Source organism: Bicyclus anynana, chromosome 1 (genome assembly GCF_947172395.1).
Source record: "Bicyclus anynana chromosome 1, ilBicAnyn1.1, whole genome shotgun sequence".
NCBI classification, from domain to species: domain Eukaryota; kingdom Metazoa; phylum Arthropoda; class Insecta; order Lepidoptera; family Nymphalidae; genus Bicyclus; species Bicyclus anynana.
Window position 1 is genome coordinate 13757413 of NC_069083.1, and position 288358 is coordinate 14045770.

The window sequence follows — 288358 nt, forward strand, 5'->3', positions numbered from 1 at the left end:
CACACAACTGAAAAGTTGGAGGTACATGCCCCGGACCGGATATGAACCCAGTCTCCGGAATTGGAGGCAAAGGTCATATCCACTGGGCTATGACGGCTCTCAACGCTTAAATTAATACTAAATCAAAAATGATAATATCGTATAATTGACATATTTTCATTTTATTGAGAAAAAAGAGCATAAGAAATTTAAATTCAAACGTTTATTCTCTTTCTACAAACGCTAACGCTTCGGAAAGTAACAAAATGTATGGGAATGATATTCACTATCGACAGGTCACGTGATCAAGTTGTCGATCGGATCTGTCATTCCCATACATTTTGTTAGTTTTTGAAGCGTTAACGTTTGTAGAAAGAGAATCGATATGCCACATGGCTACAGGCCCAGGTGAGTTCCGTCGATCAATTGTATAAAAAGAAACGAAATTTACCTCAACTTTCAGAATCCATTAGGGTTTATTGGGTAAAGGAAAAGTCGAGCCTTTATCAAATTCACGTGATGAATAGGCTGTCTATACAATTTTATTTCGTTTATTTACAATATCATACACCGAGGAAGGTTGAGGTTTTTCGAATAAATAATAATAAGATTTGGATACAGGATTACGTATTCAATTTACGCGCGGGTAATTTTTTTCAATTCACATTAATCAAATGAAATTTTACATATACAAACCATTATTTACTGTAAATGGTATATTAGCCTAGGTTTCAATGCTTGGGAATAAATTATTAATAAATTAACGACTTGGAAGAATAGTATTGTCCAAGTGTTATTATGATGACCAATAAAGTATAGAACATGATCTCTATATTAAGTCTTTTTTCAGCTGGCGCCTCTAATTCCTCATCTAATATTACTTAGCCCGATAATTGCTTTTTTCCGGCCTCAAATTGCACACTATATTAAATAATCATTTTAATTTCTAGATAAAATAAATATATTTAAGAATAAGTAAGTATACATATACACGTATTACAGTATACATTAATAGATACGGCAACATAAATCATCAATACATTTTTGTTGCACTATTTTTAGGCTGTGATAGCTCAGTGGATATGACCTCTGCCTCCGATTCTGGAGGGTGTAGGGTCGAATCCGGTCCGGGGCATGTACCTCCAACTTTTCAGTTGTGTGCATAAATTAAATATCGCGTGTCTCAAACGGTAAAGGAAAAACATCGTGAGGAAACATACCGGAGGATTTTCTTAATTTTCTACGTGTGTGAAGTCTGCCAGTCTGCATTGGGCAAGCGTGGTGGACTATTGCCTAACCAGTCTCATTCTGAGAAGAAACTCATGCTCAGCAGTGAGTTGATTGGGTTGTAACGATGAACGATGACGACGGTTTGGCTTGCTTTTTATCCGACTGCAAGAAGGGTTATGTTTTTCGCGCGTATCTTGTATGTATGTTTGTATGTATGTATGTAATATTTTTTATTACTTCATACGTAAGTTTTTTAGCTCATGCTCTAACTGTCAACCTACCATATGTAAGTTAACGCAATTATGGAGTTACGACCGTAAGGACTTTAGAATGTTTCAAGGTTCCAGATTTTAAGTCCAAATTCTTTATTTGCTGAGAACACATGAATTCGGTACCTATCTATTTATAAAACAAAATGGCTAAATAGCTGTAAAGGATGTCCTCTAGGCAACAAGGCAATCGAAGATAATATTAATTTAGGGTTATTTCGTTTATCATTTTATATTCTTATCACCAACTGGATATATAAAGATTGTGAGCACACGACCATTTTTAACCCAATAAATTGAATTAATTTGAAGGATATACAGTTGTTTTTTTTTATTGGCATGTATTTGATTACGTCACGCCGATAAATGTATCTACCTTTATCTTATAGATTATCTTGGTAGAAAAGACTACGTGCAAGATTATACTGTATTATAAAAATATACGGTATATCGGTTTTAAAATTCTTTTAATCATTGGTTTTGCCCCTCATATGGCTACGATTGGACTGATAATTAAATTGTTCTAGATTATTGGCACGAGATATTATGACTATTTATTTCATATTTAAAATTTATGAAGCCTCGCATAGATAAATAAGTAGGTATCTACATAATTTAATTGCATTTTTTTAATTCTAGACAGTCGCGCGTTCGTCCATGACCTTATGGTAAGTGTAAATAACTTTATGGTTTAAGATGGGACGCTTGTCTAGAATGCCTAGACAAGGCCTAAGAAGTAAGGAAGATTTTAAAGACATCCAACTTATAAGAATCAGGGAACACAAACCATATCCCTATCCATAAAGAAAAATAAAAAGACGCAAAGCATAGTAGGTACGAGTAGGGATATCGCCAACATAGCATATAAACCTGACGATATTTGAAATTTAGAAGTTTTGCCAGAAGTGGTAAATCAAAGTCAATGAGCTGGTCCCTGGCTCAATCCCAAACCACCTACTGGTATTTTGTCGAACCGTCAAAACAATACTTCATCACGCTCAGGTATCATCTAGCTGCAGTACAATACTCCATCCAATAGTGTATAACTGGAACTGAAAACCGCAGAATCGATTTTGATGAATTTTGGTGAGATAGGTTGCTAACTGCCCTCATAAAAAGGCTCAAAGTCACTCAGCGGGCGATGGAGCGAGCTATGCTTGGGGTTTCTCTGTGTGATCGAATCAGAAATGAAGAGATCCGCAGAAGAACCAAAGTCACTGATATAGCTCAGCGAGTCGCGAAGCTGAAGTGGCAATGGGCAGGCCAAATAGTTCGAAGAGCCGATGGACGTTGGGGTCCCAAGGTGCTGGAATGGCGACCCCGCACCGGAAAGCGCAGCGTTGGTCGATCCCCCACTAGGTGGACCGAGGACATCAAGCGGGTTGCAGGGAGCCGCTGGATGCTCGCGGCTCGAGACCGTTTTGTTTGGAAGTCCATGCAAGAGGCCTATGTCCATCAGTGGACGTCCACCGGCTGTTAATGATGAATGATGATGATGAGAGAATATTAGACTTATTAGATTTATTACGAAAATTCAATCATTAAAGTAAAAAAAAATAGGGCAAGAAATATTGTGTGAAAGTTAATTTTGTGAACACACACAAGCTATAAAGTTTTAAGAAAAACTCACGAAATATTAGTTAAAATATCTCAAGTCCGAGATAGTCTGAGTCATTATTTAAGTAGCAATATAAGGAATAGCCAATAAATGCTTTTGTAGTAGTCCAAATATTTAAGTTTTCTTCTCTATCTAGGTATGCTATAAAAAGGCAAGTCTATGCAATTCAAAATTTCATATAAATAAAATATCAAGCAATATACTATTGGAACAATTGAAAGGTTATCTTAAAAAGTAAGTAAAATAAAGATAAGACAAGGAAAACAAAATGTGATTAGATACACCTAATACGAGTACTTTACTACTTAATTGATAGCTTATTAATTCAAAGGCACGCGTCATTTTATATTTTCGTAATATTTCTACTTGGAACACTTCACTTGCAAAATTTTGTCAGATTATGGTATTAATGAGGTAAACAATTGAATTACCATTATCTTCATAAATCAGTCAACGAATATGGTGATAAACGGGTTTTATATTATACGATAATAAAATTAAACAACTTTTTACATTACGTCACAATTGATAATAATGCAATAATTTTCACTTCACTAAATATTATATTGAAAGTAATATCTTTTGTTAGAAATTTTGTTCAGAGCATTTTAACTTGGCAATGATAACTAGCTATCTAGTAGTCTCCAGTTGAACACTGTCAGATGTATTTGTTAATTTTACGCGAAAAATTACAAATCAAAAGTATGACTAGATAATGTTAAAGTCTGTTATTAATTAAGGATGGGTCAGGTCAGAAATATAAGCGTTTTATTTTGTAACTTTGGAACGCTCCCATTCCATTAGGTACGTCACGCTCAAATCGTAAGATTTTCGAATGCACATCTTTATGCTATCATCTCACCTATCTTGTCTTAAGCTGACGTCCTGGTTGAGTATTTCTGAAGTTAGTTTTTTTCTTGGTTGCCCTAAACGTACCCACCAATAGTAAGGGCTCGTAGTTGGTTGAGGTACTGAACATGGTGCAATGTATACTCCCTTCTGTTCATCTGCCTTTACTATAATTAAAGTGACATTCAACATGCACAAGAATGCGAATGATAAAACGCATTTATGTATTCATTTATGTCTATTTGTTGCGAAAGCTGAATAGACGCGGAACGCTAAATGTATTCGTATTTACGCATCCCCATTGAAAACGCTAGTTTTGTACTACGTTGAAAAGCCCTGAATATAAATGTAATTAGTTTCTTAATCGGCATGTAAGCCAGCGTTTGACGACACATAAGCTTATAATTTATGCATTAAGATTATGGCCATTATAAAACGCATACACACAAGTAGCTTAGCTGGAGAATTAAAGTATTATGATCCAACTGTGAAATTTCAGTAGCGCGCTGTAATTTAATTTCACGGCCTTAATATTCTCTTTACGTAACTTTTCAACGCACATTGTGAGTTGAGACCGTCATAGAAATTAATTTGGAAATTAAAAATTCCTATAAGGTACGGTACACAATGTAGGATTTTTAACTAGTTAATGCATTAGAAAATGGGAAATTCCTCTATAGGCGTATATAGCGGGTGGGCCGGGTGGGCCGGGCCCACCTTAGAATGGTTCAGAATCTCTAGAAACTCTAGAATTCTGGGCTACCGATTTAAAATTCTATGATGGACGCCAAAATACAAAGAAGAATCAATAAAATCAGTCGACCCGTTTCAGAGGCCAGTGTCCACAAACATTGCAAACGACATTTCTATAATGAGTGTCAACTCTATTCAGAATGACAGGAGCTGGCCCTTATGATGGGGCTGGGCTCACCCTAGGAAATAATCCTAGATACGCCAATGAATTCCTCTACTACAGCTTCGTAATGAGTCCTGATGGTAGGCCTCCTTGCATTATATACAAAGTCAGGAGGAAGGAGGTCCTCTGTTCAGGTGTTGGTATGTATGTTTTTTATTTGTCTACTTGAGGTGGAAGAGACGTGGGAGTAACGACATAAAATAAAACAACTTTACGATTTTTCTTCACTTTGGCTTTTTATTTTTAATTTCACCCAAGTCCCAAAAAGTACATACCTGTATGATGTAATGTACCTTCAAATCGTTTCCTATATGTGATTTATAATCATAATGAAGTACCTACCTGTCTAGGTTGGTATTAAAACAATTAGGTTATCTTTTCGCTGAATTTGTGTTTGTTTTGTTATTAAGATATATTATCGAAAATATTTTGATTGAGTAGGTACAGGCTGCTCAGTTATAAGGTATGTTTATAGGTATTATCAACAAAAATATTTATCTTTTTCATTTTTGTCTGTCTGTCACGCCGAAATTATTGAATGAATTCAAATCAAACATGACGCACTTTTTTAAAAATTGGTATGTATACTGCCAAAAGAAAAATCTAAATATAATGGGATTCAAGAATTTTTGAATTCTACCTCTAAAGGGTTAAAAGGGTTAGTGGTTCTAGATAGACATATCCTAGATTAACCGTGATAGCCCAGTGGATATGACCTCTGCCTCCGATTCCGAAGGGTGTGGGTTCGAATCCGGTCCGAGGCATGCACCTCCAATTTTACAGTTGTGTGCATTTTAAGAAATTAAATATCACGTGTCTCAATCGGTGAAGGAAAACATCGTGAGGAAACCTGCATACCAGAGAATTAATTCTCTGCGTGTGTGAAGTCTGCCAATCCGCATTGGGCCAGCGTGGTGGACTATTGGCCTTACCCCTCTCATTCTGAGAGGAGACTCGAGCTTAGCAGTGAGCCGAATATGGGTTGATGACGTATATCCTAGATTAACTAATAAACTACATTTTATCTCGGAAAATGCACATTTTCCGTGGGATTTGTGAAAAACTGAGTTTCACGCAGACGAATTCGCTGGCATTTTCTAACACATGTACCTACCTATTTAAGCTATTTAAATAAACGTATAAATAGGTATACTTTATGTCCTTATATTTGATCACTAGCAGACGCTCGCGACTTCGTCCGCATGGAAATCAATGTAAACTGTCACATGTTTTACTAAAATAAATAGTTCACTAATCATTTTACAAAAATATAACTCGAAACGTAAACGATTAAAAAAATTATATTAAAAAAATTTCAATCCCTTTAGGGGTAGAATTTTGAAAAAATCTTGAAGTACATTATTTTTAGTAATTCTCTGGTGGTATATACCAATTTTGTAACTTGAAAATGAAGAACATTTCATACAAAAAGTACCTTATAATGTTCGTATTATGGTCTCAAATCGTGTCAAGTTTCATTCAAATTCATTCAGTACTTTCAGCGTGATGCGCGGTCACCAAAATACGGACAGTGGACTAAAAATAAAAAGTATCGATTGTATAATGCCCTCCAATTAAAATTTTCAGAATATCTTTAATGTACATAATTTGGCCTTTTACAGAATAATTATTATAAGTAGGTATAGATAAATTATTACGTAACAAATCTAATAATAAGATCCATATTCTTATAGATATACGTACCTACAGGTATTTCTCATACCTATATATTAAAGATAGATGTAAAGTATCTAAAACAGCTTGAAAACTTCGAGAATCTCTTGACCGAGTTTTATCAAATCTTATTACGTTACAGGTTGTAACTTTGTATATATATAATAGTTTATCACTATTTATCTAAGTAGGTGTATACTTATTTATCTAGTAATCAGTGTAGACTGGTGATACAAATCTATGCTATTAAAATTGTCTTTTATCTTTACGTACTTGGGTATTTTTCAGTTATTAAAAATTGCTTTAATAAAGTATTGAAATAATCAGTTAATATTGATTGAAACAGAGTTACAAATAGAAGAAAAATAAGAAATATTGCACACAAAAATATAAAATTAATTATTTATACATTAAAATGAATAGGGCACCTAGCATACACGTCTTTCGTAGCGAGCTGCATTTATAACGATTAGGATGTGCACTTCATAAGTGCGACTATTGCCCCTGGAAACTCATTTACAAGGGCATATTATTAAATCTGATTTAATTTTCGCAGATCTTGGGCATGTACCTCCAACTTTTCAGTTGTGTGCATTTTAAGAAATTAAATTTCACGTGTCTTAACTCCTCTCATTCTGAGAGAAGACTCGAGCTCAGCAGTGAGCCGAATATGGGTTGATAATAATAATAATAATTGATGTTAAATAATAATAAATAAATAAATATAGGTACTTAAAGAATACACATCAATCACTATCTAGCCCCAAAGTAAGCATACAGAGTAGCTTGTGTTATGGGTTAATATTATATTATCAACTATCTTAGCGATAGTTGATATTATAATATTAATATACAATTATATACTACATATAAATACTTATATAATGTATAAATACACACAGACACTCGAAAACACTCATGCTCATCACACAAATATAACAAAATAAATATAATAAGTTTAGTTCATCAGTTTAAATAAGGCTAAAGCGATCCATTGTGGATGAATTGTGTGGTGGACAGTAATACCCCGAAAAAAGGACCACAACACGAAGAGTCGCTTAATGGAGTGACCTATAACTAGAAACATGCTCTAACATCTGCTATGAAAAATTCTGTTTATAGTCAAGCGGCTGATCACTGATAGATGTACCTGAACACAGACAAAATAAAATTTATAAGTTTCGAGATTGTATAATTGATATGCTTACCGTAGATTTGCTCTTCTGCACGACTCTGCATCTAGATATGTGAGAGTGCACTCTGGGAGCGATTTTATGTCATATCTACGTACATCATCGTAAAAATTGACGAATATAAGCAATACCTACCGTGTAGATCACTGTAGAGCATAGAAATAGATGTTCAGTGATTTATAGTGCATCAATGAAAATTTAGCATAATAGCCACTGTGTCAAATTTTATGTAAAACTAGCGGATGACCGCGACGTTCGTCCGCCTGAAACTCGATGTAAAATGTCTACCCCTATATTTTGACCCCCTATATTTTTATATATTCGCATGTTTTATAAATAAAACAAATACTTCGACTAATCACTTCAAAATCTTATTCAAAACATGAATGATTTATATTACAGAAAACTTGAACCCGTTTTAACCCTTTAGGGGTAGAATTTTTAAAAATGTTGAATGACATTATTTTTAGTACTTTTCTGATAGAGGTACCTACATACCAATTTTACCAACTGTTACTTATAGCATGTCCTATTTTGTAGTCGATAATAGCCCACGAAGTTCAAGTGGTGTGCAATACATGGATGCTAAAATGCACTGTCTACCCTAATCTTTACGATCCTGTATTGCTTATTGGCGACGGAATAGGAATTTTCCATTTTGTACCTTCAATTTGTACTTACAGTGCACACCCTAGATAAAACCTTTTGCAGGCCATTGGAGAGGGCCTATTGCGATGCGATGAACTGTTCCTATCACGAGTACCTTGAAACGTACCTATAGCTTGGCAAATTCGTTCGTAACACTCCCGATGGTCCGCGCGGGCCGGGATGGTGGTAGCAATACCCCGCGCGCATGAATTTATACCCGCGCAATCCTTCCCCCTGCCCCGCGCGCACGACTTCACACCCGCACACTCTTTCCCCCCTGTCGCTCGCATATCACGGGAGTGTCATCAACGAACTTACCAAGCTATAGGTAAACTTTAATTTCAGATTAGAAGGTAGTAATTATCTAAATAGGTAGATACCTATGGTATGTAGGAAAAATTAAAACATAGATACTAGTTGGCATTCGGGTTCCAACAATGTCCATTTATTCTGGGCGTGGACAAATAAAAAAATAAACTGGTTTTTAGTAGGAAACAAATGCAAAATTGAACAGGTTGTCATTGGAATTTAGACTCATTAGTTAGGTACTCTATTATAATTAAACAATAGACATTACTTACTAATTCATTACGTACTTACTCTTAAAGGTTAAGGTTTAAGGATAGGTAAATGGGTGATACATTTCGTAGATACATACATTAGCTATTCTTGGGTAACATAATTTAGAAACAGTTTCACGGTTAAACAAAGTAGGGGAATTTCACTACAAATTTTTACTTTTTTTTAAATTAAAGCAATAATAGGGAATAACCATTTTCTTAAGATTTAAATTGATAGTGGAGCCATCTCCCGCACTGCATTGTAACTTCTAGCGAGGTATGAATAAACATTGTGCCTGTGTACACGGCGTTCAGAACTCAAGCTTAATTTAGATCGTAATTTTATGAAGTAGCGCAAGATGGCGCTATTATTTTTATATTTATTTTTAGGGTTCCGTAGTCAACAAAAAACCCTTATAGTTTCGCCATGCCCGTTTGTCTATCCGTCTGTCCGCGGCTTAGCGCAGAGGCTATCACTACTAGAAAGCTATAATTTAGCATGAGTTAAATTTAAAAAAAAATATCTGTTAAACATGTAAAGTGGGGATGTATTTTTTTACTCTTTTATTTGTTGTGTGGTATTGTTGGATAGGTCTCAAAATATATGAATCAGAGATATATTAAGGTTTAAATTGCTAATTTTAACGACTAAGGTTAGTATTAAGCGTCGGAAAATAAGGTTAGTGATCTAGGAATAAACCTGAAACCATAGAATGCGTCGACAAACTTAATAATATAATATACTTACTTACCTTATTATATGTATAAATGCGAAAGGTCACGACAATACGAAAACCACTTGACTTACAAAGATGGGAGGAAGTTTAAAGTTAGTAGACGTCCGCTAAGAATTTATGCAAGAGGGCCGGATTAAGGAAAAACTGAATTCCACGCGGATGAAGTCGCGGGCGTCCGCTAGTAAGCTTATAAAATCAAAAAGGTCAGACTACCACAAGCTCTCAATTTATTAGATACATTGACTTGCTTTGAATTCTAACCAGGAGCCTTAGCCATGTGGCACACCAATTCTCTTTCTACAAACGCTAAACGTAAACTAACAAAATGTATGGGAATGATAGATTTGATCGACAACTTGATCACGTGACCTGTCGATAGTAAATATCCATTACATTTTTTAATTTTCGAAGCGTTAGAGTTTGTAGAGCCGTGATAGCCCAGTGGATATGAAATCTGCCTCCGATTCCGGAGGGTGTGGGTTCGAATCTGGTCTGGGGCATGCACCTCCAACTTTTCAGTTGTGTGCATTTTAAGAAATTAAATATTATCTTTTTTTAGAGAATTATCTTAATTCTCTGCGTGTGTGAAGTCTGCCAATCCGCATTGGGCCAGCGTGGTGGACTATTGGCCTAACCCCTCTCATTCTGAGAGGAGACTCGAGCTCAGCAGTGAGCCGAATATGGGTTGATGACGTGAGTTTGTAAAAAGAAAATTGCCGTGCCACATTGCTACAGACCCAAAGCTGAGTCAGTGACATTTTGTCTCAACGTTGCACTTCTTGTAACTATAGCTACGGAATTTCGCATTCAGGTGAGAGTATACCGACCTACGCGTTCCTATTGTATGATGGGGCTGCTAGGCCTAAAATGAATCATACTCCAAAGATCGTAACAGTAGAAACTTTCTTGGAATGCTTTTATTGTTTCATTCATGTTAATAGAGCGAGGCTACGGCGGTTAGACTTTCTTTATAAAAGCTAAAAGTTTTTGAAAAACTCCTATAAAGAAAGTCAAAGTCAAAATATTAATTTATTTCGGTACTTTCGATACGTCGGTTACCTACCTAATAATATTATTGCTATTATTAGACTGATAATTGTGATAATAATTAATCGAAAATTTAAAATTTAAGTTACGTACGTCCTATACATCCTATCATCATCATTATCAACCCATATACGGCTCACTGCTGAGCTCGAGTCTCCTCTCAGAATGAGATTGGTTAGGCCTTTAGTCCACCACGCTGGAACTGGTATGCAGGTTTCCTCACGATGTTTTTCCTTCATCGTTTGAAACATGTGAAATTTAATTCCTTAAAATTCATACAACTGAACAGTTGGAGTTACATGCCTCAGATTGGATTCGAGCCCACACCCTCCGGAATCGGAAGCAGAGGTCATATCCACTGGGCTATCACGGCTCCTATTACGTATAATTATTAATAATCAACACACTTTTTAGAAATTGATTTGATTTTGTATTTAGAAATTGTTAAACAGCTCGTGTTTATTTTTGAAAAGGTAAAAAACAGTGGTTTATTTTGTTTTAAAAAGTAAAAAAAGACACGGACAAAATAAAATTATAAACGTAGCGAACCATGGTGAACCGTCTTTTTCTAAACCATCTTCTAGGCTTCGTTGCATCCGATTACAAATACTTATGAACTTGAAAATTGTTCGACTAATCGACTATCACCTGTGTACTTACTCAGTACTAATACGCGGAAGAAACCACAAAGTAACACTAGTAGATGATAAAATAGAGCAAGTATAGGGATATGAGAAAGTATGTCAAAATAGGGCAAGTTAAAGTTGAGTTTCAACAAATATATATACGTTTGATAAAAAAATGGTTATCTTAAAAGTAGATCAAAAGGCGTGATAGTAAGAGAATAGATTTGATAACATAAAAAGCGCACACCTGCGTAAATGGGCACACATTAAACGCTTAGCTAAAAGCTTATCACCAAAGTAGGGCAAAGCTCCAAGTTGCATTCGCTCACAAGGACATAGCCACTTAGATACGGAAATAAATATACAAGAAGAGGCGTTTGAGGATGATATACATATTTATGTCTAATATAATGTTAACAAAATGTAAATTAAGAAACTCACGATTAATTTACACCAATAATAATTTAAATATAAACATAAAATGTAAAATTACAATTTAAAATCGTTAATATAAACATTTATGCGTATCCATTATGTAGGTCTACAATTAAAGTATGGTATGATATGTCCTATAGTATTTATTTCTACTTCCCTTCCCTTCCCCAAAGAGGAGATTGCTAGATGTAGCAATGCGTATCAGTCAAGAGTGTCCAATCATGTCAACGAGCTGACATTAAAACTGATAGGCACGGGCAGTGTCACTCATGAAGGCTGAAAAAGCATAGTGTTCACACTCACATTGGCTCAGATTTGTTAGCAAAAGAGGGACCTTCTTAGTGGAGGGAACCGCTCTGCTCAAAACACAACAAAAATACCTTGTACCTTATTATACCTTATAACAACTGAATAAATACCTTATATAAATACTTTACAACAACTGAATGGCTCATTATGATGTGACACAAATTGCCAAGTCCCAGAAACAAAAAGCTTCCCTTTATAGAACTACATTTTCAGAAGCAGCAAACATAATTATAAATTCCCAAGAAATGAGTGTTCACTGGAACTTTAAAAGTAATGGATAGTAGTTACTAAAGATATATTAGGAAATGAATAATTTCAAAACTATCCACTATAATAAACATGACGTTAATATATTACAAGTGCGTATGTAAAGAAAAAAAAAACAACCAGATCCGGAGTAAAATATAAATAAGTCATTGGGGGAATGTCGGAAAGTAATTCCTAGAACACAAAGGAAAGCTAAACAATCGCTTCCAGTGGCAGTCAGTTCGCTGGTGGCGACCGCAGTGCGCAGGCGCAAATAGCAAGCACGCAGCGACCGACAGTCCAGTCCGACACTCGGCCAGCACTCGCCTTGCACGCAACATGGCGGCCCAGCGGTGTTTGCCCGTGAGTTACTATCTAAACTTCATTACCATACCATGAGTCCATTTCTTATATTACTTATAATGACCTGTTCCCGCTTGAATGAAGTCAAGTTCATCAACTAGTTAGCTTTTATATTGTTGTGGTTGGAGCTAATTCTTATATTTACTTTGTTAACTTAAGTTTGATAATGAGACAACATAAAAACCTTATTAGTTATTATCGTACTAAAAGACCATTTACTTTTTATTAATACTTACTTATTGGAACAAATTAAGTTAGTTTGACAGTAAGTGAGTTACTATCTAAAACTTCACTACCATACCATGAGTTCATTTCTTATATTACTTATGATGACCTCTTCCCGCTTGAATGAAGTCAAGTTCATCAACTAGATAGCTTTTTATATTGTTGTGGTTGGAGCTAATTGTTATATTCACTTTATTAATTTAAGTTTGATAACGAGACAACATAAAAACTTTATTTATTATTATCATACTGAAAGACCTTTTACATAAATACTTACTTATTGGAACAAATTATCTAAACTTCATTACCATACCATGAGTCCATTTCTTTTATTATTTATAATGACCTTTGCCCGCTTGAATGAAGTCAAGTTCATCAAATAGTTAGCTTGTTGTATGTATTGTTGTGGTTGGAGCTAATTGTTATATTTACTTTGTTAACTTAAGTTTGACAATGAGACAACATAAAAACCTTATTAGTTATTCGATAATAACTAATAAGGTTTTTATGTAAAGAAATTAATGGTATTTTAGCACGATTACTAAAATACCATTAATTTTTTTTTCAATAATACTTACTTATTGGAGCAAATTAAGTTAAGTTTGACTATGAGAATAGAGACAACTTCTATAACTAACATAAATGGTAGAAGCCCTTCATATTTATTAAATGTATAACTTTTAATGACCTATTGCATTGCGCTTGAATAAAGTTAAGTTCGTCAAGTAGTTTCATTAATAGGTACTTAGTTTGTTGGATTGTTGTGTTTAGAGCTAATGATATTGTGAGTTGACTTAAGTTTGACAATGAGACAACATCTAAAGCTTACTACCATACCAACAACCCTATTTCTTATATTTTATTTTATAATAACTCTTGTTTCGCAATTAAATGCAGTCATGTCGTCTAGCTCTAGTGTTATAAATTAATAATTGTTATTTACTTTATAAGTTAAGTTTGACAATGAGACAAAATCTTATGCTTACTACCATACCAACGGCCCAATTTCTCGTTTAATTTTTAATAACCTCTTGCTTGAACGAAGTCAAGTTCATCAAGTGTTATCATAAGTAATACCTAATAGTTGTATTGTTGTGGTTAGAGCTAATTGTTATTTACTTTGTTAGCTTAGCGTTGACAATGAGACATCCAAACCTTTACCATAAAAAGCCCCATTTTTTATGATTAGAATGACCTCTTGTTTCGCACTTGAATAAAGTCAAGTTCATAAATTTTTTTCTTAGAGCTTTGATGTATTGTTATGGTTGCAGCAAATTGTTATTTACTTTGTTAAATTAAGTTTGACAATGAGACAACTTTTAAACATAACATAGTTGTTAAAAGCTCCATTTCTTCTGATAGTCCAGTGGATATGACCACTGCCTCCGATTCCGGTCCGAGGCATGCACCTCCAACTTTTCAGTTATGTGCATTTTTAAGAAATTAAATATCACGTGTCTCAAACGGTGAAAGAAAACCATCTTGGAGAAACCTGCTTACCTGAGAATTTTTTTAATTCTCTGCATGTGTGATTTCTGCAAATTCGCATTGCCCTCTCATTCTGAGAAGAGGCTCGAGCTGAGTAGTGAGCCGAATGTGGGTTGATATTGATGATGATGATAACTTTAATTTACTCTTGTATTGTGCTTGAAGAAAGTCAATTTCGTCAAGTATTTTCACGAATGCATACGTAGTTTGTTGAATTGTTGTGTTTAGAGCTAATGGTATCTACTTAGTTAACTTATGTTTGACAATGAGACAACATCCAAACCTAATAATTGTCCCATTCATTTCCTTCTACAGCATTTAATGACGCCTATTGAGAAAGAATATAATAAGGAACTTAAGCTAACTTATCCTAATAACTATATAAATCATGCCAATGTGGATTGGTGGCAAGAATACTGGCTGCATTTCCGCGCTGGACAGCTAGGCTGATCCTTTGCGCAAAAAATGAGCCAGCCCTTCTGTCACCAGTCGAGGCACAACAAATGACGTCTTGCATATACAAAGCCAAGTTCGTCAAGTGTTATCTTATGTAAGTTAGTATGTTGTATTGTTGTGGTTGGAGCTACATGTTATTTACTTTATCATGTTTGTCAATGAGACAACATCTAAATCTGAGTAAAAGTCCCATTCCATTTTTTCTAATGTGCTACAAAGTAGATAGGTACTTATTAGATATTTCAAATCTACAAACAATTAATAAAAATATTATAAAGTCAAAGTCAAAGTTCATTTATTTTAATTAGGCTTTAGTGTACAAGTTACACTTTTGGAACGTCACTCGTAATTAAATTCCGCCGTCACTCGTAATTAAATTCACGCCGAAAACGTAAAATTAAAGTTAGAATGGTTATAAATGCGCCTTGTAAAATGTAGAAATGTACATTGTACTCTATCATTTACCCATTCGAAGCCCAAAGCTAAGATTTCATCACATGGTTACCGTCGCATCTGGTCAACGAACTTCGCATATAGTCTGAATGCACAATGTGCACAGTTGCACACAGCACACCTCGCTCAGTGATGTTAAACATAGTTGATGTATATACATACTATGCACTCTTACAATTCAAGCCTTTTACTTTCTACAATTCAATTAAAATTCAATGACTGATGATGAATAAGACGCCCGAGACTTCGTTCGTCTAAAATTATGTTATATACAAATCCCGCAGGAACTATGGATTTTAGCAAATTTTAGCAAATCTATCTCCATTTGAACTTTTTTTAGATTCCGTTCAATAGTTACTGCGTGAAAGACTAATGCCATAATATACCCAGATTGTACAGGCTAGACCGATTGAGGTTTTCTTAACTGGTCCAGGTCTGGCTAGTGGGAGGCTTTGGCCGTCGCTAGTTACTACTCAATCGGCAAGCGATTTAGCGTTCCGGTACGATATCGTGTAGAAACCGAAAGGAGTGTTGATTTTCATCCGACTCCTAATAAGTTAGCCCGCTTACTTAGATTGCATCATCACTCATCATCAGGTGATATTATTATAGTCAAGCGCTAACTTGTGGAGAATGAAAAAAAATTGAAAAAAAAACATTACACGATAAACGTTCGTCCAAACTAACATTAGTGTGATATTTAAAGAAGACTAAAAGTCTATATGATAGAGGTACGATCACAGAACATATTCGTGGGTACGACATTGTACAAAGGGCGAACTGAACCTAGACCATTCCAGATTTCACTCAACCATTGAGGCTCATAAATAAGCTAATGTGTTAAATCTTTTGTGTTACTTATCAATAGATTATATCAACATTTTAACACACTTTAATTAATCGAATTCGAGTAAAAAATTACCTAATGGATACCAAATGAAGCCTATTATCGCGGTGCTTTAAATAAATTGATCCAATTACTACACGCGAACTTTTTGTGAATAGTCCAAGAGCCCGCGATAACCAGACCTTCATTATTTTATAAAAATTAAAAATTTTTTAACCCATGATTTTATGTAGGTATATCGGTAAGCAAATATGGAGTTTGGGCCATCCATGGTGGGTTTGGGAATTAACATATTTTGACGGCCTCCGTGTCGCAGTGGTATGCGCGGTTGATTTACAAGACGGAGGTCCTGGGTTCGATCCCCGGCTGGACCGATTGGAGTTTTCTTAGTTGGTCCAGGTCTGGCTGGAGGCTTTGACTGTGGCTAGTTAGTTACCACCCTACCGACCGTTCCGTACCGTTAAGCGATTTAGCGTTCCAGTACGATGTCGTGTAGAAACCAACACAGGTGTGGATTTTCATCCTCCTCCTAATAAGTTAGCCCGCTTCCATCTTAGATTGTACCATCACTTACCATCAGGTGAGATTGTAATCAAGGTCTAACTTTAAATAATAAATAATATAAGGATGGTTCAAGCAATGGTGATACTTCAAGCGTTCAAACAAAGCTTTCGTGCTATTTATTATAAATATGTACTCGTAAATATTATGAGAAATCATATTCTCCGTCTTCATGATTTGAACTGGCAACCCTTTACCGGGCACCGTTAATAATAAATAACTTTAACGTTGTCCGGCGAAGGGTAGTCATGAGGGCCAGATGGAAGGTATTGTTCATATTTTTCTGAAGATATTTAAAAAAACGTTCATATCATGCAAACCTACTCGTATGGTAGGAGCGCGGTAATACAAACTGGTTAGCTTTTATAAAATGACAAAGATCTGGCTATCGCAGGCTCTTGTTAACTTAATAGGATATCATTTACAAGTTAATTTGACCTCGATGAGCCTGTTCCATTTCTTAGGCCTTGCTTTGTGCGTGGGCGGCACCAGACGAATGTTGGCATTGTACTGCACGCGCCGATTTCCGGATTGAAACCGGACAATGACTGCCGTCACAGTGTAGAAATGAGAAATACTTACCCTTTGTTTCCACAAGGTTTCAAATAAATATATTTTAGGTATAAGTTCCCACATGAGATAACATTTTTACTACACAGCAGTCCCTGGATTTGTTCGGTTTTATTTGCGTGATATTTTCTTCTTATACTCGTAAAACGGTAAAAACTAACACTTTTATAGCAATAAACTAAGTCCTAGTAGTTTATTACTATAAACGCTCGAATGTATTCTATATTAAAATAATTTAAAACATATACAATAAACATTACAATATTGTAAGAAATAGTAGTCAGAGACAGATATGACGTCAGGTGGCGCGACTTGTTTTCGTAAAGAGTGGGGAGTTAGAAAGGGGTAACTATCGGTTGACGATATAAGGCGCCCGTTCTTTTGCCGTATCTATTTCCGAGTTAATGCTAAATATCTCCGAAAGTGAGCGATAGATCTACTTTTGATGAACGAATTATATTAAAAAAACTCATTTTAATGATTGCTAAGTCAATACAGTACGATAAATAATAATGCCATCTCATGGTCTTTAAGAAAGATATCATCATCATCACCATTAACACTGCTGGACATAGGCCTCTTGCATGGACTTCCAAACAAAACGGTCGGTTTGTTTTCTTTTTTTTTTGGAAGAAACCGTTTTGTTTGAAAGAAAGATATAATTAGTTGTAAAAAAATCGGACAGTCGGTCTCGCCCACCGAGGATACTGATCATTATCGGGAATCGAATTGCGTAGGCTTTGCACGTATTTCTGAAATAAAGGGTCATAACCCTTGACAGACAGAGAGACAGACCGACGGACAAAGTGATCTTATGAGGATTTAGTTTTTCCGTTTGCTGTACGGAACCCTAAAAATAATAAGAGTTATTCGTGTTACATTACAAAGTCGACGGTAATTGTTGACTACTGTAATTGAACTTAGTACTTACAAGGTATGTGTGAGAACATTCTTTGAGGTGACGCAGTTAGCAGGAAAAGTTGAAGATTGAATTGATTGAAAGATTAAGCAATAGTGCGACACACGTAACACGCTACTTCTCATGTATATAGTTATAAATCAGATTATACCTAACCATCGACAGCGCGTGTTCTGCTCACTGTCACTGTTGAGCACCTCTTAGATTGAGAGGGGTTAGGCTAATAGTCCACCACGCTGGCCCAATGCGATTGGCAGACTTCAGATTGGTATCTGATGATGCATAAAACGTATAATTGATAATATAATATTTTTGATAATGATGCATAATTTATAATTGATAAGTAATATATGACCATGGGCATAAAATCAAAGGCAAGCGGACGCTTTATATCTCAGACCAATTATAGAAGGACCTGTATCGCACTCATAGTCACGAACAAAATTGTCTGTATTTTCTGAGGAAAACGAGCTTAGATTTTGTATATATCTTGTACTAAACTAGAAGTTTGTGCCCGTTTTTACACCATTCAATTACACAAAAAGGTATTTTTACGGAGCTCTTTAACGGACGAACACGATTACAACTATTTAACATTGATTCTATAGAGACAGTTTTTATAATCACATTAGATCGTTGATCATATACTTTGACAGAAAAGTAACGTCTAGCGAGGCAGGTCCTATACAATAATTGGTCTCAGCTTTATATAGTTACGCTACGTTTTCTGTTCTGTGGTCGCGACCACGGATTAACTTAAGTAGGTAGGTAGGACGGTCGCAGGCCGTCAGCTTGAAACTTTTTATTTTATTTTTTTAAGTTACAAGGGGAAAAGCGTTTCGTATTGTATTTTGTATATTCCATAGTTTTGGTTGTCATTGAATTGGTCTTTGAAAGTAGAAGTTGATTTGTTAACACAATTTTACGATTTAGGCATTTGTTTGTGAAATATTGAGATTTGAAAGTGCTAATTTTTGTTACTGTCAACGTCAAGTGACCACGCCTTTACTAGCTAAGTTGTTGTCTAAAGATACTCAGGAAATTCGCAGACATAGCATATAATGAAGTTAAAAAGAAAAATATCACAGTAAGAGTATATAGGAATTATTAATTCGAAAAATCGAAAACCATTAAATCGACATTGGTGAAGTCAGCCACTACCGATCAATTATTTTCACAATCCTGCAGCAGTAACGGCTTGACAGCCAATAAAACTGATGTGCATGACATCATGCCGATCACGACCAATACACGATCAGTTTTATCGGAAGTCTTGATTTGATCGTCAGTGGCTGACATGACGTACAACTGCGGAACACTGCACGTGGTACAACACCCACTTGGTCGGTTTTTATTTATTTAATGTGTGTATATCACAATCATACTCGTAGATGTTTCGCGGTATGAGGCATACACAAAAATAGTAAAATAATAAAAAAAAACATTTATTTCAGTTTCTAAATTTACATAAATAAGTGCGAGTTTGGAACCTTCTTTAAAGAGTAGTAAAAACTTCTTCTGTATTAAAAGGCTCCGCTCTTCCATAGCTAGTACAGAAATAACAGATTCTAAATGAACATTACAAAATAAATTAATAATAGGTTGGTTTGTTTAATAGTATTTTCATATTAACTTATTAAGATTAATTGTTGATAAGTAAATGAAAAGATTCACAAAGCCTAGCTGGATAGGTTGTTAAGAAGATTAAAGTACTAAATATTTGGTATGATTGAGCAAACAGTTGCGCTAGAGCTCGGCAATGACCCGCAACGAGGCGACCACTCGTATGTTTATATTAAAATTATTCATAATCTCACGGACAATTGCAGAGACGTTTTAACCATGACGATAATTTTTGCTTATGTACTAACATCGATTCTAAGAACTTAGAACATCAAACCAATCAACAAAGGTGAATCAACTACAAAATACTAAAAGTATCTATCATTTGAATTTATTCCATTCTAATATATTTAATTCGAAACCCTGTTTGTCTATTTCTCTGTTTGTCTATCTGTCTGTCTTTTGTATTTTACTCGATAAACCGCTGAGCTAAAATTAAGCCGATTTAGATAAAAACCGATTTAGGTGAACATCCATAGTTCTCGTGGGATTTTTTAAAGAAATTAAAGAGTTTCACAGGGACTCTGGTCGTGTGAAACTCTGTTATTTTTCATCTTTAAGTTTAATTTCTTAGGTATATTAGGATCTACCTAGATAGATGCATTAAAAAATAAAACTGTTTCTTAGTTAGGTAGATACCTACTACCTACCTATTTAAAAATGTAGGTAATAGACACAGCAAGTCGATGCAATTTATATTCTGAAAAAACCCGCAGTCTATAATTACTCGTATTATTAATATTCTTATTGCTATCTATAATTGCATCAGCTGCACTATAGACTAATATTCCGGGTCTAAGGCAGAATAATATATATGTTTAACACTAAGTACATACGAAGTGGACACGGCCATGCACTCATTTTGTTCCCTCCCTTCACTTGAAGTACACATACTCACAAAATATATCAGAAATTAACTACGTACCTACTCAGTTTTTTTAAATAATCAACTATCAATAAACAAGTCCAAATATATTACAAATAATGCCTGCTATAAAACTCAATTGCGTTTAACGTATTAACATAAATAATATAAAATGCCTTTAACACGTTCGCTGCGGTACGAGGTCAATTGACCTCGTATGTATAGCGTGTTTAAGCGTTACGAGGTCGATTGACCTCGTAGTGCACCAGAAGAAAGTACAGAAAAATCAGTGCCGCAGCGAAAGTGTTAACTTTGATTACCTACGTAATAAAATCTAACTTTACATCGATTATTTATTTGATATTCAATAATAATAATTTTACGAAAAAAAAACGATTAAAAATAATGTTAAGTGTGTAATATTTTTCATAACAGGAAATTATGACATTTATTTTACCAAACGTTACAAATCTTGGCAACCTAAGAGTTCATTTGCGAGTTATGCCAGGGTCGGGACCGTCCATCGAAACCATGAGTATTGGAAAGAAGTTTATGTTAAAAAAAGTAATGGTAACTTATAATCAAGTTCTAATTATTCTAAACTATAGCTGTGAATCGCAGTTTCACCTAGATATCGTTCCTGTGGGATAATCGGGATAAAAGTAGTATAGGCGGCTTAACTTCCCCCCACACTTCAACCAATTTACAACAAAACCTTGACAAATAATATATACTTAATACTTCCTCATCACTTTTTCTATTGGTGAAAACCGAATACAATTCCGTTCAGTAAGTTTTGCTCGAACAGACAGACAGACGCGGAGGAGTACTTGCTTTTAAAATAGGTATAGAATAAAGATGTATAGATTCAATTCTTTTTGACGTTAATTTAACAATTTGACTGTTTTGTAATACGCACACAGTATTATTATTATATGATATTATGATATTATATCAATATTTCTTATTAATAATATGTTTTGAACTTTTAAATTTCGATGACACTGACAGTCGTCGTAACGATCCAAAAAGTCTACTCAATGTTTAAATGCCCATAAACCTTAATACTTTATGGAAAATCCTATAAAAATATTTAGATTACAATTTAAACCTAATAGTCGAACTAATCTGTACATATTATATTTGGCATTGAATAGAAAAGGTATATTAAAACCACACCTAATAATAGCATGCATACAACTTGCAAAAACTTCAAAGTCAGTAAGATTGACAGCCAGAGTAAGTAAGCACTAAAGCGCTAAGGTTAAACAATTAACTAATCAAAGGCCATCGGTCTCGCGGACAATGCATTGTGTGACGATGAAAATAAAGCAAAAATACTATTTCTTTAGTTTAATATGACCAAGGTTACCATTCGCCGAGATATTTATTAATTTAAATTGAAAGGGTCTACCCTTTCATAATATAACAATATTTAATACATTAATTTGATAGATATAAAATAAATTAGTAGGCATTCGATTGAAAATTCATATTCAATTAGGTATTTAGGTTTACGAGTGGTTTAAAATCTACCAAGTTATTAAACTTATAATATCATAGGTTTTAAATTGTCTTTCATTTGTTATTTCTGCACATTGCATAGCTGTATAACAATGGATAACAATAAAAACTGTAATCAGACTACCGAGAGCCATAGTCGCACCGACTTATACGGTTTTATGTGATTATGCCAGGAGAAATTCTATAAAGGAATTAGGTAGGTATTATAAAAAACACTTTTAAGATGTTTTTTATAATACCTACCTAATTCCTTTATAGAATTTAGTTAGTTAGTTAGTTAGTTGATAGTTTGCAATTAAAATCTTCAAAATAATTATAGTAAAATCCGTACAATTGTTCCAGGTAACTGAATCTATCATCAAGACAAAAATAAGTCAAACAGCCAGACTTAATAACGGAAATGACATTCAAAAAGATAAAATACATCGTCCATGTCAGTTTTTGATAAGTTATATCTCGTTAAGATCGGTGGTGGTAAAGCCTCTACAAATAAGAAATAGATACGTAAAAAGAGCACGCAAAGTAGATCTAACTGAATAAACTACAAATACCTACAAGAATCATATCATTTACAATTACAATTAGAAACTTAATTAATTTCATTCTCGTATGATGTAGATCGTAGGAATGAAGACTTTGACTACTTAACATAAATGAGACAACTAGATTAGTCACATAACCTCTGGCTGATATCATTAAATAGCTTGCCGTTACTGTAAACTAAGTTTGTATGCGTAAATAAAATATTCGCAAACCGATCATTGTCCAATTAGATTCGCTTCTTGCTATGAATAGGTTTGGCCCAACTAAGGCAGCATGACAAATCGAACTGTTTCTGTTGAAAGGTAATCGCCTAATACTAAACGTGCCTATTTAAAAATCAGATAATGTTTTCATTGTAATTAAAATTTTGATCAACATATCACTTTCCAATTGATTACGAAAACTAATAGCCATTTTCAAAAACTTAGGAGAAGTAGCAAAGCTAAACTAGTTAAAACTGTATACATTTCTCTTTGTCAATCACTAATAACATATTAGACTAAAAGCCCTTGAAAAAAAATTACCTGTGAAATGAACCAACATGAATAACGCTTAGAAGGCTGAAACTATATCAGAAAATACCTCTGAGCACTATGCCGTCACTTCTGAGCGGTACAGGTGAGTACGCGAGTGAATGGTATTTTTCAGGTACAAAGGATGAAGGCTTGTAGTCTATATGGAATTGATATATGGGTTGGCGCGACAAAACACATATGTATTACAGCTTTTGGAACATGAGGAGAGTATGTCATACTATTTACAGGACAACCTGTATAACATCCTAAATTGAATGTTGAATGAAAACCAATAACATCAAAACACTACGTTACGTTTCGTCAAATAGATCATAAAATTAATATTATTAACAAGTATTATAACACAATGCATTTTGAATTTCTCTGCATCTAATTAATAAAGAGCTCGTTTTATTTAATCACATAGATTTAATATGCCGGTCCGCACTTCTTGTAACATTCAAGGCAAACGATAATTGCTCTCTTAAGTCTTTACATCGACACTTAACACATAAACTAGTTTCCTTAAGGTACCACAGGAAATCATTAATTCATAAAAATTACTACACAGTAAACACGTGCATATTATATGAATATGATGATGTATTTACTCTGCCATATACTCGTACATATATAGATAGATTTCGATGGATAACATTTTTTTTTCACTTCTCATTCATTTATTAGTTCTTTTTTAATGATACTATTACATTCTTATTAATTGCCTACATTTAAATTATTATTATCTATTACTACTAATTTTGTAAGGAAATAAAGTTTGTGGTATAGAAGTAATCTCTGGATCTATTGAACCGATTTTAAATATTTGTTTTTTCTAGAAAGCCACGTTATTTGTGAGTGTCTTATGCTATATTTAGTCACCGTATTCTCACGTGAACGAGAACTACGCGGGTAACACTGTGAGGCATCGGCTAATGTACAATTACCGAATATTGACCTTTCTTTCTAAACCACTTTTATAGGGTTTAATTGGCTTTAAAGTAGGTACGTTAATTAAATAAAATTAAAAATGGGGTAGATACCTATCCAATGTGTAATTCAGTGTGTAATCTACCTTCGTTTTCAGCCAAATCGATTTATTGATTTAGTCGTGAATGAGTAACAAACACTTACACAAAATATTCGCATTTAGGTAAAATATTACTGTGATACTAAAATAAAGTAATCTAGATATAGGTAATAGCAATAAATATAACCCATATTTATCTTGGAATCCATATTATAATAGTCATAACTTATTTTACTACGATTTTTTCATGAAAAACTGTCACAATCAGTAATAGTATTAATTGCTGTGATATATTTGCTAGGAGCTTAGTTTTACCCACAGAACAAACAACTCTAAATGCTAACTATAATTGATATATACATTTAATAATTGGTTCTAGAATGATTAAAAATGATCATAATCCGCTTTACCTACATATATAAACTGACCTATAAAATATAATTGCCAATAGTTAAGGATATACGAGGAATGTAATTTTTTATTTTGTTGTCAATAGTAGGTAGGTTTAAGTTATTAATTGTGCTTGTGTGACATTATGTAATAAACGAATTCCTGAAAAACTACAAGATGGCGTTGTTAACCTGTTGTTTAAAAATCATTGTATGTATAAAACATGAAGTTTTCATAATTAAAAAATCTTGAAAATAACAAAGTTGGGACGCCCAGCTATTTACTAACTTCAAGTAACTTTAGTGGATATCACGAAAATTACCAATTAAATTGTTGGTGATTCTAAGTCACGTAATTTCGTAGTAATTTATTGCTAACTGATCAAAATTGCTAACAAAATATGTTAACCAGTATGATTTTCGTTAACATTGAGCCTACTACTGAATACGAAAAATGCATTTGTTATTAATTTGATTTTAATTATATTAAGTCATAGATCAAAAGTTAGTGTATAGGCCAGCTGATATTAATAGCAGCTGATATTCATATATATCATCATCATCATCATTAAAAACCCATAATTGGCTTATTGTTGAGCACGAGAATCCTCTTAGAATGAGAGGGGTTAGTCCACCACGCTAGTCAAATGCGGATTTGCACACTTTACACACGTAAAGATTTAACAAAATACTCAGTTTTCCTCACGATTTTTTTCCTTCTCGTGAGACACGTGATATTTAATTTCTTAAAATGCACATAACTGAAAAGTTGGCGGTGCATGTCCCGGACCGGATTTAAACCTACACTCTCGGAATCGAAGGCAGAGGTCATGTCCACTAGGCTATCACGTTTAAAAGTATGTATAGATTCTAATATTTTTTTTCCTTTTATTTCAGGTGCTCTGCGTGGTTCTAGCGATTGCATCGACGGAACCCGTTCCGGGGAGGATCCCTAAGGTGTACAACGCTTTGATCACGTCGAATCAGAACTTGGAGCCGAGCAAAGCGTATCCCGTGTACCAGCCTGTGCTGCACAACGCGTTTCCGTTCCCATATCAACCTGTATTTTATGGAGATGTGCCTCTAACAAATGTAAGTACTTTGGCTGTATTACTGTTTTAAAACTTCCCGCATGTTACTTAGTTCTAAGTAGGGAAGATATTATTTATTTCATCCCGTTTTTAGAGGGTTAAGAAAATTGAAATTTCATCAATTCTGGACGTATGGAGGTCCTAGGAAGCATCATATCTTTTTAATAATAATTGTACATGAAAGGCTGAAAATATATTGTGTCGTAGTATCCAATGATGTACCTACCTATAGTTGAAATTGTCATTAATGAGAATAAGTTGTACCTAGATATATATTGGTCTTGATTTTAAATGTTTTCCAAAATTTATATATTTGTAATCAAATTTTGTAAATTGATTACAAATATAGTAATAGTAATTTTTATATTTGTAATCGTTACCTAAATTAAGATTTCTATCCGCAAAATTCAGTAATATTTGATGCAATTATTTTAATAATAAACAACAATTATATACGCCTTTTAAAAACCATTGTAACTAGAAAAATAAAACAACAATATAGAAATGATTATCATGTCTTATTTAATTACTGTAAATTAATGCCAATAGACGTAAAAACAAAATATTCCATAATAACAGAGCAGTATCTTCAAATAAAACCTAAACTGAAGGAAATTACATACAATATACAACTAAGAAGTTCAAAAAAATGTAAATTGTATGTACCGAACTTCATAAATGGGTATGGTAAGAGAAGGCTGGAATATGTTGTTCCAACAATCTTTAACGATTTTCCGGATGCGGTAAAGAAAAAGTTAAGGTGCTTCTAAAAGATACCAATATACTCACGAACGTACATAAGCGGAAACTAAAGAATTATTTTTTGGGACAGCCTGTGTAGCGTCGCAGCACCGGTTCACTCACACTTTTATTCAACTGCCCTATAATGATTATTCTTGGTATTTATCCTCTTCTGTTTGTTAATCTGTTTATTTATCCTCTTCTGTTTGTTAATAATGTTCTGTTTGTTCCTAAATATTGTATTATGCAAACCAAAGCACAGTAAAACTAACTGTGGTCTGTGTTGCACTATGGTTAGGCTTAATTTCAATGTGTTGTTTGTTGAATAATAAATAAACAAAAATAAAAAAATATGCAGGTTATAAGCTTGCTGAATACCCACCAACATGATTCTCAAATACAATAAAAGGTACGAAGTTCTATCAGTTATTAAATACTTTACTCTTGCATTCCAGGGCCTCATTCCAGTACCTGCAGCTAGTCCAAAAGACGTAGGATCGAATACAAATACGAAAGAATCGCCACCACTAACCACTGCAGCCCCAGCGGAGTCGGAACCATCTGAAAACCCCACTCCACCAGAACCGGAGCCGAGTCCAGCTCCAGAAGGCGACAAACCTAAAGCATCACCACCTGAGCCACCGAGAACAGAATCCCCAATACCCCTCAACGAATTTGGTCTTCCACCTCAAATTGTACCTTTAGGAGGGGGTCACTTCAGCCCAGCGTATCAATATACGCAATTCACTTTCCCATACTCATACCCTGGGCTACGTTTCTATGATCCTTACAATCCTTTCGGTTTCCAACCTTATGCTGGATTTCCACTTTACCAACCGTTGACGAATATCTTAGGAGCTGGTGCGCCAGTTCCAGCTCTCAAAGCTGAAGCGCCAGCGCTTGCAGCTGCCCCCGCATTAAGCCAATCATCACAGACTCCACCCCCGGAACCGAGCGATCTTAACCTCCTCAATTACTCCTCCAAAGACCCTGCGATCCCTAATGTGCCACCACCACCTCTGCCACAGGGTGGTCTAAAAACGAACGCGGAGTAAATATTTTAAATAAGATAGGTATAAAGCTCCATCTATCATAAAAAATCTAATGTTATTATAATTTATGATATAATATATTTTTTACGTATTAGGAACTAAATACGAACTAGTACGGAATAAATTTTTAATACAAAGTATTAAATTACTTAAATTATAAAATAGTCATAACTGTACAATGTATTTCCAGCAATACTTACTAAAAGTTTAATTTTGTCTATTACGAAACTGTGCGGTATATTTACGTGAATTTTCTCAAAAAGTGCAATACGTTCTATTAATATAATTGGTATATAAAAAAAATCGGAAACTATTAAAACAACATAAAAGTAATGTCCTTTAGGACTTATTATGTAAATTCTCTTTTTACAAGTGTTACTTACACTGATGAGCATTTATAATTTACATCTAAAAGTAAAGTTATACTTTTAGATGTAAATTATAAATGCTCATCAGTGTAAGTAACACTTGTAAAAAGTACTTATTAACAATTAGTATTAATCAATGAGATCTTGAATAAAAAAATTCCTTGTAGTGAAAAAAAATCGGAAAAAAATCATCGTATTTTGAGTATTTTTTGTAAGGTATCTTATAATCAGAGTAAATCTTTATATAACTTGTATACTCCAGTGACAAAAAGTTGTATACGAGAAATTATAGCCCATATTCTATATTTTAGAAATATTGCGTCATCGTTAAAAATGCACACCTAGAATAATGCTGGCCACTCACCAACCGATAATCCCACATAGCTGCAGCGTTAGATAGACGTTAGATAAAACTGATCATGTGTTGATGATGTCATGCACATCGCGACCGACATACGATCAGTCTTATCGGCTGTCAAGCCGTTGGCGCTGTAGACATGTGAGCTTACTTGGTCGTCAGGGTCGTCGTCAAAAAAAAAACAAGAATCATGTACCTAATATTTCATATGATCATTATCATCATCATAATATCGGCCAATGGACGTACACTGCAGGAGTGGGCCTTTTGTAGGGACTTCCAAACATCACGATTCTGAGACATCCAGCGAATCCCTGCTACTCGCTTGATATCTACAGTCCTGGTGATGGCTCAACCAACACTGCGTTTCTATAGAACGGGGTCGCCATTACCAGCACCTTGGGACCCCAACTCTTCGAACTATGTACCCCGCCCATTGGCACATCAGCATATACTCGTAAATACTTTATACGTTATAGTATTATGTAGAATATGAAACGGACCACTTTTTCTATTAGATATATTTATGACGTGCTGACTGAAAACTTAAAATATTTTTATTTTTCTTTTATAGAGCACGGTAACGACCATTAACATTGTTTTTTACAAATTCTGTGAATAGACATTGAATCTAACAAACTAGCAGGCTTGTTCACTAACAATGACGTATGTTAGTTGCCATATTATAAAAAATTGAGATTCTATGTAACAATTGTCATCCAGTGCCTACTGAGATCCCTTTGTGGATACAGTAGGTAGATAACATTTCTCGGTTGATTAGATGTTTATTTTAATAGGTTGTTAATAAAGACCAAATTAGTGAATAAGCCAGCAGCAGGCTGTCATGTCATCCGGTGCCAACTGACGTCCCTTCATAGATATCATACAGTAGGTAGATGACCCATCCTGATAGTGAAGCAGGATGGCGGTTCGTTCAAGTCATCATTATCCTATTTTAACGGCCCACTGCAGGGCCAGGCGTCCCTCCTTATAGAAGTGGTTATGGAGCATATATCCACTACGCTACTCCATTACGGGTTAGTGGGTTTCTGGTTCTTTTATGTACCTACATACTTATAAATAAGTACATATTGTAGTGATATCAAATATGAATTGATATTCTTGTACCGTCTATGTATAAAATGTGTTATTACGATTACTAACACTTATGATAAATTCGTACCTACTAAACAAGTATAATAAATAGGTGTAATGAAAATCTCGCATTTTTACTTTCTTAACTCAAGGTTTTACCCGTACCTATAGGTCCCGTGGAAATACGGGGATAAATATCGGCTTGGTTCCTCAATGATAATTTAGCTTTTTTTATTTAATTATTATTAATAGGTTCCTTGACGAGAATCTCACCTGATGGTAAGTGATGATACAATATAAGATGCAAGCGGGCTAACTTGTTGGGAGAAGGATGAAAATCCACACTCCTTCCGGTTTCTACACGACATCGTACCGGAACCCTAAATTGCTTGGCGACACGTCTTTGTCGGTAGGGTGGTAACTAGCCACGGCCGAAGCTTCCCACCAGCCAGATATGGAGCAACTAAGAAAACTAGTAAAGAATAAAAAAGAAAAAGATAAGTAAGTATTATAGTTACACAGCAACAGAATACAGATTTAATGTCCATAGATAGTGATAGTCGAGTAAACCTCGTCAGTATTAATATTCACGAAACAAAAAGCTCTACTAAATCTGTGCATACAAAAGATAAGAGTTAAGCCTTTCAATTACACGCAGATACATGACACACTTTATTTCCATGGTGTAAGTAGAATCTATGAATGCTTTGATATCCTATCGAAAGTGTTTTGGTGTGGGATGCTACAGTAATGTTATTAAACTGATTACAGTTGTCACACTAAATACAGGATGATTCCCATTGTTCACTTATTTACTGTTATAAAATCATGCACAGTTTATAGGGTCTTTCAAACACCTCGATCCTGAGCCGCCTACATACAGGGACTAAAGACTGTAAAATGCCAAGTTCGGATTACTTTAGTCGAGTAAGAACGATTTTTGTGCGGTAAATCCAATAATTCTTTCGTAGTCCGAACTAGGCCATAGTGCTACTGCCACTTGCCAGCGTCTCCCTGCGACTCTCTTGATGTCATCACTCCACCTGGTGAGGGGTCGATCACTGCGCTTTCCGGTGCGTGGTTGCTATTCCCTCACCTTCTAAAACACCATTCTATTAACTTATAAAGCACTATGTCATTGTTTACTGAATTACTGTATTCTTGTTTGGGGTGCTATGTCGAAAACATATATGTTACAAATCGAGAGATCCCAACGTGCCGTTCTTAAAGTATGTTTATCCTTGCCGTTTCGCCATCCAATTTCTGATCTATATAAACAAGCTAAAGTTCTGAGTGTTAGAAAGACATTTGTCTGTCAAAGCCTACGTTTGTATCATCGTGAATTGGTTCCTTTAATCCCTATAACTTCTTCTAGAAGAAATACATGCCCTAGACCATTAGTTGCAAGCTGTTTTGCTCGTAAACAATACCTATATATTGCTCCACGTATTTAAAACTTATTACAAAAAAATAAACTAAGTATCAGAAAATTAGGTAATCATGCTTTTAAGACGTACATATTTAACTGGTTAATTGATTGCGATTACAACTATGTCGAAAATCTAATCGTTCAACATATTCTTTAAACTCGAACACATGAGGATACTTTTCTTAGCAAGCGCGTTCATACTTAATTAAACACACACTCGCATACACACCCACACACACACACACACACGCACCCAACAAACACACACACACACACACACACACACACACACACACACACACACACACACAAACATACAACCACACAAAAATTTATTTATTTGTGTTTGATCTTGTTTTACGAATACACCTTTCTTGTTTTGCCTACTACAGATTATCTTAATTAAGTAACAGATTATCAAAAAGTAACACTAATGGGAATCCACTGGCTCCCAAGATACAGTTACAGCTAGTTTGGGAGCCAGGGATCTACTCTTTTATTGTATTAGAAATTTGTTACTGGGTGATTAATAAATAATTTTTATTTTATTTTATTTTTTATTTACCTTAGGACCCCAACGTCGATCGGCTATTTGAACTCCCCTATTACCACTTCTCCCTCGTTGAGCTATTTCGGTGACTTTGGTTCATCTGCAGATCTCCTCATTTCCTCATTTGATCAGGCAAAACTCCTAGCATATCTCGTTCCGCCGTCCGCTGTGTGACTATGTGCCTTTTTATGAGACTCATAGACGTGACTTTGTTTACTCGTAATATCTACTATGTAAAGATTATGGATAAGTATTGCTAACTTCAGGTAAGGACCTACCAATAGGAAAGAGCTCAACAAGCCGATTCCCGCCGGGCTACCGTTTATAAATCCATACATATTCATTATTTTAATGATGCATGTATGGATATAAGAAACCATATCACGCGCAATGAATATCCTTTTAATTGGGTTACATTCGACAAAACTCCAACCTTCGCCACTGGTACCTACTACCTACTTAAAACAAAATCCTGGACAATACACATTTGGTCACATGAAATTTTTAGACGTATCGCAATCACAAGATTCTCTTTAAAATAATTTAATTTTTTATTGTTGAAACACCATTTATATTATCTAGTACATTTTTATTTACATGTGCATATTGGACTTAGTTAGTGTGATATTCCACTGGAAAGTTCTATAAGTTGGTATTGCTGCGACGAACTCACTAAAGTGTACAACTTGATTTCTGAAATTAAATCATTATTTTAGCATGGCAACAATTTATTAATATTTGCGCTCGATATGTTAAAAGTTATTTTTACTTTTTATTTGTGTCTCTACATTCATTTCGGATTACAGGTAACTATATTGTAAAACAAACTGTATGTATTGTTAATAAAAGTAATTCAAGTTTAAAAAAAATCCAAATATTTCATTTCCTTATGACACTTCTATTTCACGTTCATTAGCTTAAGTTTCTTATTGTATACTTTGATATAATATTATCACTGTCGTTCCAGATATGTAACGAAGAATATACCACTAACGGAATACGCGTTAGATGGGGAAAAACTTCACCAGCAAATAACGTAAAATCGGATCCTCCTTGTTATAATAATGAAACATTAATTACCAGAAACTGTGTAGGTAACCACTGGGAACCACCCCGTGACAATGTAACCTCGTGTCTGCAAATAGTTAATTATTATAACCTCTCAGCGTGTCCTCCGGGCTTTGACAAAATCTCTAAAACTAATCAGGAATATTGCTACCGAATTGAAAAATCATCAGCCTGGGATTATCCTTGCCTGAAGAGTGGTGGCGCCTCAGTAATTACAGATTTAAATGACGATGATGTTACCTCTTTACTACAGTCATTAATTGTTAAAAATGTGTCGCAATTTTTTTGGTTACCCGCTAGGCGTACAAAATTCTTGAGTTCACTTTGGTGGCACATCCCAGGTCCTAAATGGGGGCATTCTGTTAAAATCAATAACAATTTAACTGTCTCCACTCCTAATCTAAAAAACTGTTTGCTGTTAGATGTTCAGCAAAAACAGTTAATAACGGAAACATGTACGCATGAATATCCAAGTTTATGTTTCTATATAAATGATATTCACTATCCAGCAAAGTGCCCACCAAAGTATCATTCGGTTAGATATATGCCCGATGAAGGTGTGTGCCTTGGCATAGAACTATCTGAAAAAAAACTGTCTTTTAGTGATTTTATTGACAACAAAATATGCAATGTATCAATGGGTAACAAAAATGATCATCTGACAAGGTTTATTTTCAAAAAAATTGCTGAAATTAGTAACTTACCTAGCAACACATGGTGTTGGTTCGATTCATTTGATTTATACCATAAAAGACATGCAAGTTCTATTAACATATCCAATATATCTGAAATATATATTTCAATCAATAATGACGGTACTCTTGGTGTACAACCATTTAATACTCTATTACCTTGTATGGCTTGTCTAACTGAAGTGGTATATAAAAAAACGGAATTATATTTTGAATATGACGAACTGGATAAAGAAATGTATCTAACAATATATTATCCATCTGGTCTTTGGAAATATAGTGAATATGATCGCGGTGTGCAATGTTTTTCTGATATAAAAGGATTCGCGAAAGTAGTCGGTATTAATGAGTTACCATTAATAGAAGTTAAAACAGATTTGAATAATAATACTGATATCGGTATCATTGAGAAAACTGTGTATGGAATAAATATTGTTAAAGATAGAGCTGCACAGTACTGGTGTGAAGGACATACAACAAACTTTTCTTTAATTAAGACAGAAAGAGTGTTAGTCAATCCCCGTGGCTATGAAGTTCACGTTTTTTCTCTTATTTTGAGTGTATATATGTACTTGGATTACATTGAAAAGAATAGTGATACGATCGCGTCAGCTATATGTAAAAATATAACGGACATTTTTAGTGCTAAGAAAGTTATTCTTATGGAATATTTAAGTTACAGTTCAAATTATTTAATGGTTTTATTACATATGCATATTACTGTCGATAAAGTTTATCAAGATAATGCCAGAAATATTGAAAAAATCTACAACACAACACTTAATACAGCAATATCAGTACTCCCGAAATACCACTATAACTTTGTAAGCTTAGCAAGTTCTATGTATTGCTTACCAACAACTTCTATAGACAATTATAATATACTCAATTGGGAATTAACAGCAATTGGACATATAGCAGCGCCTACTCAGTTCTGTTTGCAAGAAAACGGGTTGCCTGTAAATAGGCTTTGTAATGGGTCATACCTTTTAGGAAGCTTTTGGGGAAATGTAGAAGGAAACTGTAATTATAATTATCAACCTTCTGATACGACTACATTTTTATATAAATTTGCTAAAGGACAGGTACCTAAAACAGATACTTCTCGTTTTTTGACCGAGGGACTCAATTTCGTATTACGAGATGTTAATATCATTATACCAGCAGATATCTACTATCTATCAACATCACTGCAACAAATGTTAAGGATTGTTCAAGGAAATGAAACATCAATAGATATGGGTAACATAGAAAATATAGCGTGGGTCGTAAATAGAGTTATGATTTTAAATAATAATTATTTGCGGTTGGCTCAAACTCTTAACTCAACCAATGTTATATTAGACTCACTTAATAGCATTATAGAAATTTTGGCTCATAAAGATAAAAAAAATATTAATAGTGTTCTCACTGATCGGAATACTGATTATTATCAAATAGCTGTCCAACCTCAATACATGTTACAAATTTCATATCCCTGCTACAATAATGTAAGTGGAATTGCCATAATTAAACCATCAACAGAAAAAGAATTATTTACAGACATGATTATAAAACCATTATACATTAATACTTCCTTAAATGAAGTACTTTTAATTGAAAACTTGGAAGTTGCTACTTGGGTACCAGGCACAGTATTAAGTAGTTTAAAACAGAAAAAAAATCAGTATAGCAATGAAACAAGTGCAAATGAAAATAATATTCATATAATAATCAGCATTTTTCATAATGATGCAATATTTCAAGAATTAGAAGACAGTGAATACAGTGTGAATAGTCGGATAATAGGAGTCTCAATACCCGGTTATTCAACTTATTTTAATGAATCCATGCCTTTAATATACAGAGACTTAAATGCTAATTCTTCTGAAAAAGTTTGTGGTTTTTGGAATTTTCAACCATACTCAGTTGGCAATGTTCCTGGTTTCTGGTCAAATCTGGGTTGTTACTTAAGAAAATCTGAAAAATCTTTAACTGTCTGTGAATGCATGCACTTAACACACTTTGGTCAGTTACTCAATATTGGGCGAAATAAAATAAAACAAGGTCCTTTCCAGGACAAACACACAATACCATTAAATATCATTTCATTAGTAGGCAGTTTTCTTTCTTTGCTAGGTGTGAGTGGTATCTGGATTACCGCTACAGTATTTCACTCATGGAGAAAGAAAGCAAGCACCAAAGTCTTACTACATCTTTCAACTTCTATAGCACTACCATTAATATTCATGGTTGTTTTTAATTTAGATAATACTATATTTGAAGAAGTAAACGGTATTGTAACAGTTTCTGAAAAACTAAGACCTGCTTGTATTACTTTGGGAGCATTGTTACATTATTCAGTTCTCGCTAGTTTTATGTGGATGCTAATTACAGCTGTTTTGCAATTCATACGCTATGTAAGAGTATTAGGTGCATATCGACCATCTAGATGTATGATAAAATTTGCATTACTAGGATGGGGCGCACCTATGATTCCTGTAATAGTTGTCTTAGCATTAGATAGAGAAAATTATATACCAAAAAATGTGTTAACGATTGATGGTTCAATATCTTTGATCTGCTACCCCAGTGGGCATTATTTAATCGTGACTGTTATTGTGCCGATATGTTTCATTTTATTTATAAATATTACCTTGTTTGTTTCAGTAATATATTCTATTTCTAAAGGCCCTGATGGAAAATTGAGAACCGCAGACATTGATCTCATCGGTGCTCAACTAAGATTGTCGATATTTCTATTCTTTTTACTAGGGTTAACATGGATCTTTGGAATTCTTTCTTTTACGAGCAATCCACTATGGTCATATTTCTTTTGCTTGACTTCTACAATGCAAGGTTTTATACTATTTGTTTATTTTATAATACTTGACGCTCAAACAAGAAATTTATGGATAACATTAATAAAACCACAGAATCAATCCGAGACGTCGAGAAAAAGCATTACAAGCATAAGTAGTAACTAAATACACCAAAATTCAGTTCTATAACGAAGACGAATAAAAAGGACAAGTAGGGCTTCTTTATACCCTTATATAAATATAAATAGCACAAAGCTTGTTATCCTATAACAAGCTTTGTGCTATTTATATAAAATTATTTTTTTTAATCTAACTTTCTTTCTCGTTTATCAAATAATTATTTGAAACGAGTCCTAAAAGAAAAGGAGACTTTTATCCAAAGATGATCTGGAATTTGTGTTAGACATAAGACCTTTGTCTTTTTTTAATGTGTAATTAATTGCAGATGTTAGTAAATTTTAATGTAAGTAGGTATAGATAGTCTACCAAAAAATATATGGGGGAAGATTTTGCTTACTAATTAAGTTAAATAGGCTATTTTTTTTTTCTTTATAAATAAACATGGTTATGATAATGTAAACGTTATAAGTTGGGTATAATTTAGGGGCATATATTAATCGTAAACAGTCAAATTGTGATTATTAAGATAATTTTTCTTAATTTTATATTTTATTAAATATTTGCTAAAATGCAGCTGTTTTTTTATTTATGGATGTAAAATTCAGTTTTTCACAAATCCCGCGGGAACCAAATTCCGGGATGAAAGTTAGCCTATGTGTTAATCCAGAAAAAATCTATTTCCATCAAATCATACAGACTCACGTACACACACACACACATACAAACTTTCGCCTGTAAGATATTAGTGAGATTAGTGTGATACATTCCATACATATTGTTTGTTCAGTGGCCGATCATGGGCGATAATATTTATAAACACAATCTAGGTAACTGAATCATCACGAAAAAATCATTATTGCAATAGAATTGTGAATATAGGTCGCAATTAATTATTAATTTATGTTGTAAAAACTATAATATAAACTATAGTAAATAGTTTAGTTCAAAGTCTATTTGAAAACATATCAATAGAATAGAAAACTACACGAAAATTTCTGAATATCAACTTCTTCTTTAGTTTAACTAGCCCAGTAATGTAATTGATCATTCAAATCATGAAGATAATTAGTTATATTCTGTACCTGACGTCAATAAAAATATGTACGGTGTTTGGAACATTGCGGGACTTTGCAATGTGTCACGACGATTTCAATCTGAAGCCATCAGATGGAATTTTGAAAGAACATACCTTTACGTGGCTTGGTTTTGTGCAGTATCTCCATGGTAAGAACTTTGTTCACATTTCCACATTATAAAGTAAGTTATACACTGTGAGCTTCCTTATCTCTAGGTGATCTTAACTTTGAGAAGAGTGCATGACGATTGCCTGGAAGAAATCACTACTTATTATGACGCCGTTAGATAATAAATTATAATGGCCATTGTACAATTATTATTTGTAGTTTTCCTTGTTACATGTGTAAGGCATTTTGGCTGCAATCACGCATGCAGCTTTTAGTGAACTGCACTTTTCTTGATTAGACCCATAATATTTTTATTTATATTATTTAATACTCTTTATTTGTAAACCATAATAATTAAAAATCAAGCAAAACAGAAACATATGAAGAAGTAGAATACAAAAGTAGAATACAAAAGTAGCGATCTCTTCCAGGCAATCTTAAGCTTAGGAACTTATATTAGGACAACTTCTATAGGTGGTATGTACGTAATAGGTAGGTCTCTACTATAATATGGAAGAAGGCGGAGAAAACGGAATTGAATGTACATTACATATTTGATATTAACGTTATAGTATAGTCTAGGTTAGTTTAGTACACGTCCAAGGAATATCGACAACGTAGCACTTCAGCTCTTTGCGATACATAGAAGTCTTATTTAGAACGGTGAAGGAGGAACGAGTTCCCAAGCACACTTCCCAAAATATTACCTATATCTTATAGAATATCGATTTCGTCCTTTTGGTGTAACAAAGAGTTTTTTATTATTTTTTGTAATACTAATTGCAGTAACAACGAGCTTGCCACACCACAGTAAGGCTCCACGGGTGGTTCTCATACACAAGCAGTTCGCTGCAGCCACTGCTACGGATATGCTGCGTTTGCCCAAAAATTACAAACTGTAACTATGACATAACTTTGTATTATTGTTAACTAGCGAACGCTTCTTCGTCCGCGTGGAATTACTAGGATCTATTGAAACCTGCTACTTTTCAAAGCCACCATATTTACTTACGTTCCATATAATTACTAATTTAAGTTTTGACAAGATTGTGGGCAGGGGCGTAGCTACCGCCGCGTGTTAATAATACGCCCCCCCGGGCTATAGGGGCCCCTTAAGTGCAAAAATTGGTAAAATTTAAACAACAATCTCACTTTATTTGGTGCTTCCTGGAGGAAAATGAAACAAGAGATTTTCGGGTTTGCCGCTCGTCTATTGGGCCCTCCGAATAACTATGATACAGGGCCCCTCCAAGGCAAGCTACGCCACTGATTGTGGATGATTGATGTATAACCAGACTACGAACTTTTATGGCCTCTTATATTTTGTGTTTTAGGGGTAATGTAATCTTTGGTGATTACGAACGTGACGAGGTAGACTGTGGCCTCACTAGCTCACAGACCAAACTAGGAATAAAATGCCAGCGAGCCTACATAGAGATACCAGTTATTAATATTAGCCCACATCCTGAATATACTCGGTAATTGATATATTTTTAATAAACAATATATATATATTTAAAATATATATTGCCCTATTCAGAAGCACAATGTGTAATTGTATTGCTCTGCATATGCAATGCCTATTAGAAATTCTTGAGATGCAATTCCTGTCACTACTTGCGGGCCCCCTCAAGATTCGCTATGACTTACTTCATTGACAAATGCTTTGTGATTTTGATATTGTTGTTTTTTTTAAATTCCGTGTCTTATTGCGCATACTAAGATCATTGTCTTCAACATTTACAGATTTGGTGTCGGAAATAGTTTGGCCATAGTGAAATTACTTCGTCCAGTGAAATCACGTTAGTTATCATGCTTTATTTGCTTATTTTTGCTATCAGAAAAACATAGTGAGGAAACCTGTATGTCTGAGAATATTCTTAATTCTCTACGTGTGTAGTCTGCCAATCAACATTGAGCCAGCGTGGTGGACTTACCCCTCTCATTCTAAGAGGAGACTCGTGCTTAACAGTGGGTCGAATATTGGTTGTTAATGATGAAGTTACTATAAAACATTAATTTATTTAATGGAGGCCTCGACGTATATTTTCTTTTCAAATGTTTTAATTATTTTTCAAAAACAAAACTTTTTTTTGATTTCGCCGATTTGTAATTCTAAATTATTATTATTGACAAACTTTGTTGTTTTCATATGATTTGTTCCACTAACGTTTTTCTCAGGATAATTTTAAAATTGCTTTCACCAATCCGTGTAATTGAAATAATTATTATCTATTATTTCAATTACACGGATTATATTTGAATAATTATTATATTTGAGTACAAATGAAATATTTGTGCATATAACAGTTTTCATAATTGTTTATTTGTTTTCAGATTACATGGTACCAATTTGCTTGCCATCGCTAAGTGAACGTGAAAAGAAACGAAGAAATAAAGTTGTTTTTATGGTGGATTATATCAACTGTAAGTTGATAAAACTTATTATTTACAATTTTTCTTTGATTCTTCACTTTATTTTTTATTGATTATGCGACAACTGGGTGATTCGAAACGATAGTGCTTTCTGTCGTAAGTAATCTGGAATTAGTATCTGGAAGAATAATTAACAACTTTTCAACTGAGTCGTCGGTCATATGTATCTATCTATCTATTTGTGACTACTCAATTAATAATGCGCTTACTGTAACATAACATAAAATGATTGACTGCTTTACTAAAGATAAAAAAAAATACACAAAGTTTTCCCTTTTCAGCTGCACCTCGTGACTTTGATTTGGAAAAGATGGCAAAGAAATCATTGAAATTGTTCACTCACAAAGATTGTAGGAGGCATCGATTGAGATATGTGCGTATTTTCAATTCAGTCCAATTCTTCTATATGGCTTTCATTTGTGCAAACTGGGCATGGTTTATCTCGGCAAGTGGATGGAGAAGCGTATATTACAAGCTCTTTTTAAATTTTCCCTACTAGTACGAGTATGTAATCGTGTAGAAACCGAAAGGAGTGCGGATTTCATCCTACTCCTAACAAATTAGCCCGCTTCCATCTTAGATTGCATCATCACTTACCATCAGGTGAGATTGTAGTCAAGGGCTAACTTATAGAGATTAAAAATAATAATAATAATAGGGATCAAATCTTTGTATGAGGTACCACTGGTTCTTCGATTGCATTAAAATTAGTTACATTTTCGTCAAAATATTTTTTTACTTTTATCGAATGGATGGAGCTGTTATATTGATGAAGGAGAAAGCTGGCCATTAGAACTCCTAAAATAAGCACAATAAATAGAGTTTCGGCTTATTTGTCTAGTCAAACACACTAGTGCTACATTTCAAAGTGCTACACTCATGTATTTATGTAAACACCGAATCGATCCCATACCGACAGAATAATTATGAAGGCATTAGAAATCTCAGCATATAACTTTTGGCTTTTGTAACCATCACCGTCGATGTACTGCTGGATAATTGTCTCCTATATCTTATCAGCTGATAGACGTCCACAGCTGGACATAGGCTTCTTGCATGGACCTCCAAGCACAACGATCTCGAGCCGCCAGCATCCAGCGTCTCCCTGTCTCCTATAATGATATCCAAATAACTTCTAGATCTACGTCAGTTTTTCATAGTACCTACTATATTGTTGTAATTCTGTTCGGCTAAATTACAGATCATGATATCGGGTTACGAGATCCTGGCTCTATGTTGAGATGTTGAGTTTTTTAAGAAATTTTACTTTTATTCTCAGCACAGAATTAGGAAGATAGTAGTTTTACACTCCCGTACCTCGAAGAGCAGGTTAAGATGTCAGTACCAATTATTATCATTAACAAGGCCGGTAAAATAGGTTGACAATGTTGATGATGGTGTGATTCTGTTTGGCTAAATTACAGAAATTAGGAAGTGAAGGCGTGACCCACGTCCTCTGCAGTTCCGGCTGCGGAGTGCGACCTGGGGCTCCTCTAGTCAGTCATGCTGCCGATGGACCCTTTCATCTTATCGGCATAGCGGCCGGTGGAGCGCCCTGCACTCGCCGAGCCATGCGCAAGAGGCTTAACAAGGAACCCCCGTTGTACATCGACGTGTATCCCTATGTGACCTGGATAGTCAATTTCATCACTGGTAATATCCTGCCGCGACCGTATCCTGACAACTTCATGTTGATGGAAGGAGGCTCTAGTACGTATAGGTTATTCTTTTTAACGAATGATAAAATGTATAGCAAAAAGATTCAGCATTTAGAAAGAAGGGTGTAGAAATTTGACTTGCATAATGCGATACCCACATTTATGGCAATCATTAATATCACCATCGTCATAATTATCAGCTAAGGGATGTCACTGCTGGAGAAAGACCTCTTATAAGGACTTTCAAACTCCACAGTTCCAAGTCACAATCCAGCGTCTTCTACTCGCTTTATGTCATAGATCCACCTAGAGTGGAAGGTCGACCAACAGTGCGTTTTACGTTGCGGGGTCGCCATTATAGCACCTTGAACAATATTTTTTTTCATGATACTCAAGTTAAGTTTTTTAATTTGTATTTAGAGTTTTCTTTAATCCCATAGCAATTATTTGGAGCGTTTAAATTTAAGGTATTGGCTTACGCAAAGACTTTCTCAGAACAAGGAGGGAACAAAAGACCGGATGGCGAGCTCGGACATTTGTGTCTGGTGATTATTGTTTCAAGAGTTACAAGAGAATGAGCCGCACGGCATTTTTCTATTCAGAGAATTTTGAGGTTAACGCAAACCCTCCCGCTAAAATGAATGTTGACATTAAGGTAATTTTAACTTTTAATTTTTACATATATTTATAAATTTTCTCCGATAATCTATTCGTCGAATATGCAAGTAATGATGGGCAAATATTTCAGTGCTATAAATTTTCTTGCACAGTTAGATGCTTGTCATGGACGGTCACGAAGTTCTAGACTCAAAACTTTTTAAATGCTCCGGGGCGTACATTGAGATGGGCAATGGTTCACTAAAATACTGGATGTGAATACGCAGTGTAGTGATAAATATAACTATTAGCGATAAGAGAGCCGTGATAGCCTCTGCCTCCGATTCCGGAGGGTGTGGCTTCGAATCCGATCCGGGGCATGCACCTCCAACTTTTCAGTTGTGTGCATTTTAAGAAATTAAATATCACGTCTCTCAAACTGTGAAGAAAATACATCATACGGAATTTCTGCATTCCAGATAATTTTCTTAACTCTCTACGTATGTGAAGTCCGTCAATATTGGGCTTTTCTTTCTTCCAAGAAATTTTCAGTAAAACTTCTCAGCCCAAAGTTGGGATGAAGTGGTCTTATAACCTGGTGCCTCGGAGAGTACGTTAAGCCGTTGAATTAACAAAAATATGTTCTTTCAGATATCAGCCGGCATTGAAACTACAATTGTTTGTGCTAAACTACTTATGCCGAATCGATTCGTTGAGCCAAAAATAGATGGAGTCGGAGGCTACAATATCAGCGTTAAATTCAGTAGCCTCTGGTTTCCGTACAGCTTTTACTTTTCGCTAGGCTTACACGGGATCAATACAACTCAAAAAGATATGGTGAAATGGATATCGGAGCGTAAACCAGGTTTTTGGTAATTTATGCTCTATATTAAAGAAAAAAACGTATAATATTTATGAAGTCAATAGATAAAAATCTTTGTAAGTAATTGTTAATAAAAATAGTATTAATAAATTGAAGTTTCCTTGAACATATCTACTGTTACTTACAAGATTGAAAGATTGATCGTATGAATTAAAATAAATGTATTCGTACGGTTTACGTGTAAATAGTCACTTTCTACAAGATTATTCATCACTCATCAAGTAAGTAAGGTCCAAATTTAAAAGTACTCAATTCGGAACGCCTTGATACTTATTAAATTTAGCCAATTCACGTTTTGCTCAACGAATAGAACCAGGCAACAGACATTTTCAAAGACCTACGATTTTGTTTTAATATACGGTAGAAATATAGATATGCTTAAAAAAGGACTTGTATAGTAGTCCTTCCCTGTCGCAGGTGATCATATTTTTCGCATCATTGGTTGCTTCTTCACCTTGCTATGGCGCCAATTTTATGTGTAGCTTATGTAAAATATATAAAACAGTACCCGGAAAAAAAAAATGAAATTTCACTACAGTAAAAAGTAATCTTTATTTGAGTGGTTCAATTACCATAATTGACATGTCAGTATTTTGTTTATCATGTTCGATGATGCCTTAATTACTAGATATCTAATTGCTAAATTATTAAATAAGTTAAATTATGCAGCATCCACCGATATTGTGTCTTCATCGTTTAAGCCTTTATCAGTGTTGTCAGACGGTGGGAAGCTGGGTGATGGGATTTGAGGAATAGACGGATTTGAAGGAAACTGGGGTAATTGGGGGAATTGTGGAAGTTGGGCGTCAGGTTGTTGGGGAAATTGTGGGAGTCCCGGTACCTGTGGGAACTGGGGCAATTGAGGGAATTGTGGTAGTTGGGATTCAGGTTGCTGGGGAAATTGTGGGAGTCCCGGTAGCTGTGGGAATTGAGGCAATTGTGGGAAACCTGTTCCAGGGGGTAAGATTTGTTGAGGGAACGAAGGGAACTGTGGTATTTGGGGAACACCAGGCATATTTTTCGAGTCTAAGGATGATTGAGGGGTCGAAGGGTTATTGGGAGGGAACTGAGGCTGTGACTGAGGCGTTTCACTGGAAGGTTGTTGTTGGCTAGACGAGGAATCGGCGGATTCGATGACAGCTGAATCTTCATCACCCGCTGGTTGTTCGGCTTGTGGGGTTTGTGGTGGTGGTTGCGCAGGGGCAATTGGGGCAATTGGATTAATAGGGGCACTAGGGCCGATAGGTGATGGGGAAGGATACAGGAAAGTGTTTGAAGGGTAGTATGAAGCCGCTAGTACGGGTGAGTATGAAGGAAACCCTTGCAAAGAGAGTGGGTAGCCGATTTGAGGCGCGTATCCTTGCGCTGGTACCTAGAAAAATATATTTAAATTTTTCACTGGCTATTATTTTCATTACTAAAAATAACCTGTAAACAATTCTATTACCAAAAAAGGCGACCATCCTGAATAAGTGAATCCCATTATTATGTACTTATAACATGCCTACTTCATGCAATCGATGATTTTATAGTTATTCCCTACTACATTGCAAATATCTATAGTCTACTATCTACTCGTACATTGCAAATAAAATATAACTAATAGGTACTACGAGTATAGTATCAATATTTATTTGGCTATAAAATCTCTACCAATTTTTTTAAATACAATAGTAAAATATTTTTTAAAATCAGTTTAGTCCTTTAGTCGTAAAAGCGTAACAAACGTAGAAACAAACTAACTTAGCATTAATAATATAAAGCAATATTTATAAATTACTAGCTGACGCCGCGCGGTTTCACCCGCGTGGTTCCGCGGTGGTAAGAATACGGGAATAATATATAGTCTATAGCCTTCCTCGACGACGACGACGACCCCCGCCCCGTGTTACACGGGTCGGAGAAGACCCGACGTCGTAGCCTTTCTCAGTAAACGGCCTATCTAACACTGAAAGAATTTTTCAAATCGGACCAAGTAGTTCCTGAGATTCGCGTTCGCGCGTTCGCGCGAGTTTGTAACGAACAAACTCTTCAGCTTTATAATATTAGTACAGATAATGTAGGATTAATTAACTTACAGCGTTTATGTATTGACTGGTGGAGTATGCGAATCCATTAATTTCTTGTGGTATGACAGTCTTTATTTGCGCCGAGTGTAGAGACAGTGGTACCGAGAGCGGTATGGCGCCGGGCCAAGCCACTGCACCGCCCGCCGCGGTGCCGGCCACTGCACACAGTAATGCCAGGAATACCTTCAACAAACACCATTAACAAATTAAGGACCCATATTTAGCTCACTGTTGAGCACGAGTCTCCTCTCAGTATAAGAGGAGTTAGGCTAAATAGTTCACCACGCTGCCTCAATGCGGATTAGCAGACTTCACACACGTTGAGAGTTGAGAAAATTCTCATGTGCAGATTTCCTCACGATGTTTTTCCTTCACTGTTTGAGACACGTGATATTTAATTTCTTAAAACATATAAATGCATCTTACAACAACGAATGTAATAGTCTCAGATTTGCCTTATAAATAATTTCCTGAAATTTTTAATTTAATCGTGGACCACTCTTATTTATCAGGGGTGTGAATTAAATAGATAGCACCTATGTTATGACCTAATGAATATACATAAAAAACTTTGTCTAAATCAGTCAAACTGATTCGGACTAGTATCTAGCAAACTAACACTACCTATTAGCCACGAGAATTTTACTATTTTGACATCATCTGAATTATTCATCATTGAATCACTATACCGAAACATATAACAGCTCTTCGCAAGGCAAGGAACACATCCTTTAAAATGCTCTGTGTCCATCAAACGGAGACGTAAGTGTTATTCGTGACATAATATGATTCGTTTTTTTTTATTGAGAAAGAATACAATATGGAACTTAAGCTAACTTATCCTAATAACGTTGATCAGAGAATGATAACTTAGTAGCTGGGAGTCATAGTTATTTAATCGTATCGCTTCCGGAAATAACACTAGCATTGCCAGGGTAAAGTCTGGTGCAATCTTTATGAAGTGTGAGTATCCTTACGCGCACGTCATTCAAACATGATGAAAAATTAAGTGATGCACTGCCGCCGCGCCCTGCTTAACCGGGTATACCAAAAATCTTGTATCGCGCTAACGCACGATGTTCAGAAACGTCATAAACATTGCATCCTACTTTACGACTTACGCCCTCGTATTTTGTGCATTGCGCGTACGAAAATAGTACCTACTGCAATTTGCAAACTACTTAACAGATTTTTTACTTCTTGGCTGGTTGGCGGCTTAGGCTATGGCTAGTTACTACCCTATCGGCAAAGACGTATTGCTAAGCGATATAGCGTTTCGGTACGATGTGTAGAAACCGAAAGTGGCGTGGATTTTCATCCTCCTCCTAATAAATTAGCCCGCTTCCATATTCGATTGCATCATCACTTACAATCAGGTGAGATTGTAATCAAGGGCTTACTTGTAAAGAATTAAAAAAAAGATAACATTATTTCTTAGACAACATTAGTCTCTGATAAATAATTACAACATTCCTTCTTTCAAAAGGTTATTTAAAACAGTTGTTGATCAACATACTCGTAACAAGAAAAAAAACGTAAATGTCAAATCAACCAGTGGACACCCACTTCCGGATGCAGTAAAAGTGGAATTCATAGACGTTGTAAGGGCGCCCCCAGGGGATCATTCAGTGAGTGTCAAATTTAATCTCTATTTGTTTGAGAATTTGACACTCAGCGGGTGAATGTGATATGGGGGTGCCCCTACAATGTCTATGAATTCCACTGTAAGACTTCCTCTGCATTTAAGCATCGTTATTTTTGCTAATTGCTAGCATCGGATTATTTTCGTATGTTATAGGATATATTAAAAGTTTAAAAAAGTGAGAAAAATACGTAAATGTCAAATCAAAAAGTGGACTACCCACTACCGGATGTAGTAAAGGTGGAATATATAGACGTTGTAGGGGCACCCCCAGTCATTCATTGAGTGTCAAATTTAACCTCTATTTGTTTGAGAATTTGACACTCAGCGGGTGAATGTGATATGGGGGTGCCCCAACAATGTCTATGAATTCCACTGTAAGACTTCCTCTGCATTTAAGCATCGTTCTTTTTTCTAATTGCTAGCATCGGATGATTTTCGTCTATTATTATATATTAAAAGCTTAAGAGATCCACAATTCCAGAACTTCAAAGACCTAATCGAAGGTATCTCTATTAGGAGATGAGACATGAGGAGGAGATTGGGATCTAAGTTGGAGCTTAAGCTTAAACCTAAGTTGGAGCTTAAGTTTAAACTTAACCAACCACGCTGCTTAACAATACAGGGCCTGTAGCCAAGTGGCATGTAGATTCTCTTTCTACGATCATAAACGTTACTTTTTATCCCGATAACATGGTTCCTCCGGGATTTGTGAAAAACAGACTTTCTACCAATGACATATTATACTAGAGATGACAGACAAATGCACTTAATTTCACTTATTAAACAACAAAGTGTTATTTAAACAAATAATACCTAAACACAGTCTACAATGTCGAGTTGTTTGTTCAGGAAATGTAAAAACAATATATTCATAAATATATAATGCAATTAAAGACAAAATTGTGCATATATGCGCTCAGTGGTGTAGCTAAATTCGGATCACTTTTTGCGGTGATTTTGTAGAGACATGACCTATCTATAGTTAGAATTTTCATTGCTTTCTACAATTAGAAATATCACTGAAAACACACCACGGTTGTAAATTGTAAATTAAGCGTTGGTTCATAAACATCATTTGTTTGTTTTGTTTAATTAACATAACGCTATCACAGACACATATAATCAGCAACTGATGTTTCCTGTTTTCACTCAGAGTAAAGTCAAAATTACAATTAAGTAAACAAATATAAGCTAAAGTATTCGCGACCTGTTCACGTCTCTATATTTTTAGAAAAAGGATAACTTAACTAATAATATTGAAATATTTCACTTCAAAAAAACTTATCGTATTATTGGCATACATTAATTAATTGGTGCGTAAAATTTGAAATTTTACGCGCTAAATTTTATATATTTTTTTATTTTTTTTAAACAAATCATTATCTTTAAAAATTCATTATTTTGCAAGTAAGGCTAAAATATTAATTCCTTAAAGATTGAAATCAGAAACTATATTCAAATATAGTTTGTAATTTCAAACTGACATAAATCAAACGACACAATAGTTGCTCTCATTCTCAAAAGTATCTACTTCCGAAAAAACATTTCAAAATTTCTCAAAATTCAATGAAAAAAAAACACAAACACTCGACACAATCTCATGAATATTATAAAATTGTGATCTACAAACACTAGTAAATTAAAACAGAATTAAATTATTAAAACATTAACGTCACGGAAGGTTGTCGTACCTTCATCTCGGAGGCACAAAACATGAGGACCGAGCAGACTGCAAAGTACTCAGCTGTAATCCGCAAGCGACTCTTTTATAGTAAATCGAGATCACCCACTTACAATCGCGGGCAGATACAAACTAGATATATTGCTCTGCCGAATTTGTATTCATAGTTTGCATCTTGCATAATTATGCAGGTATCTACCTAGATTATAAAAACTACTAGGTATAAATAAAACAGGGCCCATAGAATTTATTGCGAAGTCGTTGGCAATTTTATTTAATTTTTAAAAAGTTTCCACATAAAAGCACATTATACATAGGAAGTTACGCATATTATCATGTCATTTACATAAATTAATACACAAAAATTTGACGACTGACGAACATAAAGAGAAGAGTTATTAACATATTAATGGCAAAAACAGTATGATAATGACATATGTATAGCAAATTGGTGCTAAAACGACCACATACAAGTTAATTTTAGGCCTAAACCTTAGCGAGGAGCTAAACTAGAACCTAACCCTCGCACGAAAGGTGGCGCGAGATTCTACATAATTATAAAATTATGAAAAAATAAACAATCAAGTTTTATTGAACATGGCATTTACCTACTACATAAAAATTAACTGAAATTTCTAACGTATTATGTACCTACCTCAATGAAAATATCGTTCTTTACAGCTATTTGCAACGATTTATTATAAAATGTCGTTAGCTATTTGTATATAGGTACATATATACATAGCAATTATTTTTGATGTAATCTTTAATATTTGTAAATGCGAAAGGCAGCAAAGACGTACCGCCAAGCGATTTAGCGTTCCGGTACGATGCCGTGTAGAAACCGAAAGGGGTGTGGATTTTCATCCTCCTCCTAACAAGTTAACCCGCTTCCATCTTAGACTGCATCATCACTTACCATCAGGTGAGATTGTAGTCAAGGGCTAACTTGTAAAGAATAAAAAAAAAAAAAGGCGTAAGGTCATTATCAAGATATCCCGAAAACCGTTGATTACGTACGATTGACGTAGACAGTTGAAATTTGGCAGGGAGTTACTTCATAAGTAGTAGAGCTCCACTAAGAACGGATTTCGCGAGAGGGCCGGATTAAGGAGGTCTAAGGGCCGATGAAGTCACGGGCTTCAGATAGTACACATATAAATGTAGAACATTCAATGAGTATATCAGACTAAAAGTTATACAAACTTTCGTGTAAAGAACGTGTCTACTAGACTTTACTTTCTTGGCCAATATCTGGCATGAAAAAGTCAACAATTTTTTCTTTGTAAATTTTTATGATTGCCTTGGGCACGTCACGGTGGAAAGCATGAGGACCACCGATGTATGCAGGGTCGTACAAGTTTTTAGCCATCTGAAGGAATAAACGGACCATCTTGATTTGAGGCATCGATGCTGCTTCCACAAATTTTCCTGTAATAATAATATAATAGTTTAAAAAACCAAAATACACGCTTTTAAAATTACAAATGGAAGAATTACCAACTTATACTAATTTTAAGGAGTTTTTAGAAGGTCGGTTTAGAGCTTTGGAATTTTTTGAACCCGCTAAATATAAAACACATAAATTTGTATCAACCACGTCTAATAAATCTATACACACCATGTCAGATCTAACTTGTCTTTACTGCACTGAAAGCCATAGATTGTTTAGTTGTAATCAATTTATAACTGAAGATGTCAGCCGTCGTCAGGATATAGTAAAGTCATTAAGTCTCTGCTACAATTGCCTTGGCATTAATCATACAGAAAAATCCTGCCGTGTTGGGTACACGATTATGCGAAAAAAGTCATCACACACTCTTGCATGGAAAGGCTAGTTCATATACAGTTGCCATAGCTACAGACACAACGGAGACAAATTCGGATCAAGAACAAATGCAAGAAAGCGAAGAGGAAGTCGTTACCAATGGTGATCACAATATTGCAACCCATTTTGCGATGAAACCAATACAGAGCCAAACCTTGCTGGCCACTGCTTTGATAAATAATTTTTCGTATTCCTGACACCAAACCCTTTTATTTGATACCCATATCATGGGGTGCATTACAAATAGCCTGTCCGCCATCTTGGACGTCCGCCATATTGGATTTAGGTCACATGACTATATTTTTCATATTCCTGACAGCAAACCCTTTCATTTGATATCCATATCATGGGGTTGGATTTAAAACAGCCAGTCTGCCAACTTGGGGAGGCTGCCATATTGGATTTGTAATGACGTTTCTTAGCTGGTCATGTATTGTCATCAGAACTCAGAGCGTGTGCAAAATTTCATCCTAATCGAAGACAGCCAAACCCAGCCGTAAGATAGAGTTTTTGTAATTTTTAACCGCCTGTTACTAATGCCACACTTATTTTTGCTACGAAAGCCTCAATAGCTCAACGGTAAGAGCGGTCGGACTCATCACCGAGGGGTGGTGGTTCGATCCTCGCCCCGTTGGTTTATTGTCGTACCCACTCCTAGCACAGTCTTTCCCGACTAGTTGGAGGGGAATGGGAATATTAGTCATATTATAAAAAAAAGATATGGCAAATATTCTTTTAACAAGAAAAAAAAAAAAGAAAAAAAAAAAGATTTTTTGTAATTTTTAACCGCCTGTTACTAATGCACACATATTTTTGCTACGAAATGTCGAACGTATTTATTTACATTTTTTTCGCATCTGATACATTTCATATGATACCAAACTTGATACGCATTTTTTTTACTTTACGTATTTCATCTGATATTTCCGTGATATCAAATTTGAAATAATGAGTATCTTAATAAATTATCCTTAGATTTGCACGTGGGATGCTGAAAGCGCAGCAAATTGTCACTTATGCTAGCAAACTCCCCACGGTTTTGTTGGCATAGTTTCCATTCCCGTGGGAATACAAGAATAAAATATAGTCTGTGTTACTAGCTAACAATGTAGATTTCGACAGATGAAAGAATTTTTAAAATCAGAAAACATATTTAATTTGAAAAAAAATTATTTCACTTGAAGACATAGTAAATTAACAATAATAATAATTAATTAATTGTGATTATATACACTTGCATTTGAATTACTAAATGACACTGTTTAAAAGTTATTTTATAATCATAAAATAAAACAAATGAAATATTATCAAAAGTAAGAGGAATAAAAGTAAAAGTAGAAACAAAATAATTGGAAATTAACAAAAGAAGGCAATGATCATCGATCGTGAGCTTAACTGTTATCTACGATAAATCTACTCAGTATAAATGAATGGTTCTCTTTTAAAATATCAATTATCTGTAATAATCTATAGACTAAAACCTAAATATTGCTTAATAATAAATGCTTCATAAAACAGACACTCATCATCAAAACTGAAAAAAAAGAATAGTCCGAGATATATTATCCAAAAAGAAATTGAAAATTCCAGGACAAAAATTTAAAAGAGCTTTTATCTAATTTGCATAACAATTTTTTATTAATACTTACCTAAGTATTTAAAATTTTAAAACAAAGAAAAATAATAGGAAAAAGTAGTTTTTTTTTTTAATTTTGTATTTTTTATTACCGGCACCGCCATTGCGTTTTACACGAATTTTAGATATATTTGCTGCAACATCCACTTTGTAATTTCCTTCAACTTCAAATACAGAGGTAGGTTGATTAAATGTCATTTTGATAGATTTATTTTCTCTCTGAAAAAATAACAAAATAAACTTGGTTATTACAAAAATTAGAATATTCCATTAGCATGAAGAAACACTCGACTATGCATGTTGTGCCCCTGAGTTAAAATTAATTTTATTTATAAATTAATTTTAACTCAGGGCTTTTTAATTTTGTATTGCAATAATATTACTATGACGCTAGACTAATACCAGCGATATTTTTTACTATAGATAAGTTACGTGCCTACAAAATCACCGCAAAAAAGTGATCCGAATTTAACTAAACCACTGAGCGTTCACATGCACAATAAATGTTGTTTTATAATGATTTATTTATTTTGGTATTATCCTTGAAAAGCCGACGAACCCATGCGACAACGTCACCCAGGTCAGGAAAAATATTCTACCTACGTTTCACCCCGAAACCGGAGCATCCTCAGGAGATGTTGACTATAAAACGTGTAATGTTGTGTAAAGTGGTGAAATAGGGCTTGAAAGTTAACATTGATTTTCACGTGGACGAAGTCGCTGGCGTCCGCTAGTATTTAAATAAAATTAATATATTTATTACCTTGTCTTCTTTTATTAATGGAAAATCCTTCACTTCTTTCAAGCAACAGCATATAAAAAATAACCAACAATAATACCGATCTAAATCCATAATTTGATTAGCACAAGTGATGACACTTCAGCAGTTTAATAAAAACCTTGCGAATGTTTATGTGTATTGTTCTGTTAACAATTACTCGTATACAAACATAACAGTAGTGGAGCCTGTGACACCCAGATATACCGTTTTATAAATCTTGTAAAGCTTGTAAGCCTACGTGTATAGGTTATTACGATAGTAAAGTAGTTTGAATTGTAGTGGATTCAAAAGATAGTAAGCAGCAGTGGCGAAGGATGGAATTTCGACGAAGGTAAGCCGTCCCAAAGAAAAGGAAATATCGCTTGATACATACATATACATCCATTTTAAAAGGTAACCGGGTGGGAATCGGCCTGTATGGATTCTTTGCCGCTGGTAAGCAGTTTCCAGCTAACCTATGTATAAGCTAAGCTAAGCTATTTGTATAAGTTTTAGCGTTGGTAGGTTAGAAGTATCACAGAAAATACTAGCTGACGCCGCGCGGTTTTATCCGTGTGGTTCCCGTTCCCGTAAGAAAACGGAGATAATATATAGCCTTCCTCGATAAATGGGCTATCTAACACTGAAAGAATTTTTCAAATCGGATTAGTAGTTCCTGAGATTAGCGCGTTCAATCAAACAAACAAACTCTTCAGCTTTATATATTAAGTATAGATTAAAACTACGTACCTATCTACAGTTGTTGCATACATAATTTACGATATATCTCGTTACTAAAGTTACTTTGTGAGTTGCGTATATTTTAGCAATTATATAACAGAACTGTCAAGGGAATCCAAAGGCTAATCCCAGTTTTACAATCAACAATCGATTCATCATAAAAGTGACAGTGCTATGTGAAAACAATGCATAATTTCAATGTCCGTGCTACTTCATACAAGAACAAAACTCGTTATATTACGAGTATATATATAAAGAGATTAATGTGGTGTCCATGATTCCATTATTCTTCGCTTCACATAAACAGTAAACCCATCCATCTGTGTATAAATATTCCACTTTCAGAAAACGGTTTTGATTTAGTTTTTGAAGTAATAGACAGATGTCTGTAAAACCGAAGGAGTAAAGCGGTAGCTTAATGTACTGTGGAAGGAATATTAGGAAATCAGAAACGTGTTTTTTGTGTAAACGGGTTTCGATCACGTGCCTCCCCCTTTATCGCTTTAAATACTTCTATTACAACTAGCGTCCCTTTAATTTCCACACACACAATACTGTGTACTGTCCCTTTGTTATTATCCAAAGACAAATCCATTTACGATGGTTAATAGATGAATTAATAGTACGAGTATTTTTCAGAACATTAAAAAACTATAAATAAGTCTTCGTCCGCGTGAAAGCCTATCCTACCCTACTTCCACCCTAACCTAAGTATCCTATGAACGTCTCCTGGTTCTAAACTATACCTCTCCTTTCAGCCAAATTGGTCCAACTGTTCTTGAGTTATAATAATTAATAGTGTAACTAACATGACTTTCTTTTATACATACAGATTTTCCAATTTTCTACCTTACCAACTTTTAGATCTGAGATTTTGTAGTTTGTTAAAATTTCTACAAAATGTTTGTAGATAGACTAACTCCGTAACGAATTATCGCTGGACATTTGCTATTTTTTGACCTACCTGATACTCGAAGTGCACTGTTTACCTACAAACTAGAAATTAAGGTAGAACACGCATTTCATTTCATAACTTATTTATTTAAATAAAGTATTATTTTTTGAATGGCATTTAAAATATATTAACTGTATCTAATTGTACTAAGCTTATTAATTAATATTATTTTCATTAATTTAAGACCAAGTTAAGTAGGTATATTTATTATTAGGTGTAAAATGACTAGCGATTTATACCCTCGTTATTAATTTGTTTGTTATTAATTGATTATGAAACACGGCTAAAACTCACGTGATATTACGACGTAATATCACGTGAGTTTTAGCCGTGTTTCATAATCAATTAATATGAATAACACTCACGATAGTTTAAATTCTAAAATTTGTTTGTTGTTAATACTACGAGAATGTCGATATATTTATCGATGTTTATTCGATTCGATTTTAGATTAAAAACTAAAGATTACTAAATCAAGTCAAGAACCAAACCCAAAACTTTACATACGGCCAAAATATTTACCAATCAGCCAGTGACAGTTATTAGGCTAAGTATCAACTGTCCGCTGTCTGTCCTTGCAATCGATCCGTGGCAACAGTCACCCTATTCCTAGCAAGGCTGCTCTAGATCTCAGCGGTTGCAGATCACCGACTGACATTTGCTTACACGTCACTTGCTGACATTTCCACGAACCTGATCAATAACTGTTGATCAGGAACGCGGTATAAAAACGTTAATGTAGCAACGAATTAATGCACTTGTTTTGTCGGTAAATGCTACCTACGTGCAGTCTCTTTTTTATGATAGGAAACGAATTCGATAGAATACTTGTTCACCTGACTGCACTATGCAAATGATTAGTAATTTGGATTAGAAGTATATTTACACAATACAAATCTATTCGCTAGATGGCGATGTCGCTCTCTATCCCCGAAGTAAGCGTATTATAGTGTTATAGGTACAGAACATAGACCGCTAAAGCTAGTGGTTATAGGTGCTAAAATATCTCATAAAAATACATACTATGTATTTGTTTCTACTAATATAGTTTGAAGAGCCGGTGGACGCTGGTGTCCCAAGGTGATGGAATTGCGATCCTGCAATAGGAAACGCGTTGTCGTCCTAAACCGCCTATAAAATGAAATGAAATCTATGATAATGTCAATCCCATATATTTTTAATTTTCGAAGCGTTTTCGATTGTAAAAAGTGAATCGAGTTGCCACATGTTTGTTGCTACAGATGTCTGGATCTGTACAGAAAGCCTATGTCCTGCAGTGGTTAGGCCTAATAGTCCGCCACGCTGGTCCTATGTGGATTAGCAGACTTTACACACGCAAAGAATTAAGAAAATTTTCAGGTAGGTAAGTATGCAGGTTTCCTCACGACGTTTTTCCTTTGATGATGATATACCGAAATGGGTGAGGATCTTCATCCTCCTCCTAACAAGTTAGCCCGCTTCCAATTTAGACTGCATCATCACTCACCATCAGGTGAGATTGTAGTCAAGGGCTAATTTGTAAAGAATAAAAAAAAATACAAAAATGATATTAAAACAAATCCACATAGATATTGGAAGACATTTATGTTTTTTTTTTTTTATTATTTTATTGTACAAAATACAAAAAGTGTTACATAATACTTATATAAATTATTCACAACACCTGTAAATCAATTCACACACTAGACAAACATACAATACAATATTTGTATAGTAGCTTTAACGATACATACATTCGTTCCGAAGAATTAAAATATTTCTAATAAAAACTTGATAGATATATTAAAGGTATGAAATAAACTCTGGCCGGTAGTAATAAAGACAGATAGTGTGTCAATGATTCGCAATGACATTTTACTTACAGATTATAAAGTATCAAATTAACATACGATTTGGAAATGAAATGTATTTCAAGATCAAAATAAAACTTTCCTATACATCTATTTTGAGATGAATGAAAAATGTCGGGTAAGCTTTCGTTTGCAAATTATACGTGAATTAGTTACAATTTACTTTCGAATGTTGTTCTTCTTGAGCCGAGGAAAATATTTATTGATGATTACACTGCGGTGCGTTGATGACACCGATTCAGGGATAAATTTGCCGATTTTCGCTGCTATTACATGATTTTAAATATCTCACTTTATCTATGCTGCATAAATTGGCTTATCGGACACTTTAAATTTTCAGGGGGCGTATTTGTTATCAAACTCACCGAAGTCTGGAAGTTGGGTAGAAAGGAAAACTCTCCTCCACGACTATAATTTGCTACGTCTATAATATTGTGTCCGACAATTCGACAATTTTACCGACGATAATTCAGAACTCTTTGATGCTATCAGATTGTGTCTGTTTCAAGAATGCTTACTATTTTTTATTAACTCCTGACGCAACAACAGGGGTATTATAAGTTTAAAGTGTCTGTCTGTCTGTCAGTCTGTGGCACCATAGCTTCCGAACGGATGAAGCGATTTCAATTTAGTTTCTTTTGTATTAAAGGTGACTTCTAAGCGAGTGTTCTTAGACATGTTTGATGAAAATCGGTTGAACCGTTCAAAAGTTATGGTGTGTATGGTAAAAGTGGAAAAGAATGTCTGCAAATATACTCTAATGGGGTCTCAAATAAAAGCGCCCTGAAAGAAAATATTGATGACTTGATTGAGAGTGTAATTAATAATTTCATGACCTTCGGGGGTTTTTCAAAATTTTCCATTTTATTTACAGGATGTGGTGATAGAGGCTGACTCCTCGGTTCAAACGCCGCAAGAAATCAAGAAGGCGAAAAAGAAACGTATTTTGCTAAATTTAATTTTTATCTATCTAACTAGTTATAGGTATCAAGCTCCTTATTTGAGCCCTTGGGAACTTTGTAATCAAAACTATTCTAAGTGATGCCCCGGACAATTTATATGTTTTTTAGATACCTCCAACCGTTCTGTATTAAATACTATTACAATACTTATTCATATAGATGTACTAGCGGACGCCCGCGACTTCGTCCGCCCTTAGACCTCTTTAGTCCGGCCCTATCGCGATACCTACTAACTATAAACTGCCTGCCAAATCAGCTTTGTACATCAAGCGGTTTTCGAGATTATGTGATGAATGATCTTTCGCATTTATATATTAACATAGTTTTAGCAGACTCAGAAGTGATTACGCTCGAACGCCCTGAGCACATTGAACTGAAGACGTCCGTACGACGGACGCCTTATACCGCAAGTCGTTGCAACGCGGCGATAACAATAGACAATATAGAACGCTAAGAGCCCCCGCTCACTTACAACTTCTAGTTGGCCGACTTAATCGGCCGATTATAGAACAGGTGCAGCGATGTATGACAGCCCGCACATCTGTCCAACTAAATTACGTACAATTAAAAAGTCGTCCAACTATCGGCCAACTAAAAATTGTCAGTGAGCGGCTACCCTAAGCGGCCTACAATAGAAACCAAACAAAATCCATTACACTAGTTACTAACCCCAAGGGCTACGGACGGCGGGAGAATAGATTTTATCAGACGCGCGCCGCCCCCGCGCCGTCTGACAGTTTTTCAGCACTTCCCGAGCGCTGAAGTCTTGTTCAGTCCGTCAGTCGGCCGACGGCCGTCGCGGGGCGCGGAGCTCGCCACATACATACCCAACAAGCACATTGTTTATTTACAAACTGTCACAATCAATCACCAAGGGGACAACACAAAGCAACGCACTCACGTACGTCTACGCTGCATACGTTTCACTGTCGCTTTTGTGTATATCTACCTACATTTTCGCATGGCATCACAATTTTTAAACACAGAACACGCGTTCACACGAGCCGTTCGTATGTTTTGGCCGACATTCATGACAATTCTAATTTGTTGACCATAGACAACAGCGTTGCATTCAGTTTAATACAAAATAACATGTTTCCTGTAATATTTTTTATATTTTACACCTTTGTTCTAAAATACTTACATAAGTAACTGCAATTATGTCCATATTCCTAAGTTTATGATGTGTTCTTAAATGAATTTGGGATAGACAACGTAACTCATTAAATAAAAATAAGTAAGTAAAAGTACCTACCTAATTAATTAAACTGTTGAAATTATTAGAAATGATAATAATCATTTTACCAAATAATTAAACAAGTGCATTTTTGTACAGTCATTTGTACTACAAACACCTTCCTTTTCATAGTAGAACTATGAGAAAATCGTCATTATTTTTGCCGCCAAATAGCATTGGTTTGTTCTGGTCTGAAGAGTATAATTGCCGATTTATAAATGTTGTAGCTTTTCACGAAAATAGATACGGTACTTATTGCATTTTTTTATGTTACTGTTTATTTCGGCTAGTCTCTGAAACGGCTAGACCGGTTTTGACGTCATTTTAATTAGCAAATAGCTGACGTTATAATAACAGATGAGACGAATATCATAACATTCCATGGATTAACCGTGCGGGTGCTTGAATCTAAAGAAATGGGATCTACGCGGGTGAAACCATAAAACAATGGGCACAGCTACGAGTAGTATAACGCAAGAAAGTATATAGTGTAAAGGCAGTAGGGAAAATAGAAGATAACTGAGTCGTCTGGGCATAATATGAAGCCTATTTGAAGGGCTACTACAAACTACAAGACCAGTCCTTTTTCCTGCTCCTATAGGCTTAACAAGCGACCCATGACATTCCGTGATGACAAATCGACCAATAGCGCCGCATCGGAAATATCGCTCTCGTTGCGTTGGAACGAAAAAGAAAACAATATTTCCGGTTCAGCCGCAATTGCTTGATTTGTCTTCGCCAGATTGTCGTGGCGCGCATGTTAGGCCTACGCTTCAGTTGATAACGCGCTGACTACATTGTTTCTGTGATACAGCATTCCGCATGGCGGACGAGGCGGCCGAGGCTCTGTTCGAGCGCCTGCGCCTTCTCCAGCAGCGCGCGCCGGACGCCGCTGAGGTGGCGCGCGCCCTCACTGCCAGGATCAACGCGCGCCTCTCATCACACGGTACATCATCATATCAACATCATCATCATCATATCAGCCAATGGACGTCCAATGCAGGACATGGGCCTTTTGTAGGGACTTTTTTTTTATTCTTTACAAGTTAGACCTTGACTACAATCTCACCTGATGCAGTCTAAGGTGGAAGCGGGCTAACTTGTTAGGAGGAGGATGAAAATTCACACCCCTTTTCGGTTTCTACACGACATCGTACCGGAACGCTAAATCGCTTGGCGGTACGTTTTTGTCGGTAGGGTGGTAACTAGCCACGGCCGAAGCCTCCCCCAGTCAGACCTGGACCAATTAAGAAAATCTCAATCGGCCCAGCCGGGAATCGAACCCAGGACCTCCGTTTTGTAAATCCACTGCGCATACCACTGCGCCACGGAGGTCGTCAAGAACTTCCAAACACCACAGTCCCTGAGTCGCTTGAACCCAGCCACTCCCTGCGACTCGCTTGATGTCGTCAGTCTACCTGATGGGGATTTTTTTTACTTGTTATATTTTTTTTTGTGTATGTGGCAACTCGTTTTTGTTAATGAAAACTAAAGGTACGCATTATTAAATTGTTATTTAGTGTGATATAAGGATCAGGCGTTTGACATTGAAACACTGACTTCGAATGCTTGAGAACGGTATTTTGGTAAACGGATTTCAACCTAGACAAATGATTAATTTATCTGCTTTGTTGATGCTCCTTCAGTTTACACACATATGTGTCTATCGTGTGAACATTATACTTGAGAATGCATTTGTTGTATATAAACGCTTTTTAACGTCCGTGAACAACTCTCGTGCGAATCGGGACCTAACTTTACTAAAATGAGGTATCATATAATATAATGAATATAATGAGGTAATATCTGGCTATCGCAACCGCTCGGACTATACAGCTAATGTACCTGTTGTGTACATAGGTATATATTCTACAGCATTTTAGATAAAGTATTATTTCTTGAAAATTATTTTTCATCACCACATTAAACGAAGGAAGTGCGAAATGCGAATTATACTCGTATCTACGTCTACGTCAGTCTTGCTGAAAGTTGCGACTGAAACTAAATTTAGATTGTTTTGATTAAAAGGTGATAAAAATTGCAAGGTCTTGTGTCGCAGCGTCAGTCATTAAAATAAGAGCCATCGAGAACGTATTTAATTATAAAGAACACGGGTGTGAAAAGATGCTTTAGTTTTTTTACTGACACTGAAAATAGTCTCTCTTCAAGTAAACTACGTCATAATATTCAAATGAAAATACATTACATCTACTATTTAAGAATTAGGTACTAGTTCAGCTAGTTCAATTCGCGGTTTTTGCCCGTGTAGTTCCCCATTTGATTACCCGTGTAGATTCCCATTCCGATGGGTCTTATTGGTCGTTTTCCTCATTGGTGAAGACTTTTCCGCGCTGCAGTGTCCTCGACGCGTTATTCACAATTTTCTTCCACTCATTCCGGACGTCTGCTTTTCTGATAGCCGTTGTAAGGCTAGGGTAGGTAAGTGGAAAGGAGTAAGCAACTTTTAGTCAGACCAGCGGCTAGATGATAGGCACTTTCTACTCCACCTTGCCCATAATTATGAATTTATCCAAATTATCTGAAAGTTGGCGGGCTATATGACCAAAATAACTCTAGTGGTAGACAGCTGAGAGTGAGATAAATAATTAGCTATCTCGAATCTGATTCAGGATCGAAATGTTTTCCTGGCGGTCCCACAGCACACGGAGCATTTATCAGGAAAAAAGTATACGCGCGTATTACTAAACGCGCTTGTTCTGTCATCTTCCAGTTACCACCGCATCCAAAGCCCAAGTAACTAAAAACCAACCAAGATATAATTCAATAAATTTGCAGCTTTTAATAATGTCAACCAGGCTCAGTTTATCCCCAAAAAAAAATGTGTGTTCTCGGATGTTAATCCATATCCATACATAAATACTAACAAACCGTGGCATTATGCACGCTAAAATTAGGAACGGCTGAACCGATTTGATTGCAGTTTTCATTTATGTATTTTGGCAAACTTGTAGCTTCAAATCAAAACATGATAGTTTTATTAAAATCGGTTCATATTGAAAAGAAATGTGCCATAATAAAAACGCATTTCAGTCGGTTGACCTGATACTTTAGTCGACTGTAGTCTGTAAAACCTTGTTTAGACGCTCATTTTATGAACACGATAGAATATTTTTTGTTAGATAGAGAAACCAATTCAACGCGGATGAAGTCACAGACGTTCACTAACGACTAATAAAATGGTTTACTTACAGTCGTATCTTACATTGAATATGCACCTACTCTTAATATTATGAATCTTAATCGCCATAAAACTATATCGGAAGTTGCTGAACGTAAAACCCAGTAACGTGTTATTTATACCAGCTGGCGTCACTTATTTCAGTACTGTGCTCAAAATTATCAGAATTAGATCATACACATTATAGAATTAAGAATTAGATTAGATATTAATCATTAATCCATATTTATAAAAGAAAGTCGTGCTAGTTACACTATTCTTGGTACACTAGCCAACCTGAAATTTAACCTTAACTGAAATTTAGTGGAGAGCTTAGAACCAGAAGACGGACATAGGATACTTGGGGTAGGGGTAAGGGTTCACGTAGACGAAGTCATCGCTAGTATCAGATAAAACTTCTTTGATACTATTTTACTTGGAAAACTCATTATCATAGTGTCCAATTAAAGAACCTCGCTTTTATTGCCATGTTTATTGTCCTTTTTATTTTAGTTAAATAACCTAGAAGGGTAGGTATTTTTTAGGAAGGGGAAATAAAAGTCAGTCTTTATTACTAATTCTTACCGTATCACATAACTATCTATATTTAAATAAGTCAGGTAGTCTTTTGATTTAGAGTTAGACTATTAAAAGTTAGGTATTATAATCAAATCTTGTACAAGTACTTACGTATTTGTACAAGTTTTCGCGATAATAATATAAGATTTCCGAAGGACAAGTTCTTGTTACTAAATACATTGGATACACTTTGTAAAGAAATGTCTGCAATTTATTTCTTGGAACAGCCAACTTAGTATAAAAGGAACCTATAATTTGCATAAATACATCGTATTCCCATTATAGTTTAGCAATCAAAAGGCCGATAAGTTCAGAACATCCGACATCAATATGGCCGACATTAAATTGTAGATAATGCGGATAATCGTCTTTATCACGTCGCCGTTTGCAATTTTATGTAAAAACTTGTAAATTTGGAATTTAATGGACATGGTTGTCATTAATATCAATGTTAATGGACTTAACTTACAATCCTTATTTACAATGAATAATAAATTTAAAAGAATCACTTGAATGGATTACTGTGGAAATCGGAGACCTCATCATCTTTGACAAGATGCCGTATCGTTTAATTGTATTGTTTGGAAAGCTTTGTCTGTCGTTAGTTAGGTCACTTGTTCGCATCGTAAAGAACATCTTTCAGTTCTACAGGAGGCGTTGAGGTGGGGATTGTAAGACCAATCATCAACCATTGGTTGGTTTTTTTTTTATTCTTTACATGTTAGACCTTGACTACTATCTCACCTGATGGTAAGTGATGATGCAGTCTAAGATGGAATCGGATGAAAATCCACCCCCTTTTCGGTTTCTACACGGTATCGTACCGGAACGCTAAATCGCTTGGCGGTACGTCTTTGCTGGTAGGGTGGTAACTCGCCACGGCCGAAGCCTCCCACCAGCCAGACCTGGACAAATTAAGAAAATCTTAATCTGCCCAGCCGGGGATCGAACCCAGGACCTCCGTCTTGTAAATCCACCGCGCATACCACTGCGCCACGGAGGCCGTCAATACTTTCATACTCTTACATTGAAGCATTCGACATGTTGGCTCGGCAGTTATCATATACTAACCAGCGCCTCCACCGCAGTTTCTTTCGCGTAGATAAATGGTTTTCATACTAACTTTCATGCCCTTTATCACTACTTAAGGTGTAAAATTTTCAAAAAGCTTACTGTCTGCCAACCTACTGTAGAAATGAACCTACATATCTATACTATATGCAATAAGGTACGTAGTTTCAGCTAAAAAGGCGTCACTCAGGTATCCCAATATATTCTCTGAGTGTATTCTTGATAGATTTGGTGTTCATACTCATATCTACATAAAACAAATTATGTTTTGATATTACATTTTTATTACCTAAAAGCTTGACGCTGCTCCATTTATTTTTTGCTACTTGGCAGCAATGCCAAGATTACGTTGGGCGATGTCTTTCGCGGAGAACAAAAAACTCTATAGTGTTAATTGACCAACGCTCGTAAGATCTTCGAACTAATCTCTCATTTGCATTCTTTGTAAAAGAGATAATTTGAGATGCATACATCATGTTGTGTAAGAAGGGAACCATTACAAATTGGACCAAACGATTATCTTAAAATTGATAAATATTGAAATCATTCTGTAAATTAAGCACTACATTGTAGGTCGTATATTATATTAATTGAAACTGTATTTTATGTAACAAGTTACATATATTATTCCAACAGAAGTTAATACAGATACATACAACTTCACAGACTTGTAAACAAGTCGTAAAAATTATAAATTAATTGCTATTTTATGTGTAAATTAATTGCTGTTCATTTGTCTCGCTAAATCTCAAAAATGTGTTGATAGTTTTGTTTGCTTTAATAGCGACATGGGGTTTTAAAACAAAACCAAAATTAGGAAAGACTGACTAAAGCTCACCGTGTCATTTAGACAAATCTCAATTTTCCGATTATTTAGACGAAGGTATTCCAATAGATCAGTTTCTTTAGGAAATATAGAAGATTGTAGATATTAAAATATAAAACGCTATAGTTGCTCTTACAATTTTAATAGTTCCCCTCGATCTATCCAGGATTCCATCTTCAGATCCTGATATGGTGACAATGGGACCACTTTAGGAGTATACCATTTCAAACAAAAAAAGAATTATTCAAATCGGTCCAGGCGTCTTCGAGTAATCAGGTAACACACATACAAAAAAAAAACATACACTCGAATTGAGAATCTCCTCTTTTTTCGTCGGTTTAAAAACAAATAAGACGCAAATAGAACACACAATCAAAAATGCAGCAAAGTGAGAGTGATCGCTATGGACTGTGATTTATATATATGATCGTAATCTTATTTGTCAACAGCTTGATTACAAATAATTTTATTTTGAGACGGTAAGCTCCTATATAAAGTTATACTTGCTTTTGCCAAAAACGAAAATAAAGTAACATAAATACTTGACGAAAGCTGGTGAAAAAAATAAAACTAAAGACTTTATCACTCGACTTCATATATTTTTATTCTTTACATATTGTTCGCCCTTGGCTACAATCTCACCTGATGTTATGTGATGATGCAATCTAAGATAGAAGCGGACTAGCTTGTTAGGAGGAGGACGAAAATCCACACACGCTTCGGTTTCTGCACGACATCCAGACCGACCAGGTTCCGGTTCCAGTTCCAACCGGAACGCTTGGCGGTTTGCCTTTGCCGGTAGGGTGGTAACTAGCCACGGCCGAAGCCTTCCACCAGCCAGACTTGGACCAATTAAGAAAGCCTCAATCGACCTAGCCGGTAATCGAACCTAGGACCTCCGTCTTGTAAATCTACCACGCATACCACTGCGCCACGGAGGTTGTCAAATTTCACAACTCGTAGCTTCGAAAATAAATACTTTATGATTTAAAAAATAATATGTATTATATGAAATGAATACCTAATGAATTGTACTCCTTTAAATAAAAGTTAATAAGCATATTCGAACCATCTTTGAAAGAGATCTTCAACTTGGTAGTTCCACTACTTAGTTTTCAATCTAGAATGATTATAGTCAAGCGCATATGTTATCAACCCACATACGGCTCACTGCTGAGCTCGAGTCTCCTCTCAGAATGAGAGGGGTTAGGCGAGTAGTCCACCACGCTGGCCCAATGCGGATTGGCAGACTTCACACACGCAGAGAATTAAGAAATTATCTGGTATGCAGGTTTCCTCACGATGTTTTCCTTCACCGTTTGAGACACGTGATATTTAATTTCTTAAAATGCACACAACTGAAAAGTTGGAGGTGCATGCCCCGTACCGGATTCGAACCCACACCCTCCGGAATCGGAGGCAGAGGTCTTATCCACTGGGCTATCACGACTCTCATATATCAGCGCATATGTATTTAGCATAAAAAATGCATAAATGAAACGAAGCCTGTTCCAAAAAGTTAACAACCTATTTAGCCCACCAACCAACGATTATATCGTTCACCCTCCTACTGAACAATCTTTTATGCTCTATATCAAACTTCCAACAGCCAACTAATAACAAAGTTACGCAATCTATTTCAAATTGTGGGAGAACTTTTTGCGTGTTAAGCGGCAGTTAATGAATTTGAATGACTCGTAAACACTACGCCTTTTTGGCCCACGAAATATATTTCTATCAAACTTTGGTTTGATTAAACTAGTGATAATTTAGCATAGTATATACGAGTATACTCGTAGGTACAAGTATTACGAAGGGTGTCGGTTCGCATCCGGTCCGGGGCATGCACCTCCAACTTTTCAGTCGTCAGCATTTCAAGAAATTAAATATCACGTGTCTCAAAAGACGAAGGAAAACCATCGCGAGGAAACCAGCATACCAGAGAATTTTCTTAATTCGCTGCGCGTGTGAAGTCTGCCAATCTGCATTGGGCCAGCGTGGTGGACTATTGGCCTAACCCCTCTCATTCTGAGAGAAGACTCGAGTTCAGCAGTGAGCTGAAAATGGGTAGATAATGATGATGATAAGGATTGAGAATATACGTGGTGGAGAATATATAGTAACGTGGTGAAGATTATCATGCTAAATCTGTTGTTACATTAATGCTAAATCGTGAATCGTGTGCCATCTAAATATAGAGTGGCTGAGTCGGTTACTCTAATTAGCGAACCACTAATGTAATGTGTATATTAATTAGCTCAATCATTACTAACTCAATTTGTACACTATAATCGTTATTTCATTAAATTAACAAGTGTAACAATTGGACAAATGAAATAAAATTTATATCTACCTACTGTTCTTCTATAATTCTTACAGAGAATAGAGATTAAATTGCTATTACTAAATCCATAATTAAAACAAAATCGAATCAAAAAGAAACCTTTAGTTCCTTATTTATTAATATCACTCAAATAGTTATCGGTAAAATCGTTGTATGTAAATACAATAACAAGAGTTTATAAAGTTCAATGAATAATTGAATTATTATACTAATAACGGCGAAAAATAAACGAACTGGATATGCATAGAGCATTGTTGTCTATTCCAATGTCAAGTCACTCCTTTAAATTTTTCTAACCGACTTTCAACAAGGAGAAATTTCAATGTTCGGTTGTACGTATATGTTTTTTATCAAAGTATTAAATATTTTAAATTGAGAACCTATTTTTTGTATAAATTGGATTATACCTGAGTAGTTTCCATTACCTAGCGATAATGCGGAAAGGCCCGCCTGCATTGCAATCTTATCCGGGTAGATACCCGTAAGTGTCATTGCAGTAATATCGCGTGTTTAACTGCTATTCTTGCGCCGTACAATAAAGAATAAACTCTCGTGCGCGCCCTCCCCAGGTGTTACCATTAATTTATAGTTGCCGATCGGAAACTCCTCATTACTTGCACATTACAATAAGTGCCGACTGTACCACGGGGGTGTTGCCACCATTTCTACCCTTTGTGTTGGGTCAATAAAACACTTACGAGGGCGTTACTGCTCAGCATACTTGGGGTGCTATTATTATTACTCCTTACTTACTTTCCCGGCGGAAAGCCCAGTGGACGTAAACTTTGCCTTTGGAGAGTGTAGGTTCAAATATGGTCCGCGGCATGCACCGCTAACTTCTCAGGGGCATTTCAAGAAATTAAATATCACGTGTATCAAACGGTGAAGGAAAAATGTCGTGAGGAAACCTGCAAATCTGAGAATTTTTTTAATTCTCTACGCGTGTGAAATCTGCCAATCCGCATTGGCTAGCATGGTAAACTATTAGCCTAACTTCTCTCATTTTGAATAGCCGAAAATGGATTGTTAATAATGGTCATGATGACCTTTTAACCAATTTATTGGTTAACCGAGATGGAACTTTGTTAGATTTCTTCTACATAGTATTATTTCACAAAACTGAAAAATACTATGTAACGCCATAGTGTCAGTATATTTAGTTATATTATTAATTATTGTTTATGCTTAATAATCATGATCAGTATTACACAGAATGCTCGGGAGTATTTCCCATAACTACAGGGTATTGAACTGCATAACTAATATTTTAATGACTAAAAAATAAAAACTTTTATGTTTTCATACAAAGTAATTCAAGTATTTCCGACTATCTATATAATACACGCCTTTTGCATTTTGAAATACGTAAAACTAGGCTTTGTCATAATTATAAAGATGCGTATAAGAGACACAATTTAAGATCTGTTTACAAAAGAAATATATTTTACTCCCAAGATATTCATTTTAGAACACATGTTCCTTAGATATTTTAAATTAATTTTCCGTAAAGAATATAACCCTAGAGTTATGGGATATACTACCGAGCACCCTATATAACCTAATTGCCGTAGGGGTAGGCAGAGACCACGTCCATCCAGTTGCTACAATCCTTGCATAATTGTTCTTTCATTCTCATCAATCCTTACAAAATATCCTATCGTACATCGATTTAGAGTACTCTAGAGCTGGCCGTTATTGATAATGTTCTGGATTTGATCCAGGAAGAGTTTGCCCTTTCCTTCCAACAATTCCTCTCACCCGCACCTTATGAATGATGCCATACGTTAGTCTTCTCATTCATCCTCTCTTATATATTACATTATATTTTTTTAAAAGAATATATGCCATAAATTATTTATTAAGATCAATATTCCCATTCCCCTAGTCGGAAAAGGCTGTGCGTGGGTACGACAATTGTACTGCGGGCGGGGATCGAACCAGCACCTCTCATTGATGAATCCGACCCCATTACCGTTGAGCTATTGAGGCTTCAAATTCACATTGTAAATATTAACAACAATATTAGTGATTAATTTCCGGCCGCATAATTCGCATGAATTTTAATTAGTTTTCCAATATCGACAATGAATCAATAAGCTCTTGGCTCGCATTAACGTTGTCAATCACAGAAAGTTCAACATAGCGCTGTTTAACCGGTACAGTTCTATTATTACTCGGCGCTGGCATAAATCAAGTGTTGCCTTGACATTGGCTTAGATCGGAACCTGCAACACGAGCGTCCATTCCACTCTAGCGCTCGGTCGGACAGTTTATGCAATCTTTAGCCTATATGCATGGCTCCAACTTCTCTCTTTACAGATGAGCGAATTTGGGGCATTTAACACCTCGCGGTTATGCTTCGGTACAATCAATATTATATGTAGGAGCAATGCTTTATGAGAATGGGGGTAACACTTTCCCTGAGGGCTGCTTCTGAAAAATACTCAAAAATAAAATTATTGACAGAATAACTAAAAATTCATTAGTAAAATCATTTTCTCATATCATGTACATTTAGTGTAGTTTACACATTACCTACATGTAGTGAAGAGGCTTTGTTGATAATAATAACACGAGAACTCTCATTGCAAACTCGTACCATCAGGTCAATGCTTTGAGCAGGACTATTTCAATGGATTTACAAAACGGAGGTCCTGGGTTTGATCGCCGGCTAGGCTGCTTGAGGTTTTCTTACTTGGTCCAGGTCTAGCTGGCTAGACTCGAGGCTTTGGCCGGGGCTAGTTACCACGCTACCGGCAAAGACGTACCGCCAAGCAAATTAACGTTCCCGTAAGATATCGTAAGATATCGTGTAGAAACGGAAAGGGGTTGTGGATTTTCCTAGCAAGTAACCCCGCTTCAATCATAGACTGCATCATGTAGTCAAGGGCTAACTTGTATAAAAAAAACGGGGTCAAGCCGCCAGCACCCAGCGGTTCTCTGGAACCGCTTTCCATTTAGTAGGGGGTCGACAAACACTGCGCTTTCCGGTGCGGGGGCGCCGTTCCAGTTTCTTAGGACCCCAGCGTCCATGGACTCTTCGAACTAAGTGGCCTGCCCATTGCCAATTCAGCTTAGTGACTCGCTGAGCTATGTCAGTGACTTTGGTTTGTCTGAGGATCTCCTTATTTCTGATTCGAACACGCAAAGACACTACAAGCATAACTCGCTGATTTGTATTTACAGGGTTTTAAATAACTGAAATAAAATACCTATAGTACATAGGTATTTTATAAGATTAATGTACAGTGAAATATGTACTTTAAATTTGAAACAAACTGAGAATTTTACTTTACGAGAATTTGATAGCCATATAGTGATATATCGTGCCACGTGGTTTGAAGACAGCGACCTACTTATTAGAGTTGCCAAAGTCTCGTTTATTGATCGATAAACTCAACACATCAGTATTGTATTCACTACACTGTGGAGTTGACCACTTGATCCCTTAATTTAATTAGAGACGTTACGGATAAATGTAAATAGGCTATTAGGGTCATAGCTCATTACAGCCACCGGGTATCTGATCGTAAATCACATGGTACGTACATCGTATTTTTTTAGTCTATACTTCTATACTGCCCCCTTAGCAAAGTGGCACATCGATTCTCTTTCTACGATTGCTAACGCTTCGAAAACTGTGAAGGAAAAACACCGTGAGGAAACCTGCATATTAGAGTATTTTCCTAATTCTCTGCGTGTGTAAAGTCTGCCAATCCGTATTGGACCAGCGTGGTGGACTATTGGCCTATCCCCTCTAATTCTGAGAGGACATTCGAGCTCAGCAATGAGCCGAATATGGGTTGATAATGATGAGATGATGATGATGATAGGTAACTTTCTTGTTTCATACTTTTTAGAAGCAAATTTTTCAGTTGTGAGGTTCTAAACGTTAAACATTGGTTTCCAAGGCATGTATTTATACCAAAATATTTGTAGTTATTCAGTGCGAATACAATAATTAGCCAATGAGTAGCGAACAGTTTTAAACACAAATGATTTGGCACAAAATATAATTTTGCGAAAAAAAACGCTAAAAGGAATTTAAGCAAATCAATTAAACACGTTCCACGAGTGCGAGTAGAACGAATTATTGCCACGAAATAACAATGTGATATTTATAAGAAGTAATTGTTGGTTTTGATCTCAGTAATGTGAGCACAGCTGTTGTTAGTTGTAAAGAATAGGCGAATTCTGGTTTTTAAAAAATCTGTTACAATTCATATTCTTTGAAAAAATATACAAGTTAAACGAAAATTGACAATGTCGTAATGTGAGATCGATTGTGAGATCTTACATTAATGATAGACGTTCACATATCCGCATCAAGGTCCGTTTATCTATCTATCCGTCCGTCCGTCTATTCACACTGCCCAGCAGGTAGACACCTTAAGTCCTTTTCATGAAAGAAGTCCCCCAGACGCGGCGCTAAGGCGCTGTCAAGTCCTTTTTGAAACCTGAACTTGGTTTCAAAAAGGACTCTACAGACATGAACCGCATAGACAAAATATTCTTTTCGCGAATACTGGCCGGGCGCAGCCCGTGTCTGTCAATGTCTGCGCGGCCGCGTTACATAAAAATACGTTAATAAACACTGTATGGAAGAATATTATTTTGTCTGCGGCACGTATCTGACACGTTAAATGTCTGTAAATGTAAACGGACCTTCATACGTGTCCGGACGTATCGCATCAAATGGATCGTACGAGTAGTATTCTTTGTATAGAAAGTAATACAAGTGCGTCCACTGATCCGCATCCTACGAATCGCATGAATCTACCCTAAAATAAAAGCAGATGCTATGTACCGATATGTACGATGTGGATATGTGGACACCTGCCATTAAAGTATAGGGAAAAATCTTTAAATAATACCTCTTTAATTAATTCATAAAAATGTAATAATACACTGAGGTTAAGTTAATTTGTGCGAAGCCCTCGGCGGGGGAGTTTGATTCGGCTTATGTCCGGTTTTTTTATTCTAATAGTGTTGTATATGACTTATTTACATGAGAAATGTGTAGTTATAATTCTGGGGAAAATGAATAAAGCTAAAATTTTTAGCTTTATTTATATTTCGGCAAGTAAGAGAATTAACCTTCCGTTCCGTTTACGAAAGAGTCGATTTCAATCAAAAGAAAAATAAGTTTCATAAAGCTAATTTGAATGATGAATATTTGGAATTATAGCCTCGATTTTTATGCAATCAGACATTCCATTTTATAATCACAAAAAATATCTACATAATCTATTTCGGCGAAACTCGTCGTGTCAAGGTTACTGAAGAAAATATTTCCATCTGAACTACAAGTACAACTTATTTTGTACATAATATTCATAACCGTATATAAGCATAGTCATGATTAGAGTATGTAAAGAGATACCTACATTTCTTTGCCTTCGCTTTCGTATGTGACATAAGTCAACATCCCTTGAACATAACTAAGAACATATTATAAATATACTAGTGGACCCGGTCAAGCTTCGCTTTGACTTATGTCCACTTCTTCCTCATACTCTACTCTACCCCTACCATACCCTACCCCTTGACTCTTAAACGTTTGTATGGGAAATAGAAAAGGGTTGTTTTTATGGTTTTCCCTCCTACCTCCACAAACATTTGAAGATCAAAATAAGATAAATCCGTTCAGCCGTTCTCGAGTTTTAGCGAGACTAACGAACAGCAATTCATTTTTATATATATAGATTACACACTATAGATTTTATAAGCTTTCCTGATAAAAATGATACATTATAACCACAGCTGGAAGCGGCCCGTGTTTACAATATTGTTGGCAGCACTCCCGGTCAACATTATGATGGGTGTTCCCGGCAAACGTTGTAAATGACCGGTGGCAGCAATACATCAAGCGGGCATAATTTATCGCCATAATAAATAGCCCGTAATAAAACAAATAGTCCTTCCGTATACCAAATAAACACATAGATTATAATCAAATCTTCAAGTTAAAATAAAATGGAAATTAATGTAATGTAAGTCTAACGTATTAAAATATCAAAACATTAGTTGTGGTCGCACTCCTTATTAGATAAGTCATCATCATCATCATATCAGCCGATGGACGTCCACTGCAGGACATAGGCCTTTTGTAGGGACTTCCAAACATCACGATACTGAGCCACCTGCATCCAGCGAATCCCTGCGACTCGCTTGATGTCGTCAGTCCACCTGGTGGGGGGTCGGCCAACACTGCGCTTACTAGTGCGGGGTCGCCATTCCAGCACTTTGGGACCCCAACGTCCATCGGCTCTTCGCACTATGTGCCCCGCCCATTGCCAATTCAGCTTCGCAACTCGTTGAGCTATGTCGGTGACTTTGGTTCTTCTGCGGATCTCCTCATTTCTGATTCGATCACGCAGAGATACTCCTAACATAGCTCGTTCCATCGCCCGCTGTGTGACTCTGAGCCTTCTTATGAGGCCCATAGTTAGCGACCAAGTCTCGGAACCATAGGTCATCACTGGCAACACGCACTGTTCGAAGACTATTAGATAAGTATTATAACCAATTAGAAAACTTCATCAAATATCATCTATTCTCTTTCGGCCAATAGCACATATCGCTCATGCTTCTGAGCCGTAGAGGAATATCGAGAAGACTAAGTGACTAAGACGAATCCCTTCTTTGTGTTTAGTATATTTGTATAAATTCTATAAATGCTATTCAAACTTCTTGGGAAACGTACATAATGAAATCGTTTGAAAATCTAAAAGCTACAGAAATATTCCAAATGAATATTAAAGCTTCTATAGACTGAAAACATCGAGACCACGTAGCGACCCGTCCCACACGAATAGTTTGTTGCCATGACATTAAAAGTAATTTCTAGAGAGCTACAATTAGGAACATTTTATAGGCAAGTCTTTTATTGAAATACAATTCAATTCAACTTATTTGCATAAATATAAAACGGTTGAACATTACACAGTTGGGTAAACATATTTATATTTTGTTGCAAGAATTAAAAAGTATTATGCAAACTAACTGAAATATATTTTTTTATTATTATTCTATTGAGTAATAGTTAAATAGATGTAATAATAAGATCAGATCAAGTGCGTTTGTCTATAAACTTCTTCTTCTAAATGGTTATTTTATTTAAAGAAGAATAATTTAAGGTGATGGTTTATTAAAGCACCGTTCTACCACTTTGTCGAACTCTGCCACTGTCAGTTATGAAAGCTGGTGTCGGTTTTAAGTTTGGATTAATTCAAGCAGTAGTCAATATATATTTTCCCTTTTTCTACGCAGGAAAATCCTCTAGTCTATTCTAGTCTATCTACGTATAAATTACAGTCAGACTTATACTGAATCTAACCTCACGGTGTTCCACTTAGGTTACAGAGTAAAGCATTGTGGAGATTTAATCGGGGTTTAAAATTTAAGTCAAGTTTCCTCAGAACTAATTTGAGCAGATTCCAAAAGAAATGATAGTTTTTTGTTCGAAACCCTCTTCACGCGAGTCAAACTCGCACTTGTCTTTGACTTCTTGGTGTTGTTGTTGTTGTGTTGTATTGTGTTGTTGTGGTTTATTACTATTGAAGATTAATATATTCTTGTTTTTACTGTATCAGTTCGTCTTTGGATTTAAAGTTGCTCGTGTGTATGATTCCTTAGCATAAGTCCCCGTCTGCGTCACGTGACGTGACAGTGCGCGTGCCGCTCTGGACTGATGCCAGGTTTGCCCCGCATGTCACTGTCATCAATATCCAGAGTGATAGCACTCTTAGCCTCAACACGTCTCAACTAATTATGTGGGATCAAGTGAAATTTTAATGATCTTCAGCTGTTTTTACCAGTCCTGCCCCTGTAAAAAAGTGGCACGTCGATTCTCTTTCTACGATCGCAAACGCTTCGAAAACTATCAACGGGTCACGTAATAAAGATCTGTCATTCCCATACATTTTTCTAGTTTTTAAAGCGTTTGTGATCGAAGAAAGAGAATCGTCATACCATTTGGCTGCAAGGGCTGAATTAGCCTATAAATTATTTAAGTAATTTCTTAAGGAATCCCATTTAGGAGGGCTCTAAAGACGACTGAGAATAACATAAGATTGAAAATTTTGAAAAACCTCCGCAGGTCATGAAATTATTATTTACACTCTCAATCCTACTAATATTATAAACGCGAAAGTTTGTATGAATGTTTGTATGGATGTTTGTATGGATGTTTGCATGGATATTAACTCCAACTCTGTATCACATGTAGCCCGACCCGGCCGAAATTTATATACTGTCAATCAACATCACGTTCGTCAATAAACCAAAAAACTTTGTTACACCAATGCCAAGGTCATTGCGTTAGACATTATTAGTGCGTGTGACACTGGATAGTTGGGTAATTATACCAGAAAATAGTCATTCAGAAATAGACGAGTGTAACGCACTTTTAAAAGACCACTTGTAGGCCTTCAGTAGGCACGGGCGTTGTTATGACAAAAATTTGCGGAAGCCAATAAGGTGGACACGGTCGAGGCTATCCTCTTGCTGTTGACGTATTTCAGTATACGTCAAACAAAAAATTATAATGATCTGAGGGCCTGAGTGGGCCAGACATACTCGTACCTTATTGTATAAAAGCACAGAATACATAATGTGATAAATGCTTTAAGTTTGACAGCTGTGGTCCTACATAGGTAAGTACGGTAGCCAATAATAGAGTTTGGCTACTTCATGGGTCCGGTGGTTAGCTGGTTCAAAAGATATACGTTATTGGGATATATTAATTAATAGCAGCCTGGAGTTGGGAAGTTGGCGGTGTTAATACACCCCCGTGTATCGGAGAGCACGTAAAGCCGTCTGTCCTGCTCCTGATCTTTCACTGCGTCGATCTGCCGTCCGATTATTAGAGTGAGGGAATAGAATAGTGCACCTGTGCTTGCGCACACACTTCTGCACAATTCGGTCGTGAGCATTTTTAACAGAGTTAAACTGTGGACTGTGGTGGCTTTAATAGATTTCAAGAATTCTATACGTACCGTGAGAGCCGTGATATCCCAGTGGAAATGACCTCTTCCTCCAATTCCGGAGGGTGTGAGTTCGAATCCGGTCCAGGGCATGCACCTCCAACTTTGAAGTTATGTGCATTTTAAGAAATTAAATATCACGTGTCTCAAACGGTGAAGGAAAAACATCGTGAGGAAACCTGCATAGCAGAGAATTTTCTGAATTCTCTGCGTGTGTGAAGTCTACCAATGCGCGGTGGGCCAGCATGGTGGACTATTGGCCTCTCATTCTCAGAGGAGAGTCGAGCCCAGCAGTGAGCCGAACATGGGTTGATAACGTACCTAATAAGAAATAAGTTGAAAATATTTTCTTTACAGACAAACATATACGTCAAAGCACACTTGATAAACTATGGAACAAACAAACGGGAGCTATACAGATGCTACTGTCCATATTAGAGGTAAGGGTACTATCTACAGTAGATATCTTAATTAAGAACATTACTTAGGGGCAGGGGCGTAGCTATGGCAGGGTTGGCAAAATGCCACGAATCCACGTCTAGAAGGGATCCTCGGACCGCAAGGCTATGGAGGACTAATGTAAAATTTAAAAAAAAATTTAGGGCCCCATTCGATTGAATCAGCTAGAGACCTTGGATGTTATAGTTACGCTACTGCTTCCTGGATTCCCCTAAAAATACTTAATAATGAACTGTTACTGTAACAATTAATTAACTTACAGAACTCAAGAGATACGCCTACATTGACTTACATTACATCTATATTAAGAGAAGCATTATGTTTAAAACAAGGAAAAGGAAAAAAATTTTCAGGTAACTATTTAATTACATACATTATAAAATACATATACCCGTAAATACAACCGTATTAATAACATTAAAAAAACAGTAGCAAATGAAGTGCCAGCTAGCAAGAAGAAGGATAACAAAAAGACTGGGAAAGAAAATAAAGTACCGGTAATTAAAAAGGGTATGTCAACGAGTGAGGCTTTTTAATTGCTGCTGACGTGAATGCTGTATGATAATAAATAAGGGTAAAAACAGACTGAACGTTTCTGACGCAGAACCCAGAATTTGTTCTGAATGTACAAAAGTGTTACTAACGCGACTGCGGTGGGTGACTTGTGGAGGCATCAATTCGACTTCTAAAATATAAAACTCTCGTGTCACGGTGTTTGTAGTCCTACTGCTTCAAACTGCTAGAGCATTATGAATATTTTTTTGTATATTTGACAGTTAAGAAAAATGTATATGATACATAAAATTAATTTTCACTTTGCTGTTTTTACTTCCCATTTTTTAATCGCGATTTTAATATATAATGTATATTAATAGCAAAATATAATGAATAATGATAATTTTCTGTGTGCGCTGAGCAAGGTCAAATTAAATTTCTAACATGTTTTAATAAGTTATATTGTGATTCTATAGCGATCACGTCGTGTTGATTACCGTGCTATGTGCTTCGCCGATTGTCACTTTGTTTTTGTAATTATATGGGGAACGTCAACTCTTCTACAGTAATCATCATTTCTTTTAGTTCTTTCTTTCAATATGGTTAAGTATTTTCTTATATAGTTACTAGTTACATTGCTTTAATAAAATGAGAGTCGCGTCGTGGCAGGAAATCGCTTAGTCTGTTTTTACCTTAACGTGTTGTTTACTGCTTGCATTACATGCATAATTGCATACGTTTATTTTTCCAACTTATTTTAAATGATTATTTACTCACTAAAATACCTCACAACCATTATGTGAGCCTTATATCTACGCAACGCAAAACTTTTGCTCTTTATTCAAAACACCCACTAACACAGCGAAACTCAATTAGAAGACATTGGAATAGTTACAAGTAACCTTGTTAAGTTGTTAACCATAACATTTAAAAGATTGTGTAATAAATATGTTGACACTGATACGCTTTCAAGCTTTATAATTCACGTTGTGAGTGCAATTAATATGACTAATAGATTGTATTTAAAAGCTTATGTAACACACTATAATATTTATTTTTCGCAAGCAAAGTTGAATATCTGAAACAAAATAAAGTTTAATCAAGGCATTTTTTATTTTCACATTTTCTTATTAAGTTCCGTAATTTTTTTACATCAGGTAGGTTATAATGAGAGCATAATTATTTAGCTTTCGAGGAACGAATTCTACAACTGTGCCTACTTTAAAGCGGAAGTTGAAATTTTATGAAGAATAGTAAAGGCTAATGAAATTTTAGACAATCTACTTAACTTAGCCTAAGCTATAGCTCAAAGCTAAGTTTAGCTGTAGCTAAGTGGTAAAGGGGCCGGACTCATCACTGGTTTGATCCCCACTCGCTGGACTATTGTCGTACCCACTCCTAACATAGTCTATTCCGACTAATCGGAGAGAAACAGGAATATTGGTCATATTTAAAAGATATGGCAAATATTCTTTGCCGTATCTAATAATATATCAATAACAAAAAAAACTTAGTAGAAATTCTTGATTTGAGGGCTTAATTGGGAATATAGCCGATTTTCATGCGGCTAAAGTTGTCGGCATCTTATCATGTAAATAAAATGAAAGACCAAAGATTTTCGAAATGTAGATAGACGGGATAGGACATTGTTTCAGACTAGCAATCCTTTTCTAAATATTCAATTTTACAAAAGAATCCTAATATCAAATACGAAACGTTACAGCGAACAACATGATACGGCAGCAATGTTCGCAGCACTTCGTATCCATAAACGGCACTCAGGTGGTGCTCCGTACGCTACTGAGCGTTCACACTAAACGGGACAGCAATGTCAGCACTGAGTTGATGATGCAGGACCTGGTATGGGTGTTGGCAGCGCTTGCACCTAGAGGTAACCATACAGAACTCCCGTCTTAAGCAAAGCTAAGGCCGAGCGTACACGAATAGTTTGAAACAGTCAGGATCAACTGCTTAAAGCTGCGATTGTATAGTGAACTACAGGCTTCTACGGACGTATATACTCCAACCGTTTGAAATTAAAAAAAAAACAAAATTTTCATTTATTTCAAGTAGGCTCAGTTTACAAGCACTTTTGAAAGTTCAGTTAACTATTTGTAAAGAGTACCACCGTAGTATTTCTACCACCGGTTCGGAAGGCAGGTTCTGTTGAGAAGAACCGACAAGAAACTCAACAGTTGCTCTTTTTGAAAAAGTAGTTGTAACTGCTTCGCGCGGTTGAACAATGGCAGTTTCAAGCTGTTGACTCTGACTGTAAGAGCGTCCATGTATGTTGATCACTTCTTAACTGCTCAAACCAGCCAGCCTAAGCTCGACAACTATGTGAAAAAAAATACAGAACTGAACTCTAGAAAGATTTGTCTGGAAATTCAATAAATAGCAAATAGAGAGAATAACACTAGTTGTTACCCGAGTTTTGGGTAGGCTACTTAAAATACTTTAAATAGTGTCTAAACCTATAGTCTAAGCATTGAGAAATTCAGAATTTAGAAAACATTGCAGTTTTTATTATCTGAAGAAAGTTAGCATATTATGATCTTAAACAAAAGTTAAATTTATTTGCAGATCCAAAATTCGCAATGAAAGTAAGGATGTTAGGATGTGGGAGAACAATGCATCTTATTTTAAAAGGTCACTACACGGACAATAAGTTAATATTTCCTTTACTGGTTATATTGAAACAACTTGCAAAAAATAGTAAGTTATTATGAATATTTCTATTAAATTTCTGCTTTATTTATATTATATACTCCCACGTAAATTCTCTAAACTTAACGTTAGATTAAATGAAGGTTTTAATTATTCTTACAGGTGTAACAACTTCTATTTTAATACGAGATGGAGCAATAGCGACGTATGAAAGAGTTTTAGTCAGTCTTGGATTCATCCCCACTGCACGACTTCGCCTTTGTCTCGACGCTATCGACTACTTTAGCAAAAACAGTTAAGCGTGAAACGTCACATATTTTTCATAATAGTTTGTACACATTAGATTTGCACTACTGGCCACAAAACTTCGAAAGAAGACACTGTTTTTGGTAAAAACTGATATAGGTAAATAAATGCAGGTAAAAGGGTCTTATATGTGAATTATGAATGATAATAATTTAAAGTCTTCATTGATGTATATTATTCCGTTAACCAGGTTAATGCATCAATCTGTTTCTATGTTACACGATATAGCAATCTACAAATGTATTAACTTGTAATTATATCCTAAGATCACAATCGCAATTGCAATTTGCATACAATGTCTCGTTTTTTTATGTTAAAATTAAATTACACAAAATATAAGAAACCACTAATACACAAGCAACTGAATGTGACTGAGTACATTGTGATTGTCTACTTCAATGCAATAAATGCACTTTCAATGCAATAAATGTATGTCAGATCAATCACCCGTCGGTAACTCATACAGAGGTATGCTGCATGCAGATCGTGAAGACAGGCCTTTGTAGCGTGCTGATACGGGTGTTCGACCGGTGGGATCGCTACGAAGGGCGCATGAGACTAAAGATTTGCGCACACATCCTTCAGACTATGCAACACCTCTGCAATATAAGTACGTATTGTTCTACGAGTACACGCTTTGCAAAATAATCATCTTTTACCTTATCACTTTGTGGGCAAAATATGTCATTCCCTTCTACTTTATCCTTTACTCCTTTTACACACACGTCCTCTTTCACACAACCATTTCTTATTTGGCCTTCCTCCCCTCTTGTGTCCTTTTACTTGCAATTTTACCATTCTTCTGGCAATGAGACTTTCATCCTTCCGTATTACATGTCCATCACTAGGCTAACCCTTTACTCCTCAACTTTTCTGACACTTTCAGACAAAATGCTTATTTTGCAAGAGGAATCTTGCAATATCAATATTTTCCAATACTTATAAATAAATTCAAGCTTGATATTACTTACCCATTTCACCAACAATAGATTTATTGATGTCAATGATATAAAATTATATTTGTGACTGTAAACTCGAAAGAAGTGAAACTTCTACGGTTTACTTTCAAACTGTCGCATGTTTTAGTTTTATGTTAGGCATAAGGTCAAATTGGATTGAACTAGATTACCTCGGGTTCATTTTGGGTCATGTGCTATTAACTTTTTCAGCCAAACTATTAGATTTCATCTCACGGTGTTCAATTACTTTGAACGTACGTCGTATATTTTACGTCATTATTACTTACAGAAATAAAATACGATTTCCGTAATGCTATTTATTTTAAGAAACTAATGATTATTTCCTTTTTAGAAGCGGGACGTCGTGCTCTGTGTGTTAAAAAGCACGTACAAATACTTCATAGATTTTGTGCTCAGTGTCCAGATGAAGTAGAATTCGATGGTCTCTTAGCACGAGTATGCTCCGTCATCACTTTGTGCCTAAAGCATCAAGCCTTGCCGGTGCCTTCTTGCAGTCCAACTTCATTCAACCTCAACCCTATATTGAAAGGTATTTTTCTTATAAATCTATCAAATAAATATTTTTGTCATTTTTCTACATTGATTGGCTCCATATACAGGACCAGACTACGAGGCTTCACTTATTGGAGCGAAGTTGTGCTACAAACAGATTATGCTTACCGCTGCATTGAAGAAAGTCTTTAAGTTTATATAGGTACTACAACAAACTTGGCACCAATTGATAGAGGCTTTGAGGGAGCTTCACACTATGTTCAAAATAACATCAGCAGAATCAAAAACTAAATATTATGTGTAAAGAATAATTTTATCTCTTTTTTAGGCACAAATACAATATGGCCATGTCATGATGATGATGATGATGGAGCAAACTCAGATACAAAGACAATTAATTCAGACATTGAAGATGATGGTCCTGAAAGTGATATTGAGGGCGCCGATGAATTTCCTGACTATGAATTTGATAATGAAACTGAAATAAAAAATGAAGATATGGAGAAATCTCAAATTAACAACAGCGGTGAAAGCTTACAAAGTTCTCTATGGATCAACCCTAATGAGAGAGATATAGAAGACTTAAAAAAGTATGTATTGGGAAAATTTTCTACTGTGTTAATAATGCTTTACTGAATGTTCATTTATAAATATTCATTGCAGATATTATATTTATTTTAAAGAATTTGGAACCTATAATAAACAAGTTAGGTTGGTAAAAAGTCGATCCAATTCGCGCGGTTCCATACTAGAAGATTTTTTATTTGTCCCACAAACAAGAGAAAATCGCAATCAACCATCTCAATCGGCGCTCTCCCTTGCTGGAGGTGTAGGAAATACGGATTATGACGCCGTTTTAGGGTTATCACATTCATTCTCCCAAGGATACCATAAAATACATGAAAGCACATGTAAGTATTTTTCAGAAATATGCACAATGCACTTGTTTATTCGCAGTTAACGAGCAGAATTACAATAATGACAATCTTTTAATAAACATTTTTACAGCTTCACCATCTTGCTCTTCGCTCAAAATTCACAAAGACATTACGAAATACGGCAATTTTTCGTCAGCCTATTCCACAATTGCTTCAAGGGTCAAAAGTATTATACCTTTTGTAAAGGTAGCTTATCCGGATATAAGTGGAGGGCAAGGTTCTAATCAACCCGAGCCTCTAAATAAGATGGAGAGAACTGCTTGCAGGTACGTGATCTGACTGTATTTTGAAAACAATTTTCAATTATGTCTTACTTTAATTTAACGTTAACAACAGTTATACTAAATTAAAGGAACAAGCTGCTATCGTGCGTAGAAAGAGCAATAAATCCAGAATCGTATATGAACGAAGTTGTTTATGATTTAGATACACTATGCGCTTCTAATACGACTGCAGATTCTATATCACAGAGAAGGTATGTTATAATAACTTTAAATCATGTTATTTTTAGATCTGTTGCAAATTATATTTAAAATAATTTGTTATCTTTCAGTTTTAGCACAGATAATTTATTACTTAACAATATCGATGAACAAGAAATTACAAAAATGAACACTTTTGCGTCCAAACTGAGTTTTGAATCGAGATTTGAGTCGGGAAACCTTAGAAAAGCCATTCAGGTGAGTTCAAACATACAATATTTAACTCTGACACGCAAACGTTTTAAAGATTTTAGAAGAAGAAGACAGGACATTATGATGATTTTAAAAAGTGTTGATTTTATTGCCGGCTCTTCTCAGCAGAAAGTGCATTTCGAAGTGCTACATTATACTTAGATATAAACGTTTTTTATTGAAGAAGACTTCAACGAATACTCGTTTACATATATATTATTTGTGTTTATAAAATCAGGCGAAATCGGTCGTTTGAGGTAAGCAGTTTGCGCATTCTTGGGCAGTTGTGCAATCCAATGGTTATACTAGCAACGCCCTGCGGTTCACTTGCATAGATCCCGTTCCCGTAAGAATACAGGGATATAACAGCCCATGACACTCGCAAATAACATGGCTTTATATTGGTAAAAGAAATTTTAAAATCGGAATCGGAGGCAGAGGTCACATCCACTGGGCTATCACGAATCTCCTAAGATAGTTACAGGATCTAAATTATGTTATGAATGTAATTTTGTTACTACGACAGGTAGGTCTCAGAGAATACGAACTAATACTCATGCCCGATGTGAATTCTACAAAAAGACATCAATGGTTCTATTTCGAAGTGCGCCACATGCAACAGGGCCGCCCGTATGTGTTCAACATTGTGAATTGTGAGAAATCAGATAGCCAGTTCAACTTTGGCATGAAGCCTGTAATGTATTCTGTGAAGGAAGCTGTTCTCGGAAGACCAGGTGAATATATTACTATGCTCCTAAATGTTAAGACATGCTCCATAGTCGCCGCTAAACACTGCACGAGTGGCAATGGAGATAACAAGGAAAGTGAGGAGAGAAATTGTCATCATCATCATCATATCAGCCGATGGACGTCCACTGCAGGACATAGGCCTTTTGTAGGGACTTCTAAACATCACGATACTGAGCCACCTGCATCCAGCGAATCCCTGCGGCTCGCTTGATGTCGTTAGTGCACCTGGTAGGGGGTCGGCCAACACTGCGCTTACTAGTGCGGGGTCGCCATTCCAGCACTTTGGGACCCCAACATCCATCGGCTCTTCGAACTATGTACCCCGCCCATTGCCACTTCAGCTTCGCAACTCGTGGAGCTATGTCGGTGACTTTGGTTCTTCTGCGGATCTCCTCATTTCTGATTCGATCACGCAGAGATACTCCTAACATAGCTCGTTCCATCGCCCGCTGTGCGACTCTGAGCCTTCTTATGAGGCCCATAGTTAGCGACCAAGTCTCGAAACCATAGGTCATCACTGGCCATAGGGAAATTGTGTGGCCACGTTATTCGTCCTGCCGCGAATATTCGGGCGAGCTTTTGCGAGTAGAGCCATGTGTAGCCGAGCAGGGTAACATCGCGGAAGCGTGAGGAGCATAGTGAACTTAATCAACAGAAGATTTTTAAGAAAAAAGCTCGCTTTTTGAATTCATGTAGGTATTACGAATTTCTTTTTCAACAAGAAGTTATATAATATCGTGTTGCTTGTCAGTACTTACTTACTCGTATCTGTTAGTTTATTTCTTACTCTGCTACTGTATACCTAATCTTGAAATTATCTATTAAATTAATGCGTACGTCACACGAAAATAAGGATTAAAATAAAACATTTTTGGCTAAAAACTAAGATTATTTTTATACTGTCTATAGCCTTAACTAAACCATTGATGTGATAAGTTGATAAGCTATTGGGTCAGTAACAAAAAATATGTAAGGGTGTAATTATTAATCTTGAACAGCAACTCTATTCAAGACTTAAGATATTGTACATAAATTATTTTGTACAGTTGCTACATAATTATATAGGTGCAACTCGAAACTGTATCCCCCGATTTTTATAAATCTATTTATTTGGATTGACACCAACTATTGAAGCAATTTTAAAGACGTATTCATGTCGAAAAGCATGAATTTGTTAGATTTGTTATGTGTTTAGAAATTCCTCTTCGAATTTCCAGGCTGGGTGAGAGCTGGGTCAGACATCTGCTACTACCGCAACAGTTACCACTACGCCGGTCAGAAGAACAACAAATGCTACCTAACAGTCACATTCAACATCGAGTTTCCTCACTCCAACGACGTGTGCTATCTGGCCTATCATTTCCCATTCACTTATTCGATGATGATGGTAATACATCCTATTATCCTATTAATATTATAAACGCCAAAGTATGTATAGATGTTTGTTACTCTTAAACTCTGCAACTACTGAACCGATTTGGCTGAAATTTAAAACGAAGATAGATAATACTCTGGATTAACACATACTCGTAAGCTACTTTTCATCACGGAAAAAATCGTGATTCCCGCGATATTTGTGAAAAACTGAATTCCACACAGTCGAAGTCGCGGGCGTCCGCTAGTACATTATAATTTTTGGGATCAAATCGATCAGATCGATCATCATCATCATCATATTAGCCGTTGGACGTCCACTGCAGGACATAGGCCTTTTGTATGGACTTCCAAACATCACGATACTGAGCCAATTACATCCAGCGAATCCCTGCGACTCGCTTGATGTCGTCAGTCCACCTGGTGGGGGGTCGGCCAACACTGCGCTTACTAGTGCGGGGTCGCCATTCCAGCACCTTGGGACTCCAACGTCCATAGGATTTCAAACTATGTGCCCCGCCAAGATTTAACGATTTAATCGAAAATAGGTAGCAAATAAGCTCACTGTCGCTTCGTCTATTTTTTTAATCGAGTTTTTTTTTTTTTTAATTATTATAGACGAGGATTTGGCAGTGGAGCACCCAGATGCCGCCGGGCGCCTACCTCCGTGCCGAGCCTCTTTGCTACTCGCTCAACAACAATGAAGTTCCGTTGCTCACCATATCAGCAGAAGATACACCGGCAAACCCTATAGTTGTAAATACATTTTTTTAATCTATTTTATAGCTTGGCAAATTCGTTCGTAACACTATGGTCCGCGCGGGCCGGGGGGCGTGCAGCGGTGAATGAAAAACCCACGACTAATGCACCTCACTTCCCCGCACGCACGATTTTACACCCGTCGCCCGCATATCATGGGAGTGTTATCAACGAGCTTGCCAGTCAATATACTACTTCATACTGAGATAAACTTTCGGAACTTTCCGACTAAAAGCTTTGAGTTTTGATCTCGTATCGCATATCGCTATCGTATGACGCTGTAACGATAATGTTATTCAAAATATATTAACTTTAACGAATTCGACGAAGAAGAAGAAGTTAATTATTATTATTAGGTGTGAAATCACTAGCGATTTATACTCTCATTTTTAATTGTTTATTGGTTAACAGTGAACATCGAGTATGGATTTAGTACAGAAAAAAAACTTATATCTGCATTTGAAAAACTTTCCATGTTCGAATAATTTCTTCTTTCATAAAATTCATTTATTTGATTTTGTTTTTAAAGAACTTATTGCGCCCTAGTAAGGGTTGAAAGGAAAGTTAGCTTAGAAGCGTCTAACAAAAGATTTTTATCCAAAAAGAATTTTCCCATGTCTTTGTTTGGTTTAGCCAAGTGATGTCCTAAGCCAATATTCGCCCAATAGGGTATCAAATAAAAAGTTTTGCTTATTTAAAGTAGGTACCTGCACCCCCGTAAAGAAATTTGGACAAATGAGAATTTCTTCTTAACAGAAGAGAATGTTTAAAAAGTGAGAAAAATTATGATGTCGGTCTAAAATATTATTTTACTTTTTTATCTACATTTGCCGCGACATCTAGCGAGTCGTAGGGATTTGCTGTATGCAGGCTCAATATCGTGATGTTTAGAAGTCCTTACAAAAGGCCTATGTCCTGCAGTGGACGTCCATCGGCTGATATGATAATGATGAGGAAATTTAGGAGAGCCGTGATAGCCCAGTGGTTATAACCTGTGCCTCCGATTTCGGTGGGTGTGGGTTCGCATCTGGCCCGGGGCATGCACCACCAACTTTTCAGTTGAATTAAATTTCACGTGTCTCAAACGGTGAAGGAAAACATCGTGAGGAAACCTGCATACCAGAGAATTTTCTTAATTCTCTGCGTGTGTTTAAGTCTGCCTATCCGTCATTGGGCCAGCGTGGTGGACTAGTAGCCTAATCCCTCTCATTCTGAGAGGAGACTCGGGTTCAGCAGTGACCCGAAAGTTGATAATGACGACCTAAATTTATGTATATTTTAGGACAGAGAGATAATATTCCTCACGGCGCGCGTGCACCCTGGCGAGAGCAACGCGTCGTGGGTGATGGACGGCACGCTGCGCTGCCTACTGGGCGACACGCAGCACGCTGCGGCGCTGCGGGCCAAGTACGTGTTCAAGATCGTGCCCATGCTCAACGTGGAGGGAGTCATCAATGGCTGGTGAGTGCACCTAGACTACGTAGTAATGTACATAATGTGCCCTAAGACCCCTCACAAGGTGGACCCCTCACCAGGTGAGCTGTGTGCCTAGTGGGAGTTTTCAATATTTTCATACTGTTACTGTCACGTTGATGTAAACGCAAATTTATATGGAATTGAAACAGTTGTGCAGTAGTGCTACTAGATGGTGCTGTTTCAATTCCTTAGAAATTCGCGTTTACGTTACGTGACAGTAACAGTATCAAACTGCCACTAGGCCCTCTGATGACATCAAGCGAGTCCCAGGGATTTGCTCAATGCAGGCAGCTCAGGATCATGATGGTCAGATCTACAAAAGGCCTGCAGTGGATTTGCATCGGCTGATATGATGACGAGAATGAGAATGATGTCCTCAGCAGTCTTCCCCTGTGGGCGCCCCTAAACAAGGTACCCTAAGCCATTGGATAAATATCTTATAGGCTAATCCAGGACATTTGGTAGTTCTTTCTATAATAGAACGGTGAAAGTGAAACAAAATAATCTTAGACCCTTTTGATTATCGGGCATGGATATTTTAAAGGTCTAAGTTTTTTATCTGAATAAGTTTTTAATTTTTACTATCGTCTTATAAAGTAACCGATGTATTTATTCTGACCCACTTAAACAAAAAAATGTCGTCATAATCGGTTTTGTTGCTAGCTTATTATTTTTTCAACTTTCGTGTGCGTGTTAATATCGCAGTTTTTTATTCTTTTGTTTTCTGTGACTTGGATAAGAATGTATTTGTTATCGTTAAACAAATTAAAAATCCTAAAAATTATGGAACCTGGAACTCGAACTTTTGAGTGTATTAAGTATTATAAAGAGTTAGCTGTACGGGTTTCCTTCTAATTCAGTTTCAAGTTGCTTTGATTGAAATTCAAGAAAATATTGATGTGTAACTTCAACGAGAAATAAAACAGTAAATGGTGATTTTATATTACGTTTATTAACTCACTACATCACTATTATTTAAATTCTTGAGTTCCAACTTATAATACTTAACTAGGTACGTCACGTAATATAAACACTATCTTAACTACTACACCGAATGATATGTCCAGACAATCGATATTAGCAAAGCAATTTTCTTAAATTAAATTAATGTATTTTTAAGGTTACAAAATGTTAATCGGAGATCGGACAAACCTTCTCAAGTTCGTGTCTATGAAATTTTAGGTACCTATGTTTCGTAGATTATTCGTTATTGATCGATTAGAAAGCGGAGGCAAGTCGTACCTATAGACCGAGTCGCCAGCGCCTTCGTATACAGATTACTGTCCCAAAGAACCCTTATATCCCACCGCTCGTCATCGAGCATATCAATAATTATTAATTAAAAGTACTACAATACATAAATCTCATTTACATTTCGTAATAATAAATGACGAAGCGATATCACCCTCATAAGCAAGCACTTAAGTAATAATATTGCTTTACATACAAAACGCTTTGAAATATTGAATAATACTTTTGGTAGTACGTAAACCTACGTCACATCTCAATAGTATGACGGCGACCGTCGAGTCGCATGCTAGTAGGCGGGGGGAGCCAGCATGCCGCTGGCGTGGACGGAATGTTCAGTGGCATCCGGCTCAGCGGTCGAGACGTCTTCGACGGCGTGGCCTTCGCGAGCTTCGTTCGTGAGGTAGGCCGCGGGGTCGTCGCCCACCATACCTTCGTCGGCCTCATACGGCCCTTGAGTCGGCTCCTCCTTCGGTCCCTGTTCGGGCTCCTTGGAATGCGCATCGGCCGCTCGCGAGTAGTGCGAGTCTATCTGGGGAGGCGACTTGAGGAGTGCGCCGGCTTTCAAGTGCGGGGACTGGAGGCCATCGAGGGAGGAGGGGCGAAGCTTGCCGATGAGGTCGTTGAGAGTGAAGTGCGTGGGGAGGTGCTCGGAGCGCGGCGGCGGCGGCGACGACGACGTGAGCGGGTGCGCTGTCGTCGTGGTCGTCATCGACAACGGCTTCCTGTTGGCAACACAAACGACGACCCTCGCGTTAGAGAGCCGCTCAAAGCTTCCACAAGTACTCGCTTAAGACATGCCAGACTAGTACGGGATATTACCGATGGTTCGGTTTCCATTCCGCTCAGAATTTCTAGATAAACTGACCAACGATAAAAAATAAAATATTTTAAATACTATCTGCTTTTATTGAATGAACACATTTATGACATTTTGGCTTTATGTTTTAAATTTTTAGATTTGATTGCCTTACATTATATACCCCAAAAAATTACAATTACAATACCGACATGTTCTAAGTTACCCAAGAATGTCGTGTTTAGTATTTATGTTGACTGCGTGTATTGCACTGTAGTCTGTACTGCACCTTAAGTCACGATACCAGTCTGGCGAAGCCTTGAACGACCTCAGGAATTTATAATAATTATCATATTAACAGATACACATAGGTAATATATTATAACAACAAAATTGAACATCGCAAGAGATACCAAGCAAAGCCCCCTTCACCCACCCACCAAATAATATTGTTAATGTTAAACATTACATTGTTAAACACAAAAATACTGCATCCAAGATGATGGAGAATATTATTAAAGAAAGTTATACCGACATCTCTGGGTGTAGGGCTCTTGTTTGGTGGTTGGGTTGGCACAGAGACCGTATCCCGCGGGCCAGCGCGCCAGAAACATCGCCATTGACTCTTTGTCTATATCGTTATGTTAGATAACACGAACTACTGAACACAAATCTACGAATAGTAACTACACACCCAAATTACCTTGTTAATGGAAAACAAAATGTCGCTGTACGGACATGTTTGAAAAAGGTGAGAGCGTTAAAGTGCACAATTGGAACTAATAAATAAGAAAATGCGCAGCTATGCAGAGAACGCGCGGCTAGTCATAGAACACGCGGCTAGTCATAGAACGCGTAGCTAGTCATAGAACACGCGGCTAGTCAAATAACGCGCGGCTAGTCAGATAACGCGCGGCTAGTCAGAGAACACGCGGCTAGTCATATAACGCGCGGCTAGTCGGGGAGCGGGCCTCCGGAGATCGCTGGCATCTCACCTGGCATTACCCCTGCGCCGAGGAGACGGGGATGGAGCCGTAGTTATAGTAGTAGCAGCGGGTCTGCTCGCAGATGAAGTCTTTGATCTCGCCGCAGTGTTGTGGCTCCCAGTGGAAAGATGGCGCCTTGAGCGACACGCAGCCGTTGGTCATGACGTGTTCAGTTCTGGAAAACAGACTGCTTCTTATGTAAATCTATTTGAGTATTGCATAAAAATATAGTTACGATTAAATATTTAGTGGACAAAACTATGTTTAATTATTTTTGGTCACAAAAGGGTTTTATTTATGAGCTTCATAATAACATACAAATGAGGAATGTTTATTTGAAGTTTGGAAGTCAAATTTCCGAATTTATTTTTACTTAAAATTTAACCGCAAATAGTTACGAGTACATTATCAAAGAATATTATAAACAACGACTAAAGTTAAGACTATCCTGCTAACTAAAACTTTTAGTCTTTTACCAGACGTCAAAGGTCGATGCTGCCTAATTGTATTATAAACTGGGCGACGCAGTTCCTATACAAAACTATTTCGATATTTCCGTAGTATATTTTTTATACCTTATACCTCTTAATATTTTTGTAATTTGAAATCAGTCAAAAAAACAAAAAACCAGTCAAATCTAGACTAACGGAGTAACAATAATACAGCTTCTTATTAACAACAAGAGGCCAATGGAGAGAATCTAAAAGTATACGTACCCATGCCTTGCGGTGCGTTGCGGTGCTGTGCTGCCCTGCGGCACGTCAAGGGGGTCCATGCTGTCGTCCGCGTGCTGGCTCGGCGCGTCCATGGTCACTCGCCGCATGTAGTTGAAGGTGGCGTTGAAGGGCAGGCCCGTGCTCATCCACAGGTACATGTCTGTGCCGAGGTTGTTGCCCGACGTCCAGAAATCGTATTTATTGTATCCTGCGATGAGAAAATTCAATATGTTATAATGAACCCAACAGACGTTACAGAAGAAAGACCTACCTGAAAAGTTAACTTGATGGTATGCAATGAAAGTTATCTAGATATAATCTGACAAGCTTAAATATTGCATGCGAAATGTAAGCCATTGTTTTTCATGAATTTGTATATTTTAATTTTAGAGGTGATTTAATAATGGTTAGGTTATTTGGGGAATCCGACAATTCAGAGATCAATATAATTTGAGATACAGATAGATTAATTAACCGACTTTGTTTTATACGAATATAATACGTTGGTATATTAGATTTACCCATTAAACAAAAGTTAATCCTTATAAATAATAATTGAATGTTTCAGGAAAATCTATTATATTAAAACTTTCAGGTTTACAAATCGCTTTTACGATACTACAGTCAATCACTTTATAATCTAAGACTTAAGTAACTTCAAGCACGACGAAGAGAGACTCTACTCGAACATCAAAGATAAAATTTTGGTAAATTATTAAAACTTACCCATAAGAACAAAAAAAAATCGGTTGAAATTGTTGCACTGATATGTCTTTATATTGTGACTCTCATAAAACGAATTTTACTAAATATCACAAACAAATAACTTTTAAAAATAAAGCAAAAATAATCACCTGCATTTGTTAAATATGTTGTTATTGAGTCGGCCTTTTCCTTCGTTTCAAACGACGCTAGCTGCAATCCCAATGACCTGAAAATAAAGTTCACAGAAAACATTAAACATTGAATACAACTAGAAAAAAAAATCCAACTACACAAGTCTTTAAAGCCAATCTCGATGTGAGACCAGATCTGGACTCCATACTTAACGATGCAGTTAGTCGATAGGAGTACATCGACAGGGTATTTACAAACTCGAAATGCTGGATCAGTAAATACGATTTGAGCTAACCGCGACGGGTAATAGTCGTAAACGTATAAGGTCTATAGAGCTATATCGCGGAGCCAGTTTGTCGAGGTGCAATTTATCCGCTAAACAGTCGCTTTGGCCTTGCCGCGACCAGTCCACATTCCACGAGCACTCCAGGACTCTTAAGAGATTAAAAACCTCGGCGAAGTCCCGTATCTACCGATGAACTCCCATATTTAGTTACAACATTTTTATAACGATCACGTCTTCGAGATTTGAAATCCTGATTGTGACTTCCTTCATTTATAAAACCGTTTCTTTTGTCTCGTAAAACATGTTTATTTTAAGACCCAAAGGAACATCTAACGATGCCACTGAATAAACAATTTTAAACGATTCATTTATAGCTCATTCTTCTTCCTTCACGTTATTAGGTGTAATATATTTAATGGTTAAATTGCTTTAAGTGTTGGGAATAGAGCACGATTCTGTGCTCAAATTAATTTATGACTTTTGACGTGTATACGACTTTTTACCTCCATGTTCAAAATCTGTATACAGTTTATATTTCTGTGTCCACTGTCCAAAATATAACGTTGAGTGAGAACTATATCGCATCACGTACAGTGAATGTAAAAGGCTCCGCTAGTTTTCAAATTACATTTTATTTTCACTAATATAATAATTGAGCAACAACCATATATTTGGGCTAAATTGTTAGCCAGCATAAAAATTATCATATTCACTGTATCATAACTTATACTATCAGCCAATCGTAAATTTTTCGTTTAAATAAAAATATTTCTGACAAAGCAGTTTGTTCTGTTGTTTTTCAAATAAGACATAACGTGTTGAATTTTGATATTAGATCTAATCACCAGTTTGTGATTTTTAACCAAGATAGTTCGTATTCTTTGATTATACTGAACTGACGATCACCTCACTTTACAGTCACAATCACGGGTTGACATCATCATCAATCAATCAGCATTGTCATTGAATAAAAAATGTATCGCGACCACCCAAATTTATTAAACTTAAAATTCAAAGCCATAACTCAACGAATTTTATTAGCAATTGATATCATTATAGCAAGAAATTTGGGCCACTTTCCCATAAATTATACACTGCTTTCAATGTAAGAAGTCTGAATGCACCAACTCCACGATTCCTTGCACGTAAAAATTGCTCGCGCCGAATTAAAAACTCATAAATTGTACTCAAGTTGAATTAATTATACAGCATTGTGAAGCGATTGTTTTTCCCATTGAGGTATCTTTGACACATCGACATATTTTAGCACCTTAATAGAATCTTAGTTTTTTGCAACCTCATCAATATTTAAATGTGTATCTGCTATTTTAAAAGCATAAATGGTTTAACTTGCTGCTAGTTTCCTTAATATAAATAGATAAAATAAACTGACTTAAAGTTCGGGCTATAGTCGAGAATATTCCAGTAATAATTAAATCGTATAAAAGCTCCATCAAGTTTTGAAGTAACATTATAAGATTTTCGTTAATAACTTCAAGTGAGCACACAATAAAGTTGGTTGTTGATATGTCTACGGTTCCTTTTTTCTTAAACCTGGACTAAACAAACAAAACCGCAAAACAGTTTTTATGTTTGTAGAAAACGAAACATTTAAAGCCATTATTCAAATAGAAGTTCTACAAACCGAGCTTCCCAACTTGTTGTAACGCGTGCGCGTACAAAGTTTGGGCATGTAAAAAAGAACGTCAACTTCGCAGCTAAACACGGAAAGACAGAGTCGATGACACGCTATGACGAAAGAAACGCAAATAACCTTCTGCTTTTACGTCAACTTTTATCACGACGGTATTAAACGAAGTGCCTTGACGCACAGAAAAAAGTAACACCAACTTCGCAGCTAAATACGGAAAGATAGAGTCGATGACATTACGTGCGACGAAAGAAACGCGGATAACCCTTCTGCGTTTACAGTTAGTCAACTTTTATCACGGCGGTATTAAACGAAGTGCTTGAACACACAGTTTCCATTAGCCACGGTACGGAGTCGCTCACGACGCATGACACTTCGTCACGGCACCTGTCTCCTCGATGCGGTTATACACATTAGCCAGTTCACCTTGTTTTTTTTTTGTCCCGCATAATATAACCCCACTTGCGTGTCGTGCCCTTAATCGATTTCGCCACAGTGATATTCCATCCGTCTTCTGCTCACATCTAAGACATGTCATCATCATGTCATGTGGTGCCAGTCATTGACTACACATTTGTTAGATAAATTAAGAAACACTTGTATGGTCCTAGTAGAAGCAAATTAATAGAGTAGATCAAAATCTACAAAAATCACTAAAAGTTTTCAAGTATGTTAATCATTCTTAAACTAAAGACTGTAATAAGTGATGTGATGGATCCCAATATTTTGAAGCTAACTTAATCAAACAATGAATAACAGAATCGAGATGAATACGTTATTGGTATTGTCACTTGTAACGAATTAGCAAAGTAAAAGATACTTAATGTCATGTCTGTTGAGCGGTAAAGGAACGTCAGCAAAGCAATGAACATTTGGTCGGATCAAAATGTTTGCTCGACAGCATAGTGAAAACGCGGCTTAAGTAGTAGTACTAGACACTGTAAATATATAGGTCGTGACGAAGTCGCAATAGGAGGACATCGTGACCGAGCATCGAGGCGACTGACCCTTGAGTCGTTTGAGCGTGCACGCCGCAGAATCGGAACCGCACCATGCTTTGAATCTACTTCTTTCAATTCCTAATGGGCTACTTGTACTAGAAAATGATATCTGAATGTAAATTTATATAAATGGAAATATATTACGACTCTGCTATTGTAGAATTTAAAAAACCAGCTGTAGTTAATTATTGGTTGAAAATAAATGACAACACATAAAGTTGTAGGAATGCGATTGAAAAGTAAAACGATTTTATAAATGGCATTAAACGTATGTTATTGCTCGCGGCTGTTTACGAGTCTTCGGTAACGCGGGCACCGTGGGAGCTGCACCACAATAAAACCTCAAGCCCTTTGTGCGTATTAAACAGGGGGAATGGCTTGCGGAAGTAGCTCACCGAGGTGCCGATATTGTTCTCGAGGTTTCCCAGAACCACTAACGGTAATGCAAATGTCCCGGCACTTCCTGGTCGCTCGTGGACCCTCGAAGCGCGCCTAGCGTCGCTTGTTAACGCCCGACCGAGCGCTGTTATGGCAGGACAAGAGTAAAGATAAGCTGGATAAGCATTCCCAGTCACGATGTAACTATTATATCCAGCGAATGCGCCGAGAGAAATATGATACGGCTCGCAACTGAAGTATGGGGTGTGTCATTGTTAAGTACCTCGATTGGTGATTCGATACGCTGCAATGTTAGCGCTGAGAAATGTCTTACCTGCAATATTGATAAGCGAGGAAATAGTTGAGCTCTGGACTGTAGGGGTTCATTCTGGATATGAAATACTGCACCCCGTCCAGTTGGATGGTCGTTATCCTTTGGGCTGCAACAAAACAGAGAAACTACGTTTATTTTGAGTTATTTATCTTATTTTTCTTTATTAATGTACAATAGAATTCGTCGTCTCGCTAAAACTTGAAAACGGTACGACCGAATAATTTTTTAACACGCTTCATTTGTAACTATGTATGTAAGAAAATCTAATTTTGGAATCTTATTTTGACCCACTTCCCGGTATTCGATTAGAGTTAAATTTTGCATACGCTCTGAGTTTTGATGACTACATGACTAGGTAAGAAACGTCATTACAAATCCAATATGGCGGCCTCCCCAAGATGGCGGACTGGCGGTTTAAAATCCACCCCCACGATATGGATATCAAATGAAAGGGTATGCTGTATACAAAAAAAATTAAATCCAATATTTGTAATTTCTTGTGCGTGCTGTTGTGTTTTTTTAGTTTTTTGGTCTATTTAAAGTTATTTTTGTTTTAGTTCTAAATTAGGGGTGGCTTAGAAACAAAAATTGTTAGAAAAATTCCGATGACTCCACCGACCATTTACATTGTACGAACCAGGTCAGCTAATTTATCATATTAAATACCTAAATTTTTAGCATTATGTGTATACCAACATAAAACACAGTGTAACGTAACCAGAAGATTAAACTTTTCAACGTTGACGATACATAAATTAGAAATATAAAATCATAAGCATCATAGACTGCTAAATAAATAACGACTTCCGTGTTCTCGTTAAAGAATAAATTGTCCTGAATTTCATACATTGCATGTACAAGTCAGGAAATACTTTATTATTCATAGCATTTCTAACATGCTTTAGAAGCACCCGTAATATTCTAATGGCTAGGTACTCGTACGTAATGTTGAATTCCCATAAATCCTTCCGAACACAACCATCGTGAAGTTATTCAAATATTATCATAACACGTTGTTTCGATTTCCGTTTCTATGGTTCTATACTCAGTTCTTACCTATAAAGATTTTCGTTTTGAATTGTGTACGGATTTAACTAGCTATAAAGTTTTACTCTGTCCCAAGATACTTGAACTTTAAATAAATTTAATTTTTCAAATTCAATTTTGATAAGACTTTTTAAAGGCATAATAAATACAAAATACAAAACTAGGTTAAACCGGCAGCGGCAGACTAAAATGCAGAGATTTTATATAAATGATCTGTTCTTGAATGAAGATTCATAAAACTTACTATATAATACGAGATCAAGTCATTTTAGGTACCCCTTAGATACTTTAATATACCGATACCGATATACAATCTACATTTGTACTTCAAAAAAGAGCAATTCGAGCAATATATCAATTAAAATCACGCGAGTCCCTTCGTCAAAAGTTTAAAGAAATAGGTATACTAACAGTAGCCTGTCAATATATATATAACAGTATAGTATAGTATATGTAAGACAAAATATTAATTTGTACAAACAAAAAGGAGATTTAAACCCACGTCTTACTAGACACGGGCATAAGTTAGTTATTTCTGCATATCGTCTCCAAAGAGTAAAATATCTTTTGTAGGTTTGGGTGTACTCTTCTATAATAAGATCCCCAAGACTGTGATGGACCTGCCAATGCATAGCTTTAAGCAATGTGTTAAAAAACATTTACTTAGTCGAGGGTACTACAACATTGATGAGTTCCTTAATGATAAAGATGCTTGGAGGCCGTTGGATCAGCTTCCACCTTCACACAGGAAGTAAAACTATAAGAAATGTAAACAGTAATTGTTATCAATTGTAAATTATAATACTGTATGACTTTTTCAAAAGAGCAACTGTTGAGTTTCTTGCCGGTATCTTCTCAGCAGAACCTGCCTTCCGAACCGGTGGTAGAATCTTTACAAATAGTCAACTGACGTGTCAAAAGTACTTGTAAACTGAGCCTACTTGAAATAAATGATTTTTGATTTGATTTGATTTAATCTTTTTCTATTGTTGTGATAAGCTTGTTAATATTCATTACTTTAAATAAAAGCCAAGAAATATCAAAAAATTCTAGCGAACGCTCTATTCGATGCTCGTCAAAGTATTCTTTCCAAGGACACCTGCTCGCTAGAATGCTCGCCAGAACTTTTTAAATTCGGTTTTTTATTGACAAATCTGTGGGGAACTAACTATTAAATCATTACTCATTTAGGTTAAAGATTCTAGACAAGGTTAAGATAATTTTTAAAGTGATATTCTGACACGATTAAGATAAATTTTATTTTGACGAATTCTGAATAATATTCTCGACCTGACTTCAGGTTTTTTCAATACACAATAAAGCCTTACTTACCACAATAATTGCTTACCTATATAATGGAAAATGGCTTGTTGTTTTGAAAACATTATTGTCTGCCTGTGTATTATTATTTAACAATAACTCGTATGTTTAGCGAGCCCGTATGCTATTAATAATATTATTATCTAGAATAAAATGCGAGAGAATGATAATTCACTTAGACTGCACACTTGTACAATGAACGATGCTCTTAACAAAAATAAATATGGACAGAACATTCAGCGTCTCAACCACATTCATCACGTGATGCGGTGCATTAACAATTACATTTTTTTTTACTGTTTGCAAGAACATGCCCTTAAGTGAGCTACGTTTTTTATTTAATGACAAGTTAGAGTGTACATCGCAAGAGTGCGATCTCACCTGCAGGGTTATTATGTATCTCAGTGTACCATTCAAATAATGAATCACTACAACGTTTTTCAACATATTTTTGTGTATGCAATCATCTAACATCGTATTTTCAATGAAATTACATAAGTATCTTCATTTTACGTAAAATGGCAGTAATATAGGAGTTATATAAATAACCTGTTATTTACGTAATTACGTTGAAATTATCATGATAAATGATCGTAAATAAAAAAAAATCATTGTGAAGAATCATCTTAACGATTAACAACGATGTATTGACTTACTACACTGACGAACTCATTGCGCTATTGATTTTTTTTTTATTTTATAATATCTATTTTGTATATTGTTAATTTTTTCTTTTAATTATTATAGTTTTTTATTAGACTTAATAATTTAGGTTGACAATAGTTCTCAAGAGGAATGCGCAGTGCTCAGAATATCCGACCACCGTTTATGAGCACTAAGGGGAAAATCTTTGTCATAAATTTCTCTGGTTGAAAATTTGAGCTGGGAATTGAACCCAAGACTTTGTTATTTAAAACCACAGCATTATTATTTGGCGCAGTTGTGGCAGAGATGTTGTCAATAAAAAAAGTAAAAAGTCCCGTATCAAGTTTAGAGAGCTTTGAGTTAGAGTTAGGTGACTTCAAAAAACGGTGAAGATTCTTTAGCTCGCCGCGTATTTTTTGGGCAATGTTCCGCACGACTGAATACGAAATGCCTCTTGCCTAAACAGCTTGACGTATGCATCACGCCGGTTGTGCAAACAGAGCAAAAAATTGTTAGCACGTAGCTTACTGCAGGTTGTTTAAGCCCTGTCCGACTATGGAGGTGTTTTGTGTCACTTGCTTCCTTCGGCGCTACAAACCTTTATGGGTCTTGGCCTCCTCTACCACTTTTCTCTATTAATTTCTTTTGCTTCAAGTTTTTTTCCCACACGTTTAATTCATTCCCATCCCATCTTTTGCATAATATCTTCCTTCACACAATCTAGCCGACTTCAAAAATGGACGACGTTCTCAGTTCAACGCGTATGTTTTTTTTAATTTCATGAAAATCGGTTCAGTGATGTCATGTGAAAATTAAAATATTATACTAGGATATACTAAAGACAGAAAAATAAGATCGATTTCACAAAAAAAATCCGCCGACTTCAAAATTACAAAAATAAACTTAAAAGCGAAAAATAACATCGTATGTGCTAACAATAAACACAGTGATGCTCAAACTCGATTACTTAAGTCGTTTAAATCACATACCTGCAGCGCTAACGGCTTGACATACGATAAAACTGAAGGTGTGTTGGTTGCGACATAACATTATCATCCTAAGCCCACCAACCAGCACTGTCCCAGCGTGCGATTGATCTAATTTCCGTATCGTTTGTCGTATAAGGAGGCTTCACTCGGTAGCTTGCATTGAATAGGCTCTGAAACTTTAGGTACTGAACCGATTTGAAAAATTCTTTCATTGCTGGGAAGCTACACAAACTCCCGAGTTGTAATATCCCCGTGTTGATAATAATTAATCGAAAACTTGCGCCTTGGACCGAGAAGAGCCAGGTTTTTTCTTTTTTTTAATTTATCACCATTTAACAACATCGTTCGAGTATCTTACATGCCCTACGAAGTGTTGCTGTTTATAGGCAATAATTTTTCACTTACTTACGTGGTTCATATGTATTGTATGGTCCAACGATAAATGAAAAAAAAAACAACTAAATTATCAAAAAAAACGTAGTGTCAAATACAAATTAATATTACAAATACGTAGGTGCACACTTGTTTGGTATGCTCTATCAATGCAGTTTGTGCTAGTTTTTGTAACAAACCGCATTGCGATATAAATCGCAATCTCATTTCAATACTTACGAAAAAACGCCCGAGTAAGCACTTGTATGTGCATAGAATAATATTTATTATTAAAGATATTAAGTATCTTAACTCGACTTTTTCACTTTTTACAGTCTGGTTGTACTTATAACAAAATTCGAAATACTCAAATTTCTTAAATTAAGATTATTTTACAAGCACTTTTGAAACGTCAAGTTTTGTCATGATTTAATGGTAGTAAATAAAGTCCAAAAATTAAAATTAAAGGTCCCTTAGTCCAATCCAGCAATATTATTTCTAGCTTCTTACTATGGGAAAACACAGAAATAGTTTATAATTGCCTAAAACAATGTTCGTTTTAATCTTGCTGTGCAGAGGCAAATTAACCGCAAACTTTCAGCTCGACCATTAATTCTAGATAGGGGTTTAGGGGTCTTGGTCAATTTACTATGTCAGTATAGTTTGGAGCTTTCTAATAATTATACTGAGAATGTTTTGGCTCAATATTATTACCCAGTTCGAGTCCTACAACCAGGAGTTTGTAATTCGTAGCCATATACCACCAACTACCACTAACTACCACTAACCACTCGACCAACGACACCTTGAAAGCGATATTTTCAAAATTGTTATCGTATTAATCTTTAACAGACGTGATAGCCCAGTGGATATGACCTCTGTCTACGATTCCGGAGGGTGTAGGTTCGTATCCGGTCCGGGGCAAACCTCACCTCAAACTTTTCAGTTACGACGTGCATTTTAAGAAATTAAATATCTCGTGTCTCAAACGGTGAAAGAAAAACATCGCAACGAAACCTTCACACCTAAGAATTTTCTTAATTCTCTGTGTGAAGTCTGCTAATCCGCATTGGGCCAGCATGTTGGACTATGATGACTATCCCCTCTCATTCTGAGAGAAGTGAGCCGATTATTTTTGAGTGAGTGATCTTTAACACATCGACAAACTTGTGTACACAATTACCGCTAAGCCCCACAGCCGTACGTATAATAAATTTGAAAAATATGGCTGTCCCATTGTTGTGGGACATAATAAACACAGGCTCGCGAAGAGTCGCCGGTCGTTACACCATTGAATGTGCATTGTCATTCACTTTAAAGAAACGACGTGGAATAGACTCGTACTTCGTCTGTATATAATGTTGCCATTATTGTTCGTACCGGCGACTCTATATTTAAAACTGCACTACACCAGAGTTCACATATTAAAACTCGTTCTCGTCTGAACACGCCGTTCACACATACCTACAAAAGATATTTCAAAAGCAAATAATATGTAATATATAAACACTATCAGTAGTACGATCAGTATTTATAAATTACATATTATTTGCATCTTATTTCATCGAAGTATTATATAGTTTGGTTGTTTTGTCCTTCTTCTCATTTCAAAGTAAAACGACGACCACTCATTAAATAATAATTATTAGGATTATTAGAAAGTATAATCCTTTAATTAAAATTAGCTTTTGCCAGGGACTTCAATTGTATTAAATTATGAAAATTCTCGACTCAAATCAAGTAATTTTATGGAATATGAAATGCATTTTTTAAGATTGATACGTCTCCCATGACCTCGTGAGAAAGCTCAGAGTTCATTAAGCAATGGAGCGAGCATGTTCGGAGTATCTCTGCTTGATAGAATCCCCAGAAATAAAGTTATCGACATAAAGCTGAAGTGGCAATGGGCGAGGCACATAATTCGAAGAGCCAATAGACGCAATGGATTCAAGGACCTGGACTACCGACCCCTGGGAAACGCGGTGTTTTTTTGACCCCCACTAGGTGTACCAACATCTATAGGGTTGTACGTAGCAGCTGGATGAAAGCTGTTCAATCGTAGTGTTTAGAAGTCTGACAAGAGAGCATCTTTAGCAGTGATGATGTTCGATAAAGTTTCTGAATGAAGATTAAATAAACTCAGCGAGACAAGCCGCAAGTGCAAAATAAAGTACATTTAAGAAGGACGTATGTACCAAAGAATGTTTCGCCGTAGGCCTCATCAATTTAATATTATGATCTCTCTTGTCCCGTATAAATTGCACTCCATTTTCTAGCGCTCCTAGTTGTAAATGAAATTAACGCATCCTGTTCCCCGGCCAACACATAATGGAGGCGGAAAACGGTTCGCATCTATCTCATTTGAATATTGCCGTTGAGACATCATTAAGACCGGCTAATAGATAACGTGTAAGGCTTGATTAATATATCGGGATGAATATCACGGAAATAATAGCGAACGCCGATATATATATAATTTAAAGATAACCGTTCGTAATACTATGAGTAAGTACGAGCATACGGTCATATAATTACATAGGTAGTTCAATCAATTAAATCATAGTCATAGAACATACTTGATAGCTTCTCTTTTTCTGGGTTAAAAGTAACCTACCATCCACTTTCATTTACAAACTATCTACCAATTAATATTCTAGGTTTAATGATTACTTATCTCACTTTTGTATTATTGATCGCTCTAAATCATACTTTGTTTATTTTACCTGTAACTAGCAGACTTTAATGGTGCCCTATCCGATTTTATCTTCTTCTTTTTCCTAGCGTAGTCCCACTACGTGGGGCTAGCTTTTTCGCCCACTTTGCCCGATCTTGGACATCCAACTTGATTTTGTTGGCTCTCAAGTCAACATTAACGATATCAAGCCAACGCTTTTTGGGGCAGTCTCGAGGTCTAAACTAACTAGACTAAAGCTAAAGAACAATTCAAAGAAATATAAAATAAAGAATTTTCTACAATTCGTATTCGTAACCAATTAACCACCCACACCCAATTACATTCATAAACCATGCATGTCGAGACGAGACCCTCTCAAACACAAAAAAAATCATCAATTTCGAACCAGCCGTTCCGAAGCGATGCGCGATGCATCTTGGCAATTGATTTTTATTTATAAATACATTTTCTCACACGGTTGTTTAGAGGCAATGGAATTGCTTATCTCATTCGCCAGGTTTTACTCGTCGCATGGGCCCAACGGAATCCATGCATAATGTAAGCTCATGCATAAACAATGTCGCGCGCATTTCTGGTGTGTAATTCTTTTTTGTCTTTCACGACCGCTTCTCTGACGCAAGGCTTCTCTTTATTTTAATGTTACAATGTAATGTGTATAAAAAAATACTTTCGGATACTGAGATTCTCCTCGAATTCAAATAATCATGGCATAAGTTTGCCCCCAGTCGAGCTTTGTCGTCATATGATCGTCTATGACGATAGAAACAACAAAAGGCAGAGAATATAAATCGGCACATGACTTGTTACTAAAACTTCCCTATATCTAATATGAAACTCTCATTATTCGGTTTATAAATACATTCAAGTTTTAGGAACCCCTATTCTACACACCGACAACCATTACCTACATTACCGTTTCATCGGTTGTCCGATTTTAAAATCGAGATAAAATTAATTTATTTAAGCGTTTATTACTACGAACTTACGTCTTAATCAACTTGTAAAAAATATTTTCTTTTTCTTTACTTACACACTTTAATCTACAGCGATAAATATCTTCATCTTCATTCCTTCTTGACAGGAAAACTAATACCGACGTGTGTATTAAAAGATTTTGTACTTTTTGTTTTAGAATCCTCCACACCGGCATATAAATTATAAAATTATTTATTGCAAACGTCGTAAAACTGTTCCATCTACTCTGCGTTAATGGACGTCATAAAAAGGTATCGTCAGAACGCCATACAAATAGTAATACTTTGAGACTGATGTGTGAGGTTTTTTATCACGCTCCTGGTTACCAAAAGTGGAGTTTATTACGGCGTGATGGAACCTATTTTGTCGTGTTAGATGTAGTGATACAGGTTTTGACGTATGAGACTTGCGTGAGCGTGGAGGCGAGTCACGTAGAGTACGTCGTGAGGCGCATAATGATGTAGCGACGCCGCCACATGGAGACGTAGTGTTGGCACACACTTGAGACTTACCGAGAAACCCATACACTTATCTTTCTTTAAAAACGCATTGGGAAACTAAACTCGCTACAGCTTGCCAATTCTGACATTTGTCAGGCCTAGGTATCTACATTGAAGGCCAAACTGAACTGGAGACGATTTGCTTGAGTGCTCATATTATTTTTTTCAATATGCGGAGAAAAAGATCCCTTTGAACTTCTGCAGGTACAGGACATGTCCAACTTGCACGGACTAAAACGACATCCTCTCTTGACTTCCGAATCAGCGCGTACTTCTTCGTGATAACTGCCACTAAATGCTATCTTCCTATTCTCTTTTCTACCTTCTCATCATATTTTCCGAAGCTTTATATTATCGCTTGTGTGCACCAGTCCTTACAAGTTGAGTGTACTCGGTATGTGTGGATATCCGTCCGCTCATCCGCTGGCGCGTCGCTAACGGCCCCCTGCCCAAAACCATAGACACTGCGCCAGTGACGCATCGCAGGCGTCGTGCGAACGAGCCTTTACAGTGCCATCATAGGTGCGTTTTAGGCTGTGCGAATAATGCCACGTGTGACTTGAATTTTCATTTTACTTTTTGAATTAAAGAGTTAAGTATTCTTGTTTCTTAATAGAGGACTATATTACACTTACTAAATAGCTGAGACGACCTAACTTGTAAATAAATGAAAATTTTCACAACTAGTGATGCCTTTTTTTAAGGTTACTAGGTAACCTTATCTGAGATCCATTACAAAACATCGTGTTCAAATTTCCGGCGATGAACCAAAAAATATTTATATTAAATGCCACTCAAAATTCATGTAACACCCATTACTCCTCAGTGAATGGGAGGAAGTTGTAGTTATTATTAAATGGTACTTGGGATTCACGACACAGTTTGTAAACGAATACTAATGAGGGTACTGGCTATGCTTGGTTTTGTAACGTTTACTCCATTACAAAGACTTTGGAAGTTTCTGATTAAATCGATGGTCAATTTGTTTGTCTATCTATAGAGAAGTGCAAGCAACACATGTCTGACAACGTATTTCGCCATAACAATGTATCCAATTTTTATCGATTACCTACTGACGAGACGAATATCTTAGCATTCCATGGATTCACCGTGCGGTTGCCGGGTCCATCGCGTGGTATAAAGAAAAACTCCGAGCAGAGTCCTGAACTTGTGACTACAGGATGTAGGGTTAAGGAAATTTAATTCAGAAAAACACGGTACACAAATCCGTTTATATAACTATTATAAAATGATTAAAGTAAGCATACAAATAAAATGTCATTAAAAAACATTTATTTAACAATATTGGACTTAAATTGATATTACTTAACTCTTTATTCGGTTATTAATTCCTTTAGTATTATAAGAATAGGGATTCCCTTATTATAGGAATTCTGAAAGTAACATCCACCATATTGCATTAATTGTGTGCCAACACACAAGCTTCAGAAATGGGTGAAATATTAATTGCGATTAAATTTCAACACCTACCCGTCATTCGCCTACATAATCTAAAAATGAATTTAAATAAAATCTTTTGAAAATCCTCTATTGGAATTTACTTTCTGTCGTGCTATGGTCATAAATCAACCATTCTCTAATCGTTTACGAAGTATTATAACAAGGAATGCAATCAATACGTCAGTAAACAGACTTCATTTTTTGCTAACACGTTGAGTTAGACATACAAGGAGAAAAATTACAATCACCATTCCGCTGTAACGCGTAATAAAAAGTTCTTGTTAGAGCACGAGCAAAAAGCTCCCGAGAATTCTATGCAAATATCCCTCGGGGCAAAATAATCTCTTCCTACATTTTAATTAGCTGCTCGAGAATGTGTAGGTATAAAAAGATAGATAGGTAGTGAGACCCTATTGCCGACTGGTATTTGATCTATAGACTAATTGTTTTTATTGAGTACGATACCCTTTTATAATATAGGTATTTAATTATGCTTGAATAGTTCCTATCTGTCGTGGGTTCAGCGAATCCGCTAATTGACACTCGTCGAACTATTCTAATTTGAACTTTATGTTTATCATCATTATCAACCCATATTCGGCAGGAGCTGGCTAAAATTCAAGAACTTATCATTTACTTTTGAAAATTTCATTTCATTTCAAAATTGCAGTCCGTGATCAATCCCGTTTGAAAAATTTTGTCACGGCCCTGTATTCCACCAGGTGCTTTGTGTCCTATTTACAAATAAGCAGGACCCAAAAATGTACCCAGATATTCTTGGTGATAAATAAGAGGAATAGAATTTGGCACATAATAACTATACAAGTGGGAGTACAAGCCAATGCTTGCTATAGCAAGAAATATTTGCTGTAGCAAGAAATAATGATAGTTTAATAATTTTTCGTTTCGAACTTTTTATCAGTGCCATTCGTAAATACCCCTAATTATTCGTAATTACCCCACATACCTACCCTACCGGGTAAATACGGCAAGGGTTTTGTTTTTTGAGAAAATAATATTTAAGTTTTTAATAATTATGTATGTTAGTTTCATAAGGTAATGATCAAAGTTCAATAAATAATAAAAAAAGACTGATTTGAGGTTATACTTTATCTATTATTTAAGGATTCCCTTAGGTGTCCGCAATATCCCCGCTCTCCCCTACCTACTTCATACTTGATATGAATAAGAAAGTATTCTGCATAAGATAACTTAGTAATAAGTTGACTGTAATGTTTCTTGCCGTGTGAATAATAAAATAAAGTAGTATGCTAAAAGCGAAAGACATTAAATATCCACTATGATTCACAAAGGTGTACGACCGGTCGTTGCAAGCAACCTAGTCTCTAAAAATAGTGCCCCATAGTTTCATAGGACAAGATCGCAGTTGCAATGTCCCTGCTCCTACAGTCATGTATGTTCTTTGCACGGTGATTTTATTTTTGTTGTGCATACGAAACACGCTATGCAAACTGCAACTATGTTTCCAAGTTATGGATGTCGAATATGAACAAAGTTTTGATTTAAGTATTTATTTAATAGATATGTCACAGAATACATGGCAAATTCGGATCGTGGTAGCTAGCAAGTTTTAAGGATCAAGACCCTTGCTCGTCTAAGAATAAAGCTTTGTCGTATAATCTTTTTAACGAAGTCCATAACGAAGGTAAAGGCTGGCGTTTTGATATGAATCAAATTAAATAATATACTTAAGTAGCGTAATTTAATGCGGACGTGAAGAAAATTAAAGTAAATGCCCTGGTTAATACAAGAACAATTTAAGAACAATTTGTAGTTATGTAAAAGAGGAGCTTAAAATCGTCCAGCAATGTTAAACGAAATAGATTTTCCACCCCTGATTTTGCCATTTGCCATAGGTATTAGACGATATTGAGAGTAACCAATAGATCTCTATTGGTCCGCATTTACATAATAATCTTATTATATAAATGCGGAGCTTAAAATAGTCACCGAACGAAATGGATTTGCCACCCCTGACTTTGCGGTTAAATACTAGCCGTGGATGCAATAAGTTGGCGCCTGTGTGCAGCAAGTCGCGGTCGCGCCTCGCGCCGGCGCTTGCCAGTTGTCGTGCATCGCGTTACATAATGCAAAACAGTCGCTCGTATCGGTCGCAATGGCCATACCGAGTGAATTACGTTACCGCCGAGTGCAAGGGCAAGGTAGCCGCCATTTCACGGTCGTACTAAAGTTCCCCGACGGCGAACATTCGTGCTTCGCTTAAATTTATTGACCCGGGCCGCGTACTCGCGTTACCCGCGTTATTGCTGGCGTGGAAATGGTGTCAGTTATTACGAAGCTGTTTACAGAAAATGTTCATATTTTTTTTACATTCAATGGTTTTTCTTGGACCACCAAAGCAAATATGATACCGCTCGTGCACCATTTAAGTCGAAATAATGAAATTTATCAGGGAATTTTACTACTTTGAAGCCAAACTACCGCCATACCGAGTGAATAACGTTACCGCCAAGTGCAAGGGCAAATTAGCCGCCAACAAACGTTCGTGCTTTCCTTAAATTTATTGACACAAGCTGGCGTGCCGCGTACTCGCATTAAAATTATGATGTCAGTTAATAAGGTGTTTACAGAAATTGTATACATATTTTTCAGATTCAATGTTTTTCTTGGACCACCGAAGCTGATACGCACAGTGTTATTGAAATCAAAATAAATTTTACACAGATCTTTGCTGCTCTTAAGCCTTTATTTGTTGTGGTTATTACCTGGAGTGGAAAATAGACTCTGGTAGTACCTGTTTTTCGAATAGCACGTGAAGACTTGTGTTACTCGTCTTTCTGTCTTAAGTACCTTCGCAAGGTTTCTGTTTCGTGTCTACTCATGTCTTATAGGGTAATACTGCTATGAAATGAAATGTACAAATTACCTTTATGCTATTCTTTTGTATGTAATTATTTGGAGCTCGACGGAAAGCTTCGCAGTCATGCGTCATGGCTTTAAGAAACCGCAAATTATCGCTTAATGATCCGTAAAAAAAATTGCGATTCGAATTTCTATCGAATCTCCTTGATTGCTCCCGTCCGTGGGAATTTCGATCGGATTGTTCGCGGTCGGATAACGATCGAAACACAAAAAAGGGGTTCGGGATAATGGAGAAAGATCGCGCAAAGGCGACTCCAAGGACGCCGCGCGCCGCCCTCCTCGCGTAGGAATGCACCCGCCCGACTATTTTTAACCGACGACAAAAAAGGATATGCCACTTCATTAATCCAATGCGGTTTTTTTTTGTTTATTTGCCTTTTTTGCGTTATTGAACCTATATACTATCTATTGAAGTTAAAATCTGTACTTATTTTGGTATTTATTTAAACACCTACTCGAAATAAATGATTTCGAATTCAAATTCGAAATCATTTATTTCGAGTAGGCTTATAAACGAGATTTTTCAAACATTCAACTCTGTCTGTGAGTAGCGACTCTACCACTAGTTTGGTAATGAAATCCTACAGAGAAAAGCCAGAAAGTTTAAATTAAAAATTGAGATGTACGTCTATCAGATTTTAATGATAGAACTTCGAGTAAAGATTATGCAAACTAAATAAAGTCGAAAAGAATCTCCCTAAAGCACAGAATAGTTAAAAAGTTTCAAAATGTGTACAAAAAATTCAAAATGCTGAGTTGTAATAATATTTCAGTTTGTTTCATCTTGATAAAATGGAACGCTACAAGCAGAAACAAAAAACAGTTAACTCAGTAATTTGATATAATCGCCACCTGTTGCAGGGTACGTTTGAAACTTAACCACAAAAAAGAATTGAAGGATCACAATAAATTAAATTTAAACCTTTCGGCAACGATGTAATAAAAAGTTAATCCACTTTTATGTCTTCCGATAGCTAAATTTGACATTGTGCGTCGTGATCATACAAATGAATATTAATTCCATTCCCGACGGGCGTCGTTAACTTTCCTCACAAAAGGCTTTAATTTAAAACCAATAAGTTATAACTTCCTTTAGAATTACTATACACGCATACGATTTTGTTGTTTATGAACGTTTTAAGCAGCTCATAAAGTCTATGTGGGTACTCGCCTAATGACCAATTCGCGCTGGCATGCAATAACATCTCGTCATCCTCGTCATTGTTCATGTTATGTTATAGGTTTATTATGACAACACTGAGCTTTCACGACCACAAGTAATATAATTATAACTAGTATGGGAACAATAATATTGCCGAACGAACAATCTTCAATCAGTGAAGGTCTGTCTACATATCTTCTTTGTAACAGATGGTCATTACATGTATGTCTTCAATTAGAAAGCTCTTAAACACTGAAGCGCAATAAAAAGTGGCTAAGTACAAAGAATTATGCAAATGCAGCGGAAGTGTATAATGCTCTATAATAGCAACGTACGTCAAAGATATTTTCTTACGTTAAATATTAGCTAACATTACAACATTTTTGCATAATGGTGGCCTGCAATTATACTGTGAAATGGAATGCTAATCGCAGAGGATGCGGCTGCATACGAGCCTATGTCGTTGACACAGAGCGCGCAGTGCTCTCGTAGAAAATAAAACAGCATCACCATCATAAAAATATCACTACCGCGTCATTTACAAGACCGGTAGTTGCATTCCAGCTAATCGAAGACGGGTCCAGATAAACGATAATGTTATTCCTTGGAAACTGCCAAGGTACGATTCTATCCTCGGCGACTATCCCGCTGGCCGTTGAACCCGCACCTGTCGACGCTCTTCCTCACCCCTCACCATTTTTTCTGAACAAAACTTCCGTTCCACAGTTTTTGCCGCCATGTCGATAACCCGTCTGATACAACGGATACGCCTCATTTGCAAAATCGCTCGCGGCGATGTTGATTTGTGTGGTTCATTTAGTTCTGAACTTTAATATGCAGTTATGTATTCACTCGGTAATCTTGATGAGGTAATTCGCTGCACTCCAATAAAATCTCGCCCGCGGACGCCGGTGTCATTGACTCTTCACAATTTTGTTTCGGAGCATGACGTCCATTATCTATGCATTTATACTGACATAAAAAGTAATTGAGCAAAGCTTTTTATAAACGATGCTCCACCGCAAAATGAACTTGAAGAGTTGCGTAATAACAACACAAATACTCCGTTTTTTGACGACCTCTGTGGCGCAGTGGTATGCGCGGTGGAAATGACGGATATCCTGGGTGCGATCCCCAGCTGGGCCGATTGAGGTTTTCTTAATTGGTCCAGGTCTAGATGGTGGGAGGCTTCGGTCGTGGCTAGTTACCACCCTACCGACAAAGACGTACCGCCAAGCGATTTAGCGTTCCGGTACAATGTCGTGTAGAAACCGAAAGGAGTGTGGATTTTCATCCTCCTCCTAACAAGTTAGCCCGCTTCCATCTTAGATTACATCATCACCCTTGACTACAATCTCGCCTGATGGTAAATCAGATTGTAGTCAAGGGTTAATTCGTAAAGAATAAAAAAAAGAATAAATTAAAAATATTTTTCTGTGTGCACTTTATTGTACAAACGCCTACCTGTATCTGATATATAAAATCTCGTGTCGCGGAGATTGTTACTAAACTTCCGAAACGGCTGGACTGATTCTTATGTGATTTCTTGTGCATATCGGATATGTTTTATAATCAGCCAACATCTATTTCATACTCCTAATTGATAAGAGTGGTCCACCCAAAAAAATATAAGGCAAAACAACGTTTGCCGGTTCAGATAGTTACCTAAAAAGATGTTTTAGAATCGAAGCCTCTGTACTTTACCTTTTATTATTTAAAGGTATTTTTACTACGTAGCAGCTGATATTAAATTGTATTACAGCCTACGCTATTGTATTTTTTCTCCCTACATACCACAGAGCACACTTGAGTCAACAGTGACAATGTTTATGAGTACAACTCTGATTTAATAAATTCTGCCTCTCAGCCGCCTACGTTGGAAATAAAAGTGTCCTTCTATTACAGACTTTAGAGATCGGTTTGAAGATTACGAAAAAAAAACAAATCTTTTAAGAAAATATTGTAAAGATTACTCTTACCTATGTCAGCTTTATTCTTAGGTTACGTACCTGAATATTTCGAGTTGTTTGTTTCCGATTACTCTATTATTTATTTATTTGTAAAGATTTATCTTTTTGATACATTTAATTAAATTAATGTAGTAGCACAGAAAACATATGTACAAGTAATAGGTATTCGCTTCAATTAAGTAGAACAATTTAATTTACCTTATTCATGATTACTTAGTTAAATCTATCTGGTCTTATATAACTTGTAAGATTAAATTTCGTGTAATTTCTATATTTACGAGTACATTTATACTGCGGTATAATTTAAAGTTTAACATTTTCACTTTTCTATACTTTTAATAGATTTTTATTTTGGGTCGTATACCTTTAATACTGATAATAGAGTCACTAAAAACAAAAATGAAGTTACCAAAGTGCTGTAAACTTAGTATAATTAAAATAAACTCATTACATTTGGTTTCATTTATATTGTTCACTTTACAAATGAATCCCTTTGTATTCGTATTGACATTTGTTTCTAAATAAATCGGATTACGTGATTTGCATACCTTGCAATGAAAACATGGTATTTAAAACTTCCCACTGGAGACGTTTAGCATTGTACCACAAGCTTGGTAGGAACAGAACAATGAAGGTCGAGGACCCCCGGGTCAACACGGCAGCCTCTTGACTTTGTCGTGTAGTGAACTAGGAATGCAACTAGTGATTCGTTCTTTTATTTAGTCGTGATTCTGAGCCGAATACTTGAATGCTTAGACCATTTAAATAACAGGACCTGCCTCGCTAACCGTTACCCCTCTGGCAAAGATCAAAAATCTATGTTGCTATAGAATCGATGCTCCCTAAAAATGCCGTTTTGTGTATGGCATAAAAAACGGCAAAAAACTTGTAGTTTAGTAAAAGATGGAGTAACGTTTCATTTGAAAGTATTTAAACCTTAATTTTATCAAATTTGTAATAAAAACAATTTATAAAAAGAATCTTTTGACGAAACAGCCAAACATCGATCAGTAATCGAATATTCTATGTATTTAGTCTGTGGATATTCTAACAATGTGTTTGTTCGTGTGTTTGTTACTGTGTAAAAATTACGCGTGTGTGTATTGCGAGTAAAATTTATAGTTGTCTGTAGTGTATGGACATAGAATATTTTTAATGGTGTTAAATATTTTCGATGTGTGAGTTTACCTCGTCCCCCTCAAAAATCGACAGACAATTTTGTTCGTGAATTTGAGTGCGATGCATCTCCATTTTCTAATTCCTCTATGCTTGTATAGGTAGGCGTGCCGCGAATATGATTTAACTAGAGTGGGCACTATAGCCACAAATTTTACTAAATGGAAAATGTTTCCTACAATGCTGGTTTGTAATGAGCCCTCAGGATAGGCAAAGCATTTATGAACCTTAAAGTGCACGCCACTGCGTAAAAGGTTTGAAACCACATAAATGCTATGTAGGTTAGAACCACAATATCTGGGCGACAGAGCTTTTTAGGTGTGTGTGTGTGTTTTTTTGTGAAACCTTTTTTTTTGTTTATATAAAACTGTTACACCATGTCGCAGAGATAAGAGATATCAGAGATTACAAACATTTTAAAAAGCGGTATATTTTGAGTTGTTGTTGTTGTCTTTTATTACGCAAACTGAAGCTTCGCACAGTTACCGTTATATCAACGTGAAAAATGTTTTATTTTGTGTCACAAATTTTATTTATTTCCAAATGATCTTAGCACAGGATAACACAAATATGTATTTGAACGCCTAAACTAAAACAAGAAACCATTCGAATTTAGACTCATTCGTCATACAGTCTGTTGCTACAATAAGTTAGAACTTTTATCGAAAGTCTTGTTTTTTTAATATAGGTATTTTCAAATATTAATAGAAATCAAGGACTGCAGTGGCGTAGTGTTTTGGCGGGGCCCTGTATCAGAATTAGTTCTGGGGCCCATGAAGGGTATAGATTTGTCACAAAAGAAACAAAAATTAACATAATAGTCTTAACATAAGTAGGAAGTTTACAATTTTTGGGCGCATGCTTAACCCGGGAAAAAACGGGAAGCACAAAACTATGTGAAATTGTGGATTTCATTTTTTGCTTTAACAAGGGGGCCCCTTACGTGTGAAAATAATTGATACAGCTGATACGGCGGTAGCAACGTACGCCCCTGTCAAGGAGCAAAACAATGTAAAGAATTAGTTTTGTCTATCTATCTACATTAGAAAAACTAAAGCCCTGGCACTAAAATAACAAGAGTACAAGTCAAGTTCAGAGTTGAGCGGGTCGCTGGATGGTTGTGTAATATCGTTTTAGTCTCATCAACGTGTAGTTGCGCCTGTTACGGATGACGCTATACAGCATCACAATGTATAACTCATGCCACGAAAAACGAACGCTGACAATAATCGCACTTCGCAATTTACAACGTTGTCATTTTTTCCTTTTCGCATTTCTTGTATTTGGATATTTGCCTTAAAGATGTAAGGGGACTTTGTATCATTTTCAATGAGTTAGTTAGGTAAAAATTCAGCCAGTATAGTACGAGTGTTTATTTTTCTTTCATACCACTCAGTTGGTTTTTGATTTGCAGAGTATGTTTCTGTTATTACAGTCGCATGTGATTTATCGTATCGTAGGTTAGCAGGCACAGGGCAGCTATTTGCAGAATATACTTTCTTAACGTAAATTCATACTACTTAATGGCAAGTGGGTCATCTGCTTGTTGTTTCCACTGTATTATTTTTATACTTATACTGTAGACTTTATTGTTTTTAAAGAAAAGTTTTATTTTGAGCAATTTACATTACCCTCTTTAATATAATTAACGCATTTCTAAATAAGCGAAAATATGATTAAAAATATTCTCGACTCGATCGCCCGTGCAACATTTGTTTTATGTAACACAAACTATACGTTGAATAATGTGAAATCACCCACACGATATGTAATTTTTTAACATCTTCAGATACCCATATAGTATACGGATTACAAATGGTACTTCTCAGTGAAATAATTCTAACATATCTTCATAATTTTAAATTTAATAGTCATACGTTTCGCGTATTTTCATTATCAAAAACAAATCTGAAGAAACTCAATCTGAACAATGTGAATTTGAAATGTTCTTTTTATCTTGATAAGTTGTATATCATACAAGTGTGATTTAACAATGTACTATCTACCTACGAGTAAAATTCTGTGTTATGTTAAATTATAGAATTGGTAATGTGACGGATCTCTTGATGAAAATGAGAAAATTATTCTTTCACCTCTACACATTTACACTGTGTCTATAAAGCGAAAGTCATTTTGAAAATTGACTGAAAATTACATGTTGCGTTCATTCATAGACAATACAAAAGTAAAGCACCTAAGGACAATATCATGTAAAAACAATACTCATTTGAGAAGAACTCCAATTAATGAAATTTTTAGTGTCTTAGATAATAAATAAGTTTGATGCGTATGCTAACACGTACCTGCAACGGGCCCAAGGGTGGTTGCTGAGAGCAGGAGGAAACTTGCGAGGAGGAGCATGTTGTACAGTTGCGGGGTGTCGGCACCTTGCGGGATCACTAGCCGGAGTGCGCTCACGCAATACGGGACACTCGGGCACACTGAGCGCGCGCTCTCCTGAACCCCCCTTATAACAGCGATGCGTCCCGCGCTCACGTCTACACAAACAATGCTAGCAACACTTCCACGGTCGCTGCTTGATACACCACGTACATTGCTCTTTCGGGTCGTGTGTGTGGATAAAATTACGTTGCTAGCCAGTAATGGTGATGTGACATGGTACGAGTTCGTCCCACAGGCGGTCCGGAGCAGCGCGGACGTCCGGCGCTGAGGCGAGCGGACGCTAGGCGCCCGCGCGCCTCCCGTGTTAACCACTTTTCTAGCCTTTATAAGACTGTCCTGGTTTTATATAAGAATATTTACTCAAAAGGAATTTTGAGAAATATTTACTAAATATCCCTCGTATAAACTCCTACTCCTACTGAGTACCTTCAACAAAATAATGATAATGAATTTAAAATAAAAAAAAATCTAATTCAATTTTATTATATTCTATGACAAGTCTGATGCCTTGAAAAATAAACTCTTACATAAAATTTGTTATTTGTCACATATTGTCAAGGATTGACTGATTGTCACATTTTGATTTAAACACCAAGTTTTCGTTCAACTGTTGTTGCAACAACAACAATGTGTATTTCAGTAAATTAAATATCACATGTCTCAAACGGAGAAAGAGAAACATCGTGAGGAAACCTGCATACCTGGGAATTTTCTTAATTCTCTGCGTGTGTTAAGTCTGTTAATCCGCATTGGGCCAGCGTGGCCTAGGCTCCCTCATTCTGACAGGTGACTCGAGCTCAGCAGTGTGCCGAATATGGGACTAGATAATTATAATTTAAAGTAAAAAAAAAGTAAAGGGTAAAAATATACTTTACGACCCATTCTCAAATCAAACAATCATACCTACCAAATATACAAAAAAAAACATTAAAATCGATAGTAATAAAGAACAATGTGACCATAAACACTTTGCTGAGATTTTTATATATTAGATTTTCACGCTAATTTTCCTAGGACTATCCTAAGAAAATTAGCGCGCCTGGTGACCGCAGCTACGCGACACGGGAGTTATCTCGACAATCGTACCGCACTATAGTTGCGTTCCCGCTCAATTTGTTCTTGTTTCGGTCGACGCGAATTCTTTTCTTGTCCAGAGTATTGTCGGGCATTTTATCCGAAACTCGGTGCTAACTTTACAGTATACAAAAGGTATGTTCACACTTGATGACACACTGGTGCCACAAATGTTGTTTCTTAATATGGATTTAAATAATAATTAGTTGTATCATAAATATAAACGGATGTAATGTTTGCTCGCCTAGGAAGCATAACGACTTTTACATGCTGATATGGCCGTGCTAAAGTAACTTTTCCGAGCAAGTGAGATGAAAAAGTAATGACCACGCTGGACATGCGGGTTGGTCATTGCAGAGCTAGTCTATTCGCAATGGTGTCGCTGCTGCCTGACACCGGCCTGTGGTATTTGGTACTGCCATTTGTCGGTCGCCAGAGCCTTGTAGATCAGTGTGCAGGTACCACCCGGCGAGGTTTACAGTTGGGGAGACTGACTTCCCCCTTACACTCCAAGCTATCATTAGTTTCCCCGATTTAGTGGAACGCAGCCGACGCAAAATCATCATTTGTCAAAAATACGATAACAAAAGATACACAATTGAGCAAAACATTCAATCACAACTTGAAAATGGGAATTTAAGAGACGAGATAGGGAAACTTTTCATACAGAACGTCGAAGATCGTCAAACGTATCGCGCATCGCACGGGAATATTAATTTACGTCTACGGTCGTTGCATATCTTAATAGAATATCCCTCATATAAATTTAATTTTATGGCTTAATAAATGTAGGTACAAGACCGTAACATATTAAAAGCTTTTAAGTTTCATTCCTTTTATGAATTTAATATAATTTCTCAGTCTTCTTTTTCTTATCAAGGCTTTAGAAACCCTTTATTCACTTATTTAATAGGTACTACCTAGGTTGTTGAGATGCTTAAGAACATTCCTATAATATCTACTAATAAAATTATTCTGTGAAGTTCATAATATTGGATTATGCGATAAACATACCTACCTTATGTAATCAGTTGTGTGCATTTCGTAGGTGCATAAACGCAATGCATACCCTGAGGATTAATCACAAACCTGTATTGGAGGAGGAAATTTTAATTTTTGTACAATTTGTATGTATAGAGCCTACCCTAGTTAAAAACCTTGTGCATGCTGTGATGAAGGCTGCAAGGTTGTCAACCTATGCTCCTACCAATTATGGAGTTAGAACTGTGGTGACTTTTTAAGGTCCAAGTTTCAAGGGTTCAGACCCTCAACTGTCCATATATAAGCGTATGTTTTTAAATATTTCCCTCGGCATAATACGAACAATCATGTCCCTAGTTAACCGACACGGAAAGGGTTGCCACGAAACTAAGGAACTGGCAACGGGAAACATGTTTTTTTTATTCCCTACAATGTAGCCCCTGATTATAAGTGATGATGAAATCTAAAGATGAAAGCAGGCAGGCTACTTTGTTAAGAGGAGAATGATAATCCACACCCCTTTCGGTTTCACTACATCGTACCGGAACGCTGAACGTCTTTGCCCGTAGAGTGGTAACTAGCCACGGCCGAAGCCTACCTCCAGCCTGACCTGGACCAATTATGAAAACCTCAATCGGCCCAGCCGGGGATCATACCCAGGACCTCCGCCTTGTAGAACACCGCGCATACCATTGCGCCACGGAGGCCGTCAAAATAATATCACAAACCCTTGAAACTCACCTCAGGTTGACAAAAAGTTAATCTCATAGTGAGACGTACTAATATGCATTTTTATACCTGATTTATTCTATTAAAAAAGTAAAAGAACATAATATATCATTATTTTCACTACTATATCAATATTTCACTTCGCAACAATCTATGTCGAACATCAAACAACCGGCTACATGAAAAAAAGACCGCATTGTGATAGGGATCTTACATGACGTTAAGATTTTCATACGTGCCTTCATCGTAAAATATTCAGAATGGCTCTATTTCTCGTGAGTACTTTTAATACGTTAAGTAGGTACAGGGGGAGTATGCGTTTTTAATCTAGTCTGTTGCTATAAAAGCAGAAGTCTAAATTATATATATTTTATATAAATGCCTAAAATGCCATTGATTGAAGATTGAATTGAGACATACACTCGTATTTTCCGAATTCGGTATTTTGTGTTCGGAAAACCGACTGCATGAATACACTGACTATAACTGACGCACTGATACGTTTTCTTTCCGAACTGAACAAATTCCTCGCGTACGTAACGAATACGAGCCCTTGCGATAATACACATTGCGAATAAGAAAAAACGTAGTCTGCGGTAGTCTCATGGAATTCCAAATCGAAATAACGCATTAGGAAAACGAATACGGAAAACGAGTATATGCGGCCGGTCTACTCCCAACTCGCCATACCCCGTAAATCAAAATGTATATGTTTAAAGTTTCTACAATTTAACATATTGAAAAAACTCAACTTATTTCATTTAAATTATGACGTAACCTGAATAAGTATTATCGGAAATTTTCTTCAGCATAGGTAAAATCCAAAGCAGCATGAAAAGCTAAACGTCTCGGTCGTATTAACAAATAACGACGTTGTTACAGTTAAATCATTTCGAAGCTTTATATTATTTCCGGTCACAAAATGCCTGCCTCCTGCCTGGGTTTCCTGCCTCGAAAAAAAATTACTGTATAGATAGATATATTTAAATTTTCTTTACCCTTTAAAATTATTATAAACCCAGATATCATCATTATCAATCTGCTTTAACCCCTTAAGGCTCCTTATAGGTAAGGGGTTAAGGAGCTTACGCTACGCTACTCCAATAGCGGACTTAGAGTAACAATATTTCACGTTTGTATCCATCACTCATCATTAGCAACCCTTGTTCGGCTCACTGGTCTCCTTTCAGAATGAGAGGGGTAAGGCTAATAGTCCACCACGCTGGCCCAATGCAAATTGGTAGACTTCACATACCTAGAGAATTAAGAAAATTCTCAGGTATGCAGGTTTTCTCACGATGTTTTTCCTTCACCGTTTGAGACACGTGATATTTGATTTCCTAAAATGCACATAACTGGAAAGTTGGAGGTGCATACCTTGGGCTGGATTCGAACCTACGCCCTCAGAATCGAAGGCAGAGGTCCGGCGGCTCTTTATCGATCACTATCGGATGTTAATGACGGAAACCGACGGCGTACCGGCTCACCCATGCACGGTAGTGTAAACCATCATCATCCATATCCCGGGCTAAGAATTTTTTCTGAGAATTAATGAGAAGAAGGAAAAACTCCCCCATCCAGGGCTCTAACCCAGGGTCTCGTGATCTAAAACCAAATAGGCTAACCACTGCACCATCGATGATGTACAATGTACCTACATGCCGTATATTACAAGCGCACACATTCGGTACAACTGTAGCGGCGCAAAAAAGTCACAAAAAAAATACACAGTGGAAGTCACGCGCTACGAAGTAAACAGAGCTCGGTGGGAATATTAGATTTATCCAGAAATAAAAGCTGGGTGGATATGCGGTGGACTTGAAAAGCGCCGCCGCTGCCTCACTAGTCACTGCAAGCATGTGCCTTTGAGAGCCACGTTAATTGGTGCCACTCTGTTTGCTCGCGCACGGCCACCGCCGCAGACCGGTGTTGCCACTTAATGGTTCGAAACTCCCTACAACTGTCGAGGATTACATATGAAATAATGAATAAAAAATCCAAGCTTTCACTGTTAGGCTAACCTGTTTTTCGTCAATGATAACTAAAAACTAGATCAAAACTTAGTCACATTTAAGGAAAAATAATTAAATCAAATTTCCTCTGTCCGTTTAGGATTTACGATGACATAGGCTGTACACTGGTATAAAATTAAATAGCTTTAACATACTTGACTATCATATACATTTTAATCAACTTAAACTTAAATTTTACGACGTTTTGTCGTGGGAGTAAGAGGCGACGTTTTTTTTTCTAATTTTATTTGACCAATTTCCATCCATCTCATCAAACTAACAACATTTCTAAGGATATGTACCACTGTAGCTACCCGCCTGAATCGCTGAAAATTATATTTCTTTTTTGGACAAACGGGGTTTGTTTACCAGTGCGGCTTATTTTCTAAACTGCCTGGAAAACCAACCATTTATAAGACTATATTTATCTTTTGCTATTGTTCCTTGTGGTTTTTTTTAAAACTAAATCTACATTGATAATCTCTTTTATATTTTTATGATAGTAACTCAATAATATGGCAACACTAGAGCTTCCCACTGCACACCTCGAACAATACCAACATAAACCAGTGCAGGTTTCTAAATTTACTATCTGCATACATTTTAAAGGTTCCCATCTATTTTTAAATTCGTTAGTAGCCTGCTATAAGTTAGGTTACCATTTTTATCCACAGGCTATTGAAATAGGGTATCGCTAAAAATGCTTATCAAGCTACAGCATCTAATCATTACCCGCGCCCGCAATATATTCGATACTATTGAACCATTCACAACAAGATAGTGCACTTAAAATGGACCAGAAGAAAGTTAAATTGCCTTAATGTGCCTGCAGGAACGTTTTTGAATACTCTTTTTAATCGCATTCAGGCGATGCCTATCGTATTGTTTTACATCGGATGAGTTACGTTCGCCCGCGATGCGAGTCGATAAAATAAAATTCACAGGTTTATTTTCACAAAAAAATCTCCTTGATATTACTTTAATAGCCACAAAGGGAACAAAAGGAGCGGGGAACTATCGGTTGTTCTTTTTTTTTTACGTGTAGAAGTAACCGAGGTTCGGACAGCGTTTAATTGAACGGGTGCATGACTCCGACGTTTGAATAGCTAGCTATAATAGGACCGCACGTACGGCCTAAACAAAAGTATAGTGAGGCAATCAAAAAACGTCAACAGACTGCATGTCTATCGGACGTTCTGATCGGATGGAACTAACCGGCCGGAATGGCTTCATTATAGAATTCGTTTCATTTTGAAATACGTTTGCTTTTTCAAGAGGAAGCCTGTTGCTTCAGAGTATAATTTCTCGTTTTCTATCGACTTCCATAATTAGAGATCCTCCATTTATGCTGGTATGTTTATTTATTAATATATTAATTATAACTTTTTCTCAACCCATTTGCGTTGTCATGCCATACTGGCAACTAATCAGTCAGTCCCTGAGAGTTTTCTAATGTAGCCAACTATGGTGCGGTAGGTTGGTCATAAATGGCAATGTTTTTTTATAAATAATTAAATATCTACGTATTATCATATCGTGTTAATCTTGCGATGTGAAAATGGATCTTACACAAAAACATGCTAAACTAAAAATCGTAAATCGAAATAAATTGAGTCCTACTAATTGAGATAAACTTTGAAACCGTCAGACAACTATAAAAAAAAACAGTTTTCTATAAAATCGTGGCATTTATATGAAAAACAATAAGCACTTAAAAATTTCTTGTCGAAAAAATATAGAATTATATATGTGAAATAGATCCAATTGAATTGCCAGTGTAAAATAATTTTGCATTTATTTTTGAATACCACAAGATTGTACGCATAGATTATTATCGTTACGGTGGAGTTGTCGTATCGTATCGTATCGTGTCGTGTCAAGAAGAGCCACAGAATAGCTGCTCGGATAATTTAAACAAGTGATCAAAAGTCTCGATTGAGTCGTAAAAAAACTAAGGATTGCAATTTAAAAAATATACTGCCGAGCTTTAATTTATTTATAGTGAGAGCAAACTCTATTTCTTTTATTTTTGATTAGTTTAAATAAAAATAATGTATTACATATTTTATTTTATTGTTACTGTTTAATAAGGACTCAATGCATTGCAATATTGTTCCTTTAAAATATTATTATCATTATTTTTTGTCTTCTTTTACTTTCATTTTTTTACTGGAATTATACAGGGTTACTGGAAACGTATAGTGATCCCTATAAGGGGTGATATTATGGATCATTAGCTATCAAATTGAATTGGGTTACATGGGCTAAAAATTTACCGATTTCGAAAAAAGAGGATTTTCTCTTTTCTCTTCTTCAAAGTGGATTATAAAATGAAACTTACGTATTTAGTAGTTGTTTTTAAATTGGTAGTTTTTATATTCGTATTTAGTAGTTGTTTTTATGTAGGTACGAGTCTTATACCGCCAACCCGCATTGGAGTATGATGGGTCCAAGCTGCATATTCCCTCCATTTAAATGAAGTAGTAAAAAATAGGCTGATAATTTTATTGATAAGAGTGAATTTTAAAAACAAACAATCCTATCCTATAATTCCTACTAATATTATAAACGCGAAATTTTGTTTGGATGTCTGTTACTCTTTAACGCCGCAACTACTGAACCGATTTGGCTGAAACGAAGATATATAATTCCCTAGATAAACACATAGGTCACTGTTAGCAAGTCACTGGAAAAATCTATGGTTCCCGCGAGATTTGTGGAAAACGAAGCTGCGGGCGTCCGCTAGTTAGACAATAATGCGCGAATGTAAATATTCCGGTACCAGCCTACTTTAATTGCGTACCAAATTTGGAACACAATTCCAGTGACTCTTGAATTATTCCGTCCACTGCCGCGAGTGCCGGACCCATAATTCTAACGTTTTTATTCGGAGGATTCACTTCGATCCCCATGCCGGACCGGTGCGCATTCCTCCGAGCACTGATACAATTAAATGTTTTACTTGCTCTAGAACAACAATTATGGCTGATAATTATCACGAAGTGGTAGCATTTTAGTGATGAGAGCTTAATTGTTTTAATCGAATAGAGAAATAACAATTTGCTTGTTTATATTCCATATAGAGTACACGACCAGTTTGTACCCGTAGAGTTATAGAAAGGTTTTTTTATTAATAATGAATTATTTATCTAGGTAGGTAAGTTTTGTTACGTTGATTGCATTTATCTATACTAGTATTCATTAAAAGGAGGTAAAGTTCGTGGTGTTGTAGGGGGTAATCTCTGGATCTACTGAACCGATTTTAGAAATTCTTATACCACTAGAAAGCCACGTTATTTGCGAGTAAAAGTTAAATATTATCACTCTAAGCCCTCCTATTGCTGTGCCTAACCTAACCCCTGTCATTCTGATTGGAGACTCGAGCTCAGCAATGAGCCGAATATTGGTATTTTTTATTTTGCTCAAACTATTTACAAATTCCCCTGGACTGTATTATATTATTATTATTACGAAAACAGAAATAGAAAATGCATATAAATAATCAAAACAAAAATATACAAAGTAAGAAAGCCGCAAACCGCTGGTATCTGTAAAAATCAAGTGCACAATCCAAATCATAAATTGAAATGCCATTCCTTTATTTGTCTACGCTATCCTTTAGGCCAATCACAACGCCTCAGTGCCATACCGCGCAAGACGAGATCTCAACTAGAGATAAAATTTCGCATCCGTGCATACCAAAGGAATTTTTATCGAGTTCATTTATTAATTTCCTGCGGAGATGGTATCGCGACGCTACGCCCATTCTTACGGGCGAGCAAATATATTTATCATAATCCTGCGCTTTGGAAGCGACGGGGTCCAGCTATTAGTTTTGATCTCAGACCAATTTTAGACGGACCTGTATCGCACTCAGTCACGAACAAAATTGTCTGTCATTTTCTGAGAAAATGAGCTTAGATTTTGTATATATCTTATACTAAACTAGAGATTTTTACCCGTTTTTTACACAACTCAATTACACAAAAAGGTATTTTTACGGAGCTCTTTAACCGACGAACACGATTACAACTATTTAACATCGATTCTATAGAGACAGTTTTTATAATCGCATTAGATCGTTGATCATATACTTTGACATTTCACGTCTAGCGAGGCAGGTCCTATACAATAATTGGTCTGAGGTTTTGATCGGCGTGGATAACGCGCCGCGATATTGATTCGCCCCGCGCTGTCGTGACATAGGTGATTATGTGTTTAAGCAATTACACCACCCGCTATAGAGTGATCGAGGTGGGATAGGTTCCCGTTATAATTGGCAGCGGCTCGCGGGATCCGTCTGGGAGAGGTGTCAGAGCGAACGGTGGTGCACCGGAGGTACCGCTTCACTATCGCCTCTGTAATTTACATCTAGATGCATTTCGACAGCCTCTCATTTTCTTGATACGTTATCCTACATTTATAAAGGTGCTGTAAGGGAATGTTAGTTGCGACAACGCAAAGTTAATTAGGATCTGCTTTCCGGACCTATGGTAGAGACACTGCACTGACTGACTTGACTTATCAAAAGTGCTACAGTAGCTTATCTATCTATACTTATATTGAATCTGTAGAGAGGTCAAAATAACTATCAGTGGATGATTAGTGATCGATACTGATGCCAAAAATGCAATCAGTAAAATTTTCGTCTGTCTAAACAAAAACTACTCGACGGATTTTAACGAAACTTGGTAAAATATTCTTCATACTCCTGGGCAGGTCATAGTATACTTTTTATCACGCTACGATCAATAGGAGCAGAGCAGTGAAGGGAAATGTTGGTAAATCGGGAGAAGTTACTCCATTTTTACAGCAATACTACTGTAAGGGCTGGATTAAAGAGGTCTGAGGGCAGACGAAGTCGCGGGCTTCCGCTAGTTGAATTAATAGATATCATTTTCAATTTGAACTTTATATGGATATTCCTAGTCTTAGAATTTACTTGTGCAAAGAGTTGTTATAAACTTGGTGTGTGATTTTAACTATAAATGTAGTCGCACTCCTCCGAAACGACTTGACCGAGTTTAATGTTTTTTTTTGTAAGAAGTATTCATGTATAAATTAAATTCACAAAAACACTTTTACCGGGTTAGCTAGTTAATTATAATAATAAATCGATATTAATATTCTAATTTCCAGCACTTATCTTTGTGAAAGATGACGATGGCATCAAGAACGAGGGAAACAAACAACGTCACGAGAGAGAGACCCACAAAACAGTTTCATTACACGGTTACTCGAGATTTTCCACGAAATTCGTGTAAGATCTGCTTATCTCATTTTTGCCGTTATAACGTCGTAATTCGTCGGATAATGACCCCTCTAATCTTCCGTTAAAGTTATTTTTTTATATATGAAAGAGATGCATGCAAAATTGGTACCCATATGCAGAAGATATAAAATAATGCATTTTTAATAAAAGTAAATGGGTTTTAGGGTAGTGGTATAGTAGGGGTAGGGATGCACGCGGACGATGTCGCGGGCGTCCGCTAGTTACTTACTAATAAAAATTCGCACAGTGGTCATTTTACGTTCAAGTCATGCACAGACATTGCTTACAGATCTTATAAAAAATAAAACTGTAATTTAAAGTACAGTTTTTTGTTTACTGCGTCATTAATCAAATCGACGACGCTAAATTTTAACTGGTATGAATAACCTTTGAGATATTATTTTTAATCATTATTTAAAAGGGTTACATGTGTAGCCTTCATTACCATCTCTTCTTGATCGCATTCTTCATTGCTGAAGGTCGTGTCTGCACTGCGGTCTCTTCGATATTCGATTCCCTTCCACACAGTCCGGTCGTGAGCTTTTCTAATGGCTGTTGTTACAGGTAGACCAGTGGGTAACTTAACCTGGTCAGACCAGCGAGCAGGTGATCGGCCGCGTGGTCGTTTCATCTCCATCTTGCCCACCACTATTAGTTTATCCAGGTTATCGAGAAGAGACGGGCTATGGGACCAAAGTAACTCAAAATCGTCTGGTAACATTACCATAATAGGAGTATATTGCACTGATATGACTTGATACTTATTTATCTATACTAATATTTTATAGGGGTAAAGTTTGTGATATCGTTGGATCTATACTGAATCGATTTCGAGAATTCTTTTACCAGTAGAAAGCCATCCCATTATTATATTCCCGTTCTCTCACGGAAACGGCAACTACGCAGGTAAAACCGCGCGGCGTCAACAATATATTGTGATATGGTGAAAACAAAAAAAAATAGAATGAACTCTGAGTTTTTTGTGTGCTCGTTTATAATAATAATAAGGTAATTTAAAAAAACATTAACAAAATGTATTGTCAATTGAAAATGAACATTAAGTTCTCAATAAATTTGTCTTTTACCCCAACGCAAAAAGAGCGATGTTATAAGTTTGACGTGTTTGTCTATCTGTGGCACCATAGCTCCCGAACATATTAAGTGATTTCAATTTAGTTTTTTTTTATTCAGAGTGACTTATGTGCGACTGTTCTTAGACATGTTTGATGAAAATCGGTTGAACCGTTTATAAGTTGTGAGATGTGAAAATGGGGAAGAATAATCGAATGTCTGCAAATATACTCGAGCGGGACCTCAAATGAAAGCGCACTGAAAGAGAATATTGCTGGCTTGATCGAGAGTGTAATAAATAATTTATAACTATCGGGGATTTTTCAAAATTTTTAATTTTATGATAATATTGTAATTAATATTGTTAACATAATGCCTATAATGAATGTTCTGTGATAATATCATACATTGGTATTACGATGCCATGGTGTATTGCAGGTGTGCTTAAGTCTGTTGATCAGGGTATGCACTAAACTGGGTAGGTAAATGTGCATTGGATAAGCATTATTATTAAAACATATGGTAGGGTATGCAGTAATTTAATGCATGTATGAAGTGCACGCCACTGGTGTATTGTGTACCAGTGTACATAACTCGACCCGGCAGTGTGAATAAGTACTTCCAGGTTCAAGGTTGGAACGTGATATTGAAATATCATAAATCCGATCTGAATAGCCCATCTACGCTGGCAATCGATGCAATCTCACGAGAACCAACTCGTCAGAATAGCCCCTACGCTGAATAAAAAAAGTAAACTCTCTTAACACTAGAAAAAAATAAAAGTTCCTTTTATATATCTATATATAATAACTAAGAGCCTGCGATGGTTAGACCTGGGCTTCCTCATTTTATAAAAGCTGAAAGTTTGTCAACACATGGTCCTACTATAGATAAGTACGGCAACTACGGAGTCTTGATCCTGGCTTTGGGAGATAGCAGGTTTCAAAGCACCAATATAAAACATTATCTTTTTTAGTTTTTACGGGGTATCATGAAAATTTTTTCAGTCGCCAATCACTTAGTTTTAACTCTTGGTTAGAGACCCTTAGGTAAGTAAGTTTGATCTTTAATCGTGCTATTCGAAGGATTGAAACAAAGTCAAGTGACTAGGGACATAATTACTTAAATTATTGTGCAGGGGAAACATTTAAAAAATTTCGCTTTATATTTGGCTAGAGGTTTGAGGGTTTGGACTCTAAAACATACTGTGCTACCTCCCAAACCCAAAACAGTTCAATTTAAATCAAAATTGATTTATTTCAACTAGGCTTAGTTTACAAGCACTTTCGTCACGTCAGGTATAATATTATTAGATAATGTTTCAAACTCCATAGTTGCCTTCATTGGTAAGAGGCAAGGGTTTGGCAACTTCGTTCGTAACACTCCCTATGGTCCGCGTCGGTCGGGGGGGGGGGGGTAAGATAAATATAAGATAAATATACTTTATTTGCACACCACAAAGACAAAAACAAGTGAAATAAAAAACAAATTAGGAAGAGATCAGCATACAAAAGGCGGCCTTATCGCTAAGTAGCGATTTCTTCCAGGCAACCTTCGGTTTAGGAAAACTTAAGGACATCAGCAGGTGGCGTAAAACAAAAATAACCATAGTATTAGTAATACACATACATACAAATAATTTACATCCTAATACATAAACAATATTACACAAATACCTACAATATTGAATAAAATACATATCAAAATATACTAATAAATACCTTATATTGAAAAGAAATAATATATACAGATCGACTTTACTGCACCAGATAATGAGACTTTACGGCATTTTTAAAAATGTCCAGTGTCTTTGATTGCCGTATATTTAAAGGGAGAGCATTCCATAACTTAACGGCTTGCACAACGAAAGAATGTTTATAAAATTTCGTCTTATGCACGGGTAAACATAGAGTTAGTAATCGACACTGTCTCAGTTCAGACTGCACTCCCTGAAACGTAAATTTCTCCTTCAGATACACAGGAGATTTTGGATTAAACAACACACAGTACAAAAGTGAAAGTACATGCAGATCCCGGCGACGACGAATAGGGAGCCACTTGAGCTTCTGACGGAATTCAGAAATATGGTCATATTTGCGTAGGCTAAATATGAACCGAATAGCAAGATTTTGAAGTCGCTCAAGTTTATTGAGTTGGTCCTCAGTTATATTTAGATAGATAGAAAGAAGAAGAGAATGTGCTAACATAACTTTAGTAGGAATTGGTAAAAATGACCTTAAACGTCTCAGTGAGCCAAAAGTAGCAAACATCTTTTTACTCAACTCTTTGACATGCACGCACCACGACAACTGGTTATCAAGATGTACCCCAAGATCTTTAACTGTGTCACAAAAAGGAATAGTGGTACCATTATACAAAACTGGCCGGAGATCTACCCAATCAACTCTTGAGATGAGGGCAGGACTACCAATAATAATGGCCTTAGATTTTAGGGGATTTACCTTGAGCCCATACTGTCTGCTCCAGATATCAATTGCGCTAAGGTCACAGTTTATAGCAGAGACAGTTAAATTTAGGTTCTCAAGAGATGATGAGCGGTATATTTGGATATCATCTGCATACATATGGTAAAGAGAAGTTATATTTTGAGTGATCGAATTAATGAAGATAGAGAAAAGTAATGGAGATAACACGCCACCCTGAGGTACCCCTGCCGTAACATCGCACCAAGATGAAAAGACGTCATCAACCCGAATGCGCTGCTTACGGCCTGGGGGTGCTTACGGGGGTGTGTAGCGATGAATGGAAAACCCACGACTGATGCACCTCATCTCCCCGCATGCACATTGATTTCACACCCGCGCAGTCCTCCGTCGCCCGCATATCATGGGAGTGTCATCAACGAACTTGCCAAGTTGTATAAAAAATAAATAAAAATAAAATAAAATCTCTTTATTACAGACCCATATAGTGTTAGTAATTATTAGCTTATTATCTATGTTAGTGCGAAATACAAAATACCAATACTAAAGCTAAAATTAATTATGAAAAAATGTATGGACTAACAAAACGAGGTAGGTCTGGCAGTTACAGGTTCAATTTATATAAGTGTTTTGTTTGTGAGCCGTGTTTAGCATGTATTCTTTGAGTCTTTGTTATCGGTGTTGGCTATGACAATATTGACATGGCGTCGAGTGTTTGTGGAGCGTTGTGATTGAGATCTCGCGTGCGCTTTTATTGCTTCCCAATCGCTGGGAAAGCTTACCAAAGGATTTTTGGATTTTTATAAATGACTAGCTGACGCCGCGCGGTTTAACCCGCTAGGTTACCGTTCCCGTAGGAATACGGGGATAATATATAGCCTATAGGCTTCCTCGATAAATGGGCTATTTAACACTGAGAGAATTTTTCAAATCGGACCAGCAGTTCCTGAGATTAGCGCGTTCAATCAAACAAACAAACTCTTCAGCTTTATAATATTAGTATAGATATGGTTTTTGAGTACGATTGTTTTTGTTCTTTTATTCAATTGTGATAGTCTCAATGGGTTTTCTTTGGTTAATTTCAAAGCTCTGTTTTCTTCTGTTGTTTATATTTGATAAATACCGCTTAAATATACGAGCCGTGATAGCCCAATGGATATGACCTCTGCCTCCGACTCCGGAGGGCGTAGATTCGAATCCGATCCGGGGCATGCACCTCAAACTTTTCAGTTGTGTGCATTTTAAGAAATTAAATATCACGGTCTCAAACGGTGAAGGACCGTGAGAAAACCTGCATACTTGAAAATTTTCTTAATTCTTTACGGGTGTAAAGTCTGCCAAACCGCATTGGGCCAGCGTGGTGGACTATTAGCCTAACCCCTCTCATTCTGAGAGTAGACCCCTCTCATTCTGTGAGTAGAGTCGTATCTTGAAAAGCTTTACTAAAGCTCATAATAAAATGACGCAGAAGCATTCAATCTCTCATAGTTATGTAACAAGAATGCATGAATAAATTTCTCAAAGGTCATTCCTTTCGTTACGTAATGTTTGCACTCCAATCAACGATAGATACGTAATAACAAAAAGCGTCAATAAACTGCTCCGATAGAGGGGCAATAAACCAGTTAAAAGATGTAAGCTATGATGCGGAACTATGCGGAGGCAGTGCTGAGAGTGTCCGGAACCGATGGGGTAAATAACAATAGCAATAACGCGTCGTGTTATTGAGGTATGTGAAGACATGTGGCTAAGGCTGGAAACATATTTAACACGCTAGTCACTATCCAATGGCTGAAAGAAAACGTTGGCTTCTACGGCCAGTGACACCTAATGATTCAGAAGACGTTTTTAACGCTATTACTTATTCAGTGTTCTATTTTTCTTTTATTCTTTACAAGTTAGCCCTTGACTACAAGCTCACCTGATGTTAAGTGATGATACAGTCGAAGATGGAAGCAGACTAACTTGTTAGGAGGAGGATGAAAATCCTTTTCGGTTTCTACACGACATCGTACCGGAACGCTAAATCGCCACGGCCAAAGCCTCCCACCAGCCAGACCTGGACCAATTAAGGAAATCTCAATCGACCCAGGCGGGGATCGAACCCAGGACCTCCGTTTTGTAAATCCACCGCGCATACCACTGCGCCACGGAGGCCGTGAATCATTCTGTGACACTTGACACTAAAGAACACGCAAGGGTTAGTGGCGCACCATAGAATGTTATACATTCGAATGAACCATAATTTATGCTTATAATACACCAACTACGTATTATGTGGATGATGCGTGCCGGTTGATTGCCGATGACAACTCACCTTCAGTAATGTTCCAAGGATACGGCCGGCGATTAAAAGCTGACGCGAACCTTCTCGGAAATTTCGATGAATGTTCCCTAAGACCACTTGTACCCCTGTCCATTGAAAGCGAAGAGTTTACGAAAGATTTTCCTATTTTAATCAATCTGGTAGATTATGAAGCTAAGCTAAGTTAGGCTGATATTGTATTTAGGTTTTTGAAGAAAAACTTGGAATGTACTCACTTAAAAAAAATTCAGTGCCGTACATCTTTACCAGCAACTTTATTACTACAAAAATTAGACACAATTTTTATACCAATTTACAAACCTCGATAAATGTACAAGTTTTTAAAATGTTATTACATTTCAGTTCCATATTTTTTTTTTAAAGGACAATTTTTTTAAATCAGTTCATTTTAATTAATTGGAAGATTATGAAGCTAAAATCAAATGAAAGGAATCAAAATACTAGAAGCATCCTTGTGGAATAAGTTATGTTAATTTTAATTGTACATACTTAAAGCTACTTGAAGTAAAGTAGATTTCACTGGAAAAACCCGCTTATCCTTTTACAAGTATTTCAAAGTGACGATAACCATGTGTTCAAAGCTATTTAATTTATCTTATCAGGCATCGTTTCGCTTCTTCGGTCTACCATCAGCCTATACGTCGTAAAATCACAAACAACAAGCTCTTGTTCTGTATGGCACCTACATTTTATGGCGATTTTATTATACTATAGAATTAGTGTTTTCGGATTCTACTTTCGACCGCCATGAATTATATGTTATCTATTCTGATAAGTCAAGTTTAGTATACATAGAAAATGGCATGAAAAACCATGTGATGTCAGAAATTATCGTGAGCGAACGGACAAGGATTATTTTGGGTTATTTCAGATAAAATAACACTCCCTAGTTGAGCCAATTTTCAAGCAAACTTTTTCAAAAGGTATCTTTACAAACATACTCGTAGAAACATAATTTAAAAAAAATAAGTAAGACATGTACAGTTTTATATGTTTTCTATGTCATTACTTCAACGGTATCTTTTACATACTTATCAGTTTATAATATCTTTAACTGAAACACTTATAAAGGATACCTAATAACCCTCGCCCTCCTTTGTATAAGTAAAATCCTATCAGAATTTATTAATGTGATATATGGTTTGTGTATTGATGAGTGAAAACTTTTAATTAATAATGAAACTTCCTCTAAGATTGTCTGATAAATTATACTTACCTTAAATAGTCTACTACATAATTACATTTTATATCGTCTTGGTATCGAGCCTTTACAGAGTCACTTTCTGCGTAGGTCTGTTTGTTTTTGCATTTAGTTTTTCTGTATAAGGCAAAACTTACTACTTAAATATATAGAAAGTAGGTATACATGACGAATATTTATTATCATTCCTTAGATACACCGTGCGCCAGAGAATTGCTTCATTCGTTTAGAGAATATTGTCAAAAATGAAATTTAATTTAATTCATATTAACATAATTTAATTCATATTCATAACAAGTAACATGAATAAAATACCTACTTCCCTAAACTATTTAAAAAATAATAGAAAATCTAACATAACCGTAGACAAAACACACATTTAAAATCTAATAACTCCAAACACTTAACATTTTCCGTTGAAATGCAACGTAAGAAAATTGCATAACATTATTATAAGTTGACAGTTACAGCTATTCGTACAAATAACACACAATTAACACGTCAATAAATATGATACGTACAACATCATACAAATTAATCCCGGATATGGAATTAAATTATATTATTAATACCTACAGGTTTAACGACACTGCGTGTAATTATAAATCCTGCCGCGTATCTGTCCGGTTATTAAAACGGACGAGATACTTCAGAACGATACGACGTGAGTTATTAAAATAAAGTAAACATTTGTACTCTCCCTAGTAAGAGTATCCTAGTAAATAGAAATTCGTCAATTCATACGAGGAAATACTCCCATCACAGAAACACTATAGATTCCTTTTCTAAACAGGATTGTGGTTAAAACAATCATGAATCATGGAATATAATGATGAGGTCTAAGTTGGGGCGAGCTTGACAAGACAATGCCTTTAAATTCTTCGCTATATTAGACCTATAAAAAGATTGGCTAGAGTCAACTACTGATCAGTGATAGCTTTCAGTAGCAGGTTTTATTCGTCCAGACCCTTACCCATCCAAATCAAAAAGTGTTTTTATATTTTCCTCAGCATAATATGAGTAGGCAATCGCCAGCCACTTAACTTCATAGTAACATCTTCAAAAACCCTATTAGGTATATTTATAAATTCCGTAAATAGTACTTTTTTATTGGACAATAATGGTGGGTCTGATCCATTGCTACCTAATTGTTATCCAATCTACTACCTTACAAAGCCACCGTGGTCTAAACTTCATAGTAGTCTACCGGATTTATCTATGGTAAGAGCTAAAGCTAAATCCTCTTTGCCTCTCTACACAATGTTCAATTGCGAAGTCCAATTATATTCGCAATTGAACATTGCAGAGACAACATCTCCTGAGGATGATCCGGTTTCAGAGTGAAACGTACATAATAAAAACAAATGTACTAAAGCTGCCACAGTCCGGTATCCAGGTGTCATCTCAGATAAAATCAAATGACATGCCTGTCATAATAAGTATTCGTAGATCTCGACGTCGATGGCGACGTTATCAAAACTGAAACTCGTGCTAGGGACAGAATGTTGAACCATGGAGAACTTGAGGCTTCGCTGGCGTTAAACTTTGTAAGCGTTTTATTTAAATCTTTAAACGCGTTATTTTGAAACTGGCAACTATATTTCAAAGTGTCATCCATGATAAAATAGAATACCACAATATTATTATCAAATCGACCTCTTTTGAAATAATAAATATATTATATGAAATAAACTTTGTGTCCAGACAATGATGCATTAATAAGTTTATATATGACTGAGTAATAGATCTATTAGATTTGATAGTGGCATATAGAAACTGAGGGAAAATTAAACACTTAGCATTATATTTTCTTAGGTTTTCCTCCTGTACACCATAATTACATTTAATGCGACATCCTGGTGCGATCCATTCGATGTTGTATGAGTTTAATACCGTTTATGATTACCGAATCTAATGTAATGTAGGTAATATAACGAAAACACATTGCTAATGAAATATCAAGATGTTTAGATATATATGTCGCAGGGATATGATAACAACACGATTTTATCTTTTCCCTAAACAAATGTAGTGAATTGAACAAATCCCTGAATTGGTTTAGTGAAATGATAAAAAGCATGTCAGTTCTTGTTTGAAGCTAATTCTGGAGCAAGATTTAGACTCGTTTCATATAGATCTGACATAAGAAAAATCTCCTTCTATACTTATTGGCTTTTAAAGTAACATTTATATATTATTATCAATGGACACCAGCAAGTAAGTTTTGTAAAAATCTAGAGTTAGGTTAGGTTAGGTTAGAATGGAAACAACCCGGGGGTGCCCGGCCTGTGTATAGGTTATAACCTGTTATTTCACTGAACCAATTTGTTTAGGGAAAAGTTAAAATTATGTTCTTATTTTAACATTCTCCGTGTTTTGATCAAATCCCTTATGGAATTGACCAAATCAGTGTTTTCATCATATCCCTGCAACATATACAAACACGCTGCAGACTATTTTAAGCTCATTAGCTTTCAAGTCTTCTAAAAAATGATGACACGAATGATTTAACGAAAATTGAATCCCTTGAGGAAAATATGCATCAATTAAAATGAAGACCGCTCGAGCGGCTACGCAACAAAGGCAATAAAACAGACCATTTTATTAGTCTCGACCCATGAAGTTTAGAAAATGGCCTGTCATACAATAAATCACGCGAAGACACTGGAGGAAGACCTATGAAAGGGACGAAGTACTAAAGAAAACCTTGACCTAAGATGCTCTATTCAAATGTCCTTATTATTCCTTTCCCGTACATCCATTAAGAGATTGCTGCAACGTTGAGAATATCCCAGGACAAAACCTAAGCCATAAATAATACTCGGCGAACGGAGTCGACTAATGAATTACGATGGCGGAGTGCAAGCCCCATAATAGAGCCAAGCAAGGCCGTAGCTAGGCGAGGTACTCGTGGCTTGGCCCTCGGATTGCCCTTTAAAACCGAAATGGATAAAAGTCCTCTATGAGTAGATTGCGGTATACATCTCTTTCATAATTACAACAAATGCATTCCCAAGAATATGTTCACACGTCGCTTTTTTTCGAGCAGTGTTGCATTTTCAATTTTGGGCGTTGGAAATAGACCTTCATTTAAATTCATACTATGTTTGAACGCTTTTTTAACGTCAGTTAAAAAACTCTTGTGCGAATGGGGCTTAAGGTTCTACGATAAGACGGTTGGACTTTACTTTTGACTTGCGCAAATTTTCTCTGATTTTTCTAGAATTTACTTAATTTCCGATCTTTTAGTATTATGGTAGTTTTGGGAGGATTTTCAACTTTGGGAGGATTCTCGCTTGTAAAAGTTTATAGTTATTATTTGATTTTATGTAATGTTTTTATATTTCTGTAATTTTTTAAAGATATAATAAACTGTTTCAAGGTAGCTGAGTCATAAATCAGATTTACATATGAATTATTTATGGTACTTAATCCCTTTTTATTGTAACACCTTCAATTTGAAGTCACATTCTCGGTGCAGCGCTGAGAATCCCGTCACGCTGCGCTCGTGCTGTAAGTACTTATAAAATAAGAAAAAAAAAAACAAAGAGTAAAAAGTATGTTGCTATCACACGTGTAACAACTACACCTACCTACATATATACCTACATACATACAGGTACCTAGGTACGTATGGATACGTGTTTGTGTAAATGCAAAACACATTATACTTAATATCTAGTTGTTGCATTTGTAGATACGTGCCTACCTATTTATAACTTGTTTATCCAGCCAGGTTTTCAGATAGTCAAGGGTTTGTTGAAAGTGCACATCACGAATTCATTTAGAATTTTATGTTTCAATAATTAATTTTCATGACTACTGGAAAAACTAGCAGACGCAGGCGGTTCGTGCTCAAGAAAAACCTCGATCCCTTGTCTTGGGAGCCAGGGAAGTGCATTTGCATTTACACAGTATATGTACCTACTATTAACTAACACATATATATATATATATATATATATATATTACAAGTAAGTTTTCAAAAGAAAACGATGACGGGGTGGGGGTTGAGTTTGTAAGTGCACACCTTCCAGTTTCCTGCTCCCATTTACAGCCTTAAAGTTTTATATTTCTGAATAACACTAATCTCGAAATCGTAAAAAGAAACCTTAGGTAGGTACGTTATATGTATACGAAATTACTTTTCAAATCAAATTTGTACCTACTAGTTGTCTCATATGAATGGTCGATAAACCTAGACGTTTAGGTACGAGTGCCTACATATTCTTACGGGGATATGTTATTAATGATAATGCACCTTCATGACAAGTACATAGTGCCTATTCTATCCTCACATAGCGATTTCCACAGCGAACTATAAACATATTCATTCTGTAAATTAAGACCCACGAAGGTCGTGTTTTACGTCGAAAGTCAATAAAACCTGTCTACCTAATGGGAAAACACGACCGCGAAGCTCTTTCTTGCGCTAATTTATCAAAACTTCTTGGCGTTTCTTCATCTCGAGTTTCAGATAAGACTCATACAATACTAATGGGCAACGAACATAATAGATATTATATTATCATACATTGAAAGCTCTATAAGTTATATAAGTTTTCTTCCTTATCTTATCTTAATCTTAATAATGTATCACGTAATCTCGAAAACCACTCGACGTACAAAGATGAAAGGAGATGGTCCAAAATTGTATGGAGCCCAGGATCAGTCATTGTACCTTGGCGGAAATGAAAGGAAATAAAAAATATTAATTATTTTCGATTATACAAATCTACGAATTTACTTTAATTCTTTCGAAATAATATTCATTCTCTCCCAACACTAATAAGGGCAATAGTCGTTTTGACGTTTGCTGTCAAATGTCATGTCATAGTTACTTTAAGGGCGCCATCTTGATATAACTCAAAAACTTGGGTTTTAATTTTATTTTATTTTTTTTATTTAGTTACACAAAATACCCCGTATTTTTTAAATTTTAATGATACGTGGTGCAAGAGTGGACCTGAAATGGACCATCTCCTTTGGTAGTTTACAGTTGGTAAACGTCCGCTAAGAACGGATTTCGCAAAAGGGCCGGATTATGGAGGTCTAAGGGCGAACGAAGTCTCGGGCGTCCAGTAATTATCATATATTTTTGGGGACTTTGAATTACGTACATATTAAGTACATACTATTGTATAAATCCTTTTGTGATGGTAATAATCCGTGCAATCGACAAGTTGCTAGGTATAATGAAATGACATGACGTGATATAAGAGACCGCATTCCAGCGACGGCGTAGGGACAGTCGAGAGGAGTGGTGTCATTGAACCGACCTGTGGCGAATCGCACCGCTTCCGCAACAGACGGCAAATAAAATCAATTAGTGTGGCCGACGCCGTTAGCTCGGCCCGACCACGCGGGCATTATGGGAAAATGCGCCAACAATCAACAAAGCGAATCTAAAGCACCGACGATAATAAGCCTACGCCGCGGACGCAACGATAATAAACTTAGCGACGGAATGCAAACTCTAGAGACAATTGCTTTACTCATTCCGAAGTTATTATAACTGACTTGCGGAGCGTGTGATTCAGCATTTCTATAAATACACCCCGGGCACGTGTGACAATTCCATAGGATGGTGTTTAATGAAGATGGCCACGTCATTTTATTGGCACCACGTCGCTGACACCGGATAAGCGCTGCGAGCGGCCGATTGTCTCGCGGCCGTCATAAATAACTCGCGCTGTGTCCGGTGTCGGCGGGGCATACAGAGTCGCGGGCGCTGCTGCGAATCCTGACAGCGAACGTTACGTCGCGATGTCCTAAGCTAGCTCCGCTTAGTGTTTATTTATGTTAGACAAAGACGAGTACAATATAAGGACGTACGGGAAACGAGTCGGTACCGGCGTCCGCGCCCCCTCCCCCACCCCCTCCCTCGCAGGAAGCAGGCTCCGCGCCGAGCATACGGATGAGCGTAACGTGCGGCGGCTCCGGGCCCGGACTCGGCCGTCTGTCGACAATGAGTTTATCGCATTTAAAATCCTTGTACTATCTACACTCCGGATTTCTTTTTACAATAAAAAAAAGAATGATTCATTGCTATTCATATTAATCAATTTATCCAGTATCCCGAGCTGGAAATAGACCCACCCGGGGCTATTAAATCAAAGGTAGAAACAATGGACATATGATATAAATAGCTGGTACGAATATAATATGGTAGTTTTTCTTTGGTCTCTTTTATTGGGCAATCGTTATGTGAGGGGTGCTTAGGGGCGGGTTGGGATCGTGCGGGGCCGAGGTGCGGCCAGGGGCCGATAGCATCGCCCCGGCGCGGGCTATAAATAGCTGGCAGGCAGACCCTTGAACCAGCCTCGGTCATCACTACACGTCTCAAAGGGCTACAACTGTATATTTTTAACATACCGAAGGGTATCTTAGCCGCGGATTGCGTTTGTGTTATTGTTTTTCGTACGCGCGCATTATTTTTTTTTAATGAACCATACATTTCGAGGCGTAATGTTCTTTATGCCGAGGCGAGGTGAAATTATAATGTATTAAATGATCGTACTTAAAGGTGACAAATGTTTGTCTCTAATCGCGTTCCGCGCAGTCCTGGTTGTTTCTTTTTCGTATGTAACAATGAGCATAAAACACTCTGGAGCAGGCGTAGTTACTCGCTTGTTCGCTTTCGTTTGCGCATGCGGCGACGGTTTTTTTCCCTGATTAGAGTAAGGGCCTGTACACACTGTATTATTTATACGCACATTTTCTGACGCATTTTAATCACATTCAATCTCAGCTTACAAAGTACTGCACACGCCCACAAATTCGGGCGCGCATTTCAATAGCTAATGCAAAATCATGCAGATTTCAAAAGCTCGACACTTTTACCTTAAGTTTGGAATCCCTTGTCAAAAGGAACTGCGTTTGCTTGTCTTTTTGAAAATATAATTGTTTTTAATACATTTGAAAACTCGGCTCAGGTATTGTCTGATCTTAGGCACCAGCTGTGGTTGGTTACCATTACGATATATTGGCTTGTGGCGCGTAGACACTTGTCAGAGTTGTAAAGTTTGACCGCATCATCGGCTGTCACATAACAATAGGTAAGATTGCAGTCAATGTTATTCAAGGCAGTTACTTTAACTAACCTAAGATCTAAGATCCTATATTCTGTGATATATTATATCATCGGAGTTCTTACTGTCATACTTAAATCTGCCAGCAGCATTGCTGTATCCCAGTCTGAAGGTTGCCTATTTAATCACAGGCGTATGAAACTTGACACGTCTTCGCTTCAGGTTCGAATACTCAGGACAGGATTATGAAATGTAACCTTACATGCATTGCTCCATGTTGCTCTATTAAGCGATAGTTTAATTATCTTCCAGTGAGTATTCAGCTCGTGAAACTATTACTATAGAGATCATTATAATAGCTGCAGCTGAATATCGTTAAGAGTGCGTTACCTGCGCGTAATAAATACACCGTGTGCACACGCCGCGAGATGCGCGACCGGTATGCGAGCGAAGGCCGCTGCCAGAGAAGGACGCTCCTGCGCAGAGTCGAGGACCTGCGCCCGCGCCGCCGACCGCTAATGATGTCCTTTCGCTGAACCGCTCCTAATTGGACGTAAGCTCTGCTCCATCATCAGGGGAAAAAACCACGTCAAGACACATACCGTGATACTGTTACGGGAGTGCCCCATTAGTGCATTGCGTTGCGTCGTCTTCGATCAAATACTCGGTGGTCCATTGGTGAGTCTATGTGGTTTGATCACATGGTTCTGGGTTCGATTCCTGGGTCGGGCTATAAGAAGTACTGAGTTTTTCATTCTTCTAAGAAATTTTCAGTTTCACATTGGAGCAGCGTGGTGGGTCTAAGTTCCACATCATCTCTCCTGTGAGGAGGGAGGCCTAGCTCTTTAGTGGGCTGTTAAAATATGCTGATAATGTGGCGTCGTGGCAATCATCAACGCATTGCCAGACATATGACACACCTGCGTCAATGATGTAAGACTTCGCAGTGCTAGAGGACGCAGCATGCACCCAGTCAGTGTCAACAATGAATCGAAACAAGTGAAACACTGTCCATTGTAGCAACGGAGCCCCGTCGAAACGTCGCTGCGACGCTTTAATGAGGCCTGTCATTTAAAATATATGGAAAACGACGCAGCGTCGAAGATTTGTTTTTTTGGTCGGAGGCTCCTTAATGGGACCTCATCGGTGTCTGAGTGATCAGGGGTTTTGGGCGAGCGCAGAAGCATCGCCTGATGGGGTCTGAGGAGAGAAGAGATAGTTGGGTTCTAAATGCGTCTCCTTTGAGACTCAGACCTCAGCTTGAAGGGCCGTTGGCAAGGAGCGCGACGCTGCGACGTCGCAACCTAACGCTAATGAGGCATCGCTCTAATAGTGCGTACCGACTCAACGGACGCACACACTGGACGTTCGCGACGTTCGCTTGGATGGCTCACCGTACATTCTGTACATAGCTGTTATTGCACGCGCTTACCTTAAAGTACAAGCGAGATTTAAGCCTTAATTAAAGTTATTCGTCTACTCTTAAGATCGGTTTCATCACCTTTTAATATCGCATAGCAGCATATCTTCTGATAGGTATCGCATAGTCTAAGTTTTACTACTTTCTTACTTGATAAAATTGGTGAATGAGCATACACTTATCAAAAAGTATACACAAACCGGCCCGTATGTGTAAGCTCCACTCGCAAAAAAGCAATTTTTCGCTCTATAAACAGTAAAATTATGTCTAATACGTACTGTAGTCACATTCCTAATTTCGGTTTATGAACTAAATTCGTGAATGTTAGTCGTTCGTTAAGTTAACGGGAAAATTAGGTAAACTTTATATTAGTTATAAAATAAAGTTTTCCTAATTTAAACTGTTCAGTTAAAAATTAACTTGAACTATTAAGTTTAAGAGATTATCGTTAAAAAAAAAGTTTAAGAGTTTTTCGCAACATCATACCGGAGTAGCTGACCGAACTTCCTTACCCGTTGGAAACTAGTTAACTAGATCCGGTAGAAACCTAGCTATCTGACAAATCTGGAAGCTAGTAATATGCGCCAACGTAAGTTGTCAAAAACTACTTTACGAACAAAGAAGTACTCGTATCAGGTGTAGGAGGGACGGTTTTGCTACACTAAGGGATGAGAAAATATGTTGAACAAGCTTAACAATACTACTGCTGATGTGGTGGCTGGCAAAATTCCACGGACCCACGGCTCATAAGGGCCCCAACCTACGGTGAGCTAACTCTAACATTAAAAATAACAACATTTTTCTGGGGTCCACCTACTTATCCGATGTATTTGCTACCGGCCTCAGATAGAATAATTACGTCACTGGATACTAAAATGAGAAATCTGGCGTATGATTTTGCAACGCTTTGTTTCAGTTCTCGATAACCATTTTCAAATGCGATGTGTATTAATCTCGCACTAAGCCTAGCTACAGGTGACCTGTCCACTCGCATGGTTAAGCCATAAAAAAGTACAAAGATCTATTATCGTATAGACAAGTTGAAAAATAAATAATGAACAGCTAACAGTATACAGGATGATTGATCGCAGTCCTGTTAAGTTAAGACATGTCTATATCGGTTCGCATGAAAACCATCGAAACGCGATTATGTCAGGAACACGTAGGCAAGAATTACCCTGTAATAACGGGCAGGAATACAGTGAATTGTCGTAGATTGCAGACGCACTGAATCTAGCTGTAAATAATGACACAATTGGAGACGTTACTCTTTCTTAATCAAGGTACGGGTAATGAAAGGCAAACGGTACCCACTTCCTTTCCCACAGATTATTCAAACGTACACGTAACGAGGATGAACATAATTTACTAAACTTATCTGACATTTTCAAGGATAAATAGTAAGTTCATTTAAAATGTAAGTTGTAGTACATATATAAATAAATATACAAATAGTCAAACATGGCGTTTCAAAAGTGCTTGTTAACTAAGCCTAACAAGATGAAACCCCCTGCTTGACTCACAGTAAATAGACAGGAAATTTTATCTACGAAATAACATAGATAGAGCTCCCTAATGGTAATTTAAAAAAATTAACTCGTACGCAGATTTTAAAATAAATGTATAAGTATATAATAAGATATATTGTGCAATATCGAAGTCTTAATATTTTAACTGAATTATTCACCTTGAAATCTAAGAATAAGCACTTATCTATCTTCACATATATCTAAGGTGAACAAAAATATCCTTTTCTATTTTTTGAACTGTAGGACCCATGCTGTGAAAATGTTAAACAGAAGACTTGCTGACTTACATGCAGCTTTTATCGTACTTTATTTATTGCCCTGCCGTCTATTTGGATTATTCCAATTGCTGTGCCAGTATATTTTTATGCCTCTCATTTATTTTTAACACGAAGAGGAATTTTATTATGTACAATAGAACAAAGATATATTTTCCCCTAGTTGCTCTGTAATTGCTTCATCTGTAAAAAACCAACAGCTCAATATACAAGAACTTGTCTATTGATTTTCCTACTATTTGATATCTACGACTATTATTACCACAGCTGAATTTTCCAAAATGACAAATTTATAAATCGTTAGTAGTATAGTGTCAAGATAAGACGGCTAAGATTTCTTTTACTCCGGGTAAGGTAAATGTAGCACTGAAAACAGACTAAAAATCTCTGATTTTTAGGTTCATTTTAATATTTGAAGTGTGGTATTTTATTTTTGTATAAATACCTAATAATTTAACACGACGTACGAAGGTCCCACACCCCGTCCCTACGTGGTCAGCCAATCATTTAATTTAATGGCGTGTCATATCAAATTGCCCTCGACGCTTTCATTGTCGCGGATACCTCAAACCATAGAAATATTGATATTAAGGTAATAGAAATGACTTGTACGTGTGAATTTGTCCCATGACACAAATGACGTGTACACATCGAAAGTTTAAGAATTGAATATTGAATCATAAGTTCTAACAAAACAATCAACTTTTAACTGTATACCAAGCTCAGGTGTATACCAAGATCTGTTCACATTTATAGGATGTTTCCGCTAAACGCCATATTCTGCGTTGGATTAGGTGGGGCTAGAAGGCTCATAAGCAATGAAACTCGGACAAACTCTAAATTTCAAAGTTTACAAGTCATGAGGTAAATAGGTATCTTCTAGACAATTGCGTTCCATTATTAGGTTGCATCATTGCTTGCTTTCATGCCTCGTTGCAGCCAAGCTCTAGCTAATAAAACAAATGAAATTATTACGTCTTACGTTCGATAACATTTTGGAGTGTAAACCGTTGCATAAAAAGAAATACATGTACGATTATATATTGCGTAATATTTCCGCAATGATAGATCCAGATAGGTATTGTCGGTAGGTAACACTCGTCTTTAGTATGAAGGTGAAATTGCCATTTCTATTGCCTTATCATTATAACGTCTATGGTTAAACCTTATACGATCGTGAATCAATTATCATTTTATTAAACTTTTATAACCGTGCAGTCGTGTCACGCATTTAATGAAATAATCACCAATATATACATACATAAACATTTTGCTGCATATACGTATGTACATAACTGTTTTAGTCGATCACCACTTTTTAGCCACAGCCAGTTATCTCGCTAAAAGGCCTGAGGATTAAAATAGCGTGCGCGGATCGAAGGTTACAGACAAATATTTTATTACCTAATCACATGATTACCAATTAGAGTTTGACACTAATTGGTACAAGGTATTATAATAATAGTGCCTGTTCCTATTCTGACATTCATTATCCTTTCTGCGAACGGTTAAGGACATTCATCATGATTGATTTGATGTTTATTTTAATAGGTTGATAATAAAGACCAAAATAGTGAATAGGCCAGCTGGTCTACCTTCTTAAAGGAGAGGGGATATGGAGCTCAAACCCACCACGCGGTTTTTATGCGGGTTTTGCGGGCTTAGGGTGATAATAATATTTTTTTTAACAACCACTTTCACACATGTAAATTACAATGACTGACTGGATTGACTTGCTGTCTTAAATACTACTATTTATCGGACGCATTGCATCAAACGGATTGTAGTATTCTTTATTTATAAACTCATACAAGTGCGTCCACTGATCCACATGGACACGGATCGCACTAATCTACCGTAAAATTAAAAAGTCCGTTTAATGCTCTGCGACCTATACGTCCGATGCGAATCTGTGGACGCCTGCCTAAACACCACAAACTTCCAAACTTCGGGCTTGAGCATTTAACTGAAAATTTCTTACAAGAAACAAAAGCTCAGTATTGACTGACCCAGGAACTCATGATCCGAGGCTACATACCAAACCACTGCACCAACAATACTGATGAGTTGATAGATTAACAACAAAACATAAGACAATTTAAATAGAGTATTTTGTATGGTCGTAGATTTCTCTGGAGCGCTAGATAGCTCGTCAAAGATACACGCGCGCGCCAGTGATTAAGTTGTCCCGGGTTTCCTTTCTAATTGGATGGAGCTGGATGGAGAGATAAGCAATCGTTTGGAAAACCTAATAAAAAACACATAAGACAAGCGTGCCAGCGTCTCTTTAAACAGGCGAATAAAAAACGAACGGTCTGTTAATAACCATTGAGTGGGTAATTACTCGGGTACTAAATAAAAGGCAAATATTTGTTCGTCATTACTTTGTTGATTTATGGGATATTTTTTTAGAAAGGATCTGTATTAGATAACCGAATTGAATCTTAAAAGTTTAAAGTGGGTTTTCTGTCATCGTCACTTACATGATAGGAAAGAAAACTATAAATATAGGCGTCCACATAGCGGATCAGTGAAAGCATTTTTATGATTATGTGTACAAAGAATTCTGCGATGCGTCCGATACTTACGATGGGTATATGTGGACGTTTACCATTGAGATGCAATTACACGTCATCTTAATAGGCATTTGAAGACATGTTAACCCATGCTTCTATTCTACCTTAGGTAAGTACGGTAGCCAATTAAGGAGTTTGGCCCTTGGTAGCATTGGAAGGTAGCAGGTTTGAAGGGTCCAGATCCTAAATTGTTTGCCATTGAAACACCTTGGGACCTTTACCACTTTAACTAAGCGTCTCTGTGGATCTTCTCACTTCTAATTCACGCAGAATTAACTAACTAACTAACTCCAAGCTCAATCACCAGCTAACTCTGACCCTTCTTATGGAGCCCGTTGCAAGAACCAGCTCATGATTGTGCTCATGATGTGTTCTAAACTAGTCGGGCACACTCCGACTTTGTATCGCGTGAGTTTTAGCCTTTTTTCTAAATAATTAATTATTATTATCGATAGTAGAAGATTGTAACTTTCATAAATTCGTGACATCTTGGTTGGTAGACTCCGATTTCAAAAAGTTCTGTTTATATTTCAGTATCAATTTTTGTATATCCAATATACTTACCTAATAGGTACATGTGCTACGTTACTTTGCTATTAATAGATCTTTCTAATGAATTCCACGTCGCGGCTAGTAACCCGATATAGCTTAGCCAATAATATGTTTAGTTCCTAAGCTTCATTGCGTCCTTAACTAGTCTGATATTGGATTGACGATACCGACCCAACCTACGGTACGAGTCACTTGTCACTTCACTGCACGCGTCTGCGGTACTTATCGTTATAAAGATATACCTACTTGGCTTCCTGGTAATTTGTACCAATAGCCCGGATCTGTGGAACGATTTTACAATTCATCACTATCAAGTTAATTTTCCGTGAGTTAATAAGCTTCATCTTGATGAGAGCTTAACGTTTTTATTTTCGAAAATTCTTGATTCTGGTAACACTCCCCTCCTTCTAACTTGTATAAATAACGAGGTGTTATTAATAAGAACGGGAGGAGGGGAATTTACTAAAAGTTGTTACTAACACTTTTTTTTTACTGTTGCTTAAAAAATAGTTAATAGAACTTAACAGCCACAATGTCCTACAAATTAGGTGGTACATTAATTATCTCGTTCCGACGAGCAGAAATTTTCATTAACTGGGTTACCAAAACTTGCATCGTCACTTAACATCTCCGATGAGATCGCAGTCAAGGGTTAGCTGGTCGAAACTAGTAGGTAACTCAAATTTAATAGCACCATGGTTTTAGTGCGATCCTCTTCCATTGGACGATCGTCGTACAGAATTCTAGCACAAAAGCTTTCTTTAGATAATTGGAGGGGAAAGGGAAATAACTACCTTTTTTAAAATTGGTAATAAGTATCAAGATAATTTTTAATGTGTTATTTTTAAAAGATTTTTCTCTGACAATCGCGATCGCAAATCAAAAAATACGCAAGGGAAAAACCATTTTTAAAGGCAACAATACAAAATATCTTCTTCGTAACCATTAAATTATATCCAAACAGTATCAGGCCAACAATTAGTCCGCTTAATCAAGCAGATATAATATCATGCCTTTGTTGTTTCAGCCATCGCTGCGGCTTAACTAATGAAGATTTAAATCGACGGTGGTGCAAGCCGAGTCCCGTTTTGCATCCTTCTATTTACCATACCAAGGTAATTACACCAAGAATTTTCGCTCATTAGTGATTAAAGTAAGACAATTCTATTTACGAGCTAATTTTATACGCCGACCAACATCACGATAAATAAAAATAAAGACATTGACTAATCGGCGCTATTTAAAGCAGCGGGTATTCTTTAACATAACTGGACGCTCTATTTACTTTTAGTACGAAAACTTTTTTTTTTACCACAACTTTTAATCTACTATTAAAAGTGTACATTGCAGTATCATAATATCCATTTTCTAGAAATAAAACCTTTTATTACTTTAATTTATTTGAGTCTCATACTCAACCAGTTCATAAAAATGTTTATAAAATAATAATTACTTATGTATTATTACTTATGAATAGTAACGGTGAATCGGTTCAGCTAAAATACTAATTTTAGAGAAGATTAAGAAATCAAAAGATTTATTGAAAAAAAGATTTATTCAATATGATTTCTGTAGAGCTCAAATTAATTATGACTCAATTAAATTAATTCAAGTTTACTCGTACCTATTTTAGCCCCAACTTAGTCTCGGAATTAAAAGGTGTACCGGCAAAGACGTACCGCCAAGCGATTTAGCGTTCCGGTACGATGCCGTGTAGAAACCGAAAGGGGTGTGGATTTTCATCCTCCTCCTAACAAGTTAGCCCGTTTCCATCTTAGACTGCATCATCACTTACCATCAGGTGAGATTGTAGTCAAGGGCTAACTTGTAGACAATAAAAAAAAAAAAAGGTGTTTTTCCAAGCCTCTTTCAGAAACTTGAAAAAAATTACTTTATATATATTTTCCTCGGCAACGTAAAACATCATGTCCGCAGTTGCCAGTTAGATTCATTGTAACCCTTCAATTCAAAAGTTATTAAAGTGAAGGGTCTCTAGCGAAGAGAAAAAAGGGCCACGAAGCGTTTAGCATCAGCTGCGGACATACTTTCTCAGGATATTCGTAGAAAATCTAAAAACATTAATCTGCTACCTCCCAAAGCTACCACAGTGTAAAGTCCACTCCAGGATTGCATACTGTGTGTGTGATACATAGTTACCAATGGAAGTAGCATGAGCTCACGAACTTTTAGTTTATAGGTTTCATTAAACGAAAGTCTGGCCATCAGAGGATCTTAAGCCATAATGCTCTAATCTTGTAATTCACAGGGCTTAATAGAGTACCTAGTACGAGTTTGGAAGAAACCCCCGTTAGTGTACTGCGACTACCACGGCCACTCGCGCAAGAAAAACGTGTTCTTTTATGGATGCGCCGGCGCTGAGAGCTGGTGCAGCAACGACCGACTGGTGCCCGACGAACCTGTTAAATACCTTGTAAGTTGAGGACACAGCTTATAGAAAACAGAGCCGTAACCTGGTCGGATGAATAAGGGGTTGTGTTTGTTCAAAAATATCTGTCAACAATTATTTAAATGTACTTCTTCTAGTTGTACATAAAGCTTCTAGAAAACACAGTGAGAACGTTGTTAGAAGATACCTACAATTAAATAATAATATCCAATGTTAGAAATATAAACTAGACTCGTTAATAAAACTCAAACAGCGTCTTTATTTGAATGTGATTTCTTTGTTTGCTTTAGTAAGGGAAATGTTCAAAATGAAAAGAAAATGTAACACGTTACAGCATATTACGAGGTTTATAAACTGTATTTAAATATAAGATTTTAAATATTAAAAATTGCAAATCGATTATATGATTTTAGAATTATAAATTAACTCACGAATTTAATTCATTAACTGCGTAAACTATTAAAAAGTTCATGCGTCTCTGGTTTTACAGTGGAATTAACATATACAGGATGTCCCACAAATAGTTCGACATACTCTACAGGATGATAGCTGACAGCTACAAAATACAAAAATCCATACTTTCGTTGCTTAGCGTTCATTTTATACGTGGTAATTATTTTTGAATAGTTGTCTCTAGTAATTAAAGTTTAATTTTTTCTACTTCAAAAAACGAGACAAATTTTTTTTTGTATGTACTTATGTACTTTTAACGGTCACTTAAAAAAAATCTACTAGGCAAAGTACATCTAGCTTAAAAACATGTTCATTTAATAAGGATTCTAAAAATGTAAGACATTAGTATATTATTTTCAAACACTTCGTTCCAATTGCTATTTTTGTTCCGAAAGGGGTTAACTATGTAAAAATCGTTAATCGTATAGGTATACTCGTACTTAAAAGTATAGGAAACTTTGTCGTCTCCCTCGTTACGGCCCTGTTCTACACTATACAGTAAAGATCACTGCGTTAATTGAAACTTTTTCCTACTATTCCTCGTATCCCGTTATATCATCGATACTTACCGATAAGACCTTAGTAAGACGTTAAGGTACAGTTCTCTGACCTAAATGTATTTAACAAATAGATAGAGTCCTATTACAGAGTTTAATGAAAAAGTAATTATAAAGATATGTTAGTAAAACTTTTATAATAATTAGGTATGTTTATAGTTTTGTTTCTTGACATACCTAACTCTGGTCACTCAGAAAATAAGCAGCATAAACACGTACTTATCCGGAAACTTTGTTTTAGCCCAAGAATCACTAAATTGCTTTAATATATTATGGAAGATTTTATCCTGATGAAACTTACACTACTTCTGTACCTACTGTAATCAGTCCACGTCTTTTTCTGATAAAGTTGTGAACTAATGGCAATTTTTTTTGTTATGTTATTATACTTGAAAGTGTGCCAGTTGCCTACTGCTATTCATTTTGAAAACCTAAACAAAATTAAAATGCATTTTTCTCAAAATACAGCTACAAGCTGAAGAGGTAAAATGTGCATCGCAACTTCCTTTACATTTTTTGTTCGGTTTTATGTAAAATGCGTACATTTCTAGAAAATGCATTTCAAACATTTCAAAACAGGGTAGTTTAGTAACATCATTTATAGGGGAAAAAAAATAGCCTTTAGGTCGCGACTTTGACAAAATGATTGAAATTCCGACAGATTGACTACACCAGGGTTTCTCAAAGTGGGATACGCGAACCCCTAGGGATTCGCCATTCAGCGGCAGGCGGTTCGCGACAAGATTTACGTAATGGTGGCTTGATGACTGATACAGAGTCAGAATGAAGTCTCTAAAATTTCTCCTAACATTGAATCCATTTACGACAAGAAACAAGCACACCCATCACATTAACATTGTAAATAACAGGGGTTCGTAGAGCCGAAAGTTTAAGAAACCCTGGACTAGACTCGTTATCAACGTTATTAATGGTCTAAGTTATCAACCCATATCCGGCTCACTGCTGAGCTCGAGTCTCCTCTCAGAATGAGAGAGGTTAGGCCAATAGACCACCACGCTGGCCCAATGCGGATTGGCAGACTTCACACACGCAGAGAATTAAGAAATTCTCTGGCGTGCAGGTTTCCTCACGATGTTCTCCTTCACCGTTTGAGACACGTGATATTTAATTTCTTACAATGCACACAACTGAAAAGTTGGAGGTGCATGCCCCAGACCGGATTCGAACCCACACCGAGGTCATATCCACTGGGTTATCACGTCTCTCGACTGGACTAGACTAAATGTAACCTTTTCCACCCGTCAGATGCTGCCCGCCCTCATGCACCGGATATCGCCCGCGTTCGCGCTCGGCTCGTGTTCGTTCCGCGTGGAGCGCGAACGCGAGAGCACCGCTCGCGTCACAGTGTGGCGTCACCTCGGCGTCACCAGATCCTACACTATGGAAGCGTCCTTCTGCGGTTTTGATCGGGGACCCTTTAAGGTTACCTATTCTGCGATTAATACTCTGTTACTCTGTGTACCTTTTTGAAGTAAACATTCTTTAAGCATTCCTTAACTTGAGAAGTAAGACCTCTCTTGCTCTAAAACAAGGTTACAAAGACATCCGAAAAAAAAATTGTTTGTCAACTTGCTTTAACATACCATCTTACATGTACACTTACGAGTATCTTCAGCTGCTACCTATCTCTGGACTCTGTAGATACTTTTTCATACTTCACCAGTCAGATTAATGTAAAAAGAATCATTAGCGAGACAATTGAAACTTAAGTTGCGAGCCTAATTAAAATTGATGGTATTATCGATCAAATGATAAAGCGTACAATAAAAGTACGTCTTAATATTTATCAATACCGTGTCTCACTTTGAATGCGTTTATTTTTCAATTATAAACGATGGCATATCTGAGATTAATGATAACCACTCATAGGCCTGCGAATACACTGTACACTATTCGCCGTAAGCTATTAATTAGTACTACCATTATTTTTATGTCGATAACTGGCTTTTGCTCATGGCTTCGTTTTGCAAAATTGATTTATTAATTGAGTGCATTAATAATAATTGCCCGTTAAAACCCACATTGAAACAGCGTAGTGGGTCTAAGCTTGAAAAAAATTATCCGTGGCGCAGTGGTATGCGCGCTAGATTTACAAGACGGGGGTCTTCGATCGATCCCCGGTTGAAGTTTTCTTAATTGGTCCAGGTCTGGCTGGTGGGTGGCTTCGGCCATGGCCAGTTGCAACTCTACCGGCAAAGACGTACCCACCACCAAGTGATTTAGCGTTCCGTCGCGTAGAAACCGAAAGGGGTGTGGATTTTCATCCTACTCCTAGATTGTAGTCAAGGGCTAACTTGTAGAGAATAAAAAAAGAAATAGTCTTGTATTGCGGATTTGAGCCTAACGCACGATTTTCAAAAACGTCATAAAGATTGCATCCGACTACGCGATAGCTCTGACAATATCTCGGTGGTAACTGTCGAGCGGGTCAGTCGCCTACGCTGACGTCATCTCACACAATATATCACGCGCAGGGGTTCCATCTGAACACTCAACACCTCCAGAGCGTGGGCAGTGACTTCTGCGAGGCGCTCAACGGTCTCGGAGATAACGCCAACGGGGTCGACATCCAGCTCACTAAGGACCTTAACGGGTAAGTTTGAATTCAGCCGAGTATATCCATACTAATTGTTATTTATACTTTACTAGCGGACGCTCGCGACTTCTTAGAGCGGGTGCACACGATGCGTTGCGGCGGCGGTGCGGCGGCGGTGCGGTGTCGCTGCGTCGTCTTACATAGAAATATCTGTGGCATGTCACACGATGCGCCTGGCGCCGCACCAGACTTGCAACCACCGAGACGAGGCGGAGAGGGGTGAATACGTGGCGTCGTCGGAGCGGCAACATTACTTTATTAACAGACTGTCCAACACTGCTACGGCGCCGCACCGCTCGTGTGCCCGCTGTTACGGTAAAATCTTTGCGATGCGGCGCCGCAACGCATCGTGTGTCCCCGCTCTTAGATGTCCTTAATCCGGCCCTGTCGTAAAGTCCGTTCTTGACAGACGTGTACTAACTACCTATAAACTACCTCCCTCTTCATCGGTGTATAGGTACCTACGTCACACGCTTTTCCATATTTCGTGAAAAGAGCTTTTGATTTTATCTATTTAGATTTTAATTATACAAAAAAAATACAATGTCCAAAAGTTTCAAATTGCATTTGAGTGACCATGCAACCGGTGGTGAAGGCTTCCAGCTCCTCACAATAGTGCCGTCTATTAATTATTTTTTATTATAAAAGTCCTTCGCCGCATCAGCCTGTACGCGAGAAACTCAAAAACTACTGAAATACTTAACATTAATGAAAATTCATGCGATTACTACCCAGAGAGTAAGGTCTTGGCGTACACAAAATCTTGACAAATTGTACGTGTACACACACTAACACACACGTGTATCCAACGTATTCGATTAAAGCTCCCAGGAGGCTAGACTTTTTCGGACTCTTAAGCTGGGTACAGATTGGTGCAATGCAACATGTAATGTAATATTCTGCCTTACGTTGCATGTTCCCTGCTGCCTTGGACGTGTAGCGCGCGCGCGAACAAAAACATGCACTGTGGAGTATTCCCCTTATAAAGATCTATATACAAAAAAGTCCGCAGTAGATAGATAGATATACGACATGGTGATTTTAGATGATGAAGCATTCGTTTCATACAATGTTACAGTATAATTTATGAAGAGTTCAGGTAGGCTAGGTATCATTACAGAGGGTAATTTTTGATAAATTGTTATTATGTACCTATTGACTAAGTAGACTTTTAAAATAGCCTTCGCCAAATGGCCGATTTGAATTGAAGATCAATCATTTACGCGATAAACCATCAAACGGTTACAATGTAGCCACATTTTAATGGCGGGCCCTTGAGTTTATGAGAAATATTTTAAAAATTCAATTAGACATAAATAAAAACTTGTCTAGTTAAAGACTTTTTAATAAGTACGTAGGTAAATTCGCGGTGGTAAAGCTGCATTTCCACTGAGAAAGTGGAGCTGATAAAAACATTCGTCAAAAAGCGTAAAAATAAAATGTCTACTTAGTACCCACTTGTATACATATGTTTTCTGTGGTATTACCTAAATTAGTGTAATAAAATGATTTAAATAAACATGTAAACAATTGTCCGTTAAACGTAGAGCTCTTCTTAAGGTGGCAGGGTTGACAAAATTCTACGGACATTTATAGAGCCTACTTGAGGCGCCCAATGAATTCGCCATGGGCGTCTGCTCCTCTTTAACGAAGTTTTTTGAATAATAAGCATAAATCCTCACTATAGGATCTTTAAAAAAATATGTGCTTAAGCTAGTGATTGTTGTCATGTATAAAAATATATAATTTATTTATACTTACCATATATTCTAAGCACCTAATCGAGTACAATTACCTACACTAGGTAAGGAAGGGTATTAAGTCAAAAACATCTCATCACTGAATATGGAAAAAGACGTCATCACTCGACCTAAGGGCAATTCTTTCACGGGTCTATAAAATTTAGAAATGTTGAAAACTAATCAGTATCTGCATTTCGCGTAGGTATAATTACGTCTTTACTGTCCCACAGAGTTAGGGACTAAGTGGAAAGGCAGCCTTATTTTAAAATGTTATGAATAATGGACCCGGTTGTAGTAACAATGTAAGACAAGAGTTTGTTCATAATAAGCAGTAACCCATAATGAGCTTGTTATAGCATTTTTATTCCCCTCCCATAATGATAACCCATTACAAGACTGATTATGTATTTGATTGACAGAAATATCGTTGAAGTTCATTTAACCGGTGCAGTGGAAAACAGGCGAGTGGTTTTTTTGCGGGTTTGCATGCTCAACTAACCCACTAGAACCTACTTTCTGTTTTCTTTTCTAAATACCTATTTATTAATTATTGTGCACATTATTTCCTTTAAGATATATAAGTAGTAGGTACCTATATTTGCAAATTGCAACAGAACTCGCGAAGTACCGCCATATTTTTTGCTATGTTTCGGTCTGAAAGACAATAATTTGGTTCTCTAACTTCAACCAATAGTCAAAGTTCTCTAACAATGTAATTACAGACACCACAGAAAATTTGCGCTTACAGTTTCCGACGCACAAGAAGACTATATGTATCTATTCTATCTACTCGTAACCGCTTACGGTCATGTCTCAGTTAAGGTACAGGCCAGCACATATAGGCTATACCTACAGATTACTTAAGTATTTTAGTCGAGTACGAACGAGATTTGGGCAGTAAATCCAAAAATTGTTCGTACTGAACTAAAATACTAAAGTAGTCCGAACTAAGCATTATGGTGAACGGACGGTGCTAATAACTTCTAATCTATTGTGTGGGCTTATTAATTAAATTAGCCAGTGTTAAAATGTCTCACAAATAACGTGGCTTTCTATTAATATAAAATAATAAAAAATTTAATAAAAAAAATACAACCGACTTCAAAACCTAAAAACGTATCCACTAAACTAAAAAGCGAAAATAACATCATAATATGTTCTCCCTGCTGATAAGTATGAAGGCGGTGCTAAGCCGGTGATGCATTAATTCAAGCCATGTGAGAATATCTTATAGATTTAGATTTTGCAGACAGTGTTGTTTGTTAGTCCTTTTATTAGTTAGCTTAAATTAAGACAACACCGGCTAAGCACCACCTTCATACTGATCAGCAGGCAGGCAGATCGGCAGGCATAAATTTTTATTATTTTTCCATTTTTAGTGTAAAATTTCATCTCAAACGAATACATCAGACCCCTAATGACAGTCACAACCCATCTTGGTACAAAATTCTCAGCAATACAAATTAGTCAAGCCCAAGCACAAAGTAGCTACCGTAAACCGTTAAGGGCTTCCCTTAATTGATCTTGGTCTTTATCATCAGACCCCTAATAACAGATACAACTCATCTAGATAGAAAGTTCTCAGCAATACGAATTAATCAAGGCTAAACACAAGGTAGTTACTGAAAACTGTTAAGGAATGCCCTTAATTGTCCTTGGTCTTCATCACCAAACCCCTAAATGACATTCACAACCTATCTATGTGGAAAGTTCTCATTAATACAAATTAATCAAGCCCAAACACAACGTAACTGCTGTAAATCGCCGAGGAGTTCCATCGTCTATTTTATGGCTCCATCATCAGATCGATTTTAAACCTTCATGAAATTGTAGTGCTTAAAAGAACTAAATGGAAAAAATTACAAACACACTAGACACCCATATAATTTTCGAAAGTTCCCCTCAATTTCTCCAGGATTCCATCATCAGATCTTGACATGATAGCAATGGGACCAAATGGGGACTATACCGTTTCAAACAAAAAAGAATTTTTGAAATCGGTCCAGGCGTCTTTGAGTAATCGGTGTACATACATAAAAAAAAATACCGACCGAATTGAGAACCTCCTCCTTTTTGAAGTCGGTTAAAAATCGGTTCAATGAATGTTAAAATAAACGCTATGTTTAATAATAATACATACTGCTACTTACCTATAGGTAATTAGGTATGTATTAACGTATTTTCGAAGAAGTAAAAGAAAAGCATATTTACTCTTCTATCGTTTCTTCATTGAAAATATAGAAGAGTTAGCGAGAGAAAGTTCGTGAGCCAAAGTTACGTGTTATAGAAGAGTAATAGCTGTTCATTTCTTTACAGTGAGATAACAGTGGACAGCGAAGCGGGCTCCGGATCAGACAGCGTGTTGAAAACTGACTCCGATGAGGATTTCGACTAGAACCACCACGTTGTCGTAGAATAAGCGTTCACTAGCGATTACTTATTAAATCAGCTTTAAAAACATCAATTAAATTAAACGGCCTTAATTAAACTGTTAAGGTGTACGCACACGGCGAATCGCGTCGCAAGCATTGCAACGGATACGTCGCTGGCTACCTACAACGATTTTTATCGTCCTTCAGAGGATAAAAATCGTACCCGTTTGACATAACTAGCCAAAGTTCTAGTCCAATCTGAACACGAGGCCTATGTGGCAGTATATAAATATTTATCTCATCGTCACTATTAAACCTGCGCAAGTTCGGCGTGTTGCAACTTCAGAACGGAATAGGAGTTTGTCTAACTCTACGTAGATGCATTTCCTACATTGCAACTTGTTAGTTTAAAGAAAAAAAAAGAAAGACAATGATTATTAATGAGTCCTCAGAGTATGCAATGCATTTTAAATCTATAAAGTGCACGTCACTTTGAGTACCATCCTTCAGGTAAAAATGCATACACACTGGTCGAAAACAGAACCTTCATTTTTTAAAGTCAGTTAAAAATATTCAAGTAGGCTTATTACTCACATTCAATTAATGGCCGAAGTCCTGAGGCGTATTTGCTAAGAAATATATGTATTAATTGCGACGCGTTTTTGTCACCGTGTGTGGTCACCTTTATTCTTTATTCTTAACTGCCATTAACGTAAGTGCTATAAATTTAATAGTGATTAAATAATCTGTTCTAATATTTTCATAGTAATAATTACATTTTTTTATACTTACAATTTACACAAGGGTTGCACTGAATATGTTTTGAAAATTGATCGTATGTCTGTGATTGTTTTACGATTTTGTTTGTTGTGATATTAAAATTAATTTTGTGTCTTGTGATCTCAGTAACTAATATAAATTATGTAAATCTATATTACGTGTATTATTTTAAAGAATAAATCATCCCAACGATAATCCCTACAAAGAGAAGATCACTGTATTTCATCCTATCGTAAACGAAAGACATGGCATAAATATCGCTGTCGATAACAAAATCTTTGTTGGCTTGCTTGTCAAAGTCGAAGAGTAAATAAATAAATAAAAAGAAACATAAAAGTTAGAAAATTTATTTTAACTAATAATAATAAATTATAAAATGTTTATAAACATTAAATCACGCTCCATACATAAATTAAAAATAATAATAATAAAAAACAAATCTTATTATCATGTGCGATAAAGAATTTTAACTAAAATATTAATTGTATTGCATTTTATTGAATTTCAAATTGTAATCAAGTAATCACAATCACTTATAATAATTTATGAAATTGCATTTAAGGTGCGTTTACATGCAGTACAAAAACTTTGCATTCGAATAAAAGTTATTATTAGCATTTATTTAGCTACTTCACAAACCATTATTCATCATATTTTTGTTTTTCAACGAAATGGCCGTCATTTTACATCACGTGGTAATGATTTTTGAATTTATGATCATCTAACATGATTTATTTCAACGAAATTACATTAACAGATTTCGTTAATATAACGTAACCATTTGCTACTACTATACCTACTACTGCCACTGTGCGTAAAATGACTATAATTATGTCATTTCGTTGGAAAATGTTAGATGAAGAGATTACGAGAGACGTAAATACGATGTACTGTACGAATATACTAGTAAAAAAAATAACTATTTTTTACCAGTAGACATCTTCCGGTTCAGCTGATTCTTCCAGCTGGTTCCTTATTATTTGCAACAGTTTGAGACTATAATTTCGGCCTTAAAATACGTTCATTCTTTTTTGTACCATAGTTCTGCACGGTACGCGGCATAAAATCGCCTTTTCTCGTTATTTGTTCATATACTTCTTTACAGTACAAATATTAATCAAAAATAGCGTTTTGTGATGACAATAATATGATAAACCTTTTTGAGCATAAACAAATTGTACCAATGTAAACGTAGCCTTAATTCGAAATGAGAAATGGACGAATATACCCTATTACTGATGGTTACTCTTATATCTACATTTATGATTATTAACGTAAAACATCACAATTAGCTAATACTTAATACAAAATATATTATTTTATTAATGAATTACACAAGTTTTATATCTACCTACCGTTTGTTCATTATTTTGTTTGGTAATAGGTCAATGTTGCATACATTACTATCTATCTATATCCTACATAATATGTAATTTTAATAGAACGTTATACTTGATCTGTGTTCAATTACTTTATATATTCTATTTTCACTTTCAACATTTTTAGGGACTAATTACACTTATTCGGTTTCGTTCGAGTTTCGTTGTACAATTATAATTTGTGAAACCAACTATTGCAATGGACGACTAAAGTCAACGATCACGTGCGCTGCTGAAATGTTTCTATTATTTTTAAGATATTAATAAGTTGGTAATATGTGAAGGAGACGTCAATAATAAAACACTTATTATTCTTATTCTATAATGTCTTTTTCAGGACCTAATAAATAAATATATGTTTGATGACCCACCTGATGTTAAATGGAAAACAGTCATGTTACCTGATAAAATAAAATTGCTGGAACATCATAAAAACTTTGTTATACATCCTGTAGCTTGTAGTGCTAATCTTAGTTGGATTAATTTCAACGGCAACCATAGCCTTCACAGGTTCAGACCTACACAATTAAAGACGAATTATGACGGTTGTAGGTATTGTAGTACCTTCCAGACGGACGCTTTCATGTACAATACTAAAACTATTAACTACTGTGAAAGGTGAAAGACAAATCTATAAAAACTGTTTCAATGTTCAAAATCTGAAATTAACTGGATAAGTGTAGTTAGTCTCTCAAACTAAAAATAATATTATTACACGTAACAATACACAGTAGTTCTTACACATAACAAAAATGCACCATAATAAATAACTTCAAAACTGTAGAACAGAGTGAGCATAAACTAACATGAGTGTCGACTATCCCTGTCCGTATAGTTGACATTAAAATACTATGACGTCAATTTTGACACAATATGAAGATGTGTCAAAATTGACGTCATAAAATGCATATTGTTACAACTTCAAAGTCATAGACCGCCTACGCAGCTATTAGCTAGCCGCACACACGCTATAATTTTGTTAATTTATTGTCAATAAAGTAGGGTAAAGTTGCCTTTAGTCGTACCCCGGCAATATTATAAACATTATATTGTTAGGGGTACGACATAACATTACTTTATTGTCAATATTATTGTGATTGTAGCGGGGACCATTAGATGCAATACAACCATGAGTTTAATTTAAAATTCCTACGTGAACGACTGTACTTCAGCAGGGTTATTATGTAACTTGGTGTACCATTCAAGTAATCAGTCGCTACATCGTTTTTCATCGTATTTTCGTTTTTGCAATAATCTAACATTGTGTTTTCAACGAAATGACACAATAATCGTCATTTTACGTACAGTAACATTAGTCTAGCAGTGGTAGTAGCAGGTAGTAACGTTATTTTAACGAGAAACTGATATTTACGTTATTTTGTTGAAATATTTATTTTAGACGATTGTTAAAACAAAACATCATTGCCACTTGATGTAAAATGATGTGGTCAAGGTAATTTCGTAGAAATAACTATATTGGATGATCACAAAAACGAAAATACGACGAAAATCGATGTAGTGACTCATTGTTTGAATGGTACACTGAGATACATAATAAGGCCGCAGACCATGGTCTTGGCAACGAATATCAGAGGTGTGTATCATATCGATGTCACAGACATAAGAGTCATAGACCCATATATCCAAGGTACAAATTTGGAACATCTTTAATACCAACTTTTGACATTTCAACGAATGATATACTCACAAATAACAAATGAAGGATGTCTGTATTAAATCGATCTCACAGACATAAGAGTCACAGACTCCTATATCCAAAGTACAAATATGGAACATCTTTATGCTCAACTTTTGACATCCCAACGAATGATTTACTCACAAATAACAAATGAAGGATGTGTGTATTATATCGATGTCACAGACATAAGAGCCACAGTCCCTTATATCCAAAGTACAAATATGGAACATATTTATGCTCAACTTTTGACATTCCGACGAATGATTTACTCACAAATAACAAATGAAGGATGTGTGTATTATATCGATGTCACAGACATGAGTCACAGACCCTTATATCCAAAGTACAAATATGGAACATCTTTATGCTCAACTTTTGACATTCCAACGAATGATTTACTCACAAATAACAAATGAAGGATGTGTGTATTATATCGATGTCACAGACGTAAGTGCCACAGTCCCTTATATCCAAAGTACAATTATGGAACATGTGCTTAACTTTTGAAGCTCTTACGAATGAGTTTACATAACACAAATAACAAATGACGCACGTGACGCAGTCACAGAGTCGCGCCGGTGTCACTGCAGCTGGTCCACGTCCACGGCGACGGTGTGCGAGATGTTCTCGTAGAAGACGCGCGGCGTGCGTCACGGCGGCGCGCGTCATTGCGACGGTGCTGCCGCGGACGTGGCGGGCACGGCCCGCGGCCGCGCCGGCTGCCTCCTCTGACGAGCGAGGAACGAGTGGCCTGCAGTTACAAAATATTTATGTATATTTATATATATATATATAAGAAAGAAAAGAGCTTTATTAGGGAATGGGGATGATGACTAGGTTAGAATATATTGATTTTTATGATACATTCGGGTAAATAAGGTCAATGTTAACTAGTTTATACATAAAAAGCAAAGATTGTCTGGATATTTGCAAAATAAATAAGATTATAAAATTTCAAAATCTATTAAATTTTTTTTATCGTAATTAGATGAAAATTCATACAGGTTTAGCTTCCTTACATTAAATGTGACATTTTTCAATTAATTAACTATAAACATAAACGCACAAATAACAAAGATATTAGTAATTTTGTTTGAACGCCCATACAAACCCAACAATCAGCGAGCCAACGACGTCACTAAATCGTGTCATTTTGTATGGGGCGTTTTTAAAGGATCCGCGGCAGCGCCGCAAATCCGACCCTTTAAATCCCTGTAGCTCCGAAAGTAATGATCGCAGATACCCTGTTACTTTTAGAAAATTACTTTGCTATTAGTATACTCTTAATTTATATACAATTCAAAAAAACTGTCATCATCCCTATTATGCCACACAATTTGTTCTATTAATCGTCAGGAGAATATCCTGCGATGTGTGGCATAACCCAGTAAAGGGACCCAAACACAGCATAATGCTACATACTCTTTATCTTACGATGTTAATAGTATTTTAAGATATAAGTGTGGTAAGTAGAAAATTACAGCCGAAGCGATATTGCAAGCTCAAGCCGCAGGCGAGAGCTATAGTAAAGAAGCAGAAGCTGTAATTGTCAAAGCACACGCATGTCGTACGACGTTTTATAACACATACACAAAGTTAATATTATTCATAAAATGTTGAGCACTTTTCTGACATAAAAACTTTTTGCTAAGATTTTAAAAAGTACTGTTCGTTTTTTGACAGATGATAAATGTTTTATGTTACATTACGGCACACGTGCATTTTACTTTACAGTAAATTCTAAAAATAAATACTATAGCAAATTTTTAGTCAAAAAAACTTGGTGGTGCAACTTCAACTATTATTTTATCAGGCAGCCAGTCGGTGAGTCAAGTGGGAAGTGGTGATAAAGATATAGTTTACCCGCGGACAGTATCGCGAATCTCGACTCGACGGCGTCCCGGTGACACCTGGCCCCGAGCTGGTACCACGCCGACACCAGCAGGCGCTGCTCGTTCGCGCTGCGCCCGCTCTCCTCGCTCCCGCTCCCGCTGCCGCTTCCGCTCCATCTATTGTTGAAAAATACAATCACATATAAGGATCATAAGCATTGACCTCTTATAATAAAAGGACGCACGGAAAATTTTCACTTCAGTCTATAGAACTACAGTCTTATATAGTTCATTATTTTTCTCCTAGATTGAAAAAAATCATATTCTTCTGAGACATTATTACATGAAAATTTTAGTTTTGAATATGTTTTTGACAATACGAGCCAAAATGCCTGTTGGCCATGAATATAGAATAAGTATATCTGAACTATTTCATGATGTCACTATAACAAATCCCTTACAAACAGAGCGTTTGACAAAAATATTAGTAAATAATTAATTTGACTTTTGTGCATCAAGTGTGTTAGTGACGTCACAAAATGGACGACAACGTTTTAGACGTCTGGAAAATTTTAAAAAATAGTGATATTTAAACAAAGTTTTATAATTGTAAAATAATATATTTGTTACGCTCCAGTTGTATGGGATTTATTATAGTGACGTCATAAAACAGTTGAAATATAGACTGTCATGGCTGACAGCCGTTTGGCTTGTCAAAAACATATTTAAAAACTAAAATTTTCATGCAATCACCTCTCAAAAAAAATTTTTTTTTTTTTTAGTCTAGTGAAACGATAATGAACTATTTAAGACAATTAAAAAAGTGTCAACTAGCCTATTCTCTACGTGTGAAGTCTGTCAATCCGCATTTGAACAGCGTAGTGGACTAAAGGTTAACAGTGAGCCGAATATGGGTTGTCAATGGTGATGATGAAGTTAGAAACAACCTAGAATAACTCACTCGTGCCTGTTATTGTTCGGGGGCGTGGCTTCCACTCGAGAGCCGCTGGTGCTGGTCCCGCCCGCACTAGCGCCGCGTGGATGAATGCCCAACGTTGTCTCGATAGACGGATGACCTGTCATATTAAATAAGCCATTTGTTCCATATTAACCGATATCAAAAAGACAAGGTTGATCGGTAAGGTTTTTTCTTAATCTAATTTACATTTGCAATGTTGTCAGTAATTTGTTAGTAAGTTTTTTCTTAACCTTTAACGGCCAGTTTCTTCATCGCAAGTAACAGTCATAAATCAAAAGTGACGGTTTTATTCCCTGAAAATAAAGTCTTCTTTACTACTTACTACTGTTACTTTAGCTTTACATGAAGAAACTGGCTGTAAGTATGGAAGTCATTTTTTCATAACACTACTGTGGACGTGGAATCTCACGGGCTCCTACATGAAGACACTTTTCTTTTGCGAAAATTGATATAAGATAAAGCTTTAAAACTGATTGAATGTAAGAGTTATGGGATTTAGCAACAAAATAACGTGCTTGTAAAATCAAGTTTTACTTTAAAAATTATAGAAATTTTAAAATCAAAAATGATGGTACTTTTCAATCTAAATCTGCTTTTTAGATATTGAACACAGTCAAACTTTGTACTATAAAAAAAATTAGTCTTTTTTTCTCTAAATATAATATATAAGAATCCAAAAACGTAAAACACCTATTTCTGGTAACTTGAATAAATTTTGACAACAGTGTAATAACGTAAATTTACTGGCAGTCAGTGCACAAAGGTGTAGTTGATGGTTTTTACTTACGGTTTAGCCCATTGTTAGCAAAAATCACAATGTCAACTAGTCTATATCCACTACTCACTTTATGGTACACAGGAAGGGTTGTCTGTAGCCACCGGATGACATTTTTTACCTATCGCATATTGATATACTACTAAAACTTTTGCACTAAAAGCAATTTAAATATTGAAAATTTTAAAAACCACTACGCAAAGTAAACGTGTGCGTTTTGGGACGCTCGTCAGAAGTGATAACTTAAATCTGCTTCCGTAAGCGTGAGGAAGGGAAGTCAGACATAGTGGCAGATATTGAACACAGTCAAACTTTGTACTATAAAAAAAATTAGTCTTTTTTTCTCTGAATATAATATATAAGAATCCAAAAACGGAAGATTATATATTCATGGGAAGATGCTTGTTGGTAGTTTTACAACTAAAACAAAAGCTACTGAAACTATGAAAACTAAGAAAACGAAAACATCGAATAGCCTATGAGACTCCACGTCCATACTTAAAGGTTAAATAAGAATGATGACAGTTTTTTTTTAATCTTATTATAATATAGGGATATGATAAGGTATAGGTAGAAGAAGAAGAAAAAGAAGTACTTTATTGCACACAAAAAACACAATAATAAATAGATACATTAAAAATTAGTAACTTAGCATGCAAAGGCGGCCTTATTATTAATATATTATTAGTATAAGCAATCTCTTCCAGGCAAACCCTGACGAGAAGACATGCAGGTAGGTAGGAGCAGGGGTAGGGAAGAAGTAAGTGTACATAAGTCAAAGCAAAACTGGGTGCGATAGATAATTAAAAAAGTATAATGCTGAGGTGTAAGAGGGACACCTCCTTAAGTCTCTCCCATCGATCTCCTATTAAAAAGTGGATGCACAATCAACGACCAAAAAACGTCCCCACTCAATGAGTGCCAAACACAACTTCTTGGCACTCAATTCAAGTTGTCGCATTTGCAAATTCAACCTTAAACTCAATCCTTAAAGCTGAATTTGCTTTGAATTTGAGATTTTATTGAATATTGGACTATATATATAGGCCTTTAGGTATAATTTCTTTACCAATAATTCTAAAACTGTCAAAGCAAAATTGGCCAGTTTTAAAAATGATATTTTCTCAATGATTGTGCGTCCTTTTATTATTAGAGGTCAATGCTCTCTCCACATACTTCTTGACTCTTGTACTTGTCCTCGGTGGCTAGCAGCTCTTCCTCGCGCGGCGACGGCGTCTCCTGCAGCTTACTGCAAAGTATATCTCTGCTGACGTCTACGAGACTCACTATTGGTCCTGGGGTCGAAGGTTTGATCACGTTCTTGGCTTTCTCCACATTCTTCTTGTCCTAGGTAGCCAACAGCTCGCGCGGTGACGGCGTCTTCTGCAGCTTACTGCAAACTATATCTCTGCTGACGTCTACGAGACTCACTATTGGTCATGGGGTCGAAGGTTTGATCACGTTCATGGCTTTCTCCACATTCTTCTTCTCCTAGATGGCCAACAGCTCGCGCGGCGACGGCGTCTCCTGCAGCTTACTGCGAAGTATATCTCTGCTGACGTCTACGAGACTCACTATTGGTCCTGGGGTCGAGGGTCTTGATCACCTCCTTGGCTTTCTCCACACACTTCTTGTACTTGTCCTCGGTCGCTAGCAACTCGGCCTCGCGCGCCGAAAGTGTCTCCTGCAGCTTACTGGCGCGCCGCCTCTCCTCTGCCAGCGCAGATTGCAACTCCTCCACTTGGAGTGCTGCCATAGTGAAATAAAATTAATACAATCATCATCATCATCATCATATCAGCCGATGGACGTCCACTGCAGGACATAGGCCTTTTGTAGGGACTTCCAAACATCACGATACTGAGCCATCTGCATCCAGCGAATCCCTGCGACTCGCTTGATGTCGTCAGTCCACCTGGTGGGGGGTCGGCCAACACTGCGCTTACTAGTGCGGGGTCGCCATTCCAGCACTTTGGGACCCCAACGTCCATCGGCGCTTCGAACTATGTGCCCCGCCCATTGCCACTTCAGCTTCGCAACTCGTTGAGCTATGTCTGTGACTTTGGTTCTTCTGCGGATCTCCTCATTTCTGATTCGATCACGCAGAGATACTCCTAACATAGCTCGTTCCATCGCCCGCTGTGTGACTCTGAGCCTTCTTATCAGGCCCATAGTTAGCGACCAATAATACAATATTTCAATTAATTCAATAATAACTTATACATGGAAACGATCAATAATTACATTTCCTCTGGCTGTCTTCGATGGCGGACGTGAGCCTCGGATTGGGAGCTTCGAGCGAGGCTTCCAGCTGCATGATTTTAGCGGCGGCCTCTCTGTTCTTAGCGCGCTGCGCCTCGAGCCGCGACGCGTACTCTTCTAACAACGCCTGCATGACATTACAAAATTGTGAATCATAAAAACAAGTCTAATATTTTTGTTCGTGTAAAACATCAATAGTTCCAAGGTAAAGAGGCAGGATTCAAATCTAATCGGCTAGTTGACACTTTTTTTAAATTCTCATAAATAGTTTTTTTTTCATATTTGTTGAGACGTGTTTTTGACAATACGAGCCAAAACGCCTGTCGGCCATGACAGTCTATCAACTGTTTCATGGCGTCACTATAATAAATCCCATATAAATGGAGCGTTTGACAAAAATATTAGCTAACAATTATTTCGACGTTTAATACATCAAGTGTGTTACGTCACAAAATGGACGAACAGCGTTTTTGACGTTTGGAAAATTTGAAAAAGTTATATGTAAGTGATATTTAAATTAAGTTTTATAAGAAATCTTTAACTTTTATTAATTGATGTCGATATATTTCGGACCTTTATTCCATGTAATACACGAAATTAATATTGTTTATATTAAATTTCATATGGACAAGTCCATATGAAATTATAAGTATTATGATAATCCAAGGACTATCATACTACTTATAAACATTCAATAGCTACCTGTACAGAAGCTTGGTCCGCCTGCGTGCCTTGGTTCTGCCGTAACAACTTGTTCTCGTGCTCCAGGCGGATGAGGCGTTCCTTGCAGTCGTTCCGTGTCAGCTCGCGCGATACATTGTCTTCACTTGCGCCTACAATCATATTAAAATGATTTCAAAAGCTTTTAATGCGTCATCATCTCCTTACCCTTATCCCACTTAAGTGGGGTCGGAAAAATATGTCAATCTCTTCCATTCGTCTCTATTACTCGTCAACTCATCATCCACTCCTTTTACACACATGTCCTCTTTCACACAATCCAACCATCTGTTCTTTGGCCTTCCTCTCCTCTTATGACCTTCCACTTGCACATTCAACATTTTTCTAGTAATATGACTTTCCTCCCTACGCATTACATGTCCATACCAAGCTAACCTTCTACTCCTCAATTTTTCTGTCACTGGCGCCACCTTCAGACTTTCTCTTATATACTCATTCCTTATTTTATATATTCTTGTCACACCACATATCTATCTCAACATACGCATTTCGTTCACATGCATTCGTTTACTATCCGTCCCTTTCACCGCCCAACATTCTGATCCTTATTGCGTATGCAACGTTATAATCCTTTTTATATCCTACCGACTGCGCCAGTAAAATAACGGATTAAATACAAATGGAATGGTTATTTTAATCAGTTCATTACGATTGATGACGTCAGGTAACTTCGAATGGACTGTAGATTTAGGGTTATGAGTGATATAGGCGGGAAATCTAGACAAGAAGGCACTGACCTTTGTGTTCACGCGCGTCTCCTAGAGCTCCAATGATCCAATTCGCGAACCACTTGATTATATTACATACGTCACCACAGATATAATGTTGCTCGTGAAAAATTTAATTTAAGAATTCTCGAGACATTAGTTATAAGAGCACAATCAATGCATTACACTTTACAATGTTCACAATGAACGAAACGTCTTATAATATCACCGTCCCAGTTTGCAATTCGCACCGTCCGTCACGTCGTACTTTTAATTTTGTAAATGTAACTTTACGTTGCATTTTTCGTACTGAACCCGCACGGTCAAATATCCGTGCAGTGTTGCCAGTTATAGGCCAGGGTAGCCACGTTTTTATTAATGTTTCATAAAAACTTTGACAATATTACATGACAATATGAATTCAATTCCAGGTGTTTTTATTGACTGTTTTGAACACTCTTACTGTATTGTCTATGTTTAATTTGTAGACAAGGGAGCGAAACAAAAAAAAATATTTATCTAATTACTTAATTAAATTTATGAAACCCGCATGGTTCCAAAAATTCAGAAAATTATTTTCTCAACAGCGATTTGTATCTTCTATCCGTAAAAAATATTAACGACCTGCTTAAAAATTACAAATAATAAAGGCCCATTTTGAGACATGTCCTTTGCGCTACTCTCACAGATACTGCATTAGGTCCACAAACATCACAATTTTTTTTTGTGATGTTCATGGAGGCTGCTCAGCTTCTTGTTCTCGATCTGCAGCTCGTCTTCGTTATCTTTTCATTCAAATGTCAAGTTTACCATTAGTAATGGTGGAGTAGTGCAGCTAGTCGACGGTCTCCTGCAGATCGTCTTCGTTATCTTCTCATTCAAATATAGTTTACCAGTATTAATGGTGGAAAAGCGCAGCTCGTCGACGGTCTCCCGCAGCGCATCGCGCTCGTGCAGTAACGTGTCGCGCTCGTGCAGTAGCGTGTCGCGCTCGTGCAGTAGCGTGTCGCGCTCGTGCAGTAGCATGTCGCGCGGCTGCTCAGGTTCTTGTTCTCGATCTGCAGCTCGTCTTCGTTATCTTCTCATTCAAATGAAAGTTTACCATTAGTAATGGTGGAGAAGCGCAGCTCGTCGACGGTCTCCCGCAGCGTGTCGCGCTCGTGCAGTAGCGTGTCGCGCTCGTGCTGCAGCGACGCCGCGCGGCTGCTCAGCTTTTTGTTCTCGATTTCCAGCTTGTCCGCTTTCGTTATCTCCGCGTCCAATTTTTCGTTCAAATCCGTCACCTGCACAACAAAAATTGAATATTTCTCTTATTAGAAATAAACTAAAAACTCATTTTTAACTAAATATTTATACAGCTACCATTAGGCGTAACCGAAGAATAGGATGCTATTTTTTAGATAGTTTGAAATTCAATCGATTGTCAAACTATACATTAAAACGGATATAAAAAGAGCAGAACTAACCAAAACGAGTGTGCTAGACCACATGACTGAAGTAAAACTTCTTTCAAAAATAAAAAAACTAAACGCCATCTATGAACCTCAGGCATAACTGCATCAAAACATGTCCTTGAAGTGTACAAAAGGGGGTTGTTTCAAAGTTCTCTAAGAACGCCATCTACTGATAGTTTAAAATAGCAAACACTGTTTCACTATGCATATAGATGGCAGCACGCTTAAAAGTCTCCCCCGATTACACTATCCGCAACGCATTCACCAACTTACTCCCCAAGCCAAGCGTGCGTAGAGAAGTTTCACACAATAAAAGCCTCAATAGCTCAGTGGTGAACTCATCAGCGAGAGGTGGTGGTTCGATCACCGCCCGCTGGACTATTGCTGTACCCATTCCATTCCTAACACAGCCTTTCTCAACTACTAGGCAGCTGCCTGTACTTCCAGAGAATTTTATTAATTCTCTGGGTCTGTGAAGTCTGCCAATCCGCATTAGGCCAGCGTGGTGGACTATTCGCCTAACCCCTCTCATTATGAGAGGTCACTCGAGCTCAGGAGTGAGCCGAATATGGGTTGATAAGGGCGTGTAGGCACCTGTTTCTTGTATATGTCGAGCTGGGCACGTAGCGCGTGCGCGCGCGTGGCCGCTTGCTCGTGCTCGATGGCGCGCTGCACGTGCTCCGTGTTCGCGCGCTCCAACAACTTAACCTGTAACACATTACTGGTCAGCGCAAGACAATAATGAATATGTCACCGTTTAATTGTAAAATACGTTAGTTTATAATTCCACTCGTAATATTATAATCTACCGTCATATTGTAAACTGAAAATATATATGTCAAAAACACATTTAAAAACTAAAATTTTCATGTAATCACGTCTCAAAAAACATGAAAAAAAATTCAGTCTAGTAAAACGATAATGAACTATTTAAGAGCATTTAAAAAAAGGTGTCAACTAGCCTATTAGTATAAGATACAAACCTGTCGCCTCAAGTCGACGTGCTCTTCCATTCTCTTCTTGTAGGAAGCGACGGCTGTCTCTAGCGCGGCCGCTTTGGCAGCGGTCTCTCGAAGCGCGTCCAACTCATCTTTCAATACCACGTTCTCTGACGCGGCCACCTAAAAGTACATTTTTTTTACTACAGTGTAATAGGGATGATGACTAGGTTTGAATAAGTTGATTTTTATGATACATTCGAGTAAATGAGGTCAATGTTAACTAACTAATACTTATAATAAAACTAGCCGAATTCTATACATTTATTTGCAATTTGAGATTTTAATTATACCATTTGTAACAACAAACAAGCGTGGCGACAACGGACGACAGCGCCATCTAGAATCTATACTTTTAATACGAATTATGTACATTTTGTACATTCTGTACATTGAAGATATTTTGAAAATTTTTGTTGGGGGGCATTATATAATCGATACTGAAGCTAAAAATATTTTTTTTTTATTTTTTGCCTGTCTGTCTGTCTATCCGTATTTTTTTGTTATCCGGTCATCATGCTACTAATGGTACTACTGGTAAAACTACACGGGGAAACTACTGAATAATACGGAGAAGGGATACTTTTTATTGCGAAAATAAAATGAGAAGTGGTGAAATAGGGGTTGAAAGTTTGTATGGAAAGTCCTTCATTTTTAGAGTTACAGTTAAAAATGTGTTAATAAATTATAAAAAAATACAAAATATAATGTAATTCAAAAATTTTTAAAATTCACCCCCTAAAGTGGTGAAATAGAGCTTGAGAGTTTACATTGATTTCCACGCGGAGGAAGTCGCGGGCGCCCGCTAGTTTATACATAAAAAGCAAAGATTGATTGACTGGATATTTGCCATTCAGTAGGCCAACTTGAAGTCTAGGCTACAAAGGCTTTCTAAACCCTCTTAGAATAAAGGGATTTAGGAATACGCTGTAATGGGAGTTAGCAGGCTTAGGATTATATTATCATTATCTTATTTCGAAAACGTCTTGATAGATTTTCTTAATTATTTTTTTCATTTTGTTTACTCTCATACAGGATATGAAATTTCGCTATTTTGGTTATTGGTACGAGTATGTAATATATACCTGCAATTCTTGATTCTTCAGTTTAGTGAGAGACAACTCTCTGTTCAATGCATCGGCCCTGGCTGTCTGGTCGTCTCTCTGCCACTCCACCTTTTCTAGTTCGACTTCGAGCGCGTTTAGCCGTGCTTTCATCTTGCTATAGCGTAAGGAACTGGCGTCGACGGGCTAAAAGAAGCACCAACTTCGTCCATATCCCTCGTCAATATCGTCGGGAATCGTCGGGAATTCGAAAACTCGCTCTGCGGGAGTGTTGAGGGGTGCAGGTCACACTACGATTACCCTACAACCTTCCCGTTGGCGACCGATTCTCATTGAACCAACGGGACTACGGTTACTGGATAGTCCTTAACCAAAGGACAGGAGGTCTGCTCAGTGCCATGCCCAAAACTAGGAAGATTCCACCACTGCGATGTACCCAATGCAATGCACACATCAATAAGAAAAGACACTTACACACACATAAAACACAAATATAACCATTTACAGCACAGTAAAAAAAGTGAAACAACACCTAACAAAGTTTTTGTACCCCAGGGAGTAGAATTCCTCCCTGTACGATACCGCCGGCCGACAGTATATCAACAGGACGCCCGTCGTGTTTTTCGGGACGGTTTACACACCACATACTTTACACGCTCAAAGCCCTGGTATATCCCAAAAGTCTAACGGACTCACAATTCACTTACTACTTAAAAGAACTCCAATATAAAGTCCACACAACCGTTTGTTGTGTGGACACGGATCAGTGTATAAATACTTCCTGTGGCAAGCGAATAACTGACGGGGGTCTTGCATGGACAAAGTGGAAATAGGCGGCACGCCAAAATACAATAAATGTCCTTTCATGAATACCATCGCTCTACATATACCACGAGAATGTCCCAACCCTGGTTGGACACAATCTGACAGCGGCCCAAACAAACGCACAAAACATCAAAGCACCCGCATGACGTTTGGCCGCACAGTTTAGGCAGTTTACGTCAGCACCTTTTTCGGTTTCTACATGACATCGTACAGGAACGCTCAATCGCTTGGCTGTACGTCTTTGCCGGTAGGGTGGTAACTAGCCACAGCCGAAGCCTCCCACCAGCCAAAAAGGAAAAAAGTCTGTAAAGCCTCTCATGTTTCCAGTTCTGGATATACTCCATCAGCCTATTTACACTATTCTTTCACAAACGACAAGTATGGTATACATGACAGAATCGATATACCTCCACAGCCAAAGATAGCAAAAGCCGAGACAACTGTCACAATTAGAACAGCTAAAGCTACTGAAGCAAAACCTGTAAACAATTCGATAAACATTGAACCTAACCTGGACCAGAATCGAGCGCACCATCTCCTACGGGCGCTACGCTGTCTACGAAAGCACTTAGCCGTAATCCTGATCCGGGCAAATCAAGTATGCGACTTCAGCAAGTTAGTTGATTTTCTGATTTTGCTGTAGCGCAAGTTTCCTACGTGCGCGAGTTAATAGAAGCACCAGTTTCGCCCAAATCCCTAGAATCGACAACCTCTCACGGATCCCTAACAAACGAAATAATAATTGTCCGTATTCGATTTAACAACACGACATATAAGCATGAGTGAACCTGACCTGAGACCTGCAAATAACTTGGTCGTTTTTCTGCAGCTCCACCTTGCCTCATTCGCCGTCGGGCGCATTTAGCTGTACTCTAATTTTTCAATAGCGCGTCCGCTGTCCTTGCTATATCCAAATCCTTACAATCGTCAATATCAACCAGAACTTGAAAGTGTAGATGTCATTTTTAGAATCGGAAGTACCTATCTGAAGAATTTATGAGGCAGAACTCCCAATCAAATCTCAAGATTTTTTTATATTTACCTATAAAACTTCATTCTTCAGCTCAGTGACAGTCAACTCTCTCTCCAACATATCGACCCTGGTCCTCTGTTCGTTTCTCTGCAGCTCCACCTTGTCTGCTTGCTTGTTGTAGCGCAAGATACCAACGTGTACCATCACCAAGGAAACACCAGCTTCGTCCAAACCCCTAATGTCGTGAATGTCACCCAGGACAGGAACAGTATGCCTCTTAATGGGTATCCGAACTAGCCCACGGGATCTATGAGGCAGAACTACCTATTAAATCTAAGAAGCATCAAATACCTGCAACTCTTCATTCCTCAGCTTAGTGACAGCTAACTCCCTCTCCAACGTATCGGCCCTGGCCCTCTGGTCGTCTCTCTGCAGTTCCACCTTGTCCAGTTCATCCTTGAGCGCGTCCAGCTGCGCTCTCATCTTGTTATAGCGTAGGGTGCCAGGGTGCGCGGGACCCAACGAAGCACCAGCTTCGTCCAGGTCCCTATCGTTAGCGTCACACTCCGCCTCCCTTGCGGCGGCCAGCCTGCTGACCTCACTGAGTAACGTCATTTTCTCTTCTTGCAGAATCTTCACCTAGGTACATAAAATTATATAAAAAAACGTCATATATGGCAGATTAGTAACGTATCGGTTTCTATATTATGGGGCCTGAAATTTATATACATATCGTCAATCTTGCTAAAATTAAAAACTTGACGACCAATTAGATTTGTTGTAAGAGTAATTAATTAAAAAATACAGCATTTTCCAGGGAATATTTAAGAAAAATAATAATATGGTAATAAGGGTTCTTTGTTAATTTTAAACATCGTAAAATTCTTGGTAACCGTAAAATTTTTGGTAAAATTCCTAGAAAATTAAATTATATAATAATAATGCAGTGCTCGCATGTGTTGATTACCTGTGCGTCAAGTTCATGGCATCTCTGCGCGAGCACTTCTCTCTCTCTCATATCCGCATCAGTTTGATCAGGATTCGTTGTCTCCGAGTGTATACTGCTGCGATTTGTTCCCAGTGTTATGTTCTCCAATTCCTTTCAAACAGATAATTAAAATTTGATGAGAACATTATTTTTTTACATTATAATCCAGAGCTTGGCTGTAATCATGCCTAATGGAAAGTTATGATGCAGCCTATGGTAGAACGCGCTTGCCTAAGTCTTTAAGTTGTAGGCGGTAGGAAAAAGAAGCTGGAAGAGCATTCCATCATTTCCCAGTATAAATCAGAAACTACACTCTTAAACGACGAATCCCAGGGACATCGACAACGTTGACAGATACAGATATTCAAAAGTAATTATCGCAGAATTAGACACTCAAATTTAAAAGTATTAAAATAACACCAATTTAACTATTGTATGTCGAATGACGATTTTTGTGTCAGAAATTTCTTTCATCATAATGAAACAATATTGTTATTTACAAATTGGCTTATACGAGCACCCTACGAAGCTACAAACTACAAATCCTAATCACCAAATCTATACTAATATTATAAAGCTGAAGAGTTTGTTTGTTTGTTTGTTTGATTGAACGCACTAATCTCAGAAACTTCTGATCCGATTTGAAAAGTTCTTCCAGTGTTAGATAGCCCATTTATCGAGGAAGGCTATATATTATCCCCGTTTTCCTACGGGAACGGGAACCACGCGGGTGAAACAGCGCAGCGTCAGCTAGTCATTTATATATAAACAAAATACCTTGCCCTCAAAGTCAGCTAGCTCTCTATTAAAAAATAGCGTCGACGATCCATTCGTTTGGTTGATGCGTCGCCATACACATACACATATAGACAGTCATACACTTTTAGCTCTAAGCACTAGCAATTTTGTTTCGAAGATTAGTAAAATAATTGTTTTGCTACTCGTAGTTCGGCTTGACGAATTTTAAAACATTTTAAACTTCGAAACCTCAGTACGTTGAAACAAAACTTTATCGTGGGAAAATAACAAAGATCACCGCACTTCAAAAGGCCCCGCGCGTCTATAATCTCGCACGGTTCATAGTAACAAAACTGAAAGCACTCAACAAAACGTCCAGCTGATGGAACTGATAAAACTGTACAAATGTTTTTAACAGCAAAAAAAAAAATTAAAACTCCCCGCCGATCACATAACCCAGACGTTAACTAACCGAGTTATGCGCTGTTGTACAATTCGTGATACAAGGACATTAAACTGTGCGTAACCAAGTCGTACGTATATTTCTTTTTGCGGCGACTAACGAGCATACATCATCGAAAGTGCCGTTGGCCAATACTGTGTGCTAATTTATCTTTGCAATAAACATTACGGCCGTTTTCTGCACTGTTTACAATTTGTAATGCGACATAAATATTTAATATTAAAAAATAATAATTAAAGCGATAATGGAACTGGAACCCATTAGATTTATTCATATATTTAAAAAAAAAGCTAGTATCTATATATGATTGACCCTATATGATTTATATCTTTTCCACTCTGACTAAACGAAAAGTTCGTGGGTGCGTATGTTGACTCTAGGAACTTTCGGGATTCAGTCCACCCTTTTTTTTTCATTTTTTACGAGTTAGCCCTTGACTACAATCTCACCTGATGGTAAATGACGATGCAATCTAAGCTGGAAGCGAGTTAATTGTTAGGAGAAGGATGAAAATCCACACCCCTTTCGGTTTCTACACGACATCGTACCGGAATGCTAAATCACTTGGCGGTACGTCTTTGTCGATAGGGTGGTAACTAGCCACGGCCAAAGCCGTCCACCAGCCAGACCTGGACCAATTAAGAAAACCTAAATCGGCCCAGCTGGAGTTCGAACCCAGGACCTCCGTGTTATAAATCCCCATCAGATTTTATTTTCATATTTTTTAAAGAAACCAGAATCTATATATGATTGACCCTATGATTTATATCTTTTTCATCATATCTAAACGGAAAGTTTATGGATGTGTGGCTTGCGGATATTGAGTCTAGGATCATCGGAACTCAGTCCACACTTTCACGACTTAGTCTTATTCGGTTTACTAGATTTACTGACTCGGGCAAGATTAATTAAGTAAAATAAACATTTTTTAATTCAAAGACACGTTAGCCCTTGAATGCGATCTTATACTTAGTGACGTAGCAGTAGATAACTTAGAAGAAGTACAAGTTCGCCCAGTACCCATACCAAGTCTATACTATACACTCGCATACTTATTAGTTTCTACGTACTTAACCGCTTAGATTGGCAAAGTTAAGAATCAAACTCAGGTCTTCTCGATGAGCAAGGCATTTCACCACAAGGGAGGTCGTCAAACCGTACCGAAGAATAACCGTAATGTAATCCGATTAACGGCGTTTGAAAGTCTTATGCTTACGAAATCGCAACAGGCCAACAAAGCATCAAAGCTACGTATATAGTAATCTAGGTCGTAATTTCCGTCATAAAGTCTGGAAAGGATATTTCCAAATACAATACCCAAGCTGCTCTAATACGTAATCACACGGAAAACTATTAATTTGCGCCATTTTTCCGTACCTGCTGAGGCGTTATCAATGTAGATAAGTATATAAAAAAATATTCGTATATTGGGCGTTTGAACCCTCAATAGCTTTACCAGCTTTACGGTCAAGGTTTAACATCAACCAAAGAAAAAAAACACAGGTACAGTAAATTATTTTATAGTAAGTAACCAGCCAACGATAATTAAAAACACCTATAAGTCAAAAAATAAATAGCATCTTCTAGGCAAACGCGTTTCAACTTGGTTCAAGCTCCAATCTATATATAGCTTAGAAATGGCACTTTACCATCTATATTATCTAGATATATAATATTATAAATCTGAAGAGTTTGTTTGTTTGATTGAACGCGGTAATCTCAGGAACTACTGGTCCGATTTGAGAAATTCTTTCAGTGTTAGATGGCCCATTTATTGAGGAAGGCTATGGGCTTATATTCATATGGGAACGGGAACCATGCAGGTGAAACCGCGCGGCGTCAGCTAGTAAGTTTATACAATGTCCTAACAAAATAACATTACATACACACGAGACCTGAGTCAATTTAGATAACATATTCTCCTAAATAACGCATATAACTACGCTAGTGGTGATAAAATTTAATATGAACTAAGTATAGTGTACGCGACTTTCTAAACATTTGTTAGCTCTTTACAAAGTGCAAATGATCTTCATTGTACGTATTACAACTTGCTAATTACTAATTAGGTACATAATGGGCGCTAAATAAATATAATCTGATACAAAGGTTTTATCTACATTGTTTAACTTACTTGTATAGCTTGCATTATAGAGCGCTGGCACGCAAACTCCAACTTCATGATTCGCGTGATGTATTCCTCTTTCTTAATACAGTTGACTGCACAGCCTGGTGTCAATGGAACGCATTAATAAAACATAAAATCAAAGATTGATTCGTTTATAAAAAAAAAGTACTTATAAGAAAAACTAAACACACAGCGGATACGTACGCAGCCGATTAATATGGCACGTAGTGCACGTATCTACATATTTTATATCAATAGGTATCATCATTATCATCATGATCAATTTCGACACACTGCAGAGCTCGAGTCTCCTCTCAGAATGAGAGTAGGCCAATAATCCACCACCCAATGCGGATTGGCAGACTTCACACAAGCAGATAATTAAGAAAATTCTCTGATATGCAGGTTCCCTCACGATGTTTTTCCTTCACCATTTGAGACACGTGATATTTAATTTCGAAAGAAATGTTTCAATTCCTCCAATGTTTCAATTATTTGATGGCGTTATAGAGAGTGGTCGTTATACGGAAAGAAAAAAATTTATAAGTAAAACTTTCCCGTCAATACACAGTGTTTTTCTTTTAATAACCATGACATAAACAAATGATTGAATGTTTGTGAGCAACTAAGAATATGAGAAAGAATTAAGTCCATGACTTCAACTTATTAGTCATGATTAACAACATTGTACACGTACTTTGGTAATGTAAAAGGTACTTTTTATTACTTAATTGTCGTTATGTAGGTGTAACGCTATATACTCGTAGAGTGTATCATTGTATGGAAAGCAAGTTAAACCAATCAAAGCCAGGTGGCAGGTGGTTTCGGCTATAACAAGTTTGACGTTAAATCCAGTGACGTTATATATGGAGTTTACACTGTATTTTCAACAATGTGTCTTTCTATTGCAGCCTGATGAACACACAAAATAGTGCTAACAAGCCAGATAGATTTCTAACACTGCACTCAGTCAGGCTGGTATAACAGCAATGTAAGTGACCCAAAAATATGTGATGGACATGTAATTTTCACCTGACTGCAACAAGGGTTATGTTTATATTATAAGCAAATTCTTCAAACAAAAGATTTTCAGATAGTAAAAAAAACTATTTTTGATGTTGTGGCACAATTACTTAACCATCAAGTTTATAGAAAATTATGTAGGATATCTAATCATACAGGAAACCAGGGATCTATGGCAAGCAAATTCTTACACCAGTTCCCTTAATATTAATATTGATGCAAGAATGAGTTGCCCAAAGACGATAAATAGATAAAGGTATACTTACTCAGAACCAATTGCAATAGCCTTCCTAAATCTGTTGGGTCTGCATGTTCAGCGATGTTCACCACATCAGGCCTTGAAAACTCTTGCAGGCTTAGATTTAAAATATCTTGATGGTAATCTGCAATTAGGTTATTACATAAACTACTTGTTTGTGACAAATTCATCCACATGAATTTGCAATTATCTTGCTGGGTTCAAAAATATTGTGACTCAAGTTAACACAACCGTCACATAAACATCATCATCTCCAGGAAGAGGACATCATTATCCCAGTTAAGTGGCATGCACAAGGTCTTAATCAAGGTAAGCATTATATGTTCAAATGGTACAAAATGGCAAACTCTTTCTCCACTACAGGATTGTAATAAAATTGAGTCCTCAGTATCATCATCATTATCAACCCATATTCGGCTCACTGCTGAGCTCGAGTCTCCTCCACCGTGCGGGTGCCAGGTCCATCGTGTGGTAGGGAGAAAAACTGCGGGCAGAGTCCTGAACTTGTACTACAGGATGTAGGGTTACGGAATTCCTTGACGACTGATCAACTCTCCCCGTTCTCTGCTCGTGTTGTTCTCCCTGCCTAGCCAAATTTGGTAAGATCCTATTAGAGCAGCTTTTGATACTCGTTCTAATATAGAAGTAGCTTCACTCCTCTCTAGAAGTGCAGCTACTTCTATATTAGAACGATTTTAGAACGTAATTAAAAGGCGTAACTCTTTAAACGACCTAATCATAATGAGTTATTTCAAAGGAGAGTTCATTAATAAATAATATTAATGATATGAGTTTGTGTAATAATTGATAAGACACCATGAGTTCCTGTATAAATTACTTTTTTTTTTTATTCTTTACAAGTTAGCCCTTTACTACAATCTCACCTGATGGTAAGTGATGATGCAGTCTAAGATGGAAGCGGACTAGCGTACTAGTATGTACCTAAATAAATTTATGTATCACCTAGATTTATTGTTATTATACATGTAGACTTAACTATAAGAACAGGTAAGTTAAAGCCTAAAACAACAATACAGGTTTTGTTTCATTTAGATCTGACGTAGAAAAAAATAATGCTCATGATTTTGCAAATGTCATTAGTAATCAAACAAACATCATTCCTTTTTGTAGACACTTTGGCTATTGTATTACTTATCTCAAGGAAGACTAGACAAGTCATACTGTTACTGCCCACAAACATCGCTAAAAGCTAACGCTTTTAGGCCCACACTGTATACATTATAAACAGACAAAACTAATGAATCATAGGAGCTCCAATAATGACGAGGCCATGGCCTTAGTGACATGCATTATTCATTCATTTTAAAAGTGTATCTTATATTACTATCAATGAATATGAAATAAATGCTACAACAAGCAATTATGATGTATGTGTGTACTATGTTTTTTTTCCTATGTTTATAGTCCTTTAAACATCTATATGAGCTATGAACATCTAATGAACATACCTCATATAGATGATAGATACCGTCCACTCATATAGATGTTTGTAGCATAAACAAAATCCTTGATTATCTCTATTGATTACTAGCAAACAACAACAGCAACACACCTAAGAGGTGTGTTGTGTGGTTGTTGGTATGGTATGGTACCCTATTACAATATGTATAACATATGGCTGCCTGTCCATTTCAAGATATTAGGTATCTTATATGTAAGTGATATAATTGCTTTTGCCTACACCATAATCCAATAGGTACAAACTGGAGAGTAAACTGCCACCAAAGCAATGCTCAAGTAAAGCCATAGAAAAGGGTGTACTAAAACTAATATTATCAACCTTATTTTACTATAATAATTTAATGGAAGAATAACTTTCAGGAGGAGCATGTCTCAACAACATATCTTGTGACGAGAGGAATGATAAATATTGCTCTCTCTTTCATCCAATGATAACAAAACATTCAATTTCACCTACATTTGTAGGTTGCTTTCTCATTTCGAGATATACTGTTGAGGCATACTAGGCATACAGATAACTTTTTCGATGGCCTAACCAGATTCAAACTTTAGACATTGTAACTGCCATAACTGGCTCAAGTTTACCAGTTTACCAGTTGGAGCAGGGAGGCAATTATAGAAAATAAAATAGTATTAAGTACAACTTACCAACAACTCCTTCAAGTATTTTCTTCAAATTGCTAACCTTCAGTCTCCAATTATGGCCCACATCCGTTTTAATTTTGGAATTCCATGTTCTTGAGAAATATTCAGGTGCAATTTCAGTAAGCGCCTCTGCTATTGCCACACCATCTGATAACTCTGTGAACAGTCTACCACTTAGTACACTTTCACTTTTCATACAATATAAAACTCATTATGATGAAGGAATTTTAACCAGTATATCATTATTTCTCCTAAGTATATGTTCAGTTCAATTACTATAAGCTTACTTATATGCTTGTATGAAATTTCCCTGGAGTTTGGACTATTTAAACAAATAATAAGTAGGTATAGATTAGTAACATATTAAAAAAGTAACATGTAGTAGTTCAAACAAGAACATGTAGATTTCTCCGGCAGCTTACATAAAACATAAGTACATAGTACATGATACAGAAAGGATTTACCTGATGGAGTTCCATGTTTAGCATTAAGATTCAAAGTCTGCAACCATTTTATTAGATTGTCACATAGAACAACACTATTTGCTTCCATATTTAAAAATAAAGTGCCGCAAAAAATCTTCTAAGTCCGCTACACCTGCAGATTTACTTATGCAAAAGCATCATTTATCACTTGATAAGATAATTTTGAAATTAAAAATTATGGTACGTTTATAAAAATTATAAAAAAAAAAACAATTATTTGGTCTGTGAAGTGAAAATTTTATGTTTTTGACTTTGACATTTAGTTTTTTTTTAACTGGATTCGGATTCTAGAAACAGACGTCAAATAAAGATTTTAGATACTCGTGTACGACAACAACTTGTACCATAGGTTTACGATTCGGTACAAGTACTTGTACCGACTCGTAAATCTATGACAACCTTCGACCGTTAATAACAGGACCTGCCTCGCTAACCGTTACCCCTCTGGCAAAGATCAAAAATCAATGATCTAACACGTTAATAAAAACTGTTGCTGTAAAATCGATGTTTCATTATTGTAATCATTTTCGTCGTGTAAAGAGCTCCCTAAAAATGCCGGTTTCTGTAATTGAATGGCATAAAAAACCGCAAACTTGTAATTTAATAAAAGATGGGTAAAGTTTCATTTGTAAGTATTTCTATCTTAATTTTATCAAATTTGTAATAAAAACAATTTCTAAAAAGAATCGATTCTTTTGACGGAACAGCAAAAAATCGATCGAGTAATCGAATATTCTATGTATATATTCTGTGGATATCTAAGGAATGTGTTTGTTACTCTGTGTAAAAATTACGCGTGTGTGTATTACGAGTCAAATTTATAGTTGTGTATCGTGTATGGACCAAAGACCATATACTTACTAACTAGACTGTGCACTATGGCGAAGAAAACGGTCCGAGCGAGAGGGCTCTCCATGGTTGTGTGTCCTTTTCTAATTAGGTGACCATGACAAAACAGGACACAGTACAAATTGCTTGTAAAAACTATTGCATAAGTAGACTAATAAATATTGATGCTACATAACTATGCTACCTAATTTATTGTGAGTAAAAATATATTATTTTAGAATGTGCTCACTTACACTTGGATTAAAAGAAAGACTTAAATTGGAAAATTTTTTTTCAATTCTCATACACGGAAAGTAGTGTTGTTTTGATCTGAGTATCGGGTGGAAAATGTTGCTTCCCACTATAGGGAGGGAATAACTCATACAAATTACTTCCCACCAGAATTAAGGCAATTAAGGGCCGGAATGAACTTTAAAATTAGAACTGCTGTCATCTGCTGCCAATTAAATTCGGGGACAGGCAAAGATCGTAATTTAATATTAAAAAAAAATCTAAACTGAATTTTGTCTAAAGTTATATTTGTACAAACACAAAACGTATTAATTTTCGAGTAAAAATTATTATTAAAATTATGTGAAAAAGGCGTTGCAAGATTTAAATCTTCAAGGTAATTTAAAGTAAGTCGGTACTTATCTAGTATCTACCTAACTATTACCACGAGACCACAAAACGAAACTTGAAAAATCTTTGATCTACTTATTTCATGGTGACCCTAAAGAATATTATTGTTGTTTTCACTTTCCCGTGGAAAGAAAAGCTGCTACCAGGATAAAATTCTTTTGTGCACCCGGTCACAATATGAATTTACCATTTTTCATGAAAAACATACAGGTTAAATAAGAAAATTTATGAAATCGCAAATCAAAGCATGAAAATTAACCAAACATTTAAACAAAAACAAACCACCATCTTGCATTTAATATTACCAGTCTAAAACTTTTAAGTATTACTTTTACCCAGTTTTAATAGATTATGATTTAAATACAACGAAATAATTATTATTTATATAAACCGTATAAATATTAAAATAAGTTTCAAAGATTATGGATTGTTTGTTTTGGTAAATCATAAAGATGCAAAATATAAAATTTTCTACCATTTCTACCAAGCCCAATAATTAGTTAAGCTGGCAAGACGTCAGACAAGGACACACAACCATTGGGCCAGGACCATTTTTTGCTAGCTATCACCTATAAAGAAATAGCTACCTTAAATCAATAAAACTAGATCTCATTTTAGCTTAGCAACAATTTTAGGTGCACAGTCTTGTTATAAGTATAAGGTCTTTGGTATGGACCTATTATCTATGTATCTAAGGTATGGACACAGAATATATTTAATAGTGTTCAATATTTTCGATGTAGTTTACCGCGTCCTCCTCAAACAACGACAGACTTTTTTGTTGGTGATTTGGGTGCGAAACAGGTCCATAGTCTAAATAGTCAAAGATGACAACAACTATAATAAAAGGTCTGTTATGTTAACAAACAGATTCGTCTGTGACGACCTCAGACCAATTATTGTATAGGACCCGCCTCGCTAGACGTTACTTTTCTGGCAAAGTATATGATCAACGATCTAATGCGATTATAAAAACTGTTTCTATAGAATTGATGTTAAATAGTTGTAATCGTGTTCGTCGGTTAAAGAGCTTTGTAAAAATACCTTTTTGTGTAATTGAATTGTGTAAAAAACGGGCAAAAACTTCTAGTTTAGTATAAAATATATACCAAATCTAAGCTCGTTTTCCTCAGAAAATGACAATTTTGTTCATGACTATGAGTGCGATACAGGTCCTTCTATAATTGGTCTGAGGTGACGACAGACGACTGACTCATTCTAGATAATTAATAATTATCTATTCTGTGGTGGTATCATTTAACTTTGGCGGGAAAATCCGAAATTGTAGGAATCACATTTATCTTTCGTAATCGTTTTATCTTTCGTTTATAATTGATAAGCTGCATTTTAAAGATTAGACTTATTGCCTAGAGTAGAATCAATTTCATTCAATATAGTTCTGTATAGGTGCACAATTGTTTAACGTGATTCGATTTTCTCGGTGTAAAATGTTTTAGCACACAGTTGCCTTCGCCTTTATAGGAATATATTGTGCTTAACTAAAGCATGTTCAAAGCATAGAATTATCCGAATCGTAAATCTATGGTTAAAATACTGGCTAAATGCTTATCCATTAGGAAAAAAATCAACTATAGCAGGAAAGAGTTTTTTACCCTACTACGTTAGTTTTTCACTTTTTTCTGGTATTATCTCTAGGTTGTCTATAAAGTAGGTATACCTATATAAAGTATTTAACGTATTATGATGGGTATGGGGTGTTTCGTAGGATATAGAAAAGAAAATGAGAATAATAAAATATTACTAAACAAAATACTACTGATAACCTGGATGTAGATTAGCCATAATATATCTTTTTCTTTTCTTAATAAAATTTCGTTTAATTTTTATAAACTTTTAATACTTAACTTTATTACTACAATCATTTTATCTTAAATTTTAATAGTATCATATTCAGTAGGAAGATCACAACCCATATACTTTTCATTGGTGACTGCATAAGAAATAACTTTGTTCCACAGAGGATCTTTATTCAGCAGATGTGGGTTGCAGAAAAGTATTGATGCAACATGTGCTCTTGTTAAGGCAACATTTAGCCTTTTTGGATTTTTTAGAAAACCCAAGTGGTACTTCATGTCATCTTCTACGATTGACTCACTTGATCTCACAGTTGAAATTAGTATAATAGGCCTTTCCTGTCCTTGAAAATCTTCAACTGTCCCAATTTTTGGTTGAGGCAAGCCCATAGATTCAAAAATAACGCGTAAATATTTTGTCTGAAAGAAACAAAAAAAACAAAAACTTTTAAAAAATATATCAATAGTAAAAAAAAATGCACTGCATGGGTTAAAAATAGTTAATAGCCATAAATTCTAAAACTGATTACAATAATTTCCATTTATATAATGTAAACATTATTTTTTTTCTTATTGTGAACAAGGGTTTGTTTATTTATTCAAGGAGATATGACTGCTTTCCACTAGACCTAATGAGCGAATTTAAAAAATATAAATTCTTAAATTCCTTGGAAATTGAACCGAGAAATTATTTACCCAAATGCAGCAAATACATGAATTACAATAAAATAAAGACATCCACCAATTTTAGTGTTATATTTATAAAGCTAAATGATGCTTCTTTTTTAATGTTAGTATTAATTGTTTACAAAATTCTATTAGTCCAAACCTGTGCTATGTATGGAGTGATTATGCCAATTTCATCTGCTGTCAAATTTCTCTTGTAAAGTTTACATACAGTCAAGGCAACCATTGAAGCCTCTTGTGGATTGTACCAAGAAGGACTATCTTCGTCTCTCATGTTAATTCCCTTAATGCCATACACGAAAATACCTCCTCCTTCATGACTTTGCAAATCAAATATTTCAGAAGATGCATTTGTAAATTTTTCAATCCATGTCATGCTGAGGTTTATTTTCGCAACAAGTGTGCCATCATAAAACATTTCACTAGGTAATGTCAGAACTTCTTTCAATGATCTATAATTATCATTTAACTTCGTAACAAGCCTTCTATCAAAGCCATCTGCATATGCTTCGTAATCTTTAAGGTAAGGGAATGTGTCAAGAAGTCTACACAAAAATGATTCATCCATACCAAACTCTTTGCAATACTTTGACATGATAATTGGTCCCAACTGCATTGGATCACCAGCAAGAATAATTTGACCGTGTTCCTTCTCCGTAAAAGTTAATGGTATCATAATTTCAGGCTCTGTTGCCTGTCCAGCCTCATCTACAATTATATGTGTAAAATGACCTCGAGGCAAGTTTATATGTTTCATAATGCCAAGACCATAACATGTGCCAATAGTGATACGATGTCTCCCAATAAATGATTCTGAACAGTTGACGTTAATGTTATCACTAACAAAGTGCTTATTTCTTGATGTATTTTCTATTGCTATATCCAGAGTTGCACAATATGGTTTTATAATATCTGGTATACTATCTGAATCCAACAAATGAGATGCAATGAGTCTTACAATAGAACCCCTAATTTTGCTTTTATATTGTAAAAGCCTCTCTGTTATCAAATTAGAGGCACTGTTTGATGGAGTAGCAACCAAAATTCTACTTTCTGGGACCAATTTTAAAATTTGTAAAATAGTCTCGATAACTGTTACAGTCTTTCCAGTGCCTGGGGGTCCATATATGATGTACGGCATTGGCCGACATTCACCCTTGAGTATATTTATAACAGCATGTTTCTGATGTTTATTTAAATTGTCTTTATACCATTGAATGTTGTCTAAGTTCTCATGAGGTAACTGTTGTGGTTTTAATTTAAGTCGGGACGGAAATAAAATATCTGGGCCTAAATTAGATAGTGCTAATTGTATTGCATGGTGTGCTCTTCTGTAAGTTGTTCGATTTATATGAAATTCTATAGATACATCACTGCCACCATAACTCTCGTGAAAGTAAGAGTTAAATTTCATTAGGAGAAAATTGCCACGAACAGCATGAACAAAACCTTCATACTGTGGTGCATTAGTACCAAATGTATCAGTCACTATAACTCTATCTCCTTTTACCAGTGAGGGTCTTTTTTCAGCAAGTCCTGGTACTTCAAGACTAAGAAATTCATCACAAAAGGTCAAATATACATTACTTTTATCAAAGGCCCTCATGTTTAAATTTTCTTGAATTTCATTCATGTATAAAAGAATATGCCATCTCTCATTATAATTGCCTATATTTAGGTCTTGTGTTAAACATGGAAAATGTGTTTCAATATGTGATAAAATTTTATTAAATTCATTAGTATAAATTGTCTGTTCTGAATCCCCAAGAACAATTGACCAAATTTTACCTGGAATAGGATAAATGCCTATTTTTACGAAAACAAAATTAGGTGTTTTATATGGTTTTTCTCCAGGAATGTAAGAGTTGCCAGTGCTTATTATTTTTCTCATGCTCTCAATGTTCTTTGAACTGTTTTGTCTTACTGGTTTATTGTTATCTATGACATTGTTCATAGTATTAGCATCAACTACATCTATTTCAATGAATCTTTTTAGTTGGAACCCTTTAAATAGAATAACAAAGCATTCTTTTGAATTTCCTAAAAATTTTGGTTGACATGTAATAGAAAAAGTAAGTTTTTGGTCTGGGTATATTCTTATTGGTTGATTTACAAAGGGTTTAATGTTCACTTGTGAGTCTTTTCTTCTACCTAGCACCATCCATTTGTTTAAAATATAAGTTTGATTACTTTTGTTTGTAATATTTAATAAAATTTCTTGTGTACTATGAAGATTAACTTGTTTAAATTTTAAAGGGTAAGTCATTTCAATTTTTTTCTCAGATTCTGTGTTCAAGCTTAATTGTTCTTCATCTGGTAAGTCTACTTGAGTTTTTTTTGGGGTTCCAACATCAATCACTATTATTTTTATAGCTCGCCAGTTGTATGTGCCTTGCGTACTTTCTATTGCTTCAACTAATACCTAAAATCACAAATTTCTTAACTCATTTTTTAATTTTAAAATGCCTTGAAATTAAAAAGAAATAAGTATTTAGTCAACATTCATCACATATACACATTCTACTTTACTCACCTTTGAACCAACAGTCAATTGAGTACCATTCACCAAGGCAGTGTTGTTGAAATAAATTTGCCTATCACAAACACCATATGAGCCAAACCAATCAGTAACAAGTGCACTTTTTATTTTAGTCCTTAAAGGATTAAAAGTAATCACCTTCAATACCTGAAAATTTTAATTTAATTTTTGGATATCCAGCATCTCTCTGACGACTTACTCTATATCATGCATATTAAAAATTAAGTAATCTATGTCAGACAAAAGAAAAAACTTCATTTATTATATATATTTTTTATATGATCAGTATTCTCAATTCCAACCAATTTGTCAGAAAAATTAGGATAGTTAGTACAACCATAGTCCAGCAGGCAACAATCAAGCTAATAAAGCAAAAAGTCCAAGATACAATACTTAGTTTGGCATAATTTCATTACCAACCTGATTTGTAGACATACTGGTTGGATGGTTCTCATCTTTTTGGACTGAGCATTTCATTTCAATATAATCTCCTTTTATAGGCACAAAAGTCCCTTCAACATCATCTAAATTGAATTTTAAATCCCCTTCTGTCATATAAACTGCCCGATCTTGTCTGTAATCAACTTGACCTACCAGAATATGTTCTATTACACTAAAACCCTTTTCTTCAGATTCCTCTGTGTCGTCACCCCAAAAAAGCCCCTGATTTTCTAAAATTCTGACAACCACCATTGAATCATTTATATCTTTGTAACACAAATATAGTACTTTATCATTAACATCGACATTTATATTGCTTCCTATTGTTTCAAAGTAAATCATTCCATCAATAAGAACATAATTTTCTCCACAATAAGTAATGAGACCTGCAAAATAATATCATTCTATTATCTTAATCTTGAGCAATGAGCAATGCATGCATTGCTCAAGTGGCTGGTGGGGATTGGATGAGGTCAGGACGGGACAGACGAAAGTGGAAACTGCTGGAGGAGGCCTATACCCAATACAATGGGATTCATGCAAACGTAATATAAAAAAAAAAAAAAAATCTATTAAAAAAAAAAAAATTGTATTACTAATTTGTATGAAATAAATAAAGACTTTTATTATTATTATTATTATTATTATCTTAATCTATTATGAAACACGGCTAAAACTCACGTGATACAATGTTGGAGTATGCCCGATTAGGGCCCTTAGTCATGAGCTGATTCTTACAATGCAGCACAATTTATATAATCTTCTTAGTTTAGTTAGGCATACTCTGACATTGCATCACACTAGTTTTAGCTGTGTTACATAATAAATTAATATGAATAACATTCACAATAATTTGAATTCTAAAATTTAATACAAAGCAGTCATTTGATCAGATTATGATCCAGAGACTGATCTCCGATTGAAAAAGGAAAAATTTATTATCATAATCTGACAGATATTAATCTTTATGTCTTGTTTGACATAAATATATCTCTATAATTGTAAGTTTAATTATTGTTTAAATTAAAGTCGTACAAGTAAAAATATTGTATTAAGTGGAAAACATACTTTATTAGCAGATTTTCTTACTGTCTTAGTGAATTCAGATTATGACTACCCTGTGGTACCCTAGTTTTGAAGAATCCTTTCTTAGCAGATACCTATGTCATAAAAACTATCTGCATTCGAAATAACAGTTGTTTTAACTGAATGTTGATGGATCAGTCGGTAATGGTTCATTGACAGTATAAAAAAATATTTATTCTTCAAAAATCAGCCTGTTACGGCCTGTTATATATTACTACTAGCAGACCCGCTCAAGCTTTGCTTTGACTTATTAATTTATTTATTTGCACTTCTTCCCTATCCCTACCTTACACTACCCTACTCCTACTCCTACCCTACCCCTACCCTACCTCTACCCTACCCCTACCTTACACTACCCTACTCCTACTCCTACCCTACCCATACCCTACCTCTACCCTACCCCTACCCTATCCCTATACTATACCCCTACCCTACCCTAATATTTAGGGGTTTGAAAATTAGATGTCGCCCGATTCTCAAACCTACAGAATATGCACAAAAAATTTCATCAAAATCGGTCAAACCGTTTCGGAGTTTGGCAACGAAAACTGTGACACGAGAATTTTATATATTAGATAGAACTAGGCCTCTTTCCTTATAAAAGAGGGGATATGGAGCTTAGACACACCACACCACATTGCAAGTTTGACAATCATTATCAGATGTTAATGAATGACTGGGTATGAAGACTAATGTGGTCTCCAAGTCACAGGAGTGTCCACCTATAACTTTTCAACTCCTGAGTATTATTGAAAATTTCTTATAAGAAAGAAAAGGTCAGTATTTCAAGCCTTGAACCCAGGGCCCTGTGATCCGAGGCCAACTAGGCTAACTAGACCAATGAGTCAGTAATTTAGTGATTAACTTTAACCTCTTAAACTTTTTAGATTTTGTATGGTGTATCAGTTGATGTATGGCTAACTGAATACAAACCTGTTTTTTGGAAACACACAGCATTTCTAGGCACTTCTCTAACTGGGGCTGACACTGATTCCAGTTCCACAGATCTTTCTTTTTCCGCTTCTAATTCCAGTGAGAAAAGTTGCTCTGCCAAGAATTTTTCCTTCTCATCGTCACTATCTTCTTCATTGTTATTACCAAATAGATAATTAAGAAATGTATATATGTATGAAAACATAATTGAGATTATTTATAAATGTATTAAGTAATAAGAGTATGCTTTTTATAGTTTTTATGTAAGAAAAGTAAAATTAGCAATAAAATGTAAATGAAATAAAACCAAAACTATTGGACAAATCCCTTGTCATATTCAAACTTCCATTCTGTGGTTTTTAAATAGTCCAATTCCTTTCGTAGAGATTGTATCCGCTTTTGGTGCAGTTCCTTGTGGGCATTTTTCAATGATTGTTCGAAGCTGTGACCATGATCACTGTGATTTAGAGATTGGTCGAAATTTAGAATTCTATTTGGTATAGGCGTATTCTAGAATTAATAATAAAAATTAGTAGAAAATTAAGTAGAGGGTAATTATAGTAAATGCAGGTAAAATGTAATATACTAACTTGAGGAGTTTCAGGTTCCGATGGAGAATATGCAGATTGAGAGATGTTGCTGGAAGAAGACATTCCAACCGTCCCAAGTTCAAATTACTTATTATATTGTAATCTGAATATTACAAATAAACGATCACGTATAACATAAACAAAAGGGTTTTCGCCTTCAAATCAAACTAATATCCATTTTATTTTCATTTCAATTTTCATTTTTCAATTTCAAAATTCAAATGACAATTGACATTTGACAAGTGACAAGTGACAACCATAGATTAATAATAAACTAATATAATACATTTTCCAATGTTTTTTATGGCTTACTGTTTCTAAACAATCGATGTTTCATTGTTGTAATCGTTTTCAACATAAAATTAAGGTAGATGCATTTTTTACTAAACTTCAAGTTTTTGACCGTTTTTTATGACATTCAACTATACAAACAAGGCATTTTAGGGAACTCTTTACACAATGAAAACGATTACAACAATGAAACATTCTATAGCAACAGTTTTTATAAACGCATTAGATCATTGATTTTTGATCTTTGCTACAGGGGTAACGGTTAACGAGGCAGGTCCTGTTATTAATGGTCGAAGCCTAAAATGCTAGAATAAAGTCTGTGGTCATGAAGAGCTCGATATTTGAAAAACATCGATGAAAGTTAAACATCGATGTTCAATAATCGCCACAAACCAAACACCGATTTTGGGTAACATCGGTAATCGGTATTTTAGCACTTATTAATGACACAACACCTTAGATACAGTACAGTCAAAGCACAAGAAGCACAACACAATGAAATCATTGGAAATTTATTTCCAATATTGCCTTCATAGAATACGTACATAATTATTTCGTACGTAGCATTGGTCGTGCGTGAGGCCGTGAGTAACATCGATGATCCATTATTGATTCCATTAACATCGATGTTAAAACATCGATTCTATCTATTATTAATCTGTGATTTATGTACTCCTGAGTAAATATGTTCCTTGTTTATGTATTTGTCTCACTGTCACTGTCACTGGAGCTCTAACAGGCCGGGTCAACTCTCGAACAAAGTTTGGTTATACCTACGGGGGCTAGACCTGTGGTGTCATCATCCATACGGTTCTACCGTCTGGTAGTTGTAGCAATATTATTATCGTTAGTAGCTCACGCCTGACATAATATTTTGATAAATCTAATACATTTTTAGATTTAAATATGACTTTAATAACTCAATAAATACTTTTCTTCTACAAAAATATAGAGAGACACTCTCGTTGAATATTGTTTTAGTAACGTATGGGTAAGATTTTCTAAACGAAGTGTGGCAACCCCAATTACTTAATAAAAAATAAATATGTTATAAAATGAAAATGGCGTCATTTCACCAAATAAAACACGAATTCACGAATAATAAAATAAATGTTTGCCACGGCCTGTTAATATTTATGAAGACCTCTTCATGGATTGGATTTAAGCAACCTGCTGTGTAATATCCTCGCCATTCTTGATGTTGAGAAGATCTATAAGTCTTTTGCGTTTCATCTGAGTGTTGTGGTTTTTCATTATGTTAAAAATAAGACTTTGTTAGTTCAAGTGTCTCTATAACTATGAAGAAGAACAAAAGAAAATGCTTTGAGTGTGGTTCTTCGCCTGCCGATGATCCAGAGAAGACCCTACAGAGATTACAGAAATTTGATTCTACAAATTTAGTCTCCGGTATGTACCTACTTTAAGTTTTAGCTAATAATAAAATACTTTAATTATAGCTATTGATCAGATAATGATTACATTAGTTAGTTAATTAGGTTTCTTAGTAGTCTTCTCAAGATATGGGAATTATTAAAATCCTACTAATTCTTATGAAACTCGTGCTCAATTATACAACTATGCTGGGTTTACACATTATGGTAATGTTTGTAGATGCAATGCACCCCAAATAACTGTCTGACCTGCAGCTGTCTGAATGTTTACTTCTCTGGACCTACTGAACAGATTTTCATTTGGTTATCATAGGTAGCTTAATCTGGAGCAACATAAGGTTAATTATGAAATGGTAATGAAAATAAACATCTGAGAAAAGCAAATTCCATGAACTAATTTGAAAGTATCTGTTACCAGTTCAATATTAAACCACAGGTATATGTACTAAAGGCAGGTAGAGTAAAATTTGAGTTTTATTTTTGAATCTATAATAAGTAGTTTATAATTATGTAATGATGAACCAGAACAATTTGTTAATTTGAAACTACAATTACAAGTTTTTATAATTATGTTAGGCACTAGGCAGACTAATGAAGAGTATGTTAGTTTACTTTGTACAAAAATCTGTTCTTTGACATAATTATAGAATAAGATGATAAGTGATGATGCAATCTAAGATGGAAGCGAGATAACTAGTTAGGCAAAGGATGAAAATCCACACACATTTCTGTTTCTACATAATATCTCACCGGAACACTAAATCGCTTGCCAGTAGGGTATTAACTAGCCAGCCAGACATAGACCAGAAAGAAAACTTCAATTGGCCCAGCCGGGGATAGAACCCAGGACTTTTGCGTAGTTAATTCACTGTGCTACGGAGGCCATTTCGGCAATATTTTTCTTGCCTTGATCTATAGAAGCTTTTGCCAATAATAAGATACATTTTTCATTGAAGGTTGTTTGAAAGAAATAGCTTTTAGCTATAAGACCTAAGCTTTGCACATTTTTTTTTTTTCTTTTTGACAATGTAGCTTCTGTGAACAGTTGAAGAATTCCCTCATCTGTGTTTCTGTTCTATCATCAGATTGCCTCCGGACATTTTAGTTATATTTCTCACCTGGTTCTTGTCAAGGTTTTGTAATAAACAATAATAACAAATGAACTAAGTAAAAATGGCTATGTGGTTAGTCTGTCTGCCGTAGAAGTAGCTGCGAGAGGATTACCAACAAAATCTTTCTATAACTTGTTTAAAGACCTTGGCATCTTTAGGACTGCAGCAACTTCTATGTAGAAGAAAGAGAGAAAGAAGAATAAGTATCCAAAGCTGCTCTTAGTAGGATCTTACCAAATTTGGCTAAACAGGGAGAACAACACAAGTAGGGGAGTTTAATCAATTGTCAAGGAATTCCTTAACCCTACATCCTGTAGTCACAACTCCAGGACTCTGCTCGGAGTATTTCTCTCTACCAGGCGATGGACCTGGCACCTGCACGGAATGTTAAGATATTCATCTGTCTCTTCATGCGTAGTATGTTTATGTATTTTTAATTAAATTTACTCACTCTCTTAATTTCAGTAATGTCCAGATAATCAATGATTAGACTATTGGACTTTTAGAATAAATTTTACATTGAACTATGAATGGTTTGTCATCTACATTTTTAAAAAAGACGAGATGTTTTGCCTGTAAGAACAAGAGAGAGAGAGAATAAGAAGGTAAGTTAAACACCTACTGTAAAATGCACACTGCTCCAATGTGGGTTGATAGGCTTGGGGTAATAAAGTTAAATTATAAAAGGATCACAATCAGGTGTTAATGATAATGACTGGGATATATAGCATATCATACTCTCTGAGATATAGGGATATAACACCAGCAACAGCTCTCCAGTGATGCAGTAGATAGCATCATTGCTCTTTGCATCTACACGCCACAGCCAGTTGTGGCAATTGAACTCATCATATTAGTGTGATGAGCATGGATGTATTTCAGTGTCTATGTGGTTGTGAGTGTACGCCCATGTTAAATAACAAGTAATGGCCAAAATATTAAGTAGATGTTGATCAATAATCTTCTCTATCTTCCAGTAAAAGTCCCATTAAAATGACCCTGCTGTTCCAGAGATTAGCTCAAACAAACAGACAGATGAACATTTTAAAGAAGTATGACTGTATGTCAGTATTGTATATAGGCACTTGAGAAAACACAGTTATTTTGAAATCACAGACATACACTTAAATTTTATTTATATGTATTGGTGCTGTTCATAAATATAGCATCAGCTGAAACAAACTAGGCATAGTTAAGTTACATTTTATACAGGATGCTCGGGACTATTTCTCATAAATTCAAGGTGTTGACAAGTCCACTTATAGAAGTTACCTTAGCTACTAGTTTATATTGAGGAGAACTTTCCACCTAGATGGGTTGTGACTGTATTAGGGGTCTGGTGATGAAGAAGTAGGACAGTTAAGAGAACTCCTCAACGGTTCACAGTAGCTACCATGTGTTGATAAATTTGTATTGATGAGAACTTTCCACCTAGATGGGTTGTGACTGTATTAGGGGTCTGGTAATGAAGACGAAGGACGGTTAAGGGAACTTCTCGATGGTTTACAGTAGTAATTAGTTTGATTCTAAGTCAGAGGCAATCAAATACAATGTTTTATCACGACTCATAGCAACATACCTTTGGCGCTAGATCAATATCTAGGATGATTTCACTAAAAATGGAAAAATAAAAATTTTTAATTAAAGAAATTCAACCAACTTCATAAACATAAAACATACTGGCTAAACTAAAAAGCGAAAAATAATATTATACTAGGTTCATATCATATTATGTTCTAACTGATGATCAGTTTGAAGGCTGTGCTAAACCGGTGTTGTTGTAATTTAAGCTGTTACTGAAGGAACTACATGAAAGAACACTGTCTGAAAAACCTAAATATTTATGATATTCTTACATGGCTTGAATTAATACATCATTGGGCTAGCACCACCTTCAAACTGATCATCAGTTAGAACATAATATGATATATAGAACTTAGTATAATCTTATTTTTCGTTTTTTAGTTTAGTAAGTATGTTTTTGAAGTCGGTTGACTTGTTTTTATTAAAGTTTTTTAATACACATGTTCCTTAGACATTTTAAGTTAATTTTCCTTATAGAACTTGGAGCTACCCTAGAGTTATGGGAAATACTCCCGAGCACCCTGTAGATGCTACTTAATCCTACTTATCCTTCATTCATCAGTATCGGTTGGTGGGCTTGGAGTTTATAAAGAATATTAAGTATATATAATTTATTTATGAACATTCCTCATTCAGTTGAGCTTTTACTACCCATAACACAAGCTAAGCTTACTTTGAGACTAGTTAGTGATGTGTGTAATGTGTTAATATAAATATTAACCAACTTTCTGCAGTTTGAGAATACGCGGATAAAATATAGCCTATGATACTCAGAAATAACGTGGCTTTCTAGTGGTAAAAGAATTTTCAAAATTGGTTCAGTAGATCCAGAGTTTACCTGCTAGAACACCACCAACTTTACCTCTTTATAATACATACTAGCGGACGCCCGCGACTTCGTCCGCGTAAAAATCGATGTCAACTTTCAACCCCTATTTCACATTCTATTTTGCAAGTTTTATAACTTATACCTTGTAACTAAAAAAATTAAGGACTTTCCGTACAAACTTTCTACCCCTACTTCACCCAATTCTGATTTTGTTTTCACGACAAAAAGTATCCTATTATCCTTCTACGTATTATGGTCTCAAATCGTCTTAAGTATCGTTTGAATTCATTCTGTAATCAGCGTGATGCCCGGTCAAAAAAAAGGCAAACAGACAGACAAAAAATAGAAAATATGAGCGTGGTGCGATGACAAAGGAAAATAGAGACTTCTATGATAAAATTATAATCTTTGGATCTACTGGACCGATTTGAAAGATTGTTTTATCAATAGAAAGTTACGTTATTTGCGAGTGTTTGATTCCCATATTCACACAGGAACGGGAACCACGTAATGGAAAGCGCGGGGCGTCATGTAGCGGACTTTCTGCGTCTTTGAGAAATTTTGTATTATCTCCAAAACTAATTAACATAGTATAAAGGGCAAATCTTATCTCCATAATATCCTTGTGATTATCAAATAATTTATTTTGATAAGGATTTAAGTTAAGTAGCATAAATAATGACGCAAACCTAAGTATATAAAATTTATAATTTTCAAAACACAAAAGGTTCTATTCCTGCTAATATATAGAAGATAGATATATGGTGTCGCGGACTTTTTTGTAGAACTTTTAAAGATACATAAAGCCTCCATACATTAATTTCAATTTTACACAATGGTTAAGGCAGCGCATGCGAATAAGTCTGCTTAAGAGGATTTTCGGTCCGACCTGTATGACAAAAACTGTGTTAACTCGGCGAATATATATCATGCTATTATAAAATATAGCCTATAGCACTCCCCGATAATGTAGCATTCTACTGGTGAAAGAATTTTTGAAATCGGACCAGTAGTTCCGAAAATTACACCATTTAAAAAATGTGACAAACTTACAAACTTTACCTCTTTATAATATTAGTATAGATTAACAACCCATTTTCGGCTCATTGTTGAGCACGAGTCACTTCTCAGGACGAGAGGGGTTAGGCCTTAGTCCTCCATGCTGGCCCAATGCGGATTGGCAGACTTCGCACACCTAGACAATTAAGAAAATTCTCAGTTATGCAGGTTTCTTCACAATGTTATGCTTCACCATTTAAGACATTTAATTTAAAAATGGGTTGAATACATATCAGTATAGATTTTTATTGTGAGTTTCGTGGAAGAAGGAAATGCTCAATATTTCATAGACCAACCCAGGACTCAAACTCAGAATTTCATGATAGTTACACTGAACCAATAAAGCAGTTAGAGAGAGAGAGATAAATAAAAAGAGTTTATTATGTATTAAAATTAAAATATATACCTAATGCTTTCAGCAATCCTGCTTCTTCACATGAATTTTACCCGCATGACGACGGTTTTTAATATAAAAAATATTTACACAATGTCTCAAAAAGCAATCAAAGCTTTCAAAAATGAACAATGTTCGCAGAAGTTCAGTACCAACAAACTCACAAAAAATGAGCCCAAAATTTAGCATTACTTGCAAGCCAGACTAAGAAATTTCAAGAAGATAATTTAAAAGAAGACAATAGAATAAAATAATATTAAAACACAATGCTTAGCAAATATAGCATTAACAGATGGAAACCAGGCAATAGGTATGTTAAAATAGGTTATGTTTCATAGAAGCTATTTTAATCCTACACATCCATCATTTATCATTGTCTCCATATAGTAGAGGAGGTATGGAGCTGAGACCCACCACACTGCTCCAATGCTGTTGGTGGGCTTAGGGTGATAATGTTCCATTAATTAATTACCACTATCTGATGCTAATGTTAATAATCGGGATTAAAGGTTTCCCAACTTCAGGATGAGAATTTAACTGATTTTTTTTTACATTTTTCATAATCTATTCTTCACATTTTTCACTTAATAAAATTCTTTTAGTTTTTGTTTGTTTTTAACTGGTGAAAATATGTGAAATTTTGCTATCGGCTTCCCAACTCCAAGATGAGAATTTGACTGAATTTTTTTTTACATTTTTAACCGATTTTAAAAAAGAAGGAGGTTCTCAATTCGAGTCTATGTTTTTTTTTCATAATCTATTCTTCACATTTTTCACTTAATAAAATTCTTTTAGTTTTTATTTGTTTTTTAACTGGTGAAAATACATAAAATTTATTCTTTATGTTTAAATTTTCAGGTGTAGCAAAATAGAAGATGAAGGTCTAGCTGTGCCAGTCAGTGCTGAGCCACACAGTTGCTGCTGGCATGTTTGCAAAATAGCACAAGGTAACCTACTTCATCGTTATTATCAACCTATTTTAACAGCATTACAGGGCCAGGCCTTATAGAAAAGTGATTATAGAGCTGAGACCCACCACACTGCTCCAATGCTGTTGGAGGGCTTAGGGTGATAATGTTCCATTAATTAATAACCACTATCAGATGCTAATGATAATAATCGGGATTGAAGGCTTCCAAACTCCAAGATGAGAATTTAACTGAATTATTTTTAACCGACTTCTATGTTTTTATTTTAGTTTTCATTTGTTTTTTAACTGGTGAAAATACATAAAATTTATTCTTTATGTTTAATTTTTCAGGTGTAGCAAAATAGAAGATGAAGGTCTAGCTGTGCCAGTCAGTGCTGAGCCACACAGTTGCTGCTGGCATGTTTGCTAAATAGCACAAGGTAACCTGCTTCATCGTTATTATCAACCTATTTTAACGGCATTACAGGGCCAGGCCTTATAGAAAAGTGATTATGGGGCTGAGACCCACCACACTGCTCCAATGCTGTTGGTGGGCTTAGGGTGATAATGTTCAATTAATTAATAACCACTATCTGATGTTAATTATAATAATAAGGATTAAAGGCTTCCCAACTCCAAGATGAGAATTTAACTGAATTTTTTTTCACATTTTTAACCTACTTCAAAAAAAGAAGGAGGTTCTCAATTCGAGTCTATGTTTTTTTTTCATAATCTATTCTTCACATTTTTCACTTAATAAAATTCTTTTAGTTTTTATTTGTTTTTTAACTGGTGAAAATACATAAAATTTATTCTTTATGTTTAAATTTTCAGGTGTAGCAAAATAGAAGATGAAGGTCTAGCTGTGCCAGTCAGTGCTGAGCCACACAGTTGCTGCTGGCATGTTTGCAAAATAGCACAAGGTAACCTACTTCATCGTTGTTATCAACCTATTTTAACAGCATTACAGGGCCAGGCCTTATAGAAAAGTGATTATGGAGCTGAGACCCACCACACCGCTCCAATGCTGTTGGAGGGCTTAGGGTGATAATGTTCAATTAATTAATAACCACTATCTGATGCTAATGATAATAATCGGGATTGAAGGCTTCCAAACTCCAAGATGAGAATTTAACTGAATTATTTTTAACCGACTTCTATGTTTTTATTTTAGTTTTCATTTGTTTTTTAACTGGTGAAAATACATAAAATTTATTCTTTATGTTGAATTTTTCAGGTGTAGCAAAATAGAAGATGAAGGTCTAGCTGTGCCAGTCAGTGCTGAGTCACACAGTTGCTGCTGGCATGTTTGCAAAATAGCACAAGGTAACCTGCTTCATCGTTATTATCAACCTATTTTTACGGCATTACAGGGCCAGGCCTTATAGAAAAGTGATTATGGAGCTGAGACCCACCACACTGCTCCAATGCTGTTGGAGGGCTTAGGGTGATAATGTTCAATTAATTAATAACCACTATCTGATGCTAATGATAATAATCGGGATTAAAGGCTTCCCAACTCCAAGATGAGAATTTAACTGAATTTTTTTTCACATTTTTAACCTACTTCAAAAAAAGAAGGAGGTTATCAATTCGAGTCTATGTTTTTTTTTCATAATCTATTCTTCACATTTTTCACTTAATAAAATTATTTTAGTTTTCATTTGTTTTTAACTGGTGAAAATAGCTGAGACCCACCACACTGCTCCAATGCTGTTGGAGGGCTTAGGGTGATAATGTTCCATTAATTAATAACCACTATCAGATGCTAATGATAATAATCGGGATTGAAGGCTTCCAAACTCCAAGATGAGAATTTAACTGAATTATTTTTAACCGACTTCTATGTTTTTATTTTAGTTTTCATTTGTTTTTTAACTGGTGAAAATACATAAAATTTATTCTTTATGTTGAATTTTTCAGGTGTAGCAAAATAGAAGATGAAGGTCTAGCTGTGCCAGTCAGTGCTGAGCCACACAGTTGCTGCTGGCATGTTTGCAATATAGCACAAGGTAACCTGCTTCATCATCATTATCAGCCTATTTTAACGACACTAGTTTAACAGAGCCAGACCTTATATAAAAGGGGTTAGGGAGCTTAGACCCACCACACTGCTACAATAAAGGTTGGTGAGCTAAGGGAGATAAAGTGAAATTCATTGTGGATCACTATCAGATGTTAATGATAATGACCTGGACGAGGCGCGGGAGTGTAATACAAACAACTTACCAACTCCAGGCTGAGAACTGTAAATTTCTCGGAAGAAAGAAAAACTCAGTATCTGATAGCCTGACCCAGGATTCGAAGCCACGACCTAGTTATCCAAAACCACATTGGCTCCAATAGTATTATAACTAGCGGACGCCCGCGATTTCAACCGTGTGATGTTCAGTTTTTGAACATCCAGCGGGAACCATGTTTCTGGGATAAAAAGTAGCCTAAATATTGCTCAATAACTTCCTCTATCTTCCAATGAAAGTCCAATTAAAATCGGTTCAGCCGTTCCAAAGATTATCCCAGAGAAACAGAAACACAGACAGACAAAAAATTTAAAAGACCTTGTTTGCATTTTAGTATTGTGTATATAATTATAATCACTTGAAAAAACTATTGATAAATTTCACTAAAATTAACTTTTATTCCTGAAAAAATCAAGGGAGATTTGTGGAAAAACTGTATTTCACGCGGTCATTGTTGCTTGCCTCACCCTACTCAACTAAATTATTTTAGTGTACAACATGATTTTTTTGAGACGAATATCTTACCAATTCATGGATTCACCATGTGGGTGTCCATCACGTGGCAGAGAGAAAAACGCTGAGCAGAGCTTGGACTTGTGATCAATGGACGTAAGGTTAAAGAATTCCTTGACAATTGATTAACACTCCCCTTCTCTGCTCGTGTTGTTCTCCCTGCGTAGTAATGTCTGCCAAATTTGGTAACCCAAATCTGCACTTCTAGAGAGACCAAGGTCTCTAAGCAAATTATAGAGAGATTTTGCTGGTAATCCTCTCGCACCTCTCTACGGCGTACAGACTAACCATATAGCCATTTTAGTTAGTTCATTTGTTAGGTCATAATATTTATTCAGTTTTATACTGTGGTCCTTTGGAATGTTAGTCTCCCACGGGACTGTAAGCACTACAAGTACTATGCTAAAGGAAAATGTCTGGTTTAGATCACGAAATAGCAACATCCTCTGGGATTATCCTCTTAACTGGTAACAATAATAATTATGTAAAATGTATACCTTATCAGCCGATAGACGTCCACTGCTGGACATAGGCCTCTTGCATGGATCTTGTTGTGTTGTACTATACATTGCAAGGTAATGCCCATAAATGACCACGCTGGGCATGCGGGTTAGTCATTCGCAGGCCTAGACTTCTCGCACCGGTATCGCTGCTGCCTGACACCGGTCTGTGGTACTTGTGATGTCTAGCTGAATCAGAATTGTTAAACCGCCATTAGTCGGTCGCCAGAGCCTCGTCGGTCAATCTGCAGGGTGCACCACTTGCAGGTGATGTTGGCAGTTGGAGAGGCTGACTGGTACTAGCCTCCCTCTTACACCCCATAAATGTATACTTCTTATTTATTTTTGCAGGTGCAGTGCATGCAATAATAGTTATGTAAAATGTATAACTTCTGATTTATTATTGCAGGTGCTGTAAAATGAAGATATATTGTTAAATATCATGAGATAGAAATAAAAGATGAAGGTCTAGCTGTACCCGTCCCGAGCCACACTACTGCAGCCACGTTGCTGCTGGCATTTTTGCAAAATAGCACAAGGTAACTTGCTTTATTCATTCGGCTTAGGTTGATATTATTAGATTGATTAATGATCACTATCAGAAATGTTAATGATAATGACCGGGTTCGACGGCTTAACATGCTCTCTGAGGCACGGGGGTGTGACACCACCAACTTCCCAACTCCAGACTAAGAATTTGTTAGCAGAAGCAAAAACTCAGTATCTCTTAAAGACAGAACCAGGATCTCGTGATCCAAAACACATGGGCTAGCTACTGAACCAACAAGGTATTTTTGACCTGCTTAATAACAATGAACTACATGTTTCCTAGATACACTTACAGTTTTGTTTTTAAAAACTGTAAGTGTATCTAGTAGTATCTCACAAATGTCCCTGAAGAGAATAGGAATTCTTATTATATATAATTATGTAAATATTTATTTTCAGTGCATTTTAAAAAGTCATGTTAAATGAATTTTTCTATTACAGGTCACAACAATTGATGTAACAAATATAATCAATGGACCAGGCACCTGCACCATGATTCTTTGGAATACTAAAATTCGTCTCTTTATATCTGTACTTCTCATAATGAAAAATGTCACGTTTTTATGAAAGAAATAATGGAATCAAATAATAAATAAAACAAGCATATGCTGGAAGTCCTCAGAAACAGCTCCGACTTTGATGATTTTTTTTAAAGTCATGTTTTTTATGTTATTTAAAATCAGAAATGTTTTGGTGGACGAAATTATTTAAATTGTTAAAAAATATCCATGCTATTTATACATATTTTTTTTTAAATACAACCGACTTCAAAAATACAAACTTATGCAGAAAACTAACAAACGAAAGAAAATATTATAATATTTTCTATCTATTGATCACTTTGAAGGCGGTGCCAATGTTCCAATTAATGGGCCGACAATTAGTTATCTATTGTTTACTAGCTATAGGGCTCGAATTGCTTTTTCATATCTTTAAAAGACTATCTTCGGAATGAACCCTTTATAATAAAAAAGTATTATCAAAATCGGACCACTCAATAAAAAGTTATACTTGGTTGTATACTAAAATTAATGGTTAAACAATCAATCATCCTCTGTTTTCGTAATGTAAAACCAAGAATAACTGTTAACATGGGTAGTCCGATTTTGATAATTCTTTTGATTGATCATTCTTGATTGTTTTAGTTTAAAACCAAGCATGTCTTCGAATTCCGATTTGAATAACTTTGTTTTAAATAGAAAGAGTATATTCCGACAATGGTCCCAAATCATTATAAATTTTAAAAAAACGAAGATGACTGGTTATTTTCCCATTAATTGTATTGTAAAACTATGCGTAACTTATTACGAAGTGGTCCGATTTCGTAAATTCTTTATAGATTGTAAAGGTATTTTGATTGTAAAGCTCCCATATAAATTTTAAAAAACAATTCCAATCCTAAATGTGCGATTGATTGTTTTCTCATTCATTTTAATGTAAAACCAAGCATAACTTTTTATTGGGTGGTTCGATTTTGATTATTCTTTTTTTGATAGAAAGGGTATATTCCTAAAAGTCTCATAAAATGTTGGAAAACAATTTCAAACCTAATAGTAGGAAAATAGAAGATGATTAATTGTTTTCCCATTTATTGTAATGTTAAACTATGCGTAACTTTTTACTGAGTGGACTGATTTTGAAAATTCTTTACTTTTTGTAAAGGGTTTATTTCGAAGTAGGTCCCATATAAATTTCGGAAAACAATTCGAATCCTTAAGGTGGAAAAAAACTGTACGATTGATTGCCTACCCATTAATTGTACAATTGGCACCGGCTTCAAAGTAATCAGTAGATAGAAAGTATTATAATGTTTTCTTCAGCTTATTAGTTTACTGCATAACTTTGTGTTTTTGAAGTCGGTAGTGTTTGTTTTTTAATTATTTATTATATAAATAGCATAACTATTGTTGAATAGTATAAATTGTTCCATCCTCACTCCAAAAGGTTTCTGATGTCAAATAATATGAAGAAACAAACTGAACAAAAATAATCATCAAAATCAGAGCTGTTTCTGAGGAAGTAGAGGGTAAATGCTCTATTGATTCGCCTAAAAGTAATATTATGATTTTTTATCGCATTAGGTTGTAAAGTTCGGCTAGTGAAAGTAGAGACTGAAATTGCCCGCCAAATTTAAAAATCATATAAACAAAGTAAAAAAACATGCGTTTTCATAATTTACTTAAATTAGTTTTTATTTGTGAATACATTATTACCTATACTATAAGTGTTAAACTCAGTTATTCCAATATTTGCACTATAATTTTGAGAATTTACTCCGATTTTTTAAAATTTGGCGGGTGATTTCAGTTTCTACTTTCATTAGCCAAATTCTAATAATTTTATTGTTTATGAAATTTATACTAATTAGAAAGAGGAAGAATTTGATTATTTGTTTGTTTGCATTGAATAGGCTCTGAAACTACTTCGCTGATTTAAAAATTTCTTACAGCATTATAATCATGGATTAGGCCATAATTGTTATCTCTGTATTCCCACGGGAACGAGAACTACGCTGGTGAAACTGCGTGACGTTTGCATAGTTTATCATATGTACAAATATCCCGACAATCTATATTTTTATGTATGAATTGGTTAAGTCATAATTGACTTGATTTTCCCAAATATGTCAGTGAAGTCACCCAATTGATGCATAGATATATTTTTATTTTGGTTTTCATTTTACTTTAAAGATAAAATTTGGTTTTAGAAGCAAAATGAATATATGTAGATTACATTTTAGGTGCTGATGTTTACTTAGTTATTGATTAAGTGCATAAGATTTTTTATTTGATAATAAAGACATTTCAACTTGAAACTGTTATTCTTTCTATTGTTTAATTTATTATATACAATTACTTGTTACTAAAATATTGTGCTATTATATTGTTTTTAATATTTTCACAGTTCAGCTTTTGGGGACGGAGTGGTTTTAAAATAAATATTTTTAAAAATCTGTTTAAATTAATTAATTAATCGACAGAGTTTATAAATATCTGTTTAAATTAATTAATTAATCGAAATGGTTTTTAAAAATATTTATTTTAAAGCTATTCCGTCTACAAAAGCTGAACTGTGAAAATTTAAAAACAATATATTAGCTTTGAATTTCCCGCGTTGGCAAATTGTTTCAATGGGGGCATTCCACAGATGGCGGTAATTTTAGTGCCGCTTTTTTTGTATGAGGTTGGTATTCTTCTCCTGAGTAAATATGTTCCTTGGCTCTAATAAAGTAATAAATTTTATATTTATTACATTTACTTACTTTATCTATTAATCTGTGTTTTATTATATATTAGTTGTCGACGGGTTAAATTGTAGAAGTTATTTATATTACCAACAAATACCTCGATTGTAATATGTCAACAGAGAAGCTTGTATATAAAATACAAAGAGACGATGATGATTCAGATTCGTTAAGTTTCACATGTTTCCAAATAGGTCCTGAAGTGGAACTCAAAGAAGTCCCTACCAATGGCGAGGAATACCTTCTGAAAGTTAAGAAGGAGCGAGAAAAATATTCAGCTGTTTCAAAATGTAATAAAGACTATTCTAAGTTTGCACGCAACCAATCTCAGTTTGTGGAAGAGGTAGACACTTGGTATTTTTTTATTTATTATACTTAAATGCCCACTTAGGCTAATCATGCCTACCCGCTTATGGACAGTGTGGTCGGTATAAATACCAAATTGCCTCTCTGAGAAACCCTGACTCTGTAGTGGGCAAAGATTTTATACTATTGAATATGTTATGTGTCTACAAAATCGCAGCTAAAAGTGATCCGAATTTAGCTACTCTACTGAGCACAAATGCACAATATTGTGTTTTCTTACATGATATATTTATGTATATATAGTTTTTACAATACCTGAACACAACTCAAATACAATATTTAGGGATTATTTGTTTAAACAGCTTTTGTTGTTTCCTATGTGACTAAATGAAATTACGACAAATGAGCATTTTTTTCCCCTCAGTTTCAATGTGCTAGTGGCATATTTATAGTATAAAATCTTTGTTAGTGGGCCAATACAACACATAAGACAAATAATGGCTTATTTATCGTCTTCTTCCCGCAAACTCACATGTTAATATTATATTTGTCTCTAATGCCTCTATGGTCTAGTGAATAACATACGTGATTTCAGATCACAAGGTGTGGGTTTGAGACCTGGCCCTTGGGTTGAGCTAGAGATACTGAGTTTTCTTTCTTCCAAGACATTTTGTTTGCTGACATGTTCAGATGTCATTTCGGGTCAATATCATTAGCATCTGATAGTTGCTGTTAATGAATTAAACATCACCCTAAGCTTGCATTTGCATTAACTTGCATTGGCAGCATGGTGGGTCTAAGCTCCATATCTAACTCATGTCTTTAAAAGAGGCTGATAAAGGTCAACAGTATAGAGATCAGACTCATCACTTATAGGTGGGTGGTTCGATGAAATATTGTCATACCCACTTCTTACTCAGTCTTTCCTGACTAGTTGGAGAGAAATATTGGTCATGTTTAAAAAATATATGGCAAACATTCTTCCTGGAGGTGTAGTAGGCTGTTGAAATAGGCTGATTATGAGGTATAATACTGCAGTTGTCGGTTCAGTGCTGCATTCATGTCTTCTTCTTGGTGTAGCAGCTCTGCAGGTATTCGAAAAGTCCTTGTATCACATTGACTGCTTCCAACCTACTGTGATTGCCATTTGCTAGATTGCCCCTAAATACTGGTTGCCACCATATCACTTTTTCCTGATGTTGCAAAAAGCTTACCAAAATTTTTTTTATTCCAGTTACCCCATGCTAAAGCACCAGATAATCTGAAACCTACAATAGAGTGGCAAAACATTCAAGTTGCAGACTTTTCTGAAGTTCGTATGTACATATCAAGACTTTTGAGCAAAAAGTCCAACTGGCCGCCAAACATGAAGAAACTAGATACCTATTTTAATGACAAAAGAAATAGTACTGCATTATGGTTAAACTTGTTTGAGACAGAAGATTCAACATTGTCACTTGCAATAAGTATACCTCAAGCCTTTACAGATAGAGGGTTGCAAGTACTTACAAATATGCTGGATAGGGTCAAACCAGGAGAAACAATAAATGATAGAATAGGTAATGTATGCTGTTTAAGACAAGTGTGACATTGTATAAAAAAATTTGCATTGTTACTCTCACTTGAGCCAACCTTTTTATTATAATTTAACCGACTTAAAAAAAGGAGTAGATTCTCAATTAGACGCATATGTTTTTTTTGTTTGGTTACCTTATAACTTCATCATTTATTAACTAATTTTGAACATTCTTTTTTTGTTTGAAAGAGTATATACTTCTAGATTGGTCCCATTTCATTTTCATGAAAGTCGGTTTTGTAATTTTGAGTTAAAATCAAAATATCTGTAATATGTCTTAGAAGTCGGTTCCATTTTTATGTTAAAAAGATTATTTATTTATTTATTATTCAACAAAATACATATTGAAATTAAACCAAACTATAATGCAACACAAACCACAGTTGGTCTTACAGTGCACTGGCTACTATAATTACTTATACATTATTAAAAGCTAAAAACAAAGAAGAGAAAAAAAATCAATCATTAGTGGGTAGTAAAATTTGGATCAAGCATACATTAATATGGATCTATTCATAACTATATGTATGCATAAATTTTCAAGTAAAATGTTGACAAACTATTGAAGATTTAATGGCTAAACAGTAAAGAAAAAAAAAGGGCTAAACTCATCACCATCACAAGAGGTGGTTCTATCCCACCCCTATTACTGTTTTTTCCGTCTAGTTGAAGGGGAATTGGAATGTTAGACATATTAAAAAAAAAAGATAATTAAGGCAAATGTTCTTAGAAAAAAAAATTAAGCAAGGCAATTTTATTTCAGGTCGATGGATTTATGCATTACTTGCATGCATTAGACAGCCTCTCCTCTCAGATACAATAAGCATATTAAGAGATCTAGCCAGGAAATGTGCAGAGATAAGGTATAATAATTATTCTGTGTTTACTTTGTGTTGAGCTGTGCAGGTATTTGATTACAAGTTAGCTCTTGACGAAGATCTCACCTGCTAGGTTATTATGTAACTCGGCGTACCATTCAAGTAATCAGACACTAAATCGTTTTTCATCGTATTTTCGTTTTTGCAATCATCTAACTTTGTGTTTTCAACGAAATGACACAATAAACGTCATTTTACGTACAGTAACATTAGTCTAGTAGTGTTAGTAGCAGGTAGTAACATTATTTTAACGAAAAACTGATATTTACGTAATTATGTTAAATATTCATGTTAAACGGCCTTTGTTCATTCATGTTAAATGTTTTTGAAGGCCTCCGTGGCGCAGTGGTATGCGCGGTGGATTTACAAGACGAAGGTCCTGGGTTCGATCCCCGGCTGGGCAGATTGAGATTTTCTTAATTTGTCCAGGTCTGGCTGGTGGGAGGCTTCGGCCGTGGCTAGTTACCACCAAAAGACGTACCGTCAAGCGATTTAGCATTCCGGTACGATGCCGTGTAGAAACCGAAAGGGGTGTGGATTTTCATCCTCCTCCTAACAAGTTAGCCCGCTTCTATCTTAGACTGCATCATCACTTACCATCAGGTGAGATTGTAGTCAAGGGCTAACTTGTAAAGAATAAAATTAAAAAAAAAAAATTAAATGTAACTCGGTGTACCATTCAAGTAATCAGTCACTACATCGTTTTTCATCGTATTTTCGTTTTTGCAATAATCTAACTTTGTGTTTTCAACGAAATGACACAATAAAATGACACAATAAACGTCATTTTACGTAAAGTAACATTAGTCTAGTATTGGTAGTAGCAGGTAGTAACGTTATTTTAACGAAAAACTGATATTTACGTAACTATGTTGAAATATTCATGTCAAACGACCGCTTGATGTCAAAAGACATATTCAAGGTAATTTCATAGAAATAACTATATTTATTAGATAACCACTAAAACGAAAATACGACAAAAATCAGTGTAGTGACTCATTGTTTGAATGGTACACTGAGATACATAATAAGACTACAATAATACATTAATAAGGCTGCTGATGTTAAGTGCATTAAATGACTATGCACTCCAAGATGGATGCGGAATACTTGAAAGAGATTCTATTATTCTATTCATACCTCTGATGGTTCTTTACATCATACATATAATTACTTATAATAATATATATTATATTTTAAGTATTTATATGTATTATCTATGGCGTGCTTAAGGTTTTTAACTAAGGTATGCAAGAGAAGTAAAAATTGTAAAATGCCTTATCCTGTGTATTCTGTTGTCCAACATAAGTTTGTATTGAGTCCTTAGGTAGCGAAGCATTTTTGCATCTATTGCATTGCATATGCATGTCACTGTGTATTATAATATATTTTCATCAATTATATCATAATATTTTGGGGATATTCTAAATTGTCTTCCATAAACAGAATAACTATTACATTTATACACAGACACATGTAAATGATGTTAAAAATCAATTTATTATGTTATTATTTTTTAATTTTTAGGTATTTGTAGTCCCCATACACACTGACTTTTTTTCTTCTACTTATACGTTTATTCTGTTTGCTCTAGGTCACATTTAAGTACAGAAGGCGAGACTTCAAATTTTGCTGCCGCCCCTTTAAACTTATTCATATGCTTAGTCTCTAGATACTTCAGACAATATGACTTGGCCGACTGAAAACAGCTGAAGAAGGTTGTGTGACTCAATGATTTAAACAAGGTATTTTAGGATTTAATAAAAAAACAAATTTTATGTATTTTTTTTTATTCAATTATAACTAACCATTGATGACTAATGACAGCATAATAATTTAAATCATACCTCTTTATAACATTACATATGTGTAATGAACGGATTTTACAACAGGGCCAAATGTCTCAGGGCGGACGAAGTCGCGAGCGTCCGCTAGTTTGTTATGAATTCTCAATAGTTCTCATCATCAGCATCCAAGTGCACTCCAACTTGTTTGTGAACTGCGTCCATGAGTTTGGAGAGTATGAGACTGTCCTTGTGCGTCATTCGTGGTGATTCTTTTAAACCTGTGAAGTGGATATAAAAAATCAGAAGTGGGATAGCAATTTATGATTATGTGTGTATGCGGTTTTATATACTAGTATAGTTGACGGAAGAAGCAGTTTATCTACCTAAATAAATCGCTACGGATTTAAGAGTTTGTCGACAGACAGCCTAAAATGCGGACGAATGAGGAATTCTTACGCTATTGGTCGACATTCAGTGCCATAAATTATTAGACGATTATTAAAATTAAATAAAAAAAAATACTCACCATTTTTTATGCAACGCCCCACTTCAAGAGCTTCGTAAACTAACCCAGCGCTGTTTTCGAAGTTGTATTCCTTAGGTGATGCGTGCAAACAGAAACATTCCACACTGCCGTCGACGTGCGTCAATTGGTTAGGGAAGTGGAAAGGGTCTTCAATCTGAAAGCAAAGAATTTTTTTTTTAATATTATGTTGTATTTTTTAATTACTTATATTACTTAGGAGCTGTGCGAATTTGAACATATATATATCACAGATTTGTGCAAAGGAAATGAGTATTTTCTTTAAATCTAGCAGACGCCCGCGTTTGTATTATAGGTATACATCGATAGTTTTTTTTTTTAATTTTTCTGAGAGACATTTATTTTGTGTTCTGCAGTCTGCTCTTCTTCTATCGACTATATTTACACTTTGGTGCCTAATTCTCTTCAAATTATACAAATACTCAATGCTCTATAATATAATTATACCTAGTATTCAATACATACATGTGAAGTCTTCAAACAGTGTGTGTTGCGTGTGATGACATGTGATCTGAGACTTGGTCGCTAACTATGGGTGTTATTAGAAGGCTCAAAGTCGCTCAGCGGGCGATGGAGCGAGCTATGCTTGGAGTTTCTCTACGTGATCGAATGAGAAATGAAGAGATCCATAGATGAACCAAAGTCACTGATACAGCTCAGCGAGTCGCGAAGCTGAAGTGGCAATGGGCAGGCCACATAGTTCGAAGAGCCGATGGACGTTGGGGTCCCAAGATGCTGGAATGGCGACCCCGCACCGGGAAGCCCAGTGTTGATCGTTTCCCACTAGTTGGACTGAGGGACATCAAGCGGGTTGTTGGGAGCCATTGGATGCTGGTGGCTCGAGACCGTTATTTTTGTAAGTCCATGCAAGAGACCTATGTACAGCAGTGGACGTCCATCAGCTGATAAGGTAAAGTAAGGTAAATACATACCGTAGATCGGCCTAGAGTGCCGACTACAGTCGCTTTGTTCCATAGCTTCACTTTAGAATGTATATTGAGCACAGCGCGCCTCCCGCCAGTGTATTGCAGCACCACTGTATCAACCAGATCCACTCCCTCTTGGTTCAGTTCACCGACCGCGGTCACCTTGATCGGTTCCTCTTTGAAAATAAACTGTGCGAATTGTAGAGCGTAGACGCCCATATCTAGTATGGCACTGCCGCCTAATTCCTTTTTACTGGAAACAAAGTATTATCATAATTATAATATTTCAAAAACTGCACATTTGCAATCAAACCTTTACCGGCGTTTATATTTATATGTATATATTTCATACATCGAATACATTGTCGATTTATAAAAACATCAGAGTACAGAGTATAAAAACATTGTTACTGTGCATAAGTAAGTATCTTCTCTTTGAGAAGTGTCAGGCTATATTTTGCCACGATATAAATTAGCTCTTTGTCGTAATCGACTGAATATTTTTGCTACGTCGAGTAATTTAGCGCTTTGTCGTAATCGACTGCATATTTCCGCTACGACCAGTAATTTAGCGCTTTGTCATAATTGACTGAATATTTTCGCTACGACGAGTAATTTAGCGTTTTGTCATAATTGACTGAATATTTCCGCTACGACCACTAATTTAGCGCTTTGTCGTAATCGACTGAATATTTTCGCTACGACGAGTAATTTAGCGTTTTGTCGGAATTGACTGAACATTTTCGCTACGTTATACGCAAAATTTAGCGCTTTGTCGTAATCGACTGAACATTAAAATGAAAGCAAATATTTTCCTTACCTAATACGACCAATGTTGGCTATAGGATGTCCCAAGTTAACTTCAACAAACTGCACTTGCCCAAGTTTGCCTGAGTTAATCTCTTTTTCCAAGCTGATGTACAGTGGAGAAAATCTCGACCAAACTGCTTCCATTAAAAACAGGTTTTTCTTTTTAGCTATTTTAATCAAGCTTTCGCTCTGTTTGTAATTTAAACATAACGGCTTTTCGCATAGCACATGTTTGCCGGATTCAAGGAATAGTTTTGAAAGTTCGTAGTGGTAGGGATTAAGAGCACCGACGTAGGCAATATCTGAAAAGTAAACTTACCTGTTGACATCTTATATTCTCATTAATAGGCTAAAAGACACTTTTTTAAAGGGTCTAAAATCTATATTAATATTATAAAGCTGAAGAGTGTGTTTGTTTGATTGATTGATTGATTGAACGCGCTAATCTCAGGAACTACTGGTCCAGTTTAAAAAATCTTTTAGTGTAAGTGTGCCCATTTATCGAAGAAAGCTAAAGGTTATATATTAACCCCCTATTCCTACGGGAACGGGAACCACGCGGGTGAAACGGCGCGGCGTCAGCTAGTTGTTCATAATCGTTGCACTAGATTGAAAATAAATTATCAATTTTTTTCGAGACTTGAATACGTAAAAATTTCAATTTTTAAACATTATTCTAACAATACGAGAGAAAACGCTATCGGCCATGTCATGACGTCACGTTAACCCGTAAACTCTAAACCTTATAAAAAAACTGGACATGCCGTAGTTTGACGTTTGTTTGGCGTCACAAAATGGAGGTCAGCCTTTTTATGGTTTGGAAAAATTGAAAAATACATGTTTTATGAGTAGGTAATCCTTAACTTTTTAATTGCTTCCATAATACGAGATTAATATTGCTTATAATATTAAATTTGATTTATGTCAACTAAGGTCTGTAGGGGGAAGATCGAACTGTTTTTTGATGAGAAGAGCAGTGTTGTGATTAACGTCTTGTACACTACTTATTAACTTGAGCTAAAATTATATGTATTGTAAAGTACAAAGAGCATATTTTCATGTCGTATCAATAAATCCCTGTTATATTTATTAGAAAGCAAAAAAATAACTTCAATGTTTTTATCGAATAAAAACAGGAGGAAAGATGAAAGGGTGGTGGGGTATGACTGGAAGTAGTTTATAAAAACGTTCACATTAATGTCAGACCATATTGACTGTCAGTAGGCTAAAGCTTTTGCCCTGAAGATTCAGAACTGTCTCATTCGCAGATTCAATTTCTTGTTATCTTACTTAAATTGTCTTCATAACTTACCGATATCTTTGCTTTTGGCCATCTCAGCGTAGGATCCAAAAACTTTAGGAATGTTGTGACATTTAGCAAACTCCTCTGCTCTGGACTTCTCCCGAGCAGCTACGGCTGATACCACCATATCTCCCTTTTCTGGGTAAGAGTTAATTGCGTTCACGAAATCATGGCAAATCTTCCCCGAACTGACAATACCCCAACGAATGGTCATCTGGAAAATAAAATTATTTCAAATATTCAAATAGTGAAACAAATATTTTACCTTAAGTACAAAACATCAATTACCTACGAGTCTACTACAAGTCTTACAATGCGTTGAACGATCACCGTCGTCCTCAAAGAACCTCAAAAGCCTATAACACCTCAACCGTACTCGAACCGTTTGGTTTCAACAGCGAAACATAAAAATAATGAAATTTAAGGTCGTTGTGTAAAGTAAATTTAAAAATGTATAAAATTCTTACCTTCAAGAGTCAGAAAACCACAAAATACCCGTAGGTTTCTACTTTGAAACAGACACTTGTAAATGAAGTTATAACAAGAATCTTTGATTTATGTATGCAATGTCATCGCGATAGGAAAACACTTGTGTGTTTATCTAACGTAGTTACTGTTTATAATTGCATATCACATACAAAGACATAAGGGCATTCATATGTACTTACAAGTAAACACTTATATAAAAGAAGTTTAATATAATAAACTTTCCTATCTACTAGTTACCTACCTGTTTATTACATTATATATATCTAACACACATCTTATATACTTCATTGGAACGAGGTTCTTTGTAATTTATAAATACCAAGAGAACTTATGTTTTAAATTAACTAGGTACATAAAATCAAACGAGTCCAAAACTGTTTAAAGATTATATTGTATTTGCAAGTTTCCGTTAGTATATTGTTGGTATGGGTGGTGAATTGTTATAAAATTATTTAAAAATTCTGGTCGTCAACGTCAAAATGCACTCCGACTTGCTTCCGCACGGTGTCCATGAGTTTTGCCAGTATGAGAGAGTCTTTGTGGGACATACGTGGCGACTCTATCAATCCTGAAATAATTTAACAAATATCAATCGAATATATGCTTGATGAGCCATAAACAATGATTCATTATTTATGTAACAGTATGCCCAGTATTATCCTAGCATAGTAGTAAAGTAACAAACCCAACAATAAAACTAGAGGGCAATAATACATCAGTATTACATCCCTTTTGGCGTAAAATCAAATATTTTGATAACCTACCCTCTCTAATGCATTTGGCCGTTTCAAGAGCTTCATAAACTAATCCGGCGCTATTTGCAAAGTTATACTCAAGGCTAGATGTGTGTAGCGGGATCTTTTCCACTTTGCCGTCGACGTGGGTGATTGTGTCGGGGAAATGGAAAGGATCCTCGAGCTGTGGACCAAACAATAAGAATATAAATAACAAGAATTGCATACCATGTTACTCATCAGAAATAAGGAGATCCGTAAAGCATTCTAATGAGTAATGACGTAGGTTCCGGAGTAAGATCTGAGTCCCAATGTACGGGGCATAATGATGAAATCGATGAACGGAGTCGCAAGGAATATAGCGCAACCGCGCTGTAAGGAATGTCAATCGATCAACAATTAAAGGAGATACAGGGTGAATTAAAGAAAATGCAGGCGTTGTCTGCCTACAGAAATCCTTTCTCCAGCTGTGCACGTCTCACCGTTAGTGAAATATTTTCTCATATTATGATATGATAGAATCTGAAAAGTTTATGTTTAGGTTTTACTTTAGAATTATTGTACACATATATTATGCTATTTTCCAATAATGTGTAGGTAACTTCTTTCTTTATCTTACGAACTCTACTAAAAATTGTTTATTTTAAATTATTATCGTTATTTCACTACCCGAGATAATAATTCCATGATATCGTATAACATAGTCTTACTCTTAGGTATCTACTCATACATAATAATAAATAAATAAATTTCGTTTAACTTAATACGCACTGTGATTCTTCCAAGGGGGCCAACAATGGTTGCCTTGTTCCACAATCTTAATTTGGAATGTATGTTGAGCACAGCTCGTCTGCCACCCTTGTATTCCAAAATAACCGTATCTACTAGATCAACTCCTTCGTCATTCAGTTCACCAACTGCAGTCACTTTTATGGGTTCATCTTTGAAAACGTATTGGGCTAGTTGTAATGTATAAACTCCAAGGTCAAGAATGGCACCTCCACCTAAATCCTTTTTGCTAAAAATTAAATTAAGCGTATTGATAATAAAACTTAAGATATTTATCTTAAAAAATCACTATTTGTTTGTCAGTATTTTAATATGTGTATGTGTTGATCCTTACCATAATCCGATCGTGTTAAGAAATTGCTTGCTCCTATGGTGGTGGGAGGCTTCGGCCGTGGCTAGTTACCACCCTAACGGCAAAGACGTACCGCCAAGCGATTTAGCGTTCCGGTACGATGTCGTGTAGAAACCGAAAGGAGTGTGGATTTTCATCCTCCTCCTAACAAGTTAGCCCGCTTCCATCTTAGACTGCATCTTACCATCAGGTGAGATTGTAGTCAAGGGCTAACTTGTCAAGAATAAAAAAAAAAAATAAAAAAAAAAATCCTAACCGAAGATTGTAGGCGATTGGAAATTAATATGTTACAATGCCCACATTTCGTATCGTCAAAATATACCTATTTTATTTCACTATAACGACCTCATAAACGGCAGCAGCACGGCAGTTTTGTCAGCACATTCATAAGGAAGATTAGCGTAAACCCTGAGACAGGTTTTTAAAACATTCGGCTAATATTTCATTTATAATAGTACTTACTACAATCTTTCAACCGTTACAATTGGTACACCAAAGTTGACGTCCAGGAATTGGGGCTCTCCTATCTTTCCCGCTTGTATCTCTTTTTCTAAAGCGATGTAGACAGGCGAGAAGCGAGACCACACCGCTTCCATGAGGAAGAGTTTTTTATTCTTGGCAATGTTGATCAAACTTTGTGTTTGTTTATAGTTCAAACACAATGGCTTCTCGCAAAGAACATGTTTTCCCGATTCGAGGAATAGCTTAGTGAGAGAGTAATGGTCTGGATTAAGAGCGCCGATGTAAGCAACGTCTGTAAAAATAGAATAGTATGTACCTACATACTTTTAGTTCACTCTTTTTAGCAACATTTTTGCGGCGATTTGAAGATGAGTCTTGGGAGTGGACGCAGACTTTCTGCTTTTTGCGTTACAGCAGAGAGAACATAAATAGTGATAAGTTGTTTTTATACGAATATTTTACTGTTGTATTTCTTCTAAGTAACTCTCTCATGTTCTCAAACTAGATCTCTCGTACTTCTCGGTTAAAAAGTTAACGATCACGAGTGCAGTTAAGTACTGGCAAGGTTTTTATTAAGTAGAATAGAGGTACTACTACTCACCTATATCGTTGCTTTTCGCCATTTCCGCGTAAGTACTGAACACTTTGGGTATTTTGTGAGTTTTCGCAAACTCTTCGGCTCTGGATTTATCCCGAGCTGCAACTGCAGCTATAACCATATCACCTTTATCCGGATAAGTATTGACAGCGTTAACAAAATCATGGCTAATTTTGCCAGCAGTTATAATACCCCAACGTATAGACATCTGTAAATAAACAAAAGAAGTGTAGACGATTTTGCTTAATTACTTAAGTAACTAATACGAACCCCAAAACGCTGCTTTTGTTTTTCTGTCAGTTCTGTAATTTGTTATTTGAAGCATCATACTTGTAATTGATGTACCTAAATGTTAATAGATCGATATTCTTGGGATCGTATCGTATGAAGATTAATTTAAGCTAATTAAGGCTTTGTTTCATCCCAATGTATGATGATGGATACCTACTACACACTAAGTATATGCATAGGGAATTTAATTAAATAACTTGTTTATCTTGCAATACTGCATGACAGTCTGATAAAATAATTATTTCTAATTGTATACCCAAGTGTATGTACTTAGTGTAGGTATATCTAATCTAATAGATAATGCAAACCGATGCCCATAAATTCAACTGTTTCAATATAAATTCCAAAACCTAGGTTTTTGCATTTAAACCTTTTGCATTTTAAAACCTTCCATCTCCAATCGTTCTATGGTACCCGACTAAGAAATTAGCTTTCCTTTTTATCTGTATGTGCCTCAGAGAGAACTAATCTTAGAAGATGCATTAAGTACCAATTATGCACTGGATTTGGTTATCAAAAACGGCCCAGCTTTGGAGCAAAACAGAACGGCATAGATAGGTAAATAAAGAAGCGTTAAAAAAAAAACAAACTACGTTACTTTTCTCGCGCATTCCTAACTTCTTTGTTCAGAATCTAACAGCATAGGTAATGTGTAACCTTTTAAACAAAGTACAAATCGCAGTTTCTGTATTGCAGTAATGCATAGACCGAAATGTATACAAACAGTAGTTACCTATTCTTATCACTCACTAATTTTAGTGAATGCAACTGAAATATTTATATCTGTAAGTAGGTATAGAAATAATGGTTGCATAATAACGTCTTACCTCGAATCTTGTATCTGATGTGATATCCAAAATACTCTTAAATAACAATATATAATACTGTTGAATTAAGTAGATACAGATTTTGAACCGGCCGGCGATTGAAAACGTTGTGCAAGGTCAACACCCGAGAGTCAAGTGCAAGTTTGAATTGAAGTTACTTCAAACAGCTTCAAATCAGTACTATAGCCAACAAAACAAGAACAACACGACTCTAATTGACGTGTGTGACTTTATTAGGCAACAGATAAAAGACTGGATTGTCTTCTGTCACTGCGAAGTAATCATATTTCGCGCTCACATTTAAAATGGTTATCGTATACAAACACGATTTTTATTAAACAATTACATATTATGTTTCGTTATTGTTACGTTTTTAGTATCTATTATCGGTATTTTGAATGATAAATAGCCCCAGCTTGTTTCAGCTACTCAAACTTATTACATCGATGCAGCTACTGTATTCATACTTATTAATTGCTGCACACATACTTTGTAGATCTACAAAACTACTACTAATAAGTGAAAGCATTAAATATTCAAGTCATGAGAGCATTTACCTAATATGTTATTTTCATTTACGAATCCTCTACACATCTTCTACCGTTCATTTAAAAAGAGGGTTAAGTATTCCAACTAATTTCATACCAAGGATTTTCAAACAAAACCATTTGATTTATTTTAATCAACTTGTTTTATTTACAGTTCAAGAATTCGTTGTTGAAATGCGACAGTAAACGCTTGATCCAAATCTGCGATGAGATCTTCAGTGTCTTCCAGACCGACGGACAGTCTCACGAGTGCGTCGGTAATGCCCAGCTCCGCCCTTTGGTCTTCAGGCACTGAGGCGTGCGTCATCAGGGATCTGGCAATGGGAAATATCTATTGAATCATGTGACCCAGTGTATATGGCCACTGCCTCCGATTCTGGAGAGTGTGAGTTCGAATCCAACTCCAACTTCTCAGTTGTGTGCATTTTAAGGAAAAAAAATATCACGTGTCTCAAACGGTGAAAGAAAACATCGTGAGGAAACCTGTATACAGATTCTTAATTCCTGCGTGTGTCAAGTCTGCCAATCCGCATTGGGCCACTGTGGTGGACTCATTCTGAGAGGAGACTCGAGCTCAGCAGTGAGCCGAATACGGGTTGATAACGAACGATTGAAGCATAAATTTGTCAGGATTGAGAAGTTGAGATCATACCGTCGTGCCATGACAAAACACTGTATCTATAGTACGATTATTAATTCCAGTACGTAAAATGACAAGTACAACTGTCACTGAAATGTCATTTTACTGACTGGAATTAATAATAGGTATGTATGATTAATCGTATGTAGGTACGATTATAAATTCCAGGTTTAGTAAGGCTTAAAATAATTAATTAAATGCCAGTAAACATGTGCAAAGAACTCATGAATGTTCCTACAAAACATCGTTTTTTTTATTCTTCGCCAGTTAACTCTTGACTACAATCTCACCTGATGGTAAGTGATAATGCAGTCTAAGATGGAAGCGGGCTAACTTTTTTAGGTAGGATGAAAATCCACACCCTTCTAGGTTTCTACACAACATCGTACCGGAACGCTAAATCGGTGAACGGTACGCCTTTGCCGGTATCGTATCTGAAGATAAAGTGTTATGTAATGGCATCACAGCAAACAAACTTCTTTCTCTAGTTAAATACTATACTTTAGGTTACTTATAAAAGCAAATATTAATAACTAAGTCATCCACTGTTTTACATCGTTGTTATCATTATGGTAAGCCGATGGACGTCCATTGCTAGACATAGTACTTTTGTAAGGATTTCCAAGCACGGTCTTGAAGTAGATCCGCTATAGGTATTCGGGTACCTAATCCTCAACATTTTTGTTGTTAGACATTTTATTATTACCTACCTAAATCAAGGGAACCCATTATCGGACTCGATTTGAGTTTATTCAAGGGGCGGACAGATTCTTCAGAAGCCGACAACATCTCCAATCAATCAATGATTGAATATTCGACGACACTCTTGTTAATATGTCCGCAATTCATTAGGTAAAAAAAAATTGTTACACAATAAAGAACTTTCAAAAATATGAACATAATTTCATGGGAATAACTTACGGTAACTCCGCCAAACTCTCGTACCCTCCTAAGCTTTCAGCTAGTGTAAACACTTTTAGGGAACTGAGAAATTTTCGTGATTCTTTGAGCCCGCGGGAATGTCTGAAGCTGAAAACGCCTGAGTGACCTGTCATTTGCTTTTTTGCTATGTTGTGTTGTGGGTGTGATGGCAAACCTGTATAAAATACGAAAGTTAATACCTATTAGTAGGCATATATATATATATATATATATATATATGTTCAGTAGTGATTTACATATTCCGTATGTGACAAAAGACATCAGCCGATGGACAAACAGTGTATACGACATTATAGTCTTTTGCAAGCACTTCTAAAGACCACGGCTTGAACCGCCTGTATCCAACGACTGCCTACAAAGAGTAAAATTATAGTACTACGAAAATTAATCATTTAATGACAAAAATTTAACTAAAATGACATTTGATAAGAAAAAAAAAGATTTTTCAAAATCGGTCCACAAATGACGGAATTATCGCTGGACATACATAAAAAAAACATACATACAGCCTTTTGGAAGTCGGTTAAAAATAACGTAAGTAAATGAAAAATACCTGGATGTAAAACTTCAGTAACTTTTGGATGTTTCAGCATCCACTCGGCAATCATTAGTGCAGACTTCTTGTGCTGTTCCATGCGGAGAGCCAAAGTCTTCAGACTTCTACTTACTAAGTAACAGTCCATAGGCGATGGTACAATTCCCATAGCTGAATTCAAGTTTCATGATTATCAAAATATTTTTATAGAAACACGTCGTTTTTTCCAATCCCCGACTGATAGTAGAGCGGTGGTAGGTATACCTATGTGTGACTAACTTTTAGACACCTCTGGTAAACTTAAAAAAAGGGATTTCTTTGGATTTTATTTGCAGCTGTTGGTTTATTAATTAATTATGTACAATATTTTACTAACGGACGCCCGCAATTCCGTCCGTTCAGTTAAAGGGAACTTTGGATTTTCTGAGATACAGAGTAGCTTATGAACTTCTCAAAGATTTGATTTGTCTTTATAGTCTATACCAATATTCAAATCGGTTCAGAGGTTTAGTCGTACAGAACTGACATATTATCTACAGACTTACGTATTTGTAATATTCATCATTAACAACCCATATTCACCTCACTCCGCTCACTGAAGACTGTTGACTGTTGTCGCTCACGAGTCTCCTCTCAGAATGAGAGGAGTTAGGCCTTAGTCCACGCTGGTCTAATGTGGTTTGGCAGACTTCACACACGTAGAGAATTCTCAGGTATGCAGGTTTTTCCTCACAATGTTTTTCCTTCACAGTTTGAGACACGTAGTACCTACTCGTATTTAATTTCTCAAAATGCACATATCTGAAAAGTTGAAAGATTCGTACCTACGCTCACGATTCGATTTGTAATATTAGTATGGATTAATCTCCTTACCAACTTGCAGGAAACGGAGTCTCTTCTCAATTTCAACGTCATTCATAACCGCCGCCCCCATCACAACGTCTGAATGTCCGTTCATGTACTTGGTTAAGGAGTACATGACGACATCGGCCCCGTGGTCGAGGGGTCGTTGCAAGTATGGAGTTAGAAATGTATTGTCAACTACTATCATTATCTCTTTGTTGTGTTGCTTTACTATTTTTGAGATTTCAGATATGTCAACTACTTTTAACAGCGGATTCGTTGGTGTTTCTATCCATATCATCTACAAGCAAAACGTGATATCAAACTTCTTAGATAACTAGTTATACCCAAAACAACGGTTTGCCATCTTTGGTAATATTAAATTTAGGATGACCTCAGTTAACCTAATTCAGTGCGATCGATAGGTAGATACCTAAATATATCTACGTAATAAAGCTGGTAAAAATCAAAATTTCATCATAGGTACCTACATCATTTTAACATTATTTGCCTTGAATTTTATACGATCTACATATATTTATGTAATTTCCTTCGTCTCGTACTTATGTAAACTAAGATATCGATAAAAGTTTATCTGGAGTACCTACTGAGCTCTCTCCTACAGATTACCAGTCTACTTAAGATAAAATCGTTTATGCAAATGTTACCAGTAACTATTACTGAGCCGTGATAGCCCAGTGGATATGACCTCTGCCTCCGATTTCGGAGGGTGTGGGTTCGAATCCGGTCCGGGGCATGCACCTCCAACTTTTCAGTTGTGTGCATTTTAAGAAATTAAATATCACGTGTCTCAATCGGTGAAGGAAAACATCGTGAGGAAACCTGCATACCAGAGAATTTCTTAATTCTCTGCGTTTGTGAAGTCTGCCAATCCGCATTGGGCCAGCGTGGTGGACTATTGGCCTAACCCCTCTCATTCTGAGAGGAGACTCGAGCTCAGCAGTGAGCCGTATATGGGTTGATAAAGAAGAAGAAGAAGAAACTATTACTAATCTTCTATAATTGATTTAAAATGAAAATCATGTGAACATCTGTGTAAAATCCTATAGGTAGGTTTTGAAGAGTTTCTCCGCACCTTTGTGTTTTCCTTGATCGATTTCTCTAGCATTTCCAGTTTGGTAAAATCGACAAATGTTGTATGAATTCCAAACCTCTCAGCTATTTGTCTGTAACAGAAATGTCGAATACCTATATTAGTTTCAGATCTGTTTGGGAAAACTATTCTCTAAACTGGTATTTGCAGCTGCATATTTTATTTTCATTTTGTCGGTCTTCTTTTTTAAACTCCGACACTAAGAGGGGTAGATATCCGTTTAGGTATCTGTGTCGCATTGTAGGAAGGTAACTTCCGAACTAGGTATAGTGGAGATATTAGTTCAGATCAGTTAGTTTAGAGAGAGAGGATTTCAGAAAATAGAAAGATGATTTTATGTACCGCTACTGATGAAGTGATGAAGATCGGGTGAGACAACAAGACATCAGCATTTTATCATTTAAAAATTATGCTGCAAATTTTCTGACAAATGTTACAATTCACAGTGGAGGATTTTTTGCAACTTTAACTTCTTTTTGCTTTTTAGATGCTACAAATAACTTAAACACCTCATTTTAACTACACTGTCTACTTACTTAAATTGTATTTTTTTTTAATATACCTGAACAATCTATTGGTGCCACCGTACAAATCATCACTGGACAGTATGTGATCTCCATTGCTGAGTAGGGATACAATACTTGTCGTTGCTCCCAATCCTGACGAAAATGTTAGACCATATTTTCCGCCGTCAAGTGAAGCCAAACATTCTTGTAATGTGTACCTGGTTGGGTTGCCAGACCTGCCATAAATAAATCCCTAAAAATGTTCAAGACTTCTTAGTAAAATACAACTTTTATTAATCCAAGAATTATTTATTGCAGAATAGTGGAAATTCGGAGCCGGATATAAACTGTTAAGTCCTGCCTACATTTTCCAAAAAGTTCATGGTTTTTTTTTTTAATTCATTTTAATTCAGACATCAGAAGCGACTTGTTCGCTTAGGTCTTTCAAAGTATTCAACGAATTTTAATGCAGTTTTCAGCAATATGAAGCAATTTAAGAGGAGGGTTTATATGTATAAAAAGTATTATTATATATCGACAAAATAAAGAACAGAAAATACATCAGAAAAAGCGGAGGGACAGCGGCTGACGGGCCATACGATTCCTTAATCGTCCATTGGTGTAGATATCTCGGATTATTTCCTGGGGTGGGCCTACATATCACTGAACAGAGTCGACACTCAATACAAAAATTTCGTTAACAATATTTGTGGACGCAGAACTCTGAAACGAAACGACTTATTTTTTCTTTGTATCTATGGTAGGTATCAGAAAAGGTCTCAAAATATTTTTCAAAATCTTTATCTTGGTTGTACCTAATGGTTATTATTTGACATTTTAAATGATATTTTGTGTAAAATTATTAGTATTTCGGCGTCCATCATATAATTTCAAATCAGTCGATTTTCAATCTGACCACTATAGGGTGGGCCCGGCCCACCCGCTATATACGCCTATGCAATCGTCTCGTTTGGCAGCGGCAGGCGAGATATGCCATATAGATATCCTGTAGTATAGAGTAATCATAATATAAGTATCTACATAGCACTCGTGCGAAACCAGGGCGGGTCGGGCATTTATAAATGGTGTAACTTCTATACGATATATATTATAGTGTGCAGTGAGAGGTACCTACCAAAAGACGATTGCTTACCTTGTGCCCGGGTGGTGGTTGCTGCTTGAATATAGTGGATGTGACTATAGGAGCGACCACTGCTCCTGAATACTTATCCGGTTCAATGCCACTGCGGATTGCTGTCGTGGCAAAACCGGGTTTTTGCTTGAGAAAGCCTTGATCATCCATCTGTAAGAAGGATATCACTCGGGCAGTGCGTTTCAAAAACGAAATGTTTAATTATGGTACGGTACATACGAGTATCTACTGGCTAATTGATTTTAATGGGCTATTTAAATAATTTGGTAAGAATGTAGATTACTCCTATGGTTTCAATTAGGTACCTACAGTTATTATTTTTATTGCAATACATTTCAGTTTTTTTAACCAATTTAAACAGTAGAAATGTATTTACACCAAGTTAATTACTGATGAAGCGCCTCAGATTGAACCTTAAAAAAATAATAACAGAAGAATAATCTTAGTAGGAAGTGGCTGGATGAGGATTTTAAAACCGACTTTAGCTGTAGTCTAAAAACTTGTCAAGTGTCGTAAGATAAACACATGTGATGTGGTCCGTTTCAAAACTAACTTTAAGCATTTCTAATTAATAAATAAAATACTACCTCCACTTATAATACGTTAAGTAGGGAGTTATTAAAATAGTTAAAAATATTCCTAAACTTTATTATAATATTATAATACAAGTATAAAGATACTCACTATTTACTATATCGAACACTGAAGCACAATAAAGACAGGTACCTACTTAAGTATCTATTCCTGCTTCTACGCAAGGTGACTGCACTTATACTTTGTTACAATGTAGTCGGTGCTATTTACGGTATAACTTGCAATCACAGATTAATAGTTCGTATGCTGCGTGTAGAGCATACGTTATCGATTGAGGTAAGAAAACTCTTGTCAACGCCACTAGATGGCGCAGGTAACCGAGATAGATCTATTATCATCAATATCAATCTACCTTCTTACTACAGGCAATAGGGTCAGCCCGTCCATATATAAGGATAATGTGGAACCCACCACGCTGTTCTAAGGTAGATTGGCGGGCTTAATGTGATAATGTTTGAGTTCAATATTTCATATGACTCGAACCCAGGACCTTCTCATTCGAAGCCACATAGGTTAACCACGGGACCAAGGGGCAGATAAATTCCGTTTGTTTTTTACGGATAACTCTTTTCCTATGTCCAATCTTGAATGAAGGAAATCCTATATTTTATAATAATAAATTTCGTTACGGAGATTAGTGTTAGATTAGCACGAAATAAAATATTCAATATAATTTTAATTTCTTTGGTTTACTCTTTTTTTATTGCTATAAACAATAAAATGTACCTATAAACTTGGTTTCTACTTTTTATTACTTTTGTAGAAAGATAAAGGGTTATTAGTAATACAAATTTTTTTCGTAATAAACATTTTATTGCCGTTATAAATTATTAAAAAAAAACATAGTAGATTTTGAGATTTCGCAACACCACAGACCAAACCATCGTAATAAACTATTTCCATATTATACAATTATGATTTAAAATTAATAATTATTGAAATCATTGAAAAATTAGCTAACAATATTGTAAGATAACTGACGTCACAACTTTAACTGAAAATATTCAACACTACCTTGTAGTACAAAATAGTGACATCTTTTTACGATAATTGCAGTAAATATTTCCTTCTGACACAATCGGGTAATAAAGATTGAGAGCCAGTGGTGCCCAGAACTGTGTCATTTAATAAAAGCTGAAAGTTACCCACCATACCATACCTACCTATGGTACGCTACGGTATGGCAAAGGTGGCTTTGAGAGGTAGCAGATTTTAAAGGTCCAAACTTAATTGTCCAATATAAAACGTAAACTTTTATTTTTCTACTAGATTCTGTAGACACTTACCTCGTGGCAACCCTTCGCTAAAGACTCTTGAAATTTTTTTTTTTACCAGTCTTTTACGAAGGGCTGCAGTGAAGCTAAAGCTAACCACTCATAAGCTCGTGATTTTGTGTTGGTCACAACACACGATCAGTTTTATCCGATGTCAAGCCGTTTGCGCTGCAGGCACGTGAACTTATTGGATGGTGAGTGGCTAGCATAAATGACCATCGACTGGAATGTTACACGTTGCTGAGGAAAATACGCCTATTATTTGGTCGGTTGAAGGTTTTGACTCCCAAAACATACCCTTTAAACCTCTAACTCCCAAAGCTTACCTGTGGTAACACTGGTAGGAGCGTGATCTTTCATAAAATCAGGACTTTCAGCTTTTGTTAAATCAGTCCCTGGTTATCACGAGCACTCAAAAGTTATTTAAAGTACATACAAAATTTTATATAAAACTAATGTCAACTTTACTCAAATATTGACAGTTAAAATAAAATTGGATTTTGCATACCTATATGAACAGGAACATCTATTTCATTATTTTTAACATTAACAATTGTGTTCAAGTGTATACAATAAAACTTAATAAATTATTTGTAAAAAAAAAAAATTAAATTTAAAAACATAAAATAAAGAATAGTATAGTTTAATTATTATAAAACTTAGTATATTTGTTGATATATTAAATTGTATATTTATCTACAAAAAACTACTAGTTTTGTCTTTTGTTACGTACTCAGTGAATACAAGTATGTTACAGTCAAAACTAATTCTCTTTGACCAAAAGTTCTAAGATGCAGACCACGTAATATCTCGAGATAAGAAAAAGACAAATGTCACCCTTCACCGTTTGAGACACGTGATATTTAATTTCTTAATATGCACACAACTGAGCCAAGAAACTTTCTCTTCTACATAAATAAAGAAAATGTAACGATAATTTTAATATTTTAGTCCTGTACGCCCTTTACAGTCCTGCTAAAATATTAAAACTTGCAATTTTATTCACGCAATTTTAGGTAATTGCCTACTGGCGGCAAATTTGTAAATCCGCCAGTGCTTACAATCCATGGTGGTTCACTATTTCACAAATCTTTAAACAACCAAAAAATTTTAAAGATTTTCAATATGATTACTCTGAAAAATGTGAAAATTTACTAATTTACAAAAAAAAATTATGAAGGTATGTGATGTATACTTCTGGACTAGATAAATAAAATAATAAAAGCATCCTATTTCACAAGAAATTAATTTTCGACCTGTCATTTTAGAGGTTTGTGTACAAACCAAGCACCACTAATTATAACTAATAAATTCATTTAGACAAACGTTTAAATGTTAAATATTCGAAGAGGATGTGATATTAAAATATTATTAAATTCCTATAAATGACATAAGTCTCTTAAGTAATATATTTTTTTCAAGGAATTCGAAATGATCAATGCAAACGATAACACATAAATTGTAATTAAACTAGTCAATGCTTAAAAATAGTTGTAAATTTGCTTTTGGTTTCCATAAGGCAATTATTTATAAGTCACATATAATCAGAATTTATCGTATGCGGCTCTTTAAGGTATCTCTACACCATCGCCTAAATGTGCCCAAAATTCGCAAAAATCTTAGTTGTCTATATTTGCCCATGATCGTAATCGCCGCTGAGCCAGTTTTTCGGACAAATATTAAAGGAATTTCAGGTATTTTAATATTTAAATCATTGCTTAGCTGTTTCCGTTTATCCTATAATTTTTTGTTATATAATAATTAATATTCAGTAAGTATTATGCTTAACAAAAAAATTTAGGTTATACGGAAACAGCTAAGCAATGATTGATTGCGTCCATTATCTGGAAATGATTGTGTAGAGGAGCCATTAGGGTTATTAACAAGAATAATATTTGAATATCAGTACAAATTCAACAGTATAGTATATTTGCTAACTATAATTACGTAACATATTGTAGCTATATATTTTCATAGTCGCTTGTAAGGCAAAGTTCAAATGGTAGCGTGAGAGAATGTTAGCGTTTTACTGTTAACAGTATAAAATAAAAAATACTTATTTTTTATACTGTTATTACGTAATAATTATTTGGAACCCGCAAAATTTTCAAATTTCATTCTTACTTAACCAATACTATTAGCAAGCGCGCTATGTTAGAAAAATGCACATTTCTTCTAAATATATATTTTACCTAAAGTCGACACCACAAAGCTATATTTAGCTAGATGATTCAAATAACTTTGAAGCCACCCTTAATCATTTTGTCCCACTCCAAAATAACTTTAGAACGGGATACTTGATGTTTTTAATCGTTTACGTCTCAATTTAAACATAATTAATACATTTCACCTATTCGCTGCATTTTTGTATTTAAAATAAAATATACATACATAATTAGCCAAGTCTTTTTTAGACATGACTAATTCTGAACAATGAAAAATATCTCTATAACCGCGTACCTAGTTATTTACTTTTTTTTTTCTTTAATAAAGGTTTTGTTTTATCAAATTGATATTTTTTAATGACGCGTGAGGAATAAGGATTGGAATTACTTCATTTGCTTTAAACTTTCTTAAGGGTTCGGTCTATTAAATATAAGTCTGTGGTCGACACTCTTAAATCTGCAACATTAACACACCTAACCCAAAATGCTATGGACTGAACAATACAAAAATTAATAACTATAGTATTTTCTAGTGGATTACGTAAACGTACGCCGCAGGGAAGGGATATGCGCAAAAGACAGTGTGTCTTATTTCTGTCTTTGCATATATCCTTTCACAAGGGTCACAATACACATATCAACGCGGAAAGGGATTGTAATAGTATCGCCTCGCGACAACCAGCTGGCCTATTCACTAATTTGGTCTTTATTAACAACTTATTAAAATATATCAAATCAACTGAGAAATGTCATCTATCCTATTCTACTGTATCCAGGAAGGGTTGTCAGTGCATCGGATGATATTTGTTACATATAGAATCTCAATTTCGTATATTACAACTAACATACGACAAAGCCTGCAGGCGTCGACTCGGCTATGGCTAGATGAGGTAGAAGGGATGGACGTAGAGGTGAGGGATGTTAGCGTGCGTTGTGTGGTCAGTGGCGGATTGGTAGTAAGCTAAGTAGGCTTGAGCATAGGGTTGCAGATTTGACCCAAAAATATCTTACAAAAAAAAATTAAAAACATAATGACATCATTACATGACAACATGAGTCTTGAAAATTTAAGGATAACTTTAAATTTTAGTCCTACTGGACGTACTGTGCAGTACCAAAATATTATACAAAAAGAATAAATGTAATTAATTAATATTAATACGAACTAGCTTATCTGGTAAGAAGGAATGGTAGGGCGGCAAAATTTGACAGCCTATTTGTAGCAAATTTCTAAATCCGCCACTGAGTGTGGTAGTTTCATACAAAGATTATTGGACGGATCATATTAACATACAGTGCTGATCCCTTTCGAGTCGTTTATATGTGTTCTATGACTTCAAATCGTCGTACGACCAGATGGCTTAGTGGCAGTTTGATACTGTGACCATCGCGTTGACGTAAACGCGAATTTCTAAGGCCAATTGAAACAGCGCCACTACTGCGCAAATTTTCCAATACCATATAAATTCGCGTTAACGCGATGTATGCGACAGTATGGAAATATTGAAAACTCCCACTAGGCACACTGTTCTTTAAATGACCTTATGACCTTAACGCGTTATTGAAAAGCCGCAGCAAACGCTTGGTCCAGATCAGCGATGAGGTCCTCAGTGTCCTCCAGCCCCACCGACAGTCTGAGGAGGGAGTCCGTGATGCCGAGCTCCTCCCTCTGTGCGGCGGGAACTGACGCGTGCGTCATCACCGACCTGAAGTTAAGGAAATTCGATGATAACTAATGTATTCACGCTCAAGGAGGAAAATACCTTAGAGTTAACCTACTGTACGAGTAAATGTTGCTAAAGCGCATATTTCCCACTTTATCTAAATAAATACACCGCTCGAGTCTCCTCTTAGAATGACAGGGCTTAGGCCAATCTTCCACCACGCTGGCCCAATGCGGATTGGCAGACTTCACACACGCAGAGAATTTAGAAAATTCTCTAGTATGCAGGTTTCCTCAACCGTTTGAGACACGTGATATTTCATTTCTTAAAAAATGCACACAACTGAAAAGTTGGAGGTGCATGCCCCGGACCGGATTCGAACCCACACCCACACACACACACACGATAAGCGCGTCCCAACTTAGACCGCATTAATGCTTACCAGCAGGCTTATTTGTAGTCAAGCTCAAGTCTATATTGCCTAAAAAAACTATTGATAAAGGAATTGTAAATGTTATTGCCCCGTCAATTAAGCCAAAAAATTAGGCTTTCCTTTCCTGAAAATTTACATTAACTACCATAAAGAAATTGTAGAAAGTGACTATGAATCCACCTCAAGTGGACAAAAATATACAAAGTTAGTTTTCGCTAAATGGATTTTCTGGATTTTTAGCGAAATGTTTAATTTTTCGACAATCTAGGGTTTTTTTGATTATTTGGTGAATTCTATGTTTTGTACTTACGGCAATTCTGCTAAGCTCTCATACCCTCCCAGACTTTCAGCCAGGGTGAACACTTTGAGGGAGCTGAGGAACTTTCTAGACTCCTTCAGCCCGCCGGAATGTCTGAAGCTGAACACGCCCGAGTGGCCGCTCATCTGCTTGCAAGCTATGTCGTATTGCGGGTGTGAGGGTAGACCTGAAAATTGATATTTATGTACACTATATAATATTATAAAGAGGAAAGATTCTGATTTGAAAGACGTTTTTTTTTAAATAAATAAATATACTTTCACATCACTATCTAGCCCCAAAGTAAGCATACAGAGCAGCTTGTGTTATGGGTACTAAGATAGTTGATATTATAATATTCATATACATTTATATACTACATATAAATACTTATATAATGTATAAATACACACAGACACTGGAAAAAACCCATGTTCATCACACAAATATTTTCCAGTTGTGGGAATTGAACCCACGGCCGTGTTTGTTTGCATTCAATAAACTCTGAAACCACTACCAACAGAAAGCTACATTATTAGAGAGTTCACACGGAATTGGTTGTGGAACTATGCGGCTGAAACAGCAAGGTTCTGGTAGTAGGTAGTTTTTTTTTACGATTAAGACCAATTTTTTTTTTACGATTAAGAGCAGGCACGAGTCTTAGTGGAAAGATATGCATACCTACGATTTCCTTCGAGCATTGCAATGCAATTAATTAAATTCGACAACCTTGATACCATCTATAAAAACTTAACTTCTACGATCTCTAAAATAACTTATCAAATAAGTCGATGGAATTACAGTTATTATTTTTTATCGCAGTCAAGTTCAACGTTCATAAAGATAAAACACAATCTTTGGTCAAAATAAACTTGTTTTGCGATATTATTTAACTTGATGTAATTTCGCATAATGTTTTTATTAAACATCCAATATAGATATTTAACTATAATGCGTGACAAAAAATACACATCTCACAAGACTATATTGAATTTAGGAGTAACAGTTTTTATGGCCGACTATAATCACCAAACGGGTGTTTTCATGGGGATTTTAACAGGAAACTATCAACCTGTCTAACTTTATCCAAATCAAATTCTTGTACAGCTAAACAGAAAAATAACAATCCTCGACATGGTACGTGAAACGAAGGAATAAGTTTTTGGGTCTTCTCTCGGTCCAAATTGGTGGGAGGACCCGGTGGGAGTTTCAGGTCTTTCCCTCATTGCCCGTGTACCTTATCAGCCGATAGACGTCCACTGCTGGACATAGGCCTCTTGCATGGACCTCCAAGCACAACGATCTCGAGCCGCCAGCATCCAGCGGCTCCCTGCAACCCGCTTAATATCCTCGGTCCACCTAGTGGGGGGTCGCCCAACACTGCGCTTTCCGGTGCGGGGTCGCCATTCCAGCACCTTGGGGCCCCAACGTCCATCGGCTCTTCGAACTATGTGGCCCGCCCATTGCCACTTCAGCTTCGCGACTCGCTGAGCTATGTCAGTGACTTTGGTTCGTCTGCGGATCTCCTCATTCCTGATTCGATCACGCAGAGAAACTCCAAGCATAGCTCGCTCCATCGCCCGCTGAGTGACTTTGAGCCTTCTAATAAGGCCCATAGTCAGCGACCAAGTCTCGGATCCGTATGTCATCACTGGCAACACGCACTGATCGAAGACTTTCGTCTTCAAGCACTGAGGAATTTCGGACGAAAAGATGTCGCGGAGTTTCCCGAACGCTGCCCAGCCGAGCTGGATTCGGCGATTCACCTCTTTCTCAAAATTGGACCTACCTAACTGGACTGTGTGTCCTAGGTATATATATTCGTCTACAATTTCGAGCGCAGAGTCCTCAACAATAACTGGGTGGGGCGGTACATGAGTATTAGTCATGATCTTCGTCTTGCTCATGTTCATTTTTAGGCCCACACGTTGAGAAACCCTGCTGAGGTCGTTGAGCATGGTACTAAGGTCCTCCAGAGTCTCTGCCATAATGACTACATCATCGGCAAAACGTAGTTGAGTGATGTACTCACCATTGATGTTGATGCCAAATCCGTTCCAGTCCAGAAGCTTAAAGACATCTTCCAATGCAGCGGTAAATAGCTTTGGGGAGATCACATCTCCCTGCCGCACTCCTCGCTGCAGTTGGATTGGCCTCGTAGTCTGATCCTGTATACGGACTGACATGGTGGCGCTTTCATACAAACACTTCAACGCTTGAATGTACCTGTAGTCGATCCGGCATCTCTGCAAAGACCTCAGCACAGCCCAAGTTTCCACCGAATCGAAGGCTTTCTCATAGTCCACAAACGCTAAGCAAAGTGGCTGGTTATACTCTTCGGTATTCTGTATAACCTGCCGCAGCGTGTGAATGTGGTCTATGGTACTAAAGCCTGCTCGGAAACCGGCTTGTTCGGGAGGCTGGAAGTCGTCAAACCTACGGGCGAGACGATTCGTGATGACTCTCGAGAACAACTTGTAGACATGACTCAACAACGAGATGGGTCTGTAATTCTTCAATAAGGTATTGTCACCTTTTTTGAAGAACAGAACCACCACGCTCCTGTGCCACGCCTTAGGTGTTGTACCCTCGTGAATGACGGAATTGAACAACCGCTGAAGGACCTTAAGTATCGGTTTTCCACCCGCTTTCAGGAGTTCTGCTGTGATTCCGTCATCACCTGGTGCTTTGTTGTTCTTAAGTTGTTTGAGAGCCATACTAATCTCGTATAGGCTGACGTCCGGGATATCTTCGATATAGTGTCGGGTCAATTTGGCTCTAGGATCTTTGGCCAAATTGTCAACAGGCTTTTGGGTAGAGGTGTATAACTGTCCGTAGAACTTCTCGACCTCACTCAAGATCTCAGGCTTAGAAGAAATGATATTGCCCTGATCGGTCTTCAAACGTGTCAACTGTCTTCGTCCAATAGACAGATCTCTCGCGAACACTTTCGAGCCTCGATTGTTCTCGATTGTATTTTTGATACGCTCGGTATTGAAGCGTCGCAAGTCGCATGTCTGCGATTTAGAGATCTGTCTATTAATCTGACGGTATTTTAACGCGTCTGTTGAAGACTGCAATCTCATTTCTTGTCTTTCCTCCATGAGCTTGAGTGTATGGTCCGAGAACTTGTTAGTTCTTTTTGTACGGTGGGTTTTGAAAAACTTGAATCCGACCGTATGGACAGTTTCCACAAGCCTGTTGTTTAGATCGTCCACATCAACGCAATCTGCTAGGCAATCAAAGCGGTTCTGTAATTCCAGTTGAAAGCTCTCGGGGTTTTGGATTTGGGCAGGAGTAGGTCGGAGCGTAGATTTCACCAGTTTGTACCGTTCCAGCTGTAAGTTGATATTCAACGTGCCTCTTACCATTCGGTGATCACTACCGGTTTTGACCCTGTTGATCACAGAGACATCGTTGAATATATGCCGTCTGGTAGACAAGATGAAATCTATCTCATTTTTCGTAGAACCATCGGGGCTCATCCAGGTCCATTTCCTGTGTGGCGGCTTCTTGAAAAAAGAGTTCATCATGAAGAGTCCCTCCTTTTCCATGAAGTCAGCCAACATTTGGCCCCTGTGGTTCCTTTGCCCATAACCAAATTGCCCCACTCTCAACTCTGAACCGCTTCTCATACCTAGCTTTGCATTGAAATCCCCCATCACAACATTGTAATAGGAGTTCGAGGCATGTATGGCTTTTGAGATATCCTCATACAATACCTCTACCTCCTCGTCGGAATGTGTCGAGGTCGGCGCGTAAACCTGTATGATCTTCAACGAATACCGTTTGGTAATTCGAAGAACGAGGAACGCTACCCTGCTCGACACACTCTCGACTCGTACAACATTGTTTACGAGGGACTTGTGGACGATAAACCCGACACCACCCTGGGACTGTTGGTCGCCCTCCCGGTAGTATAACAAGTTGCCGGATTCGAGGATTATCGAGTCCTCCCCCTCTCTTCGGACTTCAGATAACCCTATGATATCCCAGCGCAACTTGCTAACCACTTCTTCCAACTCGATCATCTTTTCGTCGGTCCGTAGAGTGCGTGCGTTAAATGTTGCCAGGTCCAGTCGTCGGGGTTGGCAGCGGAATCTCCCCCGGAGATTCTTGACACCCCTTGCCCCGCCGTTACCACGACCGCTGCCGGAGCCGGGAATAGCGGGGCCACCGGGGACTAGGGGCTGTTTGTTTTTGGATTTGTCCATGAAGGTTAATGCCCGTACAATGACCACGCTGGGCATGCGGGTTGGTCATTCGCAGGGCAGAATTTTCCGCACCGGTGTCGCTGCTGCCCGACACCGGCCTGTGGCATTTATGAAAATCCAGCCAGTTAGGAATGGTTATACCGCCATTGATCGCCCGTGTAAAGCGGGCCAATGCAGTATCTTTCTTTCCCCGATCATATTTTTATAACATCATGTACATAAGGTCGCAATCAAAGTAATTATGATGGCCACTGAGATGTTTTTTTATATTCTTAGCCGGGCTATACAAATTGTTAACTAACATTTTATAAATCAACAGTAGGTATATCTACAATTCAACACCTACCCAAAGAGTTTTTTAAAAATGCAGATTTGTTCTTTGTTTTCTCTCTCAACTCGATTTTAACGCATTTAATGTATTTTTAGGTTTCTATAGCAAAAAAGAAACCTTTATAGTGTCTACTCACACCTATCATGTCCGTCTGTCTGTCTCCTCTATTTAGCTCAGAGACAATTACTAGAAAGCTAAAATTTGGCACGAATATATGACACAAATAACGGTTTAAAGAATCTCGAAAATCGTTTTTAAATTAGGTACCTATCTCCCAATGTAAGATGAAGATGTTTTTTTTTTTCAATTAAATGCGTTATATGTTGTAAAACATACCTGGGTGGTATATTTCAACGACCTTGGGCTGTTTCAACAGCCACTCGGCTACGAGCAAGGATGATTTCTTGTGCTGCTCCATCCTCAGGGCCAAAGTCTTCAAACTTCTGTTCACCAAGTAGCAGTCGATTGGTGACGGAACTATACCCATTGCTGCAAAAAAAGACAAACTACTGAAAATGTCTTTTATTGGCTCTCATTGCTCTCAATTTTTAAATTGGACATCGTTGCGAGGTGGTCGAGATAATAATATACTCGTACCTAGTATATACTATATTTTACATGTAGGGTAGCATGCAATCAAATCACATACATAATTGGTCATATATTTATAAAGTCATTCAGCTTAGAAGTAGAATAGAATATAATTTATTTTTAGCCCAAGACATACTCAAAGTATTACTTAAAATATATAGATTCGCTTCTTGAAACGACAATTCTTATCTCTCTGTCATAGCAATAAAATTTTTCTACAGTCTCAGTTATATTTCGCATAATTTTGCAGTTTGAAAAAAAGGAAAAGAATCACAATTAAACAAAAATTAACTACCCACTTTAAAATTCAGTCAATGACTCATATTAATAGGTCTATGATTAATCTGTGAATTCCAATTTATAATAAGTTTGATAAATTACTAATTAGATTTTAAGCGTGGATTTTTCAAGCAATCTGTATTTTTTAATATGTAAAATACATCACCTGAAAAACCCCATTTATATAATAATTCATTTAGTGACAATTTATTATCTCTTATCTATTCTATTTTACGTTAGTCTACGTAGTAAATGTGAGTAGACCACGAAGGTCACCAATCTTGGACATTTTTAGGGTTCCGAATGTACGTAGTACTTGTAATTCTCTTTACGAGACTTATGGCTCGCAACAAAACAATTGTGTTTTTTTTTCGCATACCACCTACGCCCAGGTAGGCAGGCAGGCAGGCGCGTCTGTTTTTATTGTGCTGTAAAAATCATATATCCTTAACAAAATATATAAATAAACTAAGTATAATAGATATGAACAGGGACCAATGTTAAAGGGGTGAAAAATCAGATACAAAACAACTAATTTAAGCCTAAATTTATTTTTTAAAATCGTTATTGGGTAAGTATATTTCAGAAACATATTTAAAAATTTAGTTATCCTACTAGTCCTACTAATATTATAAACGCGAACGTTTGTAAGGATACCTATATGTTTGTTTGGATGTTTGTTACTCTTTAACGCCGCTACTACTGAAGCGATATGGAATGGAAATATATTTTACTCTGGAATAACATGTCATATAGGTTACTTTTTATCCTGAAAAAAATCATGGATTCCCGAGAATTGCGACAACCTGATGATTTTGATGATATGAATGCTTGTTACTCTTTCACGCCTCGGCTACTGAACCGAATCACCTGAATTTTTAAGTAGAGATTGATTATAGTCTGGACTAACACATGTAAAAAACTAAATTCCACGCGGACGAAGTCGGAGGCGTTCGCTAGTTTTCGTAATAAACCGTTTGTCAGTCGTCCGTAAGTTCGTAATGGTATAAATTACGAACAATATTTCCTTAATCATGATAAGGAAAAATTTTAAATAAAACAGTTGGCATGATTGTCGTAATGTTTTCTCACTTATCGTATTGTATGAACATGACGTAGGCACAGGATGACGTAGCATGCAGTCACAAACTGTAGTGCATTTCATTAGAACAGTGACATGCACAAATGCATTTAATAGATTGATAATGTTACGAAATAAGCGTCATGAGTAACATGCATTCCTTTGCGTATGAAACGCGAAATAAATATCTGTAACATCGATGTAACAATAACACTGTCAATGTAAAAGTGGATAAGATTTGGGAATTCCTTTGGCAGGATCCAAAAGTGATAAGCTAACTTTTTCTGTGCATTTAAGTACCTACCTAATAAAATTTTGGGGAATTGTATACTAAGCCACTGATTTTTTTTTGGCCATGACTAATAACTTCTGATTTTAGAACGGGAAAACTAGAAAACTTTTAATAAATTCTTTCATTTTTTTTTGCAAAATCAACAAAATATTTAAAAGCGTCAACTAATGTACACCAGTTATTTTCATGTATACCACTGATTTATACTCATACGAGTACCATTAAATTTACTTGCTCAACGGATTTTTGAAACAGAATCAAAATCAAGGCACCCGAATCTACGTAGTCTTGTCTGCCCTATCTACTCCTAACCCGCGTTATAGACGTTCAGTTTCAACTGTAGGTACCTTCAGTTTTATCTTATCGAAGTTTCAATCAAAATTAATTAATTATAAAAAACTGTACAGTTTAAAGTGATGGACACTACACACGAATGATTTAACTGAACAATTTAACTGTTCATTTAAAACACTATGTCTGTACCACGGGTTAGTGTTTTTTGGCGTCTTCTGGACCAGCAAAATTTAAATACCTAACGTCCTTGGACTTATGTATATGATACAAATGTCGATGTTAAAAATAACTACCATGCTTAATTATTAGTATTTATAGCAGCTCATTATCGTAGATAATAATATAGTGTATAAGATAGTGATTTTCAGACGTGCTAAGATAGTAATTTTATGTGCCACTATTAAATAGTGGCTGGCTCATTAGTTCAGAGGACAATGTAAAGGAGATGGTCCAAAATTGTATGGAGCCCAGGATCGGTCATTGTACCCTAGCGGAAATAAAAGAAGATATTTTTTTAACTAGTTTTTATTATACAAATCTACAAATTTACTTTAATTCTGTAGAAATATTATTCATTATCTCCCAAGAAATGCAACATTTATATGGGTAATAATGGCAGATAGATGACGTTTCTTCTTCTTCTTTCTTGTCTATGGCACTTTGTACTAGATGACGTTTTCAATGCAGTAATCGATTTGACGTTTGCTGTCAATTGTCATGTCATAGTTACTCTACAGGCGCCATCTTGATATAAATTAAAAACTTGGGTTTTTATTTTATTTATTTCTTTTTATTTAGTTAGATTTATTCACTTTAATAAATTTTAATGAAATCCTTGTATTTTTTAAATTCTAATGATACGGGGTACAAGAGTGGACCTGAAAAGGACCATCTCCTTTAGAGGCGAAATTGCTAATATAGAAGTCGGTTTAGTTAACGCACGTATTATTGAGGACGAAATAGTATTTTGTCTCGAATTTAACACCGCAAAAGCCACATGACATGACCTCAAACAAGCTATTAGAGGGGTCGAGTTGCTTTAATGTTCGGTTTGAAATTATAGACTTACAAGCTTACCGCAAAAGAATCCTTGGTAATTTTCAGACGGTATTGTAGTTCATCGCACTCGGTGGGTACTCAATAATTAACTGAGGCATTTTTAAACAACTTAAAAAAAGGATACTCCAGTTCGACTCTTATGCCCGCTTTTGGTTCTTAAACTACTGATTTATATGCGGTTTATGTTTAACGACAAGTTATCCCTTGAGCTGAGGTACGTTCTCACTTAATAAGCGTAAGCGTCAGGAAAGGTTTTAGATTGAAGATGGTTCGTTTTTTTTTTACGTAAAAGAATATATCGTTACGGTATAGAGTGACCGTAAAATTAATCGTATTCAAAGCTTGCTATTAAAAGCTTCTTTGCTTATGTACTTTTATTGGTGGATCTTATTAGTATCAATTATTGTGAGTGTAAAATTAATAAGTAGTTAAAGAAGTATTATGAACTAATTATTACGGTTTTGTAAATATAAACTATTATGGTAATAAGTTCACTACAAAAAGGTCCAAACCGTGGAATCTACGTCTCGATAAATCAGATAAGTAAATCTTTAAAGAAGGCCAATTATTACGTTGGAAATTTGCCGGTACTTAAAGCTGGTTATGGTATACGTATAATACGTAGTACAGATACGTAATATGTGTGATAATTTACCTTGCCTTTTCTTGTTCATCAGCCTGCCAAACATGTTTTTGATAAAATGCGACGCTTATACATACGAGTATAAACATCGCACATATATACAACTAGCGGACGCACGCGACTTCGTCCGCGTGAAACTCGATGTAAACTTTCAACTACCTCTACCCTACGTTGAAATTTTTCCTGAATTTTATTTGCTATAAACCTCACGGAGCCCGAGACCTTTTCAACGAATGCAAAACCGTGGAAATCGGTTCGTGCGTTCTGGAGTTATAGCGTCAGTTTTTTTTTATAAAAAGTCCCATGTCCTTCTCCTGGCTCTAAACTACCTCCCTGCCAATTTTCAGCTAAATCGGTTCAGCCGTTCTTGAGTTATAAGTGGAGTAACTAACACGACTTTCTTTAATATATATAGATATACATGTTTAAGCATATTATTTTTAATTCTGTTAGAAGAAAACCAAGTTCTACCTCTCATTATAAGACTCCATGAAGAATAATTAGCGTTTTTTTATTAAAAAAAAACAATGTACTTAGTTTTACCGCCACGCTTTTCAGCCCATTGCTGTTTAACGGTCTACTAAACGCTATAGGATGATTATGGTGATATTGCCGTCTCAGCGCCTTGTAAGGCAAGTTCTATATCCTACGAAGTATTGCTGTGTTTAGACGATTGATTTCCACTTACCATTGGCGGCCTATCGGTATCTAAACTATCAACTATCATAATAAATCCTTACCGTTTTGCAGGAAGCGAAGTTTCTTCTCAATTTCACTATCATTTAGAATAGCAGCTCCCATAATAACATCGGAATGTCCGTTCATGTACTTAGTTAAGGAATACACGACCATGTCAGCGCCATGCTCCAACGGTCTCTGCAGGTACGAGGTTAGGAACGTGTTGTCTACCACCACCATTATGTCTTTGTTGTGACTTTTCACTTTCTTGGATATTTCAGCGATGTCCGCGACTTTCAAGTTTGGATTTGTTGGCGTTTCTATCCATATCATCTAAAAACAAAGTTTTGGATAGAAAGCAGGCGTTACTTTGCGAAAGTTAATCATGAATACTTAAAAAAATATTTATTTTGCTATAATCCGCGAAAAACAGACGAACCCATGCGACAACGTCATCCAGGTCCGACAAAATCAGTAAGACACAAAGCGTCGATCAGTAATTTTCAATATTATTCAAGAAAAAATGGCGTCATATGTTTTTAAATATTATATAAACTGTTCACAAAAACTTAAGAAATAATATGGAATATTTTATAGGTAATTATTGATTTATAGTAAGATTTATTAATTTACGTAATTGTTGTTAGAGTCTGGCTAATGAAAGTAGAGACAGAAATCGCCCGCTAGCTAAATTTAAAAAATCATTTAAACAAATTAAAAAAACATAAGTTTTCATAATTTGTTTATCATAATTATTAAACTCAGTTATTCCAATATTTGCACAATAATTTTCAGATTTACTCCATTTTTTTTAATTTGGCAAGCGACTTCAGTATGTATTTCAAGATTTAACTCTAGTATTAAATCTTGAAATACAAATTATGAAAAAAGTTTGTATATGTAGTGGATGTCAAGGAGACGCGTAACGTTTGTTTTTGTTTATGGATTTCACCGGCCTCACCGCGCGGCTTTTATGGACTAATTCTGTATCATTCTCTATTATGTGTATGTCCTAAATTCTGTACCGTGTGCAGTGTGAGTTGTGACTGACTTTTCAGCTTATAAAGGACTTTTAGCTAGTCTCTTAAATGGTGAGGGGATATCAGTGGTTCCGAATATTTATATAATATCTACTTATATAAAAAAAAACGTGTGCGTCACGGAACGCTGGACAGAAATGATAACTTAGACACTGCTTTATGCGTGAGAGAAAGGGAAGCCGAAACTGTTTACCCTCCTATATATAGATATAATGAAGTAAGGAATTGTCTAATTAACAAAAAAGAAGAGCTTTTATGTAATCTAAGCCCATCTATTTTAAACATCAATTAAAGGAGACGGGAGACGAAGCTACAGACATTCATCAACGACTTCAAATGGGGCCATGTCGTTCGTCTTTAGTAATCGTCAATTAACATCTGTCACTCATGGATTAGGTACTTCAATAGTTTAGATAATTATCTTTCTGGAACATGGTAGATATAAATATAGAAAATACAGCTGGCGCGATAGAGACTATCATCGTATTAAGAAAAAAATAAAATAAGAAGTAAGTAAACTAACGAAACTGAATGCTGAATAACTTATAGTCTAGTCGAGGAAGGAAAAACCTGCTAGAATAGAAGGAAAAATACAAACATGCCTAAATTTGATTTTTTTAAAACTAAAAACACAACTTTTTTTTTGACGATAACTACCTACAACCACGAATAAAGCTCTACTATACTCTACTATATTAATTAAAATATCTTAAAATTAATCTAATATACATATACCTAAAGTTAGCTGCACCACGCTGCACGTGGATGATAAAATTCGAAATTAGTTAACTACGCAGCAATATCGTCATCAATGTCGTTTTAATTTGCGAACGATTAATTTGCGTTTTGTTTAAGAAACATCTTGTATTTTAAGAGCGTTATTTCATGAGTAATACCCAAGTGCATAACTTCGGTTTAAGTAAACACAAAAAGCAAGGTTATTTAAAAAAAATATATAAAAAATTTGATTAAAAAATTACGTGTCAGACATCTTCAAACACTAATTTATCTGTTGAACCCTCGGGTTCAAGAACTCATTATGAAATATTTATTTCATTTATTATGAAACATCCAGATAAGAACAGACCGTCAATTATTATTTTGCAATATTATTTTGACATCAAGTTATCTGCAATCAATATTCCCAAAGTACCTACCTACATGTTATCTTAATTGTTTGTAATACAGCATAGTAAAGAGCGTTATCATTTTGTGAAAACGCAATCTAATTATAATATCTGTGAAATAATACCTCCGATAACAGCTGTTATAGTTACATGGGTTACTAAACATCGATAAGAATATTAAATATTATCAATATGAAAGGATGGCGTAACATACTGTTCATTACCATAAGTTGCGAGCTACATTCATTACGTCGAGGAGACTCATGTTTTTATGTATTTTTTTTACCATTGTTATGCAAAACGTGAACAGGAAATAGATGTTAGGTACAACTCACCTTTGTGGTTTTTCGAATAGATTTGTCGATCAGTTCTGGTTTAGTAAAATCAAGGAACGATATTTCTATTCCGAATCTTTCTACAACTTGTCTGTAACAAAAACAACATTTTATTTCTACCCCGCAGAAGCTGTTTTTTGGAAAGGCGTATTTGTTCTATTTTATGCGACTGACATCGTATACTATGGTGTTTTTCAGATAGCATGGGTACGGTGACGTAGTTGCCTTATGACGTTCATAATACGTACTAAAATCGTGAATCGCGGCAAACTTTCAAGAATGAAACGAACTGTCACCGCACCCATGCTATCTGAAAAACAATATACAGCCCTACTCGGTGGATACTGTTTACCATCAAACAAATTAGAAATGAAGGTCGAAAATGTATGTCAATTCATATCTTATTTATTTTAAAATATATATTGTTTGTTTAAACAATGTTATTCAAAATATATTAACTACTAGCGGACGCCCGGGACTTTGTCCGCATGGAGTTCAGTTTTTCACAAATCCTACGGGAACCATGGATGTTTCCGGGATGAAAAGTATATATTTCCATTCCAAATTTCAGCCAAATCTCTTAAGTAGCCGCTGCACAAAGAAGGAACAAACATACACACTTACACACAAACTTTCGCATTTATATATTAGTGTGGTGTGATATCTAACAGTTCTAAGCTTATTACTAGAATTTTTTTTTACTAGAATTATTTTCATTAATTTTAGAAAGTTTATAACATTTATTATTAGATCGCTGATAGAAATGACTAGTTTGTACCCTCAAAAATGAGGGTAAACTAGTAAATAATAATAGTAAATAATTTGTTTGTTGATAAACAGTTGTTACACATCCAGTAGGGCTGTAGTATAGTTTAGCGGTTGCCTTTATGCAAATAATTAAGATTATCGGTTCATTAACAATAGCTTAACGTAAAAAAAAAACAAAATCAAAAGAAGGATAGATACCTGAACAATCTATTGGTGCCACCGTACACATCATCTGTGGATATGATGTGATCTCCTTTACTAAGTAAGCCGACTATGCTCGTAGTGGCTCCCAAACCGGATGCAAATGTCAGCCCATATTTACCACCGTCGAGCGCCGCTAGGCATTCCTCTAGTGTGTTCCTTGTTGGGTTACCAGATCTGCCATATTCAAAACCCTAAAAATGTATAATTTCTAGAATTTTCTAAATTTTTTTTTTCAATTCCAATATTTTTTTTTCATTTATCGAAAGTCTAAGTGCAGTCTCACGTTGAACATCTGATTTTAATACGATTTTTTTCTAATTCTAAACAAGCTATATTATAAATAGTGTCAAATTCCTTAATTTATGATAACAGTGGTAATAATCTACATCATTACAATAAGTATGCACTTAAAGGATTAGTTATTAAATGTATGTTCATCATTATAAATGCATTGTCATCATCGCCATATTAGAAATATGTGTTGGTAAAAACGAATAAGTTATCTTAGTATTATAAATTATAATAAATATATCAGGATTTTTATTTATAAGCCAGGAAATATTATAGCTATTAAATAATTTTAAAATAATAGCTACCTACTTGCTAAATAAATCTCGTTATTTGCAACAATCTATGGCTATACTAATAAAAGCTTTAGGGTATGTTAGGAGTATCTCTGCGTGATCGAATCAGAAATGAGGAGATCCGCAGAAGAACCAAAGTCACAGACATAGCTCAACGAGTTGCGAAGCTGAAGTGGCAATGGGCGGGGCACATAGTTCGAAGAGCCGATGGACGTTGGGGTCCCAAAGTGCTGGAATGGCGACCCCGCACTAGTAAGCGCAGTGTTGGCCGACCCCCCACCAGGTGGACTGACGACATCAAGCGAGTTGCAGGGATTCGCTGGATGCAGATGGCTCAGTATCGTGATGTTTGGAAGTCCCTACAAAAGGCCTATGTCCTGCAGTGGACGTCCATCGGCTGATATGATGATGATGATGTTTGTTTGAACGCGCTAATCTCAGGAACTTCTGGTCCGATTTGAAAAAATCCTTTAGTGTTAGACAGAAGGCTATAGGCTATATATTATCCCCGTATTCCTACGGGAACCACGCGGGTGAAACCGCGCGGCGTCATTGTAATATAGGTAGATATGAGTAAATACAATTTCTTGTTGACGACTTTCTAATCTAGTTAAATAGGAATATTTACAAAAACAATATAATATCTTATATAAACACTCGTAGACGCCCGCGACTCCGTTCGCGTAAAATTTTGTTTTTGATCCCGCGGGAGTCATCAATGGATTTTTCTAGGGCAAAACGTATGCTTTTGTTCTCTTTTTCTTCTCCATGATCCAATTTACATATTAATTTCATCCAATTCGTTTTTGTGGCTTAGCCGTGAAAACGAAACATGACAAGGCTAGAAAATACAGACAGACAACATAACACACAACATTTATTTGATAATGTTAGTATGGATAGCATGGAAGTATGGATAATGACAGAGTTTCTTAATTTATATTGAACTAACAGACGCCCGTGACTTCGTCCGCCCTTAATAAACCTTCTAATCCGGCCCCCTCGCAAAATCCGTTCATAGTGGACGTCTACTATCAACGAACTACCTCCTTGCCAAATTACAACTTTTTATGGCAACCGGTTTTCGAGATATCATGATGAATGTCGTATTAAGATTGTTTCAAGAAAATAAATTAACAGGAAATAACATACTGTGTGTTCGGCAGGTGCGGGCTGTTTGAATGTAGTTGAGGTGACTATGGGAGGGACAACGGCAGCTGAGTTCCATTTGTCTGGATCTTGGCCAACATGGATCGCTATTGTGGCAAAGCCAGGCTTTTGTTTCAGAAATCCTTGATCAGCCATCTGTTAAAAAAATCAACATCAATCATTAAGTGGACACGGTTACAAATATACCATTAAAGTATCCATTTTTTTTTTAATTTTAAAAAAAGAATATTTTTTTTAAATATGACCAATATTCCCATTCCCCTCCAGTTAGCCAGGAAAGACTGTGTTAGGAGTGGGTACGACAATAGACCAACACAGCGTGGATCACACCACCACCCCTTGGTGATGAGTCTGACTGCTCTTACCGTTGAGCTATTGAGGCTATAGAAATTGATTTGTAATTTACACTGTTGAATGTAAGATTGCTCAGTGATTATAGTCTGGCAAACATCTTCTATGGCTGAAGCTCAATTGACTACATTGGTCATGTTTGATCAATCGTCCAAATAAATTAAATCTAATTGGTGATTAATTTGGTCTGGTCAAATGTTAAATTGATTTAGGCTTTTAATTTTTCGACATCAGAGGATCTCTAGTCCAAGCATTTATGAATAGTATATTTTAGTCTATGTGGTAATTACAAATAGTCCATGTTAGTCCAACTAGTATTGATGAATAATCAATTTTAATCCATGTAGTATTTCTAAACAGTCCAGCACGGCAACTACAATTGACTAATAATAATAATAATTAGTCTTTTTCATCAAACATCTGTGTTGAAGAGACCTACTGAGTTTCTAGTACACAACATGAGGTTTTTAGCAAATTTATGAATAAATAACTCATACTTAATACTTATTACTTAATATATCCCTTCTATCTCATATTACTACTTAATTGGGTTATTAAGGTATTTTATTCTTTTGTTTTAATTAAGTGTGTACTTACATTTTAAACCTAATTGTTACAACTCTTAAACCCTTAATATTTACACTTATCATGAAGATTATACACCAAATTTAATTTATTAAAATAAGTACTTAATTTACATATGTAAGTACATTTTTTTTGAGATAAATTAGAGAAAAATCATGTATTACTTATAAACAGGGTTCACTTGATGATTGAGTTAGGAAAAAATAAATAGAAATTGCCATCTACCATGTAATCCATCTTAATATTTTTAAAATAAGTAGATACCTTATAAATAAGGAACACTGACATAAATTCCTCAACGTAAAATTAAATTCTTAACTTTTCACTAAGTTACCTGTTCCAGTTTATTCATGTTTTGCCAAATTATATTCAATTATAAATAAAAATATGAAGCTAATACAAAGTACAAACCTTTTATATAATAATCACTTCAGTATAATATTTTTCTAGGCAGATATATTTTTTTAAATAACTATTAACTATACGCCGGCGAAATAACCTAAAAACAAGCGATCGATACACGCTGCACGACAAGCGAGCCACAAAACCGACCGAGTGAAACTAAAATTATTGAAAATGCAACAACGAACAAGTGACAAACTTACGTGATGATGAAACAAAATAATTTTATTTCAATTTCTTTGCCGCGCTTGCTTTTTCAATCGTGTCATTTCATTTGTCAAATTGTTGTCAATGTCACGTCACAGTCAGCTGTAATTTTCATGATCTATAAGGTTGGTCAGATTGTTATTAAATGTTGCCTGCCATCAATTTCGTATTCCCAATTTTAATGCAAGAAGAATAGAATATTAGAAACTTGTATGTTGGTATAGGCAATAAGTTCGTCCGGGGAAGTACTACTGCAATGCTTGTTTCTGCTGTCGAGCAGCATACTAGAGTTCCTCTGTAGATCATATTGGCCGGTTTAATAGACTACTCGCCTGCTGTACAAAACTAACAAGTTTTTTTGCATAGAGACAGTTCAGATGCCTAAAAACTCTAATCACGTTTATATTTGTGAAAATAATCTCGTCATTGTAATATTGTTATAAAAGAAAGTTGTATTTTTATCACGTCACCGCAAACGCCCATCATAAACTGTAACGTCATTCGCTACAAGGCATCGGTTTGTGATTGGTGCTTGCGGTGACGTGTTATAATCACATCACTACAAACGCCAATCACGCTGTTATCGCTATGAATGACGTTTCTTGCTAATGTGCTGTGTTTCGGCCCCTATAAACCGGTTAAGATGTCACACTAGTAACATTACTTCAGTAGTTGCAGTCTTGCCAATTTATAAAACCAAACTTGGTGCTTTTAAATCTATGTTTACATCTCAGACTCCTTGAATGCAGTCTAAATCTTTGTGTCAAACCAATTTACATGCACATCGTGCAAACTGCGAATGAACAAAAATTCGACAAGCAGCCCAACCTTCAGAATTAAAAATTCTGCAGTGATGATTTGCCATTGACGATCAAATTTTGGAGTGACGCAGTTTTATATTTGGACTGATCGTCAATGGCCGGCTTTATTGGTTGGTTGGAATTATATATTCTTTGGTTGGTACACTCAAAAATACTAGAGGGCCTAGTACGGAGGATTCGATTTTTGGCGGGAATCGAGAAGCGCGCTTTTAAATTGAAAATTTTAATTTAAAAATTTTTCAGTAATATACGTGTGAAATAAAGTGTACAAATGTAAATTAAATCAGGCAAAATGCCGTCAGACAGTGATGGTGATGCCTACGAAAGGCTAGACAGAAAAAAACGTAAAGTGCATAAGTCTGGTGAGGACGAGAGTTTAAAATATAAACCCTATATAAAGGCAGGTTATAGCAGAGCCTACACGGATAATAGCACTAACGCGGAATTCCCAGTGTTTGTGGAAAGCAGTGAGGCGGAAATTAAATTGGGGAACAAAAACCCATTAGTTGTGTCCAAATACTTTAAACAAGTAAAAGGTATCTATGAGAGCAGGCGCATTAATGCTAACAAAATAATGTTAGTATTCAAACAAGCAACAGCAGCCAATGATTTTCTCAAACATGAATGCCTAACGGTTTACAATCTTCGTGCCTTCATCCCGGCATCTTCTGTGGAGAGGGTGGGGGTTGTCAGGTTTATACCTAAAGAGTCCAGTAACCATGAACTATTTAATAAACTTTCTTCAGAGTGTGAGATTATTGGTGTAAGACGATTCATGAAAAAGGTTGTAGACGATGTTGTTCCTTTGTCAACTATTAGTGTAATTTTTGCAGGAACAACTTTACCACAATATATATATTTAGACAATTGGCGTTATAAGGTCTATACATATATTCCTCCACTAATGCAATGTTTTAAATGTATGAGATTTAATCACTATGGGAAAATATGCAAAAATATACAGGTCTGTTCACGCTGTGCTGGTGAACACCACTACAAAGCATGCACGGCTGATACATTGAAGTGCAGTAATTGTGGTGGAGCTCACTTAGCCATATCCAAAACTTGCCCTATAAAGGCAGCGAGATTAGAAAAAAATAAACAATCTTATGCTAAGGTAATTGAAATTAATAGTGTTAATTTTCCTACTCTCCCGAAGCCTCAACAAATACAGCAAAAATTCCACCAATCTAAACTAGACACACAAGAAAATTTAGATATTTCTTATTCAGATATCATTAATAATAAAAAAATATTATCCGCAATAATTAATACATTAGTTACTATAGGAAACTCAAATGACATAAAAAGCACAAGTAAAATTAAAGAAGCATTTTTGAAACATTTGAATAAAGTTTAATGGCTTCAAAGCTCATTATTGCTCAACATAACATTCAGAGTATTAATAATAAAAAACCCTTAGTAAAAACATTTTTAACACAGGAAAATATTGATATTTTATTATTAAATGAAACTTGGCTTAAAAACTCTAGTAATCTTGTAAAAATCCCAGGCTATAACTTTGTTGGAAAAAATGCAAAGAATGAACATGGTGGTGTAGGTATTTTATTAAGAAATACATTTAAATATAAACTTTTGAAAACAAAATTTTATGAAGATGTTCAATCCATAGCAATTTCTTTAGGAACCAATGTTGGTGACTTATCAATACTTTGTGTTTATTGTCCACCTAAAAATAAAAATAAATGTAAAATCAATAGACTTAAAAGTATCATCAGTGATATGCCAAAGCCCTGTTTAGTAGCAGGAGACTTTAATGCACATCATATTTCTTTTGGTTGCCATAGTACAAATTCAAGGGGTAGAAGCCTATTTGATATTTTTGATGAACAGGATCTGTGCATATTAAATTCTGGTAGGTCTACTACACTTCAGAGACCATATGCAAATAGTTCTGCTATTGACATAACTGGAGTGAGCCCAGTGCTCGCTCCGTTATGTGAATGGACAGTAGGTGTAGACACTTTGGGTAGTTACCACTATCCCACATTCACAAAAATTAACTTGATTCCATCTAAATATTCTGTCAATGATAAAGTAGAGAAATTTTTATATAATAAAGCAGATTGGGATAAATATTTTAAGAAATCCAAGGAGTATTTTGAGTATATGACATTTAATGAACTAGATCCTTTACAGTCATATAACAAATTTTGTGAAATTTTGAACATTTTAAAAAAAGAATGTATTCCGCTTGTTAAATTTGAGGGTCCAAGAACTATTAAAGCTCCCGCTCCTTGGTGGGATGAAAATTGTGCTGTAGCAGTTAAAAATTCCAAAGAGGCTTTACAATTATATAGGCGAGTAGGGTTAATGGTAAATTATATAAATTATAAAAAGATAGATGCACTTAAAAAAATAATCATTAAAAAAGCAAAGAAAGATAGTTGGAATAAACTTTGTTCATCATTTAATAGATACACTCCTATAACTTATATATGGAATTATATGAAAAGATTTAAACGAATAAATAACCAACCGAAACTTAAAAATGATGTATGGATTCCAAATTTCATCTCAAAACTTAAACAGAATAATAATAACACAAACTTAATCAACTCTGTTTTTGAATACAACAATGACAATGAAAATTCCATGTGGCTACTAAATCCATTCACCTATGCAGAATTCAATATAGCACTTCAATCAAGAAAGGAATCTGCACCAGGATTAGACGACATTCCTTATATAATGTTTAAAAAGTTACATAAAGCAGGTCAAATAGCTTTACTTAATATTTTTAACAAGTTATGGCTTTCTCAATGTATTCCAGAGAGTTGGAAGATTCAATGTATAATACCAATTTTGAAACAAGATAAACCTGAAGACGATTGCAATTCTTACAGACCTATATCGCTGACTTCTTGCATAGGAAAATTGTTTGAAGTAATGCTTAAACTAAGATTGGACTACTTTGTAGAAACTAATAATTTATTACCAGGTTTTCAATATGGTTTCCGTAGAGGTAAAAGCGCATCAGAGAGTATAACTTCATTTATATATGATATGAAGAATTGTCAATTGTCTAAATCCACAGCAGTATGTATATTTTTGGATATAGAGGGGGCTTATGATAATGTGGACTTAAACCAGCTCATCAATTGTCTTCATGAAATCGGTATCCCTGGAAAAATGTTAAAATGGCTTTCAAATTTTTTTAATAATAGACACTTTTATGTTAAGTACAATAATATACTCCATGGGATAAACCAAACTAGTAAAGGTCTTATGCAAGGTTCAGCATTGTCACCAATTTTGTATAATTTATACACCTCACAAATTGAAAATTTTTTATTAGGAGATGTTAAAATTTTACAATTTGCGGATGACTTGTTAATGTATAGTGTAAATAGAAATATAGAAATAGCTAAAAATACTATTAATTCTGCACTGTTCCAGTTGCAGTCTTATTATAAAAATTTGTTAAAATTAAATATCAATACTTCCAAAAGTTCATGTATGATTTTTGGCAGCCCAGTGGGGCTTAATAACATCAAATATAATGGTACAGATATTCCATTTGTAAATCAAAAGAAATTTTTGGGTGTAATTATCGATAATAAATTAAAATTTGACAGACATATTAATTATATTAGCAAAAATGCGTTAAAAGGCATTAATTTATTGAGATGTTTGACTGGAACGTTTTGGGGCTCTGATCCTAAAGTCCTATCTCTATTATATAAAAGCATGGTCAGAAGTCACTTTGATTATAGTTTCCTTGCATATATGCAAGCCAATTCCACATTATTAAAAAAACTTGATGTTATTCAAAACATTGGCTTGCGCATAATAAGTGGGGCTATGCGCTCCACACCTGTTAATTCAATGGAAGTAGAGACTTGTATTTCTCCTTTAATTGTAAGACGCATATATTTAGCTGAAAGATTTTGTTTGAAAGCTCTATCGTCGAGCTCCTCAATAGTGAACAAACTTTTGCTTCCAAATAGTTTACTAACTGTAACTAAATCTACAACTGAATCTTTACAAGCGACTGCAAATTCACTTTTGGCAGGTAAACAACCTACCATATCTATTATTATGACATATATGCATAATATTGCCACTAACATAAATGTTAGTAACGCCTGGCCCATGTACTCTTGCTCCTTTGAGAGCTTGATTATGAAAAATAAAATTCATTTGTTGAATATTACGTCAAACATAGACTTCCGGATGTTTATTGATAAAAATTGTAAATATTATTATAAGTTATATACAGATGGATCTAAAAATCAGCACTTTGTAAGTGCTGCTTTCTATGATCCACAAAACAAATTTAGTAAAGCGTTTAAGTTAAATTCTCGATGTAGTATTTTTACTGCGGAATCTTTTGCAATTTTAAAAGCAATTTCTTATATAAAAGAGGAAATTTTACATAGTGTAAATAATTGTATTATAGTAACAGATTCCAAAAGTGTTCTTTTAGCTATTAACAATTTCAATTTTAGTTATAAGTCTTCATACATTATTTTTCAAATTAAAAATGTATTACTAGATATAAGAAAAACTGGAATGAACGTAGAATTTGTCTGGGTACCCTCCCACAGAGGTATAGCGGGCAATGAACTGGTTGATTCTGTAGCAAGACAAGGATTGTTTAATGAAGATTGTTCAGACAATATCAAAACTCCATTTACAGACTTTTATCATGAAGTGAAGAAGAGACAGAAGTTGCTTTGGCATGAACTTTGGAAGGAAACTAGTAAAAGTAAAGGATGTTGGTACGCAGACATACAAAATGAAATACCGGTGCAGCCATGGTATAACAAAATGAGTTGGGATTCAAGAAAATTCATATCAATAATAAACCGACTAAGGTTTGGTCACTGTTTAGTGCCAAGCCATTTATTCAAATTAAAAATTTATAAAGATAACAAATGCATGTACTGTAAAAAAGATGACGCAGATATCAATCACATAATTTTCAAGTGTTCAGCTTTTGGTTTACAAAGAATAATATTAGCAAGTTCAATAGAGTTAGTAAAGGAAGAAAACGAAATTAAGTGTGATCCCCGCCACATTAAGGAATTGTTGAGGAACCATTTATTTTATAAGCCTGTTTTAGATTTCATTAGTAACACAATAGAAAAATTGTAAAATACAGTAGTAAATTTATATTTAGACGACGACGACGATAATTTTAAGTGCTTTGTATTATTTTTAAGAAAAATTGTAATATTTTAAGCAGGGCCTATAAGGACTTGTATCCAAGGCCGTAAAATAAATTAAAAAAAAAAAAAAAAAAAAAAAAATACTAGAGCCCTCGCCCGTCACTGGCTGACAGTGACAGCATTTTCCCGCCAAAATTCATGATAGACCATTAAATTTTCTATTCTGATTTCTGAATTCAAAAAACTTCAATCAAATCAAAGTTACTCTAAATATTCGATTTATCAACAAATAATAATTTAATTTTTCGTTATTTTATTATCGGATTATTCTTAAATATTACTATTTTAATGATACTCAATATAATAACAATAAGTAAACTTTGTTTAAAAAAATGCCCAGTGTTTCAGCGTTGACTCTTTAGCTGAAAATTTCTTAAGACTTAATAATTAAAATAACTTAAAACATGAAAATTGACAGCAAACCCCTGCGATATGCTCATGCTGAAGGTCATACAGATGTGTGCTACACAGAGGATGGAAAGTAAGTTAAATAATAGCATAGTTTTAGCGTAAACGAGGTAGTAAACGGACCAGTTACTGTTTGTATCATGGATTACCTTTAGTAGGCAGTTCGTGGTTTATATAACTCCGCCTGTTACTTTATCCTGTTTTATTTTAGGCACATAATAACATGTGGCCACGACGGAGACGTGAGAATATGGCTGGATATAGAAGACGATGATCCGAATTCGCACTGCGTTGGTGAGAATGCGCTTGCAGTGTGTTTCAAAGACAACCGGCTGTTTGTGGCTACTGACAACCATGCAGTGCAAGCTTATACCTTTCCAGCATTTGATAAAGATGGAATTATATCTAGGTTCACTGCACCAGTCACGCAGATTATGTCTAAACCAAAAATTGAGGTAATATACTAAAATAATAATTCAATCATATAATATACTAGCGGACGCCCGCAACTTCGTTTGCGTGGAATTCAGATTTTCACAAATCCCGTGGGAACCATGGATTTTTCCGGGTTGAAAAGTAGCTTATGTGTTAATCCAGAGTAAAATCTATTTCCATTCCAAAATTCAACCAAATCTCTTCAGTAGCCGCAGCATAAAAGAGGAACAAACATACTTACACACAAACTTTCGCCTTTATAATATTAGTGTGAAAAGGTATTATATGAATTGTGTGTAAAGAAAATGGTTTCAAAAGTATATGTATTATGTAGTATAAGTAAATGGAGTAGTGAAAGGTAAAATTTAAAAAGCTAAATAGTAATATGATAAATGTGAAAGTTTATCTCATTTATTGAATTATTATAAGAATTTGGTTACTTTTTCACCCAAAAACTACTGAATTATATAATTATGAATAATAATTGTTTAAAATTTGGAATGGAGTTATGTTATACGCTGGATAGGCTACTTTTTAACCATGTACTTTGTAAACTACTTAAATCAAATCAAATCAAATCAAAAATCATTTATTTCAAGTAGGCTCAGTTTACAAGCACTTTTGACACGTCAGTTGACTATTTGTAAAGATTCTACCACCGGTTCGGAAGGCAGGTTCTGCTGAGAAGATACCGGCAAGAAACTCAACAGTTGCTCTTTTGAAAAAGTCATACAGTATTATAATTTACAATTAATAACAATTACTGTTTACATTTTTTATAGTTTTACTTTCTGTGTGAAGGTGGAAGCTGATCCAACGACCTCCAAGCATCTTTATCATTAAGGAACTCATCAATGTTGTAGTACCCTCAACTAAGTAGATGTTTTTTAACACATTGCTTAAAGCTATGCATTGGCAGGTCCATCACAGTCTTGGGGATCTTATTATAGAAGAGTACACCCAAACCTACAAAAGATTTTTTTACTCTTTGGAGACGATATGCAGAAATAACTAACTTATGCCCGTGTCTAGTAAGACGTGGGTTTAAATCTCCTTTTCGTTTGTACAAATTAATATTTTGTCTTACATATACTATACTGTTATATATATATTGACAGGCTACTGTTAGTATACCTATTTCTTTAAACTTTTGACGAAGGGACTCGCGTGATTTTAATTGATATATTGCTCGAATTGCTCTTTTTTGAAGAACAAATATAGATTGTATATCGGCAGCCTTGCCCCACAATAAAATACCGTAAGACATTACGCTGTGAAAGTACGCAAAATAAACAAGCCTAGCTGTATCAACATCAGTAAACTGTCTTATTTTTCTCACGGCAAATGCCGCTGAGCTAAGTTTACCAGACAGTTTTTCTATATGAGCACCCCACTGAAGTTTACAATCCAAGGTCGCTCCCAGGAAAACTGTGGAACTCTCCATTTCCAGTGTTTCACCATCGATCATTATAGACTTATCTAATTTTTTAACATTTGGCAATGAAAACTCAATACATTTAGTTTTCTTGGCATTCAAAAGTAGATTATTTGCAGTGAACCAATGCGACACATGCGATATGGCACGGTTTACGTCGTCAGAGTTATCTTTATTTCTGTCGGACTTAAAAATTAAGGATGTGTCATCAGCAAACAGTACAATCTCACATATGCCGCTGACATGGTATGGTAAATCGTTTATGTACACTAAAAATAGAAAAGGACCCAGAATTGAACCCTGTGGGACGCCCATTATGGTAGTGGAACCGTGCGACTTTATATCATTTATGCATACCTTCTGCGTTCTATCACTGAGATAAGAGGCAATGAGATCGAGTGCAACACTTTTGATGCCATAGTGGCTTAACTTGAGTAGAAGGGTGTTATGGTCAACACAATCGAACGCCTTGGACAGATCACAGAACACACCAATAGCATTCTTAGAACCTTCCCATGCTTCATAAATATATTTTAAAAGTTTAGCCCCTGCATCAGTTGTATTGCGACCTTTTGTAAAACCATACTGTTCAGGATGAAACAAGTTATTTAAATTGAAATGACATAAAAGTTGATTTAATATGATTTTTTCAAAGACCTTGCTAAGTGTTGGCAATATTGTAATCGGTCTATAATTATTAAGATCTGATTTGTCTCCTGATTTAAAAAGTGGTATCAATTTGCCATGCTTCATTAGGTTCGGAAAAATACCTAAGTCCACACATTCATTAAAAATAATGGCTAAGTGGGGAGCAATTACATCAATTATATTAGATATTACTTTCACTGACATGCCCCACAGATCTCCGGTTCTTTTTAATTTTAACAAATTGAAAGATTTTTTAATGTCTGATACAGTTATGTGGTGAAATTCAAAAAGAACGTTGCACTCTTTAACATTGCCTCTTAATAGTCTCTGGGCTTCCGTAGCAGACGAATCTAGTGAATCAGTTAACAAGATAGGAACATTCTGGAAAAAATCTTCAAAGGCATTAACAACCTCGATATCAGTGTTTACCTTTTTGTCATTGACAATTAATTCAAAACTGATATCCCGCGGTTTGATTTTTCCTGATTCTCTATTAATTATATTCCAGGTGGTTTGTATCTTGTTCTCAGACTCAATTATTTTCTGTTTGATGTGTAACGATTTCGCAAGAATACAAACACGTTTGAAAATTTTTGAGTAACTTTTGACATAATCTAAATAAGTTCGCGTTTGAGTATATTGTTTTTCCTCGTACAACTCGTACAGTTTGTCTCTACTTTTGTAAATGCCTACAGTAGCCCATTCGCTAAACTTTAATTTTTGGCTAGCATTAATGCGTTTAAAGTTAAAAATTTTACTAAACTCTCTGTCTATTGTCTTGAAAAGTGTACCAAAGAGCATGTCTGGATGATTATTTTCAAATGCAAGACTTGGAATTTTAGAAATAATTGTGTTTTTGAATCGCTTTAATTTACTTTCAGTTATTGGCCTACACTTTACCCATTGATTGCTATTGGTTTTATTATTTAAGATAGTAATTATTTGACCACTATGATCAGAGCTTAATTTATTTATTATCTTCTTTCTCTCAAGCACACAATTATAAAATATATTATCCAGACAGGTACCTGAAGTTGCGGTTATCCTAGTAGGTTCGTTAAAAGCATGCATCAAATCAAAACATTTAAATAAGTTAAGAAATCTAACAGATTTTGAGTTTTCTGTTAGAATATCAACATTAAAATCGCCGCAAATCAGTATTTGTTTGGAAGATGTGCACAATCGCCTCATTACATCTTCCATTACCTCTTCAAATTGATCAAAGTCAGCAGGAGGGGGTCTGTACACGCATACTATAATAATTTGTTCCAACTCCACACAAGAAAGTTCAACAATGCATTCCACAGAAAGACGAACTATATCTTTTCTATCCTTACATTTTAAGTTATTATGTAAGAAAATTAAGGAGCCACCATGACCAGCCCTTCTGAAGAACACACTTGACAATGAATAATTATTAATATTAAGAACTGACAGCTGTGAGTTAGTGAGCCAATGCTCTGTAATACATAATATGTGTATATTGAATTTTTCTACAAATAGTTCAACTTCTAACTCCTTGCCGTTGATGCTCTGTATGTTTTGGTGTACAAGGTTAATGTTACAGTGCATCTCCGTTGTCGTATCTTCTAGTTTAAAAAATTTTCAATTGTAACAGTACCAGGATTGGTACTGCGGTCAGGTATAGAAATATTTGTACTATTATTATAGTACAGGTTGTAAAAATGTCAAAAGACTGCGTTACAATACTTGTAACTGGATCGGTTAAATTACAATTAACAATTGAGACAGTACTATCATTCGTACTCTGGTCAATAGAAACATAACTACTATTATTACATGTCATATTAATGTCAATAGACTGTGTTACAACACTTGTAACTGACTCGTTTAAGTTGTAAGCCAACAGAGAGGCAACATGCTGCTTACATTTTTTTGGCAGATATAAATTATCTTTAGTCAACGAATAAGATGAGATAAACTTATTCATGTCAAAATAAAAAAATGCATCGCTGTGATGGTATGTCAAGTTGTATAACATAAGATTCAAGTTAAGACTTAAGGTATGGAAATGCACATAATGTAAATTTACATTTGGTTCTATTATGTAATACCAAAAGCTTTTCAATACATTTTATAATTTGATGCCTTTTAATATTTGAACTGTTCACCCCTACCATCAAAATGTTCAACCCTAACATCAAAATTACATTTGAGTAACCAACTACATTTTCTATACTTATGCTATTTATTAAATAACTAAAACTAGCCCCCGGAAAACATTTATTAGTCACTGAATGGTTTAAGTAATGGCTCATAATGGAGCCAAAATCCTTACCTAACTTATTACTATAACTTAAAAATCCATGGTTCCTATGGGATTTGTGAGATACCTGAATTTCAGACAGATGGAATCACAGATGCCTGTAACCTAACTTAGAATAAAGCTGGATTAATGATTTATTTCACTCTCTTGTTGATTGACTTTCAGCCGATATCTAAATACTTAGTATGCCCATAGAATTTACACTAGAGCTTGGCAACTTCCTTCGTAACACTCACGATGGTCTACGCGGACCGAGGAGAGTGTAGCGATGAATGAAAACCCACGACTGATGCACCTCACTTCCCCGCACGCACTATTTCACACCCGCGCAGTACTTCCCCCCGTCGCCCGCATGTCATGGGTGTGTCATTAACAAACTTGCCAGACTATAAAATAAATAATGTTGAAAATAATGTATTTTAATTACTTGAATATATTGCATTTAGTTTTACTCATACTAATTAAATCATACTTGTTTAATTATTCAGGTATTAGGATGTACATCAGAAAACATGGAAGCAAAGATCTGCAGTCTGGAAGGGGGTGCACCATTGTTTGTGATGTCAGACCACAAGGGGCCTGTACTGAGTGTGGCAATATGCCCGCACATGAAGTATGCATGCACAGCTTCAGGAGATGGTGCTCTGAGGATCTGGGATATAGACACACAAAAAGTTGTGAAAGAGGTGTCATGTGTTCCAAAGATTAACACATTTTTTGCTGCCAAAGTGTTATGTAAGTTATCATTATCAACCCATATACGGCTCACTGCTGAGCTCGAGTCTCCTCTCAGAATGAGAGGGGTTAGGCCAATAGTCCACCACACTGGCCCAATGAAATTCTCTGGTGTGAAGGTTTTCCTCACTATGTTTTCTTTTACCGTTTGAGACATGTGATATTTAATTTCATAAAATGCACACAACTGAAAAGTTGGAGGTGCATGTCCCAGACTGGATTCGAACCCACACCCTCGGAATCGGAGGCAGAGATCATATCCACTGGGCTATCACGGCTCTTATGTGTAAGTTGTAGCTATGGAATTTTTTTTACCAACTTTGTGATTTTCAAAATATGAAAATAATTAAAGTTTTTTTTATTTATTTCAGGTCGCATGGATTTTGAGCCATCTGAAGGAAAATATTTAGCCTACCCCCATAATAGAGAAATTATTATTCTGGACAGTGAAAGTTGGAGTCAACGAATGACATTCACACACAATACAGTTAGTACCTAGACACTCACTTCTTTTTTTATTTTTTTTATTCTTTCCACTAAGCTCTTGACGACATTCTCACCTGATGGTAAGTGATTATGCAATCTAAGATGGAAGCAGGCTAACCTGTTAGGAGGATGAAAATCCACACCCCTTTCAGTTTCTACACAACATTGTACCAGAATGCTTAATTGTTTGGCAGTATGTCTTTGTCGTTAGAGTGATAACTAGCCATGGCCGAAGCCTCCTACCAGCTTAAAATGTACTTCACCTGTAAATTTAGGATATCTATTTACCATACCATCTTGTGCACCGAGAGATATAATGTAGATCTATAACATTGCGATCCAAAATATCTCTCTCTCTCTTTTATTCAGTTACAATGAAAGAGAGAGATACATTATAGATTGTGCTACTGTATTGGTTGACAAAGTCTCTTAACATAAGATGTATCCTAGAATACCTACCTACCAGCGGCGAAGAGTCCGTGGAGGCCGATTCCCGCCGGGTTACCTTTTAATAATCCATACATACATATTAATTCACGTAATGAATATATCTGTATGTATGTATGAGGAATCGTAGTTTGTCTAGTCTACACAAATGTTATAACATTGTTAAGTTGTTAGTATAGAATTAATCTTAGTTAAATATTTTTTGAGTAGCAAAATTGAGATTCTATGATAGCAAATATAAGTTGTTTATACATTTATACAAGTAAACCAAAAAACTATGTGATTTAGTTTATGTTAGCACATTAAAACATTGACAGCTGGGAGTAAAACAGTATGACTCAGGGATTTATTACCTTTTTTTATTTATTTAACAAATTTGTACATAATATATGAATATTGTAAAAAACAAAGCAGGTATATTGGGAAGATTATATATTAATATAATTTATTAAAGCTTTATTAATTAAATGTACCACTGTGGACTAAATGATAGTCCATGTGTATATCTATAAGCAAGTAACTTACAGGGTTTTAAATAGCAATGTAATAATTATTATGGTATAAATAATATATAAAGGTATAATAAACACTCTGTTATGTGATTTCCAGATAAAATGTGCCATATCCCAATGTCTGTTCTCACCATGTGGGCAGTATTTAGCCGGAAGCACAGTGGCTGGTCAAATAGCAGTGTGGGAGGTGGATTCTGGGACTTGTATAGGAATTATTGAACACCCAACTTCACATAAGGTATCTGCTATGGCTTGGAATCCTAAAGGTAACATTCTATATCTATATTTTACTAGCTGTGCCCTGGTTTTGCTTCTGCAGATGCAGTTCTCATTAGATTATACCTAGGGATTAAATATCTATACTAATATTGTAAATGCAAAAGTAACTCTGTCTGTCTGTTTGTTACTTTTTCACGGCTAAATGGCTGAACCGATCAAGATAAATTTTGGTATTATGATAAATGGGACTTTGGAGCAGAACTACTACTACTACTACTTGTTATCCCTGAAATAAAAAGAGAAGGGGGTGAAATAGGTTGAAAGTTTGTATGGAAAGTTGTCCATTTTTAGAATTACAGTTTTAAAAATTTGTTCATTAATTGTTAAAAAATATAAAATATCTTGTGTATCAAGAATTTTTAAAATTCAATCCTTAAAATAATAAAATAATGGTTGTAAGTCAACATTGATTTCGTCCACAGCAGGCGTCCGCTAGTACTCTGTAATCTGTTACTGTGCAAAATTTTATCCAGCTCCATGTAGATGTTTTGGGATTATAAATGTACATTGGATGCACAAACCTGACAAAACAAACAAAACTCTTAATAATTATTTATAGACTATTATTGCTATTCTTTAATGACGAAACTGCTCTCTTTTTCTTCTCTACACACAAAATTTTATAACTTGGTAGGTCTACAGAATATACATAGATGGGTTTACTAATCCAACACAACAATTCCATTGTTGTGTTGGATGGGGAGATTGGGGATATTTCAATTTACACAATGAAATTTGTTAGTAATTGGTGGTTTTGTTTCTTGAATTCTCGATTATAATCAAAAATATTATTTTTAGTTCAAAATTATTTTAACTATCGACTACCAAGTATAATCCAAAATTAAAGTGATTTTAACTTTTATTTTTTAGGTAATGGCATGCTTGTTTATTGCGATGTAGCTGGTCAATTGGGCATGTTGGTGAACTGTTACGGCAAGGACAGTAAAGGGGCAGATGAAGATGATATTGAAATGGTTGAAAGAGCTGAGGGTGATGGTAAGTTGACAAGTATTTAATAACAATCTTTCTTTTATGTCAATTAGATTTAGAGTCTCAATAGATCAAGCGGTCGGACTCATCACTGAAGGGTGGTGGTTTGATCCCTGCACTGTTGGTATATTGTCATGCCTACTTCCCTAACATTCCCCCGACTAATTGGAAGGGAATGGGAATATTGGTCATATTTAAAATGATATGGCAATTATAATTAATTAAAAAAAATTATATATATATATATATATATATATATATATATATATATTCATATACATCTCGTGTTATTTCGTGTCATTTATGTAAATCAGTTTAACTCTCAAAGTTATCAATCTAAATTCAAATTTCATTTATTTCAATTAGGCTTAGTTTATAAACGCTTTTGAAAAGTCAAGTTATGTCAATGTCAAAGTTACAATAGTTCTAAATGTGCTTCGGTCCTAGAAGAGCCCACAACAAACTCAGCCAAGCAATAACAATATCAGTATAAAATACAGAAATGATTATGTTAACATTGAATGGATTCACTGTGTGGATGCTGAGTTAATTTATGTGGCAGAGAGAAAACCTTAGAACAGATATTTTGTCTCTGCTTTGCTTTTTTAGCACTTGTTTAAAATACGATACTTTCTATACTAATATTAAAGTTTGTGGCATTGCAGAGGGTAATCTCTGGATGTACTGAATAGATTTTGAAAATTCTTTTACCACTAGAAAGCCATGCTAGATAGCCATGTGTTATGGGCTAAATTTTATCCCCGTACGTGGGTGAAACAGCAGGGCATCGGCTAGTTACGACAGCCTCTTTGGAGCAGTGGTATGTCTGCAGTGGATTTACAAGACAGAGGTCTTGGATTTGATCCCCGGCTGGTCCAATTGAGGTTTTCGTAAATTGGTCCTAAGTCTGGCTGATATGGATATAGTTACCACCCTACCGGCAAAGACGTACCGACAAGCGATATAGCGGGTATGATGTTATGTAGAAACCGAAAGGGGTTTGAATATCCTTCCTACCCCTAACAAGTTAGCCTGCTTCCATCAAAAATATATTGCATCAACACTTATTATCAGGTGAGATTGTAGTCAAGAGCTATCTAGTAAAGAAAAAAACATAGTGTTAAACAAGGTGTAATATTTTTTAGACGACGAAATATTGGACAATCTGATTGAGAACTACGAAAGTGATGATGACAACGCAATATCTTTGGAGAAGATAAAAAACGAAACCCTCGGTATAACCGACAAAGGCGACTCGCGACCAGTATCGGTGGTCCCGCCGCCAGCGCTCGCCACTGTGCCGCCGCAAGCACCCTTCCAACCCTCTGCTACCCCCATACACTTAGAACATAGGTAAGAATCATCATCATCATTATCAACCCATATTCGACTCACTGCTGGGCACGAGTCTCCTCTCAAAATGAGAGGGGTAAGGCCAATAGTCCACCACACTGCAGATTCACACAAGTGGAGAATTAAGGAGGTATGCAGGTTTTCTCACAATGTTTTACCTTCACCATTTAAGACACGTGATATTTAATTTCTTAAAATGCATATAATTGAAAAGTTGGAGGTTTTGACTAGACATTGAATGGAGATTATAAAAATTCATACAGTTTAAGCTTCCTTACATTAAATGTGACATTTTTCTAAACATAAACTATAAACATAAACGCACAAATGATATTAGTAATTTTGTTTGAACGCACATACAAATCTAACGATCATTACATTACCTACGACGTCATTAGTTCGTACCATTTTATATGGGGTGCTTTTCAGGGATACGTGGCAGTGTGCCGTATATATAATTTAAAATACTGTCATCATCCCTCCTTTTTAGATACATGTGTTGGAATGACGTCGGCATCGTGCGTTGTCACACCGGAGAGAACGGAGAGTCGAGTATAGATGTAGAGTTCCATGACTCTGGCGTCCACCACGGCATCCACCTCAACAACTACCTCAACCACACCATGGCGAGCCTGTCCTCTCATGTCTTGGCTCTTGCCTGCGAGACGCCGAGGTAAGTAGCCAAATTCAGGATACATCCATCATAGAAGCATTAAGTTGTGTGTAAACACAGAGTAACCAGAGCGAGTCTTTACAAGCAACATACTGAAGCAGAGGAAACCCATTATAAAAAAATATCATGCGTCATCTTGACTTTGCATATTCAAACATTTTTCATAATTTGTATTTCAAAATGTAACACTAACAACAATTACGTAAATTAATGTAATAATCAATAATTACCAATTAGAAAATACTCTTTAAAATATTTTAAAACTTAAGAAGCCATTTTTGACATAAATTATATGATAAAGAGGACAAATTTATTTGTTTGTTTAAAAAAAATGGTTTAAAACGGTCATGTAGCAGACATGACCGTTTTAAACCATTTTTTTACGAATAATAGCTACTTTATCAGAGAGTGTTTAAAAGATATAAAAATTTTAAATTCTACCTTGTTACATGTCTGCAGTAAACTGGTGTGCATATCGTTAGTGGGCAGTAGCAAGGAATGGAGCGTGTCTATGCCTGACACTGAGGAGATCCTTTGCGTGGTCGCCACCAGCGGCTTGGTCGCTTGTGCCACCAACGCCAGGCTGCTCAGGCTCTTCACTCCGTGTGGAACCCAGAGACAGGTAGGCAGTAGCAAGGAATGGAGCTTAGAGCCAGACACCTAGGATATTCTGTATGTGGTCGCCACCAGCGGCCTGGTCGCTTGTGCCACCAATGCCAGGCTTCTTAGGCTCTCCGGCGATCCCCGGCTGGGTCGATTGAGATTTTCTTAATTGATCCAGGTCTGGCTGGTGGGAGGCTTCGGCCGTGGCTAGTTACCAGCCTACAGACAAAGACGTACCGCCAAGCGATTTAGCGTTCCGGTACGATGTCGTGTAGAAACCGAAAAGGTTTTCATGGATTTTCATCCTCCTCTTAACAAGTTAAGCCGCTTCCATCTTAGACTGCATCATCACTTACCATCAGGTGAGATTGTAGTCAAGGGCTAACTCGTAAATAAAAAAAAGCAGGTCAATAGTATTTTTATAGGGTGATAATGGAAAATTATGTGTATGATGTATTGAAGATGGAAAATGGGTTTTGGAAAATGAAAAAGATGGAAAAATTTACACATTAGTCGCAAAGATTAACTACTATTCAAGTCAAAAGTTGAATACATTAGGATAACTCTTAAGTTTGTAACTTACGCTGTATTTACAGGTGATATCATTAGCCGGTCCCGTCGTAGCTTTGGCGGGATTCAACACAACAGTGATTGCCACCTACCACCACACAGACCCCGGCCTCTCAGACCAACATCTTGCCATGGATATTGTCGCTCTTAATGGTAACCTCTACAATATCTAAGCAATTTAAAAATTAAATATATAGATTTTATGTTTTCCGTTACTTGTAAAAACAATATGTTTTTCCAGTGAATGAAATATGATATGATCATGATAGTTGTGGAGTTTAAACAAGTATATTTTATGATAGAATCAGACGAAAAGCAGGTTAAAAACTAGAATTCAAAAGACGATAGATTCAACATTTTATTGTTGTTACTTTCATACAAAAATGGCCATTGGAGGCGTAGGAGGGTAAAAATATACAAAAAATATATAATTGGTCTAAGGAGAGTATTCAGAGGAGTGCACGCTAACATTAAATTTTTTATATGATGATTCATGGTAATACATTATATTAATGCTATAGATTGTTAAGCAATGATGTATCATGTTTTTACTTCAAATAGGTCGTCAAGTTCGAAGCAAAACAGTCCTTCTGCCCTTAACGCCAGGGTCCAAATTGTCTTGGCTCGGCACCACAGACGTAGGCTCACCGTGCGCATACGACAACACCGGCGTACTGAGACTCTATGACGTCGCCAGCGGCGTGTGGATGCCGATATGCGACTCCACCACACATTCGAAAGGAGCTTCGGACTCTTGGTTCATAGTTTCGGTGAGTTTTTGTGAAATCCTACAGACTGCGCCGTATACATTCAGTTAGTCTAATTCGAAGGAAAATAGTCCTTCTGCCCTTAACGCCAGGGTCCAAATTGTCTTGGCTAAGCACTACAGACAGTACACCGAGCGCATACGACAACACTATGATGACCACAGAACAGATAACGCTAAAAGCTTACGCTTTTAGCAATAGAAGTAGCAAGGGGGCGTGGCCCGCGTACATCCGGGTGTGCGGAACAACGCAAGCGTATCCGCGCATGTACTAGCAGTCTTGTTTTGTTCTGTGACAAGGAATAAATAATATTCAACTCTAAAGTAAAGGGTGACATATTTCATTTTCACTACGCTAGTTTCAATACAAAGAATTGACACTTTATAAATCTAGTTACCTCTTATATCTGTGATGATGACATACAATTTCACCTCACACTCGACAGCTTCAGATTTTTGGTTCGGCGAGTAACAACCTACAGACTACGCCATATAAGAGTTCAAATAGTTATATTTAAGCTCATGATAAAGATCCTTTTCAGCTTATTTTTAATGGCTAGGCCAAACCAGGAGTGGTCTCTCTTATAAGAAAGGGATTTGGATTGGAATCCCACAATGCTGCTACAATGCGATACGATAATAATCTTAGTGATATTGGTATATGACTAAGATATGAAGTCTTAAACACGCTCATTAAGGCACGGGGTGCAAAATCTCAATTAAATTTCATGGCCCAACTCCAAATTTAAGCATAATATTCAATCTACTGCTATATCATGAAAATCGGTCTAATATAATTTTCCATAAGTAGGAAATTAGATCATTTTACTTTTTACTGTTGTCTTTACAGATAAGTGAGTCAACACAGAAGGTGCGAGCTATACTTTGCCGAGGGACATCTTTCCCTCTAACTGTGCCTAAGCCTATAGTCGCTGAACTGTCTATACAGGTAAGATAATAGAAGTATCTACTTACTAATAACATAAAATTGAATAACCTTATTATATAAATTTAAAATAACAATATTTTGAAACTCCTGAAAGTTATGAAATCATTATTTACACTCGCATCAATATTTTCTTTTAGTGCACTCTCATTTAAGACCCAACTTGTGTGAGTATATTTGCAGACATTTGATTATTTCCCTACTTTCACCCCCCACAACTTTTAGACTGTTCAATTTTTATCAAACAAGTCTTAGAACACTCACACATAAGTCACCTTTAATAAAAAAAAAAAATTAAATCAGTGTGAGGAACCTCCTCACAATACGTTTTAAGCCGTTTATAATGATTATAGTTCTAACATAGTCTTAAATGATTACTTAACAAAGTCAACTATTCTTATTATTGCCATATTGTTTTATTATATTAATTAGAAGAAAATGCTTAATCATATACACTGATTCAAAGAACACTGAAATAATATTACTATCAATTTCAGATTCCCCTATGTGAACTGGACACAGAGAAGGGTCAATATGAAGAGCAGTTAGTGCGGTGGGCTCACACTACATCAGAAGTTGATGTGAAGACAGCCAGAGAAACTGCCCTTAAACTATTTGCTGTAAGTAATCTCACCATCATTATCATCATCATCATCATCATCATCATCATCATCATCGTCATCGTCATCGTCATCGTCATCGTCATCATCATCGTCATCGTCATCGTCATCGTCATCGTCATCGTCATCATCATCATCATCGCCATCGCCATCGCATATCCTATTCCTCTCCCCCTCTGTCTATCCTTTACTTTTGTGATCCAATTTTCAGCAGCTTTTCTTATTGTTTCACCTATCCATTTTTCTTAGGCGCTTTTCTATACATTCTTCTTATTTACGTATCGAAGTATAATGGTTACGCGAGTATAGTTCTTTAATCCCATTAATCCTAAAATTGCCCAAAGTGTCTAAAAATGACTTCACTTGAAAATATTAAATGACTACAACTTCGTCCGCCCTTAGACTTTAATTTGGCCGTTTCGAAAAAAACGTCGTTAGCGGATGTCTAATAACTATAAACTACCTCCCTGCCAAATTTCAACTTTGTACGTCAATCGGTTTTCGAGATTGACCTTTGATTTTTATAATAAACTAGCGAACGCCAGCGACTTTGTCCGCGTTAAAATTCAGTTTTTCACAAATCCTACGGGAATAAGGATAAAAAGTAGCCTATGTGTTAATCCAGAGTAAAATCTATTCCAAATTTCAGCCAAATCGCTTTAGTAGCCGCAGCGTAAAAGAGTAACAAACATACTTACACACTTACACACACACAAACTTTCGCCTTTATAATATTAGTGTGATGTACACTTTTCCAGCTCGCTTGTCGAAGTGAAATCGAACAAAGAGCACTAGAACTAATGGAGCTTCTGAAAGACGACCGCTTGCTCCCACTTGCGGCCAAATACGCGTCGCGATTGGGCCGAATGCATTTGGCCGACAAATTGTCGAATTTGGCCGAAACTTGGGAGAGAGACGCCGACAAATTCAACGTGGCCCAAAACTCTCACTTCCAAGAGCTGGAAACTCAGGAAACTTATGACGTAACTAACACAGAACAGGACCTGAACGCAAGTCTGATTATACCACAGAAAACGGTTAAGAAGAGAATTGAAAGTGACACTCCCATTAAACCAGTCGTAAGTACTACAAATATATATATTTTTTCTACGTGGGTATATGGAGCTTAAACCCATCACTCTGCGGGCTAAAGTTCATGTTTAATGAATTAGCGATCACTGTCTGAGTTAACCATTATTCTGTCCCTGACATTTATTCTAATATGGATGATGACAGTTTTTTGAATTGTATATACATTAAGAGTATGCTAATAGTAAAGCAATTTTGTAAAAGGAACAGGGTATCTGCGATCATTACTTTCGGAGCTACAGGGATTTAAAGGGTCAGACTTGCGGCGCTGCCGCGGATCTCTGAAAAACGCCCCATACAAAGTGGCACGAACTAATGACGTCGTAGGTAATGTAATGATCGTTAGATTTGTATGTGCGATCAAACAAAATAACTAATATCTTTGTTATTTGTGCGTTTATGTTTATAGTTAATTTATTAAAAAATATCACATTTAATGTAAAGAAGCTAAACCTGTATGAATTTTCATCTAATTACGATAAAAGATTTTTAATTGATATTGAAATCTCATTTATTTTGCAAATATCTATCTTTGCTTTTTATGTATAAATTAGTTAACATTGACCCTATTTACCCGAATGTATCATAAAAATCAATATATTCAAACCTTGTCATCATCCCCATTACGAGTACAGTACTCGCCACGGATCTTTATGTTTGTGAAGTTAGCTGCGGAATAAAAATAGACTTGCGGTCTCGTCTAGTCGGCTCCCCGCTCGCGCCGTTTGTACTGTTATTGATTTGCGCAGTCAATTGCTAATTTCACAAACTCAATATCTCGTGGCGGGCACTGTATAAATTATTAATAAAAATATTTAAAAAAAAATTTAATTTTCAGCCAATAAAATCATCGCCCGGCGGCGCGCGAAACCCTTTCAGAAAACAACAGGATACAGCAAAGGTAGTTCAGAGCCCTCTGACATTGACCGAGAGAACTCTTGTGGAGGTGCACGCTACTGAAGAACAGACAGAAAATAACGATGTAAGTAAAAAATATAACTTAACTATACTACTACAAATAATAACCAAAAAAATTACCTAACCTGCTTGCACCTAGTCATCTGCCTCGCGTATTTTGTATAGCGTTTAATAAATAACGTGTTAAATTGTAGGTTTTTTTTAAATATGGTCATGATATACCATATTGAAATCCTCTTGATGAGCCCTTGAATTTGATACCCATATTGCAATATTGCATTGCGATATGGGTATCAAGTTATTGGGAAAAAAAATTCTATAGCGTCTCACAGTCGTCTTGTTGTGTTTTTTTTACTTCACCTATCTAAGAACACTTGGGTTATTAAGACGAATGTAACGATATCTTAATTACGTAATTTCGTTCAGCGGTTTGGAAGATATGAGGTAATAAACAATATTACATACATACATGCATATGTTACGCTCAAAGATCGAAAACGCTCAGTGAGCGGACAAATAGCTCACAACGTGGTGTCGTCACAGCAAAACATCCACATGGCGAAATTCGTGTTATGGCTCTAATGAAAACACGCACGACGCGTTGTGACTATCACAGAAAGACCAAATAGCGAAATACGTGTCGTGGCTAATATTCGATCTCAACGCGTTGAATAAAGAAGAAATTGGGTCAAACTTTTTAAATAAAATATGTTTTCCTACAGCCTTTACAACCAACCGAAGGAGAAACATTCGTGGACTGGTTTTCACGTAACAAACCAACATTGGAAAAGGAAAATCCCACCCTTACCCCCTCAGAGTTAACTCGACATTGTGTGAGGACATTCAAAGGGTTGCAGACTAAAAATACAGACAACGGCCTAAAACGGAAGCTCAATGACAGTACTGAGGAGACTCCAGTTACAAATGCATCAAAACAGTCGAAACTTAGTGCTTTTGCATTCTCAAAGAAGACTTAAATTAGTGTATCAAATAGGAGGAATAATTCAGGTATTTATTTTTTTTATACTAGAGGACCCCGTCAAGCTTAGCTTTGACTTATGTGTATTTCTTCCCTATCCCTATTATACTGCTGCCCTACCATTTTTTTTAATTTTCTTTCTGTTCTGTTTCTGTCAAAGTATATTCTAAAAAAATAATTACCAAAATTGGTTCAGTTGCTCTCAAGATTTGCGCTTAGCAACACATTTACCGAATCCATTTTATGTATTAGATTTGCTAGCAGCTATACCACCCACAAATTTGTTCTTAGTATTTCAGTTAAAAAATCTTATTCCAGTGAAGCTATCATTGGTATAAGCCAGAATTAAATTGAATACTCCCAACAGTTAAAATTTAATGCCTTTGCTTTCTCAAAAAATACTAAAACAAGTGATTAGGAGTAAGACTGAGTGAGTATTTAGGTATTTATACCTTTTATATTTCTTATACTAGCAGACACACGCGATTTTGTTTTGTTCCGCGATCAGTCAAAAAATCTTGAAGATAGTGAAGCTAATACTCTTCTTGGGTAGTGTGACAAAAGACACTTAGTCGGAGGAAAAGGGTTACAAGACATAATGTAATGTAATGATATATAAACAAAAAATATTATGTGTTATTCTGGTGTCTAATTATAAAAATGTCATCAAAATTCGTTCAATATTTTTTGCCGGAAAGTATAATATTCATTTAACAAATGTCCATATTTTAATAATATTAGTAAAAATTTTTCAACAAACCATATTCGAAATCAAAATAACAATAATACAATAAAATGGACTTGAATGAGACATGAGGATTATTGTTATTAGTTTATAATGTTTTGCAAACATTCATTTGTTTTAAAACATACAATACAATTTTGTTTCTGTACTCAGTGTTTATAAACAATTGATTGTTTGTCTGTGAAATAAAAAAACAATATTACCCTCATTGAAAACATATATTTTCGTGTTAAATTGTAGTTCATTAATATTTTACTGTGAATAGAATAAATAATTCAATGTATTTATTTTATTGATAAAGATTCATTGTATGTATGTATATTATATTTACGGTATTTTGTAATTGACTGCAGGACAGATTGTAATTTAAGTATTACTAAATAAGAAATTGAGATATTTTTGAACAATTATATAAATATTGACAAATACAATTTTTCAAACAAATGTAGTTTTTTTTTAACTAACGCATGCATGATTTTAATTTTACAGGAAAGTAAAAATAAATTTATTCTTTAGAGTTGACTTAAAACTTAGGCGGTCATTAGGGAAGGGTTTGAATTCCGTTGGTTTTGTAATTTTTGATACATATAATTTTTCTAATTTTAATCTAACTTAAAGTTACTTAGTTTAATAGGCATCTTCTATAAAAGTGCGCTCAAACTTTGACTTTCAAGCGCAAGCTATAAAAAAATTAACCTGATTTAAAAAAAAATGTCGCTGTTTACATATATATATTTTTTTTTAAATTTTATATTAAACATTCACAAGTTCAGCTTCATCGGGCTCTGGGAATGTTCCGTCCTTGAACATACGCTGCCATTCGGTTCCTTTTGGATACGAGAACCTTTGTAATGTTTCCGGGAACATTTGCGTACTGTAGCCTGGCAACTGTAAAAAAATAAAAAAGAAATCAGCAAGACAGGTATAAGAGATAACTAGATTTATAAAGTGTCAATTCTTTGTATTGAAACCAGCGTACCCAGGGGCGTCGCCCAAATGGCTGTTTAATATTTAGTGAAAAATGAAATATGTCACCCTTACTTTAGAGTAGGATATTATTTATTCCTTTTGTCACAGAACAAAACAACTGCTATAGTATAATCAATAATCGTGCGAATTTTCTGACAGATGCTAATGTCACTTTGTAAAATAATGATACCATATTTATTGTCATAGTGATGTCCTGTTCTGTATAGGTAAAAAATAGTGCCCCCGATCATTCACTCTCAAAGAGGAATTTTGAACAGAAATTTCTATCATAGCGCTTAGTGACAGACGGTTGAAAGAAAAATTGTGTAAATTATGTAATTGATCAATTTTTTACCTATTTGCCCCGATCTCTGAGGGTACCACTACTTCCGATTTGAAAATTTAAGCCAAGCTACTCAAGCCTATCCCTACCCTAAGTAAGTACCCTTTTCTATGCCCTCCTGGTTCTAAGGTACCTCTCCACCAATTGTCAGCCAAATCGGTGCAGCCGTTCTTGTGTTGTAAGTATTGTAACAAACCCGACTTAATATAGATACTAATATTATATAGGGGAAAGATTTGATTGTTTGTTTGTTTGCATTAAATAAACAATGACTATTCAAATGTTCGACTCTGTAATGGTCAAAAAACTACAATTTAAAACAAATATCTAGAGCCTAAGCCAACGCAAACACTAAGTTTAGAATCGTCTGATGATGAAAATAAAGATGAAGAAAAAGTAGAGACAGAAAAAAATAACAATAAATTTATGACTCTAATATCGGAACTCCGAAAATCAACGAGAGTGCATACGGTTCTATACTGAGCAGGGACTAATGTGATGGTATCGGAACTCCTTCAATATTTCTTTACATTTTATCTTCCATTTTAAAATTCTATTTTAAACTTATAATAATAATAAGCCGAATATACGAGTTGAGTAATATACATATTATATTATGTCGAGTAATTCGGAGTGCCTGTTGGCATAGGCCTCCTCCAGTCTTCATGGGAGATAAGTCAAATTAAATAAGGTCTTAGAATAATTTTATTTTTATCACTGTGACTCAAAATAGATTTTACGTTTATTATTACGCCTTAGACTGAGAAATTTCTTAATAAATAACAGATGTAACTGTTATTTATTAAAATTATTTACTAATTTGGTTCAGAACATATTGAGTGAATCATGATCGTTCACTTTGTCACATCACTATTTTTGATTCAATAAAAAATGGTATCACAGGAAACTTCAAAAGAGATCGCTGAATTCATTATTCGACTATAGTACATGCGCGGACACGCTTGCGTTGTTCCGCTCACCCGGGTGTACGCGGGCCACGCCCCCTTGCTATTAGCGTTATCTGTTCTGTGATCAGCAATATATCGTACATAACATAAGTCTGGCGGTTTTACTCGCCGAAAACCACCTTTCATTAACTGAAATTGAAAATTGACAAATCTTTAAACACGCTATACTTTTTGTATACAAAACATAATAAACATTGGCTGAGTTTGTTGTGCGCTCTCCTCGGAACAGCGCGTTTGAAACCCTCGTAACTTTATTTTAAGTTTGCGACTTTAATTATCACCATTAAATCAAGACTCTATTTTTATTAAAGAGATTCTATTTTTACTTTTTAACCGACTTCAAAAAAAAGGCGGTTTCTCAATTCTACCATATATATATTTTTTTAGATATGTAACTTTCAAGTTTCGACGGCCTCCGTGGCGCAGTGGTATGCGGTGGATTTAATAACGGAGGTCCTGGGTTCGATCCCCGCCTGGGCCGGTTGATGTTTTCTTAATTGGCCCAGGTCTAGCTGGTGGGAGGCTTCGGCCGTGGCTAGTTACCACCCTACCGACACAGACGTACCGCCAAGCGATTTAGCGTTCCGTGTGGAAACCGAAAGGAGTGTGGATTTTCATCCGAGAAGTTAGCCCGCTTCCATCTTAGATTACATCATCACTTACCATTACCATCTACTAGCTAGCTAGCTACGTAAGTAAGCTTCTATACTAGCATTTGAAAAGTTACCTTAGGAGCCATATATCTAGCGTTCTCCACCACACACGGGTCGTAGAAGTGTTCATGCTGCTGGTCCACGTATTCGATGAGTCGCCCCTCCATAGTAGCGGACACGCTCGCGTAGTCCCACAACTGTAGGTGTTGTACCATTTCGCACAAACCAACTCCTCCCGCGTGGGGACAAACTTTAACTGCAACGAACGAAATATTTTCAATAGGCTAGTTGACACTTTTTTTTAAATGGTCTTACATAGTTCATTATCGTTCTACTAGATTAAAAAATATTTTTTCATATTTTTTTGAGACGTGATTACATGAAAATGTAAGTTGACAGTACGAGCCAAAACGCCTTTCGGCCATGACAGTCTATATTTCAACTGTTTCATGACAAGCGTTTGACAAAAATATTAATTAACAATTATTTCGACGTTTAATACATCAAGGGTGCTAGTGACGTCTCAAAATGGACGACTGCGTTTTTGACGTTTACGTAAAAAAATACGTGATATATATAAATTAAGTTTTAAAAGAAATCCCTAACTTTTATTAATTGATATCTATATATTTCGGACCCTTTTTCCATTGTACTACACGAAACACCATTGTAAATAATAAATACCCCCTTTTGTGTGCACTTAAAATATCCACTAAACAAAAAACAGAACCCAAGTACAGAGCACAGCGCATATTCAAGCGCACACAAAAAAATTATCAAAATTTGTCTAGCCAATTTGGTATTTGCGTAACGCAAAAAGCTGAATGAATTTTCGGCGACATTTCAACTACCGATAGATTCAATGCAGTATTGCTATTCTGTAACAATTGCTTTGTAAATCGACTGTGTATTTGGAATTCGTCTGAATCTCTGTGTAACACGATAAATAGGTAGAAAGTGATGGAGACGAATTCGAAGCTAATATTGTCGAGTTAAAAAAACATTGTTAGGCCTCATTCGCACAAGAGTTAAAAAAGCGATGCGTTAAACCCAGCGTTGGCGGGCGTAGCGTATAGAATGAAGTTCAATGAAGATCTATTTCCAACGCCCAAATTAGAAAATGCAACACTCCAAAAGACGCTGTCGTGTAAACATATACTTGGGAATACTTTTGTTGTATTTGAACGCTTATTTAACGTCCGATAAAAAACTCTCGTGCGATTGAGGGCTTACAGTATAGCGCTACAGGACTGCAGAATAACTGACTTCACATTACATTCCCTTGGTAGGTAGTCCTTGTAGACTATAACTCTAATTTCTGGAACTAGAGATTTTTTTTCTGGTAACCTGCCAACATATTCTAATTTCCTTACCTTTAAGTTTCTCGGCCATGAGATAAACAGAGAGGATCTCGTTGACGCTGCCTATACGAGCGGAGTCTATCTGACAGTACTGCATGCCTCCGCTTTGCAGGAACTGTTTGAACATCACGCGATTTGCACACATCTCGCCTGTAGCTACACCAATTCCGTATGGCCTGGAATAAGTTATCAGGATATGAATAAAACAATAGTTTTTTTTCATTAATCCGAAAACGTTTGGCTACAATCATGCCTGTTGGAAAGCAATGTTGAGATTTAGGTTTAAGTGCGTGTGCCTAGAAGATGTCTATTGCCTATTGACTCTTGCCTTGAAGGTGCACAAATCATAAGTTAAAACACAAAATCCGGACGGGCATTCCAAATCTTCGCTGTTCCTATTAAAAACATCGATGCGATACGTTTGGTGCGACTCGACTGGACATCAACAACAAACGGATGCCACTGTTCACGGCGTCTCGCTGTGAAACTATATTGGTGGTTGCAATTGAAAGCTATATTGTTTTACATTTTAGTCTTGAAAGTCTATTGTAAGTAACAAAAAACCTTTAGGCCTAACGCAGTTTCGAGTTCTACGTTCTTAGCAACGTTAGTAAATTCATATTGCCGCATACTATCAGGTGCGTTCTACGAAGATACATTACAGACAACGTTGATCTCAGAACGGCTGAACGCTTTTTGTCTGTGCCTCATCATTAGGCTGATAATGATGACTTTTACACTCGCTCAGTGATTCCTGGCACCATGGTACATATTTCAGTTCAAGTAGGTAATGCTATGCTACATTAAAGTGTGAAACAGCAATGCACAACAGACTTATGAGTCTCATAACTTTATTTTACTTACTTCAATGCCTTTGATATAGCAGCATGACCTAACACGTCATCTGGTGAAGTAGGCTCCTCTATCCACAGCGGTTTCAAGTGAGCTAGTTTCTTCATCCACTCGACTGCTTCTCCCACGCTCCAGGCTTGGTTTGCGTCTACCATCTAAGAAGTAAATGTTTTTTATACATTAGGTATAATCAGATCAGACTGACTAAATTGGTAAGGCATCTCTTTTAGCTCTTTTAGAAGAGGGAGTGAAACTGAATCTTTCCACTCTGTAAGAAGGCTACTCTGAAATGATATTTCTAAAACTCAGTTGTGCGAATCTCGAATTCGTCTATCCCGCTCTGTCCAACATGAGAGAGGTAGAGACTATTTCGAAACTCTTACTGACGATTTAATCGTTATAGTTCACGGAATTAGGATAGTATGTTTGACCCACCAAGGTTTTGTCTTCGCCGATATATTTGCGTACTGCTGTACATCTTCGAAGGTCGTCTTTCAGGTTGAGCCCCACTTTAACTTTAAAATGTTTGAATCCGAGTCCTAAATACTTCGCACATAACTCTTTTACAAGCTCGTCGCTGTAACCCATCCAGCCTGAAAACGTTAGCATATATTATTAGTTTATCCAAAGGAACATTATTTGATAAAATGTTAAAGGGAGAAACGAGCTGCATTCAAATCTACGTAAAAGTCGCCTATGTTACACCATTTACGTATAACTCCATAATGGTGAAATTGTGATCATTTTAGATGAAACTTAAATACACGGGAACAGAATCTGAGTAAAACATTCAGAATAGGTACAGAGATAAAACCGTGTAACTACCCCATCCTATTCTGTAGTAAAGTTTTCATAACTCGAGTGTGTGAGTTCTGATTTCATCTCTGTCTCTTTATCTACTGTATGAGAGACAAAGAGAGAGAAACTAATGCGAGGTAGTTAGAGTGATAAATAGAGAGAGAGACCTCCCTTTTGAAGTCGGTGTAAAAGTCACTCACCAACTTGCGTCGTGTACGCTGGATATCCTTTCGCCGCCAATTCCTTAACTCTCTCTTCTTTACGAGGCAGTTTACTTTTTAACAACTGAACCGCCTCATCTTTAGTTATCACATCGGTTATGTAACGAAAGTCGATAGTTGATACCAATTCCTGACAACAACATTTACTTATTATTATAACAACAAGATAAGAGTCCAAGATGACCTTTATGTTTGTAAACAGGGTCACGTCATGCAATCATTTGTATAGATACATGATGTGGAGGTAAGTGGGTATATAAACATTCACTTAATAATATGCTCCCGACCAAATTGTTATTTTTTTGGGCCTCGACGGCCAATCTTATTTCGAGATTAACCATGTACGCAGGAGATATTATAGTGCACAAGTGTGTGCGCAAGCACAGGTGCAGTCTCATAGTCCGATGGGACGGCAGACCGACACGACCGGTGAAAGATCAGGCGCAGGATCGACGGCTTTACGTGCTCTCCGAGGCACGGGGGCGTACTAACACCGCCAACTTCCTAACTCTAGGCTGCTATTAAGACTTTTCTAGTAAGAAAAGTCCCAAAACGTATTTTTTTGTTGGCCTGACCCGGGATTCGAACCCTGGACCTCATTGTCCGGAGCTGAACCAGCTAACCACAGGACTAATGCGACAGTTACTTCATCATTATGAGCGACACATCAGCTGTTAGACATCCACTGCTGGACATGTCTTTTATAGAGACATCGATAAACCATCCATCCTGCATCTAGCAGGTGGATTCCAGCTAGTGCATGTGACTCGCTGAATGTCGTCAATCCATCGAGCGACCATGGTCATTACTCATTTCAGCTTTGCGAGTTGTAGGTAGGTATTATGTCGGTAACTTTTTGAGGATATCTAAGTCTGCTAAGTGACTCTGAACTTTCTTTTATACCTAACCAAGCAAAAATTCAGCTTATGGATGTATGAACTTAATAAAGGTACTAATAATACAAAATTTGGTAATGAAAAAAATAAGTTGTTAATCGTTAACGCATTCGCTATATATTCCAAGTCAGAGTTGAACTCAATAACTAGGTAATTGAAAGATATACCTACAAGTACTTTTATAGATGTGTCAGATTATGGTAGGTAACTAAATACGCATAGTAGGTACCTATCATAAAGGTATCTACATAACACAATTAAAGTAGATAGTAAAAATAGTGACACACTTACCTCAGGCGTTAAATCGACCAACAGTCTCCACAAAGGTTTGTTTTCAAGTCGGGCCCACAAATCCCATAAAGAATTCAATATGGCTGCCACGGCTAGATGTACAACTCCTTTTTCAGGGCCGAGCTGTAATATTATTATATTTAGTTAAGTACGTATGTTAATATAATATCTATATACCTACATATAAAAAAAAAATCTCGTCTTTCCTTTGGTCACGCCATATCAAAAGAACGACTTAACCGATTTTTTTCATGTTGTCTGATATTTTGTAGATGGTTCTTACGGAAATAAAAATTTACAAGACAACTCATTCTGGTTCGACTTACTTGGGGTCTATACTATACCTACCTGTTTAAATTAAATGAAAATTTACCCATCGCATTTGCGAGTCGTTAGTGATCTGCCGCCAAAAGCCAGCGAAGTCGGCGAAGATGTCAGCCGCGTTGCGACCCACGACGAACTTCTTCATGGAGCGTATTGTGAGCACGATGATCTCGGTCCCACGGCCGCACGTGAACGTCAGCCCGAAGCCCTGCCTGCCGCCCTCCGTAGTCGTGGTCACGTATGCGCACGAGTAGTTGGGGTCTGTGTGCTGTTAATAGATAGTACAAACTGTCTCATCATCATCATCATCATAGCTGGACGTAGACCTGGATCCATGACGAACTTCTTCATGGAGCGTATAGTGAACACGATGATCTCGCTCCCGCGGTCGCACGTGAACGTCAGCCCGACGCCCTACCTGCCGCCCTCCGTAGTCGTGGTCACGTATGCGCACGAATAATTGGGGTCTGTGTGCTGTTAATATTTTAGTATAAAGTATCTCATGTGATCATCTTCTTAGCTGAAAATAAGCCTGGACCCACGACATCATGGACCCGATTGTATAGATAGTAGGTAAGTATAAACTGTCTCATCATCATCATCATCTTCATGAAGCGGATAGATAGACCACATCATCATATTGTGGTGGTCGTTACATTTAGGCTCAAACGTTACCATAGGTACACTAAGTCCGCCAACCCACTTTAGAACAGCGTCATGGGCCCTAAGTCCAGTATCAGGGACAGAGGTCTGGCCCCAGAGTAGGCTATTAAAAATAGGCTGATTAATACCTAATCCACGCTCTCCTTCATCATCATCATTAACAGCTAATGTATGTCCACTGCCGCTGGATGCTGGCGGCTCGAGGCTTTGTTTGGAAGTCCATGCAAGAGGCCTATGTCCAGCAGTGGTCGTCCATCGGCTGATAATGATGATGATGGATGTCCACTGCTGGAAATAGGCTTCTTGCATGGACTTCCAAACAACACGGTCTTGAGTTGCGAATCCGTCTAATATGTCTCGATAGATCAACAGTAAAGGAGCCGGATTCGACAATCAGAGGTTCGTTATCCACTCGCTAGACTAGTACCCGCTCCTTAGTCTTTGCCGACTACTTATTAAGAGAAGACTAGGAATGGTAGTATTTAAAAGATATGGCAAATATTCTTGAAAAAAATCTACTAGTGCGCATATACCAAATAATGAATACAAAATTAGAATACACTTACCAGTGCGTCTGATCCATGTCCTCCAAGAGAAGTCGGGAACCTCACATCTTTAACGTCAATTTGTGTAATTTTTAAACCACTTTTACTTGGAAACGGCATTATCTCAATCGTATGTATACGAGAACTATCTCAAACGGTTTTAATTATAATGATTCTTTCCGCTACTATCTTCAAGTTATATACTTTGATGTGTTATTTGCCTAGAACGACTTATCAGCTTCAGTGTAACTATCGAGGGCGCTAAGAATAACTCGCATACTAATTACTTATTAATTATTCCTATCTATACTTATATTAAAACTGTAAATGGTCAAATTCTGTATTTTGAAAATTTTTATTTATACAAACGATACTGAAGCCAATAATATTTTTTTTCGATTTCTAGTCTGTCTGTCCGTACTTTTTGTTGAACAGGCATCACGCTGAAACTACTGAATGAATTCAAATGAAATTTTGACGTTTTGACCCATAATACGGAGCAGGTTATAGATAATTAATTGATTATGAAACACGGCTAAAACTCACGTGATATTAGGTCGGAGTATGCCCGACTAGTTTCGAACCCATACGGGGCCCTTAGTCATGAGCTGGTTCTTGCATCGCGGCATGATCCAATAGTTTAAATTCTAAAATAGGTTATAGATAATTTTATAGCCAAAATAAAATCAGAAGGGGGTGTAATATGGGTTGAAAGTTTGTATGGAAAGTCCCCCATTTTTAGAGTTACAGTTATAAAAAATTGTCAATAAATCATAAAAGATATACGAAATAAAATGTGATTAAAAATTTTCAAAATTCAACCCTAAAATGGTGAAAACACTTGAAAGTTTACATTGATTTCCACGCGAACAGGGTCGCGGGCGTCCGCTAGTTTATGTAATTAATTTAAATTATTTGACTATTGTAATTGTATTGTAGTGTAATTGTGTGTATTATAATTGTAACTATTTAACGTTAAAGGATATAATTCAAAAATGCAAATACAATGAAAAAAATAATTTATTATAAGAGCCTTGGTATCTAGTCTTATATGTATAGATAGATACATATAATATTTTATCTCTCAATTTGGCATGCAAAAATTTATTTTCCGGTTGTTGAGAGTGCATGACTAGAAAACGACATCAAATAACAAAATCAAATATTTTTAGCAAATCTCCTTTTTACATCAATATAAATTTTCATATAATCGTCTGAATATCACAGAATAATTTTCATTTTCATAAATTTCATTCATACTTAGTAAAACTAATTAAGACACCTATTTTGTGTCTAATACAATTGGAATGGAAGAAAAATAATGTATATTGTATTGATTTTTAAAAACTTAGTCTTATAGTGCACTTAACTAAGCAATAATAGTAAAATTACCATTTAGTAAAAACGAGCACCATAAAAATTGTAAAATAGGTATATATAAAATAATGAATAGTGTACCTAACACTAAAATATTTATAAAATGTGGTTAAAATGGTTCATATCTAAAATATATTTCTTTACAAAATACGCATTAACAGGGCTATAATGCCCTTTGAATGCTCGGAAAATTTACTCTGCATCCGTCATTACACAATTACCTACTTAGCTAGTAAAACATCATAATCTCGAAATACATTAAATTAGTTGCACCAAGAGGTTTGTCATCTTCTTTATTTTTTCAAAAATGCTTTTACATGTTGACACCTATATTGTCATCTTCATAAATGTAAATGCGAAAGGTCACGAAATCTCGAAATGACGTACAAAGATGAAATTTGGCAGGGAGGTAGTCTATAGTTAGTAGGTATCCGCGAAGAACGGATTTTGCGATAGGGCCGGTTTAAAGAGGTCTAAGGGCGGACAAAGTCGCGGGCATCCGCAAGATTTTGATAATCTAAGATTATCACAAATAAGATCTTAGATAGGTCAGACTGTGATATTTTTGTCGTATTTTTAAACCAAATTTTAGATAATTTATATACAAAAACAATTAGCGACTATGATTTAAGCACATGTCTTTATTATACATATAAATTGAAATCTCAAGTACTTAACGCGTTCATTACAAAACAAGATTTTACAATTAAATACCTATTACTGGTCAATAAATCAGCTACACAGTTTTGAGTATTATTTAAAACTAGCCGATGTCACGCAGTTTCACCCGCGTAGTTACCGTTTCCGTAGGTATACGAGGATAAAATATAGCCTATAGCACCCAGGGAAACTGTAGCTACTCACCAGTGAAAGAATGATTAAAATCGGTTCAGTAGTTTCGGAGCCTACTCAATGCGAACAATCATATCTTTTATCTTTAATAGATTAGGTTTAAAGTAAACGTATTATGGACTATCAGCATGCAATGATCAGACTTTCGTGATTTTATAAAAGCTGAAAGTTCGTCAGCTCAAACTTCTAATATATATGTTTTTACATAAATAGTTTATATGTTAATACATATATGTAGTTGACAACCATGGACTATGGTAACTTTGGGAGGTAGCAGGTAACAAAGATGTTAAATCGTTCAAGTAGGTATATAAAGCGTGTTCTTTTAATGTTTTCTTCAGGATGATTTGAGAAATCATGACCACTTAGCTTTAATGTAGGTAAACCCTTGCCTGACACATTTAAATTTTATATAGGTATATATTTATACCTATATAAAATTCAAGCTGATAACTTTACCTGCTACCACCAATTAACCACTGGTTAACCATCTTTACAACTAATTCATACCTATATCCCAAATAGCATGCAATTTTATATTTTTCTAATACAAATTTAAAATATTATTTTTATTATTATTATAAATTGAAAATGCATCCATTCTTTACATAAACAATAACAATAAATGATACTTATTTAAGAATTGTACTTCAAAAACCTTCTCTGTCAATCTATATATACAAACATATCAACTTATGAATATTAATCAATTTTACAACAACATTAATATAAATGATTAATATTATATTTACTTCTCTAGTAAAAATACGTTATTGCTCAATTACTTTGTACTTCCGACCAGCTTCATTGTTATTAACCTTTGTTGTACATGGCGGCCATTTCTTTAACAATCTGCCTCTCACCGTCCTCCCACAGAACGTTAGCTAATTTTCCCAATGTACCGTCATCGTCGTTGCGGATCCAATCAAGTAGCAATTTGTAACGAGCCTTTAACGAAAATGAAAATATTATTAAATTGTATTTATTGAAAAAACCTTTAGAAGTATGTTTTACATTTCTACCAGCGGACGCCCACGACTTCATCTGCGTGGATGAAGTCGAGGGCGTCCGCCTTTCTACTTTCTACTCGTAATATTATTGTGATATGTATCTATACCTACATATAAAAATATAAAACCCAATCCAATGTGGTTCAATCCTTGCCCGCTGGTTTATTGTCTATTCCTAGTCAAAGGGATATGGGTATGTTGATGAATATTTAAAAGATATACCAAATATTCCTTTAACTCCAGAAATAATTTTGACAAAAATAAGCATAAAGAAAACCACATATTTAGGGATACTTTAGTTTAGTAGTCTTAGTAAAAAAGTTAATTTACATAATTACCTCTGCTACTCCATGTTTGGCCATGTCAATTTCAACAGTTTCAATTTCTCCTTGCTTATAACCCAGTCTTCTGAAGAAACTGTACCAGTTCTTGCCCAAGTGTTTTGATATATATTCAATATAATCATGTTCAGGCTGAAAAAAGAGAAATCAAAGAATTTTGAATTTTGTAAGTTTAATTATTTGCAACCTTTTCAAACCTGACAATAGGGATGATGACAGTTTTTTAAATTGTATGTAAATTAAGAGTATACTAATAGCAAAGCAATTTTGTAAAAGTAACAGGGTATCTTCGATCATTACTTTCGGAGCTACAGGAATTTAAAGGGTCAGATTTGCGGCGCTGCCACGGATCCCTGAAAAAACGCTCCATACAAAATGGCACGATTTAGTGACGTCGTTGGCTCGCTGATCGTTAGGTTTGTATGGGCGTTCAAACAAAATTACTAATATCTTTGTTATTTGTGCGTTTATGTTCATTGTTCATTTATTGAAAAATGTCACATTTAATGTAAGGAAGCTAAAACTGTATGAATTTTCATCTAATTACGATAAAAAAAATTTAATAGATTTTGAAATTTTATAATCTTATTTATTTTGCAAATATCCAAACAATCTTTGCTTTTTATGTATAAATTAGTTAAAATTAACCTTATTTACCCGAATGTATCATAAAAATCAATATATTCAAACCTAGTCATCATCCCCATTTGTTATGTATTTTTTAACTATTTTATAGCAACAGTGAATAGACATCTTCTAGGCAAGCATATAACAACTTATTATAGAGAATTCAAAAAATTCTTTATTTGTGCTGTACAATTTATTTGTTGGTAACATCAAGAAAGGCTGTAGTATAGATCTTGTCATTGCATTCCATCAGGCAGGTTTGTATATTGCACAGCACAAATACAGAATCTTTTGAATTAATAAGAAAAATTTGTTATACTCCAAAATCTTGAGAAACCTCAAGGCAGTGAATAATTTTGTTGAAATAATGACTTTAGTGTAAAAATGTAATGTATGTAATCTTACGTCTTACAGTTATTTAATCTCCCTTTCAACTACTACTACTTTAAAAAAAACAGATCCAAATCAATCCATTGACGGCCGCGTGGCGCAGTGGGTAGTGACCCTGCTTTCTGCATCCACGGTTGTGGGTTCGATTCCCACAACTGGAAAATATTTGTGTGATGGGCAATGAGTGTTTTCCAGTGTCTGTGTGTATTTATACATTATATAAGTATTTATATGTATTTATACATTATATAAGTATTTATATGTAGTATATAATTGTATATTAATATTATAATTATAATATCAACTATCTTAGCACCCACACAAGCTACTCTGTATGCTTACTTTGGGGCTAGATAGTGATGTGTATTGTTTAAGTATATTTATTTATATTTATTATATTATTATTTGTTTATGAGGTACAATGCCACAGTTCTACACTGATCTGATACAATCTGTAAACTAAGAAAGTCAGGTTTAAAAATTTAATAAAGAAGGATACCTTATTTGTAGCTTCTAACAGGCGGATAATTAAGTTAGTTTTCTCAACAGGTTCTTCATCTTCAAAATTTGCAGATGCGTTTGGCTGCCCACGATGGCCATAAACAGGGCCCATGTAGTACACAAGTTCGTTCCCACATCGGACGTTGTTGGAGTTCACTATGTTAATGACATTGCCAGTTGCTGATAACAATGTCATAAAATGAGTCAAAATTTATTTGGTGAATAAATTCCATATCTCAACACACACATCCTCTAATAATCTGTTATGCCATGATAAATACAGTTTAGAGTTTTTAATCTAAATATTCTATCAAATTTGTTTTAACTTATTAATTTTCAATAAGTGTGGAGAACCGAACCATAATATTTTGATACAATTTGTAACATCAGAGCATTACAGTGAAGAATATGTATATGAATTTAAAATGTTACATTAAAGACAAAATATCAGAAGTAAAGGCGGCTATCATCACTCATCATGAGTCTAAAATTCTATAGAGCCCCAGGTTATGACCTCATCATGGCAAAAACTCTAAGAGAACTACCAATCAAGGGATTAATTTTCATAACACAGCTTTACAACTCTCTCCTCTATACAAACTTTGTTCCACCACAACGGCAATATTATAACATAATGCTCAAAAGCTAATCTAAAATATTATATTACAGAAGAATGGTCCCAGTGAGGACCTTATAGGACTGTTTTAGCCTAATAGATATTGTGGTTTTAACCTCCAAGTTGACTGGTTACCACCATTTGTATGTACAATTTGCACATACATAATGAGTCATGAACAGACATAATTTTTAATACTACATGTTGTTACATGCTTACATGATGAAAATTGTTAAATACTGACACAGGTTTTCTCTTCTCAGCAACAATAGATATAGGTAATAAGAAGAGTGCAGTTAATCTAATCTACACTTCTGAGAATATCTAACAATATGTAACAGCAAATTGTATATTATATTATATATATTATATTATATAATGTAACAATTTACAGATACTGTGTAGATTTATTCCCACACTTTGTCAAAGGGTGCTACCCCACACACACACACACACACAAATAAACATTGCTAAGTATTGCTATACAAGTGTGTGGGGTGTTAGGAAGTCTCTGATTATAGGAAGCCACAAAATGTATTTAGTGTTACCTTGAGTGTTGACGGTGCTACTTGCGTTACTGCTCCGTCTATCATCGTCCTCTGGCATATCGGGAGTATCTCTATTTGGTGTGGAGAAAGATTTCTTATACTTCGGCTTCTTCTTGCCTTTCTTAGGATCATCTTGTTCGACAAATATTTCTTCCTGGTCGTCCCCGAAATCCACATTGTCATTCTGTGCTTCTGTTTGTGAGTTATCTTGCGGGGATGAATCATTTTGCCGCGGTGGCCTCGGTACAGCATCCGATTTGAGGTTTTTGAATAAATCTAAAAACTTGGCACTTAGCTTGCTAGCCATTTTCGAGATCTAGTAATAAATTGTGTGAAAATAATTGAAAACAAATAAGGATTAAGCGGAAACAAAGTAAAAAAACCCCAGTGACGTAAACCACAAAACAAAAACAAGAAATCAATCACAGACAAACAAACAATACTATCAGCTGCAAAATGTCATGTCTCATTTGACAGTAATTGTCATTTCACATCAATCAACACAAACGTCAAATGATTATAGCTTCATTTGTCGTCTGTGCCCTTAATTTTATAAAAGTACCGATGATTCGATTTTTTGGCGGGAATCGAGAAGCGTGCTTTTAAAATTGAAAATTTTAATTTAAAATTTTTTCAGTAATATACGTGTGAAATAAAGTGTACAAATGTAAATTAAATCAGGCAAAATGCCGTCAGACAGTGATGGTGATGCCCACGAAAGGCTAGACAGAAAAAAACGTAAAGTGCATAAGTCTGGTGAGGACGAGAGTTTAAAATATAAACCCTATATAAAGGCAGGTTATAGCAGAGCCTACACGGATAATAGCACTAACGCGGAATTCCCAGTGTTTGTGGAAAGCAGTGAGGCGGAAATTAAATTGGGGAACAAAAACCCATTAGTTGTGTCCAAATACTTTAAACAAGTAAAAGGTATCTATGAGAGCAGGCGCATTAATGCTAACAAAATAATGTTAGTATTCAAACAAGCAACAGCAGCCAATGATTTTCTCAAACATGAATGCCTAACGGTTTACAATCTTCGTGCCTTCATCCCGGCATCTTCTGTGGAGAGGGTGGGGGTTGTCAGGTTTATACCTAAAGAGTCCAGTAACCATGAACTATTTAATAAACTTTCTTCAGAGTGTGAGATTATTGGTGTAAGACGATTCATGAAAAAGGTTGTAGACGATGTTGTTCCTTTGTCAACTATTAGTGTAATTTTTGCAGGAACAACTTTACCACAATATATATATTTAGACAATTGGCGTTATAAGGTCTATACATATATTCCTCCACTAATGCAATGTTTTAAATGTATGAGATTTAATCACTATGGGAAAATATGCAAAAATATACAGGTCTGTTCACGCTGTGCTGGTGAACACCACTACAAAGCATGCACGGCTGATACATTGAAGTGCAGTAATTGTGGTGGAGCTCACTTAGCCATATCCAAAACTTGCCCGATAAAGGCAGCGAGATTAGAAAAAAATAAACAATGTTATGCTAAGGTAATTGAAATTAATAGTGTTAATTTTCCTACTCTCCCGAAGCCTCAACAAATACAGCAAAAATTCCACCAATCTAAACTAGACACACAAGAAAATTTAGATATTTCTTATTCAGATATCATTAATAATAAAAAAATATTATCCGCAATAATTAATACATTAGTTACTATAGGAAACTCAAATGACATAAAAAGCACAAGTAAAATTAAAGAAGCATTTTTGAAACATTTGAATAAAGTTTAATGGCTTCAAAGCTCATTATTGCTCAACATAACATTCAGAGTATTAATAATAAAAAACCCTTAGTAAAAACATTTTTAACACAGGAAAATATTGATATTTTATTATTAAATGAAACTTGGCTTAAAAACTCTAGTAATCTTGTAAAAATCCCAGGCTATAACTTTGTTGGAAAAAATGCAAAGAATGAACATGGTGGTGTAGGTATTTTATTAAGAAATACATTTAAATATAAACTTTTGAAAACAAAATTTTATGAAGATGTTCAATCCATAGCAATTTCTTTAGGAACCAATGTTGGTGACTTATCAATACTTTGTGTTTATTGTCCACCTAAAAATAAAAATAAATGTAAAATCAATAGACTTAAAAGTATCATCAGTGATATGCCAAAGCCCTGTTTAGTAGCAGGAGACTTTAATGCACATCATATTTCTTTTGGTTGCCATAGTACAAATTCAAGGGGTAGAAGCCTATTTGATATTTTTGATGAACAGGATCTGTGCATATTAAATTCTGGTAGGTCTACTACACTTCAGAGACCATATGCAAATAGTTCTGCTATTGACATAACTGGAGTGAGCCCAGTGCTCGCTCCGTTATGTGAATGGACAGTAGGTGTAGACACTTTGGGTAGTTACCACTATCCCACATTCACAAAAATTAACTTAATTCCATCTAAATATTCTGTCAATGATAAAGTAGAGAAATTTTTATATAATAAAGCAGATTGGGATAAATATTTTAAGAAATCCAAGGAGTATTTTGAGTATATGACATTTAATGAACTAGATCCTTTACAGTCATATAACAAATTTTGTGAAATTTTGAACATTTTAAAAAAAGAATGTATTCCGCTTGTTAAATTTGAGGGTCCAAGAACTATTAAAGCTCCCGCTCCTTGGTGGGATGAAAATTGTGCTGTAGCAGTTAAAAATTCCAAAGAGGCTTTACAATTATATAGGCAAGTAGGGTTAATGGTAAATTATATAAATTATAAAAAAATAGATGCACTTAAAAAAATAATCATTAAAAAAGCAAAGAAAGATAGTTGGAATAAACTTTGTTCATCATTTAATAGATACACTCCTATAACTTATATATGGAATTATATGAAAAGATTTAAACGAATAAATAACCAACCGAAACTTAAAAATGATGTATGGATTCCAAATTTCATCTCAAAACTTAAACAGAATAATAATAACACAAACTTAATCAACTCTGTTTTTGAATACAACAATGACAATGAAAATTCCATGTGGCTACTAAATCCATTCACCTATGCAGAATTCAATATAGCACTTCAATCAAGAAAGGAATCTGCACCAGGATTAGACGACATTCCTTATATAATGTTTAAAAAGTTACATAAAGCAGGTCAAATAGCTTTACTTAATATTTTTAACAAGTTATGGCTTTCTCAATGTATTCCAGAGAGTTGGAAGATTCAATGTATAATACCAATTTTGAAACAAGATAAACCTGAAGACGATTGCAATTCTTACAGACCTATATCGCTGACTTCTTGCATAGGAAAATTGTTTGAAGTAATGCTTAAACTAAGATTGGACTACTTTGTAGAAACTAATAATTTATTACCAGGTTTTCAATATGGTTTCCGTAGAGGTAAAAGCGCATCAGAGAGTATAACTTCATTTATATATGATATGAAGAATTGTCAATTGTCTAAATCCACAGCAGTATGTATATTTTTGGATATAGAGGGGGCTTATGATAATGTGGACTTAAACCAGCTCATCAATTGTCTTCATGAAATCGGTATCCCTGGAAAAATGTTAAAATGGCTTTCAAATTTTTTTAATAATAGACACTTTTATGTTAAGTACAATAATATACTCCATGGGATAAACCAAACTAGTAAAGGTCTTATGCAAGATTCAGCATTGTCACCAATTTTGTATAATTTATACACCTCACAAATTGAAAATTTTTTATTAGGAGATGTTAAAATTTTACAATTTGCGGATGACTTGTTAATGTA

The 288358-nt window shown here is 35.9% G+C and overlaps 16 protein-coding genes and 2 long non-coding RNA genes across 28 annotated transcripts; 7 read left to right on the plus strand and 11 right to left on the minus strand.

Moving 5' to 3' along the window:
* Positions 1 to 12522: 12522 nt before the first annotated feature.
* Positions 12523 to 29536, plus strand: LOC112050579 (uncharacterized). Its single transcript, XM_024088871.2, has 3 exons — positions 12523 to 12699; positions 25605 to 25799; positions 26995 to 29536. Exons 1-3 carry the CDS (start codon positions 12676 to 12678, stop codon positions 27592 to 27594), a joined length of 819 nt encoding a protein of 272 aa, XP_023944639.2. The 5' UTR covers positions 12523 to 12675; the 3' UTR covers positions 27595 to 29536.
* On the minus strand, positions 28870 to 32260 carry LOC128198083 (uncharacterized). Its single transcript, XR_008250825.1, has 2 exons — positions 31407 to 32260; positions 28870 to 30508 (listed from the first exon to the last, which is right to left on the minus strand). It is a non-coding gene; the product is annotated as an uncharacterized LOC128198083 (long non-coding RNA).
* A 20-nt stretch (positions 32261 to 32280) lies between these two features.
* On the plus strand, positions 32281 to 36169 carry LOC112050573 (uncharacterized). Its single transcript, XM_052881931.1, has 2 exons — positions 32281 to 32298; positions 32359 to 36169. The coding sequence occupies exons 1-2, from the start codon at positions 32281 to 32283 to the stop codon at positions 36115 to 36117; spliced, it is 3777 nt and encodes a 1258-aa protein (XP_052737891.1). The 3' UTR covers positions 36118 to 36169.
* A 958-nt stretch (positions 36170 to 37127) lies between these two features.
* Positions 37128 to 43566, plus strand: LOC112050574 (melanization protease 1). The gene is made up of 9 exons (XM_024088865.2): positions 37128 to 37296; positions 38043 to 38154; positions 38591 to 38734; positions 39003 to 39058; positions 39594 to 39683; positions 39974 to 40065; positions 41117 to 41402; positions 41818 to 42005; positions 42599 to 43566. The coding sequence occupies exons 1-9, from the start codon at positions 37128 to 37130 to the stop codon at positions 42821 to 42823; spliced, it is 1362 nt and encodes a 453-aa protein (XP_023944633.2). The 3' UTR covers positions 42824 to 43566.
* Positions 43364 to 48390, minus strand: LOC112050585 (uncharacterized). Its single transcript, XM_024088878.2, has 3 exons — positions 48236 to 48390; positions 44909 to 45082; positions 43364 to 44202 (listed from the first exon to the last, which is right to left on the minus strand). The coding sequence occupies exons 1-3, from the start codon at positions 48257 to 48259 to the stop codon at positions 43492 to 43494; spliced, it is 909 nt and encodes a 302-aa protein (XP_023944646.2). The 5' UTR covers positions 48260 to 48390; the 3' UTR covers positions 43364 to 43491.
* A 9250-nt stretch (positions 48391 to 57640) lies between these two features.
* Positions 57641 to 155977, plus strand: LOC112055824 (cytosolic carboxypeptidase 1). Of its 7 annotated transcripts, none has more exons than XM_052882405.1 (25): positions 57641 to 57858; positions 59009 to 59140; positions 75537 to 75619; positions 75901 to 75991; positions 76068 to 76148; positions 77857 to 78024; positions 78717 to 78848; positions 78963 to 79094; positions 79573 to 79716; positions 80418 to 80615; positions 80907 to 81168; positions 81242 to 81489; positions 81587 to 81782; positions 81869 to 81991; positions 82070 to 82196; positions 82717 to 82924; positions 84158 to 84327; positions 84933 to 85070; positions 86356 to 86534; positions 145925 to 146012; positions 147164 to 147328; positions 149581 to 149757; positions 150810 to 150928; positions 153093 to 153134; positions 154990 to 155977. In XM_052882405.1, exons 2-25 carry the CDS (start codon positions 59017 to 59019, stop codon positions 155066 to 155068), a joined length of 3474 nt encoding a protein of 1157 aa, XP_052738365.1. In that variant the 5' UTR covers positions 57641 to 57858; positions 59009 to 59016; the 3' UTR covers positions 155069 to 155977. The 7 variants fall into 7 exon arrangements, with proteins under 7 accessions (XP_052738365.1, XP_023951838.2, XP_023951840.2 ...); XM_024096070.2 differs by having other exon boundaries at positions 76071 to 76148; XM_024096072.2 differs by lacking the exon at positions 76068 to 76148 and having other exon boundaries at positions 57642 to 57858.
* On the minus strand, positions 87480 to 114735 carry LOC112055826 (uncharacterized). Of its 4 annotated transcripts, none has more exons than XM_052882464.1 (6): positions 114305 to 114735; positions 94786 to 94891; positions 91153 to 91229; positions 90299 to 90506; positions 89602 to 89769; positions 87480 to 88522 (listed from the first exon to the last, which is right to left on the minus strand). In XM_052882464.1, exons 1-6 carry the CDS (start codon positions 114360 to 114362, stop codon positions 88087 to 88089), a joined length of 1053 nt encoding a protein of 350 aa, XP_052738424.1. In that variant the 5' UTR covers positions 114363 to 114735; the 3' UTR covers positions 87480 to 88086. The 4 variants fall into 4 exon arrangements, with proteins under 4 accessions (XP_052738424.1, XP_023951841.1, XP_023951847.1 ...); XM_024096073.2 differs by having other exon boundaries at positions 89602 to 89757; positions 114305 to 114465; XM_024096079.2 differs by having other exon boundaries at positions 88334 to 88522; positions 89592 to 89757; positions 114305 to 114465.
* A 179-nt stretch (positions 155978 to 156156) lies between the features above and the next one.
* On the minus strand, positions 156157 to 179951 carry LOC112052095 (protein hook). The gene is made up of 15 exons (XM_052882440.1): positions 179704 to 179951; positions 179243 to 179395; positions 177120 to 177236; positions 175837 to 175931; positions 172481 to 172612; positions 171865 to 172152; positions 168637 to 168774; positions 168248 to 168361; positions 167302 to 167482; positions 165454 to 165584; positions 164734 to 164878; positions 164065 to 164238; positions 161697 to 161811; positions 160767 to 160912; positions 156157 to 159654 (listed from the first exon to the last, which is right to left on the minus strand). Exons 1-15 carry the CDS (start codon positions 179789 to 179791, stop codon positions 159569 to 159571), a joined length of 2103 nt encoding a protein of 700 aa, XP_052738400.1. The 5' UTR covers positions 179792 to 179951; the 3' UTR covers positions 156157 to 159568.
* A 3074-nt stretch (positions 179952 to 183025) lies between these two features.
* Positions 183026 to 189523, minus strand: LOC112052089 (probable RNA helicase armi). Its single transcript, XM_024091018.2, has 6 exons — positions 189285 to 189523; positions 188695 to 189204; positions 186655 to 187061; positions 186229 to 186381; positions 183838 to 186117; positions 183026 to 183428 (listed from the first exon to the last, which is right to left on the minus strand). The coding sequence occupies exons 2-6, from the start codon at positions 188897 to 188899 to the stop codon at positions 183084 to 183086; spliced, it is 3390 nt and encodes a 1129-aa protein (XP_023946786.2). The 5' UTR covers positions 188900 to 189204; positions 189285 to 189523; the 3' UTR covers positions 183026 to 183083.
* Positions 189524 to 190312: 789 nt separating this feature from the next.
* On the plus strand, positions 190313 to 196736 carry LOC128198230 (uncharacterized). Its single transcript, XR_008250958.1, has 3 exons — positions 190313 to 190982; positions 192544 to 192683; positions 195970 to 196736. It is a non-coding gene; the product is annotated as an uncharacterized LOC128198230 (long non-coding RNA).
* Positions 196737 to 203875: 7139 nt separating this feature from the next.
* Positions 203876 to 208438, plus strand: LOC112052104 (gem-associated protein 2). The gene is made up of 4 exons (XM_024091038.2): positions 203876 to 204243; positions 205441 to 205765; positions 206546 to 206645; positions 208255 to 208438. The coding sequence occupies exons 1-4, from the start codon at positions 204013 to 204015 to the stop codon at positions 208361 to 208363; spliced, it is 765 nt and encodes a 254-aa protein (XP_023946806.2). The 5' UTR covers positions 203876 to 204012; the 3' UTR covers positions 208364 to 208438.
* A 42-nt stretch (positions 208439 to 208480) lies between these two features.
* LOC112052102 (trans-1,2-dihydrobenzene-1,2-diol dehydrogenase-like) lies at positions 208481 to 212696 on the minus strand. Its single transcript, XM_024091035.2, has 6 exons — positions 212498 to 212696; positions 212040 to 212244; positions 210738 to 211029; positions 209924 to 210170; positions 208974 to 209127; positions 208481 to 208725 (listed from the first exon to the last, which is right to left on the minus strand). Exons 2-6 carry the CDS (start codon positions 212242 to 212244, stop codon positions 208610 to 208612), a joined length of 1014 nt encoding a protein of 337 aa, XP_023946803.2. The 5' UTR covers positions 212498 to 212696; the 3' UTR covers positions 208481 to 208609.
* A 196-nt stretch (positions 212697 to 212892) lies between these two features.
* Positions 212893 to 216763, minus strand: LOC112052103 (trans-1,2-dihydrobenzene-1,2-diol dehydrogenase). The gene is made up of 6 exons (XM_024091036.2): positions 216573 to 216763; positions 215458 to 215662; positions 214857 to 215148; positions 214025 to 214271; positions 213284 to 213437; positions 212893 to 213087 (listed from the first exon to the last, which is right to left on the minus strand). Exons 2-6 carry the CDS (start codon positions 215660 to 215662, stop codon positions 212972 to 212974), a joined length of 1014 nt encoding a protein of 337 aa, XP_023946804.2. The 5' UTR covers positions 216573 to 216763; the 3' UTR covers positions 212893 to 212971.
* Positions 216764 to 217239: 476 nt separating this feature from the next.
* LOC112052100 (cystathionine gamma-lyase) lies at positions 217240 to 223690 on the minus strand. The gene is made up of 8 exons (XM_024091032.2): positions 223538 to 223690; positions 222854 to 223003; positions 221757 to 221953; positions 221177 to 221267; positions 220111 to 220381; positions 219256 to 219408; positions 218682 to 218856; positions 217240 to 217434 (listed from the first exon to the last, which is right to left on the minus strand). Exons 2-8 carry the CDS (start codon positions 223001 to 223003, stop codon positions 217269 to 217271), a joined length of 1203 nt encoding a protein of 400 aa, XP_023946800.2. The 5' UTR covers positions 223538 to 223690; the 3' UTR covers positions 217240 to 217268.
* A 548-nt stretch (positions 223691 to 224238) lies between these two features.
* LOC112052093 (cystathionine gamma-lyase) lies at positions 224239 to 245624 on the minus strand. Of its 2 annotated transcripts, none has more exons than XM_024091023.2 (8): positions 245513 to 245624; positions 243954 to 244106; positions 242212 to 242408; positions 241246 to 241336; positions 238806 to 239076; positions 234163 to 234315; positions 229294 to 229468; positions 224239 to 228592 (listed from the first exon to the last, which is right to left on the minus strand). In XM_024091023.2, the coding sequence occupies exons 2-8, from the start codon at positions 244104 to 244106 to the stop codon at positions 228445 to 228447; spliced, it is 1188 nt and encodes a 395-aa protein (XP_023946791.2). In that variant the 5' UTR covers positions 245513 to 245624; the 3' UTR covers positions 224239 to 228444. The 2 variants fall into 2 exon arrangements, with proteins under 2 accessions (XP_023946791.2, XP_023946792.1); XM_024091024.2 differs by lacking the exon at positions 245513 to 245624 and adding an exon at positions 245319 to 245506.
* Positions 245625 to 251650: 6026 nt separating this feature from the next.
* Positions 251651 to 269900, plus strand: LOC112052090 (WD repeat and HMG-box DNA-binding protein 1). Its single transcript, XM_024091020.2, has 16 exons — positions 251651 to 252013; positions 252152 to 252395; positions 257234 to 257480; positions 257852 to 257967; positions 259023 to 259191; positions 260075 to 260200; positions 261340 to 261547; positions 262038 to 262220; positions 262680 to 262842; positions 263420 to 263546; positions 263955 to 264163; positions 265010 to 265108; positions 265603 to 265725; positions 266484 to 266804; positions 267653 to 267796; positions 268455 to 269900. Exons 1-16 carry the CDS (start codon positions 251937 to 251939, stop codon positions 268707 to 268709), a joined length of 2811 nt encoding a protein of 936 aa, XP_023946788.2. The 5' UTR covers positions 251651 to 251936; the 3' UTR covers positions 268710 to 269900.
* LOC112052092 (mitochondrial enolase superfamily member 1) lies at positions 269578 to 278552 on the minus strand. Its single transcript, XM_024091022.2, has 9 exons — positions 278362 to 278552; positions 277182 to 277400; positions 276809 to 276931; positions 275601 to 275751; positions 275038 to 275195; positions 274615 to 274757; positions 273763 to 273926; positions 272464 to 272645; positions 269578 to 270344 (listed from the first exon to the last, which is right to left on the minus strand). The coding sequence occupies exons 1-9, from the start codon at positions 278458 to 278460 to the stop codon at positions 270210 to 270212; spliced, it is 1374 nt and encodes a 457-aa protein (XP_023946790.2). The 5' UTR covers positions 278461 to 278552; the 3' UTR covers positions 269578 to 270209.
* A 1727-nt stretch (positions 278553 to 280279) lies between these two features.
* On the minus strand, positions 280280 to 285021 carry LOC112052094 (uncharacterized). The gene is made up of 4 exons (XM_024091026.2): positions 284603 to 285021; positions 283437 to 283618; positions 281918 to 282052; positions 280280 to 281517 (listed from the first exon to the last, which is right to left on the minus strand). Exons 1-4 carry the CDS (start codon positions 284907 to 284909, stop codon positions 281383 to 281385), a joined length of 759 nt encoding a protein of 252 aa, XP_023946794.2. The 5' UTR covers positions 284910 to 285021; the 3' UTR covers positions 280280 to 281382.
* Positions 285022 to 288358: the final 3337 nt, after the last annotated feature.

Excerpts from the sequence above, each read along its gene's own strand:
- LOC112050579 (XM_024088871.2), top strand. The coding sequence starts at position 12,676 with ATGGCGGCCCAGCGGTGTTTGCCC. Across the intron at positions 12,700-25,604 it reads CGGCCCAGCGGTGTTTGCCC|GTGCTCTGCGTGGTTCTAGC; the intron begins GTGAGTTACTAT and ends CTTTTATTTCAG. Across the intron at positions 25,800-26,994 it reads GAGATGTGCCTCTAACAAAT|GGCCTCATTCCAGTACCTGC; the intron begins GTAAGTACTTTG and ends CTTGCATTCCAG.
- LOC112050574 (XM_024088865.2), top strand. The coding sequence starts at position 37,128 with ATGAAGATAATTAGTTATATTCTGTACCTGACGTCAATAAAAATATGT. Across the intron at positions 39,059-39,593 it reads ACTTCGTCCAGTGAAATCAC|ATTACATGGTACCAATTTGC; the intron begins GTTAGTTATCAT and ends ATTTGTTTTCAG. Across the intron at positions 40,066-41,116 it reads GGAGGCATCGATTGAGATAT|AAATTAGGAAGTGAAGGCGT; the intron begins GTGCGTATTTTC and ends GCTAAATTACAG.
- LOC112050585 (XM_024088878.2), bottom strand. The coding sequence starts at position 48,259 with ATGTTTTGTGCCTCCGAGATGAAG. Across the intron at positions 45,083-48,235 it reads TTTGTGCCTCCGAGATGAAG|GTATTCCTGGCATTACTGTG; the intron begins GTACGACAACCT and ends TGTTTGTTGAAG. Across the intron at positions 44,203-44,908 it reads CCAGTCAATACATAAACGCT|GTACCAGCGCAAGGATACGC; the intron begins GTAAGTTAATTA and ends ATATTTTTCTAG.
- LOC112055824 (XM_052882405.1), top strand. The coding sequence starts at position 59,017 with ATGGCGGACGAGGCGGCCGAGGCTCTGTTCGAGCGCCTGCGCCTTCTC. Across the intron at positions 79,095-79,572 it reads CGACTACTTTAGCAAAAACA|AGGTATGCTGCATGCAGATC; the intron begins GTTAAGCGTGAA and ends TAACTCATACAG. Across the intron at positions 82,925-84,157 it reads AGCTGTTCTCGGAAGACCAG|GCTGGGTGAGAGCTGGGTCA; the intron begins GTGAATATATTA and ends TCGAATTTCCAG.
- LOC112055826 (XM_052882464.1), bottom strand. The coding sequence starts at position 114,362 with ATGCTCCTCCTCGCAAGTTTCCTCCTGCTCTCAGCAACCACCCTTGGG. Across the intron at positions 94,892-114,304 it reads CACCCTTGGGCCCGTTGCAG|CCCAAAGGATAACGACCATC; the intron begins GTACGTGTTAGC and ends GTTTTGTTGCAG. Across the intron at positions 90,507-91,152 it reads AACATATTTAACAAATGCAG|GATACAATAAATACGATTTC; the intron begins GTGATTATTTTT and ends TTCTCATCGCAG.
- LOC112052095 (XM_052882440.1), bottom strand. The coding sequence starts at position 179,791 with ATGGAAGCAAATAGTGTTGTTCTATGTGACAATCTAATAAAATGGTTG. Across the intron at positions 179,396-179,703 it reads TAAACATGGAACTCCATCAG|AGTTATCAGATGGTGTGGCA; the intron begins GTAAATCCTTTC and ends GACTGTTCACAG. Across the intron at positions 177,237-179,242 it reads AATACTTGAAGGAGTTGTTG|ATTACCATCAAGATATTTTA; the intron begins GTAAGTTGTACT and ends ACCTAATTGCAG.
- LOC112052089 (XM_024091018.2), bottom strand. The coding sequence starts at position 188,899 with ATGTTTTCATACATATATACATTTCTTAATTATCTATTTGGTAATAAC. Across the intron at positions 186,118-186,228 it reads AATTGACTGTTGGTTCAAAG|GTATTAGTTGAAGCAATAGA; the intron begins GTGAGTAAAGTA and ends TTGTGATTTTAG. Across the intron at positions 183,429-183,837 it reads TCACTCCATACATAGCACAG|ACAAAATATTTACGCGTTAT; the intron begins GTTTGGACTAAT and ends TGTTTCTTTCAG.
- LOC112052104 (XM_024091038.2), top strand. The coding sequence starts at position 204,013 with ATGTCAACAGAGAAGCTTGTATATAAAATACAAAGAGACGATGATGAT. Across the intron at positions 204,244-205,440 it reads AATCTCAGTTTGTGGAAGAG|TTACCCCATGCTAAAGCACC; the intron begins GTAGACACTTGG and ends TTTTTATTCCAG. Across the intron at positions 205,766-206,545 it reads AACAATAAATGATAGAATAG|GTCGATGGATTTATGCATTA; the intron begins GTAATGTATGCT and ends ATTTTATTTCAG.
- LOC112052102 (XM_024091035.2), bottom strand. The coding sequence starts at position 212,244 with ATGACCATTCGTTGGGGTATTGTCAGTTCGGGGAAGATTTGCCATGAT. Across the intron at positions 211,030-212,039 it reads GGCCAAAAGCAAAGATATCG|ATATTGCCTACGTCGGTGCT; the intron begins GTAAGTTATGAA and ends TTTACTTTTCAG. Across the intron at positions 209,128-209,923 it reads GCACTCTAGGCCGATCTACG|ATTGAAGACCCTTTCCACTT; the intron begins GTATGTATTTAC and ends CTTTGCTTTCAG.
- LOC112052103 (XM_024091036.2), bottom strand. The coding sequence starts at position 215,662 with ATGTCTATACGTTGGGGTATTATAACTGCTGGCAAAATTAGCCATGAT. Across the intron at positions 215,149-215,457 it reads GGCGAAAAGCAACGATATAG|ACGTTGCTTACATCGGCGCT; the intron begins GTGAGTAGTAGT and ends CTATTTTTACAG. Across the intron at positions 214,272-214,856 it reads GTAACGGTTGAAAGATTGTA|CAAAAAGGATTTAGGTGGAG; the intron begins GTAAGTACTATT and ends TTTAATTTTTAG.
- LOC112052100 (XM_024091032.2), bottom strand. The coding sequence starts at position 223,003 with ATGGATGATCAAGGCTTTCTCAAGCAAAAACCCGGTTTTGCCACGACA. Across the intron at positions 219,409-220,110 it reads ACTCCGTTTCCTGCAAGTTG|CTATGGGAATTGTACCATCG; the intron begins GTAAGGAGATTA and ends ACTTGAATTCAG. Across the intron at positions 218,857-219,255 it reads TACTGAAGTTTTACATCCAG|GTTTGCCATCACACCCACAA; the intron begins GTATTTTTCATT and ends TATTTTATACAG.
- LOC112052093 (XM_024091023.2), bottom strand. The coding sequence starts at position 244,106 with ATGGCTGATCAAGGATTTCTGAAACAAAAGCCTGGCTTTGCCACAATA. Across the intron at positions 241,337-242,211 it reads GGCACCAATAGATTGTTCAG|ACAAGTTGTAGAAAGATTCG; the intron begins GTATCTATCCTT and ends TTTTTGTTACAG. Across the intron at positions 239,077-241,245 it reads CTATTCGAAAAACCACAAAG|ATGATATGGATAGAAACGCC; the intron begins GTGAGTTGTACC and ends CTTTGTTTTTAG.
- LOC112052090 (XM_024091020.2), top strand. The coding sequence starts at position 251,937 with ATGAAAATTGACAGCAAACCCCTGCGATATGCTCATGCTGAAGGTCAT. Across the intron at positions 252,396-257,233 it reads TGTCTAAACCAAAAATTGAG|GTATTAGGATGTACATCAGA; the intron begins GTAATATACTAA and ends TTAATTATTCAG. Across the intron at positions 264,164-265,009 it reads ACTCTTGGTTCATAGTTTCG|ATAAGTGAGTCAACACAGAA; the intron begins GTGAGTTTTTGT and ends TTGTCTTTACAG.
- LOC112052092 (XM_024091022.2), bottom strand. The coding sequence starts at position 278,460 with ATGCCGTTTCCAAGTAAAAGTGGTTTAAAAATTACACAAATTGACGTT. Across the intron at positions 275,196-275,600 it reads AGCGTACACGACGCAAGTTG|GCTGGATGGGTTACAGCGAC; the intron begins GTGAGTGACTTT and ends TAACGTTTTCAG. Across the intron at positions 270,345-272,463 it reads CTAGATATATGGCTCCTAAG|TTGCCAGGCTACAGTACGCA; the intron begins GTAACTTTTCAA and ends ATTTTTTTACAG.
- LOC112052094 (XM_024091026.2), bottom strand. The coding sequence starts at position 284,909 with ATGGCTAGCAAGCTAAGTGCCAAGTTTTTAGATTTATTCAAAAACCTC. Across the intron at positions 283,619-284,602 it reads TAGCACCGTCAACACTCAAG|CAACTGGCAATGTCATTAAC; the intron begins GTAACACTAAAT and ends CATTGTTATCAG. Across the intron at positions 282,053-283,436 it reads TGTTAGAAGCTACAAATAAG|CCTGAACATGATTATATTGA; the intron begins GTATCCTTCTTT and ends CTCTTTTTTCAG.